This window comes from Thamnophis elegans, chromosome 14, assembly GCF_009769535.1.
Source record: "Thamnophis elegans isolate rThaEle1 chromosome 14, rThaEle1.pri, whole genome shotgun sequence".
Taxonomy (NCBI): Eukaryota; Metazoa; Chordata; class Lepidosauria; order Squamata; family Colubridae; genus Thamnophis; species Thamnophis elegans.
The window spans coordinates 37,639,856-37,928,213 of record NC_045554.1 but is presented as its reverse complement, the minus strand read 5'-3'; the positions used below and the strand labels follow the sequence as shown (position 1 = coordinate 37,928,213).

General features: G+C 41.7%; 11 protein-coding genes across 18 annotated transcripts in view; 8 read left to right on the top strand and 3 right to left on the bottom strand.

Annotated features, from left to right (window-relative positions):
* Positions 1-19,203: 19,203 nt before the first annotated feature.
* ZNF507 (zinc finger protein 507) lies at positions 19,204-36,466 on the top strand. Its single transcript, XM_032230534.1, is given in 11 exon segments — positions 19,204-19,439; positions 21,189-21,428; positions 21,431-22,834; positions 22,837-23,246; positions 24,886-24,991; positions 29,399-29,513; positions 31,819-31,889; positions 31,892-31,919; positions 34,079-34,213; positions 35,215-35,519; positions 35,522-36,466. Coding segments are annotated over 10 exon segments (2,865 nt in total). The 5' UTR covers positions 19,204-19,439; positions 21,189-21,193; the 3' UTR covers positions 35,578-36,466.
* Positions 36,467-42,427: 5,961 nt separating this feature from the next.
* On the top strand, positions 42,428-80,947 carry DPY19L3 (dpy-19 like C-mannosyltransferase 3). Its single transcript, XM_032230636.1, is given in 21 exon segments — positions 42,428-42,536; positions 46,284-46,425; positions 48,192-48,289; positions 48,291-48,317; positions 54,037-54,127; positions 55,554-55,675; positions 58,211-58,223; positions 58,226-58,355; positions 59,064-59,187; positions 60,710-60,844; positions 61,115-61,246; positions 62,138-62,239; positions 62,987-63,060; positions 63,201-63,359; positions 63,729-63,851; positions 65,374-65,485; positions 67,476-67,532; positions 68,382-68,464; positions 78,328-78,460; positions 78,872-79,030; positions 80,545-80,947. Coding segments are annotated over 20 exon segments (2,148 nt in total). The 5' UTR covers positions 42,428-42,536; positions 46,284-46,322; the 3' UTR covers positions 80,716-80,947.
* A 10,394-nt stretch (positions 80,948-91,341) lies between these two features.
* Positions 91,342-98,245, top strand: PDCD5 (programmed cell death 5). The gene is made up of 6 exons (XM_032231324.1): positions 91,342-91,518; positions 93,904-93,944; positions 94,689-94,750; positions 95,714-95,805; positions 96,533-96,604; positions 97,290-98,245. Exons 1-6 carry the CDS (start codon positions 91,453-91,455, stop codon positions 97,329-97,331), a joined length of 375 nt encoding a protein of 124 aa, XP_032087215.1. The 5' UTR covers positions 91,342-91,452; the 3' UTR covers positions 97,332-98,245.
* A 518-nt stretch (positions 98,246-98,763) lies between these two features.
* Positions 98,764-156,318, bottom strand: ANKRD27 (ankyrin repeat domain 27). Of its 6 annotated transcripts, none has more exons than XM_032231316.1 (29): positions 156,220-156,318; positions 150,131-150,265; positions 146,968-147,078; positions 146,214-146,370; positions 144,388-144,542; positions 143,509-143,568; positions 143,361-143,414; positions 143,201-143,266; positions 141,501-141,577; positions 140,275-140,396; positions 137,683-137,761; positions 133,810-133,942; positions 126,558-126,650; positions 124,914-125,041; positions 123,698-123,780; positions 120,394-120,509; positions 117,397-117,489; positions 115,636-115,833; positions 113,892-113,951; positions 113,301-113,426; positions 111,675-111,719; positions 107,434-107,556; positions 106,589-106,786; positions 106,012-106,131; positions 105,196-105,357; positions 104,142-104,241; positions 102,246-102,327; positions 100,963-101,035; positions 98,764-100,343 (listed from the first exon to the last, which is right to left on the bottom strand). In XM_032231316.1, exons 2-29 carry the CDS (start codon positions 150,230-150,232, stop codon positions 100,086-100,088), a joined length of 3,174 nt encoding a protein of 1,057 aa, XP_032087207.1. In that variant the 5' UTR covers positions 150,233-150,265; positions 156,220-156,318; the 3' UTR covers positions 98,764-100,085. The 6 variants fall into 6 exon arrangements, with proteins under 6 accessions (XP_032087207.1, XP_032087209.1, XP_032087210.1 ...); XM_032231318.1 differs by having other exon boundaries at positions 156,224-156,318; XM_032231321.1 differs by having other exon boundaries at positions 100,201-100,339.
* An 89-nt stretch (positions 156,319-156,407) lies between these two features.
* RGS9BP (regulator of G protein signaling 9 binding protein) lies at positions 156,408-157,735 on the top strand. The gene has a single exon (XM_032231323.1). The coding sequence runs from the start codon at positions 156,906-156,908 to the stop codon at positions 157,617-157,619; it is 714 nt and encodes a 237-aa protein (XP_032087214.1). The 5' UTR covers positions 156,408-156,905; the 3' UTR covers positions 157,620-157,735.
* A 10,163-nt stretch (positions 157,736-167,898) lies between these two features.
* On the top strand, positions 167,899-172,638 carry NUDT19 (nudix hydrolase 19). The gene is made up of 3 exons (XM_032231414.1): positions 167,899-169,055; positions 170,691-170,898; positions 171,508-172,638. The coding sequence occupies exons 1-3, from the start codon at positions 168,372-168,374 to the stop codon at positions 171,711-171,713; spliced, it is 1,098 nt and encodes a 365-aa protein (XP_032087305.1). The 5' UTR covers positions 167,899-168,371; the 3' UTR covers positions 171,714-172,638.
* Positions 172,639-173,983: 1,345 nt separating this feature from the next.
* TDRD12 (tudor domain containing 12) lies at positions 173,984-205,753 on the top strand. The gene is made up of 32 exons (XM_032231190.1): positions 173,984-174,887; positions 175,970-176,050; positions 176,138-176,293; positions 177,086-177,222; positions 177,642-177,761; positions 178,148-178,203; positions 179,346-179,431; positions 179,870-180,035; positions 181,600-181,682; positions 181,993-182,066; positions 182,627-182,698; positions 183,726-183,783; positions 184,077-184,181; positions 184,365-184,547; positions 185,216-185,372; positions 186,529-186,656; positions 187,243-187,434; positions 189,101-189,229; positions 189,500-189,617; positions 190,543-190,682; positions 190,933-191,153; positions 193,271-193,370; positions 193,762-193,949; positions 195,159-195,369; positions 195,752-195,844; positions 196,868-197,037; positions 200,700-200,884; positions 201,601-201,655; positions 202,953-203,066; positions 203,150-203,303; positions 203,747-203,813; positions 204,568-205,753. Exons 2-32 carry the CDS (start codon positions 176,027-176,029, stop codon positions 204,681-204,683), a joined length of 3,858 nt encoding a protein of 1,285 aa, XP_032087081.1. The 5' UTR covers positions 173,984-174,887; positions 175,970-176,026; the 3' UTR covers positions 204,684-205,753.
* Positions 204,714-235,936, bottom strand: SLC7A9 (solute carrier family 7 member 9). Its single transcript, XM_032231189.1, has 13 exons — positions 235,670-235,936; positions 230,593-230,733; positions 225,959-226,106; positions 224,104-224,346; positions 223,170-223,295; positions 221,621-221,720; positions 220,286-220,330; positions 218,886-219,009; positions 216,598-216,701; positions 212,311-212,407; positions 211,535-211,684; positions 208,691-208,865; positions 204,714-207,143 (listed from the first exon to the last, which is right to left on the bottom strand). Exons 2-13 carry the CDS (start codon positions 230,689-230,691, stop codon positions 207,079-207,081), a joined length of 1,476 nt encoding a protein of 491 aa, XP_032087080.1. The 5' UTR covers positions 230,692-230,733; positions 235,670-235,936; the 3' UTR covers positions 204,714-207,078.
* A 13,516-nt stretch (positions 235,937-249,452) lies between these two features.
* On the bottom strand, positions 249,453-284,718 carry CEP89 (centrosomal protein 89). 3 transcript variants are annotated; one of them, XM_032230950.1, is made up of 19 exons: positions 284,573-284,718; positions 282,105-282,211; positions 279,965-280,126; positions 279,433-279,592; positions 278,607-278,700; positions 278,118-278,146; positions 277,427-277,478; positions 276,300-276,515; positions 274,664-274,806; positions 273,046-273,096; positions 272,749-272,832; positions 271,889-271,998; positions 270,948-271,063; positions 269,864-270,044; positions 269,355-269,522; positions 267,529-267,670; positions 266,352-266,441; positions 258,144-258,313; positions 249,453-250,828 (listed from the first exon to the last, which is right to left on the bottom strand). In XM_032230950.1, the coding sequence occupies exons 1-19, from the start codon at positions 284,609-284,611 to the stop codon at positions 250,594-250,596; spliced, it is 2,349 nt and encodes a 782-aa protein (XP_032086841.1). In that variant the 5' UTR covers positions 284,612-284,718; the 3' UTR covers positions 249,453-250,593. The 3 variants fall into 3 exon arrangements, with proteins under 3 accessions (XP_032086841.1, XP_032086843.1, XP_032086842.1); XM_032230952.1 differs by lacking the exon at positions 282,105-282,211; XM_032230951.1 differs by lacking the exon at positions 258,144-258,313 and having other exon boundaries at positions 250,729-250,828.
* LOC116517786 (E3 ubiquitin-protein ligase RNF182-like) lies at positions 258,308-261,680 on the top strand. Its single transcript, XM_032230953.1, has 2 exons — positions 258,308-258,464; positions 260,878-261,680. The coding sequence occupies exon 2, from the start codon at positions 260,894-260,896 to the stop codon at positions 261,617-261,619; it is 726 nt and encodes a 241-aa protein (XP_032086844.1). The 5' UTR covers positions 258,308-258,464; positions 260,878-260,893; the 3' UTR covers positions 261,620-261,680.
* Positions 284,719-284,998: 280 nt separating the features above from the next.
* The window catches only part of FAAP24 (FA core complex associated protein 24), a 7,504-nt gene continuing 4,144 nt past the window's right edge, over positions 284,999-288,358 (top strand). Inside the window, exons 1-3 of the mRNA XM_032231459.1 lie at positions 284,999-285,119; positions 286,292-286,436; positions 287,957-288,096. Coding sequence (XP_032087350.1) covers positions 286,328-286,436; positions 287,957-288,096 — 249 coding nt within the window. The 5' untranslated portion in view covers positions 284,999-285,119; positions 286,292-286,327. The remainder of the gene's footprint in view (positions 285,120-286,291; positions 286,437-287,956; positions 288,097-288,358) is intronic.

Below are 288,358 nucleotides of genomic sequence, written 5' to 3'. Positions count from 1 at the left end.
CACAATGATTATTTATTTGACTGCCTGAAATATTCCCCGGGTTTTGCTGAACTTGCTCCTTTGGTATACCATGCTTGCCTTTTCTTCTCTCTACACAATCCAGGCAATTAACCAGATGACATTTCAAACTGTTCTAATGCCATCATTCTATCATTTCTGCTCCATAATATGTGATGTGATCATGCCTTATTAAGGAATGTGCAATGCAATGAGAGGAGGTGATAAATTCTAACTGGATAGAGGTGCAAATTGAAAGGGAGGAATTCGTTCAAATAAAACTGTACAGTTACGTAATTATGGAACAATTTCAAGAAAGTAGTAGCTGCAAAATCAGCTTTCTGGGAGGTTTAACTAGGGCAACAACATGCTAGCTGGTTCCATACTTGCTGATTAACAAAATTCAGGAACAGACTGATAGCAATCTGACCTCAAATTTTTGGTTTGCAACTGGTAGCCAGCAGAACTCTGGGAGTTAAAGTTGCCAAGGTTGAGAAGCAATGCTCTAGATGGCAGCTAAACTAGGCTTCCTTTCAGACAGAATGGAATGGGAAGGGAAGGGAAGGGATGGGATGGGATGGGATGTGGAATAGTATAGAATATATAGAATAGAATTTAGAATATAGAATGGTGTTGTGGCCCAGCAGTAGCCGTTGGAGCTGCCACCAGACTCCGACAGCGAGGGGCCCTCTCAGTCGGTTCTGGGGCATGTGGAGGACCCTGGACAGGGTTCCGACTCTGAGCAGGGTGCAGAGAGATGGGTTGGCCACCAGGTGGCGCCTGAGCCTTGGACCAGTGGGGGGAGAAGACAAGGGAGAGTGATCCAGAAGCCAGCAGTGAGTTGTTCTGGATGCACGCCATCGAAGAGCTACTAGGCAGTCAGGAACAATTACGCAATTACAGGAGGTAATTGTGCTCAGCTGGTGGTCATTAGGCTCCTCTCCAGACTATAAAAAAGACTGCTTATGCACACGGCCCTCTTGCAGAAGTCAACGCATTGACTAAAGAGAACTGTTGTCACTAACTTGGTAGGCTGGATTGCTGCCAAGGTTTGTCTGAGTTGCTGCCAAGGTCCTTATCTGTTTGTTTGCTTAGCTTTCAGCCACCGAGATTTTGGTCTTGCTAATTAAAATACATTCTAGTTAAGCTTGTCTCGGCTTTTGTTACTGGACGGAGGAGGGGGTCAGAACAGAATGGAATGGAATGGAATGGAATAGAATAGAATAGAATAGAATAGAATAGAATAGAACAGAACAGAATTCTTTATTCGCCAAGTGTGATTGGACACACAAGGAATTGTCTTTGGTGCAGATGCTTTCAGTGTAATTAAAGGTAAAGATACATTTGTCATGAACCATAAGGTACAACACTTAATGATAGTCATAGGGTACAAATAAGCAATCAAATCATACTAGGAAACAATCAATACAAATCGTAAGGATACAAGCAAAATAGTTACAGTCCTGCAGTCATAAGTGGGAGGAGATGGGTGATAGGAACAATGTGAAAATTAATAGTAATAGTAATGCAGACTTAGTAAATAGTTTGACAGTGTTGAGGGACTTATTGTTTAGGAGAGTGATGGCATTCAGGGAAAAACTGTTCAGTGGTGCAGTCTTTGTTCCCAGAAAGACCTGCACAGGCTCAAATTATTTGGGATGATGATATATTAACCCCAACTTTTCAGACTCCTCCAACAGGTTACTATTTGGCTAAGAAAGATATCAATCCTAGGGTTATGGTTCCTGGATGCGCCTTTATTATCTGAGTACAGACTGAACCTGATTTCTCTGACCTGAGGAAACCTTATCGGAGTCCTGCCTAATTCACTTCTCCACCTGAAAGTATTTTGCAACGGAAGAAAAAGTGCAGTGAACCAGCTTCTTCCAAACTTTCCCCCTGTGATTATGCTGGACTCCATCTCCCATCATCCTCGGTCCGACTGACCATCATCCATGAGTGAGGAGAGTCATCTTCCAATAGATCTCAGAGGCTGCCAGATTGGGAAGGGAATGTTTGAAAAAGAAAAACAGGCTAAAACAGTAGCTAGCCTCTTTGTCTACGATATTATTTTTTGCTTTTTGAACACACTTTTATATACTTTATTCCTCACTCTCTCATACAGCAGTGTGTCTGTGTGTGTTTTGTGTGGTGTGTTTGTGTATCAGAGAGAGAGGGGGGAGGGAGGGAAGAGAAGGAAGGAAGGAAAGAGGGAGGGAGGGAAAGAAAGAGGAAGAGGAAGGAAGAAGGAGAGGAAGGAAAGAGGGAGGAGGGAGGGGAAAGGAAGAGGAAGAGGAAGGAAGAGGGAGAGGAAGGAATGAGAAAGAAAGAGAGAGAAGGAAGGAAGAAAGAAAGAAGAACAAAGAAAGAAAAAAGAGGGAGATAGAAGAAGGAAAGAAGAAAGGGAGAGCAAGGAAGGAAGGAAAGAAGGAAAGAAAGAAAGAGAGAGAAAGGAAAGAAAGAGGAGGAAGGAAGGAAGATGGAGAGGAAGAAAGGAAGGAGAAAGAAAAGAAAGAAGAAGGAAGGAAGAAAGAAAGAGAGAAAGAAGAAGAGAAAGAAAGAAGAAAGAAAGAAAGAAAGAAAGAAGAAAGAAAGGAAAGAAACAGCTCAGCATTTTGGCGGTTGCATTTTTGAAGCCCCGCACACGCTGTGCCTAAGGAGAAGAATGCATTATTAGATGACATTCCTAATTGTACCTCTCTCGGTTGGAGTCCATCAGAAGCTCCGCATGTTGTGCCTTTCTAAGAAATACCATCTCCAGAGAACACACAAAAAAGCACATGGTAAGCTGGGAAATAAATCGCCATCGTACAGATGCTATCCGTTTATGCTTCCCATAATCTGAAGCTTTGCGAAGACAATCCAGGTAGTTGCCGTTTCTTCTCCCAGCTCACAAATGGCGTAAGACAACTGGGCTGCAAGTGGCTTATCACCTAAACCTTGCAAGTTAGTTTCAGGTCTCGTATCATATTAGGTATAAAATCTCATAACAGTGGAAGGCTCCTTTTTCGCCATACACACTTCAACTAATTCTTTTTTGCCCTTTCTTCTCTCTCTAAGTTTCCCACACACACACATGGGCTAATCACATCCTCACAGGTACTTTCCAGTGAGACAATGGGGGGAAGTCAACCTTCCTTACACCCTGTGGTCTTTGACAGTAAAAATACACCCGACACCCATAGACACAATATTGAAAGAAGAAGAAAACGCAAAACTTTGGTTATGGAAATCCAACCCACCATCGTAGCCTGAGTCCAAGACTCAGGGTTGGCTTGAACAAGCAAGCACACAGATGGTGTTCTCACATCCTGGTACCACTCAGAAGCTTCTATAGCTAGGCCAGCCCTTGTAGCAATATTAGGACTATTTGAGTATTCTGGGAGTTATTTGGAGGATACAAGAAAGGTGTTCCTTTTTTTTTTTTAATCAATGGAAGAAGGTGAGTTTAAAAAAAAACAAGTGAAAACTAAACTCAAGATAAATAAGTCCACACATTTTAAAGGCCAGATTCAACTCTTAAGGGTAACATGTCATCGGTTTTAGGTTGGAATGGGGCAACTCACCACAGCCAACTCTCCACAGTCAACTCAACATGGCCAACTTGCCACGAGACAATTTAACAGTTCGATTGAATTTTTAAAAATGAGTTAAAAAACATTATTTCCATTTTTGTCGTTCACACTTCATTCTATCCCTCCTTTTGCATCTTTTCATGATTCTATGCCACCCTTTCTGTGATATTAGTTGACCATGGCAAGTTGGCCATAGTAAGTTGGCTGTGATGAGTTGGCTGTGGTGAGTTATCATAGACCCGTTTAGGTATCGGATGCAGAGGTACACCAACCTGCATTCAATAGCAATAGCAATAGCAGTTAGACTTATATACCGCTTCATAGGGCTTTCAGCCCTCTCTAAGCGGTTTACAGAGTCAGCATATCAGCCCCCACAGTCTGGGTCCTCATTTCACCCACCTTGGAAGGATGGAAGGCTGAGTCAACCTTGAGCCGGTGAGATTAGAACCGCTGAACTGCAAATAACAGTCAGCTGAAGTGGCCTGCAGTACTGCACCCTAACCACTGCACCACCTCGGCTCATTCCTTCTATTTCACTCCTCCCTGCCACCCATCATCCTCTGCACCCAGGTCTTCTCTACAGAGGATACAATTGAGCCCCTATGGCGCAGTGGTTAGAGTGGAGTACTGCAGGCTACTTCTGCTGCCTGCCATCTGCCTGCAATATGGCAGATCAAATCTCACCAGGCTCAAGGTTGATTCAGCCTTCCATCCTTCCGATATCAATAAAATGAGGACCCAGATTGGTGGGAGCAAGAGGCTGACTCTGTAAACCGCTTAGAGAGGCGGTTTATATGAGGCCTGCAGCCGATTCATGACTCTGATCTATACAGTGGAAATGAACATTGATGAAGATACACTACATTCTTTTATCTTGTTGATATTAAACATACATCTGTATGAGGAAAAGAAAGGACTACCATCTTGTATACATAACTAGACAAGAGTTTTAGAACAAGAACAGGTTTTCCCAAACACCATCTCTCTGCTAAACAAATAATTCCCGCACCACTGTCAAACTATTCACTAAGATTGCATTACTATTACTATTAGTCCTTCTCATTGTTCCTACCACCCATCTCCTTCCACTGATGACTGCAGGACTGTAACTTTGTGGCTTGCATCCTTACGATTTATATTAATATCGATTGTTTCCTGGTTGCTTATTTGTACCCTATGACTATCATTATGTGTTGTACCTTATGATTCTTGATGAATGTGTCTTGTCTTTTTATGCACATTGAGTGCATCTGCACTAAAGACAAATTCCTTGTGTGTCCAATCACACTTGGCCAATAAAGAATTCTATTCTGTTCTATAACCAGGGGGAAAAGTATCCTGGGATTTTCCCTTCTTTTCACCACCATGAAACCAGTTAAAAACTGGCACATCGCACCCATAAAAACGGAGCCTGAACCAGTGGTGAAATTCAAAAAAAAAAATTACTACCAGTTGTGAGCATGGCTTGGTGGGCATAGTGTGGCTTGGTGGGCATCGCAGGAGAGGGATACTGCAAAAACTCCATTCCCACCCACTCTGGGCCAGCCACGGGTGGCATTTGCCAGTTCTCCGAACTACTCAAAATGTTCTCCTACTGGTTCTCCAGAACCTGTCAGTACCTGCTGGATTTCACCCCTGGCGTGAACACAAGACTAAAACAAGCACAGATCAACCACGAATGCCCGCCCCCCTATTTGCACACCGTGCACCAATGGATAATCCTTTTCCCAACACACCTAGTCCTGCAGCCCCATAACAATTTCTTATCAGGAAGATTGAATTGCCTTTGTCCCCCCACCCCACCTACTCACCCCCCACCCCCAGCACTTTGTTAATGCCATTTCCGAATGGCTATTGAGTGACACTGGCCTAACGTTCGTATCTTGCATTTGTGCAGCAACAATATCGATCCACAGACCCACACAACTCTTCCTTTTTGTTTTTGGTACATAGATAGAGAGACACATATGGATAATTCAGCAGAATGGGTCTCTTCTGAAATTACTCCAGCGATCGAGGGGAGATTAATTCCCGCTTTTTCTCCTTTCAGCAACTCTTTCTTGATTCATGGATATCAGAGGATAAATGAATGCTGTACATAACCAAACAATATGATCTTACCGTTGGATTTTTGCGCTGCCTCTGTTATCCGAAAACAAAGCAGCAGAGGGCGTCTATTTCTCCCTCTGCTAGGTTTCCTTCTTTTTAAATGAAAAGCCTCAAAAGCTAAGGCAGAACTGGGCTCTCTCATTGCTCTAATGGTGCACCGGTTTTTATAAGAAAACGGGAGGGAGTCAGGTGGTATAGAACTTATTTATTATCATTTATTATTATTATTTCATGGATGTATACAACACTAATCAGGCAGGTATTAGTACCTTTCAGATTGCTATTCTATTTCTCCATTAAAACCAACAACCCAGGGATTTCCTATCATCCCTTAAGTATCAGAGTACTAACCAGGTATGATCCTGCTTAGACTTATTTTATCGAATGCAGCTAAGATCTGCTAGAAGCCTTCACATTTGGCATTACCGGTAGATAAAGCTAAGGTTCCCCTCGCACATATGTGCTAGTCCGTGGCACGACAAAACCCGCGCTCGACTAAAGCGCGCCCGATTAAACCGCGTCGCTGACGTCATCACAGGGCGACAACAGCGAGCGCGGAGAAAAGAAGGGCGCTTTAAATAGCGCTTTGAAAGCAAGTCGATTCAAGTTAAGGTAAGGGTTAGGTTTAGGGTTAGGATTAGGTTTAGCATTAGGTTAAGGGTTAGGTTTAGGGTTAGGTTTTAGGGTTAGGTTAAGGGTTAGGTTTAGGATTAGGTTTAGGGGGGTTAGGTTTAGGTTTAGGGGTTAATTTTAGGTTTAGTGTTTACAGCGTGCTTTTTTCTCCGCGCTGTTGTCACGCTGTGATGATGTCAGCTGTGCGGTTTCGTCGAGCGCCCTTTAGGTCGAAACGCGGTTTTGTGGTGGAACCATGCTAGTCATTCCCGACTCTAGGGGCGGTGCTCATCTCAAAGCCAAAGAGTCCAGCGCTGTCCAAAGAGTCTCTGTGTTATGTGGCTGGCATGACTAAACACTGAAGGTGCCCGGAACGCTGTTACCTTCCCACCAAAGGTGGTCCCTATTTTTCTACTTCCATTTTTATGTGTTTTCGAACTGCTAGGTTGGCAGAACTGGGACAAGTAACGGGAGCTCACTCCGGTACACAGCGCTAGGATTCGAACCGCTGAACTGCCGACCTTTCTGATCAACAAGCACATCTATGTAGCTAACTGAATGGCTAAATTCTTGTCATCTTGACCTGCCTCCTGATGATCATCCATGGGTCTCCCCACAGGCCATTCTAGAGGTCTACTTGATCTTGCATATGCACTTTATCTGCTGTCTTCTCCTTCTTCTCCGAGGAGGTGCTATTCTCTTTATACCACTAAAGGAACCCTTGGAGCTGACTGGGAAAAAAATGGAGAGAACACACAGGACATCCCAATGAATTCGCTGAACCGCATATTCACAAATTAATTCTCGTACACAATGAAACCTAATCCATCAAAATCAACACTGCCTTCTGGATAAGGGAACTCTTGTGCCAAGAATATTCCACCAAGAACAAAGAGCTTTCCTGTCATCTTATCGTTTAACCACGAAATTACATATTCCAAAAGTAGCCAAAGAATTAATTATCCAATACAAATTACCTTCATGGTACAGAGAGAGAGAGAGCCTATAACAGAATTCCCTTGGGAGAATGACCAGACAATAGGCTAAAGAAAACTCCTCCTAATGTCTGTAATGTTCAAGTAGCTGTGTTAATCTGTGCAAGAAAAACAACAAGAGACTAGTGTCAACCTTAAAAACCTTGGCAACATTAAGACGGTAAGACCAGCTGAAGAGAATTTGGTGCCAGAGATGGGGGTGCAGGAGATGATGCTACTTTTCCATTCCATTATAAGGTTATAAGTTTTCCCGTCCCAGTTTATCTGAGTCTCAGGGGATGTGCTTATCTCCATTTTTTAGGACGAAGGAGCCAGTATTGTCCGAAACACTTCCGTTGATCATATGACCAGCATGACTATATGCCAAGGTGCACGGAACTCTGTTACCTTCCCACCAAACTGGTACCTATTTATCTACTCATATTTGCATGCTTTCAAATGGTAGGGGGCAGGAGTGAGGCAAGTAACGGGAGCTCACCCCATCACGCAGCGCCAGGTTTCAAAACTTGGGCTGTCAGCTTTCCAGCGACGAGCTCAGCATCTTTAACCGCTGAGCCATTCCATGTATAAAGTCCAATTCACCAGGAGTTGAATTTTTGTTCAGCACTGAGGTACTATAGAGATAATATTCTCGCTACTCCTACACATTTTTTTCGAAGGGTAGAACCAGAATTGAATATGTAATATGGATTTAGTTAGAGTATTTTGGACATGTGATGCGATACCCAGAAAGATACGTCATCCTTCACTTAATCCTCCAGGGAAGATTGAAGGCAAATGAGGTCCAGGCAGAAGAAGAACATCATGGCTTCAAAACCTAAAGGACTGATTTGGACAAAACTCAACAGCACTTTTTCATGCGGCTGTTGACAAAAATAGGATTGCCAACACGATCGCCAATGGCACAAGAAGAATGTAAGCCCGCCCTGAGTCCCCTCAGGGAAGAGGGCGGCCTATAAATAAATTTATCTAATCTAATCTAATCTAATATGGATTGGTAGGAGGGGTGGATAGCTGCCGGTTTTACTACAGTTTGCAAGCCATGCATCAGGCGCGTGCGTGCTGTTCAATGTAAATTGTTCTGCGCACATGTGCAGAACAGTTTACAGTGAACTGCGCACGCGCAGTCACTAAAATCCAAAATGGTGGGGCCCAGCAACAGCAAGGGAACTGGTTATCGGGCATGGCAGGCCTGGGTGGCTGCCAGTTCTGTGACCCAGGCCTGACTTCCATTGCCGGTGGAGCCGAACTGAGCCAAAACCAGTAGCAACCCACCTCTGATTTGGTATCAGATGAGGATGGTACTGGCTAAAGACACCTACTGAGGTGGTCTTAACAAGCAAACCATTTTAAAGGGATTGTCGCTCTTTAGCCTTTTTGGCACACACAACAAGAATACCTAGCATGCCTCCTCGCTCAATCAACCCTTATCCACAAACAAATAAAGGAATACACCCCCCTTTGTGTATGTGTGTATACACACAGCACACACACAATAAAATATGGTATCGCATTTTTAAAATCATTGATAGGTACAAAGATTGCATTCTGAGACGGATGTGACTTAGCAGGAGGTAGCAGAAACACAACACCGCATGTGTTTCGACATCATAAGCAAACGTGAGCTCAAATACATGAATTTATGAAGAGCCTGCTGCACAAGATTGAATGAGCACGTTGTCACAATGCGCTCGCCCTCCGCATATAGCATCCCAAGCAGATCTTTAACCATTGCAGTTATTGGCTTTCTGTCCTATTGGTGAAATAAACAAATGAACGCCGTTCTGATGGAACAGGGCACACACTTCCAACACGTTGCCCATGCAAATTCCTATTGGGAGACCTGGCACCATGGAGGGTGGCTACTTGTTGTTGTTGTTGTTAGTTGCGAGAGTTGTGTCTGACCCATCACAACCCCCTGGACAACGTTCCTCCAGGCCTTCCTGCCTTCTAACCATCCTCTGGATTCCATTTAAGCTCACGCCAACTGCTTCGGTGACTCCATCCAGCCACCTCATTCTCTGTCGTTCCCTCTTCTTTTGCCTCAATCGTACCCAGCATTAGGCTCGTCTCCAGTGAGCCCTTCCTTCTCAGTGGTGGCCAAAGCATTTGAGTTTCATCTTCAGGATCTGCCTTCGAAAGAGCAGTCAGGTTGATCTCCTCTAGACTGACCGTTTGATCACCTTGCAGTCCAAGGGACGCGCAGGAGTCTTCTCAGCACCAGAATTCAAAGGCCTCCATTCTTTGGCTCAGCCTTCCTTATGGTCCAGCTTTCACAGCCATCCATTGCAACTGGGAAAACCATAGCCTTGACTATACCAAAGACCTTGTGTATCATGAAAGGAGAAGAAATAGGGTCTAGGTAGGTCCACATCACATGCTGAACCAAAAACTACACACATTTTAGTGAAAGGTTTGGAAAAGCCAAACTATAGGATTAATTTGTTGTATTGGGTTAATAGGGCAAAGAGAAGAATCAGTGATGAAGCGATAGCTGTCTTCCAGTACTTGAAGGGCAGTGACCAAGATGAGGGGGTTGACTTCTCCTCTAAAGCACCTGAAGGCAGGGCAAGGAGCAACAGGTGGAAGATCATTAAAGAGGGATCAGACCTAGAATTGAAGAGAAATTTCCTGGCAGTGAACAATTCATCAGTGGAATGCTTGCCTCTCAAGAGTGGTGGATGCTCCATCGCTGAATGTCTTCAAGAAAAGATTAAGCACAGTTAGTCAAGACAAAGGGGATTCCATTGATGCACTATCAAATCCTTTGTAAACACTATTTTAGACCGTGCTTTTCCAAAAGGGCCTTTTAATTTTACTATAACATTTGACATGTTCCCAGCTCCGCCATCATTTATGGCTTATTTTTACATTTAGCCCCACTTCAACGTGCTTTTAAAACGTTATCTGATAAACTAGTAAAAATTGCATACAATGCAAATGATGTTCGAGACAAGTTCTTACTGACTTCAAGAGCGAGCTATAAAACGATAACAAATAGGGTTGTTTTGATTTAGGCTTTTTAAACACACGCACAACCTCTCACTCCAAATGTATGACAGGAGTTAAACGTAGCATTGCTGCCACCTCAAGGTCTCCGAAGAAAGTGTCACGTTTTATTTTCACTCGCTTCCATCCGGCTCATTTTGGGGCACGATCAAGTGTGTACATGGAGAGGCCTTGTGAAAATATGTCGCCTTATGAAATCTCAAAGTGATTCAGCATGTCTCTTCAAAAAGATCAACTTATTTATACAGAGCACAGTCCTGACTGCTGGAGAATTCATTCCAGCAGTTAAGACAGCAAGAGGAAAGTATGTCTAAATTAACCCCAAAAAATGAGATAAGACTTTTAAAAAACAAAAATCACTTGGAGACGTGTAGTGAATTGCAATGAATTCTCGGAAATTAAACCTAGACTGTTGATTTCAACTTCTACCCTCAAAATGACATTATAGAGCATTGCACACCAGAACAACTAGACAGAACAAGGACAGATTTTCCCCCAAATGCTACCACTCTGCTAAACAACTAATTCTCACACTGTCAACTATTTACTAAGAAGATTGTATAACTATTATTCTTCTCATCCTTCCTATTACCTGTCTCCTCCCTCTTGTGACTATAACTTTGTTGCTTGTATCTTTACGATTTATATTGTTTTATTCCTAGTATGATTTGACAGCTTATTTGGTATCCTATGACTATCACCAAGTGTTGTATATTATGATTCTTGACAAATTTTTATGTACACTAAGAGCATCTGCATCGAAGACAAATTCCTTCTGTGTCCAATCACACTTGGCCAATAAAGAATTCTATTCTATTCTATTTATTCTATTCTATTCCATTCCATTCTTTCCTATGTTTCCTATTCTATTTTCTTTATTTATTCCATTCTCTATTCCATTTTTTATTCTATTCATTCCATTCTTTCATTCTATTCCATTTTCTATTCTATTCCTTCCATTCTTTCCTATTCTATCTTTCCTATTCTATTCCATTCCATTTTCTATCTCCATTCCATTCTTTTCATTCTATTCCATTTTCTATTCTATTCCATTCTTCTTTCCTATTCTATTCTTTCCTATTCTATTCCATTCCATTTTCTATTCTATTCCATTCCATTCTTTCCATTCTATTCCATCCATTCTTTCCTATTCTATTCTTCCTATTCTATTCCATCCATTTTCTATTCTATTCCATTCCATCTTTTCTATTCTATTCCATTCCATTCTTTCCTATTCTATTCTATTCCATTCCGTTCTATTCTACAATGGCAAGAAAGTTTGTAGAACTGAGGAAAACTCAAGAGTCTTGCTTAGCAATGGGAATATTGAGTTCAGTTGTGATCATAAGTCAAGACTACCTGCATTACACCATTTAGTTGTATTCATGGCATTCAGCCTTTATCAGATGGGCCTGATCCTCTGAATACCAGATAAGCCATGGGTTTTGGAAGTGTTTCAAACATCATAGTATCAAGAACTCAATTATGGCCACTGCACTGCAGCATGCTATGTGACATGCCAGCAAACAAATTTATGATTGTTGGGATGCCAATTTGATGTTCAATTTAAATAAAGAGCCTGTGATTAAAAGGATGAGGAGGCTCCAAAGCACTCACACCCCCCACTACAGAAAATGTGTAGGCTGGGGAGAATTTACAACCCAAATGCTACATAAAATATACTACATCCGTTGTTCTTCTTGAGGAATTCACTTTGACTTATCTCATCAATAACGCCAAGAAACCCCATTCTTTTTAATCATTGAAAAATATTTTGGACCCGAGCTACAAAGAAAAGTAGAAAGCTTGACCACCATGAGGTCAACAATTCCAGAGGACTTTTTTTTTTAATGCATTCGAAAGCTCACAGAAAGATTTACGAGCATGTTCCTGAGAGCCCATTCTTTCAAAAAAAATATTAAAACCTAAGTAACAGCATTTTAAAAAATATTACATCACTCTGTTTTAATGCCTTCAAAGCATGCTTTGTGAACAGTTAGATTGATATTATTTATGAACCTAAGGTGTTTTGTTACATGAATTGTTATTGTTACATAATTTACCCTTTGGGAAAAAGTAAAGGTTCCAATCGCACATATGTGCTAGTCGTTCCCGACTCTAGGGGCGGTGCTCGTTTCTGTTTCAAAGCGAAAGAGCCAGCGACGTCTCCATGGTCATGTGGCTGGCATTAATAAACGGCAAAGGCGCACAGAGCGCTGTTACCTTCCTACCAAAGGTGGTTCCTAATTTTCTACTTGCATTTTTACATGCTTTCGAACTGCTAGGTTGGCAGAAGCTGGGACAAGTAACGGGCTCACTCCATTACGCAGCGCTAGGGATTTGAACCGCTGAACTGCCGACCTTTCTGATCGAGAAGCTCAGCCATTGGCCACCCTGTCCCTTATAGATACACGCACACAGAGATATATAAATATAACTATTCTATACACACACAGGCAAAGTAAAAAAATAATTGCAACCCTACTTCTGCAAGCTGATAAACTGAGAATCCCCTCTCTGGGGACAGGAAATGGTAACTTAAAAGGAGATGTATTTATTTATTTTATGTACTGATTTTTTAACCGATACGGCCGCCCATCTCAACAAATAATAGATTATTTTTTTTAAAAAAATAAAAAGTTACAAAAATCACAATTTTTGCAAGCACAGCAGCCTGATGATCAAACCCATATCACCACTACAGTGTACAGTTGCATGCGACCCCTTTGAGGGGCAGCTAAGGACGTTCACACGACCCAGCTGACCTGGCTCCCCAAAACACACATTCCCCACACCAGGCTCGGATAGCTTTTAAAGCAGGTTACCGCCTTCTAGTTCTGGTTACCGCACGGCTTACGGCGACCAGAGAAGCGGGCCCGCTCGCCCCTCCTCCTCCTCCTCCTCCCCCCACCCCCCAAAAGCGGTTAAAAAGACGTCGTGCGAACGCGGGGAGAGGCGCGCGCGCGAGAGAGAGCGCATGCGCACTTCCCGCTCGGCCGGCCTCGTGCGCCTTCCGGTCTCTATGGTAACAGGTGGGCGGGGGGAGGGGGGAGGAGGGAGAAGAGAAAGTCAAGAGACGGAACTTTCACTCCCCTCCCACCGGTCACCTGACCTGGCCCCGCGGGCTCACGTGACCGCCTTTCCATCGTCGCCATTTGAAGCGGAGTGGCTACCGCAGAGAAGGAGGGAGAGCCGGGTAGGAAGGGGAAGGGAAGAAGGGAGCCGTCTTCGGGGAAGCGGGCGGCGAGGACGGGGAAGGGGGGCCGGCGAGCCATCGGATAAGGACCGGGGAGAAAGAGAGAGAGAGGGAGGGAGCGAGGCAGGGGAGGGAGGGCGGATGTCTCGGAAACGGCTCTTCCCCTCCCGCGGAGGGTCCCCGCGGGTGAAAAGGCTGCCGTCTTGCGGGAGAGGTCGGCGGTTTGGGGGTCTCCCCGGAGCCCGTTTCGCCCGGCAGGTGGTGATCCTCTTCACCGCCCAATTGGGTTCACACGAGGGCGCTTGGCCAGGCTGGCTCCTTTTGACGCCGTAAGCCGAGCGTGGCGTGTTTCCCCGCGGAGGTTGGGCTCGCTGCGGGGCACAGAGCCAGCCAAGGGAGAGAAGGATGCCGTGGGCGAAGGTGGTTTCTGAGCGGGTCCGATCCTGGCCGTTCGTTTTTTCCCTTCGTTAATCACCACGCGGGTTTTCTCTCACCCGAATAAGTGGGTGTGGAGAATATACAATCTTTGCCCTGCGGATTTGAACCAAACGTTCTATTTATTTATTATCCAGCCTATCATTTTCCTGTTCCTTTTCTATCCTACCCTTTTCCTATTCTTATTCCTTTTCCTATTCTATTCTGTCCTTTTCCTATTCCTTTTCCTATTCTTATTCCTTTTCTTATTCTATTCTATCCTTTTCCTATTCTTATTCCTTTTCTTATTCTATTCTGTCCTTTTCCTATTCCTATTCTTATCCTTTTCTTATTCTATTCTATTCTGTCCTTTTCCTATTCTTATTCTATTCTATCCTATTCCTTTTCCTATTCTTATTCCTTTTTCCTATTCTATTCTGTTCTTTTCCTATTTCTTTTCCTATTCTTATTCCTTTTCTTATTCTTTCTATCCTTTTCCTATTCTTATTCCTTTTCTATCCTACCCTTTTCCTATTCTTATTCCTTTTCCTATTCTATTCTGTCCTTTTCCTATTCCTTTTCCTATTCTTATTCCTTTCTTATTCTATTCTATCCTTTTCCTATTCTTATTCCTTTCTTATTCTATTCTATTCTGTCCTTTTCCTTTTCCTATTCTTATTCCTTTTCTTGTTCTATTCTATCCTATCCTTTTCTATTCTATCCTTTTCCTATTCTTATTCCTTTTCCTATTCTATTCTATCCTTTTCCTATTCTTATTCCTTTTCCTATTCTCTATTCTGTCCTATTCCTTTTCCTATTCTTATTCCTTTTCTTGTTCTATTCTATCCTATCCTTTTCTATTCTATCCTTTCCTATTCTTATTCCTTTTCCTATCCTATTCTTTTCCTATTCCTTTTCCTATTCTATTCTATCCTATCATTTTCCCTATTCCTTTTCCTATTCCTCAATACAACATGCCTCCAGATGTCTGAGATTACAGTTCTTAGGATTCCCAACCAATAGACGCTCTTGGCTGGGAATGTTTGGATTTATAGTCTAAACAGTTGTGCCTTATGATTTCATTTCATTTAGTTTGTTACTTGTGTACAAGATAACAGGAATAAGAATAAACATGAAGACACAAAAAATGGGGACAGTAGGACAGGGACTGTAGGCACGCTGGTGTGCTTATGCACGCCCCTACTGACCTCTTAGGAATGAGTGAGTGCCCATTCCATATAAAGGTTAATAGGTTTTCCCCTGTCCAGTTGTATCTGAGTCTAGGGGATGGTGCTCATCTCCATTTTTTAGACAAAGGAGCCAGTATTGTCCGAGAACACTTCTGTTGATCACGACCAGCATGACTATATGCCAAGAAGCACGGAACTCTGTTACCTTCCCACCAAAGTGGTACCTATTTACTCATATTTGCATGCTTTCAAACTGCTAGGGGGCAGGAGTGAGGCAAGTAACGGGAGCTCGCCCCATCACGCAGCGCCAGATTTCAAAACTTGGGCTATCAGCTTTCCAGCCGACGAGCTCAGCATCTTTAACCGCTGAGCCATTCCATGTATAAAGTCCAATTCACCAGGAGTTGAATTTTTGTTCAGCACTGAGGTACTATAGAGATAATATTCTCGCTACTCCTAAACATTTTGTCGAAGGATAGAACCAGAATTGAATATGTAATATGGATTTAGTTAGAGTATTTTGGACATGTGATGCGATACCCAGAAAGATACGGCATCCTTCACTTAATCCTCCAGGGAAAGATTGAAGGCAAATGAGGTCCAGGCAGAAGAAGAATATCATGGCTTCAAAACCTAAAGGACTGATTTGGACAAAACTCTTAGGAATGAGTGAGGTCCACGGTGGACAGTTTAAGGTTAAAGTTATGGGTGTTTGAGGATGTAACAACAGAGTCAGGCAGTGCATTCTATCTTGACGAATGTATCTTGTCTTTTATGTACACTGAGAGCATAGGCACCAAAGACAAATTCCTTGTGTGTCCAATCACACTTGGCCAATAAAGAATTCTATTCTATTCTAAACCCATCTGGAGTGTCAGGGCTGGGCGGGGGGGGGGGGGGGGGCACAGACTGGTGGAGTCTGTCAAACTCCTTCCTGAATGGTCAATTGTGAAGATTCTGTTGGGCGTTTCCCTCCCCCCCCTTTTTTCCCCCTTGCTATGGCAGGTGAATGCACTTGTCCTTCAAGAGTTTTCTTTGTTTTATAGAGTTTTTTTTTCTACAAAGTTTTCCCAATTTGTTTGTCATGTGAGCCGGCGAATTGGTGCTCCGTATTTTTAAAAAAAATAAAATTAAAGGCTACTGCTTTAAAGACTGTGTTTGAACCTTCCTTCAGAGCCAGTTTTTGTAGTGTCATGAAAGGATTTTCATTGGCTTCAGCTTCTCATACATTTTGCATACATCCTATACTCGGCCTTCCCTGTCCTCTTCTGCCTTGAAGGCAACGCACTGATTTTAAAATCCTGTAAATTATCCCACCATTTAGCCTCAAATTGAGTTGTCATATCTAAAAGGCTAGTCTGAATGAGTGTAAGCTAGTTAGATTTAGGTATCTCGAGCTATAAAATGTCAATGAAGGAATTGGAAACCTGGGATTCTCCACTGTGTTGTCCAGACTTTTATTTATTTTTTTCTAACATAGGAAGTCATCGCTGCCAAATCCCAACCCATCTAACGTGTTTGAGTGCAGTATTACTAGAAACTTTCATTAGATTGATCAAATGTTTTGATTTGATCTATGTTCTGCCTTGCATTTAGTAGCTCAAGGCAATAGACACAGTATTCTCCCTATCTGTTTTCCTGAGAGATAAGCGGGCCTGAGAGAAGTGACTTCCACAGTTCCCTAGTGCAGGGTCGGCAACCTTAAACACACAAAGAGCCACAAATTCTGGAGCCGACTGGAAGTCTGGTTCCCCCACCATAGAGTCTCCTCCTAGCATGGCGTCCTTTTCCCCCTACCTATCCTAACCAAGAGCCCTGTCGATTGTGGAGCCACAGCAGTGGGATGAAAGAGCCACATGCGGCTCCAGAGCTGTGGGTTGCCGACCCTTGCCCTAGTGACTATTTGATTGAAAGTGAACTCAAATCTAGATCTCCCTGCTCCAATATATCAACCATCGTGTGTTACGCTACCTCTCTAAGCTAGAAGAAAATCTTTATCAATTGCAGTTGCCCAAGAATGATGGCATGGATACGGATATTGTTTAAACAGCTTGTTGCTTACTGATTGCTTTCCAAGCTAATTCAAGATGCTTGTATGATAAAATGGGCTCAAAATATTGAGGAACCAATAATGTTGGATACATGGGAAAGAATCTGGGTAAGAATGTGAAATTTACACAAGCTCAAAATCTGAGAGAAATTTTTACAAGATGTTCTATAGATGGCATTTAGATCCTAAAAAGCTGGCTTCTATGTATCCGAATGTACAGCCTAAATGTTGGAGGTGTGGTCTCTCGATGCTACATATTATCATATATGGTGGACCTGCCAAAGGTTAAGGCATTTTGGATAAAAATATGGTGGGTCATGCAAATGTTTTTAAAAGAAGGATAAAGTTTAGTCCTCAGTTATTTACTAGGTATATGTACTGACTTTACAGTGGTAGAGACCAATTTGATTCTGCACCTGATAACTGCAGCAAGACTGTTGGTGGCGCAATATTGGAAGAAGGAAGACTTGCCTACAATCCAAGAATGGACATTGAAAGTAACAAACTTAGCTGAAATGGCTAAAATATCGGCATATCTCAAAGATCATTCAAATGAGATATATAAACGAGACTGGAAAAATGGATTGACTATATACAAAATAATACGGGACTAAGAATTCCAGTTAGCCTATGCTTAAGATCAGAAATGATTTAAACTGTTAAAAGTCAGTTCAGTAAGAAGAAGCTAAGGTCAATCTAGAATGTCATTAATTTCTTTATTTCTTTTTTCTCAATAGATTTTAGACTGTGTTAGTTAAAAATCCATACCGTGTACGGGTTCTGGGAAGTCGGGGGGGGGGAAGGAGGAGGGGGGGTGGGGGGGTGGAGGGAGGGAGGGGTACACACAACACAAAAAAATTGTACTTCAATGTCTTAAGATTGACAAATGATGACATATTTGTGTTTTTTTTTAAAGAAAATAAAAAAGTTCTGTTCAAAGAAAAAAAAAGATGCTCAGTTTTGGTGTGCAAAGCTTTCTATCATGGTTGAAGGCCCTGAAGGTCATTTGTCCTGAATTATGAAAGGAATGGCTTTGTGAACCAGTTTGGTGTGGTAGTTAAAAGCGCCCAAACCAGGATACATTCCTAGTTCTGCTTTAGGCTCAAAGCCGCCTGGATGACCTTGGGCCAGTCACTCTCAGCTTTTGGAAGGGATGACTAACTGTCAAAGCCACCTCTGAAAACGTTGCCAGCATTGAGGCAGGGTCTCATCCAGACCATTGCCAAGAATCAAGAGTGATTTGAAAATTAATTTAATAATAGGCAGAACAGAATAGAATAGAAAACAGAGTTGGAAGGAACCTTGGAGGTCTTCTAGTCCAACCCACTGCTTAGGCAGGAAATCCTACACCACTTCAGACAGATGGTTATCCAACATCTTCTTGAAAATGTCCAGTGTTGGAGCATTTACAACTTCTGGAGGCACTGATCAGACACTGATTAATTGTTCTCACTGTCAGGAATGTCTCCTAAGTTACTTCTCTCCTTGATTAGTTTCCACCCATTGCTTCTTGTCCTGACCTCAGGTGCTTTGGAGAATAGGTTGACCCCCTCTTCTTTGTGGCAGCCCCTGAGATACTGGAACACTGCTAATGATGTCTCCCCTCGTCTTTCTTTTCATTAAACTAAACATACCCAGTTCCTGCAACCATTTTAGCCTCCAGTCCCCTAATCCTCTTTGTTGCTCTTCTCTGCACTCTTTCTAGAGTCTCCACATCTTTTCTACATCGTGGTGACCAAAACTAGATGCAGTATTCCAAGTGTGGCCTTACTAAGGCATTATAAAGTGGTATTAACACTTCACGTGATCTTGATTCTATCCCTCTGTTGATGCAGCCTAGAACTGTGTTGGCTTTTTTGGCAGCTGCTGCACATGGCTGGCTCCTATTTAAATGGTTGTCCACTAGGACTCCAAGATCCAAGATTATACACTCGGCAGTCTTTAATAGATAACATTTTTATTTCTAAACTAAAATAATGTTGCACGATGCTGTAGAAAAGATGGATTTCTTTCTTCTACTCTAAAGAGATACTTAACCAACTATATCTTTGTCCCAGATTGCTGCCATGAATGTTTTAGCATGAGGAGAGAATTCACAAGGAAGATGCAAGGGCTCCACCAACAGTTGTTCCAATGAGCGATGCTGTGCACTGGCACATGGGAACCTCAGCAATAATCACCTGTAAGAATAGAGCAGAAGAGCAGCTAAGAAGAGTGCTGGAGCTGGCAAGGAGAAAAATTGTCCCCGAACCCCTTCCCTCTTAAACCATCTGTTAGACTGGAAAGAACCTGGTAAGTCCATCATGTGAAAGATGCTGATGTCCATTCATCATGTCCAACTCCTGGTGATTCTTGGAGCCAGGTCTCTCCACATCTTTGCATCTGGCACTACTTCTTTGAATTTTTCTGTGCTCTGGTTGGTGTCAGTTATTACCCAGTGTCCAGCCACCGTGTTCTTTGGTGGCCCAATTTCCTTTTACTGCTAACTCTTCCAAACGCAATTGCTGTCTCTAGTGAATTCCATCACATGGCATGGCCAAAAGCGAGATGCAGCTTTGTGATTTTGCCTGCTAGTGATAATGTCTAGGGTTATGAGCTCCGGTACTTGCTGTTGTGGCCTGCCAGCAGAGCTGGCAGCAGATTCGGACAGTGAGGAGGTTGGGGAGGAACGTGGGCCAGTCCTGGAGTCTGGGGAAGGCTCTGATGAGGGCTCTGTGTCGGAGGCAGAGGGGGGGGGGGCAGAGCCGTATGCCAGTTCTCAGCTGCCTTCAGAGTCGGACATCAGTGAGGCAGAGGAATAGCTGGAGCCTGTTCCCATTGTGCACATGCACAGAATTGCCAGATGAAGGGAACAGCTAAAGAACAGGGGTCGACTTGGAGTAAAGCTACAAGTGGACTATGAATGGCCCCTCCCAGAGGAAATAAAAGAGGAGCGAAAGGGGAGTGGAGTTTGCAGGAGACAATTAGTTCATTTAATTGGTTCGTGACTCTCAGAGACTTCTTGCCAAGTTTTGGAGATATCGGCCTGGCAGTTCTCCAAGCCAGATAAGGTCTGTGACTGTAAATCCTCCCTTGAAAGACTTTGCTGGATGTGAATGAGCAGAATCCACAGTAAATTAATGAAAGGGTTTTTGTCAGGACAAGGAGTTTGTTTCGTGCTCTTGGGAAGCCTCGGTCAGAACACTTGCTTGTTAGTCTCTCCACTGTCCAAAGAATACACAGGAGCCTTCTCCAGGATCACACGTGAAAGATCCTTTCTTAATTAAAGAAGCATCCTGTTCTTGTAGTTAATTGCACATACTTCAGATTACTGATGATGAAACAGACCATTTCATATATCAGTGGCCCCCAACCTTTTGGGCACCAGGGACCAGTTCCAAGGAGAGAGGTTTTTCCATGGACCAGAAGCGGCGTGGTTTTGCATGCTGCCTGTAGTCCACAGATGGGGCTTCGCTTGTTTGCGCGGCCCAGTTTCTGGGATGCCGCGGCCCAGTGCCGATCCATGGACTTGGGGTTAGCCCCTCCCCCCCCTCATATACACTATATTGCCAAAAGTATTCGCTCACAACTGCTTCTGATTATGTGGATGGGTGAGCGAATACATTTGGCAATATAGTACTATTATAGCCGGTAGAATTAAAAAGACAGCCCAAAAATATAAATCTTTTTTTTTCTCCATACTTTACAAATGGAGGTTTCCATCTGTACCCCAAGCAAATCCTGCTGGTTCAGACCGGTTTGGGAGATCCAGTAGCGGACATTTGGCGTGGGTCGCTGAACCGGTAATAACTGCTGGCTGGCCCTGCCCCCGAACCGGTCACCATTCATTCGCCCCGCCCCGCCCAGTCTCTGCTCTGCAGTTTGCCTGCCTGAAGCACTGCGTCCCTGATCTGTCTGCCAGGTAAGCCTGGGAGTCGCGGCTTAGCTGGCTGGCCCTGCCCACCAAGCCACGCCCACCAAACAGGTAGGGAAAAATTTTGGATTTCACCCACTGCAAAGCATGAATTTATTTTTTTTGTTGTTTGTTTATTTCCATTTTAGGTATTATGGAAGAAGGCAGTAACATCATTGCCCTAATCTCAAATCTGAGGGAACAGGAAGCCGTCCTGATTTCCGAAGCCATCGTAAGCTCATCGGCAGACAATGCCGACGACTCGCTGAAGTGTAAACCCGATCCCCTCATCCAGGTCATCCAAAAGCTCAGCAAAATTGTCGAGAGTGAAAAGTCGCAGAAATGTGTTTTAATCGGGAAGAAACGCTTGTACCCCGACACCACCGGCCTTCCGAGGTCCCATCCAAAGCCCTGGAACTGCCCGCTCTGGGCACCATCAATATAGAAGACTATTACACGATGGACGATCCTCCTCAGAGCAAACGGAAAGTCCTCTGCTACGAGTGCAGCCTCTGCAAATCCGTGTCGCCCTCTCTCCCCCTCTTACAGGAGCACATGAAGCAACACGGCCAGCAGAACGAGGTCATGCTCATGTGCTCGGTCTGCAGTTTCACCACCCGGAGCGTCGAAGATTTTGAGAGCCACATTCGAAGTCACCCGGAGAACAGCAGCAAAATCCACGCCCTCTTGAAGGAAGAGCATGGCGTTGACGTGTCCGCTACCGCTTTGCCCGGGCCGGTAGAAAAAGTCATCATCGGCACCGATCACGAGATGCAGCCTCCTCCCCAAGTGCCTGAGAAGGGGAGGCGGAAGTGGTACACCTACGAGCAATACGGCATGTACCGTTGCTTGATTTGCAGCTATACGTGCGGGCAACAGCGAATGTTGAAGACGCACGCTTGGAAGCACGCAGGCGAGGTGAACTGCTCGTATCCCATATTCGAGGAAGAAAAAAAGCAAGCCGCCTTGTCGGATTCCGCCATATTGGATACGGTCGTCCTGTCCCTAGACAATAACGAAGCGGGACTCTGCAACAACTCGCCTGTACAACTTCGCATTTGCAGCCCTGAGCCGATGGCTTTCAAAACGGAAGAGCCGGTCAAAGAAGAATCGGCCCTCAGTCAGCCGGCTGCTCTTTCCCCTGCAGACCGATTGTTCGAGGAGAGCCCGTCGTCGCATGAAGACCTTGACCCAGATCATTTGGGGGCTGACAGCTTGCTTTCTTCGGCCCAGAAAATCATCCACTGCAGCCCGAACAAAAAGGGCCACGTTAACGTCATTGTGGAGCGCCTACCCAGCGCCGAAGAGCCTGCCTTGCAGAATGAAGTCATGGATAGCGTCTTGCATTATTCTGTGGACGCCGGCCCTGAACACCCTCCGGCTGGACGGGATGCGTCGGACGACGTTTATCACATGGATAAGAATTCAATTGAAATTGAAGAAGTTATCATTGGGTGGAGCAGCACGGAAAAGGCCGAAGAGAACATGAATCCCAGCCGGGCTAAAACAGCTGACGAAAATGCTCCCCCTGCCCGGAGGAGAACCAATTCGGAGTCTTTGAGGCTGCACTCGCTAGCCGCCGAAGCCCTGGTTACTATGCCAATCCGAGCCGCGGAGCTTGCCCGATCCAGCTTCCGGGCTTTCGCCGACGTAAATCCTTTATTCGGAGGCTGGGCAGAGGCCTCCCGAAGGCGGCTATTAGGCCATTCTAAACGTATCGCCTCCCTGAAGACGGAGGAATTGAGTAGCCTGCACCAAGAGGAACGGGCTTTGGTGGAATTGCAGAAAGATAAACCGAGCTCTCTGAAGTCCCCATTAAAATGGGCATCAGCATGTCGCTGCTGACCGTGATTGAGAAATTGAAAGAGAGGACAGACCAAAATGCCTCCGATGACGACATTTTGAAGGAGTTGCAAGATAACGTCCAGTGCCAACCGTCGGGGGATGCTGGCGTGTTGGGGAGCAGTCTGGTGGAATACATCCCCGACGCGGAGCGGCCCTTCCGGTGTCGCTTATGCCACTACAGCAGCGGCAACAAAGGGTACATCAAACAGCATTTGCGGGTACATCGGCAGAGGCAGCCTTATCAGTGTCCGATTTGTGAGCACGTCGCCGACCACAGCAAGGATTTAGAAAGTCACATGATCAACCACTGCAAAACCCGAATGTACCAGTGTAAGCAGTGTGAGGAATCCTTTCATTACAAGGTGAACAAAGCTACACTTTGCATTAATTAAACGCCCGGCCTAAACAGCCAGCTTGGGTGCTTAGAATTGATGTGAATTAGTGGGGGTCAAGTTGGTTTCCTCTCCTCGTTTTATACAACCCACCGCTGTGCTTTTTGATTGTGGTCCTGCTTGTGGGGACTATTGTGGCCCTCCAGCGGTCAACAGAGCTGGCAGCAGATTCGGACAGTGAGGAGGTTGGGGAGGAAAATGAGTCAATCCTGGAGTCTGGGGAACGCTCTGATGAGGGCTCTGGTCGGAGGCAGAGAGGGGGCCAGGGCCGTCTGACAATTATCAGCTGCCTTCGGAGTCAGACATCAGTGAGGCAGAGGAACAGCTGGAGCCCGTTCCCAGTGTGCGCATGCGCAGAGTTGCCAGACAAAGGGAATACCTAAAGGACAGGGATCGACTTGGGAGTAAGGCCACAGGTGGATGATGAGCGTCCCCAGAAGGAATAAAAGAGGAGCGAAAGGGGAGTGGAGTTTGCAGGAGACAATTAGTTTGCTTAATTGGTTCGTGACTCTCCGAGAGTCCTTGCCAAGTCAACATGCCAGGCTGAAATCTGGCATGTTGGTTGGGGACTTCTGGGATATGAAATCCGCATAGCTTAAAAGTTGCCAAGTTTGAAAAACACTGCTTTAGATTGAAAATTATCTCATAGGATTTCCCCTAACTCATCTTATATATGCAATAACTTTCCCTGTCAGGGTTCCAAAAAACACCCCAGCGAAATAAAACTCGATGCTGAGTTTCCTCAAAGTTCCACTTTATTAGAGATGCCATGTTGGCACATCTGGGAAAACCCGAATCTGAAAGCTTCCACGTTTTCCCCACCCAAGTGAAAGTTCAACACCCACAGTCCCACCACATGGTCCAGTCCTTCACTGCCACGAAGACAGATTCCTCCCATCCACGTCTGCCCAGGTGCAGGGACAAAAGCGACCTTGATTTTCTGAGAAAGAATGTTGTTATGGCTACACATCACCCAACTCCATATAATCCCCTCTCCCATTTTCCCACGGTAGGAAGTGTGGCAGGCCTGAAATCCAAAAAGAAAGGCCGGCTTATAGATCTGAAGCCCCCTCACAATCTCTTCATTGGGATTAGGTACTGACCGAGTTTACACATTGGCACCTCGTGCTGTGTGAACTAAGCTGTTTCGACTTTCAAACCAGGACTGACAATCTAGCAAGATGGAGGCATCCAACCCACATGGGTTTAGTTATCAAACCGCTGTTAAATGGTGGCTTTGAGTCCTGCACGGATGTTGTTAGTCCATCCACTTGTCATTAATGCTTAAGCCTTTATTTGAGTTGGGAGGTCCTTTTTCTTATTCCTTCATCTGGATGCAGAGATTAGTGTTTGTCTGCATTTTTTCTTGATTGCTCATTGCTTTAAAAGGGGGGGGGGGTTTTTTCCTGCCTGGTCTAGTATCTTAAAGTACCTTCTTTTTATTTGAAAACCTCGTGTCAGGAGCCTGTCTTCACTTAACACCATTTCCTTTTTAATGGCGTTCATTAAACGAGAATGCTCGCTTCCCAAACAAAAGAATGCTCAACTGAGTTTGGGGTTAGAGATTAACAACATCGTTTTAACGTTTAAACGACTGTTTTTGTTCCAGAGTCAGCTGCGCAGTCACGAAAGAGAGCAGCACTGTCTCCCAGATACGTATGCAGCCCCAGCGTTTGACAGCTTAATGGCTTGCAGCGAAGCAGATGAAAGAGTTGGTACTGTCTATCTCGTTGGCTAGTTTTGTGGGTTGGATTGGGTTCCCCTTGTGCACCGTGGCTCTCAACCTGAGTGACTGGGAGAAAGGACAGGATGCTCCTTCTCTCTCACCTGGCGCCCTCCAAAAATGCTACACTACTCATCTATTTGGCTTTGCTGACCTGCAGTTGCAGGAGTTATACCTTGGTAGAGCTAGAGCAGTGTCTCTCCGTCTCAGTGACTTGGTTAAGAGCTGTGGACTTCAACTCCCAGAATCCCACAAGTCTTTCTGAGTTTGAGAAACATTGGTCTAAAGTGCAAACATGGCCACTTATAAGACTGGTGGACTTCAACTCCCAGCATGTGCTGGCTGGGGAATTCTGGGAGTTGAAGTCCGGACATCTTCAAGTTGCCAAGGTTGAAAAACACTGCTTTAATTCCCCCAGTTGCAAATAGAATCTTCATATCTTGGGGATTCCTTGGAGAATTGAGAGTGGGGAATGTTTCTCAGCTATCCTCATTTAAGGCCTTTCGTCACTGAATAATGATGGATTATTTGAGGGTGGCTCAGTGGCTAAGACACTGAGCTTGTCGATCAGAAAGGTTGGCAGTTCGGCGATTCGAATCCCTAGTGCCATATAACGGAGTGAGCTCCCGTTACTTGTCCCAGCTTCTGCCACCCTAGCAGTTCGAAAACATGTAAAAATGCAAGTAGAAAAATAGGGACAACTTTTGGTGGGAAGGGAACAGCTTTCCATGCACCTTCAGCATTTAGTCATGCCGGCCACATGACCACAGAGACATCTTTGGACAGAGCTGGCTCTTCCGCTTTGAAATGGAGATGAGCACCGCCCCCTGGAGTTGGAAACGACTAGCACATATGTGCGAGGGGAACCTTTACCTTTATTTGAGGTGGGAGGTCCTTTTTCTTATTCTTTCATCTGGATGCAGAGATTAGTGTTTGTCTGCATTTTTTCTTGATTGCTCATTGCTTTAAAAGGGGGTGGGGGTTTCCTGCCTGGTCTAGTATCCTAAAGTACCTTTTTAATTTGAAAACCTTGTGTCCCGAGCCTGCCTTCACTTAACACCATTTCCTTTTTAATGGCATTCATTAAACGAGAATGCTTGCTTCCCAAATCATTTTAGAAGCCCTTTGCAATCAAATTAAGAGGCAATTGCAGGAAGGAAACCCTCTTGTCAAACAGATGCTGCCTCCATATATACATAGATATATAAAGCACAGCATCTGCTTGCATGTCAATTGCTTGAGCAGGAAGATCCTTTCCCTGCCTAGAAAATCATCAGGGTTTCTGTGCATCACAGTGGCACTTATAAACATTAACGGGATCCCCAGTGCCTAGAATTGGAGGGAAGGAAACATGGGGTCGCTGTAGAAAAAGACCCGCAGCTAAACCGAGATTGTGGTATCTTATTTCCCTTCCAAAACATGTATGCATTATAAAGCAGGTACCAAACCCACTAGCTCAATCAAAGGGTAAAAATAGAATAGCAATAGCAGTTAGACTTATATACCGCTTCAAAAGGCTTTCAGCCCTCTCTAAGCGGTTTACAGAGTCAGCATATTGCCCCCAACAATCCGGGTCCTCATTTTACCCACCTCGGAAGGATGGAAGGCTGAGTCAACCCTGAGCCGGTGAGATTTGAACAGCCGAACTGCAGAACTGCAGTCAGCTGAAGTAGCCTGCAGTGCTGCATTTAACCACTGCGCCACCTTGGCTCTGAATAGAATAAAATAGAATGGAATAGAATAACAGGATTGGAAGGGACCTTGGAGATCTTCTAGTCCAACCCCCTGCTTAGGCAGGAAACCCTACACCACTTCAGACAAATGGTTCTCCAACATCTTCTTTAAAACTTCCAGTGTTAGAGCATCCACAACATCTGGGAGCAAGTTGTTCCACTGGTTAATTGTTCTCACTTAGTTCTAAGTTGCTTCTCTCCTGGATTAGTTTCCATCCATTGCTTCTTGTCCTGCCCTCAGGTGCCTTGGAGAATAGCTGGACTGCCTCTTTTTTGGGGCAGCCCCTGAGATATTGGAAGACTGCTATCATGCCAACCCTAGTCCTTCTTTGCAATCAGACTCGACATACCAAGATGAAGTTCTTTATATGTTTTAGCCTCCAGTCCCCTCATCATCTTTGTTGCTCTTCTCTGCACTCTTTTTAAAGTCTCAACATCTTTTTTTACATCATGGAGACCGGAACTGGATGCCGTATTCCATGTGTGGCCTTACCAAGGCATTATAAAGTGGTATTAACACTTCACGTGATCTTGATTCCATCCCTCTGTTTCTGCAGCCTAGAACTGTGTTGGCTAAAATGGAATGGGAGTGTAGTGCTTTGCCAGATTAACAAATTTAATCTGAGAGTTTTGTCGTGTACAATATTAGGTGTAGTGACTACAGACATCAATGTCAGGCACAGAAGTAGGAGTTTAGGTCAAAGCACTTCGCGTTAATTACATCATACCTGTATGCAAGAATCTGATCTATTAACGGTCCAGGCAAATTGACACTAGATAGGAGTCAACGGGATTCAAGGGAGAGGGGGCTGGACTTAGGTCTGTTATGGGAGCACAGCGACTCCAAACTGATTACATGTTTGATCCCATCCTCTGGCTTAGCCTGGTCATCTCCAGTCAATGATACGTCATGTGCCAGGTCTTAAGACTTTCTTCTCCCAAAGGCGCTTTCTCAAAGAGCATCTGGACTTCGTTTTTCTCTTGAAGGTGTTTCGCTCCTCATCCATGAAGCTGCTTCCGTTCAGACTGACTGCTGGAGAATGGAAGGATTTATATTCCTTGCAGTCCTCCGATCATTAGCACTCTCTCTGAGGGTCATTGAGGCCACATTGAGGTTTAATCTGCGCCTCGGTGTCACCTGAATAGTGCAGATGGGGGGGGGAGCAGGGTTTGTATAATTCATCAATACATCCTACCCTCCGATTACACAGAGGGTGACCATTGCACAAATGGCAGAGCAAGAAGTATCCAGTTTTGATCGCAGCAATACAGGGATGGTATTGGTATTTACATTAGAAATGAGAACCCTTAAGGAATTATTTAATAAAATCCAAATGGAAGGGAAGGTACCCCCATCTTGGAAGACAGCTTTCATATCCCTGATACCTAAAGAAGATCTTAGTTAACCAAAAAATTACAGACCTATATCATTACTTAATAGATTATAACTTTTACAAAAATATAGCAATAGGTTAATGTTGGTTGTTCAACAATTGATTCATAATGATCAAACCGGTTTTATACAAGAGACAGATGAGAAGTAATGTAAGACAAATTGTTAACATACTGGAATACTTGGGAAAGAATCATCAAACCCCGCAGCACTTATATTCTTAGATGCCGAGAAAACTTTTGATCGAGTGAATTGGCAATTTTTATTGAAAATAATGCAAAAGATGCAAATAGGAGAGTATGTTTTACAATCAATTAAAGCAATATATCAGGTATTGGGTTCTAGAAACAACTCAGGAAAGGGCTTTGAACCACTGAAGGATGAAGAGCAGGTGATTCAAGACAACAGCAACAGCACTTAGGCTTATATACCACTTCGCAGTGCTTTTACATCCCTCTCTAAGCGGTTTACAGAGCCAGCCTCTTGCCCCCAACAATCTGGGTCCTCATTTTACCCACCTCGGAAGGATGGAAGGCTGAGTCAACCTTGAGCCTGGTGAGATTCTAACCACCAAATTGCAGGCAGCTGGCAGGCAGCAGAAGTAGCCCGTAGTACTGCACTCTAACCACTGCACCACTATGGCTCATTGAAAGGCAGCATCCCTTAAAAGTTGTGGTATGAGACCTGCCAATCTACATGGCTGGAAAGGGTGAAGAGGATAAGGTCATCAAGGTCACCCAGAGTTCCTCTCGATAGCAAGATAGGCATCATATAATTTAATAAAGAGTAGGTGGCCATCAGCATGGCTCAGCATATCTTCCACTGTCAGAGGATTATTGTCAACTCATAAAGTTGCCATGGTGAGGAAATCCCCCGATTGCATTCCATGCATACCTTCGGCTAGAGTCGGATCTCAGATTACTACAGCAGGCTTGTGAGAGGTGCACTTCATTGGAGAATGTGATTTATGACACAGACTGAGGGGAGGGAAGGAACCAGGGGTAAAGTTCAGCTATAATTCAAATGAGGCTCAGAGCTGACTACAGTAGGGTATTGCCAAAGTGGTGCTCCTAATAATAACTGGTTTTCTTTTGAAACTTGGCCTGAGGCTCAAGAATCAATTAGGGCATCTTTCGGAAACCTGACAATTAGATGCATTGTGTCCTTTCCTGTGTTTCATTTGCAGCTTAGAGGGGTCTCACAAGCATCTAATTGGGCCTGGTAGAAACCAGTGCCGAAGGAGAACAAATATTTTCTGATGTTGTTATTACAGGGGAGAAGATTTCGGTCCAGAAACTTTACCGTTGCGACATTTGCGATTACACAAGCACAACGTATGTTGGAGTGAGGAATCACAGACGGATTCACAATTCGGATAAGCCATACAGGTGAAGATAATCTCTATTTTTATACCCAGGAATTTAAGCCGGTTTTGTTTCGTTCGTTTCTTAATGGTTCCCTTGCAGCAGCAACCGGCGGGCAATTTGGAATATTCTGATTTTGGAGAAGGGCATAAATGATGGGGGATTTGTTCTCGCAACATGCTTAGAATCCCCCAGCCTTCTACGCACTGTTTCCTACGCATCTGCTTGCCATAGATGTAATCTGTTTTCATTGGCAGAATTCAAACCTAAATTTTACCCACTAACTTGTTAAAGCAAGTGGGTTAAGCCCAGTTTTTTAGAGACCCCACTTGCAAAATACACATGAACATTTAGAATATTCCATTTAAAACATTCAGAGAGAGCTTGACAGCAGTCAGCTGAGTTTTGTCAAGCCAAAGTCACTTCTATTGTGGCCTGCCAGCAGCCAGCGGAGCTAGTGGCAGACTCAGACAGTGAGGAGGTTGGGGAGGTATATGGGCCAGTCCTGGAGTCGGGGGAAGGTTCTGACCAGTGCTCTGCTTTGGAAGTGGAAATGGGACCAGGAGGGGGCCGTCCAACATCAGCTGCCTTTGGAGTCGGAGATCAATGGGGCAGAAGAACAGCTGGAGCCTGTACCTAATCTGCGCACGTGCAGAGCTGCCAGCAGAAGGGAACAGTTAAGGAACAAAGGCCGATTCACGAGTAAAGGCACAGGTGGATGGTGAATGGCCCTTCCCATAGGGAATAAAGAGGAGCGAAAGGGGAGGGAGTTTGCAGGAGACAATTAGTTTAACTCATTAGGGTGAAGTTCTGTTCCTGACTTCTTGCCAAGTAGTTGCTGCTACAGCGTGGCATTTGGAAGATATCAGCCTGGCAGCTCTCCAAGCCTGATAAAGGTCTGTAGTTGTGAAATCTCTTGAAAACTGTTGGCCGGGGCTTTGCTGGAGAGGAATTCCCTTTAACCTAAATAAAAGAGGTTTCATCAGGACGAGGAGTCTGCTTCATGATCTTGGGAAGCCTAGTCAGAACAACCTCTGAGGAACATTTTGGAGATTGCATTCTAAAGGAATGCAAGGGTTGAAATAGAAATAGATCTAAATCTGCTTTTTAATTTAATTGTTAAATTCCGTTGTAGGGCTACGGTCCCTATATTTCCATCCTGTCCTATTAAACAATTTAGCAATCATTTTTGCAAAGGCTGTGGGTTTCCAGACTTTGGCAGCCATCTGTCCCTCTGCTTCCTTGCTTGAATAGCAAAGAACGGGTTTTTGATTTGTGATTTTGCAATCTTCATGGCAGCCTTCTCTTAATAAACTTGACCAGCCTTTTGCCGACGGTCACTTCCTGAATTCCCCAACCAGAATTTCCTTTCTATCCCTGCAGAAAGTGAGTTTGGAACTAAAGGAAGGTCGTGTTTGACTGCTGGATTGCAAGTGATCAAGCCTAGAAGCACTGCTAATTTTCCAAAAGATTTTTTTTTAACTTTGGGGCATTAAAATGCCAAGGGGATGCATTCAAATGAGAGATATAAACGAGACTGGAAAAAATGGATTGACTATACAAAACAATATGGGACTAAGAAATTCCAGATAGCCTATGCTTAAGATCAGGAATGATTTAAACTGTTCAAAGTTAGCAAGAAGAAGCTAAGATCAATGTAGAGATGTTATTAACCCTTTTTAATTTCTTTTTTCTCAATATATTTTAGACTGTGTTTGTTAAAAATCTATACCGTGTACGGGCTCTGGGAAGTCGGGGGGGAGGGAGGTGGGGTTTGGGGGGAGGGTGGGGGGAGGGAGGGATATATACTAGGTTAGATACAATGTTTAGATTTCAATGTAATGTGACTTCACATGTATACTGTTTTTCTTTAATTTCTCTGTAAAATAGGATAAGTTAAGTACATTGACATATAGTGGAAATACACCAAGGGAGGAGGAGTGGGATAGAAGAAAGATGGGTAGAGAGGGTGGGAGAGAGGATGGGAGGGAGGGTGAGAAGGAAGGGAGGGAGTGGATTGGAAGAGAGAGTGGTAGAGGGGGAGGGGAAGTAGGGTAGAGGGGGATGATGGAGGGAAGATGGAAAGTTGGAGGGGGTGGAAGAAAGAGATGTTCGGAGAGTGAAAGATATTGGGTTTCTATTTTTGGGGTATTGTTGACAAGAGGAATTGCTGTGATTATTGTTTAATGTTGTATGGCTCCGGCTATGCACAGTATATATGTGAGTGTATGAAAATGAAAAAATGGAAAATAAAAACCTTTTTCATTAAAAAAAAATGCCAAGGGGATGCAAGGCTGCTGGAATCAATCCTTTCTTTGCTTTTGTTCAGATGCCGCGTCTGTGACTTCGCCACCACAAGTATGAATAGCTTGAAGTGTCATAGACGCCACCCACAAGAGCACAGGCAGTGCAGTTAATGGAGCAGTTCAAGTAGGTAACAAATAGCTCATACCGAGACAATCTTGTTCTGTGGCTAAACAACAGGGTTACAATTCTCAAGGTTTTTTGGATCTGTTCTTATTGCTTGGTTTGTCTTACCTTTTTAGTCTTTGTGTTGCCGTCAGCAACACAAACTGTCAGGGTTCCAAATAGTAAGTAAATAGTAATCCAAAAGTAAATCAGAGTCCAAGGCAAAGTATTGCTCAAAGTTCCAATTTATTAAGAGAGCCACGTTGGCACAACTGGGAAAACCCGGATCTGAAAGCTTCCCAGTTTTCCCCACCCATTTGAAAGTTCAAGATCTTGCCCCCACACCCACAAGTCCATCACGTAGTCCAATCTCCCACTGCCATTCTGGCAGTTCCACCCATCCAGTTCTGTTCAGGTGCAGAGGTGCAAAGACAAAGCATGACCTTTGCTTTCTAGAAAGAATGTTGTTATGGCTACATCACATCTCACTCCTTCAATCCCTCCTCCCATTTTCCCGCAATAGAAAATGCATAGTAGAATAATAGAAGTGTGGCAGGCCAAAGATCCAAAAAAAAAATGGCTGCAGGCCTGATACAAATATTTAAGAAAACGTCCATGCTGGCAGTTCCACCCATCCAGTTCCGGTCAGGTGCAGAGGAACCAAGACAAAGGATGACCTTAGCTTTCTAGAAATAATTTTGTTATGGCTGCATAGCATCTAACTCCGTACGATTCTCCCCCCCCCCTCCCATTTTCCCACAGTAGAAAATGCATGGTAGAATAATAGAAAGCGTGCCAGGCCAAAGATCCAAAAGGAAAGATGGCTGCAGGCCTGACACAAACATTTAAGAAAACTTCAGGCTATGGATAAACTCTAATAAGAACGATTCTTCAGCTAAACATGGCTCTCAGATTTATTTAAAGAGATCTGCAGCCACTGACTGATGAAGAAAATGCACTGTACACCGTCTGCTGAGCTCTGGAACGCATTCAGATCCATTCTAGGTCAACCAAGCTTAGAGATGAAGAGTTGATGTAGTTTTGTATTTAGATGCCTTGAGTGGAGCTCCTAAAGGCTATCCATGCTGTTTGTTGTATGAAAAATGGGCCCATTTTTGCAAAAGTGGGCCATTTTTTGCTTATTTCTCCCCCCCCCCCCCCCAGAAGTATTCTACAACTTCTCTCGAGGCTATATGCCTTTTTGGGGGGAATGGCCCATTTTCAAAACACGGCCGTTTTTGGGAGATTTGCAGAGTGCCAAACCTTTTTTTTTTTAATTTTCCTTTTCCGTCTGCTGCGTCTTATACTCGAAAAATACGGTATTTGGTATGGGTACAGTGACTTACGACCGTCTTTCACATGATTATTGTAGCCTCCCCAGGGTCACATGATCAAAATCCACATGCTTAGCAACTGACTCGTCTTTATGACAGTTGCGTGTCCTGAGGTTCTGTGATCACCTTTGGTGACCTTCGGACAAGCAAATGCAATGGGGAAGCCAGATCCACTTAACAACCGTGTTACTTAACAACCGCAGTGATTCATTTAGCAGCTGTGGCAAGGAAGGTCGTAAAACATTGGAAAACTCACTTAGCACCTGACTTGCTTAGCAGAGGAAAATTTGGGTTCAATTGTGGCCGAAAATCAAAGAATACCTATAATTGTTTAGAGAGAGCTAGTGGGTGTTTAATCTGCTGGGTGATTTTTAGGCCAATCCTACTCTCAAAACTCTAAGAAGGAGGAGGTAAGGACAAACCGCTCCTATGAACGGCCAGGAACAAATCTAATTTGAAGGCACAAAAAGGGAAATAATCTTACAGCAATAGACTTTTCTCCAGTTTAACCAGATTCAGCCTTTGACAGTGGATATCTTCTCTTGCTTCTGAAATTCATATTCTCAGTTCCTGAGAACATGGGATGTTCCCCTTAAAATTTCTGCATCCTTAAAAGTCCATTTTACTAGCTAATCTGTCATGTTAGATAGGACTATAGATTTGCCCTGAGACAGAATTACAGTTAGGGGAGGGGCCCTGTAGAGCTTCTTTAAAATGTTATTTAAACTGTAATCCCAAATAAGACAGGTTTAAATGCAAAATAGAGGAGTGGTCCGATAATAATGCTTTGCGGTAGTATGTGTTTACGCTCGTAATAACTTTTGCATCCTGCTGATGTTATTTCAGGTGTTCTCTCTGCGGATATGTATGCAGCCACCCTCCTTCCCTTAAGTCTCACATGTGGAAACATGCAAGTGATGAAAACTATAACTATGAACAAGTGAATAAAGCTATTAACGATGCCATTTCACAAAGCGGCAGGTGTGTGCGAGTCGCAGTCCCCGTTTAGGTTTGTGACACCAGACTCGAATCAAAACCACGATGGAATATCACCCTTTTAATCCCCTGGGTTGCGAGAAGAAATGTAATCAAAAATGGATGGATGGATGGATGGATGGATGGATGAAAATGGATGGTTTTTGATAGCTGGTGTCAGCATTCCAAGTATCATGCAGAATTAAATCAGAGTCCAAGGCAAAACAATCCTTAAAGTTCCAATTTAATAAGTCAGACATCTTGGCACATCTGTGGAATCCCAATTCTGGAAGTTATCTAGGATTCCCACCCAGTTGAAAGTTCATGATCTTGTCCCCACACCCACCATCACAGCCTCTTTATTTATTTATGAAATTTATGCCACCCATCTGGCTGTCCGAGACAACTCTCCTTGTGCAAAGCTTCTAAACTTCTCTTTAAAAAACAAGGGGATATTTAATAACAGTTTGAAGATAGTGTTGCAGCACTTTTGAGGAAATGCAGAATATAACTCAGGGCATTTTTCAGTATTGTGTCTATATATTCTTCCCCTCTCTTGAGTGTTCTATGAATGTATGTATGTATGTATGTATGTATGTATGTATAAGGGGGTACCCCTTGGGGTGTCTGTGTGTATCTGTGTCTATGTGTTCCAGCATAACTCTGGAACTCCTGGGCCGCTGAAATGAAAAGAAATGAATTATATCTATAGTGTCAAATCACAGTACTTTTGACAGTGATAGTGTGCATTTTGGATTCAAGTTCTGTTAAGATACAGCCTGTTGTGCCTTAAAATGACTTCTACTGTACAGCACAGTGGAATTGCTATGATCACGGCTTCACAGTACTCCACAAGGGGGGTAGGTTTCCTCTGGTAAGGGGGTTGGTTCTTCAACAAACAAACAAACAAAAAACAAGGGGCTCCCTCTGGTAAGGGGGATTTGTTCCGGGCAATGCCTGGTTATCAGCTAGTTAAAAATGAACAACTTTTTCCCTTTGTCTTGTAGGCTACTGGGTCAGCTTACTGGGAAGAAAGTAACCAAAACTTTGGAAGGCGATGCCGTTCCTTTCACTAGTAGCTCCGAAGGCTTGTCTTTTTCAAACTCTCCTAAGCCGACAGCGAACAAAATATTGAGTTCTGACCACCATCAGGATCAAGCTTCTACAACCAATACCTCAAGCGGTTCAGAGAAGCCCGCAGGCCTGTCCTACCTGGGCTCAGAATACTGTGTCCTGCTCTTCTGCTGTTGCATCTGTGGGTTTGAGTCCACCAGCAAAGAGAATTTGTTGGACCATATGAAAGAACACGAAGGGAAATCATCAACATCATCCTCAATAAGGACCATGCAGCAACTCAAAGTATAAACTAAATCAATGGTTCTCCACCTTGGCAACTTGGAAGATGTCTGGACTTCAACTCCCATCATTCCCCAATCAGCCATGCCGACGAGGGGTTTCTGGGAGTTGAAGTCCACGTGTCTTCCAAATTGCCCGTGTGGAAATATCATTGAACTAGACAAAGTTATCTTCAGATCTCCAGCTTTGCCTGCAAGACTTGCTAAATCGAAGAACTTAGGAATAAGCATGTATGTATGTGTACATATTTATTTGCTCAAAGTGCTTTTCTTCAGCAAGTCTTTGTTTCCTGCCTCCATCCGAAGCCTCTCTTATCCGCAAAAGAGCAAGTTATTTTACAAGCTTTTGAAGAAACCCTGACACGAATAATGCTGCATTTACAGTAAAAAAAAAAAATCCGGACGTTACCTTCTACCCACAGAACTATTTTTAATGCCTATTATTGACCCAAACGATAGTGGCATAGAGGAATTAACAAAAAAAAAAGGGATTTAACCTTTCTACCTAGAATGCATCCAGAGGGCATAAAAATCTGCTTTAAGGTAAGTTTTAAAGAAAACCATCTTGATGTGACCATCAAGCAGCCATTTTTGAGGACGGAAACCTTGGTTAGTTCTTAGGCTTCCTATCGCAACCGATGTGTTTTCCAGGCAAAACTCTTTTTTGCTACATCAAGCGACATAAAATAAGTTCTGCCTCTTGGTAAAATATATTATATTTGGCTAGTTAATTCTTTTTCTTTGATGAGATAGAAAAGCAAGTATGTCATTGGGCCCTCTTTAGCCAAGTTTTTTTTTTCCGTTCTACCTGTACATAGGTTAAACAGATATTTATTAGAATTTCCTTTCAGTGTGCTTAAACATGCATCATTTTAGGGCCACAAGATACAAGATAATCCAACTCGGAATCAGTGCAATGAAAGGGATCTCTTCCCTCTCCCCCCCCCCCTCATGAAATACATTGCAAAATCTTTATACAAAAGACCATTGCAACTCCAATTTTTTTAAAAAAACAACCTGATGGATTTACCAGTAGGTCCCTTCCAGTCTTGGGCAGCTTTTAATCTGAGAGAGGGATTGTTTCATCAAAATGAGAACGAAGGTTAATTTTGTTCCTTTCTCCCTTCTTTCTCATCTTTTTTTTTGGGGGGGGGACACCTCAGGAAGGTAAAAGGCAACACAAGGTTTTGTGCATTCTTAGCCGAGCTCCGCTGTTCTTTCTGACACCTTGTGACTTTACACTCTTGGGATTTGGCAGATGTTACAACCTCTATGCCAAGGGTCTCCATTCTTGCCAACTTTTAAGACTTATGGACTACATCTTCCAGAATCTGGGAGTTGAAGTTCACAAGTCTTGAAACCAGCCACATTTGGAGACCCCATCTTATGCCATGGATGTCTTTCTCCACCAGTGATTTCCATGCTATTCACAGAGCCTCTTCTCAGTACTACAAAACCAATGTTATTCTTCGTGTGAAATGTAGTTGGATGCTTCCTTTTAACAGTTCTCTCTCAGCTCATGTCACACCTACTGCCTTTTCTTTCCCTCGAGTAGCTGGTTTGCTTAACAAGTGGCTTTATATGCAGTTTTGAATTGTTTTGCCAGACTTGCGAGATATATTCCTTTTGTCTATTTATTGACCTATTTATATTTGTCATTTTGCAGAGTTAAAACCTGACAGTTTTTTACGGTGCTACTTGAGTTGGGGGGGGTCTCCTTCCTGCTTCCCTCACCCAAATATTCTGAAGTGTGAAGCTGGGCAAATGGAAAACTTGGTGTAAATAGTTTTCAAGCTTTAAATGCTAAATGGGGGGGATAGTTCTTGAAAGCATTTCATATTACCCAACGTAGGATTCCTCCTTTTGCATTGTTTAAATACTGCATATTGTTTCTTTCTAATTGTATGCAACAGTACCCTGAAAAGAGAGTATTGTAATAGAGGGGGGGGGGAGATTTCACAACTTTAAGACTTGTGGACTTCAACATTCAGAATCCAGAACTCTGGGAGTTGAAGTCCAGAAGTCTTAAAAGTTGCCAAGCCTGGAGGCCCCCCTGTATAATCCAAATTTGAGAAGAACCTACTGTCCACCGTTACCTGGTACCCATTCTTGCCAAAAGAAAAAAGAAAAATCAGAAGAAAAATACAGCTTTTTCCCTTGCCCGACCTTTTACTTTTAAATGAAATATAATCTTCTGCCACCAAGCAAGTTACCCATTTTTGATTTACAGGAATATGTCAGGTTAGGATTACGGTTAGATAGGATGTAGAATGTGACTGTTTCCAAGGTGTCCTTTAAGGCAGCTTTTCTCAACCACAGTAACTTTTAAGATGCATGGATTAAAGTTGCTGAGGCAGAGAAACTTTTTTTTAAAGAACATTTAAGATAGGGTGTCCAACCTTGGCAACTTTAAGACTTGTGGACTTCAATTCCCAGAGTTCCTCAGCCAACTGGCTGGGGAATTCTGGGAGTTGAAGTGCACAACTCTTAAAATTGTCACGGTTACACATTTCTCCTCTAAGGGGAAACTGAAGGAATTTGCCATTTCAGGATACTGTACAGCAGTGGTCTCCAACCTTGGCAACTTTAAGACTTGTGGACTTCAACTCCCAGAGTTCCTCAGACAGTAAAGCTGGCTAAGGAACTCTGGGAGTTGAAGTCCACAGGTCTTAAAGTTGCCAAGGTTGGAGACCATGCTGTACAGGATTTGACATCCCAAGTCAAGAAAATGGAAATGAGACTGGTTAGAATGGGTTTTAAGATAGTGGATTCATTTTTCTATTGACACTTGATCCTCAGCATGGATTTCTGATGTGCTTGCAAAAAGAGGAAATTTGGGGGTATTTCTTTAAGTATGTGCACTCATGCTAAAAAAAAAAAGATCAATATTTTATCCTCTTTTTATTAGAACAAACCATCTGTTTATTGTAACCTGGTTAGGCTCTGTTACGAATTAGCCAGGTTAAAATTTCATTTTGGATTTTCCCTTTCAAGCCATGGTAGCTGTTTTTTTGTTAATTTTCATTCTTCATAACAGATCATGCCTCTTTAATACACTACAAGAAAATTGTGAAAGTGTACGCTTACAGTATATAACAGCAGTGAAGTTCCTGTTGAAGTTAATTTGTAGGCACGTAGGTTTTTTTAAAATGCACAAGGAATAAATGTATTTTCTCTATGTAATCTTTAACTCACACCGTTAAACAAACTCGGAGAATTTTTATAATAAGAAATTAAGGGACTAGTTAGTACTAAAAGAGTGACATTACCTTTATTTGCACAAGAAGCCAACCGATTTTAAACTGACATTTTTCAGTCTTGAGCCTGAAAGAGGTTTATTGATCATGTTACTTGCCTTAGGGGGGGAAACCAGTGTTGAAATGTACCTTATTTGGGTTCCACCACAAAACCGCGTTCGACTAAACCGCGCTCGACTAAACCGCGTAGCTGATGTCATCAACAGGGCGACAACAGCGCGGAGACAGAAGCACGCTGTAAACGCTAAACCTAAAATTAACACCTAAACCTAACCCCCCTAAACCTAATCCTAAACCTAACCCTTAACCTAACCCTAACCCTTAACCTAACCCTAAACCTAACCCTTAACCTAACCCTAAACTTAACCCTAAACCTAACCCTTACCTTAAGTTGAATCGGCTTGCTTTCAAAGCGCTATTTAAAGCGCCCTTCTTTCTCCGCGCTCGCTGTTGTCGCCCTGTTGATGACGTCAGCGACGCAGTTTAATCGGGCGCGGCTAAGTTGAGCGCGGTTTTGTCGTGCCACGCCTTATTTGGATGTCATGAATTTCCTTTTTTTTTTTTTAATCAAAAAGCACTTTTCAGATATATAGCATGTCTTCTTTTCTCAGTTTTGGTAAAATGATGTTTAGAACTCGCTAATTATACTGTTTGTTTTAATTTATGTAGGAGCCAAACTCAATGCTCCAAATTAAAAAGTCGGCTTTAGTTCCCAGTTCTTACAAGATAAACTTCCAAGTATAAACGTTTATACTTCCAAGCTGTAGTTATTTATATACTCTTGGTTAGGGAGGCAGAGTTTATCAAGAAGTTAGAGAGCCAGCTTATTCCGTGGTAGCCTCCAATTATATTCAACGTGTTGTATTGAATACATGCTGTGCTAAAGAATCAGCCTGCTTCAAGCCGAACCACACCCAGTTGTAAAACTCTGCCATGGACAGTAAAATAAAATATGGAGAAGTGGTTGAAATCACATTTGCACTCACTGGATATCTGTGCACGACAAGTAGTATTTAAGTAAGGCGCGTATAAAAAAAACCCCATAGAAAGCAAGCCCAGGTTTGTAATTTTTTTTTCCCCTAGGAAATGCTAGCCTGTAGATGGTTTAGTCTTGATATATGCAGATATTATGCGAACATGGCTTGAACCTTAATGGATGCAGAAGTACATCAGACATCTAGGATACGAGAAGCACCCGTGCAATTCACTCTCTGCTCTCCTGTCGGAGTAGACTCAGTCTCGGCTCATTCCATAAGATTGCTTTAAATAGCTTACCTGGAAAACAATATTATACTTAACGGGGCCCTGCTTCCCACAATTAAGTATGGCATTAACAGCTTTGGCCGAGAGAGGGTATCCTACCGCTTCACTCCACGGTGTCTTTGAGAGGGACCAGTGAAGTGACTGTCGGTTTCTGAATTTTAAAGCTCTTATTTAATCCCTAAATAAATGAATAAACTGTACAGTTGGTGCTCAAAGTAATGTTAAAAAATATATTTAATAGACTTTTGCATTTGATATTCATGAGCATGGATACATTTATATTTTTTTAAAGGAAAAAATTGTAATACGATGGCACTGCTTTTTATAGCCAAAGTATAAAATGTATAGAAAACTGACATGTAGAAGATCACAGACTTGTTGTTGTTCTTTTATTTTTATTTCTCTCTCTTTCTCTCTTATTGTATCTTACTGATTGGATGGCTTATTTTGTAAGATCCGCACATTAAACTGCATGCCTTAAACTCTCTTTAGATTTGTCTGGTTTAGAAACGACGGACGCAGGCTTTGTATACAGCTAATTTGACTACCTTACGAGATACTGAACAACGTTAGAATAATTTATTTACTTTTACAGAAGTTTTGTCATGTATTGACTAATTGTATTTTGGTAATAAACTCCTTTGTTGATTACATCGGTAGCATGCTCTTGATTTACTGTGAGATGAACCACTCGAAAAGCGAACACAGCAAAGCGGTGAAACTCCCATTTTTCTGTTGGTTTAAAAAAAATGCATAGCCAGCAATCTTGTTAAAGAGCAAAAATAGATGGCGATTTTGCTTTGTTTTCCATGGAAACCCTCCCCAGCGCTTGCAACCTGAAAGGCATTCTACAAAGAAATATGAATTGGTCACAGAAGATTTAAAAGTACAAAAGAAACCGGATCCCCCACATCCGTTAGTTCTGCATCTGGAGCCAAGTTGCAACTGGGAACCTTACAATAGTTCTACTTACTTAGAGAAATTATGAAGTGTAGCAATTTAATTCAACATGGGAAGACCATGCCAACCCATGGCTGAATCACACTTTGTTCCAAAACTGCCACTACGTGGGTTCACCTCACCTAATGTGACTAGGACCACCTTTAGTGTTGGTTAATAATGGTTCCGAGGGAACTGGGATCACACATGCTTAATCCAGACTAGGATGTTTCACTCCTCTGTTGTCAGGGATGGGCCTTTGGGCAGCTACCTAAAAAAAGGAGAAAGAGAGAGAGAGAGAGTTTTGGATGGATGGATAGATAAATTGATTTATTTTGGATGGAGGATGGATAGATAGATAGATAGATAGATAGATAGATAGATAGATAGATAGATAGATAGATAGATAGATAGATTTTGTTTTGGATGGAGGATGGATAGATTGATTTGTTTTGGATGGAGGATGGATGGATGGATAGTTTTGTTTTGAATGGATGGATAGACAGATTTGTTTTGGATGGAGGATGGATGGACAGACATTGATTTGTTTTGGATGGAGGATGGATAGATTGATTTATTTGGATGGAGGATGGATAGATCGATTGATTTGTTTTCGATGGAGGATGGATAGATTGATTTGTTTTGGAGGATTTGTTTTGGATGGAGGATGGATGGATGGATAGTTTTTGTTTGAATGGATGGATAGACAGATTTGTTTTGGATGGAGGATGGATGGACAGACATTGATTTGTTTTGGATGGAGGATGGATGATATAGATAGTTTTGTTTTGGAGGATGGATGGATGGATTGATAGACAGATAGATTTGTTTTGGATGGAAGGATGGATAGATAGATAGATGCATGCCCAGCTAAGAGGTAATACCAAAGGTGCTTTTTCAAGAGGCAACTGGACTTTCTTGTTTTTCTTTGAAGACCGTTCACTTCTCATCCAAGTAGCTTCTTCAGCTCTGATGGTGGGAACGGAAGGATTCTGGCCTGGTGTAGTTCCAGGTTCTCCAAGGCCAACATTTCAAGCCTGGGATCCCGGGGATCCCCTTTGGCGACCTTCTGACAAGCAAAGGCCATGGGGAAGCCAGATTCCCTTAACAACCGCGGGCAGGAAGGTGCTGAAATGGGGCAAAGCTCCCTTAACCGTCTCACTTCACTACCTGTACTGGAAGCTCTACCTTTCCCACGTGGGAAAGGCAGCCAGGCAGATCGCAAGAAAACAGCGAGGATGCGCGCAAGCCGAGGGAGGAGGGTCTCGTTCCTGCGCGTGGGAGCAGCAGCGCCTATCCACGCGTGTGCGCGTCCAGCGGACCCCCTAAGCCCGCCTGTTGCACCGGCCCTTGCTTTGCATCCTCCCCCGTCCATGCACAGCCAAGCCCGGCTGGCTCCTCCTTTCGCCCCAGCTGCGCTCCCGCCCGCCTGCCCGCCTCCCTTCCTCCGGCGCCCAAACAGCCGAGGCCGCCTTTCCCGGAACGTCGCCAGCCCTGCGCCGCCGCCGCCGGCAGGTAGGTGGATCCCGCCGCTCCGAGGCTCCGCGGGCGGCAAGGCGATGGGGTGGCGGTGGGGAATCGCGGCGGAGGCGCTGCGGGGCTGGGCCGGGTTAGGCCGGCTGCGGGAGGGACCCGAGAAGCGGCTGGGCCGGGCCCTGGTTCGTGGATGCTCTGCCGCCCTGGTTGGTGGTGCTGCTGCTGGAAAAGACACGTGTAGGGATGCTGCTCGGATGTGGTCTTCGGAATCGGGGTCTTCTGAGTCTCTCCTCCCCAACGACGCCTGCATTTGGCCCGCGTAGATCAGGATCGGCCCCTTTGCGGCGACCCAGCTTCCTGCACGCAGACATCCCACACCCCTCTGGGTTTGCATTCACACGTGCACTGTGCCCCCCTTTTTTGCTGGGCATCGCTCCAGAACCATCTTCGTGCACGCTGTAACTGCGTTCGCACGACTGAGCTGCAAAAAAGGGAAAGGGCCTTGTCTTGTTAGCTCTGTAGGTCGTGGGAAATGGGCCCTGTGTGGAAGCAGTTGAGGGGCGTTCAGGCACCTGGACAGACCGGGATGGACACCCCCCCCCCAAAAATGATTTCCATTAACCCTGGCTTCCTTTAGCCATGATGCCCTCTTTCTGTCAACCTCCTAGGCAAGTTCATGACACAAACTTGGGGTTCTTATATATATGTGTGTGTATTGTGTCACAACCCCTGGTATGCCCAAATATGGGAAAGAGCATACTGCTTCCCTTTTCTGTCTATCCACTCACTCTGGGAGCCATCCAGGCAGAAAGCCATATTTTTATGTTGCCTTGTTACATTTGTGTTGCATTTGTGCTGATAAATAAATAAAGGGAGACTAGCATAGATCTATTTCAAGCTATTTAGCTCTCACCAGCTAGCCATACCCTTACTGGGATTTGAACCTGGGCTGTATTAACATAATTGTCTAATATGTAATACAGGCCAGCTTCGATTCCCAGTAAGGATATGGCTAGCTGATGAGAGCTAAATAGCTTGAAATAAATCTATACTACTCTCCCTTTATTTATTTCAGCACAGATGCAACATATATATCTATACATATACATATACATACACACACACACACACCAGTGGGGGTTTCAAAAATTGTTGGAACCTACTCTGTGGTGTGGCCTCCTTTGTGGGAGTGGCTTGCCGCCCATGTGACCGGATATGAAATTATGATTAGTACTTAGGTCGGTCCAAGTAGCTATTCAGAAACTCTGGCATTGAAGCATGCAAGTCTTAAAGCTGTCAAGTTACAAGATCCTTGCACCTCTAACCTTTTAGCAGTGGCAGGTTTCAAAAAAATTTGGAACCTCTTCTGTAGGTGTGGCCTGCTTTCCGGGTCCACTGGTGGAACCTCTTCTAACCGTTCGGTAGATTTGACGAACCGGTTCTACCGAATAGGTGCGAACTGGTAGGAACCCACCTCTGACACACACACACACACACACACACACAAACATATCCCTTCATTTTCGAAGAATTTGTTTTAATTTTATTTACAAATATGCATATATCGAATACATGCCTTGTCCGAAAAAGTAACGGGACAAAGAATTCTGATCATAAAATCAATCCATACAGCACCGGTTGTTTTATGTGCAATCAGTCTGCCCATTGGGTAGCAGTTTCAGGAATTAAAATCCTCCTCCTGCCTGGCCAAATGCATATTAATCCCCCAGATATGCCCCTTGTGCTCTGGATGCTACTTTGACAGAGGAAGCCTAGAATAGAAATTTCTTTCCATCAACCAATGATAGACAAAACAGCACTTCCTTCTCCCTTTCTATTGCAGGCTGCTTATTTAAACATTGAGTTGAACTTAGAACCTGGCCATGCTATGATCACGTCCTGTGGATTGTCTTGGCAAAAGCCCAGAAGCTGTTTGTCACTGCTTTCACCTTTGATGGTTTTTGAAACTTCAAACTTTGGCGACTTAACCCTAAGTGGATTTTACCCCAATGGGATTTTACCATGTATTTTTCCAGGAAACCTAGATAAAGAAGACTGAAAAAGCATGCACCCTCCTAACCATACCCCCTGGACTCCGAATCAGGAGTGAAATCTAGCAGGTTCTGACAGGTTCTGGAGAACCGTAGCGGGAATTTTGAGTAGTTGGAGAACCGATAGCGGAAATTTTGAGTACTTCGGAGAACCGGTAGCGGAAATTTGAGTAGTTCGGAGAACCGGTAGCGGAAATTTTGAGTAGTTCGGAGAACCGTAGCGAAATTTTGAGTAGTGTGAAGAACCAGCAAATGCCACATCTGGCTGGCCCCAGAGTGGGTTGGTAATGGAGATTTGCAGTATCCTTTCCCAGGAGTGGTAGGAATGGGTGATTTTGCAGTATCCTTTCCCTGCATGCCCACCAAGCCACGCCCACAGAACCGGTAGTAAAAAAAAAATGGAATTTCACCACAGTTCCAAATCCATTGGCAATGTCCTTTTGCTCTCCGAATTCATGGAGACATAACCCTAATGGATTTTATTTTTTTATTTTGTCAGGAAATGTAGTTTTGATTGTTAGCCATTGCAGTCATAAGGTCAGCGCCTTACGTGACTGGAACCAATTTTTCTACTGTTTTTATGGCGGTTGTTAGCGAATCATGTTTAGTCCCAATCATGCTTATCATCAGTGAATAATGCAGTCGTTAAGTAAATCCATTTTCCCAATTGATGTTTTGTTACTGAAAGCATGCTGAAAACATAACGAAAACATGCTCATGTGATTATAGAACTTTGGAATTTTATTATCTCTCCTTTTAAATAATTACGCAGGAATAATTATTTAATTTCCATACTTGACATTCTCACTTCCTTGTGGTAACTTGGTATTAAAAAGTCCTTGTAGAAATGAAAATCCCATTTGGAAGTTGTCTGATATATTAGTTACTACAAAACTAAAATATTTTTAGCAGAAAGGGACTAGTATATCAGGATAAAATTCCAAATAGTAGAATTTACATGTTTCTATAGTTATGGATCTACTATTGGTAGTCCTCAACTTACGACCACAATTGAGCCCAAAATTTCTGCTGTTAGTGAGACATGCTAAGTGAATTTTGCTCCATTTTACAACTTTGTTGCCTCAGTTGTTAAGTGAATCACTGCAGCTGATAAGTTATAACCTGGTTGTTAAGTGAATCTGGCTTCCCCATTGACTTTGCTTGTCAGAGAGGTCACAAAAGAGGATCACCTGACCTTGGCAACGGTCATAATATGAACCAAGCCTCTGAATTTTGATCATATAATCTTGGAGTTGCTGCACAGATTGTACCTGTGAAAATGGTCATAGTCACTTTTTCAGTGCCTTTGTAACTTTGAACAGTCACTAAACAAATTGTCGTAAGTTGAGGACTACCTGTATTGTATCAAGCTTCCAGAAAAGGAAAAGGAAAAAAAATCACAATATTTGCTTTTATTCTATCTTCTTTGTGCCCTGTCTGACAGAATCTGAAATCTCAAATGAGCTAATGTGTTTGAGGATCGTGTTTATTTCTCTAATTTATTGTGACAGGAATAAGCCGACAAGATGATTAATTGCTCTGCAAGAAAAAAAAAAATAATATTTCTGCAGCGTTAATGTTCAAAGCCTGCCATTTTCTGTGGAGTGTGAATCTTTACTTCCTGGTGTACATTTTAAAGAGGAGGAGGAGGAGGAAAAGAAGAAGGATTGATTGATCGTTAAATGGATGTTTAATTAACACCTTTCGTAATTTCTGTTTGTAAATATGCATATAGGAACCAGACGAAGTATAATGTGTGAATGTTATTGACATCATGACAAGTGTTAGACATAGAAGAGGAATAAAAAGCACCAATGTTCCACAAGATTGTCTGTCACAGGACAAAAACTGGAAACTTAACGAGAAGAACGTAGCTGGTAAGTCACAAGTTGCGTGAAAGAAAAATTAAAACAATTTCGATCACTTTTTCACCATTTTCCGCTTTGATCTCCTCCTCTCCTTTTTTTAATCTTTATTCTTTTTGTTGCTTTGCACTTTTATTTGAAACTAGATGGCGTCCTTTTTTATATTAAAAAAATAAATTATAATAGGTATTTTAGGGTGTCCCAAACGTTTCAGTGCAGTTTTAGGACACCCTGTATAAACGTATTATTCTCATTTGCTCCTTCGTCATTATTTTATTGCTCTATTATTTCTGTTCTGTTTGCACTGTTTTCCTTTGGTCCTTTTTATTACTGTAAGCCCCATGGCGAGATAGGCAGCAAACACGTTTAACAAACAAATAGCAAACAAACAACAAATTGAATAAAATGAATGGTGGTAAAAATAATTTTAAGCTTACAAAACCTGTCGTTATTGAGGCAAGAATGCCTTTTTTAGCAATAGCACTTAGATTATATACCACTTCATAGTGCTTTGCAGAACTCTCTGAGGGGTTTACAAAGCCAGCATATTGCCCCCTAATATCTGGGTCCTCATTTTACCGACCTCGGAAGGATGAAAGGCTAAGTCAACCTTGAGCCAGTCAGGATCGAACTCCTGGCATTGGGCAGAGTCAGCCTGCAATATTGAATTCTAACTACTGTGCCACTGCTGCGGCTCCTTTTTTTCAACAACATGCAAACAAGAAATGAATGATTCCATGCAGAAATAGCAATTTTAAGAAAAGTCATTAGTTATTCTTTTTTCCAGTATTCTGTTACATTAAGACACGATGTTTGCCAGAGGGCACCAGAATTTCCACCTAAATGAAGATCTCTTTGTCTGGTTTTGCAAAGAACATCTCTGATTTCAGTTTGCCTCTCTCGTGCATTACAGGTGATCCTTGGCATAACCAATCACTTACCGACTGTCCAAACCGTTATGAATGGACCACTGCAAACAGTGCATAAAATTGGGTCAGTCCCTTGGATGACCTACTTATGGCCACCGTGACTTTATTGTCAGGCCTGAAAGCTCTTCAGGCCTGCCACATTTCCCACATATATGGGAAAATGGGGGGGGGATTATATGGAGTATGGGAGTTACATAGACAAAATAACATTCCTTTCTCAGAGTCAAGGTCATCTTGCCCTGCACCGGCAGTGGTATGACTGGGAGGCATCTCCAATTGGGATGGTGCCTGATTGGGCCATTGACGGACATGTGGGTTCTGGGCGGGGGTTTCGACTTATTTGGGTGGGGAAAACCTGAAAGCTTTCAAATTCGGGTTTTCCCAGATGTGCCAATATGACATCTCTAATAAAGTGGAACTTGGAGGAAATTCAAGTCTCGGAGTCTTCTTTGTTGGGGGTATTACTAGGAACCCCGACATTAATAGTATAATGGGTAAATATCATAAGCGTTTACTTATACTCCATCAGGATAAAACAACCAGAGTCTTCAGCTTAACTTGGTAGTTTTAGCACAGGTTTTGTTAGTGGTTTCCATTTTCTGTGCGGTGTTGGAAAGAAATAAAATGGTCTATATGTGTATGATGAATCAGTATTATTTGTTTATTGTTTATTAATTTTTTATGCTGCCTATCTCCCCTGTACGATGACTGGGTGACTTACAAGTTTCAAAATAAGAAAAAAAAAATAAAGCATTAAAACTACACAGATTTACGGATAGAACATGGACAATAACATGGAGAAGATGATTGACTTCATTTCAGACCTTTTATATGTAAACTTTTAACTAGGTGCAAAACAATGGAAGAAAGATTTCACTTGTCATCGGCGGAATTGTGGCCTTTTCTTGGGAATAATCACATCCGTTTACGTCTCCACGCTCCATGAAAAACGATCTGTGGTTTTCAAATATCAAGGTAAAACATCGCTGTTGCATTCTGAAAATTTTGGTCTGGTTCCTATTTTGCTGTTCTTCATGTTTGCATTGAAGAAGGGTGTCAAACTCATTTCATTGAGGGCCGCATCAGGGTTGTGTTTGACCTCAAGGGGCCGGGGTGGGTGTGGCCTACTTGACATCACTCATGTCCGGTGCCTGAGCACTCTGCTGGTGAAAATGGGCTCTTGAGCTCCATTTTCAGCTGCAATGGCCTCCTGCAACCTTCTGTCAGCGAAAATGGAGCTCGGGAGCGCCACTTGCAGCTCTCCCGAGCTCCGTTTTTGCTGGTAGAGGCACTGTGGGTCGGTCCTCACTTTTCCAGAGTGGGCCCAGGGGAAGATCTAAGCACCCCGCGTGGCAGATCCAGGCCGCGGCCCTTGAGTTTGACACAACAGCATAGAATATAATCAATATACTTAGTGCTACGTGTTGAAGATTTAATAGACCAGGAAGCTTCCCAGTTGTCTGTTCTTTTTATGCATGTCACAGCAAATTCAAATGCAATTTTTTTTGTTCGCCCTTCTGGGATAAACCGGGTCCCAAAGTGATTGAAAATCTGCCCCCCAAAAGTGAGAACTATTTCAGTAACTCAGCAGTTTGAATACGACATTTTATCTACAATGAATCAGATAGCTCATGCAGGGTAAGAATAGAACTCCTGTATTAATCTTATTTATTAATTATCCATTTACACCTGATTCAATCACAGACTCTGAGGAGCTGCAATAATTAGCAGCAACACAAACATTTCAGAGGTAGTATTCAGCAGGTTCTGATCGGTTCTGGAGACCCGGTAGCGGAAATTTTGAGTAATTTGGAGAACTGGTAAATACCACCTCTGGCTGGCCCTGCCCCCATCTATCCGCTGCCTCCCGAGTCCCAGCTAGTCGGGAGGAAATGGGGATTTGCAATAATCTTCTGCTGGAGCGGGGTGGGAATGGAGATTTTACAGTAGCCTTCCCGTGCCACGCCCACCAAGCCACGCCCGTAGAACCGGTAGGGGGGGAAAAGTAGAATCCCACCACTGAAGCATTTGAATAAAATATGTCCACAATTTTAGATATTGATGTTTATAATTCATATATTATACTAGTCTCCCTTTATTTATTTATCAGCACAAATACAACAATATAATATACATACATACATACGGGTGTCTAGTTGTTCGGGTTTTCTCCCGCGTAGATTGGAGATGTCTTGGCGACGTTTCGACAAAGTCTCATTCGTCATCTTCAGGCGGCTTCAGACTACTTCAGGTTTGGTGTTTCCAGGAGTAGTAGTCTGCTACTACTCCTGGAAACACCAAACCTGAAGTAGTCTGAAGCCGCCTGAAGATGACGAATGAGACTTCGTCGAAACGTCGCCAAGACATCTCCAATTCTACGCGGGAGAAAACCCGAACACTAGAGACCTACATACTAACACCCGCGAAACCTCAGAAAACACATACATACATACATACATACATACATACATACATACACACACACATATACATACATACATACATACATACATACATACATACATATACATACATACATACATACATACACATACATGTTGTATTTGTGCTGATAAATAAATAAAGGGAGACTAGTATAGATCTATTTCAAGCTATTTAGCTCTCATCAGCTAGCCATACCCTTACTGGGATTGGAACCTGTGCTGTATTGCATCTTAGGCAGATGTGTTAACCATTAAGCCACAGAGTTCCTTTCAGCTGAGCCAGATATATACCTTTCTCCCTGGCTCAGCTGATAAGCAGACGAACTCTGTGGCTTAATGGTTAACACACACACACACACACACACACACACACACACCACACATACATACATACATACACCTTCTCTTCTATTAATATTAGTGTTACTAAGGAAGAACTATGTTGTTTACTTAACTAATGTTAATATGGCTGAATGGATTTTACTATTCAATTATTATGCTCTGGCCACAATTGATGAGAGTCTAGAAAAAAAGTAGAACTTGTTACAGAACTGGCAAACAAGGAAAGCAGATGTTAGCTTAGTATGAAACAGATGTAAAACAGTAATGTTTACCCCATAAAGTGTGGCATTTGGTGGAATACAGCTGGTACCCAGCTTACAAATTAATTATGTTTGATGCATTCTTGCTAATTGGATCCCTCTCTATGATCAATCTTCCTGCCCCTCCCTCATTAAACCCAGAATGTTTAAAAAAAATAGGTGAGACGATAGTGTGCATTATATATATTTTTTCCAAATGCATAACGAATGTGGAAACATCGGTCGTATTAACCTACAAGCTTTGTGGCTGATTGAATTTAGGATAGAATAGTTCCTATCCAAACCACTGAAAGTACTTCAGGATCTCCAGCTTCCAAAGATGGTGAGATTTATCAAGTGGAATTGATTTTTTGGGCTGGCTGGGGAATTCTGGGAATTGAAGTCCATATTCTACCATCTAGAATTGATTTTTTTGGTTGTGGGTTCAGTCCACCCTTCCTAAAGTTGCCAAGATTGGGAAACACTGTCCTTTGTGATTGGATTATCATAGGATAGGGATAGGATAGGATAGGATAGGATAGAAATAGAATAGAATAGAATAGAATAGAATAGAATTCTTCATTGGCCAAGTATGATTGAACACACAAGGAATTTTTCTTTGGTGCAGATGCTCTCAGTGCACATAAAATAAAAGATACATTCAACCCAAATCATTAAGTACAACATTTAATGATAGTCATAGAGTACAAATAAACAATCGAATAATACTAGGAAACAATCAATATAAATTGTAAGGATACAAGCATAAAGTTACAGTCATAAGTGAGAGGAGATGGGTGATAGGAACAATGAGAAGAAGAAGAAGAATGGTATGCAGACTTGACAGTATTGAGGGAATTATTTGTTTAGCAGAGTGATGGCATTCTGGGGAAAAACTGTTCTTGTGTCTAGTTGTTCTGATGTGCAGTGCTCTATAGCCTCGTTTTGAGGGTAGGAGTTAAAACAATTTATGTCCCGGATGTGGGGGGTCTGTACATATTTCACAGCCCTCTTTTTGACTCATGCAGTGTTCAGGTCCTCAATAGAAGGCAGGTTGGTAGCAATTGTTTTTTCTGCAATTCTGCAGTTCTTAGTCATAAAGTAATTAAAGCAAATATGTAGTCTTGAAACTCTTAGTGTGGTAGAAAATTTGTATCCTCACAAACCTCAACAATGGGACAATCATCACGCCACTAGCCTGAAATATTCCTTTGTGCCAATCGTGACCCGCTCAAATAATTTGTGTCCGTTGTGGTCTGATGCCATTCGGTTGGATATTAATTCTTCCATCTCTCCTCCATCGATATCTTGGCTATCCACCTGATAAGCCTTGAATGTCAGCAAGACAATAAAACAGACAAATACAGCAGATAAAACAGCTTTAAACAAGCGAAGTCCCTTAAGTCTTTGCAACTCAGGAGATTAAAAGCTTACCGGCATAAAAGCATCTTCCCCATGTTGCAAAAGACAAGATTATTTTAAATAGAAGGACTCTATCCGATTCAAATTGGGATGCAGAAATGAAATGTAATGACAGGATGACGGCTGTAACATACAAATGACTTTAGAAAAGACAAAAGAATGTAGAAAAGGCATTTGTGAAATTTCCATTGGGTTCAATCCAGATTAGAGTAAACTAATTGATTTTGGTGGATTATTCTAAGCATATGTAATTCATTCAACTTCACTGGGGCTGCCTCCCCCCCTTGTAGGTATAAGAAATAAAAATAGACATAGCAGTCCAGCTACTAATTTTAAATTTACCTAAGAACACTTCCGTTCAAATGCACAGGGCACATGCGTTGAGACTTGTTTGACAATTTAAAATCACAAGAATGACCAGATCATGGAAGTAACTTTCAAAAAGTAATGCTAGATTAAGGATTTTTTTTCTTTGATTATAACTCCTATGCCCATTATCTGAAATGAAACGTGTTTTTTTTTAATTTCATTTTTATATAAACAATCCATTTTCCATTAAACATTGTGTCGTCTGGGTATAAATATTTTGTGCCAACAATTAAAATTTACAATCATATTCATTATTTAATATATTCTTAGCTTAATTTCCAATACCTTAAATGTCTGATACTATAACAATCCTCACCATGCTTTATTTAACTCTATTAATTATATTAACTATCAGTACATTTTCTATACGTTACACAACTTCTTTTACTATGTCTATTGTCTTATTTATTCCCCCCTGTTTATTGTGAGCCGCCCGGAGTCCTTCGGGAGTGGGCGGCATACAAAACCAACAAACCTAAACCTAACCTAACCTGTTCTCTTACCACCAGTAAAAAGATTCTCATATAGTATAATAATCCGTTTGTTCTTTCTCTTTAATTGCCATGTCATCTGTTCATTTCTGCACATTTTAATATTTTCTTAATCACATTCTCCTCTGTAGGGATCTCTTCACTTTTCCAGTTTTGTGCAAATACAATCCTAGCTGCTGTTATAACATGGATAATCAAAATATATTTTCTTTACTATAGTTTTCTGGTAAAATCCCCAACAAAATATTTCAGGTCTTAAGTCAATATCTTGTATCATCTTTTCCAGCCACGTATGTATTTTTAGCCCAATAATTTTTTGCTTCTTCGCAGGTCCACCACATATATTAGTATGAGCCAGGTGTCTGATGGCATTTCCAACATTTAGCTGATTTGTCTTTAAACATCTTTGCCAACTTTGGCAAGAAACATGGTTTATAGTTCCTTGCATTTCTTTAGGAATTGATATTTGGTCAATGTACAAAATTGTCTGGAATATGTGGACGTCAGTAAGAAGAGTTTAAAGCTTTGCTGTGTCATCAACTCACAAAATGATCTTGATTAATCTTTCAACCTCAATTTCACACTGCTTGGGCTAGGAAAGTTAGTGATCTATGGCCTGGAATAACTGTATTGAGAAATGAGATAAGTATTACAAACGGCTTTGCCTGTTTAATGTATTGGGTTGCATCTCAACCTAATCGTGCAAAGAATAGATGCCCTGAAGTCAGTAAGCGTGGATTTAGCCCATAAGTTTAAAAAGTTGCATTGCATAAATTGGTTCTCGGTCTTGTCTAACTCTATTCTACTTAAGACTAAGGTTGAAACATCGCGGTCAGACTTAATGGGACAGCTTTAGTCTTTATAGCGTTTGCAATATGTCAGTCACAGTTACAGCCTTCCAAAATGGGGATTGAACCAACTTTAGGATGTACAACAGATCAGCGTTAAACATGGCCTTTTTTTGTGATATGCGAACCAGTGGTGGGAGTCCAATCCTTTCCTATCGGTTCTATGAGAGTGCGCATCACATGCGTGCCTACACATGCTTTGCGTGTGCATGCAGCACTCAAAGACCACCCTTGGTGTCAACATTGGTGAGCTGAGCTGTTTTTTAGCTCAGCTGAGGCGCGGAAATCCTCTCTGCCACGCAAATGAACTGAGCTGAAAAACAAGGGAATATAGGACCGGAAACAATGGGATGGGGCCAACCAGAGGCGGTACTTGCCGGTTCTCTGAACTACTCAAAATGTCCGAACTGGTCCGAGCCGGCTGAATACTACCTCTTGATGTGAACCCTGCCCAAGAGTCACACGTCAAGGACAAGCAAAATTAATAGATTCATAGTTTAAGGTTCTTCTTGCATCTTAAGTGATTTGCTTCTTTGTAGGAAGTAGAACGGGAAATTTCCTTCAGAACAGAATGCGGTTTGTACTACTCTTATTACAAGCAGATGCTGGCGGCGCCCTCAATTCAACAAGGTATTGTAGAGTTAGTGTTTCAGTGTTATTTTTCTGCATCAAATACCTCAAGAGCCGAGGTGGCGCAGTGGTTAGGGTGCAGTACTGCAGGCCACTGCAGCTGACTGCTATCTGCAGTTCAGCGGTTCAAATCTCACCGGCTCAAGGTTGACTCAGCCTTCCATCCTTCCGAGGTGGGTGAAATGAGGACCCAGACTGTGGGGGCGATATGCTGACTCTGTAAACGGCTTAGGAGGGCTGAAAGCCCTATGAAGCGGTATATAAGTCTAACTGCTATTGCTATTGCTAACTCTTTGGTGCTTAGAACCCAGTTACTCAGCTTTGCCTTCAGAGAGTCCTTGACTTTTGATCATAATTGAGGCTAGAATTTACATCGTTAATCCATGTGGTTGTTAAATCATGCCCAATTTTCACAACATTTTGTCATTGATTGTTAAAGCAATCATTGCCGTTAAGTGAATCATATGGACTTTGAGCGAATCCGGCTTTCTCCCTTGACTTTGCACCTCAATGGATCGCATGCCATCTTGGAGAACTATTAATGTGGCCCCACAAAATTATAATAAAAAATAAAGAAGGCTTGTGGTTTATATACATTAAACTATGTTATATATTTTATATGTGGCTCAAAAACAATTCCTCTTCACTCAGTGTGGCCCAAGCAAGCCAAAAGGTTGGATACCTGTTCTGACCCCCACCTTGTTCGTTCAGAACGAAAGCCAATGAAGCTTGCAAAGGAATGTCTTTATCAGTCCCGGCTCGAGCTGGCTGCGAGCCCAAAATAAACACAGATAAAAGGCTCTGGCAAAAAGTCTTCACTCAAACTAACACCAAACAGAATTACATAAATCAAAAACACTTATCCAAATGCTTTTCTCAATGGTTACACACGAACGGAGAACGTTGACTTCTGCAACCAGGGGCGTGGCACCATCAGTCTTCTTATCCACAGGAGAAGACCCCAACGAGCAACAGCTGCCTGTTATCACCTCCTATGAGTCCTCAATTGTTCCTTACGTCGGTCAGCTCTTCTCCTACGTGCATCCCGAAACAACTCACAGGAGGATTCTTTGTCAGCCTCTCTTGTCTCCTCCCCCACTGATCCAAGGCTCAGTCATTGCCTGGTGACCAACTAGTCTCTCTGAGCCCTGCTCGGAGTCAGACCCCTGTCCGAGCCCTCCACCTCCTCCAAGCATGACTCATAGGGCCCCTCGCTGTCAGAGTCTGATAGCAGCTCCAAAGGCTCCAGCCGAGCCACAACAGATACCCATGCTCTAAACCAAGAAGATAAAATCACTTGGTTGAGATGGGCAGAATGAATGAATGACATTATTTCAGTTTCTTTCTTTGTAGCTTTGTAACTTTAACATTTTCATGGGTTTTATAGCTGGAGGTGTCCACATCTTCCCTTCTTTTCACTCTGCAGGTTTATACAGCTTGATCTATGACAATAAAACTGAATCCATGAGAACAATTAATATACTTGAAAGAATGAATGTTTATCAAGAAGTATTTCTCAGCATGCTATATACAGTGCTTCATTTGAAAGTAAGTTGTAATGAAAATGCTCAAATGGCAAATGCTCAAAAAGTCATCCATATTGTTATGGTTGTTGCATAAATATAGTAACATTTAATGTCACTGTTTTACACACACAAACACACACACACACACAGGGCCTGAAATATATTTCAGAGTCATTTTGGGTAATCTGTGTTCTGGCCCGCCAGCAGAGCTGGCAGAAGATTCAGACAGTGAGGAGATTGGAGAGGAACATGGGCCAGTCCTAGAGTCTGGGGAAGGCTCGACGAGGGCTCTGCATCGGAGGCAGAGAGGGGGCCAGGGCCATATGCCAGTTATCAGCTGCCTTCAGAGTCAGTGAGGCAGACGAACAGCTGGAGCCTGTTCCCAGTGTGCACATGTGCAGAGTTGCCAGAGGAAGGGAACAGCTAAAGAACAGGGGTCAACTTGGGAGTAAGGCCACAGGTGGCTGATGAATTCCCCCCCCCCCCCAAGGAAATAAAAGAGGAGCAAAAAGGAAGGGAAGTTTGCAGGAGACAATTAGTTCACTTCATTGGCCTGTGACTGCCAGTTTTGCAGATATCAGCCTGGCAGCTCTCCAAGCCAGATAAGGTCTGTGACTATAAATCCTCCCTCGAAAGACTTTGCTGGATGTGAATGAGCAGAATTCACAGTCAATTAATAAAAGGGGGTTTTGTCGGGACCAATTTGTTTCATGCTCTTGGGAGGCCTCAGTCAGAACAGTCTGGGAGATTGGGAGTTCTAGTCCCACCTTAGATGCAAAACCAGCAGGGTGATAGTGGGCCAATCGCTCTCTGTCAGTTGGAAGGAGGCAAGGGCAAAGCATTCTGAAATCTTGCCAAGTACATTGCAAGTACTATTGTTATGCCATATTTTTCGGAATATAAGACGCACCTTTTTCCCTCAAAAAAGAGTCTGAATATCTGGGTGCATCTTATACACTGAATACGGCATTGTTTGCCTCCCAAAAATGCTGTATTCATCCCGCCCCCTTCACCAAAATGGCCATGCATAGCCTCTAGGAAGCTTTCAGAGAGCTCCTGGGAGCTGAGGAGGGCAGAAATGAGCAAAAAATGGGTCATTTTTGCTCGTTTTGCCCCAGCCCCACCCTCCAGGAGCACTCTACAAGCCTCCTAAAGGCTATTCGTGCCCTTTGGGGGGGGGGGGGAAACCGGGCCAGTTTTCATGAAAAACAGGCCGTTTTGGGGAGATTCGCAGAGTACAATAACTTTTTAAAAAAATTGCCTCTTCAAAACCTTGGTGCGTCTTATACTCCAGTACGTCTTATACTCTGAAAATACGGTAGTTGTCAGGAATCAAGACTGACTCAAAGATATATTTCTTTTGAGACTTGGTTGGTATAATGTGTGAAGTCCTGGATTGGGAGTAGGGAAGCATGAGTTTAATCCTGCGTTAGGAATGGAAGCCGTCTAGATGACTTTGGGCCAATCATTTTTATCCAATCATATGAAGAAGATTTTGACTGGCAAAACATCCTCTTAAAATCTTGCCTACAAAAATGCAAAGATTGGTCCTTGTAGAGTCACGATTGACTCAAAGACACACACACAAAAATCATATTACTTAGATGTAAATCTTACTGTATTCAATGAGGTTAACCTCTTCCACCAAGAGTACAGCAGACTTGGAGAATTACAGTATGTCTCACTTGAACATGTCATATTTCAAGTTTCAAAAGGCTTTCTAGTAAGCAGGATGGGGGTTTTTTTATAACCTTTTTTAATTTTAAACAAACAAGCACAGACAAATATAAAACATAAAATCATCTTCCAGTTTCGTACAGTGTGTCAATTGGTTACAAAAATTTTGTACATCCTCACCATAGTGTACACTTACAATTTATATAGAATCTCGTATTATCAATCTGATATGTATGTATACAGTTATTATCATTATTAAACACTGATTTGACTATAACTATTATTACTTCATTTATGTGAGATATTCTAAATTTTGAATAAATTTATATTATGGCATTTCATTACATCATCCTAAATCCATCCAGTAGTAATACATCTTTATAAAATTCCTCCATAGTCCTCACTTACAATTATATAAAATCTTATATTATCATCTAGTATATATGTATACATTATTATCACTGTTAATCATTTATTTGACTATAACTGTTATTACTTCATTTTGTCAAAATATTCTAAAATTAATAAATTCAAGTTAGTTTTTTATTATAGCATTTCATTACATCAGCCTGCATCCATTCCAATAGTAGTACAATCTTTTATCTCTTGCCATTTGTGTTATTTGTATTCTAATTAGTAAATCTTATATGGACATCTCTTGGCAACTTGCATTTCACTGCATATCTTGTAAAAAGCTCAAAACCACTCCTCCGTTCCTTCCATAATCTTCCCTTTGGTTATCACCAATGCTTCTGCCAGAATTTCTATCCTTACTTCTAGCAGGATGAGTTTTACAAACATGCTTTTGGATACAAACAGTTGACATCATGCTGAAATGAATTATGACCACTTCACTGCTTGATTTATCCTTCTTTTGCAGAGATTTTTAGAACCCATTATTTTTACATCTATACGCTGTTCAGCCTTCAAGCCGTGTATGTCCTTGCCTTATATGTGACTAGTTGGCTTCTTAGTGGAACGTGGCTTTCGGGTGTATTAGCTGCTGTCTGGTATATAGTCAACAGGTGAGGTTGTCTTCTCCTACCATCATAATGATTTCCCTCCTGGGGAAGGTTTTACCTGGGAACATCAGAATGTTTATATCAGGAGAGCTTCCTTGAGGTAATTGAGACACGGTGGCTCAGTGGATAAGACACTGAGTTTATCGATTCAGAAGGTCATCAATTCAGCGATTCGAATCCCTAGCGCCACGTAACGGAGTGAGCTCCCATTACTTGTCCCAGCTTCTGCCAACCTAGCAGTTTGAAAGCATGTAAAAATGCAAGTAGAAAAATAGGGACCACCTTTGGTGGGAAGGGAACAGCGTTCTGTGCGCCTTCGGCGTTGAGTCATGCCAAGCCACATGACCACAGAGACATCTTCGGACAGCGCTGGCTCTTCGGCTTTGAAACGGAGATGAGTATGTGCGAGGGGAATCTTTACTTTTACCTTATTTGGGGAAAACAGCAAAGGGAAGGTCTGTTTTTCTTAATCAGCATAATCCTATCTCGATCAGAAGTTCCATAATTTCACCATCCTCCTCCTCTGTTTGAAACCTGACTGTTTAAAAAAATAAATAAAACACCTTTTTAAACATTTGTCTGATTAGCCTGTAACTTTTTGATGTATTTCACAGTAGGCAAAAGAATATTCCAAGTGTGTTTTAATTTCCACCTCCCTGAGGAGTTTCCCCATCTTAGCTTAGAACTAGCTTTTGTTTTTGATTTCCACAGAGTAGATACAACCCGAGTGGAATTCACCATCCCGCTAAGAGAAAACTGGGCACTGCCGTTCTTTGCCGTCCAGCTCGCTGCAATTACGGTCCTTTTCAGATCACATTTACGATCTGTTCACGAAGTAAGTCTCTCTTTCCATGTCAAAAAAAAGTTTTCTTGAGAAAATATTTGGCTACAGCTAAAGAAATATTGGGAATAGTTCAGTGGTGGGTTTCAAAAATTGTTCAAACCTACTCTGTGGGTGTGGCTTGCCGCCCATGTGACCGGATAGGAGTGGCTTGCCACCCATGTGACCGGATAGGAGTGGCTTGCCACCCATGTGCCCGGATATGAAGATGCCGACGACACTTGTCAGAACCACCTTAAATCACCTCACACACACCACTGGCATGCATAAGAAGATGATGTAAACTTGTTTTTAAAAGGCATCTTTGGTTAAAACAACTTCAACACACGCAATGTTCTGATTGCACCACAAACGCAGTAGTCATCCTTACCTTTCACAGAGGCACTGAGTTTTATAAATATGAGCATGATAGTGTAGAATAATCATATCCAAGGACCAGTGGTGGGTTTCAAAAATTTTTGGAACCTCTTCTGTAGGTGTGGCCTGCTTTCCGGGTCCACTGGTGGAACCGCTTCTAACCGGTTCGGTAGATTTGACGAACCGGTTCTACCGAATAGGTGCGAACCGGTAGGAACCCACCTCTGGAATAGTTTCAAAACAAACCCACATCACATCATTGATTGAATTAATCCTACAGATACCATATATACTATCCCTAGCATTTGCCAAAAAGCACTTAGCATCTAATGTCAGGACAAAATGCATCCATAGATTGGTTCAACCACTGCAATCAAGGGGATTAGGAAGATATTGTCCTTTTGAAGGGTAGCTCAGTGGTTAAGACCCCTGAGTTTGTTGATCAGAAAGGTCAGTAGTTTGGTGGTTTGAATCCCTAGCACCACGTAAACGACTGAGCTCCCGTTACTTGTCCCAGCTTCTGACAACCTAGCAGTTCGAAAGCATGTAAAAAAATGCAAGTAGAAAAATAGGGACCACTTTTGGTGGGAAGGCAACACCATTCCGTGCACCTTCAGCATTTAGTCATGCTGGCCATATGACCACAGAGACATCTTCGGACAGTGCTGGCTCTTCAGCTTTGAAACGGAGATGATCAGCTCATATGTGCAAGGGGAATCTTTACCTTTATGTATTGCCTTCACATCTCATGAAGAAATAATCATAACTGATGATGCCAGCAGTTCAGTTCTCACTGGTTCAAGGTTGACTCAGCCTTCCACCCTTCTGAGGTCAGTAAAATGAAGACCCAGATTGTTGGGGACAATATGTTGACTCTGCAAACCGCTTAGAGAGTCCATAAAGCACTAGGAAGCAGTATATAAGTGCTATTGCTTTTGCTATTCTATTCCATTCCATTCCTTATTTCTATTCTATTCTACTCTACTCAGTTCTGTTCCATTCCATTCTATTCTATTGCCATGGTGGCGTAGTGGTTAGAATGCAGTATTTCAAGATGACTCTGCCAAAAGCCAGGATTTCGATTCTGATTGACTCAAGGTTGACTCAGCCTTCCATTCTTTTTTATTTCATCAGTTGTTTTTCTTCTTCCCTCTTCCAGAGGTTGACGCTTCTAGCCGTGTTTATTGCAACCTTCCTCTTAAGTTTGACTTGGCAATTTAATCAATTCATCCTGTTGATCCAAGCGATGGCTTTGTTCACTCTCGACTGCCTTGACATGATCCCTGAAGGAAAAGTAAGTTAATTATTGGGCGGGGCACTCATTGGTGCAGACTGAAGCCATGTTGAAGTAATAAGAGACTCTTACAGGTGGCTGTGCTTGATATTATCCCACCCCGTACAATATTATCACCCAAAGGCAGTGGGGGCGATTGAAAATAATAAATTTAAACTGGATTAGATGTAAAGCAAAAAATGAGGCATGTAAATTTAGTCTCTTTCGTCCAAGCATGAATACCAAAAAATAGAAGCTGTGACTGGCATCATTTTTTAATCATTTTTGCAGGTTATAAGGCTCTATATCGTACAGGTGGCCAGTCTGCTGATGGTTTACCTCTTACAGTTCTTTAATTCCATGATCATTGGGTCATTGCTTGTCAGCTTTAATATGTCAGCTTTGTTAGCAAGAAAACTTCAGGTACGTATTATTCCATTTTTGCTTTGCCATAATAACTACCGTATTTTTCGGAGTATAAGATGCACAGGAGTATAAGACGAACCAAAATTTTGAAGAGGCAAATTAAAAAAAAAGTTTTTGCACTCTGCAGACCTCCCAAAAACGGGCCCATTTGTTGTCAAAGAAAGGGCATGCATAGCCTTTAGGAGGCTTAGAGGGAGCTCCTGGCGGCTGGGGGGGGCAAAAGGGGCCCGTTTTTCGCTCATTTCTGCCCTCCCCAGGCCACAGAAGCACTCTGGAAGCCTCCTAAAGGCTATGCGTGGCCATTTTGGTGAAGGGAGCGGGGTTTTGGGGGGCAAAAAAATGCTGTATTCAGTGTATAAGATGCACCCAGATTTTCACCCATTTTTGAGAGGGAAAGGTGCATCTTATACTCCGAAAAATACGATAGCTAAGAACACAAAAGCTGTTGTTTGCCTGGTCTTTCATCCATTTTGTACCATTATAAATGGTAGATAGATAGGATGTGGTGACTCAGTGGCTAACATGCTGACCTTGTTAATCAGAAAGGTTGGCAGTTCGGCGGTTTGAATCCCTCTTTTTAGTGCCGTTGTAATTTCGAACACTCGCTAAAAGATTGGCTGTAAGTTGAGGACTACTTGTATGAAGCTGAAAATGGCCTTTATTGGATCGCAATCAAATGTCAATACAACAGTAAAACTTTCATTAATTAACATTATTTCATTAATAATCCAGAAATACCAAACAATGTAATTTGTATTGTTTTAGATTAGGGGTGTCGAACTAGCGGCCCATGGGCTGGATGCATCACACCTTAAGCCACGCCCACCCGTGTTTGACACCCATGTTGTAGACGCATTTTAAGGACTGTTAACCGCTTGCCTTTTCCAGAATAACTTGAAAACCGGCGGCTTGTTAAGCAGAATTGGGAAACTTCTACTCCATGTGCTATTAGTGCTGTGCTTGACATTCCTTGTAAATAATTTTGTTAAGGTGGGTAAGGTTTCTTCTTTTTACTCCATCTATAGAGCATCATTTTAAAGAGGAAAAGGGGATATTTAAGTCTTAGGCACTAAATTATAGACGACTATATTCATGTAGAACAGGGGTGTCCAACTCGATTTCGTTGAGGACCACATCAGGGTGGTGTTTGACCTTGGGTGGCTGGGGTGGGCGTGGCCAGCTCAACGTCATTCGTGTCAGGACCGCCTGTGGTGGCCTGAGCACTCTGTCACCGAAAACGGGCTCTCAAGTTCCGTTTTCAGCTGCGACAGCCTCCTGCAACCCTCTGCCAGTAAAAATGGAGCTCGGGAGGGCAGCCTGAGCTCCGTTTTCGCTGGCAGAGACACTGTGGGCTGGTCCTTCACTGTTTCCAGGGTGGCCCTGCAGGCCAGGCCTGAACATCTCGCGGGCCGGATCTGGCCCCTGGGCCTTGAGTTTGACGCCACTGATGTAGAAGAAAACTTCAATCTTCTACAGCTCTAATTTGTCTTCTGGTGGTTCCTCCACCACTTCTGGAACAGACTTTTGGGTTCACGGAAATCTTCAGGGAAAGTAAAACCTTTTCCCCTTCAGAGTACTTTTCTTGCAGATTTGAATCCCACGAATGACTGCACTGCTTTAGAGAATACTCAAGTAATAATTTGTGACATGAGGACAGGAGGATTGGCAGGAAGAGACTAGGTTGTACAGTCCTTTTCAGAGAATATAAATGCTGTACATTTTCCCTTTTCCCCATAGAGAATTCTAAATCTGCAATCCGATGAGCACATCTTCAAATTTCTGAAAGCAAAATTTGGATTCGGAGCAACAAGGTACAGCAATAATTGTTTTTCTAAAGTATTTTCTTAGAAGGAAGGTTTTTCCACATTTCAGAGTATAGAGTATAATTCTAGTAAATAAATACTTTAAGTCACAGATTTTGTCACCATATTTCTCTTCTTATTTTCTTCAGAGATTTTGATGCTAACCTGTACTTGTGCGAAGAAGCTTTTGGTCTTTTGCCTTTTAATACTTTTGCAAGACTATCAAATACACTCGTTTTGTACCCTTACTTATTTGTCCTGTTGATCACGGCCACAACAGCTGCTGTTGTCTCTTTTCAAAACCTTAGGTAGGTCTTTTGTTAAACTGTTGAGCTTTGTTCTGGTTGTGACCTTCCTCCCCCCCCCCCACAACTTCACTAAGAGCAGAAAACAGCTTTAAAGGAACCTGACAGCATATATATGCCACCTTTCAGATAGAAAGCCCATACAGAGAGTGGTAAGGACAGCTGAGAAGATTATAGGAAGCTCGCTTCCTGTTATTCAGGATACTGTTTATAAATGTTATGTTTATGTTTATTGTCTCAATAAAGAATCAATAAGTAGGAGGATGCTTTGAGATGAATACCAATGTCCTCTTTAAAAAGAACTTTAAAGTCGTCTTCTTCCTGGCCACAGTATAACCATCTTCTTCCTTTCCTTCACCTTCATTTGTTCAGTGGCCGTGCGAGTATCAAATCCGCGGGAAAACAACCCACGTCCGCCACCGTGTTCAAACCTGCTATGGCTTACCACTTGGTCCACACCATTTCATTCGGGCTCCTGGCCTTAAGCACCATGAGGTATGTTTTATCTATCATAGTCATATCTATTGTGAAAACTGTAAAAAAAAAAAAAAAAAACCCACTCCATAAAGAAGAAACGAAGAACAATCAGGCAGAATGCTACGTGATTCTGATGACCAGGTTACCCTTTTTCATAAGCTGCATTAACCCATGGCATTGTCCTTCTATAAAACCTCTGGCAGATTTAGAGGCTTTTCATTTACAGAAGAGGCGCGGTGGCTCAGTAGCTAAGATGCTGAGTTGTCGATCAGAAAGGTCAGCAGTTTGGTGGTTTGAATCCCTAGCGCCGCGTAATGGAGTGAGCTCCCGTCATTTGTCCCAGCTTCTGCCAACCTAGCAGTTCGAAAGAATGTAAAAATGCAAGTAGAAAAATAGGAACCAACTTTGGTGGGAAGGTAACAGCATTCTGTGCACCTTCAGCATTTAGTCATGCCGGCCACATGACTACAGAGACGTCTTTGGACAGCGCTGGCTCTTCGGCTTTGAAACGGAGATGAGCACCGTCCCCCAAAGTCGGGAATGACTAGCACATATGTGCGCGGGGAACCTTTACCTTATCATTTATAGTTTTTCTTGATGAACAATCAGTTGTTGCTTTTTTTAACTGCCTGGAAAGCTACTTTTAATAATGTCGTGGTCAGCAAGAGTGTAAGAACTTATTTTCTACTTGGAAACCATTTCTGGATTTTGTGCTTGAGGTGGGGGGGTGCGGAGAAATGAAACAATGATATTGGATTTTTCTGATTAGATAAGTTTATGGCTCCAGAAATGGCTAGTACATAAAAAGTATGTAAAAGTAAAAAGTTGAGGCTGTAATGTTATTATGACGTTCTACTGCACTAAAAAGAATCGGAAGTCAAGGCTTTTTCGTTTTTTCCCCCTTTCCCGTATATTTCTTTCTCTTCCCTTTTTCCTCTCCCGTTTTCCCACTATTTTCACTTTCGTTTGCATTTTATCCTTTGATAAGTTTAATACAAAAATATAAAGTAAAAATATGTAACAGCTAGGTTTCACTAGTCGTTACTTTTAAAGCCCTACATGGTTTAGGACCTGGCTACCTGAGAGACCGCCTCCTGCCATTCACCTCCCAAAGACCAATTAGATCACACAGATTGGGCCTCCTCCGGGTACCATCGGCGGATCAATGTCGGCTGGCGACCCCCCGGGGGAGGGACTTCTCTGTTGCTGCCCCGGCCCTATGGAATGATCTCCCCATAGAGATCCGGACCCTCACTACTCTTCCGGCCTCCCGTAAAGCCACTAAGACCTGGCTGTTCCAGCAGGCCTGGGGCTGTTGATCAGCATCCAGCCCCATTTTAAGTGTATGTATGTTGTGTATATGATTACATTTCTACCTTTAATTTTTAATTCCCTTGTTTGTCTGTAAGCTGCCCAGAGTCCCCTGGGAGTGGGCGGCATACAAATACCAATAAACTCGAAACTGGAAACTTTCAGGAGGTGAACAGATAGTAGATATGGTTTCTTTTTCTCTTAATTTTCCCCTTTCTGAATCTTGCAGGATGAAATATCTCTGGACTTCCCACGTGTGCATGTTTGCAGCTTCTGGCCTGTGCAGTGGTGATATCTGGGGACTGGTTTTGAAATGCGTTCATCTTCACACACCCAAACGGGTTAGAGATCTTTTATTTATTTAGCTATATAACAAATTGTACAAATTAGTCCTTGACTTAAAACCGTTCGCTTAACAACCAGTTAAAGTTTCGACAGATTTGAAAAAAGTGACTTACAACTCACCGCCGAAGTTATGAGTGTTGTTATCACCTTTTGTGGTCACATGGCCATATTTTGGTGACTTAGCAACAGGCTCGCATTTATGACCATTTGCAGCATCCCACAGTCACATGATCACATTTTGCAATGTTTCCCCCCCTCCCCCCCCCCCCCATTTTCAAGCAAAACCAAAATCACGCGTTGGATAGGATAGATTCAGACTTCTGACCCCATCATTTACTTCACTGCAGTGATTCACTTAAAGGCATTGTAAAAAGTGTCGTAAAATTGAGTACGGCTGTGTGTAACTCAACTTACAATCATAACAATTTTTGTTATTGAAAAGTTTGGGGAAAAAAACTTTTACAAATATTTACCTCCCTCCCCCTACCCTCCCCCCAACCCCCCTCAACCTTCCCCTCCCTCCCTCCCCACCCAAACCCCACCCCCCCACCCCGACTTCCCAGAACCAATACAGGGTATAAATCTTTAACAAAGATATTCTAAGATAAACTTTTTTTTAAAAAGTTAGTATCATCTTTCATTTGAGCTTTAACTCCTCTTTGCTAGGCTAAGTCTAAACAGATTATATCATTCCTTGTTTCTTCAGTCATAAACTATCTGGAATTTCTTAGTCCCATATTTATTTTGAGTATAGTCAATCCATCTTCTCCACTCCAGTTTATATCTCTCATTTGAATGGTCCTTGAGATATGCTGATATTTTAGCCATCTCTGCTAGGTTTGTTACTTTTAATGTCCATTCTTGAATAGTAGGCAAATCTTCCTTCTTCCAGTATTGCGCCACCAACAATCTTGCTGCAGTTATTAAATGCAAAATCAGGTTAGTCTCTCTAACTGTACAATCAGTAATTATACTTAACAAGAATAACTGAGGGGTAAACTTTATCCTTTTTTTAAGAACATTTTGCATAATCCACCATATTTTTATCCATACCAATTTTTGACCAAAATTTTGGCTTCAATTGTAGTTGGAAGTTGAGAACTATCTGTATGGAAGCCCAACTTACAAAGTTGGAACATTGGATGGCATATCCAAACAAGCATTAAAAGGCCAGTACATATAAAAGCAACAGCAAAAATTAATAAGTGATTAAGAACTCAAATTCAAACTACCTCCCTCCGTGCAGGAATTTCAATCATTACATTTTGTCCTTCTCATTTCAGTAATGAATAAAATTCTGGTTTCTTTTCCATGGCCTGAACAGATTTGCAAAATGGTGGATGAAAACAGATTGAGTACAATTTAATAAGGTAGTTGGGAGAGCTTGTGTGATCTTTTATGCCTAACTCTTTTGAGCTCAAAACTCAAAATGTCCTGTTTCCCATGCAAAATTTCAGCTCTCAGCGAAAACAACTATTTTAATGTTCTTTAAAAAGCTTCCAGCACTGTTCCAAATGTCAATCTTCTGCTTCAAGTAGCCATTTGCATAGAAAGTAGAATGTTTTACAACGTTTAGAGCTCAAAATGTCCTAATAAAACATTGACACATTCCTAGCAGTATATTTGGAATGCGTTTGGAAACATACTTCTTTTGAAAATGAATGCTATTTAAGTCCACTAGATGGTGATGTTGTAGAAGCTATGAAAAGCATAAACAATGTAGAGAATTCATGAAAAATGCCCGGGGGGGGGGGGGGTGTCTGTGTGATTGCTCAGATACACCGCAATAAAAATCAGTACAATTCACAGAAACCTAATGCACAGTCTAACGTGCTTAATATTCTTAACAGAAATGCTGTCAAAGAAAGTCATTTTGTGACTTCAAAGTATACACCATTGGTAGGATAAATTTGTTATGAGTTTGGTCTAAATAGCGGTGTTTTTTTCTTTCTTTCAGTACATAACATTGTTCCTTTTTCTGTATAGGTTTCTGTGATTAGATACGTAACACCAATCCTCGTATTGCTCTATCTTTGTTATAAGGTAAGACCCTTTTAAGTCTCCTTAAATTTGTTTTTTCTTTTCTTTTCTCAGAATAGAAAACTTTTCTACCAAAGATTTACCTGTTTGAATTAAAGATAATTCAACCTTTAATGGATACATCATTTGCCCTGGTTAGTTCCTTGATTAGGCTGACGCCATGTTTCAGTAGCTAAGAAGCTGAGTTTGTCGATCAGAAAGGTCGGCGGTTTGAATCCCTAGTGCCGAATCCTTAGTGCCGAATCCCTAGTTACTTTTCCCAGCTTCTGCCAACCTAGCAGTTCAAAAGCATGTAAAAAATGCAAGTAGAAAAATAGGAACCACCTTTGGTAGGAAGGTAACAGCATTCCGTGCACCTTCAGCATTTAGCCATGCCGGCCACATGACCATGGAGACATCTTCGGACAGCGCTGGCTCTTCGGTTTTGCAACGGAGATGAGCACCGCCCCCTAGAGTTGGGAATGACGAACACATATGTGCGAGGAGAACCTTCACCTAATCATTTATCGTTTTTCTTGATGAACAATCAGTTGCTGCTTTTTTTAACTGCCTGGAAAGCTGCTTTTAAATAATTTCATGGCAGCTGATAACTGGCATACCGGCCTGGCTCCCCTTTGCCTCCGACCCAGAGCCCTCATCAGAGTCTTCCCCAGACTCCAGGACTGGCCCAAGTTCCTACCCAACCTCCTCACTGTCCAAATCTACTGCCAGTTTTGCTGGCCGCTAGCTGGCCACAAAGGCTGGTAACTTTGCTGCCCAGACTTTATAAACAATGTATTTTTCCATGCTGAAAAGCTGGGTTCCTTTGGACGTCTGCGGTGATTTATTTGGTCCTTTCTGTTTTCTTCTTAGTTCCTTCCGGGAATAATGGCAGAGCTGTCAGAGCTGAGAGAATTCTACGACCCGGACACGGTGGAGCTAATGAACTGGATTAAGTAAGAGGAACTTTACTCTCTGTTTAAAATCACATGCTAGATAGGGCAAGTCAATGCCTTTTGTGATCGCAGCTTCCAATTCTGCCAGTTACATACGTAACTTTTTAGAGTCTAAAAAGTGAGCTAGGAAACTTGGTTTAATATAGGCACTAAGATCTCTGCCCAATGCCAGTTTTTCGCAATCTGTAGCCCTCAGGTGAGTGAGAATACAGTTTTGGTGTGGCGGTCACAACAGTTGGGAAGAGTTAAAGACTCTTGAAACATCTTCTTAGAAATTTTTGCTCCATTGGACCAAACTTTCAGTAGCTGAAATACTTTGTCGTTTCTGACCATGGTTGGATAGCTTTCAAGACATCCTACACCAGGGTTTGTCCACCTCAGTCACTTGAAGATAAGTGGACTTCAACTCCCAGAATTCCCCCAGCCAACAAGCTGGAATTCTGGGAGTTGAAGTCCACCCATCTTCAAGTGGCTGAGGTTAAGACAGTGGTTCCCAAACTTGGCCACTTTAAAACTTGTGGACTTCAACTCCCAGAATTCTCCAGCCAGCTCTGCTCTGCTGGCTGGAGAATTCTGGAAGTTGAAGTCCACAAGTCTTAAAGTTGCCAAGTTTGGGAACCACTGGGTTAAGAAATACTGTCTACCCCAATGATGCCATCTCCCAGGTTCTAAATAGGCAAGAAAATTAACAAGCATGAAGAGATTACTGCAAATATTTTAGAAAATGGCACACACATTTAGTATGTCACAGACTATTTACAATACAATACAATACAGTAGCAGAGTTGGAAGGGACCTTGGAGGTCTTCTAGTCCAACCCCCTGCCTAGGCAGGAAACCCTATACCATTTCAGATAAATGGCTATCCAACATCTTGTTAAAGACTTCCAGTGTTGGGGCATTCACAATTCCTGGAGGCAAGTTGTTCCACTGATTAATTGTTCTAAATGTCACGAAATTTCTTACATGGGGGAGGGGGCATATTTTGGGGATCCAGAAGGTTTAATTTTGTTACCTTCTTTCTTAAACCATTGTCTTCGTCACTCTTAAGAAGCTTCGGCTAGTAGAGGCCCATTCAACAGGTCCTCAACATGTCTCCACAATTGAAGAAATTTAGTTAGTCCTTGAATTACGACAGATTCTCCCCGCCCCCTCCCCCCAAAAAAGTACTTACTGTTCCAAAGTTCCAATGGATTTCAGGTGCTTAGCAACCATAGACACAGTGTCAGCGTTCCAAATATCATGCAGAATTAAATCAGAGTCGAAGGCAAAACTATGCTTAAAGTTCCAATTTAATAAGGCAGGCATGTTGGCATCGTGCTATAGAATCCCAATTCTGGACGTTACATCAGGATCCCACCCAGTTAAAAGTTCATGATCTTGTCCCCACACCCACAATCCATCACATGGTCCGATCTTCTTCTTCCACGCTAGCACCTACGCCCAACTGCTTCCGGTCAGGTGCAAAGGTTTGGGAGACAAAAGATGACCTTGAGCTTCTAGGAAGGAATTTTTTATTTTGAAAACAGCACATTCTACCCCTTGCTAGTTCCCCCCCCACCCCCTTAATGAGAGTGTGGCAGGCCAAAGATTCTTAAAGGAACCTCTGCAGGCCTGACACACAGTTTATAATATATTTGCCCCAAAAAAATAGTGTTTACTTCTAATTTTTGACCCCCCCAAAAAATATGTTTAATCTAGCGGATAAGACACCAGTTAGGAGGCCGTGAGTTCAAATCCTATCTTATGCATGAAAGCCAGCTGTGTGACCTTGGGTCAGTCACTCTCTCTCAGCCCAACCCCTCTTACAGCGTGACCCGTCAAAGCCGCGCTCGACTAAACCGCGTCGCTGACGTCATCAACAGGGTGACAACAGCCAGCGCGGAGAAAGAAGGGCGCTTTAAATAGCGCTTTGAAAGCAAGCCGATTCAATTTAAGGTAAGGGTTAGGTTTAGGATTAGCTTTAGGGTTAGGTTTAGGGTTAGGTTAAGGGTTAGGGTTAGGTTTAGGGTTAGGTTAAGGGTTAGGGTTAGGTTTAGGGTTAGGTTAAGGGTTAGGTTTAGGGTTAGGTTTAGGGTTAGGTTAAGGGTTAGGTTTAGGATTAGGTTTAGGGGGGTTAGGTTTAGGTTTAGGGGTTAATTTTAGGTTTGGGGTTTACAGCGTGCTTCTGTCTCCGCGCTGTTGTCACCCTTTTGATGACGTCAGCGACGCGGTTTAGTCGGGCGCGGTTCATTCAAGCGCGGTTTTGTCGGTGAACCCTCTTACAGGGAGGGTTGTTTTTTGTGCAGAAAACAGGAGGAGGAAGGGATTTTAGATATGTTTGTTGTCTTAAGCTATTTATAAAAATAATAAAGGTTGGGTTCAAATAAATAAGAACCCCCCCTCCCCAGGAAACAGTAGGTTCGCTTAATGGCAGCTGTGTTCAGTTAAGGACTGTGATGGGGACTTTATGCTGGCTGGGGAATTCTGAGAATTGGAATCCATGGGTCTTAAAATTGTCATGGTCGGACAGGCTCTGATTTATATGATCTCTAGGGGCTAGGAGCACAACGTTTGTTCTTTACGCTACTTCATTCTAATTTTTCTCTTTCTTGCAATAATAATGAATAGTGTGATTATTCACGAATAAAGAGGCCATATAAATCGCTGACAGCGTCCTGAAAGCCAGCTAAAGGGATCTCCATCCCTCTGCTTCCTTATTGACATATTCTCATGACAAATCTTCACCAGCCAGAGGTCTTTAAAACCACTTCTGTATTAAGAGATGCTAAATGTTTGATAAACCTGGTCTCTCGAGTGCAATATGCGTTGTTTTATATATAGATTTAAACATAAAATATGCATGGGTCTTTTGGGTTCAGCCACAAACTGGATTTGACAAGTCGCAACCAGCATCATTTTTCAAACCGGTTCCAAGCTGGAGAATGCAGGACTGTTGCTTAGCCTCCTCCGTTTAAATTAGCTTTTTTTTTTTTCCTTGTGATTTGTTATGGGGGGATTTATGGGCGTGGAGGGGAAACATTATGCATCGAAGAAGTTAATTACTTTTGCAGGAACAGCAGTTGGCAACCAATTTATGCCTCTTAACCTGAGGTTGGGAGTCAGACTTAATAAGATCTCAGTAAGTCAGTGGCACAGGTAGTTCCAAAGCTGGCCCATTAGAGCACCACTTCGTGACAGTCATGAAATCTACTGCAATGCGCTCTACATGGGGCAGCCCTTGAAGAGTGTTCGGAGACTCCAGCTGGTCCAGAATGCAGCTGCACGAGCGATTGTGGGTGCACCCCGGTACACCCACGTTACACCTATCCTCCGCGAGCTGCACTGGCTACCTATTGGTCTCCGGATACGCTTCAGGGTGCTAGTTATTACTTATAAAGCCCTACATGGTATTGGACCTGGGTACTTGAGAGACCGCCTTCTGCCGATTACCTCCCACAGACCCATTCGATCCCACAGATTAGGCCTCCTCCGTATTCCATCTGCCAGCCAATGTCAGCTGGCGACTACTCGGAGGAGGGCCTTCTCTGTGGCTGCCCCAGCCTTTTGGAACGAGCTCCCCGTGGAGATTCGGACCCTCTCAACCCTTCAGGCCTTCCGGACGGCCGTAAAGACCTGGCTGTCACAGCAAGCCTGGGGTTGAGTTTCCCCCCCCCCCCCACTCGAATTTGCTGTGTCTGTTGTGCTTTTAAATTGTTCGTATTGTCTGATTGTCTTTGTCTTACTTTTTGTAATTTCCCCTCCCTTGGCTTTGTTCAGCCGCCCTGAGTCCCTTCGGGGGAATAGGGCAGCCTACAAATTGAATAAACTTTTCTGCGGCAGTCTTTAAGTGAAGGTCGTAAAACAAACGATGTGGTCGCAAAGCGAATCCATGGTTCGCTACGAGGGCGGTTTTGCCCAAAACTGGAAGTAAGTGGTAGTTTTCAAAATTGTCAGGTGGCTATGGGACATTGCAAATGACTGAAAATGCCACCATGTTGCCAAGCGCTAAGAATTCGGTCATACGATCATGGAAGGGTCCTGACTGTGGGAACTTTGGAACTGGTTGTAAGTAGACCATTCTTAAGGTAGGTCTGTCATAACTTCGAACAATCACTAATCGAACCAGTCATAAGTCGAGGACTGCCAGTATTTCATCATATTCAATAGTTTGACTTCCGAAGTTGTGGATGCTTCATTACTGGAGGTTTTTAAGAAGAGACTGGACAGTCGCTTGTGTTCCGACCTAGGCTTCCCCAAAAAGCACGAAGCAGATTCCTGGTGCTGACAAAACCCCTTTTATTAAACAAATATGAATTCCTCTCATTCACATTCAGCAAAGACCTGGTAAACAGTCTTTGAAAGGTGAATTTATGACCACAGACCTTATTTAGCTTGGAAAGCTACCAGGTATATCTTTTTCCAAACACAATGCTGTGCAAGGAAAGGCTTGGCACAGAGTCTCTGAGATTCACGGACAGATCTCCACACTCCTGAAACAAATGAACGAATCCCACTCCCCTTTTGCTCCTCTTTATTTCCTGTGGGTGCGGCCATTCACCATCCACCTGTGGCTTTATTCCCAAGTCAACCTTGATTTCTTAGCTGTTCTTTTCTTCTGGCAGCTCTGCCATTGCGCACACTGGGAACAGGCTCCAGTTGTTCCTCTGCCTCACTGCTATCTAGCTCCGAAGGCAGCTGAGAACTGCCAGACGGCCTTGGCCCCCTCTCTGCCTCCAATGCAGAGCCCTCATCTGAACCTTCCCCAGCCTCCAAGACTGGCCCATGTTCCTCCCCAACCTTCTCACTGTCCGACTCTGCTGCCAGCTCTTCTGGCCGCTGGGGGCCCACAACAACTTGCCTGAAATGGCATAGGGTCTTTTGCTTGAGCAGGGGGTTGGACTAGAAGACCTCCAAGGTCCCTTCCAGCTCTATTCTGATTAATGTAAGTTTCAGTCCAACTTTGCCTTGTCTCATTTAGCATTTCTGTACATAATCCTTTGCTTTTTGACATGCAGTTTTCTATCTTTCCAGGTATGTTTTTCCTTTAAAAAAAAAAAAAAAGCTTGTTTCTTAAAAAGGCTTTTTTTTTATTTTTCGGTCTGACCTGGGCTAAGCTTCATATACAGTAATTTTTCTTCTTTTAAGCACCATCAGAAAAGATCCAATCTAGGTCAAAGTAATGCCAAATTTAGGAGAATTTAGAGTTGCCATTACCTGCATTTGTAACACTGGCTATTAAAGATTGTCAAATGTGCAGAGAAATATTGACTTCTTTCCTCTAATTTTGAAACGAATCTTTATTTTCGAAAAGATCCAAAGGAAGGGAAAGCTCTGTCTCTTCCCCCAAATTCCTGTACTTCCCATTGAACTCTTTCTGTTGCAAATGAGTTATTTTATAATAATCCTATAATACTGGAAAGCGTAGATAAAACAGAGGTTCCCGTTTCACATTGTACTCCGCTCAGCTTACCCCCATTAGTTTAACAGTAATTAACTTGTTGAAGCTTGGAGCTTCCAAAATAAATGAGATTATTTGTTCAAAATGCCATTAGGTCTGCTTGGAGTGACATTTAAATTACATAATGTAAATCAGTTTGACCTCTAAGTCCTTGTCATTATTTAGTGACATTTCTTGCAGAATAAATTGCGTGAGGGTTGAGCAGCCTGGATATGAAGCTTGGCAGAAACCTATAAAAACAAATTCTCCTTTCATTTTATACATCATTTATCCAGACATTTGTAAAAATTGCTTCATTTTTCTGTAATGGGAAACTGCCGTTTGTTCGTTTGAAGCACATTAGCTGAGGAAGGCTCAAGTTGAGCATTTGAGAGGCAGCCTCAGGGTGAAAGATTTGAGGAGGGGGAGGCCACCTGTGTCAGGAATGGTCTCAGCCTTCCATCCTTCCGAGGTGGGTAAAATGAGGACCCAAATTGTTGGGGGCAGTATGCTAACTCTGTAAAACCGCTTAGAGACGGCTGTAAAGCACTGTAAAGCGGTATATAAGTCTAAGTGCTATTGCTATCTGAGATAATTTTATTTGATTAACTAGCTGATAATATATAAAATAATATAAAAAAGAAAGAGAGATAGATAGATAGATAGATAGATAGATAGATAGATAGATAGATAGATAGATAGATAGATAATAGATGATTGATTGATAGATAGATAAATAGATGATTGATAGATAGATAGAAGATAGATAGATAGATGAATAGATGGATAGACGGACAGACGGACAGCCTATTCTCCAAAACACCTGAAGGCAGGACAAGAAGCAATGGATAGAAACCTGTTGTGGCCCAGCAGGAGCCGTTGGAGCTGCCACCAGACTCCGACAGCGAGGGGTCCTATGAGTCGGCTCTGGAGAATGTGGAGGACCCTGGACAAGGTTCCGACTCCAAGCAGGGCGCAGAGAGGTTGGTTGGCCACCAGGAGGTGCCTGAGCCTTGGACCAGTGGGGAGGAGGCAAGGGAGTGTGATCCTGAATTCATGCATTGGAGCAGTGGGGAGAAGACAAGGGAGTTGGTCCTGGATGCCCGGCAATGGAGAGCTAATAGGCTTAAAGAACAGTTACGCAGTTACAGGAGATAATTACACTCAGCTGGTGGTAATTAGGCTCTCAAGACTATAAAAGGAATGATTGTGCACACGCTCGTCGCAGGAGTCAACGTATTCACTAGAGCTGAAGAACTCTCGTGGCTATCTTGACAGGCTGGATTGCTGCCAAGGTTAGTCTGTGCTGGATTGCTGCCAACATCTAGTCTGTGCTGGATTGCTGCCAAGGCCTGGACTGTGCTGGATTGCTGCCAAGGTCTGGTCTGTGCTGGATTGCTGCCAAGGACTGGTCTGTGTGTTAATAAATCCTTGAAATATCTTTGTCTCAGCATGCTTTGGTGTAGGACGAGGGAGGTCAGAACAGAAACCGATCAAGGAGAGGAGCAACCTGGAATTAAGGAGGAATTTCCTGACAGAGCAATTAATCCAGAAGTTATGAATGCTCCAACACTGGAAGTTTTTAAGAAGAGATTGGACATCCATTTGTCTGAAATGTTACAGGGTTTCCTGCCTGAGCAGAGGGTTGGAGTAGAAGACCTCCATAGTCCCTTCCAACTCTGTTATTCTGTTAAATAAACTGTGCAATTATTAAACAAATTCATCTTCCCCTTTGACTGAGAAGGTTTCAAATGGTGATCCACGACCCCAGGATGCTGCAGTCATCATTAACTACATCCCAGTTGCCAAGTGGCCGAATTTTGATCACTTGATTGTGGGCATGCTGCGACAGTTGTGAGTGTGAGGAACAGTCGTATATCACTTTTTTTTTCAGTGTCATTCTGACTTCAAACGGCAACTATACAACAAATAGACGTAAATCAATAAACTGCTGGTAGTTTATTCATAGCAAATTCCCAGGCTGCATTCCTGTGTAATCAGGAAAACCTAACTCGAAAAATTCATGCACCAAGAAGTTCCAAAGTGAAATGAAAAGAATTTCTTTTAACAGAGGTTTTTTTTTGTTGTTGCTGCTGCTGCTGCTGAACTTTAAAACATCTGTTTAGCTGGATGACGGTAAAAGAGGTGTACTTCATTTTACTGTGCCTGGTTATTTGGCAAGATTGCCCTTCGGGAATTATCCCACACCAGACAGGGTTTTGGAAGGACATCTGTCTTATTTTTCTATGTGCAAAAGCTTTGATGAGACGAAATGTCGAACAGATGGCCAGGCATTATATCTGTCTTTCAAGTGCATTTTTTTTTTCCCCCTGGAAGGAAGAACATGGAGACGAAATGATAACCATTTTCATTTCAATCGGAATAGAGCTGGAAGGGACCTTGGAGGTCTTCTAGTCCAACCCCCTGCTCAAGCAGGAGACCCTATACAATTTTAGACAAGTGGCTGTCCAGACTTTTCTTAAAAACCTCCAGTGATGAAGCACCCATAAGCTGTTCCACTACCATGTTTCTCTGAAAATAAGACTGGGTCTTATATTAATTTTTGCTCCAAAGGATGCATTAGGGCTTATTTTTGAGGAAACATGGTAATAAATGCATCCATCTGGCTGACAACCTTAACTGGGGCTTATTTGGGGGGTAGGGCTTATGAGCATCCTGAAAAATCATGCTAGGGCTTATTTTCGGGTTAGGTCTTAGGGAAACAGGGTAGTTAATTGTCCTCACTGTTAGGAAGCTTCTCCTAAATCCCAAGTTGCTTCTCTCCTTGATTAGTTCCATCCATTGTTTCCTATCTTGCTTTCTGGTGCTTTGGGGAAAATAAGTTGACCCCCTCTTCTTTGTGGCAGCCCCTCAAATCCATATTCATTTGTATAAGAAGATCAGTAGAGTAGAGTAGAAATCCTTATTGGCCAAGTGTGATTGGACACACAAGGAATTTTTCTTTGGTGCAGATGCTCTCAGTGTATATAAAAAGACAAGATACATTCGTCAAGAATCATAAGGTACAACACTTAATGATAGTCATAGGGCACAAATAAGCAATCATGAAACAATCGATATCAATACAAATCGTAAGGATATAAGCAGTAAAGTTAGAGTCCTGCAGTTGTAAGTGGGAGGAGATGGATGATAGGAGCAATGAGACCTAATAGTAATGGTGTTGTAGAAAATGACAGGACACACAAGCCAGCTCTTCAGAGAAGGAAAGTTTATTTGCGCAGGTTCAGAATAAATGGCCTGAACATTGAGTGAAATTCAGGAACTTCCTTATATAGTTTATCGCTTTCAGCTAAAGCCATCTGTTAGTTTTGGAAACACCCCTCAGGATTTGCCCTTGAGTTACACAAAGTATGTCTACAGGATGTCATAATACATGGGTCAGCTAACGGATATGCACAGCTCATATTTTGAGGAACGAACAATATGTGTCTACCAAACAGATTAACAGCCAAGCCAGCAGATGGGCTAAAATAGATGCTTCGCTTCAGCATATTTCATGTGCAGACTTCCTTCTAACCCGTGTCTAACCGCACTATGTCCTAAAAGCAAACCTTGCAATTTCTATGTGAACAGTTAAAGCTTAATATCATGAAACCCTAGTTTGGTTCAGGCTTGAGGCCTACTTTGGTTCAGCCTGCCACCTTAGTAGTAATGCAGTCAATAGGAACAATGAGAGAACTAATAGTAATGCAGTCTTAGTGAATGGTTTGACAGTGGTGAGGGAATTATTTGTTTAGCAGAGTGATGGCGTTAGGAAAAAAAAAACTATAGGTTTCCAGACTAACTGAATTTAATTAATGGTCATCGAGATGACATCTTGAGATCTGATCACTGCAAGTGAACACCCGTTTTTTTTTTTTTTTAATCATTTGATTTTTGCCTGAAAAACTTGCCAGCCCTTGCTGCGAGCTACGTATCTGAATTTCCTTGAACCAACTTGGGAAGTAGGTGTGGAACTTGGTTGATCTCAGCCATTTGGATTCTGCTGGTTTCTGGTCTCTTTCATCGTGACCCGTCAAATGCGCACCTGACAAAAGCACGCCGACAAAAGCGCCGCGAGAAACCCGCGACGTCGAAAGCACTCCCACAAAAGAGCGCCGACAAAACCGCGCCGACAAAAGCGTGGTTAGGGTTAGTGTTAGTGTTAGTGTTATTACATTGTTTTCGTTGTTTTTTGATGGTGCGCATTCATCGGCGCGATTTCGACCTCGCACTTTTGGCGCCGCACTTTTGTCAAGCGCGCATGTCGGTGAACCCTCTTTCATGACTGCAGCCTTTGTAGGTTGTACCGGTGAAGGCAGTAGGGAGCAAAAAAATGCAATGTTATACCAATATCTGCTCCTGGACCGTAAGCTGGTAAAAGTAACGAAAGGGAAGAATCCTATCTCTGTGCCCTTCTGAAGTGAACCTCAATGTTTCTCCAGGTCCAACACTCCCAAGAAAGCAGTGATTGCAGGAAGTATGCAGCTCTTAGCAGGGGTTAAGCTTTGCACTGGAAGAATTTTAACCAATCACCCCCATTATGAAGACAAGAGCCTGCGAGAAAGAACAAAGCAGGTAAGAGGATCTGACTTTCTCCAGCTACTCCCATTCTTGCGTTGTCCTTGTTTTTAGCAATGGTGGATAACTGTTTGCCCAGAGTCAGGTTGGCGGTCGCGGGAGGCTCGTCCCGCATGTGCGCATGTGGAGGACAGGATGGGCCACACCTCCTATGACAGCCAAACTGACCCTGGGCAACCCGATTGTTAGATTATTTGAATCCCACCACTGTGTCCCCCTCTCTGGATGATGCCGCCCTCCACTGATGCCATGCCGATGCTCCGATCCCATAAGACTAATCGTGACTAATCATTGCGACTGATCTCCGTGTGTGTGTGCATTGCCTGTTTCCTTCCTTTACTCGTCATTTAGTCCCACGTTTAATGAATTAATAAAGCGATTCAACCCAATTATCTCACTCACTTGCAGGTTTATCAGGTGTATGCCAAAAGATCGCCGGAAGATGTCCACAGGATCCTCAGATCTTTTGGCACCGACTTTGTGATCTTGGAGGACAGCATTTGTTATGAAAGACGGCATAGCAGGGGTTGTCGGTTGCGTGACCTTCTGGATATTGCCAACGGCCACGTAAGTCTTTTCCAAAACCAGTTGTCGGGCCCAAGAAACCAAGAATGACACGAAGAATTACATCAGAGTAGTTTCTTTATTGTTGTTCGCCTGCAGACAGGAATCTTGCCAGACTAAAGCACTTAACTATTAGATATACCCTTTTCCTGCATAACAAAGATTCCGAGCTGTTTGAACCTCTTTCTCCTGACTCTTGACTAAATTCCACGAACATCAATCATCCAAATTGCATTTAAGTTGCTTCCAAGAATTCAGTTACGCTTTTACATGTCCTTGGGGTGCCCCTTATGAAATCTATTGTGAACCCGGAAACAAAGATATTAGATCTGGAGTCCCCAGCCTTTTTATCCTGGGGGACACATTTGAAATCCAGAAAACAGGTGAGCCCTGTTGCAGGATGGATGTGGGAAACCAATCCAGTAGCGTGCGTCCTCTAAAGCGGAGATCTCATAAGACTTCTAGAGTCACTTTGATAGTGAGATGGGCAGCATATAGGTTTAGTAAACGCAATAAATAAAACTAATAAATAGTGAGAGGATTGGAAGATTGGCATAGTATGCTATTTTAGTTTTGATCTAAGTGAGCCAGTTTGGTCTTGTTCTGTCCGATGCTTCCAAAGAGCATAAAACAAACTCCTTGTCCCAATAAAAATCCCTTTTATTCATTTACTGTGAATTCTGCTCATTTACAAAGTCTTTCAAAGGAGGATTTACAGTCACAGACCTTATCTAGCTTGGAGAGCTGACAGGCCGATATTCGTAGAACTTGGCAAGGAGTCTCGGAGAGTCACGAGCCAATTAAGCAAACTATTTGTTTCCTGCAAACTCCACTCCCCTTTCGCTCCTCTTTTATTTCCTCTGGGAGGGGCCATTCATTGTCCACCTGTGGCCTTACTGCCAAGTCGACCCCTGTTCTTTAGCTGTTCCCTTCGCCTGGCAACTTTGCACATGGGCACACTGGGAACAGGCTCCAGCTGTTTGTCTGCCTCACTGATGTCTGACTCTGAAGGCAGCTGATAACTGGCATATGGCTCTGGCCCCCTCTCTGCCTCCAACACAGAGCCCTCATCAGAGCCTTCCCCAGATTCCAGGACTGGCCCATGTTCCTCCCCAACCTCCTCACTATCCAAATCTGCTGCCAGGTCTAATGGTGAAGACACCAGACTAGAAAACTAGAAACAGTGAATTCTAGCCCTACCTTAGCCATGAAAGCCAGCTGGGTGACTTTGGGCCAATCACCAGAAGGTGGCGAGTTCTAATCCCACTTTAGGAGTTCTAATCCCACTTTAGGGCCAACCGCTAGGAGATTGTTAGTCCCACCTTAGACACAAAGCTCTCTCAGGCCAACTCACCTTGTAGGTTTGTTGTTGTGAAGAAAACAGGACGAGGAAGGTGTGTTAGATATATCCACCACCTTGAGTTATTTGTAAAAATAATAAAACAGAATACAAAGACATAAAATAAAAATAAAGCAGTGTCAAAATAGTTAAAACAGCCTTTCACTTTCCGTTACAGACTATGGATGGTCCTGGAGAATACGATCCTGATCTCAAACCTTCACCGTCGCCTCGCTTCTGTGAGGAAATCAAAAGAAATCTGCCCTCCTACACAATGTATTTTACTAAAGTCTTTCACAACAAAACATTCCATGTTTACAAACTGGCTCGACATCAAAACCACGCATAGCTTTGCTAAAAATGGCTCTTTTTTAAAAAAAAAGAAAAGAAAGGGAAATTGTTTTAGGTCGGTTGAAAGTGTTTCATTTTTAATCCCTCGATAATTCAAGAACGCTTGGTTTCGTAACACTTTACATGTGCCATAATGTAAGTTATCAAAAACAGAGGCCATATATATACGGAGATCATGAAAAGCAAATCTTTCATAACTTCTATTCCAATATTTCATGATTTAAAAAAAAAGATCTAAAGATGAGAAGGAGTCCCTTATGCCACCCTCTACTCATCTACATCCTCTGCACCAAGGGTCTCTATGGGTCTTCTCTTCCCATTTAGTCTTTAGGGAATTCTGCCAGAGTTTGGTATACACATGGGCCTTATAAGGTGGAAATCTTTTTCACATTTTACCCTTCCCTATCCTTGTTAAGGACTGAGAACAGGATGGGACTATTTAGAATAGTGCTTCTCAGCCCTGGCAAATTTTAAATTGTGTAGATTTCAACTCCCAGAATTCCTCTGGCTGCCAGGGGAATTCTGGGAGTTGAAGTCCACATGTCTTAAAGTTGGCAAGGTTGGGAAAGGGCTGCAGTGGCTCAGACACTGAGCTTGCCAATCAGAAGGCCAACAGTTCAGCGATTCAAACCCTTAGTGCCGCGTAACAAAGTGAGCTCCTGTTACTTGTCCCAGCTTCTGCCAACCTAATAGTTCAAAAGCAGGTAAAAAATGCAGGTAGAAAAATAGGGACCACCTTTGGTGGGAAGGTAACAGCGTTCCGTGCGCCTTCAGCATTTTGTCATGCCGGCCACATGACCACGGAGACGTCTTCGGACAGTGCTGGCTCTTCAGCTTTGAAACAGAGATGAGCACCGCCCCTTAGAGTCGGGATTGACTAGCACATATGTGCAAGGGGAATCTTTACCTATATAGAGGGAAATTCAGTTCCCAGCTCTCAGTTCCTTCAGTAGCAGCTGTAGATTTATCTATTTTCCTCAAAGCTTTAGTAGGGGAGGTGTTATTAACAATTAAACTCAATCCAGCAAAAAAAAATTCAGGAACACCCAAGTGCTTGTGGTCACTGCACTCCTACCCATTTTCAGTGTCTGTGGTTCTTCGAAGCATCATTACTTCCAGGACTTTTTACACTCTATTTCAAGTCTTATTAGTAGCAATTTGCTTTCTTTCCTTCCATGCTTAATTGTTAATTTGTCTAGGCATAGAATGTTGAAATTGAGATTTGGTAGAGTGCAGTAAAGTACAGTGACCTATATTTCAAGGAGTTGAAGAAAGTGTTGAAATGAAAATGCTCCCACCTTGTTCTGATATAAAACCATGTTCAGTTACTGTATTCTGCTTCCGCCTCATTTTGAGTATGTAACATCCTAAGGGGGATAACGAATACCATAAAGAATTCTCCTAAAAAGGCCAGATACTTAATTTTTAATGGAAAATATGATTTCGTGCTTCTAAAGACTCATCCGTACGCCATGCAGAACAAACCCTTTGTGAATCAGCTATCTTATATTGATGTACGAGAAGTTCATATTTGGACAGTTTAATGAAGGCATCGATTTTGGGCCCTCGGTAATCTCTGAGCTTTCCTGCAGACATTTCATTGACCAACTAAGTAACGTCATCAGTGCTTATTATGGGAGTGGGGTTTGTCAAAGTTTGTTGCAAAAATCAAATCCAGAAAGCACAAACAGATAACTAATTCAGCAGGATTCATTACCTTCTTTTTTTTTTTTTTAATATTTATAGGCCGCCCTTTTCCCCGCGGGGACTCAGGGCGGCTTACATAAAATAGGGAGGGGGGGTATAAACAATAAACATAAAACAATACATAAGAGTAAAATAGTACACAACATTAATTCTTCATTCGGGTGGGGACAGATTGTGATCTTATCCCCAGGCCTGACGGGATAGCCAGGTCTTGAGGGCTGTGCGGAAGGTCTGGACGGTGGTGAGGGTACGAATCTCCACGGGGAGATCGTTCCAAAGGGTCGGAGCTGCTACTGAAAAGGTCCTCCTCCGTGTAGTTGCCAGTCGACACTGACTGGCGGATGGTATTCGGAGGAGGCCCAATCTATGTGATCTTATAGGTCGCAGGGAGGTAATTGGCAGGAGGCGGTCTCTCAAGTACGCAGATCCACTACCATGGAGGGCTTTATAGGTGGTGAGTAGCACTTTTTATATAAAATAACACATTAATAAATGTACAATACCAACAGCAGATTCTTCCAACGTGGTAGCAACTACAAGCAAGCACAAGGCAGAGGAGAGCAGAGATGAGTTTCAGGTCAGAGCTTAATACAGTCTAGTTTCAGTTTTGTTTCTCAGCACAGACTTGGAACTGCATAGGTAAGCCACGCCCAGGCTCCAAGCCATCTGGCATGGCTCTCAGTCACCAAATAGTTCCCGTTGGATGACCTGTTACCATGCCTATTCATTGGCTGAATTTGTTACCATGTATCTGCCAGTTCATGAATATTCTGACAGGATTTTCTATCTGTTTATATATTAGTAGCTGGTCCTGTCTATGTTGGTAGGTGTGTTCTTGGTGATTCGTTGATTAGGCTGTTGTTTACTGTTTGTGTGAGATAGTAGTTCCTTGGCTGGGATAATGTTATTTAGTTGGGTAATGAAATGTCTACAAGAAAATGAACACGAATACAGCAAGGACACCACAGTGCAACTCTGAGTTGCAAATATTCTCTTCTGTTTGTATCATTCACTTTGTAATGCCTTATTTTTAAGAAAATCATTGTGACAATGAAATTATTGCCAATTTGAACGTTGTATACGGAATGGAAGAAAACAGTTCGCTTGATGCAGAACTTCTCCAGGTTTTGAGTAGCTGCCCATCCGCCGTGGGCACAACCTGTCTTAGGATGTCCTCTTAACGCAAACCTTAGTGAACCGGTTGGTAAGTAAAGAAGGAAATGATTTCTGTAACTTCCTAATTTAAGCACTAAAAGTAACTCCCAGTGGAACGTAGCTGGTGTTGCAAATTGTGGCTGCCATCTGCCTCTGGAAAGCCATCAAAGGATCCTTAGGGGTATCTTTGGCTGATTCAAGTAATTCACGTAAGAAAATTGTTACAATTAATTTCTAAATACAAGAAACTTACATGGTTTCGACTGGCACCTCCCAGATTTAATTAAGTCAAGATGGGTAATGAGATTAAAGCTTCCCCAGCAGAGCTGCCTTCCATTCCCCAATTAATGAAAAGGTTTCCTTCTTCCCATTGTCCTTGGGAATATCACTGCAGGGATGGTTGCAGTTCTGTCCGTCACAAACCAAATTCAGGTAGACAGGATGTTCTGCAACCAAAAAGAACAAGTCAAAGCTGAATCTAGACCGTGTTTTTGTTATAAAAGTACGGAAGTCCCTCAGTAATTTATCTTGATTCCCTTAATGAGGTTGGAGTCCCCTGCCAATTCAGCAGAATTCAATAATAAAGTGTTTCAGTGAAGTACTAAAACTTTAATTAAGCCTATAGGGATGCAATGCTTGATCTTGCCAAGAAAATCAGCCTCTAGATTGGTTAACGGGAAAGGTAAAGTTTAATTCATGCTAAGTTCATGGTTCAGTGATGCCTGCATCTCTCCCAAGTTGCCTAGACAGATACAGGTCAGCTTGGCAGAGTTCACATAATACATTTAACCCCGCTTACCAGTGATGGGATTGAACCGGGGTAACACCCGGTTTGCTGAGCGCGCGCTTTGCGGTGCATTTGAAAACAGGTGAAAAACTTACCTTCTACTGCAGCCCCTGTGAGTAAAAGAGCTGAGGCACAGCACTCTGCCGCGCCGATCAGCTGGGCCTCAAACAAAGGAAATACAGGTCAGTATAGCACGCGCGGGGGCCCACCTAATCGACGGAACGAACCAGTTCGCTCTCAGCTGATCGGCGGAGCTACCGGTTCACCCGAACCGGCTGAATCCCACTCCTGCCGCTTACTAATAAACACATTGTCTAGCTTCTCAAGAGAGAACTTCATTTGAGATTTGAACTGCCAAATTGCAGGCAGTCAGCAGTCAGCAGTACTGCATTCTATGACCACTGTGCCACCATGGCTGCATGGAAATCCATTTTTTATCTGCTTTGTGGAGGACAGACAAAATTTGTGTAATGTAAATGTGAAAGAGAAAAGAAAGGGAGGGAGGGAGGGAGGGAGGGATAGATAGATAGATAGATAGATAGATAGATAGATAGATAGATAGATAGATAGATAGATAGATAGATAGATAGATAGATAATGGCTGGATGTAGATGATAGATTGATAGATAGATAGATAGATAGATAGATAGATAGATAGATAGATAGATGATAGATAGATAGATAGATAGATAGATAGATAGATAGATAGATAGATAGATAGATAGATAGATAGATAGATAGATACAGTAGGTCGGTAGATATGATAGGAAGGTAGATACGGTAGGTAGGTAGGTAGCAGAGGTGGGTTCCTACCAGTTCGCATCTATTCGGTAGAACCGGTTCGTCAAATCTACCGAACCGGTTAGAAGAGGTCCCACCAGTGGACCCGGAAAGCAGGCCACACCTACAGAAGAGGTTCCAAAAATTTTTGAAACCCACCACTGCCACACACACAGAGAGAGACAAACTGACACAGAGAGAAGGAGAAAGAAAGGAAGAAAGAAAGAAAAAAGAAAGAAAAAGTGTGAGAGAGAGATGAAAGAAAAAAAGAAAAAAGACAGACAAAAGGAAGGAAAGAAAGAAAGAAAGAAAGAAAACACATGGCCAGCAAGCCACTCCCACCAGGTCACATGGCCGGCAAGCCACTCCCACAATGGAGGCCACACCCACAGAGTAGGTTCCAAAAAAAATTGAAACCCACCACTGGTAGGTAGGTAGGTAGATAAAAAGAAGAGGGAGTGGAAGGAAGGGAGAAAGAAAAAAGAAGGAAGAAAAGAAAGATTTCTACACCTACTTTACTGTCTCAAACCTTAGAGGCAATTGAAATTTAAACAGCAGCAAAAACTTGTTACTACTGTGAAACACAACTGATTGTTGAGCCTAGAGCACATCATGGATGCAAAATACAAATTTAAAAAGAAAAACCAACTGCAATCCCATCTTTGTTCATATACACAAACAAGAAAGGTTTTTTTTTTTTAAAAAAAACAATTACAGGCACATAAATATTAACTATTACCTCAGCTGATACCAATATACTCCTTATTTGTGCATTTTTCTTTCCAAGGCAAATGTTTTATTGTCCCAGTCATCCTGATCAGGCCCAAACACTTCCCCAAGCGCTAACCATTTTTTTTCCCCTGCTAAAATAAATTACAATAAATCTGCATTAATTTCTCTCCTTTTTCCAAAGAGCTTTATATTCTGCAGGATTTATCGCCACACTTATCATTTTTATTGCGGCTTAGCGTTTCTCAAAGGTTATGATCCAAGCCGTTTTCAGCATTGCTGCAAACCCTGCTTTTTTTGGTTTTTGGTTTTTTAACCAAAGTAGAGCTTAAATCGAGGTCGCAAATGGGCAGAATGCCCTTAAATAAAGAAAAATAGGTACACCCATCATCTATTTGAGAAATTGTGCCCCAGGAAAAGATGACTTCTGCAGCCTGAATACATGACTGAAGATGAGGAAAAATGCAGGTATTTTCTAGTTGTCCGCATCACTTCATTCAGTAATCAGGAAAGAAAACCACTGGACTCCATTTGAATTGAAATCAAGTGTACTTTTACTAATTATAAATGAACAGTTGCAAAGCTAAGCTGAGTCTGGTTAATTAGGCGCGAAAGCTAATAATATAATGTATAATTCATTCCCCTCCCCTTGGCATCCCTGTGCACAATCTAATCATATTTCCCCCAAATGTCAGGTGTGAGATAACTTCGAAAGGCATCACCAGGATGGAATGCTGGACCGTTGGCCTTGGCGGGAAACACCCCTCCTCCACATGCGCAGTAAGGTGGTCAGTTCAGCGTCTAGAAACTTCCTCCAGCACATCAATTATTCCTCTCCCAAATACCATGCCCCCCCTCCCCGTTTCAATGGCAGCCGAAGCAGCAGCAAAGAAGAGGCTGACACTAGTCTTGTCTGGATTTTTTTGTTTCTGTCTTCCAATAACACTTGCAATTCCCATGTTCATACATCAATCAATGCCTGATATATCCAATTAAAAAGGATCTTACACAGCAGATGTTAGGAAAGATACCTGTGTGATCTCTAGAGAGATTCTCCAAGCTTCAGGAGATGCTCCTGCCAACATGTTGTCGTTTTCATCGTTTTCCTAAGATTTTTTTTTTAAAGGATAGTATTGAAGTTTATCCTAGTGTAAAATACAAATGGAACTATAAACACAGGGAAAGTGAGATAGGAAAAGAAAGGGGAAAAGAGATGTTGAAGTGAAAAAAAAGAAAGAAAAAAGCAGTAACTTCCAATTTTTTTCAGTGCAGTAAATTACAAAGTAAAAAATTACAGTCTCCACTTTTTACTTTCATATAGCAATAGCAATAACATTTAGACTTATATACTGTGTCACAATATTTTACATCTCTCTCTAAGCGGTTTACAGAGTTAGCATATTACCCCCAATAATCTGTGTCCTCATTTTACCCACCAGGGGTGGATTTTGTATGTTTAATGTTAAATTTATTTGATACTTGGGTCATATTTTTTTCTTTTTTGTTATTGTTAGCGCTGGAGATATTTTGTTGTTGTTTTTCTATTTTCTATTTTATTTTTCCTGATAAAACAAAATAAACATATTTAAAAACAATTTGTGAATCGTGAAGATGGCTCCTGTTTCTATTTCAGCTTCAAAGACTCCTCCAATGTTTTCAGTTGTTAGGTAGAACTTTGACTTTGTGTCAATTCCTAAAACTTGGGAAATTGGAAAAATACATTTTATATATGGGCAGTGTTGTTACTATATGAGTAGCTATTGCTGCTTGTATCAGAGATTTTTAAGGATATGCATAAGCACACAATATCTTGTGGGAAAGGAGCTGAATCTGATTATTATTAATCCATATAAGTATGATTAGTACATAATCAGCAATCTAAATTAATTTAGCCAATACATTTCTATACTTATTAAAGCACCTATCTATATTAATGAAGTTTTATTTAATTTCCAAAGATGTTTTGATTGGCTGCCAGGAGGTCATAACAGATACGTTAATAATGGGGTGAATTTATTGATCTACTTAATCATTCAATAAATATATGTGCTACATATATATTTATTGGAAGGCTCCTAGGGTGGAGCTGAAAGGGAAGCAGTATGCTCCCTCCCATATCTGGGCATACCAGGTGCTTTGACATAACACTTACTTATTTCCTTGGCTCAGCTGATAAGGGAGGAGAGCTTGTGGCTTAGAGGCTAAAATAACTGCCTAATATGTAAAAACAGCCCAGGTTCGCATCCCAGTAAGGGTATGGCTAGCTGATGAGAGTTAATAGCTTGAAATAGATCTATACTAGTCTCCCTTTATTTATTTATCAACACAAATGCAACACAAAAATGGTTTCCTCCTAGGGTGGAGCTGAAAGGCAAAAGGGAAGCAGTATGCTCCCTCCCATATTTGGGCATACCAGGTGCCTTGACATAACACACAACACACACACACACACACACACACACACACCCCGTATGATAAAAAAGACAGACATGGTAGCTCAGTCAAATCTCTACCTATTTTTATGAACATTATAATTGGTGCAAATAAAGTCCACCCATCTATTTATGTGCAAAATATGGTGGCTACACTGCACTGTTATGGCTGCTATCTTGCCTTTTTTTTAACCCCTCCCTGCAGACATCCTCCCCCCCCCTTTTTTTTCCACTGATAGAAACGTATGGATCTTTAACATAATCCCTCACAGGCCTCTTATAAAACCAACATTTACAAGCTGTCAAGCTGAAGAGAGCCAAATGCCTCTGGATAAAAGCAGAGAGAGAAAGGAAAGAGTCGTTTTCTTCTCCCTTCCTGGCACTCTTAAAATATGATCTTCTGAACGCTTGAAAATTTCATTAATATTTCAAATGACGCTCTCGGGGACACCAAAGCATTCCCTTTCTCTTCATCATTAACACGGACAGCTGCAACAATAAGAGCTACCTCTTAATTCTTCATCCTGATCATCGGAGGAGACGCTGGTCCCCAGACACGTCAGCTGTCATTCACGTGGCTGATAAACACTTGCTCGGGGGGCCACATCTAGAGAGACACGGAACGGGAGATTAAAATACTCGAGTGTGGAACTTCTGTCGGCTGCAATTTCTTAAACTGTCTTCTTGCCCATTGCATGAAGGGAGCCGAGGTGGCGCAGTGGTTAGAGTGCAGCACTGCAGGCCAATTCAGCTGACTGCTATCTGCAGTTCAGCGGTTCAAATCTCACCGGCTCAAGGTTGACTCAGCCTTCCATCCTTCTGAGGTGGGTGAAATGAGGACCCGGATTGTTGTTGGGGGCGATATGCTGACTCTGTAAACCGCTTAGAGAGGGCTGAAAGCCCTATGAAGCGGTATATAAGTCTAACTGCTATTGCTATTGCTATGAAGACGAATAACTCAGGTGATACCAAAAACAAACTCTTCGGGCCATTTATTATCCTAACATCACTCCAAAACAAAAACAAAAAACCCAACCTCCAACTCTTTTTGATATCAAGTCATGTCACGTTAAATTTGTTCAAGTAGATAATATCTGAATAACAGAGCAGGGCAGCGGAGATCGCGTCTTTGGCCAAACGGCGTGCAGCACTGAGCGTCTCCGCAGCGCCTGGCTGCCGCTTCCCGGATTCCCCTAGGCGCAACAAGGCTCCGGGTGCAAGGATGCTGGAAGCCGCTCGCCCCTTTCAAAGGCAATTTCCCGCCCTACTTTCATCCACATTCCAGATCTGAAGAAGCTTCTTGGGGGGAGAAAGCGAAACGTCTTCAAAGAAAAACCCAGTTGCCTCTTGACGAAAAAGCCCCTTTGGGACAACCGTGATTCGGATGGCTGAGAATCTCCATAGACACTCAAACTCCTCCGCCGCCGCAGATTCCTCAATGGGATGGAGATTAGAAGAGGGCGGAGCGTCGGGAGGGAAACCGACCAATCAGCGACCAGGCGGCCGGCTTCAATGGACGCGCACGTGGCTCATCGGCATCACGCCCATTCATAAAAATTCCCGCCGGGCTTTTAACTATAGATTGGTTTTTTAAAACATTTCTAGACTTAACCGCAACCCTGCCTTGGTTCTTGGCCCAACATTATCTTTTTTTTTTTCTGTCTCTCCAAATGGAGAATGTTCCTGTATTGGCAGCGCGTTGCCTCGCACTTGTATTTCCAAGACACTTAAACACAGTGTATTTCTGATTAATGCTCCCAGGCAGGAAAACAGAGCTAAACGATAGGATAAAAATGAGCTTTAGGTTTATTTTAAGAATGAGTGGATGTACTGCTTGAAACTTTGATTTTGGATTTTACCGAGTAATTGATAGATCTTTATAGGCTTGCTCGTTTTATTACGAAAAGGCAAACAGTTGTGATCTGATGCGAATGCAACAAGAGAGAGTCGGAAGTCAATGCTTCTTTTTCTTTCTTCTGTTTTTCCTCCTTAACCTTCCTCACTTCTCTTCCCCCTTTTCCTCCCCCCCTGCTTTTTATTTACATTTTGCATCTTATAATATTTTATAACTCAATAAAAATGCTAAACTAACAAAATGAGTGGATGTACTAAAAGTCTGTAATTTTATTTACAAGCAAGATGAATCTCCATCGTACACAAGTTTGCAGCTCAGCTGAAATCGTTGCGTCTCTCAGGTGATAGTTTTACTTTAAAACCTCCGTCTTCTATGCCCTGGCTATATTACTGCCGCCTAACAGCACAGAATGCACGGATATAACCTCATTTCCTTCCTTCCTTAATCCATAGCACAAAAATAATATTTTTGGATAGAGCCGGCGCTCCCTCTGGTGGTCACAACCCAGCCATTTCACCAGATGGATAGTAAAATTGGGGGGAAGGGGGGTGTCTACCAGACCAAACCATACCTAGGGATTTATTTATTTATTTTTCCACTCCGTAATCTAAACCCATTTCCCATCCAATCGTTCTCCTTGCAGGTTAAGCAATAATTTAGAATAATTTAAAATGGAAGAAAACTCTAGTGCAACAGTACTGCAAAAAAAGAAAAAGAAAAACCCGCCCCATATAGCAAGCATTAGCAAGCAAGTCCATCCCTCTTGGCCCTCTCCCTGCTTCGCTTGCTAAGATCAGCCAAGCGCGCCTACCTGCTCCCCTCTGTCAGGGATCTCCAACCCTGGCAACTTTAAGTCTGGTGGACTTCAACTCCCAGAATTCTGGTGGACTTCAACTTTCCCAGAAGCAAAGCTGGCTGGGGAATTCTGGGAGTTGAAGTCCTCCAGCCTTAAAGTTGCCAAAGTTGGAGAGCCCTTGCTCTATATAATCTAATACCAGAGCCTTCTTTATTTCCAGGATCCTGGTGATCGATGCTCGAGTCGTTAGGCCTAGCAAGCGGAGCCCTCGCCTTGTGCAAGGTCCGCCGCTGCCGCCTGGTCCGGGTTGTTCGCTCGCTCGCTCGCTCGCTCGGCGCTCGACTCTCTGAGTCTGGCAGAAGGCGGTCCGCGCAAGCGCAAAGAAGGCGGCCGGAGAGGCGGGTGCGGTCGCTGCTGCTGCTACTCCTCCTCCTCCTTCGTCCCCCTCACGCGCGGCGGGGCTGCTGCGGCCCGTCTCCCCAACCTCTGAGGCGATGGCGGACGAGGAGCTGGAGGCGCTGCGCAAGCAGAGGATGGCCGAGCTGCAGGCCAAGCATGGGGTGAGGGCGAGCGACACCTTCCCCCGAAGGTCTCCCGGCCGACCCGCGTCAAGGCTGGGCTCCTCACGATGCCCCCCTCAGTTCAGCCTCACTTGAGGAGATCGCGCCCCTCAGCTCCCCAAGAGGGAGGGGGAGGAAGGCCGATTTATTAATTGTTTAATTTATTATTTTATTTGTTATTTCATTTATTATTTTATTTATTTTACTTGTTATTTTTATTTTATTTGTTATTGTACTTATTTTTATTTTATTTATTATTGTACTTATTATTTTATTATTGTACTTATTATTTTATTATTGTACTTGTTATTTTTATTTTATTTATTATTTTATTTATTATTTTACTTGTTATTTTATTTATTATTTTACTTGTTATTTTTATTTATTTATTATTTTACTTGTTATTTTTATTTATTTATTATTTTATTTATTGTTTTACTTGTTATTTTATTATTGTACTTGTTATTTTATTATTGTACTTGTTATTTTTATTTTATTTATTATTTTATTTATTATTTTACTTGTTATTTTATTTATTGTTTTACTTGTTATTTTATTTATTATTATTTTTATTTGTTTTATTTATTCTAAGTATTTACTTATTATTTTGTTTATTTTACTTGTTATTTCAATTTTTTTGGTTAAGTGAATCTGGCTTCCCCGTTGGCTTCGCTTGTCAGAAAGTAGCAGCAGGTGATCCCGGGACACCACAACTGTCATATGAGTCAGTTACCAAAGCTTCTGAATTTTAATCACGTGAACACGTGGGGATGCTGCAGTGGTCATAAGCCACCCTTTTTTTATTGCTGTTGTAACTTGATCACTAACCCGAAAGGTTGTAAGTCGAGGACTACTTGTATATAACTAAAGGCAGGAAACAGATTTAATTGTCTTACTTTTTCCATACAAGAGCAACCCTGAGAGATGAGATGGGCTGAGAAAAAGTGACTGGCCCAAAATCACCCAGCTGGCACTTATTTTTTAGATTTTTCTTTATTCTGCTTTAATTTCTTTTATAAATAATTCAATAGCAATAGCAGTTAGACTTATATACTGCTTCATAGGGCTTTCAGCCCTCTCTAAGCAGTTTACAGAGTCAGCATATCGCCCCCACAATCTGGGTCCTCATTTTACCCACCTCGGAAGGATGGAAGGCTGAGTCAACCCTGAGCCGGTGAGATTTGAACTGCTGAACTAGCAGTCAGCTGAAGTGGCCTGCAGTACTGCACTCTACCCACTGCGCCACCTCGGCTCAAGGTGCCAGACGTATCTAATACCTCCTTCCTCCTGTTTTTTTTTTTTCACAGTAACCCAGTGAGGTGGCTTGGGCTGAGAGAGAGAGCCCAAGTCACCTAGTCGGCTTTCATGCCAGAGGAAGGACTAAAATTCACCGTCTTCTGGTTTCTAGGCCACTATACCAAATTGGCTCTTAATGGAGACACTGCACTGTTTGTTTTCCAATGGAGGAGATTTAGTTTGCTAGCTTATTTTTCAGTTTCTCTGTAGGAAGAGACTCTAGAAAGAGTGCAGAGAAGAGCAACAAATGATTAGGGGACTGGAGATTAAAACATATGAAGAACTGGGTATGTCTAAGTTTAATGAAAAGAAGGACTAGGGGAGACATGATAGAAGTCTCCCAATATCTCAGGGGCTGCCACAAAGAAGAAGGAGTCAAGCTGTTCTCTAAAGCACCTTTTCAGGCAGGACAAGAAGCAATTGGTGGAAACTAATCAAGGAGAGAAGCAACTTAGAATTGAGGAGAAATTTCATGACAGTGAGAATAATCAACGGAACAACTTTCCTCCAGAAGTTGTGAATGCCCCAACATTGGAAGTTTTGAACAAGATGTTGGATAACCATTTGTCTGAAGTAGTGTAGGGTTTCCTGCCTAAGCAGGGGGTTGGATTAGAAGACTTCCAAGGTCCCTTCCAACTCTGTCATTCTATTCTATTCTAAGAGCCAGCATCTCACTTCAGAGAAGTACTAAAATTGGATGATTTTCCAGTTGGAAAGTACAATATATTTGTAGATAAGCTAAGAATTGAGTATATACAGTAGTTTTCTTTCTGTAGATAACATGAAATGGTACGCTTTTGACATAGAAAGCACTGAAGATTGTATATATTTGCAGTTTATATATTCTAAAAGGGATAGAGGCCGGGCACTTTAAAATACCCAAATAAAATGTTTTTCCTTTGACCCTAAGACACCGTAATATTTGTGCATATAAGAGCCATTTGATGTTCAGCAATTCTGCCCTTGAAACTCTTGTAATATTAAGGTGATAGCATGAATGATTTAGCATTTTACCAATCAGAGCTCAGAAGAAACTTCTTCAGTTTATTGCTTCAGTTATCAATAACCTGATTATTTCTAACCTTTTAGGATCCTTCTAGTGAAATTGCACAACAAGAATCAAAACAAAGGTATTTCAGAACTTGTTTCTAGAACTTCACATTCTTTTTCTTTTAACAGTGGGGCATATCCCAAACTTAGAACAATAGCTTATGAACATTCAGTTTCAAATCTTGTGGCTTTAAGAATATTTAGATCATATAAATATGATTTTGCAAACATTTCACGATAGAGTATATATTTTCTTTCAAAAACATGCATTGCAACATTTTAAATGGTATATTATTGAATATTTGAAAATCTTTAGGAAAGAGAAAGTTGTGATGGGTGTGCACTAACTTTTATGATTGATCAGTATTCTCTACAAACGGGATTAATGGCTTCTGTTCTCTTGTTTAAAATTTTCCCAATATTCTGTTGTTAAAACGTTTTACTGTTCAGTGCTGAAAGATATATTCAAGATCAAACTGGTAAAATAAATGGATGTTTTTTCAGTTAATTTCTTATTAGAATATGAGCTTTGTGGGATAATTTGTAATCTGTCACTCTGATTAAAAAATTTGCTCTGGCAATTACTTATAAATGTAAAACTAATTTTATTTTCAGTTTTTGAAGAATTATAAAAATTAAACATGTTAATGTTAAAAAATAATATTCTGGAATAATTAATGGAAAAATATCAAAAGATTATATATAACTGCCATGCATTGGTTTATAAAATTAACAGATATTATAATTAGCATTTTAGCAGATAAGTTAACATTTTTGGAGCAATTTTTATTTTCTGCTGTGTAAAATTATTTCATTATTTACAGGGAAGCTGAAATGCGAAATAATATTTTGGCTCAGGTTTTGGATCAAGCAGCACGTGCCAGATGTAAGTATTTATTTAACATTGTTTGACTTGTTGTATATGACCATTCAGTTTGAAGAAAGCAATTTTGGGTGGCATTTGTAAGAGCATTCAAACAAGGGACTAGAAATTAGAATACAATAAACCTCTTGAATGGAAATCAACAGAGCAACGAGACTAACAAAATTCACAGGACAATCATACTTTCAGTCAAGATGGATTCATCCAATGTTCTAGCCCAATGCCCAGGGAAGAACCACGTTTTCAAGAAAGACAGAAGAGTCTTGGCATAGACCTCTAGATTAAAGGAAGAGTGTCATGGGCTGTAATACTATCCATGCCTAAATGGCACTGACATTGTATACATATTCAGAATTTCATTGATCAGCAGTCCTCCACTTCTCCACCAGTTTTGAATTGCTGGTGTCATTCATCCAAAAGCATTACAGCATGCTATATTTAGCATCCTTTACATATTCCCTGCAGGTATTTTATTTTGCCTTGATTGTGGCATCTGAACACACTCAAAAGTTACTGGATCTCTACTTGAAAAAGTGGTGCATAAAGCAAACATTGTACAGTTGTACCAAGATCATTTAGAATACAAACCATTCCTTGAACTTCTGTACTATTCCCCAGTTGGTCATCTTTTACAACAGGTTTTATTTAAACACCACCTTGTATAAGGGTTACTCTTCTTAATTCAGGGTTAAGGTGAAACGTCTGGGATGGATGTAATAATCTTTTTGTTGTTAAATATTAGAGTTGTGAGAGCCAGCATGGTGCTTAAAGTATTGGACTAGGACTGGAGAGATCAGATTCAAGTCATTAATCAGTCTTGGAAATTTATTTGGTGATTTTGGGTCTTTCCTCCACCCAGCCAAGGCTAGTTTTTTCCCTTGTAGTCTTGAGCTCTTGAGAGAGCAGCCCAGATATACCTCTAATAGATGGTCTTTAACTAGGCAAATATCTGTTTTCCTCTTGCAGTAAGCAATTTAGCACTTGTAAAGCCAGAAAAGGCAAAGGCGGTTGAAAATTACCTTATACAGATGGCAAGATTTGGACAGCTAGGTGGAAAAGTAAGTTTATTTCTTGTTTTTAGCCCCCTGCAATATTGCTCTCTAGCCGAGTATTCAGAGTTGTGGAGTTGAGGGCATTATCTGTTCCCAAAACACATTTGATTGGCTATTATTTGAAAAGGGAATAACCACCTGATTTTTTTTCCTATTTGGAATTTGGATGGTGTAACAGCCTGTCAAAAAAACTTCTAAAATGTTCGCTGCAATTAGAATGGTCCTTTATCTCCCTCTCCCTGGGTAAAGTCCTCTCTGGTTTCACAGAGCAAGAAGCTGTTTTATATAAAGGAGGGTATGGGTGGACCCTTAAAGAACCATTTACTGCAAGGGAACTTCTGCTGGGGATGTTGCTAAGCAAGAGTGTTTCCTACCTTCTTTATAACTTGCTTCAGGAGGGAAGAAGCAGCCTGTCTCCTAAGCCCCCTGAACACTCTGGAGTATGAAGAGATTAGTGACTTGAACCATTAATATAGCTAGTAAAGCAAGCTGTTAGCTATTCATAATATTTTGACTGTTTCCCCACCTTTGCTTCTATTTGCTACTATGCTATTGTATGTAGAGGACAAAGTCATAAGTATAGTTCAAACATTTTATTGTTGCTATTTGTATCTTAATAAATAAGGTACCAGTAATTCAAAATGAGAACCATAAACCCTGCATTTTTCAGCAAGAGCTCTGTGTGCCATATTACCAAGTCAGTATTCTTTCTAATCTTCTCCTGACTTCTTAGGTATCAGAACAAGGATTGATAGAAATACTTGAAAAAGTGAGTCAGCAAATGGACAAAAAAACAACAGTAAAGGTAAGAGGTTTTAAAACTAATTTAAAGTAATTAAATCTGGTTTGCAAGGAAGAAATGTAGAAGACACAGCATAGCTGGGTATTTGACGTAGCTCTTCAGGTAGAATAGAGCAAATTACATCACTGAAACTGGCAACAGATGGTTTATGGAAATGAAAGGCTTCCCGTTTATTCCATAACTGCTCAGTACATTGCAGGTTTTTTTTCTTAACCTCTTAATGTTTTCCCTCTTTACTCTCCATCTTTGAACTACTCCCACTCTTTCAATATTCCACAAACTGACTGTTCTTTTAAGTTGAGCCCATTTGTATGTTTTGTTTTTGCTATTTGGTTCTTTGGATTTTGACCCTGGTCAGTTGTCTTTTTGCCCCTTTTGATATGCCTTGTTTTCTTTTAATTTTATCTACAAACTGCCCAGATTTTTCCTTCTGCCTTTCCCCCGCCCAACTTAGATGCTATGAAGGCTTTAAATTGATATGTTGTAAGAGTACGGTTTCACATTGCACATTCAAAATTATATAGGAAGACTCCAAGCAATCGTATGGGATTACACATCAGTGCTAGAATTGCTGTACATATGTCCCCCCACCCCCATAAATTGATATTGTTACTGTAAATCAACTATTGACAATTTAGCCTCAAAGTATTTTAAGCCTGAGTTCACCTATATTCTATCATTCTTCTAGTTCAATAGAAGAAAAGTGTTGGATTCTGATGAGGAAGATTAATGAAATATGAAGACAGTTGCCAACTGCTGATCACCTGGAATAAGTCAAGGAAAGTATGTTCTATCATAGGCGAAAGTTTACAAAATGTTCTGTACACATTTTTATAAAAAGTAAAACTGATAAGCTTGCCTTCTGTACAATTAAGTGAAATGGTTTTGTTAGATAAGTTTTATATAATGAGCTTGAGAAATAAGGATTCATTCTCTAAGGTTTCAGCTTTCCTTTGACACTATTTACTGTGCAACTGGCAGATGTGAAAATATACTTGCCTCTCCTAGAGGTGCTTCATGTGCTCATGGGAAATGAAATTCTACCTTGCCAAGAAATACCAATTTAAGTCTGCAGGCTAAATTACATATTGGAAAGAGAATTCTGTATTTATATTTAAGGGGGGGGGATACATTAGACCCACACAATCTTCATTTCTTAACCATGAATAAAAAATTGAGGAGCAGCCAACAAATTTATTCTTTCCCCCAAGTAGAAATTTCCACCTCATTTTCAATTAACTATGATTAATGCCAAAGAGGTTTCCCCAAGTGCTGTGTTTTTGAAACTGGCTTTGAAGCCTGTTTAGCATTACCATGGTTTCAGAGGATCAGAAATACTATGTGTACATTACATGTCAGAAAACTTCCTGAAGTTTTGCTAATCTTGGTTTGGAACCAAGCAAGATACAGTTCAAAAAAAAATGGCTGCATAATGTATTGTTGATTGATTTGCTGTATTGCAAATTCAGGATGTTTTGCTTAGAACATCATGAAATTTAAAGTCTGCTTGGGAAAAGAAAACTTCAGCATGTTGTTTTTATACAGAAACAGATTAATAAGTGCTTCAATTTTTGAACATAATTTAGCCAACATTAATTTTAAAAAGGATATTTTGCTGAAATCAATTAAAGGCTAATTTCTGTATTTTGTCTTGGTGTAATCCATCATCACATAAACACACTCATAGCTACTGAAACTTCCCATTTTCAGAGTTGTCAAGCTGCTCAAAGACCATCTTTCATGCATGATGCCACTGTAAACAATGTTGTGCGTTTTTGTTACTGAGCATAAGTGTTCAATCCATGCATAAAATCTACCCTATGTAAGCCAGAGTGTTAAAAGACAAGTTCCTTTTCTGGCTTGTATGGGCTCTGAAATGTATTAAAACCTTTCCATTAAGCAAAGTTAGCCGTGACCAATTCTTGTCTATTCCTATTCTACAAAGAATTTTTCTTAATACACATTTTGTACATCATTGGAAGCCCTCTATCTCTCTGGGATCGTGTCTATAAATATGCAAAGTTCTCCATATAGTTTTGAGGGCCAGAGGAAGCTGTGTTCATAGATTGTGTTGAGACAATTTGATTAGAATGTTGAACAAGCGTTATAGTTGAGTTTACATAGCACATTAAACTAAACACAAGCATAACCAAGCAGGTGGAGATTTTACCCTACGTTCAGTATCATGTTGCTCGTCAAGAAATGCCTTGTGTTCCAAATATACAAGCATCAACAACATTCTGAACATTTTGGAAACTGCTTTGACGCACACAGATTGGCTTACAAATCATAATTTTGAATTAAAGAGTCAAACATTAAGAACACAGAACTGTTAATTTTACTACTTTAGTTTACAATATTTGGCACAAGTCCAAGGCACATATGAAGATTAGGTGAATTACTTGGTAGAAAAATAAAAACTTTTTCAGCAGCAAGCTAAAGCTCAGTTTTTAAACCGTATATTAATGTACAGAGAAATTTTAAGACAATCTTACTACCTAAAACAAGTTATTAAGACATATTAAACCAATTTATAAAGCACACCATTTTGTATACAAACATTATATAAACACAAAATATGAAATGAAATTATTGCGCTATTCACCATAATTGAATGTTCACCTAAAGTTGACATTCCATTTCTAAAAGTGCACAACAGACTAGCTGGAATCTTGCCTTTGAAAGTAAGGGCAATGAAGCTGCTTTTCAAAAATTGCAACTTATTATCAGATGTGCTCTGCTTAACTAGGCTCATCTTAAGTAGGCCCGTTTTCTGTGCCACAAATACGTAATTTAAAATAGCAAATGCGGTTGGGCTGCTCAGTTATGTAGGCATTTCATATAACACGAACATGTTCTGAGTAGAAGTTTCAACTCTGCTCATAGAGGAAATTCTTTTTTTAATTAGGTGTCCAGCAAGATATAATGTACCTTTTGTTAAAAGCTATTACTCTTAATTTCCCGTTGCAATCAATTCAGTGAGCACTAAACGAGCTACACAATTTTGCCTCTCTTAACTTTTAAACACACCACATACTGAATACTGTAAGCATTCCATCAATCAGCAGTTCAACTAAAACCCACTGCTTTTTCAGAATAAAAATAGAACAGTCCTTCAAAATGCCATAAAAAGTTTTGCTCTCACATATCTATTATTACTAAAATTGATTAGAGAGTGCAATATTATAGAATATAAATTCTGACATCTCAATACATTTCTAGTTTTTTTTTAAATATAGATCTACTGTACGATATTTTAATGATTCATTCCAAAATAAACAGGAGTGTCCATCTCCAGAAGTGCAAACTCCATGCCAAGTCAGAGGGGGAAGCTTCTCTTCCTGCTGAATGTCCAATGTAATTTTGAAAACCTTGATCTCAAGAAGCCTCTTCAATGCTGAATGGGAAAACCGCTCTGCCTGAATCGTGTCGTGTTCCTTGTGTAAGGCACCCAGATTTCCTTATTCATCTTGTTTTTAGAGCATCAATCCTCCGGACAGCTGTCAGTGGAAGCAGCACTTGCATCTCTGGGCAAACTGTAGAAGTCACTGCTATCTGCTGTTGAAAGTGCCACACTAATAGTGTGACTCCGATGTACTTCTCTCTTTCTCAAAGGTGTTACCTCTGCATCGCCTTCAGCTGTTACAGGTCCATCACAGCTATTGGCATCAAGATTATGAGTCTGGATTTTCTCTAACACATCCACGGGATTCTGCTTGTTATTAAAGTTCTTGATAGCTAGCTTAAAGAAGAAAGGGAGGGAAGGATGGCAGGGTTTATCTTGTTGAAATGCAAAGAATTCCATCTAAAAAAAAACACCCAGCCATTCTGTCTGTTCCATGTCCTCCAAAACAGCATTCATTTTGTTATTGTTTTATAGCTTTCCAACCTACCTCTCCTCTCCAAAGAGATTTTGTTTCAAATTGCTATTGTTTCTTACTGCTAAAAATCTTGTTACATTTTGTTGCAAGCTTGAAATAATTGCATTCCCCAAACAGAGATACGTTTAGAATCCCTGGTTGGAGAATATTGAAATGCCTTGATAAGATTTCGCAAGGCTGAAATTAAAATTGTATGTTGAAAGAGAATTAAATCTTCACTGCTAGTGCTAGCCACTGTTCATCCCCCCCTTTTTTTTCTGCAGCAAAGAGAACATTGGCAAATCTTACTCTAGGTCTTGGCAGTCAGATATGTTTCTGCCGTAGCTATACAACCATCCTTTCCCTTTCTATTTTTCCCTCTTCTACCCCAAATATTCATGTTTTTATTCTATAAAAAAGAGCTAAGTTCATGCAGAGTTCATTTGTGTTTTAAAAAACAAACAGAACTGTGGTGGTATGAAGCTAATACTGTATACTTACCTGGTGCAATAATTCTTCATCAAAGTTAGGCACGCTTTTATCTTTCGTTATGGCTTTGCGCAGGTTTCTTGATCTAAGAGAACACAAGATGAAAAGTAAGTTACTCCATGCTTCAGTCTATGTCACTAAGAGGTTCCTCAGGCCAGCCGCCAGATGGCACTATTTCAACTGAAAGAGGACCAGTCTGCTTTCACTTCTAATGCTTGAGTTTTCTTGAAAATAAATGCCAGGGCATTTCCTTTGAAGTTAGTAAATTTACAGCTCTGAAACCAAGCCATTTAAAGGTATTCTCAGGACTATAAACCATTACTCCAATCACCTAAATTAGAGATAGCTAACTTGCATTCTTACATGTAAGAGGCGTTTCTGGGATGCATTTTATAGGCAATTAATTTTAATATTATTGAGATATATATATATATATATATATATATATATATATATATATATATATATATATATATATATATATATATATATATATATATATATATATATTTGTCTTTGCCCTTTTGGCATGTGGCTTCTGATGGGTATATATGTATATATATATATAATCATGCATTCAGATTTATAATGTCTCTGGTTTGGATGGATCATCTCAAATTCAAGATTCCTTTTGAGTTCAGTAATCTTGAAATGCATAGACAATCAGCATAGAGTCTTAAAACAGTCCTATTTTTAGAACAGCTAATACAAAACATTAATAATATCAATTACAGATACTCCTCGGCTTACAACCATTCATTTAACAACTAAAATTATGGCGGTGCTGGGGGGAAAAGGTGACCTATGACCAGTTTTAACACGTATGGCTGTCGCAGCATTCCTGTGGTCACATGATCAAAATTTGAACACCTGGTTAGCATGTATTTATGATGGTTGCAATGTCCTAGAGTCACAGCATTGCTATTTGTGACCTTCCCAGCTGGCTTTCGACAAGCAAAATCCATGAGGAAGCCAGGATTCATGTAACTACCATATGATTCCCTTAATGACTGTGACAAGAGGCCTGTAAAATTGGGCACAACTAATTTAACTGCATCACTTAATGATAGAAGTTCCCGGCTCAATTGCGGTCATAAGTCAAAGACTACCTGTAATTCACACAGAAGTTAATAACTGATATGCTATAACACGTCCCCATAATTCAGGGAAGATCATCAAAAGATCCAATCCTTACTAGATTCCAGTATCTGAGGTAACATCAGCTCTTCTCATTTACTCTGGCAATATCTTTTAGAATCCGCATTTTAAATACTACACCAAAATTTGAAGCTTACTTGTTAAATCGGTGGATTGAATCGAGTAGTTGAAGGCGCCGGGCAATGAGATCATCCGTTGTCTCAGGAGTCTTAAAACTGACTGTAGATTTAAAGCACAAATATTCATGAAATGGAGCGGTATTCCTGAGCACTTGACTAGGCAATCTTCCATTAAAATGAGCCGTCAGCGAAATCTGTTTTATTGACAAGCAAAAGAAAGGCCTGAGTAGGTTCAGTGTCATGGTGACAGTGCACCTTGTAATGCTGAATGGGTTGTGGATGAAACAATACTTTAGGCAGAATGCGATCTGGAACAGGCTATATAATTTTGGGCAGCAAGTACAGGATACATTTGGATGCCAAGGTGGCGCATTGGTTAGAGTGCAGTACTGCAGGCTACTTCAGCAGACTGCCAACTGCAGTTCAGCAGTTCAAATCTCACCAGCTCAAGATTGACTCAGCCTTCCATCCTTCCGAGGTGGGTAAAATGAGGACTCATATTGTTGGGGGCAAGAGGATAACTCTGTAAACCACTTAGTGTAAAAGCACTATGAAGTGATATATAAGTCTAAGTGCTATTGCTATGCTGACTTTACAAATAACAAAACTTCCAGTGCATATAGAAAACAAACTAGAGTTAGTCCTCATTTAGCAACACAATTGGGACTAGTAACTTGGTTATTAAGTGAAATAGCTGGTAAGTGAAACCACAACTTGTGCTTAATCGTCTCCAGCTTTTCTTTGCTTTTCTTTTTTGCTTAACAGACCTGGAGAGGTCATAATGCAAAGACAGTTACTTTATCACTGTCGTAAATGCAAATGGTTACTAAAAAAGTCAAGTCATTAAACAAGGACTATATGTAGAGATTTCTCACCATTATGTATGCCTGCAGCTGTAGGTACATGTACAGGCACAAAGAACACTCCTATGGGAAACAGTTTTAAATATAGCAACTCTGTTTACTTGTCTCATGTAGGCCAAAGAATCTTTAATGACACTGCTAGCTTTGCCATTTACATTTTGTTAGGTGCAAGCTGAAAACAGTGCCAAGTGGGACGGACATTTTCTGCAGAAATCACAACAATTGAGGGGCAGTCTGCCTTGAAATAGGACCCCTGAACAAGAACAGCTGTGTAAAGATTGTAACTTGTGAGTTTTCTACCAAGGTCCTCCTGGCCATGTAAGAGAAGAGTCACTGGTATTAATGGACTTTCAATCTGATTTACAACAAGGAGTTTTTAAGAGGACCAATTCCTTCATCCACCAACCAGGAGTAGAAAGCACCCTTTAGAGAACCATTTGCAGGATGGCTAAGGGTGTCAATTCTCATTCTGAGTAATGAAAGCAAGTGAGATGCAATTTGCAATCTATGTTGCAAGTCAGTTGTGAAAAGAGAGGTAAATCTTTGCCCATTTCCACTTCTAGAATCTCAGAGCGGGTGTCCTTTTAAAGCTACAAATAATTAAGCCACAGGTAACAACTTTGCTTACCCAATGGGAAAATAAAAAGGGTTTAGCTTTTCTAGAGCCACGTTCACCCTTGATCCTGGCATAAACTCCACCAATTAACATCTCAGCATTACCGCACTATTCAACAACTTGGCATTAAGCAAAAAATAAAGCTTGAGGCCAAAGTTTTAGTATCCACAAAAGACCCAAAATCACTGCTCTTCATTTCTATTTCAAAGTAATTGGCAACCTTGCTGCATTGCACCCACTTAAACATTATCATTTGCAAAAACTCCAGCAATAGTTAGGTAAACCCTGACCACCAACTATCCTCTCGCACACACAAGTCGAAACATACCAGCAGAGACGAGACACTTTTATTTGTTCAGCAATCAAAACAATATTCCTGTGTTCTGGCTGCTCTTATTCCCAGTAAGCTTTCACTAGCCTCAATGGAGCACTCACTTTTTTTCCTGATCATCCGCGTCATGCGAGTTTTGCAGAGCGTCTGTCCGTCGTCTTCCTCGGATGCTGCAGCCTGAAGAAGCTTGAGGAGGCCTGAATTCTTTAAACAGGGTGGAAGAGGAAGGATAAACGGGAGGATTTGCTCTTATTAAAAAGATTACTGAATCCCATTGATGTTGCATATGTCACCCAACCATACTGTCTTGAGATTAAATTGGAACTTGTCCCATCTTTAAATGTGCTGTATTAATGCTGAAGAGGAAAAGACTGCACCAAGTGGACAAAGGCCAAATTTGCAGGCAAGAAGCCCTGGATTCAGTGCTTGGCGTCTCTAAGCAGACCTGGTTTATGGGATGAACTGGTGGTTTCTGATTGGACCATAATGGATTGACTTTGTGGGACATATTTATCAACTGTGGTTTAAAAAAAAATCAGCACGAGGGATCGTACAACAAGTAAAGGTATGAGTTGAGCATAAAGAGCAACCCAGTATATCCTAAACAACTCTGAAACAATGGCCTGACTTGAACTAGGACATTTTTGTCTTCACAGATAGTCCTCACTTAAGGATCATACAAGGGATTGGCATTTTCATTAAGCAATGAGGTTGTAGAGCATTATGTCCAATGTCCAGCTGCTTAGCAACAGCAATTCTGGTAGTTCTGGTTACCATCCTTAAATAAATCGCTGCAAGTTGTTAAGCGAGGACTTCTTGTGACTTCTATTTCCTGCTGGTTTCCCCACTGACCTGGCTCATGGGAAGCCAGCAGGAAGGACTGCAAATCGCAATTACATGACTGGACACTGATGGCCAGAAATCCAGGCCAGTTGCTGAACACCCTGATCATGATCACATGATCACGAGGGTGCCACAAGAGAAGAACTTATTCAGCGCCATCATAAGTTTGAACAGCATTAAGCAGAACCATCTGTATAGGGTCAACTCATGCCTTTTGCTATAGGACAGGTCAAGGCTGAGAAACCTTGAAGCCCTATGAAGATTTAAGTATTTCTTGGCAAAGATGATGATTATGAGACTTCACGCGCCACTTACAGGTTCAGCATAGTCAAGAGGGGTGCATTGCTTGTTGTTCCTAAGGTGCACCAATGCGCCGTTCTGCAGCAGCACCTGAACCACAGCTTCGTAATTTCCTATCACTGCTTTGTGAAGAGGTGTGTTTCCTTGGTTATTGGGAAGGTTAACTGAGGCTCCATGCTGGGAAAGCGAAAACAGGAAAGAAGAAAAAGAAACTTCTTTTACAAGCTGTGCCTGCACATTTCAAAGCCTGCACATTTCAGTTGATTCATTCATGGGCAATACAGTTTAATCTGTGAGGGTCCTGCAAAAAATAATTCAAAGAAAATAATATACGTAAAACTTCCTTGGTGTTCAAGAGTACTAAGCATTACGTTCCCGCTCTTCTGAGAATACCACCTAAAAAGTTTCTGTAGCAGTTCTTTACTGAAGTCTGAAGAAAAGGCTTTTTCCTACATGTGCTGATTTTATCTTTTCAACTGGAAATGCAGAAAATGATCTTTTTCTGCAAGGTTACCATGCAATTGAGTTCCACCCTAAATCCCTTATTTTCACACATTTCTTCCCCTGGATTTAAGAGATGATAGGCACACTTCTGTGCCTTCTCTCCAACAGAATCATAAATTTTTCAAAGTGAAAAAAACAGCTAGTTTGTTTAAACAGACCCCAAATTTCTGTAACTTCCAAATGAGAGAAGCAAGCTTCGGTAAAAATGAAAACGAATATTTTCAATCTCAAACCTTGAGATCATGAAAAAGGAAGAATTGGTTCATGACTACTAAGGCAAAAAGAATAGAAAAACAGGTGAAAAAACAGTAATAATGATCTTCTCACCTGTAATAAAATGGCTGCTATCTCCTGATAGCCGTTCAAGCAAGCATACATTAAGGGGGTATTTCCATAAATGTCCTTTTTGTGTTGCTTAACACTGCACTCTATCAGATATTTCACCACCTGTTGAAAAAAGGGGGCATTGTAGCTATATAAACTTCACTTCCACACACACCGGGGGGGGGGGGATGTTGGAAATCATCTGCTTTATTGATTCTGATTATGTGCCATCAAGTTGGTGTTGATTCCTCGTGGCCACACAGATAAGATTTTCTCCATGACAATCTGTGCCCAACCTGGTCTTTGGTTCCAGCAATGGTGCCCCCATCACTGCAACTGAGTCTATTCATCCTTTCCTTTTTCCTTCCACCCTTCCTGCAACACTTTTCCAGAGAGTTAGATCTTTACATAATACGTCCAAAGTAGGTTACTCTGAACATGATCAATTTGTGGTTCAAGTGACACCTATGGAATGAGCTTAACTTATTAACACCATGAGCACAGGTGATGCTGCAGGTTGTCCAGTCATGATCCAAAGCCCAATGTATTCATTCATGAGCTTCCTAGCTGTCCGTCTCACCTGAAAATGGCCATTCTGGCAGGCAAAGTGGAGTGGTCCTGCTTGGTTCACATCTTTGGCTTCAACGTTTGCTCCATGTTTCAGTAAGAGAGCCACCAAGTCCACATGTCCATGTAGAGCAGCAACATGCAGTGGCGTCAGACCAGTTTGGTTGGTAACGTTCACTCCAAGCCCATTCGAAGGCAGCCTGAAGAACTTCTGTTGGGAGAAATAAAGCGCACGGGACATTAGCCCAGCATTTCTGCACCATCTACACCCACCCACCCCCCAAAACCAGCTAAGACCAAGATATAACAATCACCATGTTTTTTACTTCAAACTTTCTATGTGTTACCATGAGTGGGGCCGATGCAAAATGCCCCAACGCGAAATGATATTGGTTGACCTGCAACTAAGGATGAATTTTCAGACTGGGAACAATCAAACTCAAAGTAAGAGGCTCTTGATCTGCAAATTTACAAATTAAAAAATAGCAATTCTAGATCCCATTGGGGGGAGGGGGTGACAAGAAAGACACCCGAATGCTTGGAAAGGAAAATTTTGGCGTACTTGCCTAGATACAGAACTTCCCTGAAGCAGAGGATGAGACAATGCCCGAACAAGTTGTAGAAGAGACAGCTGAGTCAAGGCTATAAATCCATCTTCTTTATACAACCTTCTACGCCTCTCCTTAGCAGTGAAATGAATTTCCCTCAATCAGCCACCCAATCCTTATAGCAGCCCACTTAGTAGAAAAGCAGCTTTTTCCCAGCACCTCATGGGAACATCATTAGAAGACAAGTGCGATTAATCACAGACTTCTTACAAGCCAAGTCAGAACATACGTGATGGGAGCATCCACCAACCTTCTGCACAGGGCTGCATCTAGAACACTGACACAAAGGATGGCATAATTCCGGGGTCCTCATATTGCTGGCTTCCTTGGGATCTTCCAGGTCATCATCTCCCCATTCCAAGAGATAACGCACCTAGAATAAAGGCCGAGGGTTGGAAAACACGTGGGCTCTTCACATCTCATTCCCTACAGTGATCCATCTTTATGAACTCTGCGCCCTTTAGGTAAGGATTTCCTGCCCTAATTAAAAACTCACTTAACAGAAGAAGCTTAAAATTAAAACAATTGGTCTTTGGAAATCTAGTTTTCTGCCCGAAAGGATTTTTGCCCACCTGGGCATAAATCAGAAGCATTTTGAAACCTTATCATTCTGCAAGTTTGCCATTCTTCAGCCCAGGGGGGGTAGAGATGTCATTTCAGCAAGAACAGAACAGCTGTCTGTTATTTCCCCAGAAACCGGCAAATTAAATGAGACATGCCAGGAGACGTAATGTGGCCCCTCGTGACATTTGATTTCCTACCAGGCAAGCGATAGAACGGTTAAATGTTCTCACTGCCAAGATGAATTTGCTAAGGAGATGTGATCTAAATTAGAAAAGACAGCCTCCTCTTAATCTAGACTTTGATGTTCTCCTCTGCTCAATCCTTTTAGCCGGGATTGCTGGAGATTAAAAACCAGAAGGCTTTGCACCAGAATAGGCCAATGTCTTTCCTCGGCCCTTACTGCTATTTTATTGATCTTTTCAATATGCTTTGTGTTTGAAGCCAGAATGCTAATTTTTATCTAGAAGAAATAGACTTAGTTTGCAAAAAAAAAAAAAAAAAACCTGGCACTTTGCTCCCCCAGTCAGAAATGAGGGAAGCATGGTTACGAGCATTGTACAAAGGAAAAGGTTCTTTTTTTATAAAAACAAACACTGCTGTTTAAAAACCCAGCATGTGCTCTGTCTCGATCTGGAGGAAAAGTTCTGTTGGACCAGATGTTTTTAGTGTCCTTCACCTCTGGCCATGGAATCCACCTTCTTGGCACTTTAAGTGACATCACTTACTGGTGGTCTGTGAGAAAATTTTGGTGGTCTGTAGAAAAAATATTTGCATTTTTTTATATTGCACTAAATACTATTTATCTTTTTAGAAAATTCATATTAGTAGTCCGCGGGATTTAAAATTATGAATTTAGTGTTCCCTGAGGTCTGAAAGATTGGTGACCCCTGGTCTACATCACATCAGTTTGCTATAAACCTACATCATACATGGTTACGGATAAACCATAATGGTTGTGTTTATATAATTGTGAAGCCAAGCTGAGACAATCGTGTATAGACCAAAGCAATGTGTGAGAACTATAACTCTAAATCAGGGGGTCTCCAACCTTGGCAGGTCTAAGAATTGAAGACTTCAGCTCCCAGAATTCCCCAGCCAACACTGCCACGGTTGGAAACCCCTACTCTAAATATTCACCTTTTAGCTCCTATCTCACAGATGATGTAGGAAATTCTTCATTTCTCACAACATAACCTAGAAGTAGAGGCAATAGCAATAGCAATAGCAATAGCAGTTAGACTTATATACCGCTTCATAGGACTTTCAGTCCTCTCTAAGCGGTTTACAGAGTCAGCAAATTGCCCCCACAGTCTGGGTCCTCATTTTACCCACCTTGGAAGGATGGAAGGCTGAGTCAACCCTGAGCCGGTGAGATTTGAACCGCCGAACTGCAGATAACAGTCAGCTTGAAGTGGCTGCAGTACAGCACCCTAACCACTGTGCCACCTTGGCAAACCTTTTCTGTGTAATTGCTTTATGTGACATCTTGGCTGGCTTTTAGATTAACAAAAGAGTGAATCTTCAAGACCCAATAAGTACATTCTCCTACTATATTAAACTGGGGCTATATAGGATTAGATTTTGATTTACTTAACACAGTTCCCAAATTCAGCAATTAACAGTTTCAATAATCAAGCATACCATGTACCCAGCCAGCGTCCACCATTTTGCAAAGAAAAGATATTACGGGGGAGGGAGATGGAAGCTTTCTGGAGGAGCTCTGAATATGGGACAGAGTTGTGGCATCATCCTGGCTTCACCTTAAATTACAAAACATCTTAGGACAGTTCTTTATCTTCTTAACCTTTTGAGATACAAGAAGGGCAGCAAAAGCTCTTACTCATTGCTAATCCACCATTTATACCTTGGATTCATGCCATATTTAGGGTCTCTGTTTCCAATCCTGGCAGAGGGAAAGATCATCTATAATGCCCAACTCTAAGCAAAACTGTCTGGATTTGCATAACACAGTAAAGGAGAATATTTGTAGCTTGGGTTGAAATGAAGAGTCCCTTGGTGCTTGGTTGTTTTCTTGCAGGCGTTTCATTACAAACTAGATAACATCATCAGTGCTATTAAATAACACAATCCATGGAAAACAAAGTTATGCCCCAGATGTAATATAATAGGAGAATGTACCTACTGGGTCTTGAAAATTAAGTGTTTTGTCCACATCCAGCTAAGTTGTCATATAAAACAATTTCATGTAAAAGCTTATGCATGAAGTACTTAGATAACAAACTTTCTGTGGACATTAGGTCTCAATTGGGCCACAAGATTTTATCATCTTTTAAATTAATCAAACTTTTTTTAAAAAAATTCTACATACATCAAAACTGTAAAGACTTCCGGGAAGTAAAATTACTATGGCAATTTTTCTATCATCCCTGTGTTATAGGAAATGCTGAGACACAAGCCAGCTCTTTAGAGAAGGAAAAGATTATTTGCGCAGGTTCAAAGCAAAAAGTAAATGGCCTGAACCCCAAGTGGGATTCAGGAACTTCCTTATATAGTGGTAATGACGCGTTTACCACATCCAGCCAAAGCCATCTGTTAGTTTTGGAAACACCTCTCAAGATTTGCCCTTGAGTTACAGAAATATTATGTCTATAGGATGTCATAATACATGGGCCAGCCAACGGACATGCACAGCTCGTATTTTGAGGAACTAACAATATATGTCTACTAAACAAGTTAACGGCCAAGCAAGCAGATGGGCTAAACTAGATCCCCTACTTCAGCGTATTTTGTGTGCAGACTTCCTTTTTGGTGATTTAATAACCCTTGTCTATATCCTAAAAGCAAACTTTGCAATTTCTATATGAACAGTTTAAGCTTAATATCATGAAACCCTAGTTTGGTTCAGGATTGGGGCCTACTTCGGTTCAGCCTGTCACCTTACCTGGAGACAGTAAATAACGCAAATTACAGAATGGGAATCACCAAGTTAATATTGCTCTGTAGAAAAGAAGATTTTTGAAAAGCAAAACTTTGCTTTTTATCGCAAATCTCTATAAAACCTGCAGCTCTGTTACTACCATTAGGCCTTGTTCAGAGCCGATATTGCTATTATAGAACAATGAAGCCTGTTTTTATTCGAAATCTACTCTTCTGGTGAAAAATAATGCTCCCAGGTAGGACTATCAAAATTCAACGCAAGAATACTACATCAACTAGGAATCATCATCATCATTAAATGACCCCATAATCCCTTGCTGGGTGGAATCTGGGCAACTGAATGGAGCTAGCAGAGCATTTTAATGGCCGGATGCCCTTCCTGTCGACAAAATTGTGCCCAGAGAGAGAAATAACCGCCTCTACCTAGGATCGAACTCACAGCCCCGATTGTGATGCCAGAGCTCCATGGCTAGGCCACCACACCACTATATCAACCCGGAAGGGCATTTTAGAAATGGCCCAGATGAAACTACATAAATACACTCCATACCTACACAATGCACACATGTAAGTGGAACTGCAAGAATTTCAATTGTCCTACGGAATAGTCCTACTCAAGACTCGGAAGTCTTCTTGCAAAGTCCACCATATTGTCCTCCTTCCGCCTGGAAAAGTGATGAAACAACTCACACCCACCGAACATTTGAGGACCCTCATTTGGATGCTTTTGTAATTGTTGTTTATTTTTAATGGTGGCTGAAAACTTCAGGATCACCGCCTAACATTTTGCTGTTCCCATTACCAGAATGGGGGGCAACTTTAACAGAGCGGTGTTTCCTAGCCTGCCCCACGTTGAGAGTACAATTCTAGATATTCTCATTATGCAATTGATAATCTATTTCCACTTGGATTTTCTTTAAGAACTGCTGGCTTATAGTGGGAAACTCTATTTAGCATGCGCCCCATCAATGCATGCGCCCACCAGCACTTGCAGTCTTGCAAAGCATGGATCCAGTGAACTGCTCTTACCATCTCCAAATCTCCATCTGCAATTGCTCTTAACAGTTTGTCCACCTACAGAATAAACAACACCAGAAAAAGAAAGCATGTTTACCTGCAGTGGTATCTATTGCAGAACTGATATACAGTCTTGCAAAGAGGAGGTTTTGCTCTTGAACAATGGCTGCTGAAGCTGAAGGTTTGATTTGCTATAAAAGGGCCCCTGAAATTTAGACACCAGGATAGAAAGCCAGTTTGGTCTAATGATTAAGAAGCCACACTAAAAAGCAGGCTACTGTGAGTTCAAGTCACACCTTAGCCATGAAAGCTGGCTGGGTGACCTTGGGCCAGTCACTGTCTCTCAACTCAAACCTCCTCAAAGGGGAAGAGAAGGGAGTGGAGTGGAGTGGAGTGGAGTGGAATAGAATAGAATAGAAAAATGAAATGGAATGGAATAGAGAGTAGAGTAAAATAGAATAGAGAAATGGAATGGAAGAGAAGAGAAATGGAATAGAATAGAATAGAATAGAAAAATGGAATAGAATAGAGAGTAGAGTAAAATAGAATAGAGAAATGGAATGGAAGAGAAGAGAAGAGAAATGGAATAGAATAGAACAGAACAGAATAGAATAGAACAGAATAGAATTCTTTATTGGCCAAGTGTGATTGGACACACAAGGAATTTGTCTTTGGTGCAGATGCTCTCAGTGTACATAAAAACAAGATACATTCATCATGAATCATAATGTACAAGACTTAATGCTAGTCATAGGTTACTAATAAGCAATCAAATTATACAATCTAAACAATATAAATTGTTAACAATATAAAACAATATAAATTTTAAAGATACAAGCAACATGGTTACAGTCGTAAGTGGAAAGAGATAAGTACTAGGAAAGAAGAGAAGAATAATTATAATAGTGTTTTAGTAGATAATTTGACAGTGTGGGGATTAATTGTTTAGCAGAGTGATGGCATTTGGGGGAGGAGGGGAACTGTCCTTGTATCTAGTTTTCCTGGTGTGCGATGCTCTATAATGTTTTGAGAGTAGACGTTGAAACAATGTATGTCCAGGATATCATTGTGAAGAAAATAGGAGGAGGAAGGTGTATTTAATATATTCATATTTAATATATTCATGGCTTTGAGTTATTTGTAAAAATAATAAAGGCAGGATACAATTGAATGAATGAGTGAATGAAGGAATGAATGAATGAACGAACAAATAAATATCTTACAAATGTCTTTCACTGTTACAAATCTAGCTGATTGCTAAGTGCAAGAACCATGCATTAACTATCTTGTAAGCAGGCTTCTTAGTAGCAGCCCCTTCATTCTGAAATGTGTGAAATGCTTAACAATTTTGAGCTTTTAAGCTCCAGTTAAAGATCATCCTCTTCCCCCTTCCCAGTATACATCTGAGCTATCATCTCTTTCATCTTCTCTATTTCATCATCTATATTCATCTACTTCAACCTTCCTTCTGAAATCAGAAGTTAGAAGCGCATGAGGGGGCACGTATGCATCCTTGGCCTCCCGAATCTGCCAATCAAACAGAACGGAGCCTGCTGCTACTTAAGAAGGAGCCACAAAACGGGAGTTATATTAGAACTTGGACTGCCCTGCCAAATGGTCACTAAATCATCGGCTTACCTCTTTATAATTAGATTTGGTTTCTTCTGGTGTCACTGTTGTCACTGGTATTATGAAGGATAAGCTGGAGGTGGATGATATTTGACTGATGGTGTCTTCACAACATGAAGAAGATCGGACGGGTGACTAGTGGGCCCCATAAAGAAATCAAAAGGAGAAAGTTGGCTGCATCCCTCATTTATTTAACAGCTGATCAAGAGGATACCTCTAAGCAAGGGGTATCAAACTCAAGGCCTGGGGGGCAGATTTGGCTTATGGGGTGCTCAGTCAAATATCTAGATCTGGGCCGCGAGGCCGCCCTGGAAACAGCAACGGACTAGCCCTCAGTGCCTCCCTCAGCGCACGCACACCCCCAACAAGCTCTGTTTTAACTGGAAAGGAGTTGCAGGAGGCCATTGCAGCCAAAAACGGACCTCAGGAGCCCGTTTTTGCTGGCAGAGCGCTTGGGCCACCCCAAGTGCCCCCTGACACAAGTGATGTCATGCTGGCCAGGCCCACTGCACCTACCAAGGTCAAACGCAACCCTGGAAATCGAGTTTGACACCCCAGCTTTAAGCTAAGCTAAGAGTTGGGACCAATCCTTCGAAATACCTGAGAAGCATGTTGTCCTCTTTCAAAAGTGAGGTAGTTCAGTTCCATTAAGGAAACAATCTGCAGAGAAATTAAAACCCAATGAGCCAGAAGTGCAGAGCTCAAGAAAATAACCAGATGGATATCATATGAGCCGAGGTGGCGCAGTGGTTAGGGTGCAGTACTGCAGGCCACTTCAGCTGACTGTTATCTGCAGTTCAGCGGTTCTAATCTCACCGGCTCAAGGTTGACTCAGCCTTCCATCCTTCCGAGGTGGGTGAAATGAGGACCCAGACTGTGGGGGCGATATGCTGACTCTGTAAATTGCTTAGAGGGGGCTGAAAGCCCTATGAAGCGGTATATAAGTCTAACTGCTATTGCTATTGCTATATATGCTACCAACAAATAAATGAGTTGAGTTCATGGATGGTGCTAAATTATAATAAAGCTGTTTTCAGCTAACATATTGAGTGTACTCAACCATTGTGGCTTGTAAAACCATTTTTTAAAACTCAAGTGTTTTCTGTAAAACAGCCAACGGTGGGTGATTCAGGAAACCCCAGGGAAAGAAAAATGGCCTAACTATAATATACAGGAAAAGGGACAGGGTGCCTCAGTGGCTAAGATGCTGACCTTGTCGATAAGAAGGTCAGCAATTTGGCGGTTCGAATCTCAAGGTGCCATGTAACTGAGTGAGCTCCCCTTACTTGTTCCAGCTTCTACCAGCCTGGCAATTCAAAAGCACGTAAAAAAATGCAAGTAGAAAAATAGAGACCACCTTTGGTGGGAAGGTAACAGCGTTCCATGCGCCTTTGACGTTAAGTCATGCCGACCACATGACCATGGAGATGTCTTCGGCTTTGAAACTGAGATGAGCACCGCCCCCTAGAGTCGGGAACGACTAGCACGACTATGTGCGAGGGGAACCTTTACCTTTACTTTTTATAATATACAGAAAACGTAAAAGAAGCTAGTCAAGTGCATTTTAAAGTCACACAGGATTGTTTTTTGTAGCTTCACAAGGAAAATTTAGACAAAATGAAATAATAATAATAATAATTAAGCCAAGCAGCATAATAATAAACTTGGTTAGGTTTTTAAGATGTCCCAAGACTGCATGTTTTTATTGATTTCTATTGAAGACGCTAAGAAAACAAACAGGAAAACTTCTACTATGCATAAAAGCAAATATAAGAGCACATGCATGGAGAGTCTATATTTCTCTTGCAGCTCTTCCGTCTGTATGAGTAAGTATAAAACACAACGGTGACTTTTCTCCAACATTATCAGTCAGAAGCTACTTTTAAATGGCTGTGCAAAGCGGTCTCTTTTTAAAAAAATAAGTTCTCCTTAAAAATCAGAACTGAGTAGGTTTAAAGAAGGAACAGATTAATGTGGAGGGCACCACAGAAGCTGTGGGCCACAGCCCGAGGGTTGGTGCCCCCTGCTTTACAGCACTCTCTGGGCAGTTTACAGTGTCAGCATATTGCCCCCAACATCTGGGTCCTCATTTTATCAAATTCGGAAAGGTAGAAGACTAGACTAATCTTGAGCCAGTCAGGATCGAACTTCAGGCTGTAGGCAGAATCGGCCTGCAATACTGCATTCAAACAACTGCGCCACCTTGGCTCTTATTTAATTATTGTTGTAGTATTGCTAAGGCCTCTGCCCTCTCTGTAACTAACAGTGGGAATATGCGGGATGCCTTGGCTTCAAAGTTACGGGAAAAGCATCCTAAGAACACCCTAGTTGGTTTAAAAAGTACCGTTGAGTTCAATGCACATTGCACAGGTGTCTCTTTCATCCGGTTCAGAATGCCTGGGTTGGCTCCATTCTGCAGGAGGACTTCGATGATCCCTTGGTAGCCCCAGCGAGCAGCTATGTGAAGAGGAGTGTCTCCTTTTTCATTACCAATCTCTAACTTGCAAGAATGGACATCGTAATAAACGAGAGCCTTGACGCACTGCAAAGTTAAAACAGAACAACCGATATAAGAACTTTGCCATGAAGGCCATGGCTTATATACAGCCTGAAGGAAGCTGCTCCTATATGTTCTGACCCAGGCTTCCTTAAAAATAGCAATAGCAGTTAGACTTATATATCGCTTCATAGGGCTTTCAGCCCTCTCTAAGCGGTTTACAGAGTCAGCATACTGCCCTCAACAACAATCCGGGTCCTCATTTTACCCACCTCGGAAGGATGGAAGGCTGAGTCAACCCGGAGCCGGTGAGATTTGAACAGCCGAACTGCAGAACTGCAGTCAGCTGAAGTAGCCTGCAGTGCTGCATTTAACCACTGCGCCACCTCAGCAAGAAGCAGAGTCCCCTTTTATTTACACAACTGTGAATTCCTTTCATTCAGAGTCAGCAAGACTTAGCAAACAGTCTTTCAGAGGAATGTTTATCAACACGAACCTTATCTCGTTTGGCGAGCTGCCAAATAACTAGTTGCCAAATGCAGGGCAAGGCAAAACTTGGCACAGAGTCTCTTCTAGTCACAAACAGAACTTTCCACTCGTGAAACGACCGAATGAATGGTTTCCTGCAAAAGCCCACTCCCCGTTCGCTCCTTTTTTGTTTTCTATGGGAAGGGTCAATCACCTCCAAGGTGTGGCTTTACTCCCAACTCGACCCTGCTTTCTTAGTTCTTCTTGTCTTCTGGCAGCTCTGTGCATGTGCACCCTGGGAACAGGCTCCAGCTATTTCTCTGCCTCACTGCTGTCTAGCTCCCTCTCTGCCTCTGACGCAGAGCCCTCGTCTGAGCTTTTTTCAGCCCCCAGGACCGGCCCATGTTCCTCCCCAACCTCCTCACTGTCCAATTCTGCTTGCACTTTATCCATCCAGAGAGTTAACCCTGCTATGCTATGAATGCTTGAATACCAAAATCTCCTCTCAGACAATACACACTCACAATACGCAAACAATTCATACACTTTTTTCATGTAACAAAAGTGCAAGGACACCACCTGTTCTGAGGATTGCCCTCAAGATTGTGACTTTCAAACAACCAGTAAAGCAGCAGACCCCCTTTCACGAGACACCCAAGTCTTCATCCAGACTACCTTCGTATATTTTTTCGCTTGTGGAATGCTTTAATTAGTACAATTTTATGTTAGCATGCATTGGATTTAATGTGTTTCGCAGAAACCTTGAAAAGCTAGTAGCGATGTCTTGAGCGCAGGAAACGGAGAACGAATGGTGTAAAAATAATTTGAATCAATGAATGGCCTATTTTTACATTTCGTATCCACCACAATAATTGAACACTTGATAGGAAAGGAAACTAAAACGTTTAGAATATGCTTGCCCCTCAAAAGAGAGGGAAAAGAAATTTATGGTCCAAAGGACACTTCAGTGGGCGTCTCCAATCTTGGCAACTTTAAGACTTGCGGATTTCAACTCTCTGAATTCTTCAGCCAGGAATTCTGGGAGTTGAAGCCCACAAGCCTTAAAATTGGACTGGAGACCCCTGTACTACAGAACTGAAGGACACCTATGACAACTGCTGTTTTAAAAGATCTACTTACGTCCTCATGCCCATAAGTGCAGGCTAAATGGAGTGCAGTGTTGCCATTATTATCCTGGGCTTCCGAGCTGGATTTATAATGTAACAAGAGAAGCTGAAAATAAAAGGAAAAAGCCAATATTATCCCGAGAAGATGTCATAACAGGCTAGTATATCTACTGGGTGTTTTTATCATTTCTGAAACCGAATGAAATCACTAATGCCCATCTTCCCTTTCAGCTACCTTTTTGGACCGAGTTGCAAACTGGCATGAAAACATCTCATTTTGCACTATTGAAAAAACAATGTAGAGTTACCATTCTACCAATAGGTAAACACTACTCAGCACTTCAAAGAACAGCTACAGAAAATAAAAATTCTTGAGTTAAGTTAATCAGTGGAACAATTTATCTCCAGAAGTTGTGGATGCTGCAACAGTGAGGGATTTTAAGAAGAGATTGGACAACCATTTGTCTGAAATGGTATATGGTTTCCTTCCTGAGCAGGGGGTTGGACTATTACACCTCCAACTTATTCTTTTATTATATAAGTTATTCTGTTAAGTTAATGCACCATTTCTGGAAATGGGAACTTCAGTGCTGTTCTTCAAAAAGTTGCCTTAAATAATGTTTAGTAGCAATCAAAGAGATTTCAAGATACTCTGTAATTTTACATCCAAGTGTTTCAATAAAGGGTGGGGTAGAGGGTTTCCACACATGGCCCTTGCCTTTTACACCTTCCTTCTATTTTTCACACCTCCAGCCACACTCACTTCCAAAGTATCCTACACTCTACTTTTGCCAACTAGAATAATAGCACAAAATGAAGAAGCTCACAAAAAATCGACAGGGACTTTCATGGATGATAACGATGATGGCTTGAAGTCAACATTTCCAGGGTCATCTCGGTGAAAGCCCAGTGACATTGCTGCCAATAAAAAAATGATTCTAAAAGCTGGCATTTTGCTCTGATATATGGCAGCTTTCTCTTTCTTTTATTAAAAGAACTTTTTTTTTTAAAGTTAAGAGCATCAAGATACCTGACAGTAAACAGCAGCAGAGTTGGCTGGAACTATTTGGTAACAAAACACCTGAAGCACTTTTCATGGAATATAAATTTTACAACATCGAATTGTTTTTCTCCAGTCCATCTCCCCAGCCCTCCAACTCCTGAATCCCCCAAATGGTGGAAGATGCAGCTTCATCAATCAAAATGTTTTATTCATGTTCGGCTAGTTATAGAGACGTTGTTGTAATCCCTGCAAAGGACAACAGGAAGCGAGCACAGAAAAACTGAAGGCTAAATGCATCCGTTCTTTGGGCTGCAGGCCAGCATCAGTATGATTTTTTTTTTAAAAAAAAACAATCCATATGCAGGGCCAACATTTCCATTAAATAGAGTGGGGGAGGGGGGCAATTCTAGGAGGAAAGGCAAGAACAAGGAATAGAAGCCAAAGGTTAGCAAAGAATCCTCATGTCGGGGTTTCCAAATAACATCCCTAATGAAAGAAGACTCCAAAGCTTAAGTTTCCTCAAAGTTCCATTTTCTTAGAGATGTCATATTGGCACATCAGGGAAAACCCGAATCTGAAAGTTTCCAGGTTTTCCCCACCCAAATGAAAGTCCAAGTCCCTGCCCAGCACCCACATGTCCATTCCATCACATGAGCCAATCAGGCACCATCCAAAACTGTTGTGGCCCGGCAGGAGCCGTTGGAGCTGCCACCAACTCCGACAGCGAGGGGTCTTATGAGTCGGCCCTGGAGGAGATGGAGGACCCTGGACAGGGTTCCGACTCCGAGCAGGGCGCAGAGAGACTGGTTGACCACCAGGTAGCGCCCGAGCCTTGGATCAGTAGGGAGGAGACAAGAGTGAGTGATCCAGAAACCACCTGTGAGTTGTTCCGGGATGCACGCCGTCGAAGGGCTATTCAGCGTCAAGAACAACTACGTAATTACAGGAGGTAATTACGCTCAACTGATGCCCATTAAATCCTCTCCTGATTATAAAAGAGACTGCTTGTGCCATGCCCTTCTTGCAGAAGTCAACGTTAAGGACTAACGAGAAACAAACTTGGCAGGCTGGATTGCTGCCAGAGTTTGTTGGCATTGCTGCCAAGGTTTGTAGGACTTGCTGCCGAAGTGCCTATCTCTTTGTTTATGTGGCTTTCAGCCAACGAGAGTCTGGACTGATTAAAAAACATTCTCATTTACGTTTGTTTTCGGCTTTCGTTCCTGGACAGAGAAGGGGAGGTCAGAACAAAAACTGGAGATGCCTCCCAGTCACGCCACTTCAGGTGCAGGGCAACATGTCCTTGACTCTCTGAGAAAGGAATCTTATTTTGACTACCTCTCCCTTACTCCATATAATCCCCCCTCCCAGTTTCCCACAGCAATAAATGTGGCAGGCCTAAGGGCCCAATGCAAAAGATGGCTTCCATGCTAATAGGAATGTCACTAAGGACTCTGGGCGGGATGAAGAAAGTTATAGCTCTGGTATCCTCGACTTACAACCATTCATTCAGTGACCGTTTGAAATTAAAACAGCACTGAAAAATGTGACTTATGACCATCTTTCACGCTTACGACTTTGCAGCATTCCCGTGATCAAAATCCAGATGCCTGGCGACTGGCCTGTGTTTAGGACGGTTGCAGTGTCCTGGGGTCATGTGATCCACCTTTTGAAACCTCTGGCCAGCCAAGTCCATGGGGGAGCCAGATTCCCTTAACAACTATGTTACTAACTTAATTACCGCAGTGATTCACTTAACAACGGTGGCAAGGAAAGTGGTAAAATAGGACCAAGCTCACTTAACAGCTGTCTTGCTTAGCCACGGAAATTTTGGGCTCAATTAACGGTCGTAAGTCGAGGACTACCTGTATCCTTAAAAAGCCGCCATTCCACTTTTAAAGCAACCCAGCCCAGATTTTGCTTTTGGGTGACTCAACGCTTATGTCTGTCTATAAATAAAAACGAAACTACACACAGCGCAACGTGATCCACAGACTGTTTGTAGCTTACTGTAACATTCTGGTATCCTTTTTGACAGGCGAGATGAAGGGGTGTTGACCCATGGTAATCCGTGGCAGTGACAACAGCGCCTTTGGAGACTAACAAGTCAACTAACAGTGCTTGCCCTGGGGGAGGGAGGAAGAAACATGCTAATTACCACCCAAATGATACCATGCAGCTGTGTAGTCAGGGGTGGGATTAAAAAAAATTAGGAACCAGTTCTCCGCCCGGTCGCTGGGTAGGCGTGGCCAAGGTGGGCATGGCCTACTTGGCCTCCTGCGCCACAGCAGGGGAGGGGCCTTTTTCACCCTCCACAGGCTCCACAGGCTTTCCTCGAGGCTCCAGGAGTACGAAAACGGCTTCCCACCAGGCTTCCGGTACTTCCGGGAGGCCCTGTTTTCGTCCTCCCTCTGCGCAGGCCCTGCACTTACCTGGCGTAAAAACAGGCCACCTGGAGACTCCTGGGAGGGGCAGAGTGGGGTGGGCGGGGCCAGCCAGTCCTTGCAAATACTGGTTCAGTGAATCAGATGTAAAATTAGCATCAGTTCGCCTGAACCGGTCCGAACCGGCTGAATCCCACCCGTGGCTGGTTTTTTTTTTAAAGCATGTTGCATTTCAGAGTCGGTTCTTAGAATCAAATAACTTTCTCTTTTTCCTTCCTGTGCAAACTGTGCGATACAGGTAGTCCTCGACTTATGATCACAACCGAGCCCAAAATATATGTAGCAAAGGGAGAAATCGGTTAAGTGAGCTCTGCCGCCATTCTACACCCCCCCCCATTTTTTTTTTGTCACATTGGTTAACCGAAATCGCTGCAGCTGTTAAATTCGTCACCCGGTTGTTAAGTGAATCTGGATTCCCTGTTGACTTTGCTGCTCAGAAGGCCGCCAAAAGGGGATCCCGTGACATTCATACCCCGGGACACTGCAACCGTCATAAATGTGAGTCAATAGTCAAGCATCCGAATATAAATCACATGACCGTGGGGATACTGCAATGGTCATAAATGTGAACAATGGTTGCCGTAAGTCACTTTTTCCAGTGCCGTTGTGACTTTGAATGGTCACTAAATGAACTGTCGTAAGTCGAGGATTACCTGTTGCTCTCCAAGAGCCCACAGCATTTTTTCGATTCTGAGCTGAACAAGAGAATGTCCAGCAATGAAAAATGAGGTTGCCTTATTCCTGAGAGTCAGAGAAGATTACCAACTGAAGGCAAAAGCATACTGTATTTGGGGGAAAACTAACCAAGAAATCTCCAGGTAAAGTAAAGGTCAAGGTTCCCCTTGCACATATGTGCTAGTCGTTCCCAACTCTAGGGGGCAGTGCTCATTTCTGTTTCAAATCCAAAGAGCCAGCGAGGGCCAAAGACGTCTCCGTGGTCATGTGGCCGACATGACTCAATGCCAAAGGCGCACGGAACGCTGTTACTTTCCCACCAAAGGTGGTTCCTATTTTTCTACTTGCATTTTTACCTGCTTTCGAACTGCTAGGTTGGCAGAAGCTGGGACAAGTAACAGGAGCTCACTCTGTTATGCGGTGCTAGAGATTCGAACCGCTGAACTGCCGACCTTTCTGATCGACAAGCTCAGCTTCTTAACCACTGAGCCACTGCGTCCCCAGGTAAAGTATTTGCCCTCAAATGTTCAAATATTAATGACTTGATACTGCCAAGAACATCGATGTAACCTTTTGGGACAAGGCTCACACTTTCTCAAGGCAAGGCAAGGCAAGAAACTGGAGGAGGCAAAATGATTTTAAAACCTGCTCCCTGCCAAGTCAAAAACCAAGATAACCTACTATCTATTTCCTTCTGGAAAAACCAAAATAATCAAGCGTCTGCAGTTCAGAGAAAAGCTCCTATCTTGCAAACTGTCGCCTTGAAAACTGCTCCATATCATTGGGCAATCTGTGGCCTTCGTAATGTTGTTTCATTGGATCTCCCAGCATTCTCCAGCATCCCAGCTGCCTAGCCACTTGGCACCACAGTAATAATTCAGGGCTTTTTCAATATCCTCCTTAATTTTCCTAGCTCTTAATGTAAAACTGCTTAATCTTTTTTTAAACACAAATATAATCCTTACTATTTTTCCCCCTCGTCAGTTACCTTGGTCCGACATAGGTTTTTAAAATGCAAATTCTCCTTTTCCAAGTTCACTCTTTATATGTCACTCCTTTTAGTGAAATATTTTAAATAGCATTCAAAAGATTTTTACAAAATATTTTTAAATAGTATTCAAAAGGTTTTTTTTAATATTTAGACATTTGTGAATGTCTAATGCAGGATTGAAATAAACAAATGCCGGGGCAATGCCGGGTTAACAGCTAGTTAAAAATAAACAACAAAGGAGAAGAGGGTGGAAGGGAGAGAAAGAGAAGGAGAGATAGTAGGAAAGGAAGAGTGGAGGAGAGGTAAGGGAAGAAGAAAGAGGTAAGGAGAGGTGGGTGGAAGGAAGAGAAAGAGAAGGAGAGGAGGGTGGAAGGGAGAGAAAGAGAAGGAGAGGAGGGTGGAAGGGAGAGAAAGAGAAGGAGAGGTGGGTGGAAGGGAGAGAAAGAGAAGGAGAGGTGGGTGGAAGGGAGAGAAAGAGAAGGAGAGGAGGATGGAAGGGAGAGAAAGAGAAGGAAAGAGGGCAGGAAGGGGAAGAGAGAGGGTAAGAGTAGGGGAGAGGTAAGGGAAGAAAGAAGGGGAAGGAGAGGAGGAAGGAAGGAAGGAAGTAGAGAAGGAAGGGAGGGAGAAAAGAAAAGGAAAATAAGGTGGTGTTACAACAGGCGCTAGGGATGGTAAACAAATCAACCCAAACTGTACCTTATAACCTTTTAAATGGAATAACAAAAGTATAAGAATGGCAAAGAAAAAGAATAACTATGTGAATGTATACCTATAATTGTATGTAAGAGAATAAATGACAGTAAGAATATAAAACACAATATAGGTAAACAATATTATATGTATAGAAGGGAAAACACTAACTGCAAAGAAACCGATACGGAACTGCTGTATGATATATGATGAAACTTCTTGTTCCTATGTTGTGTTAAGTCACGTGTTTGTTTTTGTTGATGTGTTTATGTGTTTAAAAAAAAATTTAAAAAAATTAAAAATAAAATAAACAACAAAAAAGACCAAATAATAATGTTCCAAACAATGTAAAGGAAAACACAGAGGTTGGGCTCTCTGTCCTCTTTGCCCTAATGGGTTTGAAACCTTCAGAGCTCCCAACTAACAGAGCGAAAGGATTTCTGATTGTATTGGAAAAGGCGACGCTACAACATTTGAAAAATGAAGGGGGGAAAAAAAAGAGTGCAGCGCTCACCGTAAATAGCAGCTACATGAAGTGGAGTAAATCCCTGATCACCTCTAGAAAATGGGGTAACAATTGATGGATCGTTCAACTTCCTTAAAGCAATAGTACAAGACATGATCAAACTCAAGCAGAATACAAGTGTTTTAATCTACTGCCCAATATGGACCCTTTTGGGAAACTGTGGTTGCAAAGGCCACCCATTATAATTCTGCTGTCCTCTGAACTTGTTGTGGTCCACCAGCAGCCAGCAGAGCTGGCAGCAGATCTGGACAGTGAGGAGATTGGGGAGGAACATGGGATAGTCCTGGAGTCTGGGGAAGGCTCTGATGAGGGCTCTGTTTCGCAGGCAGAGAGGGGGCCAGGCCGTCTGACAGTTCTCAGCTGCCTTCAGAGACAGACATCAATGAGGCAGATGGACAGCTGGAGCCTGTTCCCCAATGTGCGCATGCACAGAGTTGCCGGACGAAGGAAACAGCTAAAGAACAGGGGTCGACTTGGGAATAAGGCCACAGGTAGACAATAAGTGGCCCCTCCCAGGGGAAATAAAAGAGGAGCGAAAGGGGAGTGGAGTTTGCAGGAGAGAATTAGTTTGCTTAATTGGTTCATGACTCTCCGAGACTCCTTGCCAAGTTTTGCAGATATCAGCCTGGCAGCTCTCCAAGCCAGATAAGGTCTGTGACTGTAAATCCTCCCTTGAAAGACTTTGCTGGATGTGAATGAGCAGAATTCACAGTAAATTAATAAAAGGGGGTTTTGTCAGGACCAGGAGTTTGCTTCATGCTCTTGGGAAGCATTGGACAGAACAGAACTTGCTCTTTTGTCAGCTTCAACCCTTTCTTCCTAAAAATAACGGCATCACCATCAGCATTGACAAATTCACCATCTGTCAATTGCAAAAGGCAGCTTTACTTGGAACAGCTTACATCCTGTGATCGATACCTCTAACACAATCCAACACCCACATCTCTCTATCCCAGGTCCTTGGGAAGGAATGCCAAATCCAGTCTGAACATCTGGCTGACTGTGTGACAAACAATATTACTGGCCTATCTTACTAATCCTTGGGAAGATGACTGAATGAATGCCTGAATAATCCTTGTAAACATGCAGACCATAATCTGGCATTAGATCTGAATTAAGCCACTGAAGGCAGAATCAAATGTCTTAACTTTCATTCTGAATCACTGGGGATAAACTCTTGGAGAGAGGAAAAAAATATTCTTACCCAGAAACTAGCTTCTCACATTTGTCACAAAAGCAGAGTGGATGGCACATGTTTTGCAAAGCGTCCTTATCGCTGTCTCCTTGGCTCAGTAAGCGTTCTACTTCTTCTTCGTTGCCCGAAGCAATATGCTGCAAAGAAGAGAGAGACACATCTGGGAAAGTTCAAAACCCCAAACTCAAAACACAGCAGACACCAGAAGAGGATGAAAAAAAGTCAGTTCTCACATCACAGCAATTGGTAGAAAAGTCGGTGTGTTTTCATCAGAAGTCCCCAGTTTACTGTCTACCATCGCTAACAATAATTCCAATTCTAGACTGCATATCCACTGTGACATCTCTATAACTGTTAAACTGTAAAAACTAATGGGTGTCTAATGAAAAGGAATAAATTATATCTATAGTGTTAAATCACAGTACTTTTGTCAGTGATAGTGTGCATTTTGGATTCAAGTTCTGTTGAGATACAGCCTGTTGTGCCTTAAAATGGCTTCCAATGTGCACCACAGTGAAGTTGCCATGGTAACAGCTTCACAACATTCCACAAGGGGGCTCCCTCTGGTAAGGGGGATTGGTTCCGGGCAACGCCAAGTTAGCAGCTAGTTTCTGATAAAAACATCTTCATGTTATTAACATGACTTACTGCCCCAGAACCGGTTAACCAAACCATTTCTTCGGATCGTATAATTTGATTTGAAAATGTGGATTGAAGTGTGGATTCGTCTCTCCATTTACAAGCATTCCCAAAGCAGCGGATTTAAAAAATAATAATAATAATAAATTTAAAAATTGTACATACAACTTCAAGAACAATAAAAGGATAACATCAAACTGATTCAGCAGCTTGTCTATGCCAGCAAAGCCATAATCAGCTCCAAACTCTCAACGCATTAAAGTTTAAATATTTAACTTTTTTAAAAAGGAACTTTAAGAATGTGCCTACAGAGATCACTCCAAGGAAAGCTTCCCTCTCAGCCCTCATCTCTCCGGTGGAAGATGATTAAGTGGAAGGAGAAATCACACAGGCACTGCTTAGAAAATAAATATAATTAAAATCCGTGACCCGACAAATGCGCGAACGACAAAAGCGCAACAACGAAACTTCGGTGAGAAAACCACGATGTCATCAACGTGCCGACAACAACGCGCCGACAACAGCGTGCCGACAGAAGCGCGATTTAAGTTAAGGTAAGGGTTAGGTTCAGGGTTAGGTTTAGGGTTAGGTTTAGAGTTATGTTTAGGGTTAGGTTTAGAACTCGCAGTTATTACTTGTTCGTTGAAGGCGCGCTTTTGTCGGCGCGCTGTTGTCGTCGCATTTCTGCGCTCATTCGTCGGCGCAATTTAGAACTCGCGGTTTTCTCGCCGCGGTTTCATCGGCGCACTTTTGTCGAGCGCGCATTTGTCGGTGAACCATTAAAACCAACTTCCACCAATGATGGTGCTACTCTGATTAAAGCATCCATAGCTATAAGTTTAAAAGCTAATAAAAATGCCAAAGGAAAGATACGTGCTGTTCTTTTATCAATTCCAAAACACCCAACTTTAGTCCGCAGACAGCCATGGAGACAGTCCTCCAACGGATTACACGGAAAAGCATAATATTTGGCTAATTCTTGCTGAGTTAATCCAACAGCTATGCCATCCAAACCTTAAACAAGCAGTCTATCGGGGTGGTGGACAGTTGAGAGAGAAGATTCATTCTTTGTCTTAAGAACAGCTTTTCACCAAATCCTTCAGATCCCTAAAAATGAGAGAGAGAAGCTATTAGCAATGAGAAATATTTAACTGAAGAGGTATCTGCCACCCTCTTTTTTCCCACTGAGGTTGGATCCAGTCTAACTGGCAAATTCCATTTTAAAGCTCTGAAAATTGAACACTGCAGATTTTCTTGCACTGAAGGGTGGGTTTTCAGTTTGAATTTTAACCAATGAATAGAAGAATGAATTCCAGCTTCCAACCAAAAGCTTACAAAAATGTAGATTCCTTAAAAAAAAAGCTGAGCATGAAGAAAAATAAAATCACCACCGAACAGAGGACTGCAGTGTCATCCAAGGAAATTTCTGTTCTTTTACTATGTTATTCATTGGGTGTATATCCTTGCCAGAGATGGGTTCCTACCAGTTCGGCCCGGTTCAGCCAAACCGGTAGTGGCATGCCAGCCTGGGTCGCAGAAACAGCAGCAACCCAGGCTGGCCACACCCCTGGACTGGTTCCCCCGGTTGCCGCCATCTTTCTTTTTTTTAGTTCTGCACATGCGCAGAACAATTTCCATTGAACTGTGCATGCAATTCGATGCACATGCATTTAACAGTCCTCTTTGCAATGGAGTTTTTAATCAGCAATGTTCACACTATTTTTTTAAGGAATAAAAAAATTGATGCAGGTAATCCTTGACTTACAAGGAGCTGTTGTGGCGCTGTTTGATCCTGACCGCCTCAAGGTTCAGCCTTCCATCCTTCCGAGGTGGCTAAAATGAGGACCCGAATTGTTGGGGGCAGTATGCTGATTCTGTAAACCGCTTAGAGAGGACTCTAAAGCACTGTGAAGCGGTATATAAGTCTACGTGCTTTTGCTACAACCACAACTGGAACCAGAATTTCTGTGATTAACCAGGCTGGTGAAAATAAATCACAGCCAAATTTACAAACTTCTTTTTTTGCCATGGTTGTTAAGCAAATCATTGTGGTTGTTTGTTGTAATATAGTTCCTTGTGTAGGCGTAGCGGTCACCCATGGCCCAGTTCATACCGGGGCATGCGGAGCCACGCTGAACCACACAGGAGAAAACAAACTCCTAAAACGCCATAACATCCTGATAGTGCATAACATAACATTCTGAGATGTGCCCTATCAATGACGTCCAGGATTTGACCATATATAGACAGAACTTCCCTGAGCAGTAGATTAGAAATTGTACTTTTACAGGCTGTTTTTAATCACATGCTATTGCTCCTCCTGCCTTTGTCCTATCTCAATAAAAGGGGCTCTCAGACCCCCAATCTGGGTCGCTCCATCCCGAGAAAGATCGTGTCCTGTCTTTTCTCCACATTGGCCTCATGGACGAACCACGGGAACATCACAGTTGTTAATTTAGCTTCCTCCATTGACTTTGCGCATTGGAAGCTGTGTTGCAAAAGGGGAACGCGTGGCCCTGGGATGCTGCAACTGTCATAAATACACACCAGTTGCCAAGCACCCAAATTTTAATCATATGACAATGAAGATGCTGTGACAAGTTGTGTGAAGACCGTTTAGAAGTCACTTTTCTTAAAATGCCATTTTAACATCCTTACTACTGATGATTAGATTTGCAATGCCCTTGTCTACTGCTTATTTGATTATAAAGTTTAGTTTTCATCTGTTTGGTCAATCATGTTGAGCAATTCTCTCCTAGGAAGGTAAAAATGTAGAGGGTTAACTGTGAAATGACATGTTGAACAGGTAAGAGAACGAAAGATGTCACAGTGGTAGAGAGTGAAAGTCCTCTTCACGTCAGAGGGAAGAAATCACTAAGTTTACATCAAGCGAAGTTGTGACGCACTTTGGCTTTAGGTTGATGTGTCATGCGTCAACTTATTGTGGCTTGGAAACCATCCTTTGTAGTTACCATGAAGTATGAACTTGGCTACTGTGATTCATTCAAGGCTCAACCAGTGGTGGGATTCAAACTTTTTTACTAGTGGTTCTGTGGGCGTACCATTTGTAGGCGTGGCATGGCTTGGTGGGCCTGGCAGGGGAAGGTTACTGTAAAATCCCCATTTCCTCCTGATCAGCTAGGACTCGGGGGAGGGGGGGCAGAGAATAGATGGAGGTGAGATGGTTCTCAGAACTACTCAAAATTTCCGCTACTGGTTCTCCAGAACTGGTCAGAACCTGTTGAATACCATCTCTGGGCTCAACATATATTTTGTAATCAACTATGCTCTAATGACACCATTCACCTCTGCACTAAGCTAATATTCTGGCCCATGTCTATAAGAAAGGTTTGGTTTGATTTGCGCTAAGCTAAACACAAATGACATCCTTCTGCTCAGCACATGTCAACCTAACTAGTGTTGCTATAGATGATGATCTCATCTGCTGAAGACTTCCCACCCATGTTTCAGATGAGAACAGGTAACCTGATACCCTCTGGGTATTTCAGCTAGTCATTCAAGACACCCTTAGAGGTTGAGCTCTTGCCTCACAATCAGGAGACTGTGAGTTCGACCCTAGGTAGAGGCGGATATTTCTCTCTCTGGGCACAATGAGAATCTATCTGCTAAATAGAACTCTGCATTGGTGACAGGAAGGGCATCTGGTCAACAAACATTCAGCACCATTCAATTTGCCCAGACTCCACCCTGCAAGGAATTATGGAGTCATTAAAAGATGATGATTCCAGAAATCTTTGGGTATATGCTCAACAAAACATAGGCGTCAAGATGAGAAACTTGGTCCTTCTAAGGGGTGTCATTAACTCTCAACAGATCCTGACAGCACAATCCATGCAGAGCTGAATGCCAACATTTTTGGTGTATACTTGGCTGGAGAAGGCAGACTTTATACTTTACAACCCAGGGGATTATAACCCTGTCTCTCCCCCCTCCCTTCAAATCTGAAAGAATTGCAGCCTGAATCAAGACTGATTGCAGTCCCAGTTGGTAAAGCAACATTAACAAGTCAGCTAAAATCAATTCTAGTTGGTAAGGAATATGGCTTATTTCCTGTTCTTGCACCACTCCAATCTAGTTCATCTTTCAGACTGAGATATATACTTTGCTAAATGATTTTGGCTTAAATCTGACTCCTCACAAGATATATTTTCAAGCATTAAAGCGGGAGAACCAGCACCCCAAGTTCCCAACATCTATCTGACCAAACATTTTCCTTACTTCTTAAGCGATAGAGCAGATAGATTGAGTAAGCGACAGTTCAGTTACCAGGATTAAATCTGTCATGTTAAGCACAGCTTCGGGGATTTAAATGCAAGTTAGGCCAAAGAGGTTGAAGCACGAAACTCATGGAATTGGCACATTGCAAATCCTGATCTTCTGCAAAGAGACATACATTCAGCCATTCATGATTTGCCCTCCAAGTGTTCTATGTTCTAACATCCAAAATAAGAAGTTTTTAAAAACTATGGAGAAGATAGTTGCATTTAGGCAAAAGGACCAAGAAAAAAAAACGTAAACAAGTATTGGGAAACTGGGCGTGTTTTATTGACTCCTTTTACTTTAAAGAACTGCACACATTCTCAAATTTATCCATGTGTTTTATTTTTCAGCAGGCAGCAAACCTCTCCGTCATCCCAACACATTTTTGCCTTAAACTGCTTCAGAAGTTAGCAGAGCAACAAGTCATGAACAATCATCAAACCAGCTGCAGGCAAACTATTAACACGTGCAACCATTCCGTTCTTTCCCTCCGCCATTTTTTTTTGTTTAATTTAACACGGCTCAGAGATCTAACAAGCAACATTTGTGATGCACCTCTGCCATTTTAGAAAGGGAAAAATACAAGTTTGCTTGAGAAGATATCCCAACGAGAAGCAAAGTGAAAGCGTTGCAAAAGTGATTTAAAGTGCAGAAGAGGAGTGAAGAGTTTGCCCGAAAAGACCCCCGGGGCCTCCAGCATGAAGTGATCCCCATACCAAGCCATTAAACCCCTAAAGTTCCATTCTTTGTAGATGGCTCACAGGCGCAGCTTCCATTGAGGTTATCAGGTCCACCTCCTCCAGCTTCAATTCAGATCAGGAGCACCTAAGGTTTTGGAAGTTTCTCTTGTCATCATCAACTTTGTAGCAACCCTATTGTCTAAAGCAGTGTTTTTCAACCTTTTTTGTGCAAAGGCACACTTTTTTCATGAAAAAAATCACGAGGCACACCACCATTAGAAAATGTTAAAAAATTTTTAACTCTGTGCCTATATTGACTATATATAAAGTAATTCTCCCACGGCACACCTTACACTATGTCACGGCACACTAGTGTGCCACGGCACAGTGGTTGAAAAACACTGGTCTAAAGGATAAATGAGGAACCCGTGGCTCTCCCAACCCGTGACTCTCCAGAAGTTGACGAGCTACAGCTTCCAACATACGTATTTTTGACCATGGAAGAGAGTCTTGAAGAGTCCACTTCATGTCATGGAAAATTCAACACTAGCTTAAGCCCCAAGATGCTAAATTATCTACTATTTGTCAGGGTTCCCGAACATGTCGGCATTTACCCAAGTGAAGCCAGCTCTGCTCCCACATAATTTACGGTCCAATTATGACCCTGTTTTCCCTCTCCACCTAGGGTGTGCCATTAATCACATTCTCCATCGGAACACTTTCCCTGGCTGTAGAGATTATGCCCCTCCGGCTGTTGCAGGTAACCTGGGATACAGCCTTGAGAAAAGTATGTGTGGAATGTGCTTCTTGTTGCTGCTCCATCAGTTTCCCCCCACCCACCCTCCTGCCTACGGCAACTCGAGAGCAAGTCATGGATGCTTACGAGTTGACACTATTCTGTATTCAGAGTGAATAGGTTCAACAGACATTCTAAGTTAGAACGGCACCATGCTAACTGGCTCATGGGTCAAACCAGTTCAGGGATAAGATATAAGCCATATTCTAACAGTGGGCAGTCCCGGTGCCCATCTGAGGTGGACATTTCAGTAATATTGAAATGTGCATCACATGATTAAGACGTGTGTTTTATTCTGCAAACACCCTAACAATACATAAAAGAGGAGGAGGAGGAGATAATAATTTTATGGCTATAAGAATATTCCCAGTCGCAAAAGGAATACTGACAGGTCAATTAAAGCTCTGTCCCATTAAAGAGAAAACTATGGCCACCCCGAGTTATCGACTGAGAGGGGTAGGCATAGAAATTGAAGAAATAAATAAATTAATTTCACTACGCCTTAAAACAGCTGGGAAAGAGGTCCTTGGCATGTTGGGGGTGTAATGTTGACGCGTTATAACACTGTGTCCAACTTTCAACCTAAATGGAGAGCAACAGAAGCTGATAGATTTTGATTAGATGGCATAAACTGAAAGAAAAGGTAGGGAGCATTTAGCAATGCTTTTGAAGATAAAAATTAAGCATCGCCTTGGTTAAAATCTGCCAGCTACCTCTATCTTGGTTCCAGAAAATACTTTGAATTGCTGACCTTAAGTTGCTTATTCATCAGCTTTTAAAAAAAATTATCTTCAGAGTGCCATCAAAGCATTCGTGCTTTCTAAAATACCTCTGCAATATTCGCTACAGTTTTAGGGACACATTGCCATGCCTTCTACAAGCAAAACCATTTACTGCTGGCAGAAAAGTCACTGCAACTCAGCTGTGTGTCTTGACACACAAAGGTTGTGGATTTAGCACTCCACTCTCCCTCGCTCAGCCCACAATGTAAAGCTGTTCAAATATATTCCACTTAATGCATCGGCAAGGCTCTGAATGATTTGACTAAGCCCAGAAAACTGAAACCTAAAGGTGACTCTTTTTAACTCTTAAAAAAAAGACTTCTGCCAACTACTGTAATCCTAAATTAATGGTACTTTTAAATCCATCTCTGAAAAGAACTCCTCCAAGAACTTCTGACTTGGGCTAATTTTTAGTGTAACAGAAGGTGACACATTTATCAAATACATGGCAGATTATCATCCTATCAAATTAAGTTTGATTAAGTCCTATCAAATTAAGTTTGATTCCATATATACAGTCAAAACATATTCTGTCTTGTTTAGATTGTCTCTAAAGGTAATCCTTGATTTACGACCACTTGTGGAGTGACCATTTGAAGTTACAACGGCCATGGAAAAAAAGTGACATGGCTGATTTTCACACTTATGACCATCGCAAGATTCCCATGGTCACAGGATTAAAATTCGGACACTCTGCAACAGGCATATATTTAAGACCCATTGTGTGGTTCCAGGCTCATGGGATCCCCTTTAGTGACCTTCTGACAAGCAAAGACAGTGGGGGAAGCCAGATTCACTTAACAACTGTGCTACTAAGCAGTGACTCGCTTAACAACAGTGGCAAGAAAGGTTGTAAAAGGCAGCCAAACTCACTTAACAAACATCTCGTTGAGCAAACAAATTTGGGGATTGATGGCGGCCATAAGTCAAACTGGTAAAGATGAAGGTTTCCCTCACACATGTGTGCTAGTCGTTCCCGACTCTAGGGGGTGGTGCTCATCTCCTTTTCAAAGCCGAAGAGCCAACACTGTCCAAAGACGTCTCCGTGATCATGTGGCCAGCATGACTAAACATCAAAGGCGCACAGAACACTGTTACCTTCCCACCAAAGATGGTTCCTATTTTTCTACTTGCATTTTTACATGCTTTCGAACTGCTAGGTTGGCAGAAGCTGGGACAAGTAATGGGAGCTCACTCCATTACGCGGCGCTAGGGATTCGAACCGCTGAACTGCCGACCTTCTGATCGACAAGCTCAGCATCTTAACCACTGAGCCACCGCGTCCCACATGAACTGGTACACCGTGCAAAATAATAATAATAATAATCAGCTCCTGTCTTGGGATGCAATTTGTGCTAAGTAAACAAAATCCTGCGTCTACAAGTGAAACCCATGGAAAAGCCGAGCAACGTTTATACGCAAGGCTGTTTCCTGCAGCTTGCAATTTTCAGTTTGGGTTTGCCCTTCATGTTCTTTGCAAGCACAAGATATATATAGATATTGTACATCAGCCTTTATAATTCACCAGCCTAAAGCTTCAGTTGCTAAAATGCTTGAGCGGCCTGGCCAGGATAATGACCTGCCTTTGACAAGCGAAATGCATTTCTGAGTTAGTTCTCCGGACTCCTGTTACAACATGGCTAGAATCCTGCAGGTCTACAAAAAGGGGAGACTCTTAAGAGAGATTTCAAGGCTGGGATAGGATAGAGGGCATTACAGGGGCTTACCGGTGTCCTGTCCGAGAGGTTTCCTTGACGGATATACTCTATTGCAGCCTCAACTGAGGTCAAGCAATATCCCAGTTCATCCTTTGCTGAACTGCAAAATCTGAAGTTTTTGATGTAGCTCAGGTTTGCCATCCTAAACAAGGAATAAAAACTACATAAGGAATTGCCAGGAAGCAAAAAAACAAACCCAAACAATTTTTGCAATTGGACCCAATTTCTATCCATTAAACAAACCTGGATGTTTTCTGATACTTGTTTTTAATTCTGCTCAAGTTTTTAATTATGAGCAAGTATTTACATTTCAACTCAGATAAGTTCTGGGCTTATTCTTTGCAAGGAACCAGACAGATCTTATTTCTGTTTTATAAGGCCCATCCTGGTTATCAAGGTGATCCAGGGGAAATTAAAGATAGGTTCACCCATAGGACAAAGGCATGATATTCTTAAATCAATCCTACTGACTGAAACTTGCACATTTTGCTAAGCTCGATTTACTAACCCTAACAACTGCGTTTGTACAACATACGAGGCCAAAACCAAACCATACTATGGCTGTATTCAAATTTGATAAGCCTCTCACCAATTTTTACTGACCCAATGGGTTCATCCATTGTCTAACTATGTATCACAGGTCTCAACCATTATTCTGACCTAGGCTTCCCAAGAGCATGAAGCAAACCCCTTTTATTAATTTACTATGAATTCTTCTCATTCACATCCAACAAAGTCTTTCAAGGAAGGATTTACAGTCACAGACCTTAGCTGGCTTGGAGAGCTGCCAGGCTGATATCTGCAAAATTTGGCAAGGAGTCTCAGAGAGTCACGAACCAATGAAGCAAACTAATTGCCTCCTGTAAACTCCACTCCCCTTTCGCTCCTCTTTTATTTCCTCTGGGAGGGGCCATTCATCGTCCACCTGTGGCCTCACTCCCAAGTTGACCCCTGTCCTTTAGCCGTTCCCTTCGTCTGGCCACTCTCCATATGAGCACACTGGGAACAGGCTCCAACTGTTCGTCTGCCTCCCTGCTATCTGACTCCGAAGGCAGCTGATAACTGGCATACGGCTCTGGCCCCCTCTCTGCCTCCGACACAAAGCCCTCATCAGAGCCTTCCCCAGACTCCAGGACTGGCCCATGTTCCTCCCCAACCTCCTCACTGTCCGAATCTGCTGCCAGCTTTGCTGGCAGGCCACAACAAGCATAAGCAGCTGGATTTTCAGAACACATGGTGTCACAAAAAAACAACAACCAGCAAACCACACTATGGCTTAAAGGAGTATGTGAATTCAACCAGAATGCAGGAATCCAAAATGGCGCCCTAACGTTTTATCATCAAAATTTGGGGTGTATTTCAGTCTTTGAGACCAAATGTTTGCGCCCAGATTCAAGCAGGATGTGAAATGGTACAGCAGGGGTGACAAACTCAATTTCATCGAGGGCCACATCAGGGCTGTGGTTGACCTAAGTGGGCCGGTGGCCAACTTGATGCCAGTCCCCAAACTGCTGGCATGTTTCCTCTTCGCATTGAGTAGACTGGGTCGAAGTGACACCAGCATTTTCCAGGATGGCCCCGTGGGTCAGATTTGACCACGTCACAGGCTGGATCTGGCCCATGCGCCTTGAGTTTGAAACCCCTGTGGTAGAGTAACAGAATTTGCCTAGCCATAAAAAACCAAACTAGGATTCAAGCACTTACATTTCTGCATATTTTGATTGTATATTGCACGTTGCACTTAAAGAAAATACGCTCCAAAAATGTTTAGCTATTGAGCTTTCGTTTTGCCTAGTATCACCCTGCTATAAAACTCGCCCCAATGTGTTTAGTACCCCAACTCTGAAGAGGTACCACAGAGAACTGTGTGGTGCTTACGTATGAAAATGTGTGGGCTTTTAATCCTTGGTTTTGACAGTCAAAGACACAAAGAATTAAAATCCAGCTTTAAGTTAAAACTGACATCCAAGAACCTGAGTATATTTCTAATGCACATAATCCATGTAATCCATGGAAATACAGCAGTTAAGCAGCAGATGTTTCATTTCTATCATACCAAATAATGGTCAAGGTCTCTTTCATAACATCCTATACACATTTCAAAATCTGTGACCAAAAAACACATTGATGTCTCAGCTGCAGGAGTTGCTGATGTCCTAAAGCAGCAAAAAAGATATGTATTCTGTTTAGCATTCAGAGAATATTGGCATTTTAGGATGCTGCTGCTATTATTATATTATTGTTGTTATCCTTGGGATGGATACAGTGGTGGGTTTCAAAAAATTTTAGAACCTCTTCTGTAGGTGTGGCCTGCTTTGTGGGAGTGGCTTGCCAGCCATGTGACCGGGTAGGAGTGGCTTGCCAGCCATGTGACCGAGTGGGAGTGGCTTGGCAGTCATGTGACTGGGTGGGCATGGCCAATTTGTAAAATGTGGTGAAACTCATGTAACAACGCTCTTGCTTAGCAACCAAAATGTTGGCTTAGAAACTCTGGCATTTGAAGCACGCAAGTCTTAAAGCTGTCAAGTTACAAGACCCTTGCATCCCTAGCCCTTTAGAAAAAAAAACCCCAGAGGTGTTTAAACTTGACAGCTTTAAGACTTGTGGACTTCAACTCCCAGAATTCCTCCTCTCGCTCTTCATCTTGATGATGTGCGGACGGGCGGGGGAAGGGAGCTGGAACCGGTTCTAAACGGCACTGTAGATTTGTGGAACCTCTTCTATAGGTTAGAACTGGCAGGAACCCACCCCTGGATGGATAGCGCAGTGGTTCCCAAACTTGGCAACTTTAAGACTTGTGGACTTCAACTCCCAGAATTCCTCCTCTCGCTCTTCATCTTGATGATGTGCGGACGGGCGGGGGAAGGGAGCTGGAACCGGTTCTAAATGGCACTGTAGATTTGTGGAACCTCTTCTATAGGTTAGAACTGGCAGGAACCCACCCCTGGATGGATAGCGCAGTGGTTCCCAAACTTGGCAACTTTTAAGACTTGTGGACTTCAACTTCCAGAATTCTCCAGCCAGCAGAGCTGGCTGGAGAATTCTGGGAGTTGAAGTCCACAAAGTCTTAAAGTTGCCAAGTTTGGGAACCACTGGCAATACATATCGTCAGTGCTGCTACATCATCATTATCATCATCATCATCAAGCACTGATGATGTTACCTATTTTGGGTAATGAAATGTCTACAAGAAAACAATCAAGCTCAGAGACCACCAAGGACCCCTCATTCTGGATCATTTGAAGCTTCTGAATGGGTTCCAAGAACATCCCCATGTAAAAGCTACTGTAATACTTGAGCTCTGAGGTTCAGCGAGAATATTATTTTAGTTAAGGTAAAGGTTCCCATCGCACATCGCATTCTAGTCGTTCCCGACTCTAGGGGGCTGCGCTCATCTCCGTTTCAAAGCCAAAGAGCCAGCACTGTCCGAAGACGTCTCTGTGCTCATGTGGTCGGCTTGACTTACCAAAGGCGCACGGACCACTGTTACCTTCCCACCAAAGGTGGTTCCTATTTTTATGCTTGCATTTTTTACATGCTTTTGAACTGCTAGGTTGGCAGAAGCTGGGACAAGTAATGGGAGCTCACTCCATTACGCAGCGCTAGGGATTCGAACTGCCGACCTTTCTGATCAACAAGCTCAGCGTCTTAGCCTCTGAGCCTTATTTTAGTTAGTGTGGCTTATAATGTCCTGTTCAAGAAGGATTCTCTAATCATGTTTCCTCAGAACACTGATGATATTACCTAGTTTGGAAACAACTGCAATAAAACAAGCGAGCTCAGAAAGCACCAAGGACGCCTCTCATTTCGACTCCCAGCTACAAATATTCTCCTTTATAGGATTCTTTGAACCTGGGGGTGTGGGGGGAGCAGGTTACATACCAATTAGGAATTTCTGTTTTCACAAGGAGATAGAGCAACACAGAGAGAAGATCATCAGCGCACATAGTCTCCATGTTCACTGAATGGGAGAGAGAGAAGAAATGCACCCTGTTTAGAAAAATTATATCAATCGTTCTATTTAGGCACTTTAGAAACATGTTAGAATAGGAGATTTCCTAGACTATCGATGGAAAATGCCAAACCTAAATAAAATTATCAATTTGTGCCTGATCCAATCAATAATTCGTAGCAGTTTCGAAATGTTTTAAGAGCTTTGTTCTCGTCACCCGCAGTGGCGCAGTGGTTAGAATGCAGTACCGCAGCTAATTTCTGCTGAGTGCCGGCTGTCGGCAGTTTGGCAGTTCGAGTCTCACTGGCTCAAAGTTGACTCAGCCTTCCATACTTCTGAGGTCAGTAAAACAAGGACCCAGATTGTTGTCCACAATATGCTGATTCTGTAAACACCTTAGAGAGGGGTGGAAAGCACTGTGAAGCAGTATATAAGTCTAAGTCGCTGAAATTCCATTTGTTTTACTACCGGTTCTGAGGCATGGCAGGGGAAGGATACTGCAAAATCTCCATTCCCTCCCCACTCCCGGGGGATGGATACGGCAAAATCTCCATTTCCTCCCCGCTCCTGGGGGAAGGATACTGCAAAATCTCCATTCCCTCCCCACTCCTGGGGGAAGGATACAGCAAAATCTCCATTCCCTCCCCACTCCTGGGGGAAGGATACTGCAAAATCTCCATTCCCTCCACACTCCAGAGGAAGGATACTGCAAAATCCCTATTCCCTCCCCACTCCTGGGGGAAGGATACTGCAAAATCTCCATTCCTTCCCCGCTCCTGGGAGAAGGATACTGCAAAATCTCCATTCCCTCCCCACTCCAGAGGAAGGATACTGCAAAATCCCTATTCCCTCCCCACTTCTGGGGGAAGGATATTGCAAAATCTCCATTCCTCCCCACTCCTGGGGGAAGGATACTGCAAAATCTCCATTCCTCCCCACTCCTGGGGGAAGGATACTGCAAAATCTCCATTCCCTCTCCACTCCTGGGGGAAGGATATTGCAAAATCTCCATTCCTCCCCACTCCTGGGGGAAGGATACTGCAAAATCCCCATTCCCACCCCACTCCTGGGGGAAGGATATTGCAAAATCTCCATTCCTCCCCACTCCTGGGGGAAGGATACTGCAAAATCTCCATTCCCACCCCACTCCTGGGGGAAGGATATTGCAAAATCTCCATTCCTCCCCACTCCTGGGGGAAGGATACTGCAAAATCCCCATTCCCACCCCACTCCTGGGGGAAGGATATTGCAAAATCTCCATTCCTCCCCACTCCTGGGGGAAGGATACTGCAAAATCTCCATTCCCACCCCACTCTAGGGGCAGCCAGAGGTGGTATTTGCCGGTTCTCCGGACTCCTCAAAATTTCCACTACTGGTTCTTCAGAACTTGTCAGAACCTGCTGAATTTCATCCCTGGTCTAAGTTCTATTGCTAGTACTACCCTGTAAAAACATTTTTCTTCTCAGTCTTAGCAATTTGAAAATGTGTGGACTTCAACTCCCAGAATTCCCCATCTATTCCAACTGTTACCATCCGGTCAAGGATTAAGAGGACTTGAAAACACAAAGTCCAGAGTTCAATGTCTATGGAGATTCTCAGTCATCCAAGTCATGGTTGTCCCAAAGGTGTTTTTTCAAGAGGCTTTCTTTTTCTTTGAAGACATTTCACTTCTCACCCAAGAAGCTTCTTCAGCTCTGACTAGCTGGTGGGAAATGGGAGGATTCATACTCTTTGCAGATAGCTGGTCATTTGCATTCACCTGGACCATGATGACCAAGATAAACCTCCAGGTGGCCTCAACGACTCTTAAAAGAATGCAAACAACCAGCTGTCTACAAGGAGTATAAATCCTTCCATTCCCCACCATTAGATTAGATTTATTACATTTATATGCCGCCCTTTTCCCCGAAGGGGACTCAGGGCGGCTCACAATTCAGTCAGGGAAGGGGGTACAGACAGGGGATAAAAGGACGAACATAACAATACACAATTAAAACACACAGCAACCATACAAATTCGAGAAGGGGGGCAAAAGCTCTTTAGCCCCAGGCCTGTCGGAACAGCCAGGTTTTAAGGGCTTTGCGGAAAGCTTGGAGGGTGGTGAGGGTCCGAATCTCCACGGGGAGCTCGTTCCAGAGGGTCGGAGCAGCCACAGAGAAGGCTCTCCTCCTGGTAGTCGCCAGTCGGCATTGGCCGGCGGATGGAATTCGGAGGAGGCCTAATCATCCAATCAGAGCTGAAGAAGCTTCTGGGATGAGAAGCAAAACGTCTTCAAAGAAACTCCAGAGGTTCAAGCACTATTAGTGAATTGTGATTTCCATCCCAGCTCTTGCCCTGCATTTCTCCATACAGGAGGAAGACATTACTTCCACGCGGAAGTTAAGTTGCGTCTTCCGTTTTCCAAAGTAATGTAAATAAAGCAGAATCCGGACTCCAATTTAAAAGCTCGTGGAGGATGCTTCCAAAAGGACAGAGAAGCAACGCCTTGAAAACTTCCTGACATCATCCCCGCAGTGACGCACCTCTTTGACTTGGAGAGTGCATGATGATGTGGACCACTTTCCGCAAGCACAGGAGCTTCTGTTGCGGAGAAGTGCACTTGTTCAGCTGCCCCAGTTCCCGCTTGGCACGTGGGATGTTGAAACTGAAAAAAGGCACCATCAGAAAGAAATAAAACAACTTAGAGAGCAACAGAGGCAAAAGAATAGAATAGAATAATACGAATGGAATGGAATAAGAATGGAATTAGAATAGAATGGAATTGGAATAGAATGGGAATGGAATGGGAGTGGAGTGGAACGAAATAGCAGAGTTGGAAGGGACCTTGGAGGTCTTCTAGTCCAACCCCCTGCTTAGGCAAGAAACCCTGCACCATCTCAGACAAATGGATATCTGGGCTTCCGGTTGGGTGGGGCCTGAGGGGGTTGTTGTTTTTAACAGCTCCGGATTCTTGGCTGCGTTAAACTGTCTAAACAGTATCCATCAACTGTTTGACAGTTTGATTACCTCTTCTCCGGGCCAAGGAGAAGGCGGCGAGCAAGCTATGTTTGGGCAGCGCTCCAATTAACCTCTCCAGATCATAAATCTGGCATGGGAAGTGGGAGCCACCGGGCAGCATAGTGATTTCTCCGCGTCAAGGACCTCTTCTGCCTTTTTTGCAGAACGAAGGCACACGTCCACAGCTCAAAGACTCATTTATTACTGATTTCAAAGCGGGCAGAATACTGGAGAACTTCTAATTGTATATATAAATCTTTAACTCCATTTTTTTAAAGAATTCCTTCTGACAATTTACTTGCTAGGTTATTATCTTTGACTTACAACCGAAAGTGAGCCTGCGTTTAAGCAGGTCATCATCATTCCTGATTTTATAACCTTTTTGCAGCGGTCGTTAAGTGAACTTGGCAGTTGCTAAGCAAACCACCGTTCGCTGTGGGATGTTTGTTGCCGGAAACTAGAAATAAATGCTGGTTTACAGATCAGTTTCAGTGTTCGTCTGTCCAAAAGGAGTTAACAGCCCAAGGCAGCGATGAGCAAAAGATTTAAAGCAGGAATAGCAAATTGCATCCTTTGGGTCACACACGTGAAAGCCTCTAATAAAAAGGCATGAACCCTTCCCTTTTTTTTTTTTAAGAAGCAAGAAGTTGGCTGCCTCTGTTTTCCCAAGTTTATCCATCCAGTCTTTCTTCAGGAAGAAAATAAAACAAAACCGTGCTAGAAAAACCCTTTAAAACAGTTGAGAATTCACCTGAACTCAGGCTTGATGCCCAGATCTTTCTGCTGCAGATCTTGTAAACTTCGGGTGATTTTGTTGAAAGCTGCATCCTAACCAGAAGAAGACATCACTATAAATCCTGGCAGGAGAGGCTTTGAACAGAACTTAAATTACCCACCAAGAACCCCTGAGCAACTGCAGCTCCAGTGACTCTACCAGTCAACCTCTATTTTTTTTTGATAAAAAGAAAAAGAAGCTAATATAATCCAGAGCCTCTCAAGCAGACATCAAGGCTGGTTCAGCAGCTTTGAAAGCATGCCACCTCCCAAGCAAAAAAGAATAGAATAGTGCTGTGGCCCGGCAGGAGATGTTGGAGCTGCCGGCAGGAGATGTTGGAGCTGCCGCCAGACTCCGACAGCGAGGGGTCTTATGAGTCGGCCTTGGAGGAGGTGGAGGACCCTGGACAGGGTGTCGACTCCGAGCAGGGCGGGGAGAGACTGGTTGGCCACCAGGTGGCGGCAGAGCATTGGATCAAAGGGAATGTTCAGGAAAACATTTGGGAGTTGTTTCAGGATGCACGCAGGCGAAGGGCTACTCGACCTAAAGAACAACTACGTAATTGTAGATGATTGTGCTTAGCTGATGCTGATTAAGATCCTCTCCTGAGTATAAAAGACACTGTTTGTGCCACGCCCTGGTTGCAGGAGTCAACGTTCTCATTCACAAATCAAGAGAAACCAACTTGGAGAAGTAGGTTTGCTGGAAGAAGCCTGTTTGCAGTGCTGCGTTTGTTTATAGGACTTTTATCTCTTTGTTTATTTTGGGCTTGCAGCCAACGAGAGCTTGGACTGATTAAAACATTCTTTTGTACGTCTGTTTTGGCTTATGTTCCTGGACGGAGAAGGGGGGGGGGGTCAGAACAGAACAGAATTCTTTTATTGGCCAAGTGTGATTGAAGACACAAGGAATTTGTCTTTGGTGCAGATGCTCTGAGTGTACATAAGAAGACAAGATACATTCGTCAAGAATCATAAGGTGCGACACTTAATGATAGTCATCGGGTACAAATAAGCAATCAGGAAACAATCGATATAAATATAAATCATAAGGATACAAGCAACAAAGTTACAGTCGTGCAGTCGTAAGTGGGAGGAGATGGGTGATAGGAACGATGAGAAGATTAATAGTAATGCAGCCTTAGTGAATAGTTTGACAGTGCTGAGGGAACTGTTTGTTTAGCAGTGATGGCGTTCAGGAAAAAACTGTTCTTTTGTCTAGCTGTTCTGGTGTGCAGTGCCCTATAGCATCATTTTGAGGATAGGAGTTGAAACCATTTATGTCCGGGATGTGAGGAGTGTGTAGATATTTTCACAGCCCTCTTTTTGACTCATGCAGTGTGCAGGTCCTCAATGGGAGACAGGTTGGTAGCAATTGTTTTTTCCGCATGTTCTAATTATCCTCTAATTGTCTTTTTATGTACACTGAGCACATCTGCACCAAAGACAAATTCCTTGTGTGTCCAATCACATGTGGCCAATAAAGAATTCTATTCTATTCTGTTTTTGCTTGGATGGTGGTATGCTTTCAAAGCTTTTAAGTCTGTGTCTGCCTTGTTGGGTTGCAGAACCAAACCAGACACTTATAGAGGTGCAGATGACAGACTCAATAATTGCTCTGTGTTTCCGAACATAACTTTGGCAAGGGGAGAACCTGAGGCACTTCTGGGTACCTACCTCACTGGCTTCAATGGTCCCCACGTATTTGAAGATGACGTCATAGAGAGAGTGATGGACATACATCTGTACCAAGAAATAAAAAAAAAAGCAAAGAAAGGATTCGGAAGGTCTGCTCAAAGTGGGAACCAAGATCCTAACGACCATCCAGGATACTCACATCCACCGCTTGTTTCATCAGGTTCATCTGAAGTTCCTGCTTTGCAAGCATTCTCTAAATTATTTGGGGGAAAAGAAAGCAGAATGAACGCCCAGGAATGCCTAAGAAACACACAGCCAGATGTTCACCTGCGCACATCTGTACTTACAAAGTGGGAGTCTCTCAACAGCTGCTGGATGCATTTGGTGTAGAGAGCATTCACAGAATCCTGAAGATCAAAGCAAAGTGCATTGAGAAAACTGGGTTGGGAGCTGGGAAGAGGTCAAGCATTTAAAAATATCAGCCATCCTTCCGAGGTGGGTAAAATGAGGACCCAGATGCTGACTCTGTAAACCGCTTAGAGAGGGCTGTAAAAACACTATGAAGCGGTATATAAGTCTAAGTGCTATTGCTAAAAGTCTTGCAGGATCATTCTACTTATACAAGCCAACATATGACTAATTCATTTTCAAAGAAAGCAACATACTTAAGTGACATACATATGCCATGGCCAGAATTTCCACATACTTCCTTCCCCTTTTGATGAGATTGTGGTTTTTTTTAATTGAAATTTTTGGAAAAAAAAAACTTTTACAAATATTTACTTCCCTCCCCCTCCCCTCCCCACCCAACCCCCACCCCCCAACTTCCCAGAACTAATACAGGGTATAAATCTTTAACAAAAATATTCTAAAATAAACTTTAAAAAAAGTTAATATCATCTTTCATTTGAGCTTTAACTCCTCTTTGCTAGGCTAAGTCTAAACAGATTATATCATTCCTTGTTTCTTCAGTCATAAACTATCTGGAATTTCTTAGTCCCATATTTATTTTGAGTATAGTCAATCCATCTTCTCCACTCCAATTTATATCTCTCATTGGAATGGTCCTTGAGATATGCTGATATTTTAGCCATCTCTGCTAAGTTTGTTACTTTCAATGTCCATTCTTGAGATGAGATTGTTAAAGAGTTTGGAAAATGTTAATTTAACGCTTTTAATCCTTTTGCCATAAGCTGTTAAGTATTAAATTCATTGGAAATACTAACTATGTAGTGTCGCAGGATTTTCCTGTCATGCTCCTTGAAAGTCCGGTGGAAAGATCCAATGGCTTTATCGAATTTTTCTGCATGCCTTCCCAAAAATTCTTTCACATCTTCCATGTTTTTCAAGGAGTAAGAGTTGGATGTCGTCGAGGATGGTTCTGAAAGGGGAAGGAATTTGTCAGCAAACAGAATATCTGCTCCCTCCAAGAATCAGAGGAAAATACACAACCGTGAAATTCATAGACGCAGACATCAAAGGAAGGTTGATAAACTAGGATGGTACAACTGCCAAACTTCTAGGATGGTTCTACTGCCAGATTTCTTCCTGGAGTCTGTTGTGACTTGTTGACACAATACCCAAAGCCATGGTTTGCTTAGACACAGTTGGTTGATTAAGCCACAATTAGCTGGATTTCCAAAGCACCAAACAAGATTTAGGAACCAAGATGGTTGGGTTCATTCAAGACGCCAAGCCAAAATTCAATGAAGCCATATTATGATCGAATGTGAATGTTCTGACCTAGGCTTCCTGAGAAAGCATAAATCACAATCTTAGTTCCAAAAACCCTCTTTTATTTATAACGGCTGTGAATTATGGTCATTCACAGCCGGCACAACTTCCCCAACAGTCTCTGAAGAATCTGACAAATGTCTGCTCGAGTTGCCACAGTCTTTCAGGGTAATGTTGATAAGCCTTTTATCTCCTGTGAAATGCTGCCAGAGACCTAACTGCCAATTAGTTTTTGCAAGGCTAAGAGTCAAACAGAACTTCTCAGAGCTTGGACCGACCAGATGAACTAATTGCTTCCTGCAAAAGTTCATGTCCCGTTCGTTCCTCTTTTATATCTTATAGGAGGAGCCAATAATCTTCAAGCCTTACTCCCAAGCAGAGGTGGGTTCCTACCAGTTCACACCTATTCGGTAGAACCGGTTCGTCAAATCTACCGAACCGGTTAGAAGAGGCTCCACCAGTGGACCCGGAAAACAGGCCACACCTACAGAAGAGGTTCCAACATTTTTGGAAACCCACCACTGGTCCTTGGATATGATTATTCTACACTATCATGCTCCTATTTATAAAACTCAGTGCCTCTGTGAAAGGTAAGGATGACTACTGCGTTTGTGGTGCAATCAGAACATTGCGTGTGTTGAAGTTGTTTTAACGCAAACCAAAGATGCCTTTTAAAAAACAAGTTTACATCATATTCTTATGCATGCCAGTGCTGTGTGGGAGGTAATTTAAGGTGGTTCTGACAAGTGTCGTCGGCATCTTCATATCCGGTTACATGGGCGGCAAGCCACTCCCACAAAGGAGGCCACACCCACAGAGTAGGTTCGAACAATTTTTGAAACCCACCACTGCTCCCAAGTCACCCCTTTTTTCTCAATTGTTCTTGCCTTTTGGCAGCTCTGCGCATTAGGACACTGGGAACAGGCTCCCACTGTTCTTCTGCCTCACTGATGTCAGGCTCCAGAGGCAGCACATAACTCCCAGATGGCCCTGGGCCCCTCTCTGCCTCCGACGCAGAGCCCTCATCCGAGCCTTCCCCAGCCTCCAGGACTGGCCCAGGTTCCTCCCCAACCTCCTCACTGTCCGACTCTTGCTGCCAGCTCGGCAGGTTGTGCGTGGACTACAAGAGAACCTAGCTGCAGATAAATTGTCCCTCACAAGTGGGTAAAGAGGGTTTAAGTTTCATTCCTGCAGGTTCAATTTTATTTTATTTTTATTATTCCCTTTCAGGCTGAAAAAGTAGTTTACCCATGCAAAGAGAGGAGGCGTTCAAAAGCCAATCAAGCCTCTACAGTCAATGCTGAGGAAAAACCTTTACCTTTATTTTCACTTTTTTCTAGAGGATGAGCTATACAAAGGATGTTAAAGCTCTCTTCCCTGTCATTGTAAAACGTCTCCTCAAAGAGAATAGGTATCGAGCAACGCTGGTTAAATTCACCCCCAAGGACGATCATATTTCCTTGTATAAAGACTTCCTAGATAGGGAAAAAGACACGAAGAAAAAGAATAATTCAATACCTAAATAGAGCAGTTTAAAAAAAAAAATCTACCGTAAGAAACATAAACTGCAGGCTCAGAGTCGCCAACAATATTCCCGAAATAGTATCTATAGATGCCCCAAATGAAATCAAGATTTAAAAATAGCCAACCTCTACGAGGTCATTTGCTCTCATGTGGAGAAATAACTGCTAAAATCTCATTAGACTGTGGTTAAGAAGGTTGAAAATCACTATGGCTATTATCCCTAGCTTGCAATGGTTCAGGCAGCCACTAAATGCAGCAAAAGATACTAAAAATGCAATCTTTTTTTGCTGTCACATTTCAGAATTTTACACCTCAAATATGTTTGCTCTGGAAATCACCCGCCGTGGAAATTACCATCCTCACAGACAAAGGTGTAAAGGTAATGCAGCCTAAGCAGATGAATAAAACCTTTAATTGAATCTTGCCAGTTTATCGCATTTCTCAGAGCATCACAAATGACTTTGTTCACATTTTATCCTACAGGTGAGACTGCAGAAACATTACCCATCCGAGTCTGAAGTGGCTCCCATTATTTCTATCGCCCGTACCTTTCCATTCAAAGTGTGGAGATTGTTGTCCGCTGCTTTAAGAATGTAAGAGTCAAACTGGCAAGCCGAAATGATGCTGCTCGAAAGACTGCCTTTACAAGGTACCAGTATCTAGGGAAAAAAATTACAGGATGTTACAGCATATACTGCTGGATCCCAAATCCATCACAATTTTGCTGACTACAGTATTCGAAATCAAACTATGGCATAGGGCAGTGATGGGGAACCTTTTCGGCCCCGAGTGCCCAAACCTGAACGCCCGCGCGCGCACCGAAGCATTGGAAACCCGAAGACCAGCTGGCCGGTGTGCCTGTGCGCCGGTCACCTGGTCCTCCAGTTTCTGGCACACATCAAGACCAGCTGACGGGCCGGAACCCAGAAGAGCAATGGACAATGGCTGGCGCGCCCAGAGAAATGGCTCTGCGTGCCACTTCTGGCACACATCCCATAAGTTCGCCATCACGGGCATAAGGTTTCCCGCTTTAGCAGAGGTTAGGTTACGTTAGGTTTATTGGACTTATATGCCACCCTCCTCCCAAAGGACTCAGGGAGGCGTACAACATAAAAACACATATTACAAAAGTTAAAAGAAAGATTAAATAGAATATCCAAAAAAACCAATAGACATGTACAATGAGATTTAGAAATTAAATTAAAACTAACAATTAAAATTAATAATTTGTTTTGTTCAGGCCGGCTTGCTGGAAAAGCCAACTTTTTAGGGCGCGCCAGAAGGACCGGAGGTTGGGAATTATGTGAAGCTCCGGGGGCAACTCATTCCAGAGGGAAGGCGCTCCCACAGAGAAGACTCTCCCCCTGGGAGTCGCTAGCCGACACTGCCTGGCCAACAGCACCCTGAGAAGGCCAACTTTGTGGAATTGTACTGGGCGGTGGGAGGTTACTGGTGGCAGTAGGTGGTTTCGCAAGTACCCTGGGCCTAAGCCATGGAGGGTTTTAAAGATCATAATTAACACCTTGAATCGCACCCGGAAAACAACCAGCAACCAGTGCAGGCCGCCTAAAAGGGGTGTAACATGGGAACACCTAGGTATCCCCATGACAATCCGCGCGGCCGCATTGTGGACCAGCTGAAGCCTCCGGGTGCTCTTCAAGGGCAGCCCCATGTAGAGAGCGTTACAATAGTCCAGGCGAGAAAGGATGAGGGTTGGACTAGAAGACCTCCAAGGTCATGTAATAAAATAAAATAAATCCTTTTATTACATCTGGCCTTATGTTGCTTTCATTGACCTATTTTTAACATGATTTCCACTAATTGATTTGAAATAAATGTTAACTATTTCATTGTATTGACAATGTCTCACTTGTCTAGTGTACAAGCTGATAAACGTTTTATATTCTATTAGATAGCATTTACATAAGTGAGTTCTTTTAAGAATTCTTGATGATATAGTCTGGACCTGTTTCCTTTGTCATAAGTTTTGAAACTTCACTTTCTGTTACTTTTATTGCCTTTATAAAGACCTTCTGAAAATAAAAATTTAGACATAGGTAACTCTCATATCTTCCACAGGTAGGATGGGTACAGAGGTGGGTTCCTACCAGTTCGCACCTATTCGGTAGAACCGGTTCGTCAAATCTACCCAACTGGTTAGAAGAGGTTCCACCAGTGGACCCGGAAAGCAGGCCACACCTACAGAAGAGGTTCCAAACATTTTTGAAACCCACCACTGCTACACACACAGAGACTGACTGACTGACTGACACAGAGAGAGAGAGGGAGGGAGGGAGGGAGGGAGGGAGGGAGGGAGGGAGGAAGAAAGAAAGAAAGAAAGAAAAAAAGAAAAAAAGAAAAAAAGAAAAAAAGAAAGAAAGAAAGAAAGAAGAAAAAGCGTGAGAGAGATGAAAGAAAAAAAGAAAAAAGGGACAGAGAGACAAAAGGAAGGAGAGAGAGAGAGAAAGAAAACACATGGCCGGCAAGCCACTCCCACCAGGTCACATGGCTGGCAAGCCACTCCCACAAAGGAGGCCATACCCACAGAGTAGGTTCCAAAAATTTTTGAAACCCACCCCTGGATGGGTACACAGGATTCATTTACTTTTTTTTGCAATAGCCTTTGAACTATGAAAAACAAGCAGGATCTTGTAACCTACTTATTTATCTCCAGTTTCATCAAATATTGAACAAGCAGATAAAAGGCTGAGGGCACGTTCGCCAAGAAGAAGTAAACAAAGAGCACCAAGTAATATATGCCAATTATTTTTAGGTTATCAGTTGACCTTTATTGCAGTCAAAGACTAGCATATGTTCGATTGGTGTTTATCCACCTTGGAATCTTGCAGAGGTGTGGACTTCAACTCCCAGAAAGGTGAGTGGGCTAAAGGAATGCTGGGACTTGAAGTCCACACACCTTCAAATTGTCAAGGTTGAGCATAGATTAAATTATACTGTACTGAATTAATCCAAATGTCTTTTAATTGCTCCAGATCGGAATTGCTAAAGAAGCTTCTCAAATTATTCCCCTCATAGAAGCTATGTTCAACAGCTCTGGGATACACCTCTATTACACACAGTATATCTCCTGCCCAGTCCTTTCATCATGGAGATCAGACACAAAAGTACCCTTTTGACGTTACAGTGAGAAATGGTATATAACAGGGGTGAAATGCTCTCAAGTCTGCTACCGGTTCGCTTTGCTACTGGTTTGCCATGTGCACATGCACACCGGATTAAGCCTTTTCTGAGTTTGCAAAGATAAATTGAACAGCGGCAGGGGACGGATGGATGGGATGACAGCTGTGCCACGTGATTTAGATCCACTAGAAAGCAGGATTTCCTGCTTTCTAGTGAACATAAATCGTGTGGCTCAGCCGATTGTCACACAGCTGATTGTTGGAACTACCTTTTCACCCAAATCAGCAGTAAAATATGCTTTAAAAAACTTTTTTAAAAGTTCTGACGATCAGCTGTGCCCCGCGATTTCTAGCATTTTTTTTACTATCGGTTCGGGCGAACCTGTCCAAACTGGTAGCATTTCACCCCTGGTACATAACTATTTTAAATAAACTTGTCCCTAGATCAATTCGCTTATTGGACGGGGAATTCTGGGAGTCGAAGTTCACACAGTTGTTAGAATAGGTGAAACCTATGGTCACTCTTGGCCCTTCTTGAGGAGACTCTTGGGAGTCTTTCTAATCTACTTACCGTTCCGTGGAGTTCGGCAACTTTCCTGCAGAGATCCGGTCGTCGTTTCTGCATGGTTAAGTAGAAAGGGTTCCTCAGCAGATCTTCATCATACATAGCCATAGGTGCTATCAAAATATCCAGTCCAGCAGCCTTCTGTAAATTAATCCATCAGCCCCAAAAACAATCAAATTCAAAGCAACAATAATCCAAGAAAATAATTGCCAAAACAAAGAATTTACTATCTTTTAAAGAAGTTCTTTGTTCTAGCATTATCCAGCATCTGCCTTCTTTCATCCGAAATACGTTATGCTAAAGCATGTTGTTGGAACTAGGCAAATATGACAACTTCCTTGAAGGAAATTCAATTGCTCAATTTCAACTGATAATACTCATGTAGGGTTCTTTGGTAATACAGAAACTCCTACTTCTGAGATACAGTTGTTGTTGTTTTTCAATTTCTCAGTCCATTCTATAGAACTTCAGGATTTTCTGGTAATTTCCCAACTTATAACCAGATCCAACTCTTTAATGTTTTTTTTAAATTAGTCAAGTTCCTAGGTGTTGCCTTCCACTTCAAAAGGGATCTCCTCTTTGAGGATTGTACCATTACTACTTGATGCCATTCTTGCATTGCCACAGAGAAAATTATTGTGGCAATTGCTTCACTAACCTGGTACCTACACAATTACCTGTAGAACGGTAGTTCCCAGCGTGGAACCCACGCAGTCATGGTATTCTCTTATCTTCACTATCGGATCAGTAGTGGGAATGCACACGTCTGGGCATGCCCAGAAGGTCTGTGATAAGATCTAAGAGGGTGGGCGGAACCTCACGCCGCTACCACTACCAGTTCTCCTGAGCTCCGTTTTTACTGGCAGAGGCACCATGGGCCGGTCCAGGGAAGCCTCGTGGGCCAGATCGAAGCACCACGTGGGCTGGATCTGGCCCCCAGGCATTGAGTTTGACACCCCTGGTCTAGACTAATTCAAAAGTTGCATGAAAGAACAAGGACACCTTTCACCTGGCTTCTAACACTGACACTCCTTTTATAGCTCTGTCGCAACTGTACAAACTTTCTACGCCGGGGTCCCAAACCCCGGTCCATGGACCGACACCAGTTGAGGGATGCCAGAAACCGGGCTGTTCAACCAAGCAAAGCCCCATCCATGAGATGCAGGCAGCTGTTCTGAGCTAGGCTCCCCAAGAGCATGAAGCAAACTCTTTGTCCCTTTTATTAATTGACTGTGAATTCTGCTCATTCACATCCAGCAAAGTCTTTCGAGGGAGGATTTACAGTCACAGACCTTATCTGGCTTGGAAAGCTGACAGGCCCATATCTGCAAAGAGTCTCAGAGAGTCACGAACCAATGAAGCAAACTAATTGTCTCCTGCAAACTCCACTCCTCTTTCGCTCCTCTTTTATTCCCTCTGGGAGGGGCCATTCATCATCCACCTGTGACCTTACTCCCAAGTCGACCCTTTCTTTAGCTCAGGGGTAGTCAACCTTTTTATACCTACCGCCCACTTTTGTATCTCTGTTAGTAGTAAAATTTTCTAACCACCCACCGGTTCCACAATAATGGTGATTTATAAAGTAGGGAAGTCAATTAAAATTAAAAAAAGGAAAGTGCTTCAGTATCGGACAAAATCCCTACCGCCCACAATGAAATCTGGAACGCCCACAAGTGGGCAGTAGGGACCAGGTTGACTACCACTGCTTTAGCTGTTCCCTTCATCTGGCAACTCTGTGCATGCGCACATTGGGAACAGGCTCCCACTGTTCTTCTGCCTCACTGATGTCTGACTCTGAAGGCAGCTGATAACTGGCATACGGCTCTAGCCCCTTCTGTCTCCAACACAGAGCCCTCATCAGAGCCTTCCCCAGACTCCAGGACTGGCCCATGTTCCTCCCCAACCTCCTCACTGACCGAATCTGCTGCCAACTCCGCTGGGCAGGCAGCATGCCCCCTCCGGTCGACAGAAAACCCCCTCTCCACACAACCAGTCCCTGGTACCCAAAAGGTGAGGAGGCACTGTTCTAGGCAGTCTATTACATGAAATAAACTCATAAATAATTGACATAATCAAAAGTCCCATATAAATATATATGTAGCTAGGAGTCCTCTCTGCATTTGGTCATTTGCTTTCAGATATTTCATTATCCAACTAGGTAACATCTTCATGACACCTAGCTGAGTAATAAAGAATCTGCAAGCAAACCACCCAGATCAGAGAGCACCAAGGACTCCTTAGTAGGAACTAGAATGCAATCAGAACTTTGCTCAGCCAATATGGTCCAAACGACACATTTGGTTTCATTGAATCAAAAGGGAGGAATAATTTGCTGTTTAAAAACCCGCAAAGCTGTGTCCTCCATCCCCAAGAAAGCTTTCTCCAAGTTAACTTCTGCTCTATTCGGGAACTTCTAAAATTTCCAACCAATTTATTTGACCCTGTCTCATGCAGCAGAACGACTTTAATTTGGAGATACACATGAGCTTTTTCATTAAATCGACAATCATTCAGACAGCTGACTGGGGCCAATTAATATGAGATAATAGATAATCTGTTTATTGCAGCTGGATAAGATAGGGAAGAAACAATGACTCTCCACCAGTTAAGAGAAATTGTATAACTATTTTGGCCCTGAGTATTTTGCACGCTATTTTCTTAAGATAAAAAGTGGAGGCTCATGCATTGATTAAAAGTGGCAGCAACAGGCCAGTTTCTGAGCTCGGGGCTCTAACTGCAATTAAGTTTGGTTAATCTATAGAAGAGAAATCACTTGAATCTGAAATTAAAAAAGAAAAACTCGACAGAAAATAATTTCTGTGTTGCATGCAAGATTAAATCTAGTTAAACTAGTTCCGTATTTGCAGACTTTGGCAATTTTAAGGTATTTAGACTTCAACTCCCAAAATTCCCTAGCCAGCATGGAGAGAAGTTTGGGAAACTCCGATCCTAGTTGCTCCATGATAATTTCAGTTCAGAAGCTATCTCCAGCACTTGCAAAGTCACTACTGTAAATCTATGTTTCTCAACCTTGGTCGCTTGAAGGTGTGTAAAACTTCAACTCCCAGAATTCTCCAGACAGCCATGTCAAAGCTGAGAAACAATGCTGTAAGCTATGGCTACTTAAATAAATGTGTTTATCGTGCAACTAACACTGTTATGGCTTAATTGTCAACATCTCTGCCCAAGGAAGTTAGCTGATAAAATGCAGCACAATGCTATTTACATATACCACAAGCACTTGACTTGATCCAATTTAGATATTAAGAAGAATCCTTGCATGCTTGTTTCGTCCGCTTGAACAAGTTTGAGTTGCTTGATATCTACATGCAGAGTTTGTTTCCCCAGAAACACGTCCTTTAAAACACCCAGTTTTGACATTATTTCTATCTGTCTAATCCAATCACACTGGGTACGTCAGATAATTAAACCATTATCCAGAGATAATATGTAAGAAACAGAAACTAGAGTCTATTCTAGACCAAAACTTTGCAATACAAATAAACTTAAAAGAGGAACCTTACCAGCAAAATGTCACACTGGATGGGTGTGACATTTTAATGCAGTGTCCACATTCTTTATTTGTAAAAATTTAAAAAAGTGTTTTTAGTATGCTTGGATCCCTTGTAATTTGAACCGACTCCTGAGGAATAACTAAAACATTGCAATTAATATTGTCACTGGGAGAACAGAATGCATATTCCAGGCCAAGCATCACTCAGCCTAACAGTCACCATGCTCAATCACTGAAGATTAAATCCTGTCCTACATGATTGGGCTCAGTTCCTGTAATTTTGGGTCTTTAGCAGGGGTGAAATTCAATTTTTTTCTACTACCGGTTCTGTGGGCATGGCTTGGTGGGCGTGACAGGGGAAGGATACTGCAAAATCTCCATTCCCACCTTACTCTGGGGCCAGCCAGAGGTGGTATTTGCCGGTTTTCCGAACTACTCAAAATTTCCGCTACCGGTTCTGCAGAACCTGCTGAATTTCACCCCTAGTCTTTAGCAATAGCACTTGGACTTCTATACAGCTTCGTAATACTTTACAGCCCTCTTTAAGCAGTTTACAGATTCAGCTTATTGCCCCCAACAACCTGGGTCCTCATTTTACCCACCTAGGAAGGATGGAAGGCTAGAAATCAATCTTGAGCAGGTGAGATTTGAACTGCCAAACTGCAGCTAGCAGTCAGCTGAAGTAGCCTGCAATACTGCCCTTTAACTACTAACTAACCACCTCGGCTCTTTATTAGAATCCAGTCCTTTAAGCAGAAACTAATTTGAAAAGTCCAGAGGGATCCCATTATTATGCCAGTGTTTTTTTTCAGCCTGGGTAATTTTTAAGTTGAGTGGACTTCAATTCCCAGAATTCCCCAGCAAGCATAGGACTCTGGGGAGTTGAAGTCCACCCAACTTAAATTTAAACAGTACTGAATTATTAAGCTGAGTGTCTTTAGCTGCTTCATGTGGGAGTTGCTAAAGAAACTTTAAAAAAAAAATATTCCCAGTGCACCCCTGAAAAACACAGAACTAGACAGTCATTTAAACGTCACTTCCTGGGTGGGCCAGCCTGAACTCCTATAATCATTTACTTCTGAGTAAGTACACACAACTGCAGGTTAAATTAGTGGAAAAGGCCAGGATACTTTAGTTTGCATTTAGATACAAACTCAAGGTAAACCACTCCAAACTGGATTGCAGAAAATAAGACTTCAGCAACAGAGTGGTCAATGCCTGGAATGCTCTACCTGACTCTGTTGTTACATCCTCAAACCCCCATAACTTCAACCTTAAACTGTCTACTGTGGACCTCACCCCATTCCTAAGAGGTCCATAAAGGGGGCGTGCATAAACGCACCAGTTTGCCTACTATTGTCCCAATTTATTCGTACCCATTTCCTATGTTCATATCCATGTTCATACTTACACCTATTACCTTGCACATGTTGAACAAACAAAATAAAATAAAAATAAACAAGCTACACAAAATAAATAAAATAAAATATCAATTCTGCATCTCAGTGTCCCAGACACACCACAATTTACGTTCCACTGCAAACTTCCTCGTTTTGTGCCCCGAATGCAAGTTGCATGCAAGTTAACCCACTATGCAACCACGTGAACCTTCCTTTTCTTTCTCTCTCTCTCCTTTCTTTCTCTTTCTTTCTTTCTCTTTCTTTCTCTCTCTCTTTCTCTCTCTTTCTCTCTCTCTCTCTCTCTCCCTCCCTCCCTCTTTCTTTCTTTTCTTTCTCTCTCTCTCTCTCTCCCTCCCTCTCTCTCCCCGCCAATCCTCTAAAGAGGAAACCGAGGCATGCACAGGAAAAGGGCCCGTGCGAGGAAACCAACGCAGCGCAAGGAACCCTCGGACGCAGCCCGGGAGCGTCTCCCCGCCAGGAACCAGCCCGGCACCTCCCCGACGTCTCCTTTGCAAACCAAGGGCTTTCCAAATTGCGCTCCTTCGTAAGAGGTGGGGGAGACCCTCCAGCCGCCCGGGGAAAGAGGGCCACATTGACACCCCCCCCCCAGCCTCCCGCCCTGGCCCCTGGATACCCACCCACCCCCAGCACTGCGGCTCCGCAGTAGGAAGGCAGCCCACCCACCCCCCCTCCGGACCTTCGCTTCTCCCGGCTTGTCGGCGAGGCTTGCTAACTCATTTGTTCGCATTCATTTCCTTTATTCATGTTCGTACTTATATCTATCTTGCTACACGTTTGACTAAATAAATAATACATTAAATGAATTAATTAAAATGCATACATATATACACAAACTAACTAACTACCTAACTCAGCTCCCGCCGGAGAAGCGGCCCCGTTTGGGGCAGGGGAAGGGGCCCGGAGCCATTGCAGGCTTAGGGGAAGGGGCACGGAGGCCTGCAGGCAGGCAGGGAGGCTGGCTGGCTGGCTGGCTGGCAACCCCGGGGAGCTGCCCTGTGCGCCGCTTTGGAGTTCCCACCCGGCCGCCCCGCGCAAAGACCCATCCCCGGGGGGAAAGAGGGAAGGGGCTTCCCCGGACACGACGCCCCCCCCCTCCCGACTCCCCAACGCGGCACCCCGGTTTCTTGCAACCCTCCTTCCCGGGCCAAGCGGACGCTCACTTTCCTGCGAAGCCCCCGAGGGTCTCCTCTGCGCCCCCTCCCCACGGCGGCGGCGGCGGCAGCAACGGCGGCATCCCCTCTCCTCCTCCTCCTCGTACTCTGCCCCCCACCTCCACCACTCCCTCCAAGCGCCGCCCGTTCCTAGTCCGGGCCCCGAGGCGGATCCTACCCCAGCAAGCGAGCCAATAAGCCCCGGCCTTGTCGCAACCGCCCCGGCGCGTCGGCTGGCTGGGCAGCCGGGTGAAGGTGGAGCTTGGGAGGCGGCAGCGGAGCGGGTAGACAAGCCGACCCAGCAGCAGCAGCAACAGAAGAAGAAGGAGCCTCCCCCCGGGATGGTCCCGCCGGCGCCAGCTGCGCGCTATTTAACCCTAAGCGCCCAGACCGCGCCCGGCCCGCAGCTTCAGCGGGCTTAAAGGAGACGGTGGGTCGGTCGGTGGCTGCTTCGGGCTTGCTTGTTGCTTGGTTTTTCCCCTCCTGCCCCGGGGATGCGCGCAGGGCGAGGAAGCCTGCCTCGCCTTGGCCGAAGTGCGGGGAAGGAGGCGGAGGCGCCTCCGTCCTGCCAACGGGGAGGGCAGTGGGGGCGGCAGCGGCAGAAGCAGCAGCGGGGGCGCCCCCGGGCTCCGGCCATGCGCGCACCGTCCGGCCAAGCTCGCTTGGGTTGAGCGCGCCGCGGGACCCACCTTGCCATGGCCAAGGAGGAATGCAAGGCGCTGCTGGACGCGCTGAGCAAAGTCACGGCTTGCTACCGGCACCTGGTGCTGACCGTCGGGGGCGCGGCGGACTCGCAGGAGCTGCGCGAGGAGCTGAAGAAGACCCGGCAGAAGGCGCAGGAGCTGGCCGGGGTGACCCGGACCCAGCTGACGGCCGCCCTGCGGAACAAAACCTTGGCCAAAGAGGAGCGAGCCGAGTTCGAGCGCCTCTGGGTCATCTTCTCCGCCTGCCTGGAGATCCTGGAGGGCGACATGCGGCGCGCCCTGCAGCTGGGCCAGGCGTTCCCCCTCCACGTGCCCAAGAAGCCGCTCATCCAGACGGGGCTGAGCGGAGGCACCTCCGGGGTGGCAGCCCGGGCCATGAGCGTCCAGAACATGAAGTACAACGCCGAGGCCAACATCGACGTGGTGGATCTGACGGACCTAGAGCAGGAGATCAGCCAGGTGGGCGAGATGATCTACGAGATGGAGATGAAGGTCAACGTGCCCCGCTGGACGGTCGAGGCCAAGCAAGACCCGGGCACCGAGCTGAATTCCAACATCAGTGGGGGCGCCTCTTCCCTGGGTGCCGTCTCGGGGGTTGAGAACAAGACCCTTTGCGATCCCAGCAGGGTCCTGGCCGCCATCATTTTCACCGCCGTCCTCCTGATCGCCATCGGCCTGGCGGTGTGCGTGGCCAAGCTCTCCTAAGGCTGGACGGGGAGAGGGGAAAGGGCTCTTCCTTGCAACGGTACCAGTGGTGGGATTCAGCCGGTTCGCACCACTTCGGGAGAACCAGTTGTTAACTTTCTGAGCAGTTTGGTGAACTGGTTGTTGGAAGAAATCATTAGGGCAGAAGAACCGGTTGTTAAATTATTTGAATCCCACCATTGGGCAGGTTTAACTTTTTTGCGATGTGCAACAGCCACGACGGGGGACTGGATCGGCTGAGATGGGTGAGGGTTTTTTTTAACGCTCCGGGACGGTTGATCCAAGAAATACCTCCTTGGGTATATTTATATATACAGTATATATTTTATTTTTTCAAAGCCTGCTGGCTGGGCCTTTCACGGTTAATAATGTGCGGGTATTATAACTAACCACAGTAGGGATTTGACTGCTATTTATAGACGACCGTTCTCGGGAACTGGGACGGAAATATGGTTTGTGATTTTAAGCTTGGGATGATGGGGAGGGGGTTCGTGTTTACAAACGGGTAATAATAATAATAATAATAATAATAATAATTCACACACGATGTGGAGAGGGCTGTGAGCCAGAGGTCAAGATGGCAGAGGGGCATATGTTGGTTTCAGTATAAACGGGGCATTAACTCTGAAAGCTGAAGGAGTGCATTACTCTTTTTCCCCTCAACCAAACGCTGCAGCCGAAAGGCACGGAAACTTGTCTTTGTGAATGAAAGATCTGAACTGAAGTTGTTTCTGTTTAACCATGTGCAGTATAAAAATCTGGATTTGCAGAAGAAAACCGTCAGCAGCATTTAGAGAAAGATAAGGAGTAATTTTCAGTTCAGGTTTGTTTTGCAGGAGACAGGAGAATTTTTTAAAAAAAGACCTTATCAATAGGTTCTTAGTTCCGCACTAGCCAATTTTAAACAACTTTACACGTAAGTGTAAATCAGTGTTTCCCTTCTTGAAACCTACTGCTGTACCACTGAATCCCATAGAATTCAGTGAGGTTTAATTCTAAACGTGCATCAGATGACAGTGAGGTTTCTTTCGGCCGGCATAATTTTTCTGCAGCGATGCTGGGATTTTTTTTGTGTTTAAGCTAAAATATGACAAGATGTTCAGCGAGTTCAGGATTTTAGACAGGACTTTTTCCTCTGGGTTTAGAGACTTAATCCTAAGGGAAGCAATTCTATTTAAACCTCCTGTCTGTCTGTTTTCAGATACTGAAAACTCTTTACCTTCTAAACCAGACAAGTAAGGTTTTATCAATAACTTCTCCGGCATGCGTATTCATTAATACGTGAGAAAACTAAGGGACTCTTGAGTAAACTTCTTTCTATAGTTGTATAGATGGAATTCATTTAAAAGATTTACAGGTTTGAAAAATTGAAGTTGGTGAAGACACAAACTTTCAGATTGATCTAAAATCTCTTGAGTTTGGATGTCCTGCCAACTATGATTATTATCTTGATTAACTGAAAAATTATATTAAAGAGTCCCTGGCGTTACTAGATAAAGGTAATCAGACAGCAAAGAGTAATCCATTATATCTAGGCTAAATTTGCATGTCAACAACAACAGCCCTTCTACAAGTATAGACTACCTCCACAGCAAAGTTGCTGTGTAATTATTAAGAGACAAACAGAAAAATAAAGTGTCTAAAATTATGTTTACCAATCTGTTAAACCCATTGTATTTTACAGTTGCGCATGGCTTTAGGATCAGTATACTGATCCCATTAAGTTCCTTGCAGTTGGACAGATGCAGGTGTTGTTTTAGATAAGCTTTACGAGGCAAATCCCCAGATTCAGGGGGTGAATTTCTAAAAATTGAGGTTCGTTGAAATGAGTAGCGCTAAACTTCTGAGAGCACGTTGAGTTATGAAGCTGAAACCTTATGGGTATCTTTTTAGAAATGAGGTCTGTTTACAGGTAACCCTCGACTTACAATGGAACTCAATTTTGTTGTTGTTAAGTGAGACATTAGTTAAGGGAGTCTTACCCCATTTTACGACCTTTCTTTTCAGTTAAGTGAACCACTGCAGTACATAAGTTGGTAACCTGGTTGTTAAGCGAGTCCGGGTTTCCCATTGACTTTGCTTGTCAGAAGGTCACTAGAATAGAATAGAATAGAATAGAATAGAATTCTTTATTGTCCAAGTGTGATTGGACACACAAGGAATTTTTCTTTGGTGTAAATGAGGATCCCGTGACCTTTAGGATACAGCAACGGTGATAAATATGTTGCCAAGCATCTGAATTTTGATGACGCGATTCTGAGGATGCTGCAAAGGTCATAACTCTGAAAAAACGGTCACAAGTCACTTTTTTCAGGGCCGCCAACTTTGGCCCGTCACTAAATGAACTGTTGCAAGTCAAGGACTACCTGTATTTAACACATCCACTTTTTAAGCTCCTGAATCAATACACAAACGAGCAGGGCTGCAAGGCAAGAAAGACATAAATAATTAAATTTGCACTTTGAATGGCTGGCACTAATGGACGCTGTGTGCGGTCAATGCCAGATTCTGCATTTGCAACCAAGCGAATCTTCTAAGTATGTGACCTCAAAAATAAGTAGCCCCGTGTTCAGTAAGCAAGAAAATACTGCACTCCCAGGCACTCTTAAGGCATCAATATATTTTTGATGGTGTGTAACGTTCCCGTGGTTCATCCATGAGGCCAATGTGGAGAAAAGACAGGACACGATCTTTCTCGGGATGGAGCGACCCAGATTGGGGGTCTGAGAGCCCCTTTTATTGAGATAGGACAAAGGCAGGAGGAGCAATAGCATGTGATTAAAAACAGCCTGTAAAAGTACAATTTCTAATCTACTGCTCAGTCTATATATGGTCAAATCCTGGACGTCAATGGTAGGGCACATCTCAGAATGTTATGTTATGCACTATCAGGATGTTATGGCGTTTTAGGAGTTTGTTTTCTCCTGTGTGGTTCAGCGTGACTCTGCATGCCCTGGTATGAACTGGGCCATGGGGGACACACACCTACACAAGGAACTATATTACAACAATGGTGGATTGTAAATATCTGCTTTTAAGGAAGTCTTAGGAGCAGGGCTGGGAGCAACAAAGATGTCAACACTGTGTATTCCTTTTGGTGCTAAAGTACCCATCTCTCTTTATTGTAGCACGATTCATTTTCACTTGAAGAGAACAGTCCTTGTTCATTGGAAGGACCCACGGGTTGTATGCTGACAAGGGCTAGATTATTTATCTTAAATACGTCTCATATATTTTATGGGAGAACACCTTGACTTCAAGTGCTCTTACATAGGCTGCATGCAACACTGTTTATAGGCTGGGCGAATGCTCCCGGAGACACTTTTTAAATTTGGAATTAAAACAGTATTCTTTGCACATTGAAGACTAAGAACTATCAGTATGGATGAAATAACCTCTCCACTCTTGTTTTACAAGGTTTGTTTTGCAAAATCCAGGTTAAAGTCATAAACACATCACTGCAAAATACTTGTCTTCCTGAGAACGAAGTTACTTTTATGAAAACATTTACACTTAGGAAACAGTTCCTAATTCCAATAAGGTTTATTGTCCAAGCGGACCTGATTTAGAAAGGTGTTTCTCATGTCTGTGCATCCATTAACTGTCTCTGCATTACTTGTTTTTTTCCCCTCTCTCTAAGCTATTTCTAAATTACATCTCATCCAGTCCTGACACAGGGTTGTCACCATCTGATTAATTAATATCTTCTTTGCTCAGCTCTCATCACATCTGCTCAGCACCACTGACTGTGTGATATGGTTTAGGGATAGTTGTTTTATCACGTGGGCAAAAGCTGACCAGATGCAAAGGAGATTGAGGCTGGTGCTATCCTTAAATAATACTATGGAGGAAATATCTTCTTATGGGGTGTGTATGAATGTCAGATTGATCTATGGGAACTGATGAAATAATCCTAAACGTGATATGCTTCTGTTCATCCATTTAAAAAATGTAGGACGTTTGTTCACTTTCACCTCTCTTCTAAAGTTCATAAAAGTATGACATGTTTCTTTCTGGAAGAAAATATCTAGAAGTCTCATTTTTAGGCCATACATAACCAGAAACATTAGCACAGAATTTTATTGCTGATAAAAGTTTGACACACACTGCGGTTTTGTTTTAGCTAGGTCTTAAAGGCTACAGACTCTGTGTAGATGGTTACATCATCAGCCCATCAACCATCATATATGACATGGTTAAAATTATTTATTTATTTAAAGTTTATTTAAAGCCAAGTTGTTTTACTCTTTAAAAAAAAAAACTATTGTTAACTGTCTTGTGTTTACAGCCATAGGTATTTTAATTTTAACAAAAGTGTATGTTTTCATTGAAAAGAAACAAAAAGTCCCTTTTGGATAGGATTCTTTATTTTAAAAAGTCAAAAACTGCTGTATTTTACAAGTATGATGAAGTTGAGAATTACGACAGGAGTGGTAATCGGAGAACTACAATCTCTGAATGTTTGATTTAAAAAAAAAAACAGTGTTGATTTGTTGCATTTCCAGTGAATGCTGGGTCCATATTAAAATGATTGTTTCAGTATTAATGTGAAAGTAAGCATTATAAACTGGCATTCCGTGGTTCAAGAGTATTCTTTTATGCTCAGGATAAAACCTATTGCTATTATTTATTTAAAATAAAGCCTCTTCTGTTAACTTGCCAGCTTTTGAATAGATTGCTTTTAAAGACAAACTCCTAAACATACATACGTATATGTGTGTGTGTGTATGTGTGTCTGTGTGAACTTCTTTAGCAATACCTTAAATACCTTTGACATGTTTTCATAAAGTCATTTGGCAATAATGCTGAATTACAAGCCCTTCAATTTTTACCTTCAGTATGTTTCTAAGCTTACAGTGTCAAGCTGGGACAAAAGTCAGCCTTTTTGCTGAACTCACCTGCATATCCCAAATGGCCTGTTGTTATTAAGAATTCAAAATTCACTCACAAATTAGGGTCCGATTGAAAAGTGGCATTAAAAGAAACCCTGATCGATTTTGCACTTCGTTCCACTTTTTTCTTGCATTCCATTTGGAGTTGGATTCTGCTTCACTGCTTAAGGCAGAAGAGATGCACATTACATTTTCTTTGTCAAGAGTAAGAGAGAGCATTCAAGTGAAGCAAAGAATACAATTTTGGATGTTAAGGTAGACTATTTGTGAACAATACTGTGTAGATTCAGCCAGGTAACCAAAGAGAGAAGCAGCCAAGAGCTCAGGAAAAAAAGATTCCTAACAGAGCAATCAATCAATGGAACAACTTGCCTACAGAAGTTTTGGATGCTCCATCACTGGTGGCTTTCAACAAGCGAATGGACAATCTGAAATGATATAGGTCTCCTGCTTGAGCAGAGGGTTGGACTAGGAGACCTCAAATGTCCCTTCCAACTCTCTTCTAAGTGTTTATGATACAGAAGAATAAAACACACTTTGAAATTCTCCTCTGAAATACTACAAAGCATTTTGTACATTAAAATTGTGAGCCATGTGATTCCCTTGGATGTAAGCACAATTAATGATGGTGTGGGTGATTTAAGAGTAATCTTGCAGAACTAAACCATAGAGTCCATTTTTTCCTAATTATTGCTCAGTTTAAACATTTCTTACTTATGAAATAACTACAAGGTGAATGGTCGACCCAAGAATCCGGCCTTTTCATCTCCAGTATTTGAAATTGCCAAAATGTCTGTTAATAATCTTTAAAATTATTAAAGAGTTATTACTAAAATCGCTAAAAAATTAAAGAGTCATCTTCCCCCATCTAACGGTATGTACTAAAAACGTAGGTTTTCTGGCCTTGAAAAACAGGCTCATCACAGAACTTGCCTTTTTTTTAAATTTTATTTATATCGGCGAGCCCAGGGTAAACATTCACCTGTCCCATCTGCTACCTCTTTTATTTTTATTTGCCGGTTCTCCGAGGCTCACTTAAGTTCACTTGTTTCAGTGATTTAAGGGTTGCATAAGATCAGCAGCAAGTTAAAAATAGGCCAGGTTACATGACAAGCTTACCTACAATAATCTGAAAGTAAGCAAACCAACTTTGCATGATCTAACAAAATACCTGTGGCAGCCCTGTAAGGTAGACCAGCCCTGAAAAATCAATTCTAAGGATAGACTAAAATCAACTTTATTAAGACCGGCTATAAAAAAAATTGGGCAAGTTTGTTTGTGCTTTATTTCTACTCCCTTTTATTGAGGAAGAGACCAATATGATAATGGTAAAGATAAATGTTTCCCCTCTCCAGTTTTGTCTGATTCTAGGAGGCGGAGTTCATTTGCATTCCTTGAGGGATGGGGAGCAGCCAGTGTTATACAAGATGCTTCTATCGTCAAGTGGCCAATATGATTATACTCCAAGCTGCACAGAATGCTACTACCTTCCACTGAAATGACAATTTTTTTGTTGTTAGTTGCGAAGCCGTGTCCAACCCATCGCAACCTCAGGGACAATGTTCCTACAAGCCTTCCTGTCCTCTACCATCCTCTGGAGTCCATTTAAGCTCACGCTGACTGCTTCGGTGACTCCATCCAGCCACCTCATTCTCTGTCGTCCCCTTCTTCTTTTGCCCTCAATCGTTCCCAGCATGAGGCTCTTCTCCAGGGAGTCCTTCCTTCTCATCAGATGGCCAAAGTTTCATCTTCAGGATCTGGCCTTCTAAAAAGCAATCGGTTGATCTCTAGGACTGACCGGGGTGATTGCAGGAGTCTTCTCCAGCACCAGAGTTCAAAGGCCTCAATTCTTTGGCGATGAGCCTTTTTCTTATGGTCCAACTTTCACAGCCATCCATTGCAACTGGGGAAACCAGAGCCTTGACTATCTGTACTTCGTTGTCGGGGTGATATCTCTGCTTTTTAGTCTGCTGTCTAGATTTGCGTTAGCTTTCCTCCCCAGGAGCAAGCCTCTTTTGATTTCTTGGCTGCAGTCCCATCTGCGATGATCTTGGAGCCCAGAAAAATAAAATAAGCAGGAGAATAAGCGACCACCAGGCCTGAGGAGAAGGGGCTGCAGCCAGTACATTGTTCCGGGGCCCATGAACAGGAACATTAAAAAAAATAATTATAAAATCAATTTTTTAAAAAGAAAATCAATATTGGATATACACTTTATACTTTGTGTGTATGGCAAAACTGCCTTGCAGCCTTGTTTGACCTAACCTTTATTAATCTGAAACTCAGTGAAGAGTTATGTCATTTATTGAATTTTAATTTCATTACTTATTCATTTCGGTTTGCAAGTTTAGTTTCATTTTGTTTGCCAATATATTTCATATTTAATTCAAGTTTATGAATGGTTATGAAATGTCATCTCAAAAATCTGGAGCTCCAAAACGCTACATGTCGCAAACGTACAATGATGACATTATTGATTTATGTGTCCATGCCAGTGATGGGTTTCAAAAATTGTTCGAACCTACTCTGTGGGTGTGGCCTCCTTTGTGGGAGTGGCTTGCTGCCCATGTGACCGGATGGGAGTGGCTTGCCGCCCATCTGACCGGATAGGAAGATGCCGACGACACTTGTCAGAACCACCTTAAATTACCTCTCACACAGCACTGGCCTGCATAAGAATATGAGGTAAACTTGTTTTTTAAAAGGCATCTTTGGTTTGCGTTAAAACAACTTCAACACACGCAATGTTCTGATTGCACCACAAACGCAGTAGTCATCCTTACCTTTCACAGAGGTACTGAGTTTTATAAATAGGAGCATGACGGTGTAGAATAATCATATCCAAGGACCAGTGGTGGGTTTCAAAAATTTTTGGAACCTCTTCTGTAGGTGTGGCCTGCTTTCCGGGTCCACTGGTGGAACCTCTTCTAACCGGTTCGGTAGATTTGATGAACCGGTTCTACCGAATAGGTGCGAACTGGTAGGAACCCACCTCTGGTCCATGTGTAGGTGAGGAGGCCCATACTAGTCTTGTTCCAGCACTTAATAATCTTCTTGGCAGCCCTGGGGACCACAAATCAATTGTGCCACTTAGGCTCTCCCCACACCCCACCCTGCCTTGCCTGCTTTCCCAGCCCAGGAGGCAGCGTGTCCCCAGCCTCGTTCCCTCTAATCCGGCTGCTTTCCGAAACCTGGATGACTGCAAACTAGGCCATACAAAACTTTTGCTAGACCAATTCTCGAATACAGCTCATCTGTCTGGAACTGCATAGCAGACATAAATATAATCGAACAAGTTCAGAGATATTTCACGAGAAGAGTTCTCCACTCCTCTGCTCACAACTGAACCCCTTATGCCACCAGACTTGAAATGTGTGGCTTAGACAACTTAGAACTTCTCTGTCTTCAATCCGAACTAAGTGTAGTACATAAAATTATCTGCTATCATTGTGATGGCGAATCTATGACACATGTGCCACAGGTGGCGTGTGGAGCCACATTTGCCAGCACAGCAGCCCACACCTCTGGCACGCATGCATGTGCCCGGCCAGCTGATTTTCGGCCTTCTGGAGTGCCGGGGAAGGCCATTTTTGCCCTCCCCAGGCTTCAGGAAAATCTCTGGAGCCTAGAGAGGACAAAAAACAGGCCCAACAGGCTAACCGGAAGTTTGGAAATGATCCATTTCCACCTTCCGGGCCGGGGGGGGGGGGGGCGAAGGAGGCTGTTATTGCCTTCCCCAGGCTTCAGGAATGTCTCCGGAACTTGGGGAGGGTGAAAACTCCCCCACACATACAGGTGGTGCAACTTCAGCAACAGAGCGGTCAACACCTGGAATCAGAGGTGGCATGCGCAGGTGCGCCTAAAGCGGTAGTAAAAAGATTATGACGAGCTTACCTAATCTGAAAGTAAGCAAACCAACTTTGCATGATCTAACAACACCTGTGTGGCAGCCAGAGGTGGGTTCCTACCAGTTCGCACCTATTCGGTAGAACCGGTTCGTCAAATCTACCGAACCGATTAGAAGAGGTTCCACCAGTGGACCCGGAAAGCAGGCCACACCTACAGAAGAGGTTCCAAATTTTTTTGAAACCCACCACTGACTTGCATGCTTCAATGCCAGAGTTTCTGAGCCAACATGACTGGAGGAGGAATTCTGGGAGTTGAAGTCCACAAGTCTTAAAGCTGTCAGGTTTGAAGACCCCTAGTTTTTTTTTTTCTAAAGGGTTAGGGGTGCAAGGATCTTGTAACTTGACAGCTTTAAGACCTGCATGCTTCAATGCCAGAGTTTCTGAATAGCTACTTGGACCGACCTAAGTACTAATTCATAATGTCATATTCGGTCACATGGGCGGCAAGACACTCCCATCCGGTCACATGGGTGGCAAGCCATTCCCACAAAGGAGGCCACACCCACAGAGTAGGTTCGGACAATTTTTGAAACCCACCATTGGTGGCAGCCCTGAAAAATCAATTCCACGGATAGACTAAAATCAACTTTGTTAAGACCGGCTATAAAAAAAAATTGTTTGTGCTTTACTTCTGCTCCCTTTTATTGAGGAAGAGACCAATATGATAACAGTACAGATAAAGGTTTCCCCTGTCCCCTCCAGAGGCTTCATAGAAGCCTGGGGAGGGCGAAAAACGGCTTTAAAAAAGGCTGAACTCAGCTGGCCAGCGCGCGCATGCCCTGACAAATGGCTCTGCGTGCCACAGGTGTCATAGGTTCTCCATCCCGGGTATAGGGTTTCCTGCCTAGGCAGGGGGTTAGACTAGAAGACCTCCAACGTTCCTGCTTTGGAACGAACTCCCCGCGGAGATTCGGACCCTCACCTCCCTCCAGGCTTTCCGCAAAGCCATTAAAACCTGGCTGTGCCAGCAGGCCTGGGGTTGACGAGTTCCCTTCCCCCCTCGAATTGTGTGACTGTTGATCGTCTTTTTAAATTCTCTTTGTATTTGTTTGTGGTATTACCTTCTTGTTTTACCCCCCCTCCCCTTTGGGTTTGTTAGCCGCCCTGTGTCCCGCAGGGAATAGGGCGGCATATAAATGCAATAAATCTTCAAACCTTCAAGGTCCCTTCCAACTCTGCTATTCTATTTATGCTTGTATTCATATATAAGCGCACCAGCATCCCTACCGTCCCCGTCCTATTATACCAGTGGTGGTGAACCTATGGCACGCACTCAGAGCCCTCTCTCTGGGCATGCGTGCCGTGGCCCCAGCCCAGCTCCATCACGTTTCTCCCATGGGGAGTGAGGGAGAGAGGGGGGAGGGAAAGAGGGGGGGGGAGAGAGGGAGGGGGGGAAAGAGAAAAGATATTACAAAAGTTTTTCTTTTTTATTGTTGCCAAACGTAATATTTCAAAAGCAGAAAAAAGGGAAGGGGCATAAGAATTGCATTGATCACGTTTTTCTTAGAACAATTAGCCGAACTCTGCCTTGTTTATCATTATTTTAGGTAGTAAAACCTCATTATTTCAGGTTAAACTGCCGTCTTGGAGATAAATAAGTGGGTTTTTGGGGTTACAGGTTGGGGCCTGGGTCTCTAAAAGGTTCGCCATCCCTGTACTATACCCATTTATCTGTACCCATTTCCTGGGTCCTCCTTCTTCATGCTTGTTCTTATTCCTGTTATCGAATTCATGCTTGGCGAAATAAAACAAATAAGAACGAAGCAACAGATCTACCACATCCCCGAAGGGCTGGGTGAAGGCGGGAGGGGCGGGGACGGCTTCTCGCCACCCAAGCCTCCCTCGCAGGGCTGGCACTACGGGATACTCGCCCGGCAGAGAGAGGAGGAGACCGCCGTCGTCCCCGCGCAAAGCCCAGCCGCCCTTGCCCGGCTGCCCTTCTCCGCCCTGGCATGACTTCCAGACCCTGGAGAGAAGCCGCCACGCTGCTCCTGGCAGCGGGCGGCGGGCGTCCTCCTTCTCCGCGCCCGGCCGCCTTCGACTACCAGGTGTTGCTGCTCCGCCGGAGCGCCCGGAGCGCCTTCATGCCCAGCGCCCAAGTCTTCCCAGGCGGCCTGGCCGTAGCCGCCGACTTCTCGCCCGCCTGGCGAGACCTGCTGCCCAATGCGCCGCGCTGCGGGCTGGACGCCGAGCCTCCCGCCAGGCCTCCGCTCTTCGCCGCCCGGCGGCCCGAGCTAGGCGAAGCCGCCCTGCCGGCCGACGTGGCCTTTCGCATCTGCGCCATCCGGGAGACCTTCGAGGAGAGCGGGCTGCTGCTGGTGGTGCCCGCCGGGACCGACGCCCAGCCGGCTTCGCTGCTGGAGATGCCGGCCGCCCAGAAACTGCTGCCGGCCGGCCAACTGGAGGAGTGGCGGCGGCGGGTGCAAGGCGACCCGGAGGATTTCCTGCAGCTCTGCCGCCGCCTGGGCTGCGCGCCCCACGTGCGGGCGCTCCACGAGTGGGGCAACTGGCTGACCCCCGTGAGCCGAGCCGGGCCGTCCAGCCGCCGTTACGACACCGCCTTCTACCTGTGTTGCTGCCTCGGGCAGGAGCTGCCCGCCGCCTCCCACGACCGGCAGGAAGTGGCCGGTTGCAGGGTGAGGAGGAGGAGGAGGAGGATGCCCCGGGCAAAGCAGCTGGCACGTTTGGCAAGCGGGGGTAGGTGGGTGGGTGGGCTTCAAGCAGGGGCAGAGCGACTGGGCAGAGAGGGGAGTTCCCAAGCTGGGATCTGGTCGGTTAGAGGTGGTCCTCGAACTTGCAACGGTTCGTTTAGTGACTGCAAAGTTTCAAGGGCACTGAAAAAAAGGAAGGAAGGGGGAAAGGAAGGAGAGAAGGAGAAAAGAAAGGAGGGAAGGAAGGAGAGAAGGGGGGAAGGGGAAGGAGGGAGGGAAGGAAAGGGAGTAGGAGAGAAGAAACGAGGGAAGGAAAGAGGGAGGGAGGGAAGAAGTAGGACCGTTGTAAGATAAGATGGATCAATGGGATGTTAAAAAAGCAATCTTCAAGTATATTGTCAACAGTAGGGAAAAATTGTTATAAATACATATTATTAATAACAGTTATGAGATCATATAATTGTGAATGTATATATGAAATTGATAAAATTAAAATAATTTTTAAAAAAGAGAAAAAAAAAGAAAAAAACTTGGGACAGGGACACTCCACCCCCAAATCTTTTGGGCACCAGGGACCAGTTCCTTGGAGAGAGGCTTTTCCGCAAACTGTAGGGCGTATGGATTCTGCCTGCGTCCCACGGATGGGGACACATTTTGCCTGCATCCTTCAGGGACATGCTTCAAGCAGGGGCAGAGAGTGGACATAGAAGGGAGATCCCAACTTTATTTTGGATTTATTTTTATTGATTTATTAGTTTGTCAAACATGTACAGGATGATAAGTCTAAGTACAAACATGGGCATGAAATTGAATTGAATTGAATTTATTATATTTCTATGCCGCCCTATTCCCAGAAGGGACTCAGGGCTGCTTACAAACCAAGTCAAGGGAGGGGGGGTACAAATAGGAAAAAAAGGACATAGACAAAACAATACCACAGTTTAAAAACAATCAACAGCCACACCATTCGAGCGGGGACAAGAACTCATCAGCTCCAGGCCTGTCGGAACAGCCAGGTTTTAAGGGCTTTGCGGAAAGCTTGGAGGGTGGTGAGGGTCCGAATCTCCACGGGGAGCTCGTTCCAAAGGGCCGGAGCAGCCACAGAGAAGGCCCTCCTCCGGGTGGTCGCCAGTCGGCATTGGCCAGTGGATGGAATTCGGAGGAGGCCTAATCTGTGGGATGTAATCGGTCTGTTGGAGGTAATTGGCAGCAGGCGGTCTCTCAAGTACCCAGGAAAGGAAATGAGTACAAGTAAATGGGGACAGTAGGACAGGGATGGAAGGCACGCTGGTGCGCTTATGCACGCTCCCTTTACGGACCTCTTAGGAACGGGGTGAGGCCCAAGTAGACAGTTTAAGGTTGAAGCTGTGGGGGTTTGAGGTTGTAGCAACGGAGTCAGATAGAGCTTCAAATAATATTTAAAACAATGTATTTCTGAACTTGCCAGTTGACATATATAGCATCCACTATCAGACTGACACCTAATAAAAAAAGCTAAAAATAAATACTAATATAGAATAAAATAGTCACTGAAAGCACCAGAATCTGTTCTACAGAATATCCCTGTAATTGGGAAATTACATGGCTTGGAATTGATTTTAATGCTTTATACTTTTTCAGTGGTCAACCCCTTTAGAAGCTGTCGAACTTTTTAACTCTGGAGAAATCTGGATAGCACCACCTCAGCTTTATGAGTTATGTAGGCTGTGCCATTTTTCATCCCTTCATGATCTGGAGTTGTTTAGCTCAGAGCGAGCTTTAGAAGGTTGTGAACGCTGGATGTCAGTTGTGTTGATGGCTTCAGATGGCCACATGCAAGTGTTGCCAGGTAGGTAAAAATGAAGGATTGGCCTTTAAAAAAAAAAAAAAGTAAAACACGGGTTTAATGATGCACTGAACACTAAACAGAAGAGGCCACATGAATCTCTCTATCTGAATAAGTGGGTTGCTAGGGGCCATACTCCAAAAAGTGGACTGCTTAGGGCAAAAGCTAAATAATGAAATTAAAATTTCCTGATTTAAATTTCACCTAGTACACTTAGTAGGATTAATCGGCAGATAGTCATTAATCTTCTGTTATAAGGAACATACAGTATACTCAGCTATAATGTTACGTACTTGGCTGTAGAAGTGCTGTGTTCTGTGAAAGCAGCAATCAAGGTTTGTAAATCTTAGATCATTGCGTAACATATTTATGAACCGAGTAAATAAAAAGTAAAACTTGATTGCATTCATATCTTCCTATGTGTCTCTATTTTAATACTTCTGCTCTTGGTATGTGGAGACAAAAACCTCTATTAAAAATAGTGTCTCCTAATCCATATTTTGTCACAACTTTTCATACCACTGTTTATAGACTGAAGGTATTGTTGGCATCAAAAATTCACATTTATACCTGTAATTATGAATGTAACCGAGAGAAATAATTATATTTTAGGTGACGATTTATATCCCAAAGATCCCGATTTTACTGGCGAAAAGAAATCTGCGTTGACAACAAATAAAAAGATTGAAGAACTAATGAAGGAGGCCAGAAACCTTCATCGTATAGTCACACGAAGCCGTAATAATGTAACTATCCACATGAATATTGAATCAAAATATAAACATATAAATCCAGTTAGACTGGACTCTAAAATGTGAAATAATGCAGATTGTAACAGTTCAGTTGTAGTGTTTCTCATACTGGAATCACTAAATTTTGAGAGATGTTGGAATAAAAATGAATTAATAGCACTGTGCCATTTCGTGGACCTACCTCAATATCGTATTTATGTAAATTATTTCAGGTTCAAGTTGTGTTGATCAATGTTATTATTCTTGTGATGCAAATATGCCAATTCTGGAATAGAGGTCTCTCTTCTAAGTTTTCAGTTTTAAGTACTAAGTTTACTTTGTAAATTATAACTATACTGACATATCCTTAAAAAGAGTCAAGGTAATTTGAAACTGAATGACAATCATTCAGTACTGTACAGTACTGTAAACAAAAGACTATCTATCACATTATGTTTTAACATACATATTTGAATTATTATTATAATGATCATAAATGATAAATAGCCATGTATCCAAAGTACATGGATTTGATTGATTGCTTTCCTTGACGTTGATTTCAGAATAGTGGCTATGACCTATTGAAGCTTTTCAATATGCATTTACTACATGCACACACATTAAAAGGGGCAGAACCTTGGTCCCCTGGGTGCATCTGGTATTTTAAAGGCAGGGACCATTCCTGCAGATGCTCCTGTTGACCGAGAGGTCATTTGCCAAAATTGAAAAAAAACTGAACACTTTAAATGTACATAACAGTATATTTCTCTCTACCTGGGAATCGTATTCAAAATAAGTGCATTGCAGATTGTAAATGCATATATTCAGAACTACTACTAGGAAGCACTGTATTTAGATTAACTTGTTTATGCTGACTATCCAAGGAATAAAGTCCACTGTAGGCCTGGACCTCTGTTCTTTTTTTTTTTAATGTCACCAGTTGTGCCTTTACATTAACTATGTTATATAACTCTAACGAGTGTCTGTTAAAAATAAACACTTGTAAGCAGTATTTTTTTATGGTGGTTTTATTATTGCTAAATGAATTGTCCCACAAATGGTCATTTCTCCTCAAATACTAACTGGAACTAACTGGATTTTTATTTTCTAAATATATTGGGGTGGAAACGCAGACTGTGCAAGACAATCATTACACCCAGGGCCATAAAACATTGACAATGTTTCTTAGTAGTACTATCTAAAAGATCTGATGACTTCTTTTCCCATAGTTAGTGCCCAATGTATCCAATAAAACAGGGGAATCCAATAACAAACAGAAATCCAACAAAAAATGCCTGACAATCAATGGAGCCCAAAAACATATATTTATTTAACCCATGGTTGTCAAGTAACTTTGGGTTGTAGCTGCAATGGGCTGCTCCTGTCTCCCTTTTTATGTTTTTTAAAGATTTGGTAAATTAATTTTAATAGAATGGAATATGTTAACTTATTACAATCCTTCCTAGTCAATCATATGAACATCTTCCTCCTATGCAATCCTTCCTTCCTTTTCACATGCTTAAAACAGACATTTCTTTATCTATAACTACCTACAATGAATTCTAGACTAGAACAGAATAGACTCTGGAAGGGATCTTGGAGGTCTTCTAGTCCAGCCCTCTGCTCAAGCAGGAGAACCTACAATACTAATTTATTTTTATTTAGTTGTCAAACATGTAAAAGATAACAGGTGTAAGTATAAACTTAAGTATGAACACAGTAAATGGGTACGAATAAATTGAGACAGTAGGACAGGGACAGTAGGCAAGCTGGTCGTCCACAATTTCTGGTGGCAAGCTGTTCCACTGTTTAATTGTTTTCACTGTTAGGAAGCTTCTCCTTAATTACAGGTTGCTTCTCTCTTTAGTTAGTTTCCATCCATCCTTTCTTGTCCTGCCCTGTCGATATAAAAGGGCATTTTATCTTTAGTACACGTGTCTTCCTACGCATAAGATGTATGTTTTCCTTTACATCACTTTTTGCTACGTATTTTATTTATAACGGCAGGAACCAGTCTTTTTTTTTTTCCTTTGAGAAATAAAAAGATAAATAAATAGAAATAAAACTTCCGGTTCTGCGCAGACGCATCGCGCGCCGGCCCAAACCCGAAGGCAGAACTGGGGAGGATGCTGGCGCATGCGTAACACGCCGTCGACACGCTTTTGAGGAGGCAAGGCGGGGTAAGTGGGCGTGCGTCAGGCTGCGTCGGCACGGAGGGCGCAAGTGAGCATGCGCGGCTGGGTTCGAATGGCGCCTTTGGCGGGAGCCTCGTGCGGGGAGGCGGGCGGAGGGAGTAGCCGAGGAAGGCGCGGAGGGTCGGGCGGCGGGACGGGAGGCCTCAGGCCTTGGCCGTTGTCTCCCGGCAAGTCGCCCTCGTCCTCCCCAAACGGGAGGAGCCCTCTTAGGTTAAAAGCCAGCATCTAGGCTGCGCTTGCTTTGGGGGGGGGGGATTAATGATGATGGTGGGTGGAAAGGCAATAATGATACTAATACAATTTGTGTGCCTTCAGGTTGGTCTTCAGCCCTGCGAGGTTCTCGTCTTAGATAAAGGATTTAAAAACCCAAAATCAGTCTCCGTCGTATTAAAACCATGATTTTAAAGAGTTGTAAACACACCTATTTCCTACATGCTTGGTGGCGTTTGCTTGTTTAATTGTTTAAATGTGGGTGCCCTCCAATTGGCCTCACTCTTGGGAAGGGAGTAACTTGGCTTCTTGCCTTTTCATTTAAATTTTGCCTTTAATTTATTTTTCTTGATTTCCCACTTAGCTGCCTGCTCTGGATTCCCCAGGTGTTCCTTTGCTTTATTGTCATTTCACTCCCATTTTTAAAAATATTTCCCTGATTTTCCAATTGAGGAAGCAAGACGGAAAAAAGATTTTTTAAAAATCAGTCTCTGTCGTATTCAAAGCAGGATTTTAAAGAGTCATAAAGATACCTCCTAAATCCTACATGCTTGGTGGCATTTACTTGTTTTAATTGTTAAAATGTGGGAGCCATCCAATTGGAAGTAACTTGGCTTTTTGACTTTTAATTTAAATTTTGCCTTTAATTTAAATTTATTTTTTCTTGATTTCCCGCTAGTTGCCTGCTCTGGATTCCCTGGGTTCCTTTGTTTTATTGTAATTTCATTCCATTTTTAAACATATTTCATTTCCATGATTTTCCAATTAGCCCTCTGTTCTGGATTCTCTGGAAAGTTCCCTTGGTACCATTTCTGGATAGCACTTTTCCCCTCACACACCCCAGATCTGAACAGCTGTAAGTGAAATGGGAAAATGAAGTTCCTTGGAAAGAAAAAAAGCAGCTTAAAAATTTGGGAAGAGCTGTATCTATCTAGAGGGGGGAGAGCTGCCGGGGCCAGCTGAACAGTATTGTGAAGTTAACACTTTTTATTTAACACAGAATTGGGGGAGCTGCATTTGCAGTGATAAATGCTACAAGATTGATTTAAAAAAAAAACACCTCTCATTTCAAAATGGTAGAAAAGGATGCAGCTGGCTTTTAGCAGGTGTTATTAAAGGCTGGCCTAGCATAAAAGGAATCTGGGACTACAAGTTGCCCACCTAGGAAACACAGGCTCAAATTGAGAAATCCGTTTGCACTGCTGACAAGACAAGAGTTACAATTTATGTTGCAATTCTGTCAATAGATGCTCACATTTATTTTATTGGCAGTTTTTGTATCTGTTAAACCATTATTTTCTTAATATGCCTTGCAGAATAAATCAGAATTAGATTGTAATTTCAAACCATTATTTTGTTAATCATGTCTTGCAAAATAAATTGCAAATGCCCATGTAATTTCAAACTAAACTGTAAATCATGGCTAATAGCCAAATGGCTTGGTTTATTATGTTAAGTCATAATGTGCTTTTGAGGGGGAGAGGTGTTAGCTTAGAATGAGGTATGAGCAAACCCACTGTATGTAGTGGTTTACACCAGGGGTCCCCAACCCTCGCGCAATGAACCACCACCCGTCCACGGCATGCAAGAAACTGGGCCGCACAAACAAGTGACGCTCCGTCAATAGGATGCAGGTAGCATATGAAATCATGTCCCCTCCACGGAACGGATCCCTGATGCCCAAAAGGTTGGAGGCCATTAATTAAGGCCAGCTTCAGGTGTCCTGTTTGAGTTTATATCAAATAGATTTAGAGGACCCTACCAGCAGAACTGTTGAAATTATTCTAGTTTCTCTTCTCTTTGTTACTTTTTTCAAGACTTATTGAAATTTTATGTACGCATTTTCTAAAATTGTGTCTTGGTCATTTCAGCTTCAAAATTACTTCAGCAATATTTTCATTTGGTGAAAGTTTGATTGATGATCTGTTGCCTTTTCAGAAGTGCTGGTAAAGCTTACAATTCTCCTTAGATGAAAACAATCATTGGAGGGAAAAAATGATAGAAGTCATAATACTGAAGGTATTGTGATTAACATTCCGTATATTAAAAAATACATTTGGGGCTATGTGAATGTATTTTAATATGGGTTTTGTCATACTTACCTAGATTGAAAATCCAGATTGCTTTTGGGTCTACATAATTGACAGAAAATTTGTAGACAATGAAATGGAATATGAAACACTTCAGACTGAAATGAATCAATTCTATAACAAACATTATCGATGTGTGGATGCCAAGCCCTTTGCACTAGAAGAGGGACAGGTGATTTTCTCAATCTGATTTCTTTGGCTATATCTGGGAGAAAAATAAAGCTTGCTTGCTTGCTTGCTTGCTTCCTTCCTTCCTTCCTTCCTTCCTTCCTTCCTTCCTTCCTTCCTTCCTTCCTTTACGTTGTTCATATGTTTAAAGATAATAAGCCTACCAAAAATACTTAACCTGCAGTGTCACGTGCATTTGTAATAATAAATATTGGACAAATAATTCTGGAATCTTTGATCATAATAATGACAGTGAGGTGGTAAGATAAGGGCTAAGAAAGCTTTTCTTATGGTGGGGGGAAAGAAAATATTAAAGTTAGGCTTGTTAATATTAGGATGTAAGATTTTCTTTTTATGACAGTAGAAAATGCATCGTACCGTCTTAATCTTGGATAGAAAACAAGGAAATAGGCATATCTTTTGCAAAAGTCTTATGCTAGAATAATATTTAAATAATTGATTTTGGTATGAAAGCCAGCTGAATGATTTTGGGACACTCACGTTTTCTCAGCCCAGGATCAGGTCCTATGACTAGCGAGTAAATCCATTTCTGTTGCAACCAATGGATCAACGCTTGCAGAGACTGCATTTGTAGAAAAATACTAGGAAGATGATGATTTAAATAAATAATTTAAATATCTGTGGAAGAATATAGAAATCTCCAATTTCTGTCCGACGGATATTCTATTACACATATCCGACACATTCTATTACACATGTATTTACTCTGCCAATTATCTTATCAAAAAACAACAGATTGTATAACATTTAACATTTATTTATATATCTTTCTTAGGTTTGTGCTGTTTACTGTGAGGAACTGAAATCTTGGTGCAGAGCTGTTGTTAATTCAATCATATCGTATACGGATTATTACATTGCAGAATGTTTCCTTGTGGACTATGCCAAAACTGTTCCTGTGAACACTAAAAAGTATGTGTTTATAATCTGTAAAATCATCCAGCAAAGGATTGGACCAAGAATTGAAAGATTTTGCTCATACTGTTACCTATCTGCCCAATGATATGGGCAATGGCCCTGCTGTATTGGTTTGATCCAGCTGATAAGTTAATATAGGCATAGTTGGACATTTTTGGATTCATTTAAAGCCTAGGATTTTTTTTAGAAAACTTGGGTTGACTGGTTTGTAAATTTAAGAAATGAGAACAGAACTAGATTGTCAGGGTTTGAAGAATACAAGTTTATGCTCATTTTTCAGGTCACTGTCTGGTTTTGGCTATAAAGCAGCAGCACTTTTTTGTAAATAGAAGTTACAATCTGCAGTTTTGAACACTAAATCTATGAAAATTATTGGTAGAACTTTGTGTGTTGTGAAATCTATTTTCTTTCAGGATCTGTGTGGTCGTAAAATCGTTTATGAGACTGCCTTATAGAGCTACAAAGTTTAGGTTGTACTGCGTCAAACCACTTACACTACGTGTCAACTATAACAATGACAATGCAGAGATAGTGTAAGTATGGCTGCTGAGAGATGATGTTAAATATTCTAAGAAGTCCTTCCACTAACTTCAGGGAGGATCTTTTCTGCATAACTGCTAGGTGACTTTGGGCCAGTCCCTTTCTCTTAGCCAAACTCTCCTACGGGGTTAGTGGGGTTGAGTTGTGGGGGTTGTGGGGAAAATAGGAGGAAGAGTATTAGGTATCTTTACTGCGGTGGATTGTTTATAAAAATAATAAAGGGGGGATGAAAATAAACCAGTAAAAAATAACTTTACAGTCAACAGAATTTTATTGTTGCATACCTGCTTGTACAAATGCCATTTGCCGAAGTTTTGAATGTTTCCTGTTTATTTTGCTGTAGTATAATACATTTAAAAAGCCTTGTGTTTCTTTCTAGGCCTGCTAATACATGGGATGTTGCAGCTATCCAGTATTTCCAAAACCTCCTGAATGGTAAAGAAAAAACTAGAATAGCCTCCTGTATAATTTCAGTTATATGACAATTTATATTGTCATATTTTATTGTCTATTTTATAAAATTGTCATGAAATAATGGTTTTAGGAGACGTATATTTGTAAATTGAGAGTTGTACAGAATTCATTTTTGTAACAACATCCATTCCTCTTTTTAAATCTAAGCAAGGAAATGTCCCAAAGGTGCTTTTTCCAGAGGCAACTGGACTTTCTGGTTTTTCTTTGAAGATGTTTCGCTTCTGATCCAAGAAGCTGCTTCTGTTCTGAAGAGCTGAAGAAGCTTCTTGGGTGGGAAGTGAAACGCCTTCAAATAAAAACCAGAAAGTCCAGTTGCTTCTTGGAGGGAAAAAAAACCACACCTTTGGGACAACTATGACCTGGATGACTGAAAATCTCCATAGATAAGCAGGCAAATATATATTTTGGACACAAATTAATACCTCATAAACTTCCCCCTCCTCCTCAGTTCCCATGGCCTGCAGCCATTGTAAGTAGAGGTAGTGTTTGACTTACAACAGTTCATTTAGTAACTATTCAAAGTTACAACTGCACTGAAAAATGTGACTTAATGGCTGTTTTTCACAGTTATGACCTTTGCAGCGCCCCCATGATCATGTGATCAAAATTCAGCTGCTGGGAAGCTGGTTCATACTGATGGCCTTTGCTGTGTCCCAAGGTCATGTGATCTCCTTTTGCCTCCTCCTGACAAGCAAAGTCAATGGGGAAGGCGGATTCACTTTACCAGGTTACTGACTTACGAACTGCAGTGAAACTGCAGATAACTCTGACAAGAAAGGTCGTAAAATGGGGCAAAACCCACTCAACAACAGAAATGTTGGGCTCAATTGTGGTCGTAAGTCAAGGACTGCCTGTTCATGCGGGTTGCCAAGTTCCCGAAACACAATCAGTAACCCGGGAACGCCGTGACAGTCAGAACTTCAAGGACCAGTCATAAAACGCTTGTTGCAATGCCATCATAACTTCAAATGGTTGTTAATGAAAGGTCGGTTGTAAATCGAGAACTGCTTATACTTTGGTCACTGTCCAGTATAAAGAACTGATTTAAAAAAAACAACAACAACACTGCTATAGTAATCTAATAAGCCTCATTTTAATCATAGCAGCCACTCAAGTGGAGGCCAAGTTATGTGCTGTTGAAGAGGATAATTTTGCTGTCTATCTTTATGTCACAATAAGTGATGAAAAGGTAATATTTAAAAATTACATACAATCTTTTTAATTGAGTGTTGGCTTGCTGGCCATGTTAATCCTGTGCAGCAGAGTGGAAAACAATTCACTCTTCTACTCTGTGCTTATAGTCAGGTTTGTGCTGCAGTATTGGAATAGAATTACATTATCGTTGCTCTGTGAATTGAGGTCTAAAAATCTGTTTCAAAGTTCGTCATACAGAGACCCGCAGCTGTTAAAACAACTAGAGGACAATTAATACAGTTCAGATTAATATTGCAGTGCCCATTTCTGCTGCTCTTAATGTGATATTTCTATTTTGACAAAACTCCTTAAATGCTAGAGATGTCTCATTACTTAATTATGTCATTCCTAATATATATCCTTGAAAACTCTGGTGTATTTTAATTTATCCTCCTCTTTAACCTTCATATGCCAAACATTGCTTTTGTCCCAGGTGTGTGTGAACGATGATCTTGTTGCAAAGAACTTTGCTTACTATGAACTCAGTAAAACAAACCAGAAACGAGGTTCAGAAGGTGCCAAATGTCTTTCAGAGGAGAAGAATCCTGTAATGCTGCTGTGGCCAACGTTACTGCAAGAATCTAAGATTTCTGAAATGGGTGAGCATGAGAAATCGGTCCCTCAAGTAATACCATATTTTTTGGAGTATAAGACGCACCAAGGTTTTGAAGAGGCAAATTTTGTTTAAAAAGTGTTCGCACTCTGCAGACCTTCCAAAAATGGCCCATTTTTCATGGAAACAGGCCCATTGTTTTTTTTTAAAAAAAGAAAAAGGCATGAATAACCTTTAGGAGGCTTATAGTGCTACTGGGGTGTGCCCCCCCCCCCCCCCATGAGCAAAAAAACAGCCTGGTTTTTTTTAGTGAAAACGGGCCTGTATTTTGTCCAAAAAAATTTGCATGCATAGTCTTTAAAGGCTTATAGAGTGCTCCTGGGGGGTGGGGGGATTGAGCAAAGAAACGGCCCATTTTTCACTCATTTCTGCCCTCCCCAGCCTCCAGGAGCACTCAGCAAGGCTCCTAAAGGCTCTGCACTGCCATTTTGGTGAAGGGGGCGGAGTTTCGGGAGGCAAAAAAATGCTGTATTCAGTGTACAAGATGCACCCAGACTTTCAGCCTCTTTTTTGAGCGAAAAAGGTAAGTCAGTGGTGAGAGCAGTTGAGATGAAGCCTCTTCTGGAACACACTCTGCCTGCACACTAGATGCAGGATGGCCCAACTACGAGAAATGGTCTAGCAGGTTATTCCAATGTTTTGTGGTTAGAATGCAGTAGCAGGGATGAAACTGGCAGTGAGTCCGGGAGGTGAAGGAGGCACTGTCACTGTGCCTTTCAGGGCTGAAGAAGCTGCAGAAAACCAGGTGAAGGTGGCTGATTTCTTCCTGGCTGCAGCAATGTTTGGCTGCGGAGTTGTTAAAAAAAAAAAAAAGCAAGACACAGAAAGATAAATGACAGGTGCTTAGAGTTGTCCCTATGTTTATAGCCTACACTAGAGCAGGGATGTCAAACTCAAAGCCCACTGGCTGGATCTGGCCCACCGGGTGCTTAAATCTGGCCTGGAAATAGCAAAGGTCTGACCTGCGGTGCCTCTGGCAGTCAAAACGGGGTGCAGGGAGTCTCACGCGGTGAAGCCCACACCCCATTTTCTGCCTGGATGGCCTCCAGCACCCTGCCAGCCAAAATGGGGTACATGGTGGCCCTCATACGGCCGCCACACGCCATGTTCTGGCCAGCAGGGTGCTGCAGGAAGTGTTCATCCTGTCTCCCCTCCATCCGCATTGACCGGCTTGCGGGGGAGAACTACAATGGTGATCCAGCCCTTGAAGAAATCCAGTTTGACATCCCTGCACTCGAGTATCTGTCATGAATTATTCCCAATCAAAACGAGAGGAAAAACGAAGAGGCATACTTTGGTTCATTGGACACTAAATTAGACCAACGTTTACTACTAAACCAAAATTGGGAATTCTAGAGTGCGCTGTATTCTATATTTTGCATTGTTTTAACCCGCGGTAGCCCACCAAGAGTCCCTATGCGAGATGGGTGCTTATATAAATGAAAACTGTACTTTTAATTTTATTTTTTATTATTTTATTTCCAGGGCATGGCCTTCGGAAGATGTATTTTAAGCGTTTTAGTAAAAAGTCCCTTGTACGTTTCTTTTAGGTGCTGCTCCTATTTGTGATAATTCTGAGAAAGCAGAGTTTACACATTTCCCAGAAACTAACTTACATAAAACAAAACAGCCTGTAAGTACTAAATACATCCTTTTTTTTCTTGGTTTTTAAATTTCAAGCATTGCTAGATTGTTAAAACATCCAAAACCTGGGGGTGGGGGGAAGGTCCATTCAAAATTTGAATGGTTTATTCTAAATAAACATGTACAGGTTATGCAGGAGATGATAGCACATATCTAGTATTTAGCTGCTTTGAGAAATATGATACCAAGTATCTTGCTTTTTATTCTGTAGTGAAATGCATTCAGTTAACAAACATAGACATGGCCCTGTTTGTAGAGTCCTGAATAAAAATATAAGATTCCTTTATTTTCCTGCTTAGGATATAATGGTACCTGTTTCCACTTTGAAGCAAGGAATAACTTTTTCTGTGCCAACAGACATGCAAACAGTCAGGTATATTTTAAATTTTTGTATTTCGTTTCTGTTTCACTACTGGTAAGAGTCTATTTTCTTTTTTTTAAAAACCCATAGAAAATGGTTGAAATTCTAGAGCAAAATGAATGAGTAACTGGGGCTGTTGTGGAGAGCTGTGGGCACCCAGTCGCCCACAAGGCCTTGCTTCAACCAAGGTGGTGGTGGGTGGCCGAGCCTGTAACCCGTCACAGAGTGACTGCTGCTGCAGCCTCCTGAGGCTGCTCCTAGATTTGGTTTATAATTTTCAATTGCCCTCACATGGTCCAGACAACCAAATGGCCAGATGTAGCCCAGCAGCCATAAAATACTCAAGTCTGTTTCTATTTGCATTTTTCATAATTAGCTGGGATCCCCCCCCCCTCCAAAAAAAAAAACCAACCCTGTGAGCAGAGGACACGTTCCCACTTCTCCCCATGCTGTTTTTCAGGGAGAATAAGACTCAGAATTTAGAAAGATTCCTGATTCTTGTGTGCAATCTCTCGGCCGTTACGTTTACAGATCTTGCTAAGATTTTCTCAAACAGTTGTGCTTCGTTTTAGCAACTTGCCTAACACAAGTGCCAAAATCCAGGAAGAGGAGAACGATCTCCACGAAAAGAACCTCGGGGTGAAGTAAGCTTTTTCTCATCATGACAGCCAATATTTATGAAGTCCAGGCAATTAATGTGCTTTGTATAAAGAACAGGCAGGCGCATTTGCAGCTCTTCCTTGAAATAGGCCTGATTCTGCGTCTTTCAGGAAAGGACACTGTTGGTACTGCATCACTTTCGAAAAACGAAGTTGTCTTGTTATTACAAACTAGGAGACTCTAATTTGAGCTTGCCTTAATATTTAGCTGAAATGTGTGATTGCCAGCAATTCTTAATTTTCCCACAACAGCACAATCTTGACCACAATGACAAGACATGCTTCAAAAAAAAAAATTGAGCTCCCTGAATTTCAGAAGAGCAATATTTTGTACTCCATTACACTTGGGAAAAAGGTACCCCTTTTTCTCTGAATTATTCCTTGGAGAGGCTCAAAAAGCAACCAGAAGGATACAAATGCTTCTTCAGCCTTTCCAAAATCAAAGAGAAGTAGTGAAATTTATCAATGAAAAAAATAGAAAGCTTACCAGTTAAAATAAATAAATAAACATGCTTCTTAATGGTGAGTTGATCAATAGCTTTGTTAGTTATATTTTTTGAATATTAAACTACTGGAAAAGTATACTAAACTGGAATATTGGGGTTAATCCTCAAGCCGTGGGGTGATCCATGTCCTGTTTATTTCAAACAATATACATTGTTGCTAAACAGCAATTCAGTTCCTACCACAAACTTTTTAATATAAGGAATTAAATGTGGTAAACAAAAAAAGTTACATTGTCAGGAGACTGGATGTGTTTTAATAGCGGAATAAATCTGTTTATAACATCTAACATTAGTTTAAAAGAAACAGTCTAATTTGGGATTTGGATTGCTGAGACTTGGGGCCAAAATTTGTTAAGTAAACGAACCAGGAAATGTTAATCCTTCAATCCAAAACAGCAAGAAGTTTTATATTTGGCCCTCAACTCTTTGCAAAACTTAGAGAAAAACAAAGGCTAGATGAATGAACTTTTAACGGATACTTGAAAAGTCAACTTGTGTGTTTTCAGGCTTCTGCAGTTTTTAAACCCTGATCCTCTCAAAATTGCCACCGGACAAGAAACTGAGGTAATTGAAGCAACAAGTAGATTTAACTTTTAATGTTTTAATTTGTGTGAACAAATTAATTTCTTTCTGAAATGAGAAATGTTTTAATGAAGGCATTGAAGCTTCAGATATACATATTCTTAGAAGTTTGTTGCACGATCCAATTATCCTGGGACATGTATATTTGCCTTCATGGGTGCTTTTGTTTATTTTGTGAAGAAAAATAAAATAAACAAACTAGAAAACATTTGTGTTAGGTTGAACATTAAGAAAGTTGCATATGGCCATTTTGTCTTTCATTGGTTTCTTTTTAGGAGCCTAAGCTGAATATCACTACATGTCTTCCTGTTGTGCTCAGTAATAAAATTGAACCGTGTTTATCTCTTGAAACTGCACCACTGTTTCCAGCTTTAAAAAAGGTAGTATCATTATTATGATTGTTATTACTTCATTGCTTTGCAAGTTCATTGAGAGCTGCATGCACCAGAGAAAATTTCCTGTATGCCTAATTACACTTGGTTAAATAAAGTGTTCTATTCTGTTCTGTTTCTTGCAAGCAAAATCTAATTCTAACCAATTATTCTGTGTTTCTTTTCTGAAAGGAGCTTTTAAGAAAGCAATTCCAAGGACCTAGTCATGTACAGTCTTATTCCTGGCCTGCAATAGCACGTGGATATGATTCGCTTATTATCTCTTCCGAAAGTAACCCACTTTCATATCTTCTGCCAATCATTACATTTTTGCAGTCAAAAAATTGCTACATATCGTTATCAGCTAGACAGGGTGTAAGTGAAATATTCAATTAATGCTTCACAATTGCCTTAACTTCTGACAAGTTCTTAAAATGGGCTACAGTTAGGTTATTATTGTTCCTACTCCTGTTGCATTTTTGAACATGCATTTTTTTTAATGAAACTAGTTGATAAAACGACGTTGGGTATTTATTTACAGGAGGAAAATGTCTAGACCAAATATAATTTCTAATGTTGGATTTCCCCCCTAACTACAGAGGAGCCCCCTTGTGGAATACTGTGAAGCCATTACCATGGTAACTCTGCTGTGTTGTACAGTAGAAGCCATTTATGGCAGTACAGTAGAAACCATTTTAAGGCACAACAGTCTGTATCTTAACAGAACACACACCTCGAGGGGTGTTAGGGGTGTCTTACCCTTACAGTATTTGTTTCCAGAGTGTCCAGAGTTATGTTGGAACACATACACACGTTTTTATATATATAGATTCTTTATTCTTTATATAGAAGGAATCATTTTGTAAAGGCGACAGTGATTTAAAGATAGCAATAAATTTTAAAAAAACGCCGTGTTATTCTTGTAAAATGTTTGGGTCTCTGCAAAAGTTTGTATTGTTTGTAATGGCTAATCAACTTACTTTTTTAAGAGGTATGATAAACCTATGTCTGATCCATCTCTGTATAATGTTTTGTATATGTAGCCAGTAGCATTAATCATATGCTCTGGCCAGAAGAAAGCAGAACTGGTATTTGAGCTCCTGAAAATGTACAGCTATTGCTCGAGGCCTCTCCACCCAATGTTGCTTTTCCTGGGAATGAATAAGGAAGAAATCAAGAGTCTAAGAATTCCAAGAGGATGTAAGCAAAACGTGATTAATTGTATTGCCCACAGGAAGGAATGAGCAGCTAAAATCATGACAAAAATATGAAGGCTATCCCAAGCAGGAGGCGTAGAATTTTAGAATAATGCTGCTGCCTCTTAAAATGTTTTAACTATAACTACAGACAGTACATTGACTTACAGTAGTTTATTGAGTGACCATTCAAACTTGCAACATCACTGAATAAAGTGACTTATGGACGTTTTTCACACTTAACGACCATTGCAGCGTCCCCAAAGTCACGTGATCAGAGTTTGGATGTTTGGCAATTGGTTCATATTTATGACGGTTGCAGCGTCCCAGGGTTATGTGGTTCCCCTTTTGCGACCTGACAAGCACAGTCAATGAGGAAGTTAGATTTGCTTAGCAACCGTGTTACTAGCTTAACAGCCGGCAGTGATTCACTTAATTGTGGCAAGAAAGGTAAAATTGGAGGCAACAACTGTCTTGCTTAGCAACAGAAACTCTGGGCTCCATTGTGGCGGTGAGGATTATCCATATCGATAGCCAAAACAAATGAAAGCTTTCTTGGTTTCAGGTAATGAGGTTTGTAAAAGCATTAGCGCTTAGATTTATATACCGCTTTTACAGCCCTCTTTAAGGGGCTTACAGAGTCAGCTTCTTGGCCCCAACAATCTGGGTCCTCATTTTACCCACCTCGGAAGGATGGGAGGCTGAGTCAGCCTCGAGCCTGCTGAGAATCGAACTGCAGCTAGCAGTTATTTATTTATTTATTTATTAGACTTATATACCGCTTAAGCGGTTTACAGATTTTTAGCAAATTGAGTCAGCAAATTTTATAAGTCTGGGTCCTCATTTCACCCACCTCAGAAGGAGGGAAGGCTGAGTCAACTTTGAGCCGGTGAGATTTGAACCGCTGAACTGCAGATAACAGTCAGCTAAAGTGGCCTGCAGTACTGCACCATAACCACTGCGCCACCTCGGTTCTAAGACAACTATAAGCCATAAATCATAACAAATTACCTCAGATTCCCCATTTTCTCCAGGCTAGAGTGCCCTTCAGAGATACCGGTTAGTGTCAATGTATTTGAGCCATTAAGTTAATAATGTTTTATTTTCCCTTTTGAAGCCAATGAGCTCGTACCAGTGATGCATTCCTTTTCATTTGACAGGTGAAATCCTGGTAACAACCCCACCTAGCTTTTTGCGGCTGCTCGAGCATCATAGTTTACTCTTGCTTAGGTTGTGTCACCTGGTGTTTGATGAGGTTGATGTATTGTTCTCTGATGCAAAGGAGCAGGTGAGTTTGGGTTCGAAAGCACTTTTTGGCCTCTGATGGAATAATAGCAACACCATTTAGACTTATATACCGCTTCACAGTGCTTTACAGCCCTCTCTAAGCAGTTTATAAAGTCAGCCTATTGGCCCCCAACAATCCGGGTCCTCATTATATCCATCTTGGAAGGATGGAAGGCTGAGTCAACCCTGAGCCTGGTGAGATTTGAACTGCTGGCAGCCGGCAATCAGCAGAAGTAGTTTGCAGTACTGCACTCCAAACCACTGCGCAACCACAGCTCTTAAGTGAAAGAAAATATTTTTCCCCTCTCCGCTCCCCCCCCAAAAAAACAGCTGTGTTTTTATGCTACTCCCTATAAATAAAACATTTCATTGGTGCGCAGAAAGCTTGAACGTGATGGAATGGAAAGGAAAGAAAAACAGAACAAGTATGGATATAACAATACATAAACCATAATCCTAATTCATTTCAAAAGAGCAGCTAGTAAGAAGTTACTTTGTCCCGTCATTTCTATTCATAAATCTCCTGTATAGCAATTCTGTGTTGGAAAGACAGAAGATAACGAGGAAGCTTTAATCCCTGTTTACAGATACTTACTATTTTACAATACTACAAATCTAACTTGAGCGTTGAAGAAAAGGAGTTTGCACCTCAGCAAATCGTTGCTGTTGGAAACCATTGGGACAAAAACGTAGAGGTTTTAACAAAAGAATTCATGAGTGATCCATATATTGTAATCACCTCCATGGAAGAAGCTGCCATATATGGGAAAGTGCAACAGGTAAAATGTTTTTAATATCTTTTTCATGTATCTATAATAGCAGGTTTTGATTTGGCGAATGCACCACAGGCAGCTTCTTGTGATGGCTCTTAGTAATACAATACAATAACAGAATTGGAAGGAACCTTGGAGGTCTTCTAGTCCAACCCCCTGCCTAGGCAGGAAACTCTATACCATTTCAGACAAATGGCTATCCAGCATCTTCTTAAAGACTTCCAGTGTTGGGGCATTCACAGCTTCTGGAGGCAACTTCTTTTCCACTGATTAATTATTCTAACTCTCAGGAAATTTCTCAGTTCTAAGTTGCTTCTCTCCTTGATTAGTTCCCACCCATTGTTTCTTGTTCTACACTCAGGTGCCTTGGATAATAGTTTGACTCCCTCTTCTATGTGGCAACCTCTGAGATATTGGAACACTGCTATCATGTCTCCCCTAGTCCTTCTTTTCATTAAACTAGACATACCCAGTTCCTGCAACCATTCGTCATATGTTTTAGTCTCCAGTCCCCTAATCATCTTTGTTGCTCTTCTCTGTACTCTTTCTAGACTCTCCACATTTTTTCTACGTCGTGGTGACCAAAACTGAATGCAATATTCCAAGTGTGGCCTTACCAAGGCATTATAAAGTGATATTAACACTTCGCGTGATCTTGATTCTATCCCGCTGTTTATGTAGCCTAGAACTGTGTTGGCTTTTTTGGCAGCTGCTGCACACGCCTGGCTCATATTTAAATGGTTGTCCACTAGGACTCCAAGACCCCTTTCACAGTTACTACTGTGGAGCAAGGTACCACCTATACTGTACCTGTGCATTTCGTTTTTCTTGCCTAAATGTAGAACCTTACTCTTTTCACCATTGAATTTCATTTTGCAATTTTCAAGTTTGTCAAGATCTTTCTGTATCTTGAGCCTGTCTTCTGGAGTGTTGGCTATTCCTGCGTACAAATTAAATCATAAAAATGATCAAATTTCTGTGCTGCTAGGCTCATGGCATATAAGAGTATCCAGGTGGGAAAAGTTTCCTCTGTGAAAGAAAATGTGTTATGGCATCTCTAAAATTCATTACTGGTAGTCCTTGACTTACAGCAGTTCATTTAGTGACTGTGCAAAGTTATAACAGCACTGAAAACAATGACATGATTGTTTTTCACCCTTATGACTGTTGCAGCATCCCCAAGATCACGTGATCCAAATTCAGATGCTTGGCAACTGATTCATATTTATGACGGTTGCAGTGCCCTGGGGTCATGTGATCCCCTTTTGCGTCCTGACAATCGAAGACAACGGGGAAGCCAAATTCATTTAACAACTGTGTTCCTAACTTAACAACTGCAATGATTCACTTAAGAACGGTGACAAGAAAAATAAAAACATGGGGCAAATGTTTCATTTATCAACAGAAATTTTAGGCTCAATGGCAGTTGTTAAGTCGAGGACTTACCTGCATTGTCCCCTCAGAACAAAGGATCAAATTGAGTGTCAGCTGAACCAATGGGGGTTTCTATCTTTTGATCCTTGAACTGTGTATAAAAAAACATTGTGGATTTCTGCCTAAGAAAATAATCTTGAAGGGGTTAAGTTTTCATCACTAAATCACTTGCTCAAAGGCGTTTTTAAAATGAGGAACGATTTCCATTCTAACACATTTGAATAATATGTAATTTCAGGTTGTACAGCTCTGCCTTGAGTGTGACCGGATCTCTACTTTACTTCAAACATTAGATTTTACCCCTACCGATGCTCAAAAGACTATGATTTTTACAAGTTCTCTGGAAGAAAGAGACATGGTATACAAGGTATCTCCTTCCCTAAAAATTGCCAAGGTTGGACGCCCCTGCTTTAGTCCCCACATTTAAACAAAGTTAAGAAAAGATGTTAAGCATGGTTTGTTCAGGGAGTTGTCATAGATAACTAAGCAATAATGGATGGACTCTGCCATGTTCCCCAACCCAAATAAATGAATCGCATTATATGACTCAGTTATTTTCTGTCAACCAAGCTTAAAACAAAAATTCTCTTACGTTGCATGTTATGTGACATGATTGCATCCTCATTTTTACGATCAGGCAGTAGAAAGCATTTCACTCTTTTGCTTGAAAATGAACCCGGGAATTGGATTTCATTCTGATTATATTGTAGAGCAGTGGAACAAAACCATCAGCCCTGGAACCCATGTTGTATTGGGTAAGTATCTTCTCTAGGCTCTTCCTCAAAAAAACAGTTGACTCTTTAGCTCCGTACTTATGGTTTGATTGACTAATTTATAAAGCGCTAGCCGATAACCTGGCTTTGCCCAAGTATTTATTTATAGGATGAAAATGTCTGGACCAAACATAATTTCTAATGTTGGATTTTCCCCCTTACCAGAAGGAGCTCCTTTGTGGAGTACAGTGAAGCCGTTACCATGGCAACTCCACTGCGTTGTAAAATGAAAGTCATTTTATGGCAGTACAGTAGAAGCCATTTTAAGGCACAACAGGCTGTATCGTAACAGAACATCCCCCCCCCCCCCAAGGGTTGTTAGGGGTGTCTTATCCTCACAGTATTTGTCTCCAGAGAGTAAGACATCTGTGTACCAAGTTTGGTTGAAATCGCTCGAGGCATTCCAGAGTTATGTTGGAACATACACATATACATGTATTTTTATGTATATTGATTTTTCAATTTTAGATTAAGATCAGTGTCAATTTGATTGTGATCAGCTCTGATTGTCTCATTAAACAGGGTAGGAGTTAATCGTATAATAAAAAAACAAGAGATGAATTAGTAAGAACAGTATTTATTCTCGATGCTTCTATTAACCCATCTTGTCTACCTGTTGCAGGTGGTTAGTCCCTGCCTATAAAGGATGTGGTTTGTCTGATTTGTAGTTTCCTCCCAAGTAACTAATTAGTAGTCTGAAAGCAACTATACGGGAACACTCATTTAATTTAAGAATCAGGAGACAAGATGAATCCTTATGTTAGAACTAAGCTTACAGAATCCTCTAGGGTTTGTGCTGATTATGAAGTGAACTAGACATATCTAGAAATAAGGATTTTCCTTTCCGTTTTTGGCAGCAAGTAAAAAGAGGCTTTTGCATTATGGATCTTCTGATTTTTGTTTCCAGTTTTAACAGATGACTGCACGACAGCTGTAAAATTTACAGACGCAACCCGTGTCATTCATTTCAGCTTTCCGTCAACTCCAAGAATCTTTGGTGCCCGCCTACATGGCCTGTCCGCCAACTTCCAGAATTCAGTAGAAAAGGTAAATCCTAATAAATCGTTTGTCAGCGTGACATACAGTTTTGCAATTTCAAATAGGAAAGTTTTCACCTGCCCTTTCCCTCTTTTCTCTCTTCAGTGGCCATTGAGCTTCTCGCTCTACCAGTAATTCTACTTATTATTTTTTTTTTAAAAAAAGATTTTTAATTTATGCCTGGAATCTTCTGTCCAACCCACAATGTAACACTCTCTTCTTCTGTTCTTCCGACATTTTTCCCCCCTTCTTTCCAAAGGGCCCATCACTGGGAAAAGAACAGAGCAAAGCCAAATCCATCTTGCTGTTGACAGAGAAAAATGCCTGCCATGCAGTTGGAGTGTTGCATTATTTGAAACGGGCAGAAGCCTTCATCCCCTCTGACTTGTACAACTTTACCAGGGGAGTGTTGGAAGCCAAAGAGGAAAAGAGAAGCAGGCAGCCAATGTGTTCTTCCATTAAGTCCTACGGAACGTGCAAGTAAGGAAATGCCAAGGCCATTTTACGTCTTTGGAGATTCTTGGTCATCCAGGTCATGGACACACACACACACACACACACACACACACACACATATACATACATACATACATACATGTTAGGTGGAGCTGAAAGGCAAAAGGGAAGCAGTAAGCTCCCTCCCATATTTGGGCATACCAGGTGCTTTGACATAACACTTATTTCCTTGGCTCAGCTGATAAGGGAGGAGAGCTTGTGGCTTAGAGGCTAGTACAACTGCCTGACACAGGGGTAGTCAACCTTTTTATACCTACCACCCACTTTTGTATCTCTGTTAGTAGTAAAATTTTCTAACCGCCCACCGGTTCCACAGTAATTGTTATTTATAAAGTAGGGAAGTAACTTTACTTTATAAAATTTATAAATCAGAGTTACAGCAAACCCCTACCGCTCACCATGAAAGCTAGAATGCCCACTAGTGGGTGGTAGGGACCAGGTTGACTACCACTGGCCTAACATGTAAAATCAGCCCAGGTTCGAATCCCAGTAAGGGTATGGCTAGCTGATGAGAACTAAATAGCTTGAAATAGATCTATACTAGTCTTCCTTTATTTATTTATCAGCACAAATGCAACACACACAAATTATATATATATAATTTTTTAAAAATACCAATAATTCAAACATAGTTAATACAAAAAAGAAAGAAAAAGGAAAAAAACAAATATTACAGTGCACCCCCCCCCCGAGATCTTTTTCCCCACTTAAATTTCTTCGTCTATAACAACTGAAAGATATACAACATACTCCAATTGTGCCCATATCACCTCCAACAACAATATAAACCTTGAGTAGGTTTATTCCCTTTGCCTTCCACCAACACTGATTTTATAAAATTCCCCCATATTTCATTATAATTATTTGATTTAATCATCCCTTTTTGAAATTTAATTTCTGTTGTTAATTTATCATTTGTTGCCATACTCCAAATTTCATTATACCACTCATGTCTTTGAATATCCCAATTTCGTCCCCAATATTTAGCCATCATTAAACTAGCTGCCATTATCAAATTTCCAATCAATTCCTTTTTTGTTTCATTTATATCCAGTTTTTCCACCAGGATCAATAATGCAACTCTTGGTGACATGTCTAAATTTACATTCAAAAGTGCTCTAATTTCTCTGAACACCATGTCCCATATTTTTTGTGCACTATCACAATCTCACCACATGTGTTTATATGTTCCAACCTCTTTCTTGCACCTCCAACAAATATTTGTATATTTACCATCTACTTGATTTAATTTACATCGTGTTAGGTACCACATCCATATCACTTGATATCCATTTTCCTTAACTCTTAACTGACATATTATTATATATTCTTCTATTCCCAATATGGTGCTTTTTTGAAAGGCAACTGGGCTTTTTTCCTTGGAAGATGTTTCGCTTCTCATCCAAGAAGCTTCTTTCTTCAGTTCATCTGAAGAGGCTTCCTGCACCTTTAGGCCAAGGCCATTAGTTTCAGCAGTCATTTACCTTGTTCTGCTATAATGGGATAACTTAGCAAAACATACAGAAAGTAATCTAATGAGAGCAGTTTCGGAGAATTGTTCTGGGTGCTGTCCACATTATATTATCCTTTGATGATGTGATATACTTGATCCATTCAAGTAACAGAGGAAAGAAGTATAAAATTGGGCTTTTTATCAAAGCAACTTGTGAAGGAATGGAGAAGAGCAGCATCAAATCATGGATCTGTCGCAGCTCCTTCTGATCTTTCACATTGGACAAGGCTCCATGCAAAACGTGCTGAATCACCGCGATGGAGCCTTTTGCTTGATTCCTTTAGTGAATCGTTCCGGAATGCAGGGACACCCTCTGTGGCTCTCCTTTGGGATTTACAGAACCTTTGATTTATTCACCGTAACAATCTGGGGTGCTCCGGTGACACATTTGTAAATGTTCGTTTTGTAGATGTTTCTGCTCCTGCGTTCTCCACGCGAGCAGCGATTGTATAGATTCCTTTTCCATCACTGCTTGCTTTATTCTGTGGTTCCAAACAGGGCAATATTTTGGAATTGCTACCCTAATATTCATTTGTTATTTTAATTCTGTCTCCTTACGATCATACAGAAATAAAAAACGCTGTCCAGATCGCCATCGCATTAACCTTCAAATCGATGTGCCCTCAAAAGCAGTTGACGAAGCTCTGCAAACAGGTGGAATTATAACAGTGAGTCCGTAAAACACCTTCAGTTTCTAAATATTTAAAATAGCCTTGTGGATCAGAACAGGAAGCTTGTTCCAACTTTATCACAGAAAACGCTTTTCCTGCTGAGTTGTCTTGATCCCACTATGCCTTTCTCTGCAGCTGGATGTCACCCCAACTGCACCATGTCTTATATTATTTGAGAAGATCTTGCAGAATTGCTTCATTTTCCTATTCTTTGGGTGCTAGCTCCCCTTCCCCGCCAAAAAAAAATCCTTATACAAGAAAGAGAACAGTGAGAAAGCAGTTAAAACATATGCCTTTTTAATGGGCATTTACAGTAAATAATAATTACTGATAGAAATCTTCCTTTGTTGACTTCCAGGAAATTTTTACGTGCATTTTCTATTTTCAGATACTGCCCCTCTTTATTGTGGATGCCACAAACTACTTAGGCCGTGTGGTAGGGAAATGGGGTAGTCCCTACACAAATCTTGAGACAGAGCTAAAGGATTATTATCAGGAATCAAATAATTGTACCCCGGTTGACAAGGTGGAGAAACTGGCAGTGTATGGACTGCGGGAAGAAAATTATTTCCACAGGTAGGCTACTTGGGGTATTGTAGAAATAAATTAATTTAGCCGTCACCAAGCAGTGCAGTCGGAAAGCACAGTGCCAAAGGACCACACCACGTGGCAACAGCAGTCGCAGCTGCGATCATAACTTCAAAATGTGATGAGTGTTAAGAGGTGCAGGATCCCAGATAAGGACTGGGGGGGGGGAATGCCACAGGCTGCAGGAAGCGAGGATAGAACTGCTGCAGTTGCAGGAGGACAGGTATAGGCTGCAGAGAGAAAGCAGGCGAAACTTACTGGAGCAATTTGCAAATTTCCCTTCCAGCTTCCCCATAGACTTTCCTTGTAGGAAGATGGCAAGGTTGCAAATGGTGATCATGTGACCACAGCTCCCTGCAACGTCACAATTGCGAGCAGAGCACCCAGATTTCAATCCTAGGGTGGTACAATTGCTGGAACTTCAGCAATCAGGTGTACCTCCATATATATTTTTTAGCACTACTACAATTTCCACAACGGTCATTAAATGAATGGACACAATCAGAGGATTCTCTGTGTAATGACTGGTAAAGTGATAGTCTAAATTAGAAATAGAAGTGGACAATGCTGTTTCTCTGAACACCACTGTGCCCTTAGATTCACTCTTGGTCTGTCATGGGGTGTCTGTTTCTATTCTATTACTGCTAGGGTAACAAAGGGACCATATGTAGGCCCTGTGCAGGGATAGCCAACCTCCTGGTGGGCTATAGGAAATTCTGCCCCAAGCCGCCTGGGAAAGCCAAGGGAAATCATCAAAACCACAAGGCAGTGAAAGCTAGAATATTTTGGGCATGTGATACACTACCCAGAAAAATACGGCATGCTTCACTTAATCCTCCAAGGAAAGATTGAAGGCAAACGAGGTCCAGGCAGAAGAAGAACATCATGGCTTCAAAATCTAAAACTCAACAGCACATTTTGGTGCGGCTGTTGATAAAAAATATTGCCAACATCCAATGACAGATATCGCACAAGAAGAAGAAAGTTATCTCCCCAAACAGGATTGTTTGAGCATCAGAATCTTGACGGGCCAAAGATGATCGCAGGTTGTAAGCATAGGGAATATGAACTGAATGCGCAGTTTATTTGTTGCACTGAATTACACACTCTGGTAGGCTGTACAAGTACATAAAAGGCCAATGTGTATGTTTTAATAGTTGGAATATCCTGGTGTCCTTTCCCTGTGTTCTCTTAAAGGGTCCAAGCACTGGACATGGAACAAAAAGAAGATCCCGGTGTGTTTTACAATGTCCACATCAAGTACATAGATGAAGGAAGAACCGGCTCTGTTCAAAACCATCACTTGCTTAGTTTACCGGAACGCTTTCAAACGCTGCCTCCTCAGGCTGTGGAATTCATCGTTTGTAGGGTTAAACCCATTGATAATGAAGCAGAATGGCATCCAAAAGTAAGATCCCAAAATTTGGAGTTGGTTTGATTTAGTTTTTTGGTCTTTGCAAACAGTATTTTTTTTCTTAATAATCCCAAATATAATCTTTTCCAGATGTTTTGATGAACTATCATGCTAAATAGTGCCTAATGCCTGATTTTAAACAGGAAACAACAAATCCCTCTCCTAAAATTTAGTTTTAATTCTTTCATTGTGCCAAACAACGGGATACACTCAATCTTTATGAGTTAATTAATGTATTTAATAGGCACCTATTTGTATAATTGCTTGCCCTAGGCTACACTACACTACTTCAGTAAGCTTCTATTAAAAGGAATGCTGTAGTCACTGAAAAGGAACATTGTCTCTTTTCTGAAAATCCTCTTTGTTTTTTGTTTAGGTATCTAGATACATTAATGACAAAATCAGAGGGAAACCGCATGAAGCAAAAATAGCACTTATCCTGGGAAACACAATTTGGGTAGATCCAGTGGTATGTAATGCAGAATTCAACTATTCCTTATTTCCTTTCTTTGAAAATGCAGGTAGTCTTTGAGTTATGACCACAATTGAGTCCCAAAATTTACATTGTTAAGTGAAACACTTGTTACGTGGACTTTGCCCCGTTTTACGACTTTTCTTGTCCCATTTGTTAAGTGAATCACTGCGGTTGTCACATTTTTTTTAGTGCCGTTGTAACTTTGAACAGTCGCTAACTGAACTGTTGTAAGTTGAGGACTATCTGTAATAGATGTAGCCCTCGACTGATGACCATAATTGGGACCAGAATTTCCATGGCTAACGCAAAGCAGTTATTCAAGTGAGCCACGCCTGATTTTACAACTTTTTTTTCCCTTTGGCCACGTGGAAGTGAACCACTGCAGTTGCCATTGAATGAATCGCGTGATTGTTGAGCAAATCCAGCTTCTATCGACTTTGCTTGGGAAGGTCACAAATGGCAACCACGTGACTCTGGAATGTTGTAAATATGGGATGGTTGCAAAGTACACCCAAATTTCGATCCCATTACCATTGGTGGACCCGGGGGGGGGGGGGGGAATGCTGCAGTAATTATAAGTGCAAGGACTGGTTGCAAATCACTTTTATCAGTGCTGCTGTAACTTCAGTCACTTAATGAATGGTTGTAAGTCAGGTACCTGTTCTGAAAGTACTCCCAGGTTTTGAAATTAGAGCGAACAGGTAGTATCTTCAGGGTAATAGATGTGATCAGTACTTTGTAATTCTAATTTTCAACAAAAATTTTGCTTTCTTTTTGTGTCGTTGTTTTTTTTTTTTTTACATCTACTTGAAACTTAAATCTTAGAACCAAGAGAAGGACAGTAAGATCTGACTGGGTTTAGAAATGTCCAAAATTTAAAATGCAGTCTTGGTCGATGATCATCTTCTAAGAGAATGGATAAAACAATAAAAGGATTAGATTGTGGTCATAAGTAGGAGCAAAAATCAAGCAACCATTTGGAGCCGCAAAGAAGAATTCTGTCATTTTAAATTTTAGATTCGAGTCACTAAACTTCAAGACCTGAAAACTTCAATCAACGAATATAATATTCGCTCTGAAATCCTATCTACTGGATTGGGAGTAGACAACCCTGAGCATATACAGGAACTTGAGAAATTATTGAATGAGACTGAAATACCCCATGAGAAAAAAGAAGCACCTATATTGTAAGATATATTTTATGGATAATTACTGGCTGTATGCACTCAAACTGGATGATGATTAAACTGAATCATGTTGAAAACATTCTGGTTAAATAACAATATTGGTATATAGTTTCATGTCCTATAATATTCTAATGATTGTGGGAAGTAGGAAGAAGGATACAATTGATGAAGTTAAGTTGGATATTTATAGCTCTGATGTATGTTGATCTGTCTGTTTCAGGAAATAAGTAGTCCCTTTATTTATTTTATTTATTTATTAAATTTATAGGCTGCCCAATCCTGAAGAACTCCGGGCGGCTTGAATGCATGGTTGACATTAGGTTACTCCAGCCACAAAGGAGTAAGGATATGGCACTCCCCCAGCTCTGCAAATACAGCCATGAGTTTCCTACCAGCCAGCCACCATTGGTGGCACACACCTTGGCTGGCATAATAACTAATCACAGTCCTTATGTGAAGAAAACATCAAAATACATTTTTATTTTATAAGAATAGAATAGAATTCTTTATTGGCCAAGTGTGATTAAACACATGAGGAATTTGTCTTTGGTTCAGATGCTCTCAGTGTACATAGGGAGAATAAAATACATTCATCAAGAATAAAAAAATACAATACTTAGTGATAGTCATAGGTTACTAATAAGCAATCCAAACGTACTAGGAAACAAAAACAATATACGTCAATTGAAAGATACAAGCAACATGGTTATAGTCATAAGTGGGAAGAGACAGGTACTAAGAAGGAAGAGAAGAATAGTAATACAGTCTTAGTAAATTATTGGACAATGTTGTGGGATTTAGTTGTTAACTAGAGTGATGGCATTCAGGAAAAAAAACTCCTTGTGTCTAGTTGTCTTGGTGTGCAGTGCTCTATAGCATCGTTTTGAGGGTAGGAGTTGAAACAATTTGTGTCCAAGATGTGTCGGGTCTGTAGATATTTTCACAGCCCTCTTTTGGACTCGTGCAATATACAGGTCCTCAATGGAAGGCAGGTTAGTAGCAATTGTTTTTTCTGCAGTTCTGATTATCGATTGAAGTCTGTGTCTGTCTTGTTGGGTTGCAGAGCCAAACCAGATAGTTATAGAGGTGCAGATGACAGACTCATCTGAGCTTTTTGAGTTGACTCAGAAAGAACATTCTTTGTTGTGCTTTTTTGATGACGTTTTTTATGTTAGGTGTCCATTTTAAGTCTTGAGATATGATAGAACCTAGAAACTTAAAGATATTAATAGGTCAAGAACCTTGATAGCTTTTGAACTTTAGGAATGATAGCTTTAGACTTGAAAGCATCCTTTGTTTGTTCTTCTGTTTCAAAAATTTTAGTTGTTTGCTCATATTATAGAAAACTGTTTCATTAAAGTCTTTGCTTTGAGGTAGTTTGTGAAATCTCCTCAGCCTCTTCTCCCTAGACTTTTCATATCACTTCATAAAGAGGAGAACAACACTTCTTTTGATCACATAAATGAAAGTATGGTGGGCCCAAGTCAAGAGAGAAAATGCCCTTTGTGCATTTTCATGAGACCTTCTGCTATCAATCATCTTTCCTCCCTTCTCAGAGCGGAGGTGCTCAGGGTGCTCAAATCTCCACCTTTCCATTTTTCTGCCAGAAAGCTCCAGCCCTGCCTACATCTTCCACAGACATCTAAACCTTACTACCCACTAGAGGGTGGCAAAGAATCAAGAACGGAGCTCTTCCCCTTCCAACACTTTTCTAGCAAAATGTTTTTGGCCTATTAGATAAAAGGGTCTCTCAATATTTGTGCATCCTTTAAAAAAAATAAAAGAGGCTTTGTTCAATAGCACAGCTGATCAGCAGCTGGAGAAGGGGTAAAATGCCTCTAATTAAAAATGATATGTGTTAGGATCTTTCACCTTCCTAAATTTCAGAAAAGGAGGGCACGTAGGTCAGTACTTTTGCTCGATAAAACATCGATAGATGATCAGTAGTGTGATCTTAAGAAACATTGCACGCATTGCCCTGAAAAGCACAGCAGCTGATAATACTAAATCCCTGGCGAAATGAAGGATTTGTATATTTGTACTAAGCAAGCCAGTGGTTAAGTGAGTTGGGCCTCAAATGTACAAACTTTTAGCCACAATTGAGCAAATTGCTGTGTTATCAAGTGAACCGCAATGTCATTTAAGTGGATCTGGCTTCCCCCATTGACTTGGCTTGTCGAAAGATAGCTGGGAAGGATGCAAATGGGTGAGATCACATGACCACAGGACAGGGCGACTGTCATAAATACATGCCAGTTGCCAAGCACCTGAGTTTGGATCACGTGACCATGGGGATGGTGCAATGGCCATGTGTAAAAACGATCATATGTCACTTTTTTCAGCGCTGTTGCAACTTCGAAGGTCACTAAACAAATGGCTGTAAGTTGAGGACTACCTTCATTCGAATGGCTTAATGCTTGGTTTAGTTTAGTTTAGTTTAAAAGAGGACCTGACCTGGGGCAACTCACATTGCAGCCCTGGTCAAAAGGGCCCAGCAGAGATGATATGACCTGAGACTTCTCAGGAAACAACAACTGAATGAAAAACTGCTGGTGACCATCTATTGCTGCACCAAAGAGAGTATTTTAACTTACTGCACCTGTGAATGGTTTGCCAATTGCACAGTGGCAGATAGGACAGCGCTCCAGAGGGTTAAAGTCATTGCCCAGAGGACCATTGGTTGCCCTCTCCCCTCTTTGGAAGAGCTTTAGAGCTCCCGCTGCCTTAAGAAAGTTCAAAACATCCTTAAACATCGATCTCATTCTGGGCACCCCTTTTTTTTAACTATTACCATCTGGCAGACGGTACAGGACAATAAAAACAAGGTCGAATAAGCTGAAAAACAGCTTCTATCCCAGAGCAGTAACAATATTGAATTCTACGAATTGAATTCTACCTTTGCCTGAAGGTTTCTTCTAAGACTGAAGCCAGCGTAGGTTCAGGCCCTGGGAGATTCTTCTCAATTTTTTTTTAGCCTTGCTAGATGACTATAATAGATCTCCCAGGAACAGAAAGACATTTCAGTGTTTGTGTGTGTGTGTGTGTTTGTGCATTTCCCTTTTATTCTTGTCTGTTTTTATGAATAATCAAAGAAAACTACAGTGCATTTCGAATAGTTTGTCTCCTTGAGGTCTTTGGAATAACCCCCACCTGAAAGCAAAGTTTTTTGAGAGGACTGATAGTACGTGCTTCCTTCCATAGCACACTTGCTTCCCTGCCAGCAAATTCTTGCAGTCAGTCCACTTGAGAGCAACTCTCTTCGAATATTTTATTAGTTCATCAAAATATGAAAAACAAAAATGAAAATAGGGGGGAAATAAGAGAGGAAAAGGTGAACAGTAAAAGGAAAGCATTGACTTCCAACTCCTTTTGATGCAGTAGAATAAAGCAGTAACATAACACCTCAACTTTCTACTTTTATACTGGCCACTTCTATAACAACAAACCTATATAATCAGCAAAACCCAAGGCCATGTGAGAACATGAAAGTTGCAGCCTTCTCCTGTCGCTAGCAACAAAATAGAAGACAGGTGATGCTTTGGCATTAGCAAAAATAGAAAATAAAAGGATCTTAGAATTTTAAAATACATATTGTTCTGCTTTCTCTTGGCTGAAAACTCTTGATCCAACATTTTGGCCACAAAATTCTTTTTCCATTTCAGACCGCCTCCCCACACGGATGGAAGAAAGGAGAAGGTTGAACCTGTTGAGCAGAATGGGTCCAATCCTGCAACTCTTAGCTCAGAGGCCTCAGATAAAGAGGCCCCGCCCGTTGTACAGAAATTGCAGCAAGTCCAAGATATCATTCATGATGGTTATTCTCAAGTATCTTTAGAAAATCATTGTAGTAAGTACAATGGAGTAAATGAACTGGAATATAGTAAGTATCTGTAGGAGGAATTTTGTTCTGTTGTTTTGTTCTGAAAAAACAGGAAAAACAGATACAGAATCTCCTGCTTGAGCAGGAGGTTGGTCTAGAAAAGGGGTCACCAATCTTTCAGACCTCAGGGACCACTAAATTCATAATTTTAAATCCCGCGGACCACTAATATGAACTTTTTAAAAGATAAATAGTATTTAGTGCAATATAAAAAATGCAAAGAATTTTTCTGCAGACCACCGGTTGGTGACTACTGGTCTAGAAGACCTCTGAGGTCCCTTCTAACCCTATTTTTTATGTTCTGTGAAAAATTATGATCCCTAATGATAAGATGACAAGATAATTAATTAAAAATATATGCAAACTTTGCTTGTTTTTTGCTTCATTACGGAGATTTTGAAATTTCTAGTACCCAGCAAGGCCTAAATATGCCAATAAGTTACTTTCTGAGAAATGTGGTTTGCTTTTCAGTCCTTGAATATGCTTCAGCGATATTAGTGCTGCTGATTGCCATTTGAAATACACTGAGATGAGGACTATTTTTGTTCTGTGAGATAGCTTTACCTTGAAAGAACCTTTCTAATTAATTAAATGCAGTTGGGACATTGTGTTCAGTTTTAGCCATTGAAATCTGGTAAAGAGAGATACCATGCGAATTTAACTTGTTTTATTTCTTAATGTAGATGAAACAGTGCAAAATAAGAACAACGAAGACGATCCACAGACTTCGCCTAAATGGTATCAATCTTTATTTGATGGGACTTATACGTGCCTTAGTTCTACAGGGCGGGATGGAGAGTAATGTTTTTCTTGCTCTTTCCTTGTCTATCCTGGGGTTCAAAGGGCTGCTTTTAGAAGGCCCCTGGAAGATCTCCATGTTTTAAAACTTCTCAAAGAAAGTCCAAAGTTAGGGTTGTTTGAGCATTGTGTGGAAAGTATCTGATTTGACACGTAAGTCATGTATTCTTCAGATAACTACAAAATGCTTTTTGAAATGTGAGGCAGTATCACAGCAAACTTATTTCCAGAAAAAATTATGGAAGCAGACGAAGACACACACACACCACACACACACCAACTTCCCCAAAAGTGATTTCTTTTTTGCTTCGGGCATAATGCATATTGTTTCTTGTTTTTACATATCCACATGTGTATCATGGATTAACAAAGCTGTGTGGCTTTGGATTCAAATAATGTTTCTTTTTCTACACATGGGATTTAAATGTATGTATGTATGTATGTATGTATGTATGTGTGTGTATATATATATATTACTCTTCCAATTTCAATGCATAATTATTTTTTCCTTAAAATGTTTTTGCCCTACTTGATGGCACTGTATCTTCTTTCAGGGCATATTTATTTTTAGTTTTATAATGTGAAATTTGAAGAGTTACATCTATGCAAAATGCAATTACATATCTAACTGGTACGTTAGTTCAACTGTTGGATTAGGGTCACAACCAAGAACTCAGTCAATGAATAAATATTCAGCTTTTCAGTTGGATGCTTTGTTTTGGTAATTTGGGGATGGGGAGGAGCAGAATAGACCAACTTTATTTAGATGATTTCATGGAAGAGGTTTTAAGGTTTATTTAAGGTTTTATGTGGTTTGTATGCCGCCCTATTCCCGGAAGACTCAGGGCGGCTAACAATCAGAAGGGGAGAGGTACAAAATAAAAATAAAAGACAAACAATTTAAAATACAGCAACAGTCGTAACCTCGGATGGGGCTGAAAAATTCAACAGCCCCAGGCCTGCCGGAACAGCCAGGTCTTAGTTGCTTTGCGGAAGGGTGGTAAGGGTCTGGATCTCAACAGGGAGATCGTTCCAGAGGGCCGGAGCAGCCACAGAGAAGGCCCTCCCCCGGGGAGTTGCCAGCCGACATTGGCCGGCAGATGGAATTCGGAGGAGGCAAGAGTAACAAACACTGCTCATAAGCTTAAATTACTTCATGAGTACCGCATATAACTTCATATACAAGCAGCATTCATATTTTAAAACTCTACTTTAACTCACTGTTTTAACATTTCAGCTTCCATCCAACAATTAAATGGTTTGACAAGCAGGACGCTGTTGTCGTGAAGATAAAATTGCAAAACATCAGTAATTACGACTGCAGGATTTTTGAACAGCGGATCACTTTCAGGTAGATTGATTTGTATGGACAAAATCTTTTCAACGCATGGATTTATCGTTCTCTGACCAACTTATATTTTAACATTTGTGCAGCGCTTCGGCAAATGGCAAGTTTTATTTGGCCGATATGGAGCTGCAGACGAGCATCCTAAGAGAGAAATCAACCTGCGTGCTTAAGGGCAACGAACCTACCCTGCTCCTTGTAAAAGTGAAGAAGGAACCTTGGGGCAATTTGCTAAAAGAGAAAGTGAGTTGTAAATAGTAAAAAAGAAAAAGACAAAATAAAGCATTTGATTCAGTGACTCAGTGGCTAAGACACTGAGATTGTCGATCAGAAAGGTCGGCAGTTGGGCGGTTTGAATCCCTAGTGCCGCGTAATGGAGTGAGCTCCCCTTATTTGTCCCAGCTTCTGCCAACCTAGTCATTCGAAAGCGAGTAAAAAATGCAAGTAGAAAAATAGGGACCACCTTTGGTAGGAAGGTAACAGTGTTCCGTGCGCCTTTGGCCGTTAGTCATGCTGGCCACATGACCACGGAGAGGTCTTCGGACAGCGTTGGCTCTTCGGCTTTGAAAAGGAGATGAGCATTTTCCCCTAGAGTCGGGAACAAGCAGCACATATGTGCGGGGGGAACCTTTACCTTTTAAAGCATTTGCACGATATAATGAGGCGTTTAAAATATTTGCCAACAGAACCATCATGTGTCTTTTGACTTTGATTACTTGGATGATAATGAGGAAAGAAGCCCGTTCCGTGTAGGTAAGCAGTTCATTGTTTTATCTCCTGTATCTTCACATCTAAAGGGGTTGGAATCACTTCTGTTCTTTCTGCGAACTGTTCAGGGGAGAAGACATGTATCCACATTCATTTACTACACCGGAGATGGAGATACAGATAGTCCTCGTCTTATGACCATAATTTATGTTGCTAAGCAAGACTTGTTAAGCGAATTGTGCCCCATTTTGCAATATTTTTGCCACAGTTGTTAAGTGAATCATGTGGTCGTTAAGTGAATCATGCGGTTGTTAAGTGAATCATGCGGTTGTTAGGTGAATCTGGATTCCCTCATGAAACCAGCTGGACAGGTTACCAGTGGTGATTATATGATTCTTGACACTGCAATTGTACATGTAGTACATGTAGGTTGCCATAGCACCCAAATTTTGATCACATGACCACGGGGAATGGTGCAAACGTCGTAAATATGAAAACCCGCCATCAGTCATTGTTTTTCAGTGCCATTGTAAGTTTGAACGATCACAAAGCAAAAGGTTGTAAGTTGAGGACGGCCTGTAATTAGATTGGATGGGTCTCTTCCATGAGCCTGTGTATCTTGCCCATAGAACTCAATCGAGACATGGGCCAGTTCGCGCCTGCATAGTACTAATGCAGGGATCTGTTTGCAGAATACACTGTGTATTTCATGGTAAAGTTGGAAGCTGGCTTATAAATGCATTCTTTAAAACTCTGTATTCATCCATTTGTATAATAACAATGTGATTTTCTCTATCAGGATCAAGCCCTAAGAAAGTGTATCAGATTCCTATAGGGGTGTGTGACGAAGAAGAAGAGAAGGAGGACGAATCTTCAAAAGATAGTGATTCAGAGAGTGATTCATCCTCTTGTTAATTATATCTTGGGTTTTAGTCTTTGATCCCCTACAAGGTTAAAGCATCTAAAATAGATAGTACAAAACCCCTTGTAAGTGCATCAGATGCCTTTTTCATAGTGATACAGCCCCAGCACTTTATTAAAAATGTTGACAACAGGACTTCTGTGGGGTGCCGCATTTGCTGCTTATTGAGAGTTATAATTCTAAGCATGCTCGTTGCAAATGAATCTTAACAAATTTGAGTGAAATTTAATTTGATATACAAGTTGATAGTTATATCAAATTTAACAATTAGACCAGGTCAATTACAATATTGAAAATTGCTTTTCGGTTGCACTTATACCAAAACACTTCTCAAAGAAAGCATATTTTTTTGTCTTGCTTTAAAAAAAAATACAATATAATATAATCGGTGAGTTTTTGTAATGCTTCATGCTGCTAACGGAATGGGCTGATCCTTTGTTGTAACTTGGTTCTTAGGGAGCTTAAAATGGATAATGTTAATTCAGTCTAATTGATATGATGAGGTAATTCTTTGTGAGAGGTAAAGCAGTTATGTAACATTATAAAAGAATAACTTTTGGTTCTTTTTTCACAATATTAAGTTTTGTGTTTAAGTTTCAGAAAACATTCAAATACCTGGTTTTGCTTTCACGTGTATATATTGTGGTATTGCAATATATCAGCTGTGTCAACCAAAGCATCACATGTTTCTTCCTCAAGAGGAAGAAAATAAAATCATATGACATTTCTTGAAATGTTAACATGGAAAAATCTGAATACAGAAAATCTGTAATTATAAATGCAACTTATACAGAATGGTAACTTTTGCAAAATGTTATTGACATAGAGGGCTGTAGTATATGTTTGTGGGCTAAGGTCAAAGATTTTTATTCTCAGGAATTCTTTGCATACCCCACATTCATTAGAAGTGTGTTTCTCAACCTGGGCAAATTTAAGATGTGTGGACTTCAACTCCCAAAATTCCTCAGCCAGCAAAGTTATCAAGGTTGAGAAATTATGTTAGAATATAGAATCCAGTTCTCTGAAAACATATTACTGTACAATCCAATTGTTCTAGTTTTATAGCTGTGCAAAGTTTATCAAAACAACAAAGGAAGCACAAATCTACAAACAACCTGAGTTTATAATTCTGCATTCAGATAAGTGAGATACTTGATCCTTCTCTGAATTAATATTGGTCCTGTTGACCGTTAGTTGTCTTTCTGAGGGAAAAAAAGTGTTCATTAAAATTTAAAATGAATAACCTCTTTTGTAAAACCTTGTATTATTTGTGACTTGAAACTGCTGAGAGTCAAAATAGTCCCAGAGGCTAATATTGAAACAGCAAAGGACCAGTTCTGAAAGAGAGCACCTCAGATTTTTATAAAAGCCCCTGAATAATTTTCAAAAACTAATATTCAGTAACGGTAAAAAGTCTGTGGTCTCCCAACTATCATATGGCCCTGGGTTTCCCCACACTTGGTATTTCCTAAAAAGAAAATGATATACTGTTCCTGCATGTTTGGGGGAGTGACATCCTAACAGGTTTTCAAAATTGCAGTAATAAATCTCACCAGTCTTTTTAAAATGCTACAAACTCCTTTGTTGTCTTCCAATTGTACTTTGGTAATTAGATTTTGGGGTGTGATGCAGTTGTCCTCCTTGTTTCTTAAAACATCCAACGTTGAACAGTGCAGAAGGTTAACAGTCTGTATCATCAACCTCATAAAGTTCCACAGAAATGAAAACACAGACTTGGGTGTCAGAGGAGGAAAAACGTAGACAATTCCTATCTAGGTCGTGAGGATTAGATCTCATGCCAGGCCAATAAATCCCCTATTATCCCATCCACTGATTTTGCAAAATGCTTTAAGTACAGAGAAAGCATAGCACTGTCTCAAGCTCTCTTGAGGCCAAGGATAGACTTGTTAACTTCCTTTGGGTTTTAGAGGTAAACAGTTCCATCTTCATCCTTCTTGCATCTCCTTGCCATCTAGATATGGCTCTGTACCCTATCAGATGCAGGAGTTGCGTTGGTTAATGGGTCGCTCAGATGCCTTGTCTTAAGAGATTGCCCAAAAGGGTCATCCTTAGTTGTTAAAATGCTTTTCATTTCGAATTTAGTAGTGGAAACTCCCTGTTTCTTTTCTTGATTTTTTTCCACGCTTGGCTATAAATCTTAAAATTGTAACTGATGCAAAAAATTGACTCCCTTTCTCGGTAAGTCAGGGTAATTATGAAACAAAAAATCTTTGTTAAGATCTTTGCTGTTTCATACATATTGTAAGATTTTTACTGTCGTGCATATTCCGTAAACCACCAGCACTAAATTTTGCTTGGCAAAACTGAGCTAGTTTGAGGATCCAGTTTCTGTCCCATTTCAGAAGGAAAAATAGGATCTTTTTTTTTTCATTCAGTAACTTCTTCTGGTGGGACGACTTCCAGCAGCATCTGAAGATGCATGGTGATGGGCTCTGAAATACAGAGGTTATCAGAGTTACAGATATTGTATTACTTTAATATTTTTCCATTTTTGGAGAACTTTCCAGTAAGGGTTGACTGCATGAGCCTGGTTGCAATCAAGCTAACAAGATCTATTTAGATATCTTTTCACAAATCCTTGCGTCCCCAGCATTCTACATTAACAGTATATTGCTGTCTGTATGAAGTTAGCAGCGGGTGTAAATGCTGATCTGATCTGAAGTCATCTTAAACTAAACTCAATGTAATTTTCTTCCCAACTTCACTGTCCGCTGGTTCCAGACTCAATGACCACCACCCCATAAAAATTACCCTTAGTAGAGAAGCAATTTGTTCCACTGAAATTCAATTCCATGGTATCCTTTTTAATTCAGCATAAAGCCTTTTAACAAAGTTAAGTCCCGACTTAAACCATTTTAAAAGAATGAGATTACAAGTCATCACTTCTTAGCATAGCAACTAACCAGCAGAGGCCTAAAGATGCATTGTTGCCTGGTATTTCAGGAACATAATTCTTGATGAGCCGAGGTGGCGCAGTGGTTAGAGTGCAGTACTGCAGGCCACTTTAGCTGACTGCCATCTGCAGTTCAGCGGTTCAAATCTCACCGGCTCAAGGTTGACTCAGCCTTCCATCCTTCCGAGGTGGGTGAAATGAGGACCCAGACTGTGGGGGCAATATGCTGCTGACTCTGTAAACCGCTTAGAGAGGGCTGAAAGCCCTATGAAGCGGTATATAAGTCTAACTGCTATTGCTATTGATCTTTGATACACGTGAAGGAACACTTTAGGGGGTTATCATTATTTAAAAAAACCAACAACAAATCGGACTTTATCCCATCACATATCCAACTTTGCAAATTCCATTGACGAGGCAAACATTTGTAAGCAGATTGGTGCCACCAGTTTAAAAAAAATAAGGAAAGTCTTCACAAATATTCTAAAGGAAGAAGTCGGAATCCCAAATAATTTTTCCTGTGCTAGGAAAAATGCTGAATTAAGATTTCTACGATGCTTTTTTTTTAAAGGCTTCTGTGCTTGCATCCATAAAGGAGAATATTTGTAGCCTAAAGTTGAAATGAGTCTGGTGCTCTCATCTTGTTTTTTTTTTTTTTTAAACAAACGTTTTGTTATCCAAACTAGATAACATCATCAGTGCATAAATGAAGTTTTAGGGAAAGAAAATAAGCTGGCAATTGGATGCAAATCCACCTTTATTTGGATTTCAGGACCTAGCAGACTTTCTAATGGTTCTCCATTGGATTCCATTTGCAGTAAACTTTAGTGAGGTTTATTTTTAAACCTCCATTCTTGGGTAGTTCCAAAGCCGATTTAACTTTCATTGCTTTATTGATGCTCTCGCTTTGCTCAGTACCATTCATCCCTATCACCTCTTTTAATGAATATTTTAAGGATTGCATTCGTTTTATTGCATCCTTGGGAACAGGAAAATGGGCTAAACTTTACTTTTTGTTTTTCTTAAAGGAAATCTGTCGCCCTTTTTAGGTGGAAACCATCCACGTAAAAAAAAACATGTACTTACCTGAGATTTTTTGAGCCCAGGCAAACTTATAGTGGATGAAAAGAACGTAGAAGATAAGTCCGCTTAAAATAAATAGGACGCAGTATAAATATGCAAACTCAGGCTCAGTGATAATAGGTGCCAAAACCAGAACAATAGCCACTAACACCACAATAAAAGGAATGACCAGTGGTATCTGTAGGAGAAAGAAAAAAGGCTGCTATGTAATTAGATGTAACTGGCAGAGCTAAATAACCCTCTCATTTCTAACTGAAAATACCAAAGATGGTCTCTTTATTCCGGCCACTTGGAGCAATTTGTTCCTATCTGTGTTTAGCTTGGCAACGTTTTCTTTTACTCGGCTGTGGAGGGCCTGTTCGACTTCACTTTCAAAATGGAGAGAACCCAAGAACTTCTCTCTGCGTTTGTAGACTTCTTCTTTTATAAAGAAGGGAGCATAGGAGTCAACCTCAACCCCATACATGTTCCTTAGAATATTGAGAAGATACTCAGTGCCAGGGGTGAAATCCAGCAAGTTCTGACAGGTTCTGGAGAATCGGTAGCGGAAATTTTGAGTAGTTTGGAGAATCGCCAAATACCACCTCTGGCTGGCCCTAGAGTGGGGTGGGAATGGAGATTTTGCAGTATCCTTCCCCTGAAGTGGGGAGGGAATGGAGATTTTGCAGTATCCTTCCCCTGGAGTGGGGAGGGAATGGAGATTTTGCAGTATCCTTCCCCTGGAGTAGGGAGGGAATGGAGATTTTGCAATATCCTTCCCCTGAAGTGGGGTGGGAATGGAGATTTTGCAGTATCCTTCCCCTACCACGCCCACCAAGCCATGCTCACAGAATTGGTAATAAAAAATTTTGAATTTCACCATTGCCCAGTACCGATCAGCACAGATTCCCAAAAAGAATGTTGGGGGTCCAACAATGCTTAAAAGAGACCACGAGTAAGCATAGCCCAAGTATTCATTTGCAGGGCATACACGTCTAGAAAATTTGTACTTCTTTATTGATGATCATATTTATCACATGTTTCAAACCTCCCTTTCCATTTTCAGCAAAGTTATCAGGAAGAATAATTTTTCGTCATCGTAAACCCTGGTCAGAGGCATATGTGTTGAACTACACATGACTAGCCAAAGGGATGCGTTTGGTGAGATCAGTTGAGATCAGAATAATAACAGAGTTGGAAGGGACCTTGGAGTTCTTCTAGTTCAGGGGTCGGCAACCCCCGGCTCTGGAGCCGCATGTGGCTCTTTCATCCCTCTGCTGTGGCTCCCTGTCGCCAGTCAGCTCCACAATTGATAGGGCTTTCAGTTAGGACAGGTAGAGGAAAAAGGACGCCACACTAGGAGGAGACTCTGGTGGGGGAACTGGACTTCCAATCAGCAGAGGAAAAAGGACGCCATGCTGGGAGGAGACTCTATGGTGGGGGAACCGGACTTCCGGTTAGTTCCAGAATTGAATGGTGTGCTTCCGGTTAGGACCTTTGTGGCTCTTTGAGTGAGTAAGGCTGCCGACACCTGCTTCTCTCCTTGATTAATTTCCATCCATAGTTTCTTGTCTTGCCTTCGAGGGCTTTGGAAAAAATAGGTTGGCACACACAGACACACACTTCTTTGTGACAGCCCCTCAAATATTGGAACCGCAAAATATCAAAAGCACAAGCAGTGAATGCTTGCGAAGCTGCAGTCCATTCCAGAAAGCTGGAAGATGCCCGCATGATTTTCTCAACGCTCAATATTGATAAGCTGGATTGCAAAGCTTATGATCCTGAGCCGCAGTGACACAGCGGTTAGAGTGCAGTACTGCAGGCTACTTCTGCTGCCTGCCGGCTGCCTGCAATTTGACAGTTCAAATCTCACCAGGCTCAAGGTTGACTCAGCCTTTCATCCTTCTGAGGTTGGTAAAATGAGGAGCCAGACTGTTGGGGGGCATAGGCTGACTCTGTAAACCACTTAGAGAGGGCTGTAAGGTACTGTGAAGCAATATATAAGTCTAAATGCTATTGGTATTCCTTCCCTCCCTCCCTTAGTGGTGCAATGATCAGAATTCAGTATTACAGACGAACTCTGCCCATTGCCAAGAGTTCGATCCTGACGGGTTCAAGATTGATTCAGCCTTCCAGCCTTCCGAGGTGGGTAAAATGAAGACCCAGATTGGTGGGGGCAAGAGGCTGACTTTGTGAACCGCTTAGAGAGGGCTGTAAAAGCACTGTGAAGTGGTATATAAGTCTAAGTGCTATCCTCCAGATGTTGCTGAATGACAGCTTCCAGCTGTCAGGCCTGCAGCCATATTTCTCTTGGGTCTTTGGCCTGCCACACTTTCTATTATTCCACTATGCCTTTTTATATTGTGGGAAAATGGGAGGGGGTAATGTACGGAGTTACTTACTGGGTAGCCAAAAAAAAAAATCTTTCTAGAAAGCCAACGCCATCCTTTGTCTTTTGCATCTCTGCACCTCACTGGAACTGGATGGGTAGAACTACCAGCGTGGCAGTGGAAGATTGGACCATGTGATGGACTTGTGGGTGTGGGGACAAGATCTTGAACTTTCAACTGGGTGGGGAAAACCTGGAAGCTTTCAGATTCGGGGTTTCCCAGATGTGCCAACGTGGCTCTCTTAATAAATTGGAACTTTGAGCAATACTTTGCCTTATTTTTGGATGCTATACTAATCCTGACACCAGCATCCCTTCCTATTGGCTGAGGCGGTAAGGGAATTGTGACCCACTAACATTTAGGAGTCAGGTTTCCCATCTCTTGCTTGCAAGAAGCAAGGAGGCAGGAGGCAAGAAACAGTTGCCCAATGAAACGCTTCCTCCATTGTAGGAGGACCCTCTTCTGGGTTGATACTTACCTTGATAGGCCTTTTCAGATCTTTTCTTGTATAGCGCATAATAATCAGTCCCAAGACAGTTAACCCATAGAAGAGCCAGACTGCAAAGCTGAAGTAGTTAATGAGGGTATTGATGTCTCCTGGGAGAATATAAAAAAATCCTACTGTAGCCTGAAAGACGGAAGAAAACAGAAAAATGGGTTACAGGAAGGAGTTGCCGAGTTTTGTACAGATTAACAGAGTTGGACAGGACCTTAGAGGTCATCTAGTCCAACACACACACACCCCAAGCAGGAGATTGAATTGAATTGAATTTATTGCACTTATATGCTGCCCTTTTCCCCGGAGGGGACTCAGGGCGGCTCACAATCCAAGTCAGGGAAGGGGATACAGATAAGGGATAAAAAAACAAACAAAACAATACACAATTTAAAAGCACACAACAACCATACCATTCGAGGGGGGGGGGGCAAGAGCTCTTTAGCCCCAGGCCTGTCGGAACAGCCAGGTTTTAAGGGCTTTGCGGAAGGCCTGGAGGGTGGTGAGGGTTCGAATCTCCATGGGGAGCTCGTTCCAGAGGGTCGGAGCAGCCTCAGAGAAGGCTCTCCTCCAGGTAGTCGCCAGTCGGCATTGGCCCGTGGATGGAATTCGGAGGAGGCCTAATCTGTGGGATCTAATCGGTCTATTGATCCCATATCAATACTTATTCTATTAAAATTAAATTACATAGCCAAATTTGATTTTATTTTTGTTTGAAGCTAGAAATTTTATTCGGCTATTTGAGATATTATACTTACATAAAATATAATAGCGGGCGCAGGTGTTAAACGTTTAACGCTGATGTAGGATAAAACCTTTAACATGTGCCCTTCACGTCCTGCGACATAAGCAAGCCTAGAAAAGCAAAGTGTGACACATTACCTGTTTTGGTAATGAAATGTCTGCAAGAAAACAACCAAGCTCAGGTACAGGTAGTCCTCGAGTTGCGACCACATGTGGCTAAGTGGAAACATTTGTGAAGGGAGTTTGCCCCATTTTACAAACTTTTTCTTGCCGCAATTGTTAAGGGAAGTTTGAAAACATGGTTGTTAGGTAAATCTGGCTTTCCCAATGACTTGGCTCGTGAGAAGGACACAAAAGGGGATCGCGACCGTCATAAATATTTTCAGTTGTAACTTTGAACCAAACAAACTGTTGTAAATTGAAGACTGCATGTATTTTGGACCCAAGGCGATTCAGTGGCATCAAAGATAAATCTGTTATAATATCAACAGTTTTATTTAATAAAAAAAAGAAGAAGAAGGCTTTGGGGCAATGTTGCTTGACACAGAAAGGTAAGAAAAATTGCCCAAGCTGAACAAAATGTTCCCTTCTGTATATCTACTGATGCTCAGAAAGAACAAAAAAAAATTCAATGCAGCAAGAACACAAGATGATTCTCAGAATCCTTGGATATTACATGGTATGCAGCATTAAGATTTGGAGGCAGGAAGGAGAAAAATGGCATTTGGTTTAATCAAAGCGACAGACAACGTCAAGGCCTGGAATGAATCTCGCATCTCCAATGCATTAAGATCATTTATTTTTATTTTATTTGGTTCCTTCGAGTCGGTGTTGACTTTTGGTAATCACCTGGACACATCTCTGCAGTTTTCTTGGCAAGATTTTGTTTTTAAAAAATTGCCACTTCTTCCTTTTTAGGGTGAAAGAAAGTATCCGGCCCCCAAGGTCACTCAACTGGCTTTGTGCCTAGGATGGGACTATAACTCATGATCTTTTGGTTTCTAGTCTGGTACTTTAACCATGACACTAAACTGGTTCTCCGTCTGGCCTACGCTATAAAAAAAAGTGAAAAAGTCAGATTTAAGCTTCTTTCGCTGATATTGTTGTTGTTAGTTGCAAAGCTGTGTCTGACCCATTGTGACCCCATGGACAACGTTCCTCCAGGCCTTCCTCTCCTCTACCATCCTCTGGAGTCCATTTAAGCTCACGCCGACTGCTTCAGTGACTCCATCCAGCCACCCCATTCTCTGTCGTCCCCTTCTTCTTTTGCCCTCCATCGTTCCCAGCATGAAGCTCTTCTCCAATGAGTCCTTCCTTCTTAGGTGGCCAAAGTATTTGAGTTTCCTCTTCAGGATCTGGCCTTCGAAAGAGCAGTCAGGGTTGATCTCCTGTAGGACTGACCGCTTTGATCGCCTTGCAGTCCAAGGGACTCACAGGAGTCTTCTCCAGCACCAGAGTTCAAAGGCCTCCATTCTTTGGCGCTCAGCCTTCCTTATGGTCCAACTTTCACAGCCATCCATTTGCTGATATCCTTTCCCCCAAATTTACCCCTAGGAACTGAACAAAACGTAAGAGACTATTTTCCCCCCAGTTATCCTAATGTACCAAATCCCTTTTACCAGGAGCATTGGAGGGGTATGAACTAATGTTGCCAAGTCCTCCTTCGGGCCATTAAATTTACACAATTCTTTAAGAAAATGCTGCAACAGCAATTTCTGTGTCTTAAAAACGATCGTATGAATTAAAGAGGACACCTAAGAAGCCCAGAACCGCTCCAGAACGAGACTGCTAATTAACCGTGAAATTTGTCTCCAGCTTTGCAGTCTGACCCCAAAATTCTCTCCTCACTTGCTACCCAATATATATATATAGATATAGATATAGATATAGATATAGATATAGATATAGATATATAGATATAGATATAGATATAGATATATGGATATATATATATATATATATATATATATATATATATATATATATATGGAGATATATATATATGGAGATATATATATATATATATATATATATATATATATATATATATATATATATATATATATATGGATATATATATATATGGATATATATATATATATATATATATACACACATATATATACATATATATATGTATATGGATATATATATATATATATATATATATATATATATATATATATGGATAGATAGATAGATAGATAGATAGATAGATAGATAGATAGATAGATAGATAGATATAGAGATAGGTATAGAGATAGATAGATAGATAGATAAGATAGATAGATAGATAGATGATAGATATAGAGATAGATAGATAGATAGATAGATAGATAGATAGATAGAAAGATAGATGATAGATAGAGATAGAGATAGATAGAGATAGATAGATAGATAGATAGATAGATAGATAGATAGATAGATAGATATAGGATAGATAGATAGATAGATAGATGATAGATAGATAGATAGATAGATAGATAGATAGATAGATAGATAGATAGATAGAGATAGATAGATAGATAGATATAGAGATAGGTATAGAGATAGATAGATGATAGATAGATAGATAGATAGATAGATAGATAGATAGATATAGAGATAGATAGAAAGATAGATAGATAGATAGATAGATAGATAGATAGATAGATAGATAGATAGATAGATAGATAGATAGATAGATAGATAGATAGATGATAGATAGATGGAGATAGAGATATAACCCAAGACACCATTTGCCATCATGGATGAGTTTTCACCGTCAGCCTGATAGAAAATAGTTCTTGTGTTGTGTTTGGATTGCAGATTTTTTTTTAAAAAAAAGAAGCACCGATGAATGAAATAGATCCAGACTGGAAAAAGCCAGGAATATTTCAAATTCATCATTTTTAGATTTTACCTTGTAAATTACAGCTTTTTATATTTTCCAAGGCCTCACCTGATGACAGAACGGATTAGCTTCTGCAGTCTGTTTTGACAGCATATTTAGTGTCTTCAAAGCAACGGTATGCATTTCGAGCTAAGTAGCTGTTGTGGCCCAGCAGAGGCCAGCAGAGCTGGCAGCAGATTCAGACAGTGAGGAGGTTGGAGAGGAACATGGGCCAGTCCTGGAGTCTGGGGAAGACTCTGATGAGGGCTCTGGGTCGGAGGCAGAGAAGGGGACAGAGCCCTATGCCAGTTATCAGCTGCCTACAGAGTCAGACATCAGTGAGGCAGACAAACAGCTGGAGCCTGTTCCCAGTGTGCGCATGCGCAGAGGTGCCAGACGAAGGGAACAACTAAGGAACAAGGGTCGACTTAGGAGTAAGGCCACAGGTGGATGGTGAATGGTCCCTCCCATAGGGAATAAAAGAGGAGTGAAAGGGGAGTGGAGTTTGCAGGAGTTAATTAGTTCGATTAATTGGCTGGTGACTCTCCGAGACTCCTCTGCAGATATTGGCCTCCAAGCCAGATAAGATCTGTGACTGTAAATCCTCCCTGGAAAGACTTTGCTGGATATGAATGAGCAGAATTCACAGTCAATTAATAAAAGGATTTTTTTGTCAGGACAAGACGTTTGCTTCACGTTCTTGGGAAGCCTCAGTCACAACAATGTCTTCAAAGTAACGGCATGAGTTTCGAGCTAAGAAGCAAGGCTTACAGGGCGGGGCATAACCTTTTCCTAGGGGGTCACAGCAAGATCGACAGCAGTTTACAATTTCCGCGACACCTCATTTTAAAGCCCATAAAAAACTGAATTGAATGAGTTATTAAATGTTAAATTTGCTTTAAGAATGGCTGGAAAATTCGATTCGGAAGAACAAAGGATCATTGACAGAATAAAATGCATTGCCTTTCGAGAGGCTCGCGATGCTGGAGCCAGATCTCAATTCGCCAGATCTCAATCCGGCAGAGAACATTGGGGCCATAATTAAGGATGAAGTGGAAGCTCTGATGATTCAGGAGCAAGGTCAAAATTGATATTCGGTTGAAACTTTGAGAATGAATTTGGAAACTGTGTTGAAAAATCTGGAAAATCGAACGGAACTGTTTGAAGATTTGTTGTGTTCTTATCCACCTCGTTTGAATGCTGTTCGAAGGGCTAATGGTGGTCATACTGACTATTAAATCGTGTCAATAAACTCAGTTTTTGATGGGCTTTCGAATGGTGTATGAATTATTTGTGTTGTTATTACAAGTGTTGCTGTGACCCCCTAGGAAAAGGTTATGCCCCGCCCTGTACTTATTGCTTTCATTGGTCATGAAAAATACAGTGACTCGATTATTAAAACATCTGACTAGGCTGTTCTGAGTTTTACCTGCCAGACGTGAAGCAAGTCCCATTGGCTGCCCCCAGGGCTGAAAGCGCCACAAAAAGTGGAACAATCCAAGAAGCGGGATAAAGGACTCGATCCCCGAATGTCTGCAGGGACGGAAGGGAAAAAGCACATCGCTTTAAAATGTGAAGCTCACCAGGCTGGCTGCAGAAAAAGGATGCTGTAAATTGCAAGGTTTTTGGAAAAAAATCAATCTGTGAAATCCTTTTCCAGCCTCTCAACAGGTTTTGTTTTCTTTTTTTCCAATGAGGTCCAGAGGTGTCTTCTTTACAGGTTGTCCTCAATTTACGACTGCAACGGTGGCCAAAGTTTTTGTTGCTAAGTGAAGACAGTTGTGAATTCCCCTCCCCGCCCCAACCCGTTTTGCCATCTTTCTTGCCACCATTGTTAAGTGGATCACTGCAGTTGTGCAGTTAGCAACCTGGTCGTTAAGTGAATCTGGCTTCCCCCGTTAACACTGCGGTCGCAAAAGGGGATTCCCATGACCTCAGGGCACTGCAACCGTCCTAATTAGGAGCCAGTTTCCAAGCATCTCCATTTTGATCACGTGACCATCGGGATGCTTCAATGCCGTAAATGTGAAAAAATGGTCATGTCACCTTTTTCAGTGCCGTTGTAACATTGAGTGCTCCCTAAATGAGCTGTTATAAGACGAGGACTATCTGTACTAAAGCATTGCCCCCAAACAGCCCCTTCATAGCAGTGGTGGATTTCAAAAAATTTTCGAACCTACTCTGTGGGCGTGGCCTCCTTTGTGGGAGTGGCTTGCCGGCCATGTGACCTGGTGGGAGTGGCTTGTCGGCCATGTGTTTTCTCTCTCTCTCTCTCTCTCTCTCTCTCTCTCTCTCTCTCTCTCTCCTTCCTTCCTTTTGTGTCTCTGTCCCTTTTTCCTTTTTCCTTTCATCTCTCTCATTTTTTCTTTCTTTTTTCTTTTTTTCTTTCTTTCTCTCTCTCTCTCTCTCTCTCTCTCTCTCTCTCTCTCTCTGTGTGTGTGTGTGTGTGTGTGTGTCAGGGGTGGGTTTCAAAATTTTTTGCAACCTCTTCTGTAGGTATGGCCTGCTTTCCGGGTCCACTGGTGGAACCTCTTCTAACCGGTTCGGTAGATTTGACGAACCTGTTCTACCAAACTCGTGCAAACTGGCAGAAACCTACCTCTGCTTCATAGGTTCTCCAGATGATCAGATGCCCAGCCCTTGGATATAAATATAAGCTATTATGGTATATTTGATCAAGTTTGTTTCCCCAAAAGAATTGCTTTTGGAGAATCCACACAATTCAGTTCGAATGTGTGCACATGTTATATCTCGCCCATAAAGAATCACAGCTACACAACAGATAGCTATGAAGACTACAACCTGCCTTCCATTGAGGACCTGTACACTGCAGGAGTCAAAAAGAGGGCTGTGAAAATATCTACAGATCCCTCGCATCCTGGACGAAAATTGTTTCAACTCCTACCCTCAAAACGATGCTATAGGGCACTGCACACCAGAACAGCTAGACAAAAGAACAGTTTTCCCCTGAATGCCATCATTCTGCTAAACAAATAATTCCCTCACCACTGTCAAACCATTCATTAAGGCTGTATTACTATTACTATTAGTCTTCTCATCGTTCCTATCACACATCTCCTCCCACTTATGACTGCTGGACTGTAAATTTGTTGCTTGTAGTATCCTTACGATTTATATTGATTGTTTCCTAGTATGATTTGATTGCTTATTTGTACCCTATGACTATCATTAAGTGTTGTACATTATGATTCATGACGAATGTATCTTGTCTTTTATGTACACTTGAGAGCATCTGCACCAAAGACAAATTCCTTGTTTGTCTAATCACACTTGGCCAATAAAGAATTCTTTTCTATTCTCTATATTCTATTCTATTCTATTCCCATTTCCCTATTCTGTTCTGTTCTATTCCATTCCATTCTTTCCTATTCTATTCTATTCTATTCTATACTATATTATTCTATTCTCTATATTCTATTCCATTCCATTCTTTCCTATTCTATTCTCTATATTCTATTCCATTCCATTCTTTCCTATTCTACTCAGTTCTGTTCCATTCCATTTCTCCATTCCATTCCATTCTTTCCTATTCTATTCTATTTTCTATTCCATTTGATTCTGCTCTACTCTACTCTAACCTACTCTACTCTAACCTAACCTACCCTACCTCTATTCTATTCTATTCTATTCTATTCTACAATTTTTTTCTTTTTTTATAAAGAATTTTTGGTCCGTGCAATTCCGTATGATACTTACCACTGCAACCGCTTGAGACTGCAAAAGTTCTGTGGCTGTCATGGCGGTGAAATAAGAAACATTGATCAGAATATAACACACCGTGACCAGAGGGATTCCAATTATTATAGCGAGTGGTAGATTTCTAAATAATGGGAAAATACGTGGCATTAATTCATGTGTACATGAAAGCTTGTTAGTCAAACAACTCCATATGTGTGCAGCTGAACAAACACTATTTATAAAGAAAAGGAACTTGGTTTATAGATAATGCTCTCTACCGCCTAGTGAACTTGATAAGGTTTGTTCTTTAGATGTTGCTCAAATATTGCTATTACAGAAAAGGCGTTCCTACTTCATTCCTACTTCACGTTTTCATACCCTCAAAGATTATTGATTTAGCCACTCCAGGAATTCCAAAGATACCATCTTCTAATCTTTGATGGGCTGAGTTATTCATCAATTTATTAATTTTATTAATTTTCATTCAAAGTAATTCATATTCATACTTTTTATTAATTCCAAAGTAGAGCCGAGGTGGCGCAGTGTTTACATGCAGCACTGCAGGCTACTTCAGCTGACTCCAGTTCTGCAGTTCGGCTGTTCAAATCTCACCAGCTCAGGGTTGACTCAGCCTTCCATCCTTCCGAGGTGGGTAAAATGAGGACCCGGATTGTTGTTCGGGGCGATATGCTGACTCTGTAAACCGCTTAGAGAGGGCTGAAAGCCCTATGAAGCAGTATATAAGTCTAACTGCTATTGCTATTGCTAGTAAGTTGGGTTTACCCAATTCAAAAGATACGTCAAGTCACTTAAGGCAGTCCTCAGATTCTTGCAGATAGCAATAGCAACATCATTAGTACTTATATACCTCTTCACGGTGCTTTACAGCCCTCTCTATGCAGTTTACAGAGTAAGCCTATTGCCCTCAACAATCTGGGTCCTCATTTTACCCACCTCGGAAGGATGGATGGCTGAGTCAACCTTGAGCTGGTCAGGATCGAACTGCTGGCAGTGGGCAGAGTCAGCCTGCAATACTTCATTCTAACCACTGCGCTCTTTGATTCAGACTATACAGATTTATTGTAATAAAAAAGAGGTTGGACCACAGAATGTTCACACTGGCTGTGTGGCCCACCTTGCATTTATTTATTTCCTCAATGCCCTACATGACATGCAACTTATTTGACCGGCTCAAGGTTGTCTCAGCCCTCCCTCTTTCCGAGGTCAGTAAAATGAGGACCCAGATTATTTGGGGCAATTTGCTGACTCTGTAAACCGCTTAGAGTGGGCTGTAAAGTCCTATAAAGCATTATCTAAGTCTAAGTGCTACTGCTGTTATTTCAAAACAGGATGGAAATGTCCATTTTTCAATTCCTGCTGTTATCCAAATAAAATGCTGTTGCTCTCTCCCATCTTACCTGTAAGGATTTTTAAGCTCTTCTGTGATATAATTAAGCTGATTCCTGGAAGAAAAGAAACACCAATAGTTACTTGGTCCAAACTGCAGTCCTAAGTTATGCAAATTTGGAAGGAAACCTTTACTGAATCTGTTGGGAGTTAATAAACCACTGAAGACTATAAAGTTAAGTGTTGATAATGGCCACAGCCTTCAAGTATCCAGCCAGCTGGAAATGCCCTCTTAAACCTCTATCTATGATGGTCAACCAGTAGGAAACCCATGTTCAAGATATAGTTTCCCCTAGCATTATTTCCTCCGATATTGGTGTAAACCTGTATTTTTTGTACAGGACACATTTTCCCCCTTCCCAGGCTGAAGGAGTGAACAAATCCGATGTTAGGACTCCCAGACTTTTACGTAGGTTCTACGTCAGGTATCCTGATAAGCCTTGGATTTGATAGGGGTGATGTCTTTTCTGAAGGAGCACCAGATGTCAGCCTCTGCTTTGCTTGCTTGCTATTGGCTGCCATAGAAACGGGGAGGGTGGGGGCATGGTATTTGGGAAGGGAATAGTATGGTCCTGGCCCCTGGCCATCATCTTCTAAGGCTTTTTCAGAAGCCATCGCAGAGGTGGGTTCCTACCAGTTTGCACCTATTCGGTGGAACCGGTTCGTCAAATCTACCGAACCGGTTAGAAGAGGTTCCACCAGTGAACCCGGAAAGTAGGCCACACCTACAGAAGAGGTTCCAAATTTTTTTGAAACCCACCACTGGTCCTTGGATATGATTATTCTACACTATCATGCTCATATTTATAAAACTCAGTGCCTCTGTGAAAGGTAAGGATGACTACTGCATTTGTGGTGCAATCAGAACATTGCCTGTGTTGAAGTTGTTTTAATGCAAACCAAAGATGCCTTTTTAAAAACAAGTTTACATCATATTCCTATGCATGCCAGTGCTATGTGTGAGGTAATTTAAGATGGTTCTGACAAATGTCGTCGGCATCTTCATATCCGGTCACATGGGTGGCAAGCCACTCCCATCCAGTCACATGGGTGGCAAGCCACTCCCACAAAGGAGGCCACACCCACAGAGTAGGTTCGAACAATTTTTGAAACCCACCACTGAGCCATTGGACCATAGCAGCCATTCCCAGCTGAAACTTGAGATTCTGTAGCTACCTGGGTTTAGTCTGTCTAAAGGAGAAAGGAGTTTCACCTTGATTGCTCATCTCTACAAAACATCAAAACATGTAAAATCACTTCAACTGCTGTTGTTTTCAGGCGCAAATGCTTCAGAATTATCTACCAGTGGGAATTAATTGGAAATGAGCAAAATGTAAATAGGTTACCATCCATCATAGGCCCAGAGTCCGCTGTAAAATGCCAGGCTTATGCCTCCCACGGAAATTGAGGAACTGTCAAAAGAATTGTTAAAATTTTTTGTGTTTCCTGAAAAACAAAACGAATCCCACATGAATACGACATGCAGCGGGAGACTTGAAGAGTGGCTGTCCAGTCTCTTTAGAAACCTTGTGAGATATTAAAACCCAATTTTTATGCTTACAGTTCAAAAGACAAAGTCTGGTTCCCAATTCAAAAGTTTTATTGCAAAGAAATTGAAAAAGCGGTTGCAAGCGCGGCCTCCCAGCCTCTTCCCTGTGGCTTGAGTACAAGGAACGCAAGGACAGATTTCAAGTAATACAATTTACCCGTTTCTACTCATCATGCGTGACGCCTAAGAAGAAGCCCTCCCCATTTCCAAAATCATTCTTTGAGGTTAATTCACATTTCAAGAGGACAACATGACTTTTCCTGCAGAACACCTCTTTTTTTTTATCTGTGCTTCTTTTGTTATTTCAATTTAGGTGGCGGTGTTACCATCTCACCAATTGGTGTGCTTGTCTATATTTCAATGGCAAAGGATTTTTAGCAAGTCATCCTGTACTGACTTTACTGCAGAGGTGGGTTCCTACCAGTTTACACCTATTCGGTAGAACCGGTTCATCAAATCTACCGAACCGGTTAGAAGAGGTTCCACCAGTGGACCCGGAAAGCAGGCCACACCTACAGAAGAGGTTCCTTTTGAACTTTTTTGAAACCCACCACTGGTCCTTGGATATGATTATTCTATACTATCATGCTCATATTTATTAAACTCAGTGTCTCTGTGAAAGGTAAGGATGACTACTGCGTTTGTGGTGCAATCAGAACATTGCGTGTGTTGAAGTTGTTTTAACACAAACCAAAGATGCCTTTCAAAAAACAAGTTTACATCGTATTCTTATGCATGCCAGTGCTGTGTGTGAGGTAATTTAAGGTGGTTCTGACAAGTGTCGTCGGCATCTTCATATCTGGTCACATGGGCGGCAAGCCACTCCCATCCGGTCACATGGGTGGCAAGCCACTCCCACAAAGGAGGCCACACCCACAAAGTAGGTTCAAACAATTTTTGAAACCCACCACTGCTTTACTGCTTATATTTGTGCTTAAATTTACAATCAAGAAAAACAGCGCCAAGAGTCCCACACCTTTGTGTTACATTTTACACTTTATATGAAAGAGTAACTTATTATTTATTTCCTTCAACCTCCAGTGATGAAGCACCCACAATACGCCGGACAGGTTGCAGGAATTGGATATGGCCACTCTAGAGTGGGGGATAGGACTAGGGGGGTGGCATGTATTCCAGTGTTCCAGTATTTGAGGGGCTATCACAAAGAAGAGGGAGTCATTTAGGGGATTATTTCCACTTAGCATTCCCCAGATCTACTGGATTTCTACTCCAAAAATTCCCCATGAGTATCCCAAGCTTAGAATCCTGCATTTTGCAGACATTCTCCGTCTGGTTTCTGACAACATAAGGGTGTTTATGTTTCTTTATAAGCGACCAGAACATACCTTTGGCCAGGAGAACGATGCCACTTACAACGATAATGATGACAATCACCATTTTAGTAGCAGTTAAAATGTTCTGAAGGTAGCTCGTCCATTTCACACTCAGTGAATTCAGGACTGTAATGCTCACTGCAGGACAAAGAAAGAGCGACAAAATAGTTAAAACCTTGGTTTTTCCTCGCTTTTAGTTTTCAGCTTAGTCTGAAAATGTAGATGCGGACAGAGAAGACATGTAGGGTTCAATCACTGTTTCGTTTGTGGCCTTTTATAGGGGGTTCAGAGGTCAACATCCTCTTTCATTAAAAACCTTCCCGGGTTTTTCCATCGTTCTTCTATATTTATTTTTCTAACCACAAAATATTCTTTAAGGAAGAGAAGTATGATGTCGAGATCTTTCCAGAAGTGGCCACTAAAATTGTAAAAAGGACAGCAGGGTAAAATTATTGCATTCAGCTCATTGTTCATAGATTTTCTTTACTGTGGAGGGAAATCAATCTAAAAACATCTCTCTCTCTCTCTCTCTCTCTCTCTCTCTCTCTCTCTCTCTCTCTCTCTCTCTCTCTCTCTCTATCCATCCATCCATCCATCATCCATCATTCATCCAAAAAACATCCATCCATCCATCCATCCATCCATCCTCCATCAATCATCCAAAAAACATCTCTCTCTCTCTCTCTCTCTCTTTCTATCCATCCATCCATCCATCCATCCATCCATCCATCATCCATTATTCATCCAAAAAACATCTATCTATCTATCTATCTATCTATCTATCTATCTATCTATCTATCTATCTATCCATCCATCCATCCATCCATCCATCCATCCATCCATCCAAAAATATCAATCTCATGGTTGCCCTCAATGGTTCTCCTCCAGATCTACTTCTGCTTCCATCTCTAACTTGATTTCCCTCCTTTAAAGGCCAAAGACTCACCCAGGGCTGCTATAGCCAGGCACTTAACGACCACCACGGGAGGGTCACATCCTGGGTAAAATGGAGCTGAGACATACTCTGCGAAACTCAGGCAGATAATGGCGAAGGCGCTGGGCTTGATGACCATGAGACTGGACCAGGAAAACAAGAAGGCAGGGATGGGCCCGAAGGCTTCCAACAGGTAAGGGTATTCTGCTCCGGATTTGGGGATCATAGTGCCCAGTTCAGCAAAACATAGAGCCCCTGAAAGTGGAGTTTCAGCATTAATGAGCCGTGGTGGCACAGTGGTGAGAGTGCAGTACTGCAGGCTACTTCTGCTGACTGCCGGTTGCCTGCAATTTGGCAGATCAAATCTCAACCAGGCTCAAGGTTGACTCAGTCTTCCATCCTTCCAAGGTAGGTAAAATGAGGAGCCAGATTGTTGGGGGCAAGAGGCTGACCCTGTAAACCGCTGTAAAGAGAGTGCTATAAAGCACTGTGAAGCAATATATAAGTCTACGTCCTATTGTTATTCCTTCCTTCCTCCCTTCCCTTCCCCTCCTTTCCTCCCTCCCAGTGGCTAGAATGAAGTATTGCAGGCTAATTCTGCCCAGTGCTAGGAGTTCGAACGTGACCAACTGGCTCAAGGTTGACTCAACCTTCCATCCTTCCAAGGTGGGTAAAATGGGGACCCAAATTGTTGGGGGTAAGATGCTGACTCTGTAAACAGAGAGGGCTATAAAGCACTGTCAAGCTGTATATAAGTCTAAGTGCTATTGCTATTAATACTGATGGTCAGACCTGTCTTAACTACGGCTTCTAAATAAAAACGACCCTTCATTTGTTGAGAAAGATGTCATTTACTAGAAATTAAGTTATTTTTTAACCATACCCCGAAGAAACCTGCAGACGATGAGCAGAATGTCAGCAGAAGTTTCCCCCTGGCTAACCTGCCACTGTAACCACTGCACCCTACCGCCAGAAAAGTAAGCAGCGCTCTCTTGATTGAGCAGAGCAAGACTTGCAGCAGAGAAACAGGCACCAAAAGAGGAATCAAAGAGGTGAGTGTGATAAGCCATCTTTCCATAACCCCTTCAGCAATCCCTGAAGCTTGTGTTCTGACTTAGGCTTCCCCAAATAGCGTAAGGCAGAGTCCTGACAAAACCCCTTTTATTCAACGAATGTGAATTCCTCTGTTGGCCTGGTAAACACTCTTTCAAAGGAGTATTTGTGACTACAGACCTTATCTATCTTGGAAAGCTGCCATGTAAATATTTTCCAAATGAGGTGCTGTGCAAGGAAAGACTGGGCACAGAGTCTTTGAGATTCACGGACAGATCTCCACACTCCTGAAACGAATCTAACAACCGAACAAACAAATTGTTTCCTGCAAAAGCCCACTCCCCTTTTGCTCCTCTTTTATTTCTTATGGGAGGGGCTATTCACCATCTACTGTGACTTTACTCCCAAGTTGACCCTGATTTCTGAGTTGTTTTTTTCTTCTGGTAGCTCTGCGCATGCACAAACTGGGAACAGGCTCCAGCTGTTCCTCTGCCTCACTGCTGTCTAGCTCCGTAGGCACCTGATCACTGCCACACAGCCTTGGCCCCCTCTCTGCCTCCAACGCAGAGCCCTCGTCTGAGCCTTCCCCAGTCCCCAGGACTGGCCCATGCTCGTCCCCAACCTCCTCACTGTCTGACTTTGCTGCCAGCTCTGCTGGCCAGTGGTGAGCCACAACAGGTTGGGGGAGAGGCAGCAAATGTCAAATTTGTATTCCGTCAGAACAGAGCAATAGGATGTGAAAAAGAAACTTGGCTTGGCTTTCTGTAAAAAAAAAAGAAATAAAAAGAAATGGAGAGCACAAGAAATGGCTTACCTAAGGTGGCCAACACTCCGCAAGCTGCCCAAATAACCAAGCACGGTCCGATCGCTCCAGCATTAGCCAGAACGGCTTTTGGAGAAATAAAAATCCCTGAACCTATCACGGTTCCAACAATGACACAGATTCCACTGATCAGACCCACCTAAGGAATCAAGTGGGGAGGGAGAGGGAAAGCAAACAGATTTGAGATGGTTCATTTATTTTTAGATTCACAACGGGTGATTGTTTGTATGATGATATTTACATGATGTCACCAGAAGTGGACCTACGGGGTAATAGGTAAACCATCAGTCAGATGGAAACGAGTAGAGTAATCAATTATTTCGCATCCCTGTGAATCTTACACACTTGCAACTTTGATCTACAATGCAATACATGGGACACCATTAAGCAAGAAGCGTGACCCCATGAACCATGTTCCTCCAGGCCTTCCTGTCCTCTCTCCCATCCTCTGGAGTCCATTTAAGCTCAGACCTACTGCTTCAGTGACTCCTAGACTTCTCAATCTAGGAAGCTCGTTTTGACTTCAGCCAATCAATGGGTATCTGGCGTGGTAAGATACGGAGGATTTTGTACAGATGTTGGCACCATGCTAATCCGTCCTCTAGCTCAGTTGTCGTGGCACGACAAAACCGCGGTCCACTAAAGCGCGCCCGATTAAAGCGCGTACCTGACGTCATCAGCAGCACGACAAATACGACCGCGGAGAAAAAAGGGCGCTTTAAAAAGCGCTTTTAAAGCAAGCCGATTCACGTAAAGGTAAGGGTTAGGTTTAGGGTTAGGGTTAGGTTAAGGGTTAGGGTTAGGTTTAGGGTTACGTTAAGCATTAGGGTTAGGTTTAGGGTCAGGTTAAGGGTTAGCGTTAGGTTTAGCGTTAGGTTAAGGGTTAGGTTTAGGGTTAGGTTTAGGGTTAGGTTAAGGGTTAGGTTTAGGTTAGGTTTAGGGTTAGGTTTGGGGGGTTAGGGTAAGGTTTTCGCGTTAATTTTAACTTTACCGCTCACAGTGTGATGTTTTTGTCGCGCTGTGATGACGTCAGGTACGCGCTTTCGTCGAGTGCGCTTTAGTCTACCGTGGTTTTGTGGTGGAACCCTCAGTTGTAACTCCCTAGTTACAAATCTGAGTGCAAAGTCTTAAGGTCCTGTTTTGGATGAGATATCTTTAACAGCCTTTTCCTCCAAATTTGACGGGTAGCTCATGAGCTTTCCTACCAGAGGAGGACCGGTGAGGTTTCTTAAGATCGATGATTCTGCACCGCCATGTTTCAGGAGTGATTTTTGTAATAGAGAGCTTTATACTTTTCATCCACTTCACATCTAGATTTGTTTTGGGGAGGAATGAACTTGGCCAGTTATAAGAGGCCAATCCAACTTCCTGCCAATCTAAATTAAAGCATTGAACATTCATTGATAATATGGCTGCTATAACTAGAAGTGATCTGGAAGCATTTCATTGGCTTGTGTAGAAAGAAAACCTTGCTTTTAGATGTATCTTTGGCCTGATCTAATAAAACTCTTTATCTACTTCAAACTAAATGGTTCCAAAAGAGCTTTTCTAATCTTTTTTGTTCCCGATGTGTTGACATATCTGGATGGATTCTCAGTTGTCAGAAACAGTGAGTGGGAATTCTGAAGGAATCTTCTCCAGAAGGTTTTTAGCCTTCTAACATAATCAAGATTCTCTAAGTTCATGATGGCAAACCTATGGCACACGTATGCCAGAAGTGGCACGCAGAGCCATCTCTCCGAGCATGCCAACCATCGTCCGTGGCTCTTCCGGGTTCCAGTACGCACATGTGCAGCTGTTAGCTGGTCTTCGCATGTGCTAGAAACTGAAAGACTACGTGACTGGTGTACATGCACACTCCGAAAACTGGAAGCTCAGCTTCCCAGTGCGCGCATGCCCACTGGGAAACTGCTCTTCTGGTTTCCAGCGCACTCCTGTGTGCACACTCCCGTTTTGACACTCGGTGCCGAAAAGGTTTGTCAACCAATCTTTTTGAACCTAAACATTCAAAAAGAAAAGCAAATCCATTCCATATTTCCAGGGTCAAAGAAATGGTTAGCTAATTCACCTTCAACCAAATTTGTTTCTGCTGGTAAAATAGATCAGTTCTTTCCTATTTTTCTTAGGACCAACTATTCATGTATTGTTTCCAATCTTAAAATTCTGTTCTTTATCTAACTCTGTCTGATACCCAAGCCCACCAAATAATTAGACAGCAAAAACACATGCATAAATCAGGCTCCTCTCCCTTTCAACAGTACAAATTAGCAGCTTGGGCTACGATGCAAACATTAACCCGGCATTCCAGGGCCAAGAAGATTTTTTTAAAGTTCTTGTGAACTTTGTTAAGCTATTCTTCAATCACTGTTCTACTAATTAATGTGTTAACGCGGACCGGGGGAGGACATGCTTGGCTTGCTCTTTTGGCACTATAGAAATGAAATGTTCACCTTGTACGTTCACTTGGATTCAAAGTGTGATTTCTCGTTTCAGATATGATGTGAATCAAAATGCTGGCATTACAGGCAGGGAGAAAGGAGTTACTGTTTTGGTTGTAAGTGTAATTAATTGTAATTTAATAAATTTATATGCCGCCCAATCCCGTAGGACTCCGGGTGGCTTACAAAAACAAGACTAAAAGATAAAAATAGGGAGAAAGGAAACAAATTTAAAAGCAACGCACCATACACTCCATCTAGGTGGGCCTGGACCTCGTTCGTGAGGTCAACAGCCCCAGGCCTGCCGGAATAGCCAGGTTTTAGTGGCTTTTCGGAAGGCCGAGAGAGTGGGAAGGGTACGGATCTCTACGGGTAGATCGTTCCACAGGGCCAGAGCAGCTACAGAGAAGGCCCTCCCCCGAGGGGTCGCCAGCCGGCATTGTCCGGTCGACGGCACCCGGAGAAGACCCAACCTGTGAGATCTTATCGGCCGTTGGGAGGTATGTGGCAGGAGGCGGTCTCGCAGATATCCAGGTCCTAGGCCATGTAGGGCTTTAAAGGTGATGACCAGCACCTTGAAGCGCGTTCGGAGACCGATAGGAAGCCAGTGCAGCTCGCAGAGGATAGGTGTGACATGGGTGTATCTAGGTACACCTGATATCGCTCGCGTGGCTGCATTCTGGACCAACTGTAGTCTCCGAACACTTTTCAGGGGCAGCCCCATGTTGTCCTCCCAAGGAGGCTTAACAAAAGTGGGTAAGGGTTGTCACTTTTCAGGATGCATCTGGATGACCAGACAATATGACTAGGATGAGCCTATGGTATAACTCAACAAAGCTCTTGTGGTCACATAGCTTCCTGATCACTGTAATTGATCCTCTTTGCTTGCCTCCTCCTTCTGTACCACACCTCCTGGAAAGATCTTAAGCCTCTTCCTGGTTTTTGGGGGTCTAATTTGAACCTCAGGTGGGAAAGTGCTATACCTGGAATCTCTCATTGTTATGAAAGATCATATTATCTGCTAAATCAATAAAGGAGAAATGGTACCTTCAATTGGGTGCAGTTCAAGGTGCTGGTTGTCACCTTTAAAGCCCTTCATGGCTTGGGACCAGGTTATTTGAGGGACCTTCTCTTGCTGGTCATATCTACCTGACTCATCAGAGCAGGAAGGCAGGGAATGCTGTGGGTCCCATCCCCCAGGGAGATACACCTGGTGGGATCCAGAAGAAGGACCTTCTCTGTGGTGGCTCCCTCTCTCTGGATCATCATCCCCCCAGAGATTAGAACAGCCCCCACTCTGACACTCTTCCGGAAGGCGCTGAAGACTTGGTTCTGTCAGCGGGCCTGGGGAACCCAAAATGGGATGGAGTCCGTTAAATTGTTTGTGTGATCTGCTGTCGCCGGGGCAGGGGGTGGGGGTGATTTTATTACATTATATTAATTTATTTGAATCTTTTTATTAGTTTTATTGGTTTAAATGAGGTTTTATATTCTGCAAGCCGCCTTGAGTCGCCATGGGCGAATAGACCGGCAAATATAAATTCAGTAAATAAACAGTGTTGCATGCAAGGAGAAAAATTTAACTAGATCTGTAAACTACTTGCGAGGTGAGCCACCAAATCGTACATCTAAGGCAGTCGTGGGTTTCAAAAATTGTTCGAACCTACTCTGTGGGTGTGGCCTCCTTTGTGGGAGTGTCTTGCCGCCCATGTGACCAGATGGGCGTGTCTTGCTGCCCATGTGACCGGATATGAAGATGCCTACGACACTTGTCAGAGCCACTTTAAATCACCTCACACACAGCACTGGCATGCATAAGAATATGATGCAAACTTGTTTTTTAAAAGGCATCTTTGGTTTACGTTAAAACAACTTCAACACATGCAATATTCTGATTGCACCACAAACGCACTAGTCATCCTTACCTTTCACAGAGGCACTGAGTTTTATAAATATGAGCATGATAGTGTAGAATAATCCTATCCAAGGACCAGTGGTGGGTTTCAAAAAAATTTGGAACCTCTTCTGTAGGTGTGGCCTGCTTTCCGGGTCCACTGGTGGGACCTCTTCTAACCGGTTCGGTAGATTTGATGAACCGGTTCTACCGAATAAGTGTGAACTGGTAGGAACCCACCTCTGATCTAAGGATATTTAATTGTTTAAAAAATTATATTATACAAATCTTGCCTCTTTCTGTAAGCTTGTGGATTTGGGTTTCGTGCTTGTAACAGAGACATCATCAAGACCCTGGTTTCCATTTGGTTTTCTGTGTCTTGCAGTCCCCATCACCTTTCTGAGTGTTGACAAACCTGCCAATATTAGCAATCTCTGCAAACAACACAAAAGTTAACGATAATTATATTAATACCAAATGTTATCTAGAGGCTACATTATAATTCATTTGCTCCCTCCAGTCTTTTGCTAAGTAATTATCAGCAGACGGATGAAATATAGCAGTTACAAACTCCAAATTCACCAGGATCGGGAAGCACTTTTGATAAGTCATCCTTTTCAAATAATAATTCAGAAGGTCTGTGAAACTGAGTGAAATTGTCTCCCATTCAGACCCAGGGCAGAAAATGCTTTCATCACTCTGAAATTAATCGTCTCATCGTTCCTCTCACCCATCTCCTTCCACTTATGACTGTACGACTGTACAAGCTTTATTGCTTGTATCCTTACGATTTATATTTATTGCTTCCTAGTACAGTGACGTGCGGTGAGATTTATGGCTGATGAGGCAAAAAGAAAGAAAGCGGCTTTTGGCCGCCCTGCTGCTATTTCTGACATAGAGGGGTCCCGCCTTTATGTCGGACATAGTGGCAGGGCGGCTTTTGCCCGCTTTCAAGAAAGCTTTCTTGAAAGCGGCTTTTGCCCACTTTCTTGAAAGGAGGCAAAAGCCGCCCTGCCGCTATGTCCGACATAGAGGCATCCCGCTCTGTGTTGGACATAGCGCCGGGGTGGCCAAAAGCCGCTTTCTAGAAAGAAAGAAAGTGCCAGCCTACCAGCAGAGGTGGGTAAAAGACCCGCCTCTGCTGGCGGGCTGCCCCGAGACAGAGAAAGAAAGCTGGTGGGCTGCCCTCCCTGCCTCTCCTACCCCCTTCCCTCTGAGTGAAGAAAAGCGCACACACACACACACACACACACAAACACTTTACTTACAATTACTTACAAATTACATTAATTTTGAATTCCTCCCCCTCCCTCCGACCCACATACCTTTTCCAGCTGTGTCACATTCACAGAGAATTTCAACTCTGCTCTTGTCCGCCATGATGAAAATGTAAAAAGGTAAAAGGAAAAAGGCAAGAGCTGCTGAGGTCAGGCTGGGTTAGCTGCTGCCAGAGTCCCCAATGGATGACTCTGCTTAACTGTTTTAAAAAGCCTCTAAAAAAAGCCCTCTACAGGAGGAGGCGAGAGAACCACATGCTTCATCTACATAAGGAATTGTTTGGCTTTTAACCCTTAACTCTGCTCGAGTGATCATAAAGTCAGACTAAATGAGGCACGTGGTTCTCCCACCTCCTCCTGCAGAGGGCACTTTTTTAGAGGCTTTTTTAAACAGTTAAGCACTAAGCAGAGTCATCCACTGTGACTCTGGCAGCAACTAGCTCAGCCTGACCTCAGCTCTTGCTTTTTTCCTTTTACATTCTTTTCTTTTCATGATGACAGTGGTGAGGGTCTGCCTCCCCTGCTCCCCTGACAGCACATCACTGTCCTAGTATGATTTGATTGCTTATTTGTACCTATCACTAAGAGTTGTACCTTATGATTCTTGATGAATGTAGCGCGTTTCCCCGAAAATAAGACAGGATTTTATTTTCTTTTGACCCCCTGACATAAGCACGTGGTCTTATTTTCGGGGAGGTTTTATTATTTTTGAGGTGCAGGAGGCAGCGAGCATGGTCACCTCATGGCTGCTGCTGTGTTGCGATATTTTCGGGGAAGGATTATTTTCGGGGGGAGGGATTATTTTAGCGCATGCGCTCAAAAGCCTGATTGGGCTTATTATCCAGGGAGGTCTTATTTTTGAGGAAACAGGGTATAGTTTTCTTTTTATGTACATTGAGAGCATCTGAAATTCCTTGTGTGTCCAATCACACTTGGCCAATAAAGAATTCTATGTATATCTATATAGAAATGTTTCTGTACAGAAATTTCACTTAGCAACAGTAATTTGGGGCTCAATTGTGGTTGTGAGGACTACCTGTATTAAAGCCCAATAAAACAGAGCCTTGTTCTCTACCCCCAGCCCCACCCTGCATTACTTTACCTGCTAAGCTGGCTGGCAAAAAGGAGCAAAAATGAAAGATCCTGATAAAACAAACTCAAAAATATTGGTTAGGCTCTTAATCTCTATACCAGAAAATTGTCCGGCAAAATCTGAACTCCTTTTATCATAATTTATTACTTAAACGTGCTTCAGGAAAGATTTTCAATAATGTGAACTGTGTGAGCACAATTCCATACATCACAAAGATCAGCGTGTGAACTTTGGAATGGCAATTTGCTGTTTCTTTCTTGAGGACAAGACATGACTCATAGAAAAGATCTCATAAGATGAGAAGAAAATTGGCCATAAAACAGTTTATTGCGGCTAATGGTTGCTGCTTATTGGATAATTTACAAGAAAGTGTTCACCTGATTATTTTATTTTGTTGGGGTTTTTTCTTTTATGTTGTAAATTTTTATGGATGTTTTTATGTTTTAATCTGTATGGTATACTTTCTATTAAAAAAACTTGGTAGGTTTTAAAAAAAATCTATTCTACTCAGCAGAGATCAGAAGTCATAAGCATTGAAATGTCAAATGTCAAAATCTACATTTTAGGAAGGAATGTGACATTTTATGAAGCCCTTTTGGCTTTATCAAGCCTGGGGCTCAGCAAAGAGAATTGTTTTACATAGATGGAAGGAACTGTGTGCTCCTTGCGTTAAGGAATGAATTCAAGGTTTATGCCCTTTTAAAAAATGTCTTTATGTTCCAAAGATGACAAGATGGAACAGTTTGTTCCTAATATGGCCAAGATTCTATTTCAAGCTTAAGGACAGAACTAATTTTACATTATTTGGATCTTATTTTTTTCCTCTTTCCCTAAGTTCTCCTTATTTCCTCCACTTTAGTCCTATATATATGTGCTGTCTTACTATATTATCATTGATGCTTTGCTCTTCTTGAGCAGTGCCACAGAATATAATCCTGGAAATTTCTTTCTTTCTTTCTTTCCTTCCTTCCTTCCTTCCTTCCTTCTTTCCTCTTTCTTTCTTTCTTTCTTTCTTTCTTTATTTCTTTCTTTCTTTCTTTCTTTCTTTCTTTCTTTTGTACCCCACCACAATCCATGCAATCAAGATTAACTGGGAATCTCTTGCCATAGAATATAAATGGACCATACTTGAGCATTCACAATGCAAACAGCCATACTTGAAAAATAATGGGCACCTTTGGCAATTCATTAAAGCAGCCAAATCTGCTTTGAGAATCCTTTGTTGCTTCTGGAAATGCACATAGCTGCTTTAATGAGCCACTGAGAGAGGTTCAACATTCATAGTTCAAAGCAACTTTTTAGAGCTGAATCCAAAACTTTTGTCCATGTGCTTTCGTGGAAATCTGACATGAAAACAGCAGGGAATCTTTGTGCCAATTTTCAGTTGTCACCAAATATTGGACACTCAAGTGGCTCAGGTGGGACTTTCAAAGCCTAAAAGATTTTTGCTCCAGTCTCCAACAATTTCTTCAGTGACAGGTGAATATTAATCTTAAAATAGGTGATTTCGAAGCCAGGGTAAGTAGGAAGGTTTTGGATGGAGGGAAATTTACTGTAACTTATTAGGGAAAAATATGTAAAAAATATGTAGAGGGGGAAAAAACTATGAGAAAATTGTAAATTCTGGACATTATTGTTTCAAATATGACCATAACAGTTTCCTCATTATCCAACACATTTTCCATGACAAATGGATTATTTCATCACCATCACTCCACACACCCACAATCTAACACAAATATTTATGGGTTTTAATATTTAACTTACTTGAGTTTTTCTGAATACATCCTTTGCCAAAAATGTGGGGCTTTTCTTTTTTGTTTTGCTTTACTGTGGTTTTCCCCCCAGTTCGTTATATTTTGTACTGATTATCCAAAACAAATTTCTGTTTGTTTTTAATTTGTAGTTTCATCATCAGAAGTGCCTTATCTGCACTCTAAATAGAGAGATCAACATCTTAAAATGCTCATCAAGAAGATTATGTGTAGATATAGGAAGTCCTTGACTTACAACAGTTCATTTAGTGACTGTTCAAAGTTATGACGGCACTGGGAAAAGTGACTTATGACCATTTTTTCCCATTTACAGCTGTTGCAGTCTCCCCATAGCCACGTGATCAAAATTCAATTGGCAACTGACTCATATTTATGACGGATGCATCATCCCAGAATTATATGATCCCCTTGTGTGACCTTCTGACAAGCAAAGTCAGTGGGGAAGCCAGATTCACTGAACCACCAGGTTACTAACTGCAGTGATTCACTTAACAACCGTGGCAAGAAAGGCAAATAAAATAGGGCAACATTCACTTAACAACTGCCTCACTTAGCAACGTAAATGCTGGGCTCAATGATGGTCGTAAGCCAAGGACTTTCTGTGTATCTACTAGAAGATGTGGTGGCTCAGTGGCTAAGACTGAGATTGTCGATCAGAAAGGTTGGCAGTTCGGCGGTTCGAATCCCCAGTGCTGCATAACAGAGTGAGCTCCCATTACTTGTTCCAATCTAGCAGTTCGAAAGCACGTAAAAAATCCAGGTAGAAAAATAGGAACCACCTTTGGTGGGAAGGGAACAGCCTTCCGTGCGCCTTCGGCATTTAGTCATGCCGGCCACATGATCACGGAGATGTCTTTGGACAGCGCTGGCTCTTTGGCTTTGAAACAGAGATGAGCACCGCCCCCTAGAGTTGGGAACGACTGGCACATATGTGCAAGGCGAAGCTTTACCTTTACTGGAAGATGCATGGTTCTTATTCCTGAAGAAGAGTTCAGAGCGTTGAAGTTCTATATATTTCCTCCCACCTTTTGAATGGCACAGGTAGAAATTTAACCACAAAGTTCCAAGACAATCCCAAAATATCTTAATTTCTTTTATACATGTAATAAGTCTGTTATTTTTTTTAAAAAAATTACTCTGCGCTTTGATCACAATTCGGAGGTTGTTAAAGACGGCTCATAACTAATCCCCCGTCCTTCAGCAGGGAATTAAGAATGTCACTTACTGTGTTCGGTCTGTCATCCAAAGTTTCCTCCAACAGGTACTTCCCTTCCCTTCTTCCTCAAGTGCTTTTCCTTGCAAATTCAGCGTTCAAGAATATCCACGGCTGCAAAAAAAAGGAGAGTGGGAAATTGCAGTGGCTACTTAAGCTCAGAGGTTATAAAAAAAAAAGGATAATAATTAAACCAGCGTGCTTGCAAGAAACATTAAGGGCCCCAATTAATTCATGTTGAGCTGTGTGCGCGTGTGAGTGTGTTGGGTGGATTTAACAGCCGGCCAGGGAAGAAGACGGAGGAGGAGGAGGAGGAGGAGGAGGAGGAGGAGGAGGAGGAGGAGGAGGAGGAGGAAGAAGAAGAAGAAGAAGAAGAAGAAGAAGAAGAAGAAGAAGAAAGAAAGAAGAGACAGATATTTGTCCAGAATGATATAGGGTTTCCCACCTGAGCAAGGATTGGGCTAAAAGAGCTCCAAGATCCCTTCCAACCTTGGAAGGAGGAGGAGGAGGAGGAGAAGAAGAAGAAGAAAGAAGAAGAAGAAGAAGAAGAAGAAGAAGAAGAAGAAGAAGAAGAAGAAGAAGAAGAAGAAGAAAGAGACAATATTTGCCCAGAATGATATAGGGTCTCCCACTTGAGCAAGGGTTGGGCTAAAAGACCTCCAAGGTCCCTTCCAACCTTGGGAGGAGGAGGAGGAGGAGGGGAAGGGGAAGAAGAAGAAGAAGAAGAAGAAGAAGAAGAAGAAGAAGAAGAAGAAGAAGAAGAAAGGGAAGGAGGTGTGCAAATGGAACGAAAGAATGCGATAGTGCAGCTGGCGTATCACTGGAGGCGCCAGTAAATTGCAGGTTGCCATGACTATATAAAAGATCAAAGTCATGCAGGCTTCATTAGAGAAAACAAACAAACACGAAGCTTTGGTGGAAAGAGAAAAAGCCGGTTTTCCATGGTTGTAACTCCAGTTAAATGCAGGTGGTATTTCTCTCCCCAAACCCCCCGTTTTGGGGAAATCCTCTTGCAGACTTGCCAATACCCGTGACATCTAAGGTTGACGATTGTCCCAAAAGTGCTTTTTTCTTTTTCAAGAGGCAACGGGAGTGCCTGCTTTCTGTTTGAAGGCGTTTCGCTTCTCATCCAAGGAGCTTCTTCAGCTCTGGAGACTGGATGGTGGGGAAATGGAAGGATTTATCCTCCTTGCAGACAGCTGGGCATCTGGCATTCTTTCGGAGAGTCCTTAAGGTCACCTGGACATTTATCTGTGCCATCAGCCCCCCCCCTGAGTGATGCAAATGGGTGTGGAGCCTTCTTGGAGCTGTTGTGAAAGGATTGTGTTGTAGATTGGAGATAGATGATGTCTCCCCCCCCCCGCCCCGCCCCCCCCATTTCATCGAATGCTCACAGAAAGTAAAATACAGAGTTACATTCCAAATATCTTTAATTGTCTTACTATTTTAGAGCCCCGAATTCACTCTAGGCTGATGGCATTTAATATTTAGAATTTAATAATAGCCTAACCATCTTATTGCTGTTATTTCCGGTCCGTTATTTTCCAATCAGGTAGGGTTTGCAAGAATATGAATCGCTGCTTAATTTCTATATACGTTTGCTCGGTTATTAGTGCTTCCATTTGCCTTTTGTCTCACAAGAAATTCATTGAGAACCATTACTTGCTTACAAGTCCTTGATGCTGTTCAGTGGTGGGTTTCAAAAATTGTTCGAACCTACTCTGTGGGTGTGGCCTCCTTTGTGGGAGTGGCTTGCCGCCCATGTGACCGGATATGAAGATGCCAATAACACTTGTCAGAACTACCTTAAATTATCTCACACAAAGCACTGGCATGCATAAGAATATAATGTAAACTTGTTTTTTAAAAGGCATCTTTGGTTTGCGTTAAAACAACTTCAACACATGCAATGTTCTGATTGCACCACAAACGCAGGAGTCATCCTTACCTTTCACAGAGGCACTTGAGTTTTATAAATATGAGCATGATAGTGTAGAATAATCATATCCAAGGACCAGTGGTGGGTTTCAAAAATTTTTGGAACCTCTTCTGTAGGTGTGGCCTGCTTTCCGGGTCCACTGGTGGAACCTCTTCTAACCGGTTCGGTAGATTTGACGAACCGGTTCTACCGAATAGGTGCAAACTGGTAGGAACCCACCTCTGATGCTGTTGGAAGAAATGTCCATCTGGCTCAGGCCTTAATGGCCCATTGACAAAGGTGTGGGGGGCAGGGCAGGAATCTGCAGGGAGCTGCTTTGTCTTTAAAACATATTTCTCCTTTTCTCATCCAGAGAAATATAATATTTCGCCTTTTTAATATTTCCTAAAACATTTCATTTTTCTAGGTGCTAACTTCCTACGATGCCTTCCAGTTAATGAGAAAAAAAAGGTCAGGATTCCAAATAGGTGCGCCCGGTATCTTTCTAACTCAATTGCTCATAATGATATTAGAAGCCGTTATCTGCTGTAAACCAATGGCTGTAAACCAATGTTCACCTTCATTCCAGTTCCGCTTCGATGCCATTGGATCATACTAGTATCTTGCTGGGTATTCCCGTTAAAAACCACAGGGCAACCTGCAAATGATGGTGTGTCAGCACAACCTTGGAATAGAACAGAATGGAACAGAATAATAGAAGTTGGAAGGTACCTTGGAGGTCTTCTAGTTCAACCACCTGCTCAAGGATGAGATCCTACAGCATTTCAGACAAATGGTTGTCCTGTCTCCTCTTAAAAGCCTCCAGTGATGGAGCTCCCACAACCTCTGGAGGCAAGTTGTTGCGCTGATCGATTGTTCTAAACGTCAGGAAATTTCTCCTTTGGAATGGAATGGATTGGAATGGAATAGAATAGAATCAGTGGTGGGATTCAGTCAGTTCGCACCTATTCGGGAGAACCGGTCGGTAACTTTCTAAGTAGTTCAGAGAACTGATTGTTGGAAGAAATCTCCTTTTGTTGTTTTCCACTTTACAGGGCTAATCCTGTAAGGAAGGCAGGAAGGAAACATTCTGGTCTTGTTTCTAGCCTCATCTTTATTGCCCTGCTTACAGAAACTGCCTCTTGGGTTAACCCTTATGACATTGTAACAGTTAAGGCGAAGTGCCCATCGACCTGAGTGACCTTGAGTTGGCCACGCCCACCCAGTCACATGACCACCGAGCCCCACCTACCCAAGTGGTCATTAGGGCAGAGAACCGATTATTTGAATCCCACCACTGAATAGAATAGAATAGAATAGAATGGAATGGTTGGAAGGGACCTTGGAGGTCTTCCAGTTCACCACCACCCCTGCTTAGGCAGGAAACCCTATATCATTTCATTTCATTGGGGAGAAAAGAGACTAAGGCAAATTATTCTTCTTTTAAAGTAAATAGAACCTGAATAGAACCAAGGGACCCGATGGCTCAGTGGCTAAGACGCTGAGCTTGTCGATCAGAAAGGTTGGCAGTTCGAATCCCTAGCACTGCGTAACGGAGTGAGCGCCCATTACTTGTCCCAGCTTCTGCCAACCTGGCAGTTCGGAAGCATGTAAAAATGCAAGTAGAAAAATAGGAACCACCTTTGGTGGGAAAATAACAGTGTTCTGTGCACCTTCAGCATTTAGTCATGCTGGCGACATGATCATGGAGACGTCTTCGGACAGCACTGGCTCTTTGGCTTTGAAATGGAGATGAGCACCGCCCCCTAGAGTCGGGAATGACTAGCACATCTGTGCAAGGGGAACCTTTACCTTAGAACCTGGATTAGTTAAGGCTAATGAAGTAGAAGGGAGTCATAGGTGTGTACTTGCACAGTCAAATATTATCTGCTGATGTTCACTGTCAGATTTGAGATGGGGCTGTAATGAAGCATTCTGGAATTATGCAAATTTAGGTCACCTTTCTGCCTTTTAATGCACAGAGCATTTTTAATTATGCATGAGAGAAAACGAAACCCTGCTGTTGTCCTCCATTTGAGACTCCAGTCTTGCTAATTGCTACCGTTTTACCCTCATTTGTCACTGGGTTTTCAAAAGAAAACAAAACAAAACAAAAAGATATAATTTACTTCTTTAGGCAAATGAGCAAAAGTCCTTTTCTTGTGGCTGATCTTGGAAACATCCTGTCGATGTGCTTTAATATATCAAGGGTTAGGGATTCACTTGGCATCTCCCATGCATCAAACCTGCTTCTCAAATGCATGCGGCTTTTCTTTTGCCTGCTCTCTCTCTCTCTCTCTCTCTCTCTCTCTCTCTCTCTCTCTCTCTCTTTCTTTCTCTCTCTTTCTTAGAATTAAGAATTATATTGATCACCACTGTTCATTCACATGAGAAGAAACGATAACTATAGGTGTTCAGGGTTTAGGAGCTATTGGAAATACTCTTATATCTGTAAAGCTTTCCATGCCAAATTGGACTTGATTTGCTCCTAGTCTTTCCTTGTATATGAAAGTGTTCCCCATACAACCAGTGGCGGGATTCAGCCGGTTCGCACCAGTTCAGCTGAACTAGTAGCTAACTTATTGTGCCGTTTGTCGAACCAGCTGAAAATAAAGTAAAAGAGAAGGGGTTTATTTTTCTTCTCCTCTCTCCCTTCAGTTAATAGCTCTGAGCAGACAGCCAAGAACCACTTAACAGGTGGTTCTCCCTCCTCCTCTCTCTCACACACACAGAGGTTAGATTGGATCACCCTTTGGCTCTCTCTCTTTCTCTTTCTGTGTCTCATCTCTCTCTCTCTCTCTCTCTCTCTCTCTCTCTCTCTCTCTCTCCCCCTCCCTCCCTCCCTCCCTCTCTCTCTCTCTCACACACACACAGGAAAATAGTTGGATCATCTTGTTTCTCTCTCTCTCTCTCTCTCTGTTTCTTAAGGCGTGAAGAAGTCTGAACTAGCTACCACCCTAACCCAGTTGCTTAATTATTTGAAATGTCTTTAATTTAGGGGTGACATGATAGCAGTATTTCAGTATTTGAGGGGTGCCAGAAAGAAGTGGGGGGGGGGGTTTGGTCAAATTATTCTCCATAGCACCAGAAGGCAGGACAAGAAACAATGGATGGAAGCTAACCAAAGAGAGAAGCAAGCTGGAATTAAGGAGAAACTTCCTAACAGTGAGGACAATTAACCAGTGGAACAGCTGGACTCCAGACGTTGTGGGTGCTTCATCACTGGAGGTTTTTAAGAAGAGACTGGACAGTCACTTGTTTGAGATGGTATAGGTTCTCCTGCTTGAGAAAGGGGCTGGACTAGAAGACCTCCAAGATCCCTTTCTCTTCTCTTCTCTTCCATTCCATTCCATTCTATTCTAAACACACTCCAGATAAATTAAGCAAGAGACTCCTCTGTAATTAATGCAATCGGTTTGTTTGAGTCAGTGTTTCTCAACTTGGCCAACTTTAAGCTGTGTGGACTACAATTTCCAGAATTCCCCAGCCAGAATGGTAGTCCATGTTTTCTGAGCTTGGTTGTTTTCTTGAAGACATTTCATCACCAAACTAGGTAATACCATCAGTGCTAGGAGAGAGTGAGGTTTGATCTCATTTTATATTCTTGCCCTATCAGTATTGGTGAGGATGGTCTTAGAGATTCTTTGGCTGGGCTGTTAGCCTGTCTTTGCAGTTCCTTGATTGGGACATTTTTTACTTCTTGATTGTTGGCCTGTTTTTAATCTTGGAGTTAATCTATGCTCATCTGGGTGCTGATTGCTGGTGGGGAGGTATTTTGGTCTTTTTTCTCTCTTTTAAACTTTATTTATTTTTATTTATTTAGTTTGTCAAACATGTACGAGATAACAGGTATAAGTATAAACATGGACATGAACAAAGGAAATGATTACAAATAAATGGGGACAGTAGGACAGGGATGGTAGCAGAGGTGGGTTCCTACCAGTTCACACCTATTCGGTAGAACCGGTTCATCAAATCTACCGAACCGGTTAGAAGAGGTTCCACCAGTGGACCCGGAAAGCGGGCCCCACCTACAGAAGAGGTTCCAAAATTTTTTGAAACCCACCATTGGTCCTTGGATATGATTATTCTACACTATCATGCTCATATTTATAAAACTCAGTGCCTCTGTGAAAGGTAAGGATGACTACTGCGTTTGTGGTGCAATCAAAACATTGCGTGTGTTGAAGTTGTTTTAACGCAAACCAAAGATGCCTTTTAAAAAACAAGTTTACATCATATTCTTATGCATGCCAGTACTGTGTGTGAGGTAATTTAAGGTGGTTCTGACAAGTGTCGTCGGCATCTTCATATCCGGTCACATGGGCGGCAAGCCACTCCTATCCAGTCACATGGGCAGCAAGCCACTCCCACAAAGGAGGCCACGCCCACAGAGTAGGTTCGAACAATTTTTGAAACCCACCACTGGATGGTAGTTACGCTGGTGCACTTATGCACGCCCGCTTTACGGACCTCTTAGGAATGGGGTGAGGTCCACGGTGGACAGTTTAAGGTTGAAGCTGTTTGGGGATATAACAACGGAGTCAGGTAGAGCATTCCAGGTGTTGACCACTCTGTTCCTGAAGTCGTATTTTCTACAATCGAGTTTGGAGCGGTTTACCTGGAGTTTGTATCTATTGTTTGCCCGTGTTGATTGTCTCTTTTTCAAAGCCCACTCCTTGCTATCCCTGATGATGTTACCTATTTTGGCTAATGAAACATCTGTAAGAAAACAACCAAGCTTAGAAAGTACCAAGAACCCTTCGTTTCAATCCTGAGCTACAAATATTCTCCTTAAAGCCATCAACTTTCATGAACAGTAGCTACAATGGCTCTCCTGGGGATAGAATTGGAGCCAAGGCACAAAGGGGGCAGGTTTTGGAACTGCGTCCCCCTTTGGGGTCTGTGACTACTTGAGCTGTGGTGGTGCAGTGGTTAGAGTGCAGTACTGCAGGCTCTTTCTGCTGCCTGCTGGCTGCCTGCAATTTGGCAGTTCAAATCCCACCAGGCTCAAGGTTGACTCAGCCTTCCATCCTTCCGAGGTGGGTAAAATGAGGACCCAGACTGTTGGGGGGCAAGAGGCTGACTCTGTAAACCGCTTAGAGAGGGCTGTAAAAGCACCATGAAGAGGTATATAAGTCTAAGTGCTATTGCTATACGCTCATCTAACCAGCTGTTTCGATACCCTGAACTTTCAGTTAAGTAAGTTTGCAAACAAATCACACTTTTTAAATGACAGCCTTAATGTTTCCTCTGGCTAAATCCTTAGATGATAAGCTTCTTCTGGATAATGGAGATGCTGCTATGGAAACAAAACACAAAAAACGGCAGAGAAGATGAGGTGATCAGCTATTAGAGGAACACTGACAACAAGTCAATTAAAGCTAAATCAATTTCAGATAAAGATCTGAAATTCCTTGAAGGTTAAAACTTACAGTTTAGAAACTTGGAAGATTGCTTTCGGAAAGAATTAAATATAGTGGTGCAATTAGAAGGTGAATTTTCCCATCCTGCCTCATTACATAACGCTCATCATTATTGCAAACCTCTGGCAGATGTTTGAGGGGATGATAAATCTCAAAGTTTGCAGTACACACTCCTGTAAAGAGAAAAGAGCATTGTTGTTTACAGGTAATCCTTGACTTACGACCATAATTGACCCCCCCAATTCTGTTGTTAAGGAAGCCAGTGAAGTGAGTTTTGCCCCATTTTACGACCTTTCTCGCCACATTTGTTTAAGTGAATCACTCTAACTGTTAACCGCACTGTTAGCATCTGAATTTCGATCGCGTGAATGTTGCAATGGTTGGAACTGTGAAAAAGGGTCGCAAGTCACTTTTTTTCAGTCCTGTCAGTAGCTTGGGGCGGTCACTAAATGGATGGTTGTAAGGGGAGGACTGCCTGTAACCAGTACAGTTTCGTACATGACAGTGGTGGGATTCAAATAATTTAACAACCGGTTCTCTGCCCTAATAACTAGCTGGGTGGGTGTGGCTCAGTGGTCATGTGACCGGGTGGGCATGGCCAACTCAACGTCACTCATGTCGATGAGCGCTTCACTTTAGCTGTTACAATGTAATAAGGGTTAACCGGAGAGGCAGTTTCTGCAAGCAGGGCAATAAAGATGAGGCTAGAAACAACACCAGAATGTTTCCCTACAGGATTATCCCTGTAAAGTGGGGAAAATAATCATTGTTACAGGAGAATCCAGCCGGCTCGGCGCCATTTTAAAAGCCTCTAAGTAAATAGATTTTCAGAAGAAGATCTTGTAAAAAAAAGAAGCTAGGATCTTGGTAAACAATTAATGTCCTCGTAAACGGATTCAGCTCGCATTAAAATCAAATAAATCAAAACTGTGAACTGAGTGGGAGAGATCTTACTTTGTACTGCGCAAGTCAGTTTGAAGTTCCCAGCACGGACGCCGTTCTGCCTTGGGCTGGCCCCCCTCTCTCTGCAGACACAAAAGCTGCAAAAATCGAAGGGCATTTGCCAGCAAAACTATATCTTCTTCCCTTCTTGCCTGAAGGATAAGAAACCTGTTAGACGTCAGGTAGATGATCATCTAAACAGATTTCTTGCAACAACCGGTTCTCCAAACTGCTTAGAAAGTTAACAACTGGTTCTCCCGGGTAGGTGCGAACTGGCTGAATCCCACCACTGGCACATGACATAGTGAAAACATGCTTATAACGTGTCTTGATGTTTCCAGGTCGAAATGCAAACATGGGAGTTTGCAAATGTTTTGCCGGGATGTAGGAATGGCGATAAGTGGTGACAGCCTTGGCATTAGAGTCTGGGTGAGCATTGAGACCTTAAACCATAGTTCAAAATTTAGACCGTTTCACAGCCAGGCAGCCAAATGATTGAACACACAACATAGCAGCTCCGTGCGTAGATCCCAAGGCCCTCATACAAATAATGCAGCTGTATTGCTGGAGGTGACAAAGGCTGGCTAGATAAGAAAGATGTTCTCCTCCACTCCCTGGTTTATAGGAACCATAAAACTTGCCAGGAAGAGAGGCAGGGAAATTCCAGCGAGATCCAATGGATGATTACAATTCCTAGAGAATTCCTTCGCATCTCCAAAAGTTCCAGATTCCAGATATTCTTCTAAGTAAACTAAACCAGCTAGCAGTATCCGACCAAACTTGCAAGTGGATCATAAGCTTCCTAACAGGCAGGAAACAGCAGGCGAAGCTGGGCAAAATCACATCAGATACCTGTACAATTAGCACAGGAGCCCCCCCAGGACTGTGTGCTCTCCCCACTTCTCCCTATACACCGATGACTGCATCTCAAAAGATCCCTCTGTTAAAACACTGAAGTTTGCAGATGATACAACAGTGATTGGTCTCATGTGAGACAACGATGAATCTGCATACAGACAGGAGTTTGAACAACTAGCCTTGTGGTGCAGTCAGAACAATCTTGAAATAAATACACTCAAAAACATAGAAATGGTGGTGGATTTTAGAAGAAAACTTCATATACTACCACCTCTTACAATACTGGATAACACAGTATCAACAGTAGAGACCTTCAAGTTTCTAGTTCTCAAGACTTAAAATGGACACCTAAAATCAAAAACGTCATCAAAAAAGCACAACAAAGAATGTTCTTTTTGCACCAACTCAGGAAACTCAAACTAAAGAGCTGCTGATTCTGCTCTATGGAGAAATTATTGACTCTGTCATCTGCACCTCCATAACTGTCTCTCTTGATTCTGCAACCCAACAAGACACAGACTTCAACGGATAATTAGAACTGCAGAAAAAACAATTGCTACCAACCTGCCTTCCATCGAGGATCTGTACATTGCACAAGTCAAAAAGAGGGCTGTAAAAACATCTACAGACCCCTCGCATGCTGGACATAAATTGTTTCGATGCTATAAGGCACCGCACACCAGAACAACTAGACACAAGGACAGTTTTTTCCCTGAATGCCATCACTCTAATTCCCACAACATTCAAATAATTTACTAAGACTGTATCACTATTATTCTTCTCTTCCATCCTAGTATCTATCTCTCCCCACTTATGACTATAATTATGTTGCTTGTATCTTTCAATTTATATTGTTTTATTTGTTTCCTAGTATGATTTGATAGCTTATTAGTAACCTTGACTATTACCAAGTGTTATATCTTTTTATTCTTGATGAATGTATTTTATTCTCCTTATGCACACTGAGAGCATATGCACCAAAGAAAAATCCCTTGTGTGTCCTATCACCCTTGGCGAATAAAGAATTCTATTCTATTCTATTCTATTCTAATTATTCTATTCCATTCCATTATCTATTCTACTCCATTCCATTCCATTATCTATTCTATTCTGTTCTATTCTATTCTATTCCATTCCATTATCTATTCTATTCCATTCCATTATCTATTCTATTCTATTCTATTCTCTATTCTCTATTCTCTATTCTCTATTCTCTATTCTCTATTCTCTTCTACTCTACTCTACTCTATTCTATTCTATTCCATTCCATTCTATAAATAATGTCCAACAGAAGAAGAAGGGAAGATGCTTCAGAACGAATGTACAAACCGAATAGTCACAAGTCACAGAGGTAGCAGTAGCCCCTGGAATGTTGTTCTCGGTCTAAAAAATGTGAAATTGCTCAGCTATTAACTGAAATACGTAACTGGTCTCACAAAACATCTTTTTTTTTCTGATGGCCTGGAAGATGACCAGATTAATACCAATCTTCAAAAAGAGGATCCTGGGAATTACAAACCTGTCAACCAGACTTTTTTGTAAGATAATACCGATAAGAGAGTTAAAAATCCAGGCTGGGGAACTGGAGAAAACGCCTACTAGCCTAATCTAATCTTCTTGAATCTGGATGGGCTTCTAAAAAAGAATCTTGCCTTGCTTAAATAATCAGAACTTTTTAAAAGCTCTTAACAAACTTGTCTCTTAATCTGCATTCAAAGGTGACTTTATTTGTTTTCACCAGCCAAGCGCCTCCCCCAGAAGTTTCTAAGAAACTTGGAAAGACCCAAGAAGAGCCCTACAGATCATTAACCAGGAAAAAGAAGGAAGAAAAATAATACTGCATTCACTGTGGAGATAAGCAGAATTCCTTCCCTCTTATCAGTCTGAACCTGCGGAATTTCAACATCAAAGATCTACCCAGAATAGAAACTGGCGCCTCAGTGGCAGCAGAATTAGATGGGCGGCAGATAAATCGAATAAGTAAATAAAAATAAAATTAGGAGAGGATGAAAGCTACAAAAGCAGACCCACAATTTAAAATGACTGTAATTTAAAATATCAGTACGTTTGCACTGGGAATATTTAATGCATTTCACCTTTTATAACATCAAACGTTAATATCCCAGTTATCCAGTGGCAACTTTTAATTTTGAAGGTTGGGGATGGGAGAAATTATTATCAGAAGGAACATCCTGATTTACAAGACTTATATCTCATCTTCCAATGTGCCCAAATATATAAAAGTGCCTCCATTATATATGAGCCTCATGTGAAAATAACCGAAACACTTAAAATTGTAATGGTTAAAAGGTCTAACTAATACCAATGTTCCAGATTTCTCTGCAATTTTTTATTCTTGGAATTACGTGATTACTTCCTAATTTGAAAACCTTTGCTGAAAATCACCGTATCCAGGGATTCTGTTGATAATTCCCCTAGCTCCTTGTAACTAAGCCGAAATACTGCCTCCCCTTTTCCTCTTTAGAAACATTTTTCCATTTCTCCACTATTTTAAAATTCTGGATAAACTGGATGGTTTATATGAGTGGTTATTTTGAATGTTGCTAGAAGAAATTGTCAACTATATTGTATACAGCAGTGATGGCTAACCTTTTTGGTGCTGAGCGCCCAAAGCGTGCATGTGCCAAACCTCAAAATGCAATGCGAGCGCCCCAGGGGTGGGCTCTGGCTTCTGCTACTGCCGGTTCACTCACGCGCATGCGCAGTACTTTAAAAATGTTTATGCACATGCGCAGAAGCAAAAAACAAGATGGTACCAGCTATGGCACCACCTAGAGAACTGGTTCAGAGGCGTGGCAGGCCAAGGGTCCGAACCGGTAGGAACCCACCCCCATGCATGTGCCCTACCCCCCCCTGTGTATGCGCTCCCCCTATTTTTGGCTTCCAGGTTGGTGCAAGCGACTTTCCAGGCTCAAAATGGAGCACCGGGGGGGGGATCACATGGTACCCCGCATCCCGTTTTGGCTTCCAGGTTGGTGCAAATGACTTTCCAGGCCCAAAATGGGGTGCAGAAACCCCCCAAAATGCAATACAAGTGCCCCCCACCCATGCATCCCACCCCACACATATGCATGGCAGAGACCTGAAGATCAGCTGGCCAGTGGGACGCAGGCGCACATGTCTGGAGGAGCTGAGCAGGGGCAACGGCTGGCATGCCCGCAGAGAGGGCTATGCGTGCCACCTGTGCCATAAGTTTGCCATCATAGGTATACAGCATCATGGATGGACCTAATGTTGCCTATTCAACTGTGCTGTCAGTTAAACATCTCTTACAATATGAGAAAAAGAATAAAAGCAATCCATAAAATTGACAATTATTAGATGTGTTAACAGCAGGGAAAGGCCAAAATTTTAAAAAAAAAAAAATTTCCCCACAGGTTCTTAAAATACATCAGTATTAAGATCTCCGTGAGCTAGTTCCTTGCAATCTGTTGTATATGCAGAAATAATGATCTAATATTAATTTTGGCAGGCCATAAATACTGTAGTTAATGTCTTATTTCTGGAAGGTGAAAATAACAGGGGAAGTACTGCCTCTGTGCATATAATCAGTTAAGTCTGCTGCCAATACAGCCTTAATAGAAAATTGATTTTATTTTTAAAAGGAAGGATCAAGTATAAAAAAGGGGGGGTTGAAGGCTACTTCCTTTCCTAAGCTGCAGGAGATCTCCCGGTTGAAAAAAAGCTTCTAATCATTAATTCTGTTTATTTAATTATCTCCTCTTTTATATCCAGAGCTGCGGGGAAGACCCTGACAGTCACTCTCCACAATTTCTCTTTAATCTCGGGCAGCATCCGTGACTCTTGGAGATTTGCTCTTTAAAAGTCCAATTAACCACGAATAAATCAGCAGAAGTCATCCCACTGTTATTCTGCATCTTTTGTCAGCATTTCGGAGGATGATATTGATTTTCAAGCGATGGGAAGACCAGCTTTGCTCACCAGGATCTCTTTCATGTCCTAAATATTGAGGGTTCCCTCTAGACAATTGCTCTAACAAAAAAAGAAAAAAGAAAAACGAACACAAAGTCTGTGCCCTTTAAAATAAGCATTTTATTATTATAAAAAGCATAATTGGGAAACAAAGCTGTAAATAGTACACAACTGTCAGCATTTATAAAGTTACAGATGTATCCAGCCAATCATTAGGATAAATTAAAAACACTGGGGAGAGAGGGGGGAGAGAGACAGAGAGACAGACACACACAGTGAGAGAGTGAGTGAGTGAGTGAGTGAGTGTGTGTGTGTGTGTGTGAGAGAGAGAGAGAGAGAGAGAGAAAGAGAGAGAGAGAGAGCAAAATCTCCCTCAAATCACTCTCTTATTAATTGCCTTGATTGTCTTGGGGAAGAGAGTCCCTGAAATGTAAGAATTCTGATGGAAATTTAATGACCTAGCTACATACATTCAAATGATCAAATAAGGCTATTGTTTCCAAATCGACCCATGATTCTACATATTTTCAATTTCAAAGTATTCTTCTTTCCTCTTAATCAGTTACATTGCTCTACAGTTATGTTTTCCCACTTATATTGCTTATACTTTTTAATTCTTTATTTCCAAGCAATACTATAGATCGATATAGATAGATAGATCGATAGATGATAGATAGATAGATGATAGATATAGATAGATAGATGATAGATAGGATAGATGATAGATATAGATAGATGATAGATATAGATATATAAACTTTTAAAAACAAGAATTTCTCTTAAGTAAAAGACTAGATATTATGTACTCTTATCTTTTTTGTCCATTTCATTATAAAAGTTCAGCTAAATCAAGGCTCAGTTCAGCCATTTCAGCCCCCAAATCTGAGTTGCTTAATTAAAAAGTGCAAAGAGTTATGTATAAAGTCAATTCAAATCAGTTGTTCTTTGGTTTAAGCATCTAAATGTCGTACTGACAACACTAGTCAACTCTTGACTTCCATTAAATACTACACTGAATGGGGCTTCTTCTAGGAAAGATGTTCTCAGAATTGCAGATAGGTAAAACAGGCCCTCCGGAAACCCCAAGAGAGGCAGAGTGGGTGCTGAAAGCCCTGTCTATCAATTGGAAGCTTTATTGAGAGGGATCTGTCTTTTTGCAGCATCAAATCTGTACAATGGTACCTTGGTACTCAACTGCTTTGAAACCCGTTGAATTCGGTACTCAAAGCATTTTGACACAGAAATTTGGTCATCCATGTTTTGTACTCAACACACACCAGCTAGAAATTGTCTGTGTTGGCAGCCTTGTGACTCAGGACATTATTCCTTATGGGAGAAAAATTGCTACTCATTGTTTTTGGTACTCATCGCGCTTCCCGGTACCAATCAACAGTGAGTACCGAGGTACCACTGTCTCAGGGGTGGTATTCACTAACCTTCCCTACTGGTTCACAAATGTGAGTGGCTGCGCATGCGCACAGCCTTCCGCGCATGCACTTTGACTAACTAGAGTGCCTACATGGGACGTCATAGAGTTGGGGCGGGTGGGTAAGGCCACTACTGGTTCGGGTGAACCGGTCCGAGCCGGCAGAATACCTCTGCGCTGTATGTTCTTCATAGTGGTCAAGGCAAGAAACATGCTTTTTAGCATGAAAGATGCTTCTCAAGGCTTTGAAAGGTCCCTTATAATACAATGCTAATCCCAACTGAGAAGACCTCTCAACCCAACTGGTAAATCATACTTTGCTTCTAACCAGGTTCCCATTCGCTCTTTTATGTTTGCTTCTTCCAATCCCATTTTGCCCAGCAGGAAGCAGAGATATCCACTTCCTTAACATTTAGTTGTCTTCTTCCTTCGGAGCATGAGTGGGTGAGGACACCTCTACATCACAGTAGCTAAAGCCGTATCTACCCAGCAGGACTTTCTGAGAAATGTCAGTTGAGGGTAATTCGTAAGCAGCGTTGACCGAATTCTGCGGGTTCTTCTCCAGAGATTTATGCAAGAGTTCCTTCATCCTTCGGTTTTCTTTGGTGGTTGATTCCCAAATTATTTCAAGTTCACTTTCCATTTCTCTGAGAAGAGAGAAAAAAAAGAAAAAGGATGGGCCAAGTTTGCATGCTCCTTGCCCTCCATGTTTAAGCCGCCCTTTGGAGGTGAACGATCAATCAGCGTAGTCAGAACGATTACATTAATTTTAGTATCTTGCCTGATGGTGAAGGAACACCGTGTACTTTGAACAAGAATGATTAAGGATCTGTAAGCTAATGTTCAATAAAATGTTCTCATATCTTCATCCTCTTATCTGCAGCTAGTTCAGAAAACATCACAAAGAATTACCTTAACTTTCCTTTCTCTTATTAATGACAGCATGGATCAATGAATCAGCAAGAGTTAAGGATTCTCTGTACAGCTCATTTTTTAAATGACCCATTTTGCAGGTGTTAACACCTGTCTGAGATGCACCTGACTTAACAACTTGCAATGTCCAAATGCATTGAATTATGGGTGTTGCAGCTCAACAAATCTGGAAACCACCAATTTGAGATTAAGTGAGGTGTATTATCTCAAGAGTTCATGTATGCAAAGATAGAGATTTTTACTGTTAAAATTCTCATTATAAATACGATTATCAAAATTCAGGGATGCAGTTACTTCCTTTTTTTAGAAATATAAAAGAATCCCAAATTTCCCTTGCTGAGCAAGACAATTGTTAAATGAGTTTTGCCCCCCATTTACCACCATTATTTGCCATCATTGTTAAGTAAATCATGGCAGTTGTTAAGTGTGGTCATTAAGCGAATCTGGCTTCCCTTACTGACTTTACTTGTTGGAAGCTGGCTAGGAAGGTTACAGATGGTGATCACATGACCTTGGGACAGTGCAAGCGTCATAAGAACATGCCAGTTGCCAAATGCCAGAATTTTGATCGCAATAACCATGGGGATTCTGCAACGGTCATTAAACAGATGATAAGTCAACGTTATAACTTCAAATAGTGACTAAGTTAATGGTTGTAAGTCAAGGACTACCTGTAATTAAAAAAAGACATGAGACATCATGGAAGAAAAAACTTATGGGGCAGTGGAGAACAACATGTAGCTCCTAAAAGCCTCTTCTGCTCATTCATGATTATTTGTTTGAATTCAAACATTTTAAGATTTTTTAAATAGGAACCGCATCAAACTCCCCATAGCCTAGGAGAAAAAAAAATCTCAAACAGGAGTTCTGCTATTATGTACATTCTTTTGAAGTAGGTTGAAAAATTGGCTGTATATGATTTGATCCCTGGATTTTATTTCTTTCTCTTGGGTTTCACACTTCCTTGATGTTCACTCAGCCTTAATTAGATAGATTACATGACTGCTGATGAGAACAGATTTGCAATAATCTTCTGCTCTTGAAATCTATCTCCGGACCAATAAATCTTTTAAGCAATTGTGCCTAGAGTCATCAAGAATCTTGGCCCTGTCTCAGCTGGTAAATGTTGCGCTGTCTCATCCTAATTCAATCTTCTCCCATGTAAGGTTAGAAGACTGCATTGTATGTGCTGTTCAGCATGACCCTGGTTTTTGAATTTTAAGCTAGTTGTAAAGGGCTGAAAATATAATAATTATGTAAATTAATCATGTAACTTTTCCTGGGTGCAAAGGTTACATGTATGTGTGGAACACAAGTTAGTTTATTTTATTGTCATTGCACATTGTGAAATGAAATTAAATGCCCTCTTCTGTGTACATTATAATTATAAAAATAAAAACACATCCTATATAATTGAAATTGAAAACCCGATATTGCACTGTACTGCCGAATTCAATATAGTTAGGGTTGCCCTGGGATAAAAGCTGTTTTTCAGCCTATTTGTCCTTGTTTTTTTTATTATCCTGTACCATCTGCCAGATGGTAATAGTTAAAAAAAAGGATGCCCAGGATGAGATGGATCTTTAAGAATGCTTTGAACTTTCTTAAGGCAACGGGAGCTATAAAGCTCTTCCAAAGAGGGGAGAGGGCAACCAATGATCCTCAGGGCAATGGCATTAACCCTCTGAAGTGCTGTCCTATCTGCCCCTCTGCAATTGGCAAACCATGCACAGATACAGTAAGTTAAAATACTCTCTATGGTGCAGCGGTAGAAGGTCACCAGCAGTTTTTCCTTCAGTTGATGTTTCCTGAGAAGTCTCAGGTAGTATCATCTCTGCTGAGCCCTTTTGACCAGGGCTGCAATGTGAGATGCCCCAGGTCAGGTCCTCTTTTAGGATAACACCCAGGAACTTAAAACTGGCCACTTGCTCCACTCGGTCTCCCTTGATAAGCAAGGGCTGGATGTCTGATCTATTCCTTCTATAGTCCACTGTAAGCTCCTTGGTCTTATTGGTGTTAAGGACCAAGTTATTGTCTCCACGCCACGAAAGCACCTCAGGCTAAACAGGTTTCAATAATATTCAATTCTGTTCACTCTCCAGTTTCATTTAGCTTAGCTTGCAAATAAGGTAAGTACCTACTTTATAATCTCATAGGTTGCATTTTTCTCCTAAGAAAATTTGGCGTTTTAGGGGAAGATGGTTACTTGTCTATGATAGGATGCTTAGCTTATGTGCGCAAAGACTTTTCCCTCTTGAAGGCAATTCAGTTCAAATCCTTTGAGGGCTACAATTGTGTCCCTCATTGTGTTTCTAAAACTAACTTTTACCTGGAAGCAAGGTCTGCAATGGATAGTCAAGACCACCGACTGGCTAAAATTGATTTACTTCTCGGAGGTCTTGGCTCCCTTGAGCCCATTAGAAATTTTCATTCTAAATGGAAGACTTTACAGACAAAGTATGAAGTTGTCATTTATCCCCATCCGCTTTGCAGTTCTCGAGACTCCTCAAAGCTAATGAGATTGCAAGACGGCAAATAAGAAGTTATTGATTTGCCTTACAGACAGACAAATGGCAACATCTCTTTTTTTTCTTTAAGAATGGAAAACTTCAAAAGCAAAGCCTGGTTACATTTCTCCATAGCCTTGAAGAAATGACATTGCTTCCATCTCAGCTGGTTTGCATTCTTTGGTCTTCAGCCTTCCATCTTCTCCTCACAGAGAGGAGAATCACTCAAGATCAGTCAAAACCAGATGGCAACAATAGCATCTAGCCTTATATACCTCTTCCTGGTGCTTCACAGCAGTTTTTAAGTCAGAGGTCCCCAACCTTTTGGGCATCAGGGACCAGTTCCATGGAGAGAGTTTTTCCCTGCAGACCAGAGCAGGTGTGGTTTTGTGTACTGCCTGTATCCTACGGATGGGGCATCGTTTGTTTGTGTGGCCCAGTTTTTGTCATGGTGTGGCCCAGTGTCGGTCCACAAACTACAGATTGGGGACCCCTACTCTAAGTGGTTTACACAGTCAGCATATTGTCCCCCAACAATCTGGGTTTGCATTTTACCGACCTCAGAAGGATGGAAAGTTGAGTCAATCTTGAGCCAGTCAAGATCAAACTCCTGGCAGTGGGCAGAATTAGCCTGCAATATTGCATTCTAACCACCGTGCCATATCAATGGTGCAGTGCGTGATCAATATGCTATTATACAGACAGCATACCAGTGGTGGGTTCCGGATCCCGTTCCAACTGGTATGGTTGGAACAAGCCCGGTGGCATCCACATGGACGCGCTTAGCATGTGCATGTATCTTAGTGGCTCCGTGAGGCTCCAGATGCTCAGCGGAGCATCACGCAGGCACTGTACATGCGGTGTGCGTGCGTGGAAGTGCCGAAGACTTAAAAGACCGGTAAGGAGCTCAGGCAGGCAGATGGGCCCTCCGGAGCACCGTACCAGAACGGTACCTGATGCTCCAGGCAGGCTCCAGTACGCCCGTACCGGGGCGTACCGCCTGCAACCCACCACTGCAGCATACTGTTACACTATCAATTTTATAATGATCCTGATTGCTTTCCTATATCTCAAATTCAAAGGAGGTTTCCTGCTAGACTAAATAAATTTTATCTCAAGGTATTCCAGGCACATTCTAACAACGGCTGTAGTTTAAAAATGGCCAAATTCTGTTTTAGACCCTGTGTTATTAGGGAACAAATGAGGAATCCTAGTAATTTTATTTAAAAATTTCATTTTATTTTAAATTTTCTCACAAAAATAGAGTGCTATAAGAAGATTGTAAAATCTTTCATCTGTCTAACTGCTACAAATTGATTACGGGTTTGGTTTCTGGATCACAGACTATAAAGAACTATTTGTAAACAAATAGAAATGAAAAAAAGATCTTTTAATATAATTTTAAAAGTTTAAAAATTTAATATTGTTCTAGCAATAATCTGATCATACAATAGAAATAAGAATATCGAATTGAGCTGCCTTACAGATGAAGCATTTTAGCTAATCTCACAATGGTGTATTAATCTCTACGTGCTGCTCTTCAAAAATATACCAGGTTTCTCCGAAAATAAGACTGGGTCTTATATTAATTTTTGCTCCAAAAGATGCATTAGGCCTTATTTTCTGGTTAGCTCTTATTTGGGGGGAAATATGGTATTAAATGCATCCATCTGGCTGACAAGCTTAACTGGGGCTTATTTGGTGGCTAGGGTTTACATTATGAGCGTCCTGAAAAATCATGCTAGGGTTTATTTTTCAGTTGGGTCTTATTTTCAGGGAAACAGGGTAAATCCTTTGCTACATATTATATGCCTTCATCAGTAATAAGTAGTTAAGTAAGTCGCTTCAGTACCTCAAGGCAACATTTTCAAGCATGTGGCCAGTCTTGATGCCCTGATTTATAAGCTCAATTCCATTTTTTAGCCCCTGTAACTTCAACGACTAACATTCTCCAAAGAACGTTCGATATGAACCCAAGGAAACCAACCAAAGGTCTCCTTGCAAAGCGGAAGGTGAGCCTTTAGAATGGTACAACCAGCTTTATCGCTTGTTCTGTTGACTCTTCATTTATGTAACAATCACACACGCATCCCTCCTTCTATAGACATACAATTACGTATTCTAGAGGAGTTGGAGGACGAGGAGGAGAAGGAGTTAAGGCTGTCTGTTCCCTGACATTAGTTTTAATGTGTTGCTGAAATTTCTATCTGTTGGGAACCATTTCCCAGACAACAAATGTTGTCCTTAAGTAAGCTAGGGGGAACAAATCAACAACAGCATTAGAAATTAGCCCAGTGCTCCTGATTTTCGTTGCCAAGCTACAGATGTTTAAGAACAACCCCACCACCAATCAATAATTCCCTCTTTCGGTTATTCTTCGAACAAGGGCAGTAGTGGTGGTGGAAGGCTTTCACAGATCAAAAGCCACATCAAAGGCTGACCTGAGATTCGAGAAATCTGGTTTTTTTTTTGCATGATAGGCTGTAGCATAAAAGAAAACATTTCCTCCTTAAAGCAATTTCAGATTTCAGAAGAACTGCAAGCAGACCTCAACCCAACACTGAAGGAATCTGGCTTCAGAATCAGTAAAGTCTTTTGACCAGGTTGTCGTGCAACCTTTTTTTTAATATTACATTAAAAAAAACCACCAGAGTCACCATAGTTAGATGTTTAGCCAGACCATTAACCGAATGATTAATTCATTATAATCCATTTTACCAGGTGACATCAGAGGGAGAGAAGACGAGAAGGTGGTTATTCCATCAACTCTGCCCTTCCTCTCCCCAATTGGTCATTATTGAATACTGTTAACTTTAAAAGTCAGTGTCTGGGTTTTGTCTTCTCCTCTTCTTTCAACATCTTTTAAAAAAAAACTTTTTAATTATGTGTTATAGGCCTGGGGGCAGTATCTATTTTGATTTTAACGATGAGAGGTACCTTATTCTTGTAGAATTTTGGCTGCAGAGCACAAAACAAAAAGCTAATAAAAATAATGCTAATTCTTCTTCTGTCTCATGCACTCTGTTCAATACAACTGGCCTAAAATTAGGCATTTCAAACATTTAAAATGAGGCATAGACTAAAGCAGTGGCCAGCATCTTCCTTGGACAATCTTCATGCTCTGCAATGTAAAACACCCAAAAGGTTGCTCTTTTTAAAAAGGGTGGATTGTTAAATGGCATGCCCAATACATCATGCCTTGTGGCACAGGTGGTTCCATTCATAGGGTGCCCACTTTGTAAAGAAGTCAGCAGTGGTCGTATCATGCAATGTATCCTGGAATAGGCGAGTCGTTACTATAGACCCAGATGGCACACAGCTTGAACTGTTACTTCCCTTATTTTATCAAACAATGGTTAGAGATGATCTGCAAAGAAAACTGTTCCATTATCTATCTCCTGTGTTGGTTAAAAATGATCATAGTCATCAAAACATTATCTGAGACAAGTGAGGTACTAATACCACTATATAAAGCCCCAGTAAGACCACACACCTAGAGTACTGCATCCAGCTTTGGTCACCACACTATAAAAAAGATGTTGAGACTCTAGAAAAAGTGCAGAGGAGAGCAACCAGGATGATTAGGGGACTGGAGACTCAAACATATGAAGAACGGTTGTAGGAATTGGGCATGGCTAGTCTAGTAAAGAGAAGAGAAGGACCAGGGGAGACATGATAGCAGTCTTCCAATATTTGAGGGGCTGCCACAGAGAAGAAGGGGTCAAGCTATTTTCCCAAGCACCTGAAGGACAGACAAGGAATAATGGATGGAAACTGAAAAAGGAGAGATTCAACCTGGAAATAAGGAGGAACTTTCTGACAGAACAATCAATCAATGGAACAAAAGTTGCCTTCGGAAGTTGTGGGAATTTCATCACTTGAGACTTTCAAGAAGAGATTGGACTGCCATTTGTCGGAAATGGCAGGTTGGGCCAGATGACCTATAAGGTCCCTTCCAACTCTGTTAATCTGTGCTTATACCTTACAAATTACTTTAACACAGAAAATCTTCCTTCAGCCAAGAGCTGCCAAATTCCCCATTCAGGAAATATTTTGCTAAGCATCGTTAACCGACCTCTCTGGTTGGTTTCTAAGAGAACTGACCATCTGGGATGGATCAGTCCCTTGCTGGGAAAAAAAATCCCTGTGAAATCAGCCAGCGTCTGACCATGGATTCACTCTAGAGAGAAGGACTGAAAATGGAGTTCAAAAGTTAATCGCTCTTGTCCGCCTTGTGCCTCCTTCAGGAAGACTCGACAAGCAGCCGGCAGGATTCGTTAAGCTGGTTTATCACCCCTTGCAAATCAATTACTTCCTTCAAGGTTTTGAAGGCTGAGGGAGGGGGCGGGAGAGGGAGGAGATGGTATTTTCAATCCAGCAGAGAAGAGAAAGAAGAGCGAATGCAGACAGAGTACACCAGATGGGGCTCTCACAGTAAGTTCTGCATTCTCTCCCCCCCCCCCCCCGTCTTTTAACCAAATGGATGCGATTTGTTTATGGAAGGAGCCTGGGAGTAACTTACCTCTTCTGCTGCAGAGCTTCATCGAGGGATTCCTGCTTCTCTTGCAGCAGCCGCTGGAGGTGTTTCATTTCTCGCTGGTACTGAGTGGTCCTCCCCGCAAATTCCTTCTCTTGCTCTGTCATTTTGAGGTTGATGTCCCCGAGCTTGCCTGCCGCCGTCTTTTTATACACCTGTGAGAGTTGGAACAGAACCCAGTTCAAAGCACAACTCTCGGGCTGCTGCAGGGGCAGAAGATGGATCATAACCAAAGGGGGAAGATGGTTCTTTCTCTCGGTTGCTTCGTCCTGAGTCATGGGATGCCCAGTTCGGAGAACAAATCGGGTAGGTGGGAATCAAAGAAAGGCGATCGGGTCATCTTTCTTCGAGCATGTTTACCAATGCACAGCTTGCCAACGAAGACGACAAAGATGTCACTGCCTTGGCAAGACGGTGTTTCATCCTAGGGTTTTTCTCCTCCTAGAAAGGCAGTTCTCAAATAGCTTCAAAGCCAAATGTTGGTTTGACTAGACACGATGAACAGCTAGACTTTAAACACACCTGCTTCTCTACAAGGTCAACAGCCAAGTTTTAATCATCACTCTCCAGGTAATGATGAAAGAGACGTGACCCTACCTGATGGGTTATTTGTCCTTTAATCTGGGCACAAGGAGGGGGAAAAAAGAAACAACCTTAGCTTTGCAAATTGATGCTTCTGTTACCCTGATGATTATGTATTTGTTTTCTTTCTAGAATACCAGAAAGTAACTCCCTTTTCCTTTCTCTCGCACTTCATATGCCTTCTTTGAAAAAGCCTGATGTGCAAATGGAGCTTTTAAAGCTATTTTGGGACAAATATGGCATTAGGCTCTGAATAATCAAAATTAATCAGAATGCCTCGTTAGACAAGCACTGCTGTCATCAGGTCTGAAAGGAAAGAGATGTTTCTTAGAACAAATATTTTCCTGCCAACAAACGCAGACTGATCGGGTTAACAGCTACTCTGATGGTGAAGGCTATAACCCTGCTTCAAGTCTATAGTTGGAGAGCCAGCTCTTTGCAGTGATTTTCATGAATAAAAAAAAATGGAAGCAACATTGAATTATGCAGCCTGTAAAATTTCACATAGGAGTGGATACATCTGAAGCAGATTTCAACCGCATTTGGATGTGTTGCCCATTTCACCTCTCGACTCTTGAAACTTTCACAGGAATCTAGCCCTCAGAATATGAAGATCTTGCTTATTATAAAGAATGTGAGTGTATTTGTCATTTAGAGTTTGGGGCACGTTTGAATTTCATGGGGATATAGTCGCATATAACACATTTAATTCCAGACATTCCTTGGTTCCCATGCACAAAACAAGTTAGCCAGGACAGGACCAGATGGAATAGTTTGATTCGGTACATTGTCTATGCTTGAACCTGATGCCAGTAAGCATTTGAAAATGTGATTAGATTGTACTGGCCCATCTACTTTGCGTCAGCCCATAGGTCCAGCCTCAGAAGCTTTTCTATTTTTTTAATTTTATTCTGTAGCTGGTTATGATATATGATTGTTTTACTTTTGTTGTTTAATCGGGATAAAAACTTAGCTTCTATGAAACTTTAGTCAGACTGGAGTCTAGATCACACTTGATTCCATACGGAAGGCTCGTAGGATAGTAAAACAGCCGATCCAGGAATAGCTTGACGCATAGAGGTGCACTTGCTCAAATGGACATTCCAAATGCTCGTGGTGTCTATGAGGACTTTTTAGCAGTTTAAAGAGGTAAATGAGGAAGCTTCCTTTTCTTTTCTTTTTTCTTTCACTGGATATTAATCCAGTTAAAAATAATACTTATTCTGTAAGCATTATTTTAAATGCATGTAGGACGTCAACCCTTTTATTGAATGCAGATACTATACAATGTCATCCAAATAATCGGGAAAGGAGGAGAAGACAATGTACTGTTCTCATGAACGTTTCCGAGATACAAGATAAGATACATTTGCCATCTGTAAGGTTCATCAGCTCATCTTGTGCTCATCTCTTTCTCTCACTTCATGTAAGGATACATCTGAGGAAGTCCCACAGTGGTTTAAGCATTGAGGGGGGGGGGGGATTTCACAGAATATTATTCTAGTTCAGCATTTTCAACCTTGAGGACTTTAAGCTGTGTGTACTTCAAGTACCAGAACTGAAGCTAGTCTTCAATTCCCATTTCAGTCCTATCTGAAATCCTGGAAAACTACTGCCATTACAATAAACTAAATAATACAACTGGGAAAGGACTAACATCATGGCAGCAATAAGATACTGTAGCTTTCCACGTGCCCAAATATTTTGGCTTCGGAAACAACAGATTACTTTTGCATCAACTTTTGAGTTAATCAATTACAGTTGTGCTTTGAAAGAAATGACACTAGAAGATAATCTGAGCAAAAGTTGTAAATATTACTCAAACAGTCAAGAAAAGGTTCAATATCTGGTTGTTGGAAAAACAACTTCCAGGAGATGGTAAGACGCATGAGGTAAAAAAAAAACCAACGTTGTAAAATTATATGAAATTAAATGTAACGCATTCGTAATGAGAAATGTGAACGGGTTTATTGAATTTTAACCTATCCCTTTTTTCCAGTAAACAAATAAATGCAACGACAGAAATATTACACTCTTACAGAAAAGGCCTGATTAAAAAAAGTAGGGAAAACTCACTGCTCTTCTTCTTCTTCTTTTTCTTCTTCTTCTTTTTCTTCTTCTTCTTTTTTTTTGACAGTGTGCCTAACGGGAAGATGAATTATCCGCAAACCGACAGGGAAGAGAAAGTGCTGAACGAGGAGCTGGAGTGCAAAATCTGCTACCAGAAATTCAACCTCCAAAGTCGTAAGCCCAAACTCCTGGACTGCCTCCACCGAGTGTGTGCAAAATGCCTGACTAAAATCCTTCAGGTGGGCAGCGGCTCGCTTCACATCAGCTGCCCTTTCTGCCGGCATGAAACAGAGCTGCCGGAAGAAGAGATAGAAGGGCTCCCGGATGACTTGAATATCTTGTCCAGGCTGGTAACCAAAGACAAGTCGACATGGAATTCAGAGTGCAAGGAAGTTCTCCTAACCCCAAAGACCTTGGCTTCATCAAGTCCTTCGCGGGGCTCCTCAAACTGCCTGGTGATCACCATCATGGAAGTACAGAGGGATTCCCCCCGGACTCCCAGCCAAAACACCCTCTCGGATTATTACACCGATCACAGCCTGGACTCAGAATCTGTCAACTCCACCAACCAGTTAGACCAGGACGTTTTCTCCAAGCTCTGTAACCACGTCCCCAGGATACTAGTCTGGCTCCTTGGCTTTTTTTATTTCGGTTCTTTGCCCCTTGGTATCTATTTATTAGTGATTCAGAAAGTCACTCTGGGAATTGTCTGTGTCAGTCTCGTGCCATCCAGTCTCACGGTGTGTCTTGTGTACGGCTTCTGTCAGTGCCTCTGCCAGGGAATGTGCGACTGTTCTTCTAGGAATTGATGCCAAACACAGGAGGATATTGAGACAGCGCAAAGTCTGCACGATTTTTTTTTAAATGTGATTGTAAGTAAAAAAATTTTAAAAAGGACATCGGTCTATGGACTGGTGTTTTCAGCATTCCATTCTTCTGACTACAGTAATGAATAAAGATGATCTTTCTAGAAAAGATATAAATCTTTCTGTGGGAGAAGTCTGACATCTTGAAAATGCAATATTGTCTTATTGGATTGAAGCTGCTCAAAGCACTGGCTGACGAGGAGGAGAAATTGAGCTGATGTCTCTGAATGCAGCCTTTTAATATATTTTGAAGGCTGCCTCTTACTCAATCACAAGTTGGACCAGAAGCTAGTGAGAAGAATGTTTTTTCCCTGAGAAAGCAGCCTGAAGTTATTTTCCTTACTCCCCAGACTGTTACGTCAAAGGAGGGGAGGGGGTTTAAAAGAGAAAAATTGCTTTGTTAAACTAGGGCCATGCTTAATTTGATTCACAGCTTTCTTGAAGAAAGCAGTACGAATTTATCTCTTGCTCTGCTAAGAAGGCAGGAGAGATCAATGACTGCAATTTTTGAACTCTTCACACACTGTCAAATTGGACGGCACTTTAGCCAATGCTTAATTTAAGAAAAAAATATAGCTCTGATTGTGCTACAGTCTGAAAAATAAACTAGACCAATTTCTGGCAATATAGACTTCTCTGATAAAGTTTTAGATATCACTAGTGTATCGATGCATCGTGTTGCTAAATTAAAACGAAGCAGTTTTTATGTATGTTGCTATGTATCCATACATTGTATAGGGATATGAAGGCGCTATGCTGAAAAAAAAAAGGGTAAGAGGTTTTGTTTTATTGTATGCGCTGTCTTGTTCTGCAATAGACAATTCTATCAATTTAAAAAGGAGCACAGCACAACATTTTTGGCTAGAGCACACTCGTTTTTGAACCTTGCTGCTTTGCAAGGGGAGAAGAAGGATTGTGGTACTTCTCAAAATCATGCCAGAATTCACAACACGATTGTCTTAGTTTCCAATCCTGTTTAAAAGTCAGCAGTGACCTTTTGTAATTTAATTCGAATAATCTGGTGTCACCCACCTTTACCTTGAAATAATAGCTATTCCAAGCAGCCGGCATATTTCAGCACTTTGGCGTGTTGCAAAAACCTCTAGGTAGCAAAATTAGGTGCTGAAAGTAATTCAACAGTCAGAAGCGGCATCCCTCTAAACCAGGGGTGTCCAAACCTGGGAACATTAAGACGTGTGGACTTCAACTCCCAGAATTCCCCAGCCGGCTGGCTGGGGAATTCTGGGAGTTGAAGTCCACACGTCTTAAAGTTCCCAGGTTTGGACACCTCTGCTCTAAACAGAACATGGGTTCATAGGGCTAGAAAAAGGAACTCCAAGATCTTCTAGTCCTACTTCCTGCTCAAGGCAGGATTTCTCCAGAACTGGCTGGGGAAATTCTGGTAGCCTGGATGAACTCTACCTACTTTATAAGCAACGGCATGCCACTTTATTGGAAGCCGCCCTTTTTAGGAGGTTATAGGGAGTGTAACTGGGTGGGTGCAGAGGCCCAGAGGTGGAGCTCTCGCCTCACAATCAGGAGCTAGGGAGAGGCAGAGATTTCTCTCTCTGGGCACACTGAAAATATATCTGCTGAATAAAACTCTGCTCTGGCGACAGGAAGGGCATCTGGCCAGTAAACACTCAGCTCCAATCAGTTGCCCAGGCTACACCCCACAAGGGATTATGGGGTTGTTAAAAGAGGATGATGATGTTAGGGAGTGTAACTGGTGATGTTGGGCAAGGCTTTCATTTCTGATCCTTTCAGGGGACTAAATGGGGTGGTGGGACTCATAGTACCTCCTGGTTATTCTGTTAAGGCCCTAATGCCTCTATCCCATGGTTTTTCCCAGATTAAAAAAATCCATGAGGAGAAGGGGAAAGAGTTTAAGCAATGAAACAAATGCTTCTAGGAGCACCCATTTTGCTCCTTTAATCAATGCCAAAAAGGTTTCTGCCCAGCATAAATCTGCTCTATTGAGAGAGACTTTCACCAGGGGTTTCTAAGTCACCGGCTTTATACGACCTGGATGAAAACAGCATTGGGCTTCTGCAGACTTGCAACTGGGTTCCAGCTGTTAAGGCCAAATTGATCACTGCTCTGAAGTACAATCTCCAAAACTTCAAAAACTCCATAGAGCAACCTGCTTAATCCACAGCATTCCTTAAATCTAGAAATCTCTCCCCCCTTCCTCCTACTATAACGGTAGAAGACTCTCTCTTGGATCACTAAAGGCATGACACAAATGTTTTTTTGAGTCCAGCTCACGTCATGTCCAATGCTATTTACTTCTTTTAATGGAGACGTAACCACAATAAGCAGTCAATGCCTAGGTCAACATTTGGATAAAGCAAATATTTTGCCACAATATTTAGGATGACTGCAGGCACTTTTAGTGACGAGCGGTTTTGAAGGAACGGTGGCAAAAGCGGGTAAAAGTAAAGCAACAAAATGTATTTGTTTGAGTTGAATGAGAGGAAACCACAAGGACGAATGGAGCTGAAATCAGATGAACAGAGAAAGGAGAGACAGATTTCTCCCGACCCCAACAGAGAATTGCCATCAAAAGCAATAAACTTGTTAAACAGACAAGTTTTTAAAAAAAGCACACACAAGCGATCAGCATCAGAGTCCCCTCAAGGTCTCATTGGTCCCCTGAGACACCATCACCCCTCCAAGACTGATGGCCAAGCCAGGTCTGGAGGGACTTCCAGAAAAGAAAAGAAAAAAAAGGGAAAATAATTTAACTTCTGTGTCTGCACTTTTAATCAAATATCTATTTTAAGGCTAAGAGAAAGGAAAGAGAATATAGACAACCTGAAACTGAAAGGGCAATGCTTTATGTAACGTGATGTTAAAAGATTATGAAGTTTATCATTTCAATAATTGTTGCAGAAAAATTAAAATGACAGGCCTTTTGCAAGCACACATCCACTGGGATACTATTTTTGCTGTCATTATAAAAAAATGTGTAAGCTGGAAATAGTACTTGCAAACTTGATTAACTCATTAACCAGTATGACCATTTTTTTTTGGTATGTAAGGAACTGAAACTCTTGCTCTAAATGTGTCCTCATGGCAAATATAAATATGTTAATGTTAAGAAGAGTAAAGGCAAAGGTTCCCCTCACACATATGTGCTAGTCGTTCCCGACTCTAGGGGGCGGTGCTAATCTCCGTTTCAAAACCGAAGAGCCAGCGCTATCCAAAGATGTTTCCGTGAGCATGACTAAACGCTGAAGGCGCACGGAACGCTGTTCCCTTCCTATTTTTCTACTTTCATTTTTACATGCATGCTTTCAAACTGCTAGATTGGCAGAAGCTGGGACAAGTAATGGGAGCTCACTCTGTTACGCGGCACTAGGGATTCAAACCACCAAACTGCCAACATTTCTGATCAACAAGCTCAGCGTCTTAGCCTCTGAGCCACCGTGTCCCTTAAGAATAGTAAGATTCCTCAAAAATGATTGGTATAGGAATACTTTTTGTAACAGCTTTTTAAACAAAACAAAATTAAAATCCCCCCCCCCCCAAAAAAAAAAAACTTTTAGGGCAAGCAGATCTTATTTCCTGAAGGAAGGAACAAGTTAACAATCGCATTAGGAGATATTTGAAATAATTTGGTAGGTAGCTGGAAAGCAACAAGCACACAGAACGATACATTAAATATCCTGCTTGACTGACCACACTGGCAATGCCAAACTAAGCAGACTTCTGTTTCTCATGTTTGAGCCATTAAATGGATTTCAGAAATGATTTTTTTTTGGTTGAAGGGATCCATAACGCCAAAGGCACACGGAACACTGTTACCTTTCCACCGAAGGTGGTCCCTATTTTTCTACTTGCATTTTTTACATGCTTTCAAACTGCTAGATTGGCAGAAGCTGGGACAAGTAACGGGAGCTCACTTCATTACACAGCACTGGGGATTTGAACTGCTGAACTTCTGCCGATCTCTCTGATCAACAAAGTCAGCGTCTTAGCCACTGAACCACCACATCCCAACAGGAAAACAACAGTACAAAACCTGCCTCAGTGTACGTTCAACTACCACAGCGATTAACAGAGGAATGGATAAACATTACTGTATGAATTGAAATCCAATGAAATATTTAGGTACCAAATTATATTGTATGGGGCAACAGAAAAAGGGCACATCTGTCTTCATTCTCAAAGCAGGTGAAGCATTGTTGAGAACTCAGATGCTCAACTTCATTTTGTTCAACTAATAAGGGCAACAGTAAAACTTGGCATTGTTTCACCTGATTCGTTAATAAGTAGCCATGTCTTGATAAACTTGAAATAGATGTATATCTAAATACAATTAAAACACCAGCACTATCAATTTCCCAGCCTTATGAAATAGAGTGAACGGTGAGGGGTTCATTATGGATTACAAATGTGCAAAATTCATTTTCTTCCAGGCCATGCTGAGCCCACTTCTGGACTGGACCATTCCAGAGAAGATTCGGCAAGTTCCAGAAATAACTCTGCCTTGAGAAGTTCCACGGATGATCTGGCCACAAAACAGCCTGTTTTGTCTAGAGCGTCATATTCTAATCTGTCCTACTTCCATGTTTTCATAAACACTTACGTTTCTGATTCTGCCCTGAAAAATCAGTAACAGATATCACTGTACCGTACATCCCACAAATATTTAAAAGGATGCTCTTACCTTGACTTTCTCTTCTAATTTCCCTAGACGTACATTTCCTTCTATTATTTTGTTGAGAGTGCCGTGCTTCTCTTTCTCCAAACAACTGGCCTAGGGAAATCGGAAAAGCCATTTGTGAGTTCTCAAAAGATTTTCCTCTTTAGGGGGGAAAGTTTATTCTACTAAATTTTAAGTTCCCAGGTCAGTTCAGAGCCTACGGAAAAGAACCTACTTGAAATCACAATCCTTTACCCAGTGTTATCTAGCTGACAAAAGCTTCCTAGGATATTATCCAGAGGTCCTTCATAAAACCAGCTTCTTGAGGTCATTTTAGTCAATATATATTTCTTTATTTATATCCTGACTTTTGTCAGACTTCCGAAAGATGCCCTAATTGATTCATGAATCTTGAGCCAAGTTTCAAAACAAAACTAGTCATTTATTTGGCAAGATCTTTTTGTAGTCAGATCTGAGCTTGGTTTGAACTATAGCTGAACTTTGCCCGTTCCTTCTCTCCTGGCAGTCTGTGTCATAAATCACATTCCCCAATGAGGTGCACCCCTCCCAAGCCTGCTGCAGTAATCTAAGACCCAACTCTAGCCGAAAGTATCCGTGGAATGTGCTCCCCCACTTTCCTCACCATGGCAATTTTAGGAGTTGACCCCTTCATTATTTTTTACAAATAGCTCAAGGTGGTGAACACAAAGCTTCCTCTTCCTATTTTCCCTGCAACAACCCTGAGAGGTGAGTTGGGCTGAGAAAGAGAGTGACTGGCCCAAAGTTACCCAGGGTTTTGCTCCTTAAATAAATTAAATGTATCTTTGATTCGTTTGATTAAAGGTGAAGTTTCCCCTCGCACATATGTGCTACTCGTTCCCGACTCTAGGGGACGGTGCTCATATCCGTTTCAAAGCCGAAGAGCCAGCACTGTCCAAAGACGTCTCCATGGTCATGTGGCTAGCATGACTAAGCGCTGAAGGCACACAGAATGTTGTTACCTTCTCACCAAAGTGGTTCCTATTTTTCTACTTGCATTTTACATGCTTTCGAACTGCTAGGTTGGCAGAAGCTGGGATAAGTAACAGGAGCTCACTCCATTATGCAGCATTGGAGATTTGAACTGCTGAAACTGTCGACTTTTCTGATCAACAAACTCAGTGTCTTAGTCACTGAGCCACCCCGTCCCTCGTTTGATTACCAGGTTTAAAAGCTGATCGCGTTCTTGAGTTATATTTTCTGCCAAGCTGATCATATTCACTAGATACTGGTGGGCAGCCATCTCCTTTTCCATTGTTTCTTCCAAGTGCTGCTTCAGAAGACCGATCTTCTTCTCCGACCGCCTGGGTGGTTTTGACAAAAGGCAGAAAAATCTCTTAGGGAGCAATTCCATTTTATTTTAATTCAATATCAGGACTCGAGACTCACAAAGAAATTGCAGGAAATTATACTTGGGTTAGCACCTCAACAAAAAGATTCAAAGAATAGGTTATCAAATGTCCACTGAAACAGAATACTTTTATTTTTACAGGATTTAATATAACTAAAGTCATTGTGTAGCTTTTTATAAACGAATTACCAGAAACAAATTACCGGTATCTAACTGGTTGAAATAATAGTACGCTTATCATTCTTTGGTATTAATAAAAGTACCAGTAGTAGGCTTTGGGAAAAGACTGTAAGGAAAATGCCAGACCTACTCCACTTATGATCACAATTGAGCCCAAAATTTCTGTTGCTAAGTGAGACAGTTAAGTGAGTTTGTCCCCATTTTACACCTTTCTTGCCATAGCTGTTAGGCGAATCATCACAGTTGTTAAGTTAGTAACACAACTGTAAATTGAATCTGTCTCCCCCATTGTCAGAAGGTCTCGAAAAGTGACTGCGGGACACTGCAGCTGTAATAAATAAGAGTCAGTTGCCCAGCATCCAAATTTGGATCATATGACTTTGGAGGTGCTGCAGCAGTTTAAGTGTGAAAAACGATAATAAGCCCCATTTTTCAGTGTCGCTGTAGCTTCAAATGGTCACTAAATGAACATTTGTTAAGTTGAGGACGACCTGCGTAAAGGAAGAAAAGTAGTGGACCAAGGGGACAATGACAGAGAAAGATGACATTTTAAAACATTTTTTCTCACTTGTGATGACTTTGGAGATGACCCTAATTTAAAACAAATACAGTACTTTTCAGAGTATAAGACGCACCTTCCCCCAAAAGAGGGTGAATATGTGGGTGTGTCTTATACACTGAATGTAACCCCACCCACCCACCAGCCCCAACCTTTTGGCCTCTGCCTCCCAGCAATTTACATCTCTGCAGCAAACGGGGGCTTGAGGAGGCTTCAATAAGCTATAGCAATCCCTGCAGCCTGTAACAGCTGATGATGGGGAGAAATTGAAAGTGAAACTTGTTGTTTACTCCAGGTGGGAAATTATTGGGAGGCAGATTTTTTTTTCTTATGCTAATCAGGCTGTTTGCTGCAAGGAGGTAAGTCAACAACTATAAATGCCTATAGAATGTTCGAATTATTAGACTTATTTTTTACAGACTGCTTTATTATTGTTCTAGACAACTTAACAAAATGAAGAAGCTTTTTAAAATAAATGCTTGATCTGAAGGGGCCCAGTGCTATTGTATCTTCTTTTAAATAGCAGAGAAGAACTATACTTCCAGAAAGCACATCAATTTTAACAGCCTCTGTACAAGTATAGTCTGAAATATAACACTACAAACATTGTATATTGTCTGTACTGTTTTTTGCAAGGAGGCAAATTGCTGGGAGGCAGAGGCAGATATTTTCCCCTTGTTTTCCTTCTCAAAACCTAGGTGCGTCTTATACTTCGGAGCATCTTATACTCCGAAAAATACGGTATTAGCTTTATTTTGATGATTACATGAAATTCAGCCTTAAAAAGCTTTCAGTACTTTAAAGGACACAGGCCATCTGCACATCCAATTACCAAAAGCTACCTTTTTGAGAGGCCGCAAAAGGGAGACAAAAGCACAAGAACCAAACTAAAGTAAACCTTTTCGTCTTCTGTGCCATTTCCAGCTCAGCCTCTAAAGCCTTGTTTTCTGCCACCAGGTCATTTTTCTCGAGAAAGAGGCTCTTTGTTTCCGCTTGGACAGAGTTCAATTTTTTCACCAGTTCCTGGGTCTCCATCTCCCTCTTTTCCTGTTCCATCTGCAATTGGCTATAGAAATAATAATGAAAATTGGGCGGTAAACCAAAGGCATCCGTCTTCATAACTTGTAGAAATGAACAAATCAATTACGGTTGATTCAGTAGTGGGAAAAAAATTACATATTTCTGATGACAAGGCTATCGCTGCAAATGTTAAAAGCTTGCAGCTACAACAACCATGGCACTTCATTCATTCACTCACTAAATTAAAATATTTGGCATACAGTAAGAACCCACTTCACGAAATCGAAAGCTGAAAACGTAACACATAGACATGGAAATGGCAAAGTATTGTAAAAAAATACATAAAAGCCAATGAGAGGAATGGGACTTTAATCATCAGATACTTACTTTCTAAGTTTGTTTTCCAAGGCAACGTGCTCCTCTGCCGTTATGTAATCGCTAATTCTGGCCTTTAATTCTTTGTTTGCGGAGCGTAATTCTTTCAGCTTTTTCTGACATTCTTGCATCTCCACTTCTTGGTTTTGTTTTTCGGTTTCCAGAGTAACGAGCTGCTTGGTCAGTTTGGAAACTAGATCAAATTATGAATCGCCCCAAAAAAGTTGGGGGAAAAATTATTCTCAGAAAAAAATCAGATCACAATTTTTGTTCATATGGATGCTTTTCGATTCCAATCTAGTAATTCTTACACGTTAATCTGAAGTATTAATTGCTTGGAATACCTTGCCTTTAGAAATTGTGGGTGCTTCATCACTGGAGGTTTGTAAGAATAGACTGGACAGTCACTTGTCTGAGATTGTATAGGTTCTCCTGCTTGAGCGTGGGGTTGGACTAGAAGACCTCCAAGGTCCCTTCCAGCTCTATTCTATTCCTATTTCCATTCCATTCTATTCCTGTTCTTCTATTCTGAATCCTATCCTATTCTATTCTACTCTACTCTATATTCTATCCTATCCTATCCTGTCCTGTCCTGTCAGCTACAAAATCTTCCTTTCCGCAAGTCTGTAATGTCAGTGCAACTTGTTAAGCTGCTGTCAAATATAAATCTCATTAAATCTGCAAATACTCAGGACTAGTAACTACAGCGAAATAATAACTGTCTCTACGTCTAAACTTTTATTTTGTCCCTTTGATATTGCTAATGAGACTGACTTGCAAATGAATACGAACATATGCACCACACAATGTTATTTATTTTAGATTTTTCACATTCTGGTTGATAGCCATGTTTCATTTCACCACGATGAACCCTGAATGTGCACCATATTAAGATTAAATCATCAACTACTGCAACATTTTATTAATTTTTACAAAGCAAAATAAATCTGAAAATGTTTCATGGCTGAATTGAGAGTAGCCACTGATTATCAACACCGTTAATTCTAAACAGGTTCACAAAACTTTTACCTTTGGAGGTAAAATTGATCTCTCTCTCTATTCACATTTGTTGCATGCAGTGATAAATTTATTTCACCTTCTTTAACATGTTGATTGATGGTATCGTTTATTTTGGTTTCTTGTATTTTAAGCTGTTCCATTAATACCCTATTTTCCTCCAGGACAAGCTTGGCTTGACTTTGCAAATGCTGCCTGTAAAGGAACATTGATTTGAAATTTGAAATAGCACTGAAACCTTTCTGCAGAGTTCAAAATAAGAAATGGAAATAATAAAATAAACCAAAATGCATTTAGAATATATGTGTTCTATGGGAGAAATCTCTATGTAGGTTAGTGATGGCTAACCTTTTCCTGACTGAATGGCCAAAGTGTGCAAATGCATTCACATGTGCCCGAACCCCCAAAATGCAATGCGTACACAGCCCATGTGCATGCACCCCAGCCCCGTACATGCGCACATGCCTCCCGCAGTCCCCCGATCTCGCATCCCCTCGTGCATGTGCATTTGCCCCCCAGCATGCAAACACGCCACCCCGCGCATGCGCAGCAAAGACCCAACAACCAGCTGGATGGTGGGAGGTGCACATGCATGCACAGCAGAGCTGAACTGTGGCTACGGCTCGTTGTGCCCACAGAGGACGCTGCATGCCACCTGTGACACGTGTGCTATAGGTTCACCATCACAGATATAGGTGCTAAATTCTGAACAATTACATTTTTCTAGGCAAAGTCTGGTATTTCTCTTAGAAAAGTATTCTTGGCATGTGTTGTTTCTGTTCTGCTATCAGATATATTGGGGTTTTCACTAAAAAAAATATAGCCACTTAATAATAACCAAATAGCAATAGTTATTTTAAGCTTAATGCAATATAATGTATACTAATCATACCATTTCTGCTTATTTAGACATTGTTGAATTTTACAGCATTTAATATAACTAAAAGTCATTGTGTCGGTTTTTATAAACAAATTACAACAAAGGAACTATCTAACAGGTTCAAATAATAGTACCCTTACCATTTTTTGGTACTAATAAAAGTACCGGTATTTTTAGTTAATTTTTGGTGTAACTGCTCATTTTCCTTCACGACTGCTTCCACTTGTGCTTTAAACATCTTCATGCTTTCCTGAAGGAAAAGCAAAACAAAACATATATTCCCCATGGTAAATTCAATAGATACGAATCTGATTCTCCAATTGGGAAGATCATCCATACGGGATTCATTGAGTTGAGATATTTTTTACAGAAAAATATACTGTCTTTTTGAATATCCTAACAGATAATCACATTTGTCTACTAGAAACAGAGTTTATATTATAAATATAAATATAATGTGGACTTTAACAGAAAGGAAACAGTCAATTTTGTAAAAAGTGATAAGGGTCTAATTGAGGATAGGAAATAAGGTCCATTTATATAAAATTTAAGACTAGGTGAGAGATGTGGTGGCCTAGAGGTGGAGCTTTTGTTTCACAATCAGGAGGCTGTGAGGTAGTAGATAGCGGCATATATTTCTTTCTCTGGATGGAAAGAGAAAATATCTGCTGTCAGATACGCACAGGCATCAGGAAGGGAATCCAGCCAGTAAATGCTCACCTCCATTCAGTCACCCAGTTCAAGAGATTATAGGATCGTGTGTGTGTGAGAGAGTGTTATTTAAGAGTAGTCCCTCTTAAACAGCAGATTAGGTGATAAATCTTGGACTATAGCTCTCCTAAAGTGAAAGAAAACAGTCTGATATTTTCCTTGACCACTTAGTTTTTATGTATGAGAAACAAGTATTTTATTTTCTATCGTATTGTATATTTGAACACTTGTCACCACTGACTTGCAAAAATAATTGCACAGACTTTAAAATACAGAGCTGTTAACTTGCCTCATGCTCTAGAATCAACTCTTCCTTTTCTTTCATTCGGTCTTCATATGCCAACAGGAGAGGGGATAAATATTTCATGTCAAGCTGAACGAAATAAAGAAGGAAACTTCAATCCACTAAAACATACAGTAGCATTAGACTTTAAACATTTTTAGTGAAGGTTATCTAATCAGATAACAATATTTTAATGTTTTATTTTAAGATGTCAATAGGGTAATTAATTATCTACAATTTGGAAACAGATAACAGTGAACCTATCAGGTGCTATAAAATGAAAATGGTTAACTTGTTACTTACCAGCCATGGGGGTATTGGCTTTGTCATTGGCAGGCTTCCAATCTTTACACCCTAAGGTAGTAAAAATATAAGATAGATTTGCACCAACAACTTCACGTACCTATGTATTAAGGAAGTCTAGTTTAAAAAAAAAGATCACAACCAGACTAATATAACCAAAACTTTTGACACCTGAATTAATTTCCTATTAAAATTAATTGAAAGTGGAAAGGAACAAAAACTATAATGAATAATCTTTATTAAGCAAAGATGCAACCATAAAGAGTGTATATGCTTTGTAAATGATTTAGTAGAAATAACTGAGTGGTTAAGCAAGTATAGTTATCTCCCCTGTTGGTTAAAGCAGAGAACCCATTTTCAGACTTTTGTCTGAAAAAAAGATACCACTACTTTAAAGAGTCAAGACATAATGAGGATGAGCAATAAACAGGATACACAGGAACTTCTATCCTCATTACACTCTGGTTTGATCACCAACATTGGATGCTGAGAACCAGAATCTCAGTGTGACAGCAGTGAACTCTGGGATTGTAATGGTACATGACCTTGGGAGACAGGTCAAAGAGATACAGCCACTTAACCACTTGCCCAATTCAGGCAAGGCAAGAAGCTCAGATGCCTTTTATCTGACATCACCTTGGCCATGTCTCTGCCTAATTGTATCCCAAGGTCATTCCCACATACCATTACAGGAATGCTCTCTGTCCAGAAATTCATGAAATGCTACAAAATTATAGTATATAATTGGCACTATAACTAAACTTTGAGGCACCTGCTAAAGATAGAATTCTTTATTGGTCAAGAGTGATTGGACATACAAGGAATTTGTCTTTGGTACATAAGCTCTGTGCACATAAAACTATAGGAGATAAATCACGATCAGAGTCATCATAAAAATACATTCATCATAAATCATAACCTACAACACTAAGTGATAGTCATAGGATGCTAAATAAGCAATCAACATAAATCATACTAGAAAACTAAATAAAACAATGTAAATCGTAAAGATACAAGCAACAAAGTTATAGTCATAAGTAGAAAAGGAGATAGATAATAAGAAAGACAAGAAGAAGAATAGCAATACAGCCTTACTATATAGTTTGACTGTGTTTTGGGAATTAGTTATTTAGCAGAGTGATGACACAGGGGCAAAAACTGTACTTGTGTCTAGTTTTTCTGGGGTCCAATGTTGTTTTGAGATTTATCATTTCTCTGTATTAATGTTGCATTAAAAACAGGTGTTTGGTTACATTTTTCTTCTCTTCTCTATTTTAATAACTGTTAAATTTATACATTTTTAGTTTTATCATGTGGGTGATGGAAGGTGGGTGATGGAAGCTCTGTTGTAAATGGCTGCAAAATTACAATAATGGGAAAAGGTATTATTAAAAATAACAGCAACTAACAATAACAACAACATGGAGGAAAATGTTGAAAGCCTTTCTTGTGGTCACATTGGAAAGGAGGGTATATGATACGCAACCTAGAACATTGCAGTAAAGGATAAGAGTGCTAAAGATTAGCTAAATGTCTTTTTTAAACTAAAACCAATAAACTGGGAATGCTTGAACACTAAAGATACTATATTATAAACCATCTTGAAAGAGAACATTACCTCATTGGGTGAAATTGGTCTGTACTTTGTTTGATAACGACTCAGTTCTGCATTTAAGCGATGAACAGTCATTTTCAAACTATGATTTTCATCTACTAGTTCCTGGGCTTGTTGTCTTAACAGCAGTAATTCCGTGCCTTCCTCTGGATTAATACAAAAAGAAAAGAAAAAAGAAAAAGCAGATTACATTTTATAATGATGTGCATATTGCTAAAACATCTCCAAAAACTAACTGAAGCTGAATGCTGTATAATAAAATGGAACTTTGCTTTAAAGGTATGGTGATTCCGTAAAACTATTTAAAATTCACCTGTACAACTAGGAATCCCCAAACAAAAGGCAATTCAGCAGCTACAGTATATATGGCAATTTAATATGCCTAGTTTGCTTCTAGTCTGAGATTGTATAAACAAGAAGATTCATGGGCATTCAGTCGGGAATAAATCATGAAGGCTACAAATTGTGCAGACTATAAAATATAATGCAAATCCAAAGGACCGAATGACAAAATCTATGGATGTAACTTGGGACCACAGGTAACAGTAGCTATTTTATATGAAGAAAAAACTAGGTATATCCAATTAAAGGATCAGGCAGAAGATGATGAAAAAAATAATCTCTGCATAAGACCCTTAGAAACCCACACCTAGGCCCAGAATCAAACCTGCCTGGATGTATATTTTGGAAATTATGTTTAAAAAATAGCCTAAACCTAGTGAGAATAAAGGGCAGTGTGTTCCATTACAACTGACATGTGATGATGATGTCCTCATTTTGGGGAGGATGAAGCCATCAAAGGCAACCTGCTCAAACGTCCTTGATATTTTATGACATGCTTCAAAGAATCCTATCCTGAGGGGGGAAACTGGAATGACAAGTTAGATCAGTGTACTTTAATTGCCAGCCTCAAGATCCGAGGTAAGTGCATAAAAGCACTTTCAAGTGGATCTACAAAAACAAAAACAACCCCCCCCCCCAACCCTGGACCCAGCAGAGGAACCCAAGTAACATGGGAATTTTTTCCCAAGCAATCTAATTGACCCGCTCATTCAGAAATGCATTTATTAGAACACAAATACTGGAGGGGGAGAAAGTCATACGATAATAACTCAGTTTTTTTTAGGTACTGATGAATTTCTAACGTACTTTCTAAAATATGATACAAAAAATTACCATTTGTTTCTGTCATCATCTCAATAAGTTCCAGTTAAATACATTCTAATTTACCATTTTCCCAATATCTTTCCTAAGCTTGCCAGATATATTAAATAATAGCAATATCGCTAGCATTTAGACTTATATACCACTTCACAGTGCTTTACAGCCCTCTCTCAGCGGTTTACAGAGTCAGCATATTGCCCCCAACAATTTGGGTCCTCATTTTATTGACCTTGGAAGGATGGAAGGCTGAGTCAACCTTGAGCCGGGGGGATTTGAACTGCTGAACTGCAGCTAGCAGTCAGCTGAATTAGCCTGCAGTGCTGCACTCTAACCACTGTGCCACCTCGGCTCTTAATGGTACATGTAGAATGATAAAGTTCAACCATTCTTCCCTCGATTCCCACATATCTAGTTTTATTCTCTCCCACATGAACACAATTTAAATTATATTTAAAGAAAATAGATTCCTTGGCACCTTCACTGTGGGAATTCTGCTTTTCCTTCAACTGCATGTTCTCTTTTTCCAATTTCTTAATTTTTAATTGGAGTTCCTTCATTAACTGCTTTGTCTGTTCCAGTTCAGAAAATAAGGTCTGGTTCGCATTGTTGAGATGCCAATGTTGCTCTTTTAATTTCTGGAACTTCTCTCTGGGGAGAACCATCTGTTCCTGTTTTCTGTGGAGGACTGCATCTACCCAAGAAATGAAATAAAATATTGATCAGTCACATAAATATATGCAAACCTTTGGGTAAAACGGCTGACTCTAAGAATCTTTATTTAGAAGCAGGCATTTTGTATTGATGATAAGGCTTCTGTTTCAACGGAAATGATTACTTAATCCACTCCAATAGCTTGAAGATATGTTTTAATAATTATAAAAGTTATATAAGACATATCTTAATTCAATTGCAAACAGCAACAGATTTTTATGTTTTTATTTTGTGGGAAACAATTTACTGTTTCTTCACCCTTAAAAAGTCTTATAGTGAGACTAGATGTATATCCAATGCAGGAACTATCATTAATACAAAACATACAGAATGAAGTACTATGGAGTTAAAAGCAGGGGGTGGGGGGAACACTGCAGGGAGCATACAATATTTTTATAGCATTCATAGCAACTCTTTAAAGCAGCTTTAACTTTTTCTAGGATTTCACAGCTGTCCTCTGTAGCTATAATAGGATCCCAGGAAAAGATTCATTTTGTTATAGGAATTGCGGAAACCAATTTGTTAATGAAATCAAAATTCTGTAAATTCCTCCATTTCCATTTTAGATTCCAGAGTTTAGCAATATAGGCAAATCTCAAGGGTAGCTTATGTTAACCATGGGCTTAAAGTTGGCTTGCTTCTAGTAACTGTTCTGTTAATTTGAGCTACAACTTTTCCAGTGTCAGTAATATTTGAAGGCAAGTAATGATTATTTGAAAATAAAACAACAGTTTTTGGACTCCTCCTCATGACTGTCTAGGAAGACATGGGGAAAGAAAACAAGTCCCAAGTTCTTGTTAGGTTACATTATAGCTCAGAACTACACTCAACCTATTCTGTAGAAGCCAACACAGCTCATTTACACTAAACTTAAATTTAGAGAGTTTGTACCTGAAGACGAAGGCGGTTTTTCATTCAGGGGAGTTTCATCTGAGTGGTCTCCCTAGAAATGGAACAAAATATTTAACCTAATAGGATCCCACATTTTCACCCGCAAAATAACAGCAACTATTCCAGAAGGCATACACCAAACATTTAAAAATTGATGTTCTTTAGTTCTAATTTCAAAAGTTGGTTTAATTTTTTTTTTTTAATTTCCAGATTCAATCACTTAAATAAAAATGAACAATGCATAAAAGGACAAATAAAAATGAAAGGCAAGCAATTTAGTCTTTCACCCAACTCCAGCTAATTGGAGGACTCTGCGTCTTCTATCATAGTAAGATATTTCTAAAATCTATGTTTTTCAACCTTAGCAGCTTGAAGATGAAAATCTCTGAAGATCAATTTCCAGAATTTTCCAGCCTGCATGTAGTGCACATATCTTCAAGTTACCAAGTTGACAAACACTGCTGTAGAGACATAGGTGTAGAATAGAAGGAAACCACTATCCCTGGAGGTGTAAGTGAGTTTGAAATTCCAAGAGCCTTTCTACAACTTTTATCATAGAGGACAGGATGAACAGAACTGGAGGGAAAAGACCATATAATCTTTCCTGAACTTCTTAAAGAAATATCAAATGAGAAGACATAAATCTGTCCTTAACTGAAATCATGGAACATAATTTTTATGCTGTGCTTACCTGAAACCTCACTCCAGGATGTTCAATTTCTGTAATATAAAAATGTGTTTGTTGTTAAGGTATAAAGGAGAAATATATCAAATAGAATGCAATGCTCTAAATGAAGCTGGAGCTTTCACGATCCGTTTAGTTTCATCTTGTTTAGTTTCTAATTTTTCCACCTTTATCTTAAATAAATATCTTAGCAAGTGTAAAAGATTAGGAAAATGGAGGTTTGTGCTTTTATTTTTAAATTAAAAAAATTATTTTCTGCTCTGTGCAGGGAAAAAGATGAAAAGGAATACATGTAAGAAGTAATCATCCTTGTCTTGTTCATTTAGATTCAGATTCTCTCTTTCTCACTGTCAACTATGCAACCTTCCCCCACATACAGGGAAAAAATATCCAGTCTCAACTATGGTGCTAGATCAAACAACACATTATACTAATGGTGGGAAGCAGATGGTAGAAACATTTATCTTCTCCTTAATCCTAATGCTCATTTCTCACCTTCAACCTGAACATTTGGCTGGATGAGACAACTTGGTTCGCAGACAGAAGAATCTTCTTCACCATTGGCACTAGAAGATACTGGGAGATTTTCCTAAGTAAAAAATATTGCAATACACCTTATACATAAATTCAAAGTTCACTTATGGAAATTGATGTTACGAAAAGGCTCTAAGCAGCTGATGTCATTATAAAACAGGACACTGATCAAAAAGAAGAAAACCAGAAACACATCAAAGGACAAATAGGATAAGCGGATGCAATATGTGTGCTTGAATACACATTAAACAAGAAATAACAAACTGCAGTCTCCTGAGTCTTTTATGTCCTGTGAAAGCATCCCTCATGCTCAAAATGAGCCAACAACAGACTGTATGATGTATATGTAAAGGTAAAGGTTCTCTTCGTACATAAGTGCTAGTTGTTCCCGACTCTAGGTGGCGGTGCTCATCTCCGTTTCAAAGCCGGAGAACCAGCGCTGTCCGAAGACGTCTCCATGGTCATGTGGCCAGCATGACTAAACACTGTTACTATTCCACCAAAGTGATCCTTATTTTTCTACTTGCATTTTTTACCTGCTTTCGAACTGCTAGGTTGGCAGAAACTGGGAGCAGTAATGGGAGTTCACTCCGTTACTCATTATTTTGTATTTATTTACAAAATAAATTTCATTTTGAATAAAATAGAAATGATTATTTTTTTTAAAAAAGAACATTCCAATCTCCAAAGGACCGCATAATAGAAAATTTGCAGGGAAAACAACAAGGACTGGGGAGTCTTATAATTTGTGTTCGGATAGCTAAAAGAAAAAATGTTGAAAGCTTACCTGTTTGATTTTATGTGGTGTAGCATACATAATCTCATGACTCATGTTTTCTTTTTTATCAATAATTTGATGGTCGGGATCCGATTCTTTCTCTGTGTCAGAAGCAAATGTATCCATGTCATCCTCACAACTCTCAGATGCATGATTCTTCCAATTTGGACTATAAGCAGAAAATATAGTACAAGTATAAGAAATGGGAGCTCTCCGTTATGCAGTGCTAGAGATTCGAACCACCCAACTGCTGACCTTTCTGATCGACAAGCTCAGCGTCTTAGCCACTCAGCCACCGCATCCTTTACTTCCTACTTTACGGGCAATTAAAAATCCACAGTGCTTCTCATATTAATGTTTTTACTAGTCAGACATTTCTTCTGAATGTTTGCCAATCTTGAATCAGAAGTGGTTTTCAAAGAAAGCTTTTTATGGTGTTTTAAGAAATACACAAAACTTTCTTAAAACACCATAAAACAAGAACTATAAATTATTTTATACCAAACGGATTAGGTGAGCCAAAACGGGCAATGTTTTCTACCTCATTCGTAGCTCAGTGATGGTGGCATATGGTTCAATGCAGTCTTCCTGATCTTGCAAGTAGCTGGCATCACTTTCCGAAAGAGATCGCTGACGAGGCTGAGGGAGGGCAATCGTTCGTCCAGTTAAGGTCGTCACAAGAATAGCGGCTGCTAAAGCAGACCTGGGGAAAAAATAATAATAATAATAATCATGGATCAGGAGGCTGGGATAAGATAAGGTAAAATACTTAATCATAATGAGTTCAAAATCAAAGTTAAATTAAATAAAACATAAATCTTAATACAATTGCTTCCTGTATCTAGTACTTTCCTTTCAATAGCTAGCTTTATATATAGCTATTTTTCAATAGGCTATGCGACTGTTTACATGGGGGAGAGAGTCCAGGTTGTACTGAGGCCCCTCAACAGAAGTGGGTTCCTACCGCTTCGGACCACTTCGGACGAGTAGGTAGTAACTTGGCGGCCTGGGTCGCTGGAATTGACAATGACCCTGCCCTGCCACACCCCCGAACCAGTTCTCTCGGGGGCACAGTAGGTGGCACCATCTTGTTTTTGGCTTCTGCGCTTGCACAGAAGCATTTTTTAGTACTGCGCATGCGCGCATATCACACATCATGTGCATGTATGGCGCGTCCCTGAGGGAACTGGCAGTAGCAGCAGCCGGAACCCACCCCTGCCCCTCAACATATGCATTATAAATGTTAAAACATGATATCGTTTCAACTGTCTGAAATAATAGAGAAACACCCACAATGCACACCCAACAAAAGAAGCAATATTTCTCTACAATAGAAATAGAAACTGTGTTAAGTAATGTATAAGTGCTGCTGTACACCTATATTGGATCTATTAAATCCACTGTTGGATTTAATTGAGTCAAAACCCACAGGAAATAAAGATTAATCAATGACAGCTTTAATACTGACCCATAATACCATATCATTGTTTTGAGTAATGAAAACAATCCATTAAATTTATTCTTTTTTAATTTTAGTAAGCTAAACTCTAATCTCACCCGCAATGCAAAGTTTACTGGGGGAAGCCACATTTCCTACTTTCAGCTGCACTTGCATTTATACTCTATCGATCTCCATCTGCATTTTATTGCATATGCACGTGCTCCCCAATGCTGCCATGCAAAGGAGGATTCCAGCTGATGCAACAATGGGCCAATACAATCACCTTTCAAAAGTGCCAAATATCAGGATAGTGATGGAGGCATAATTGCTATCGGCTGTAATAAAGCAACATTTGTCAGTGATGGAAGGAGTCGGAATCTCTACAAAAATAATAAGAACACAGCTGCAGCTCGTATTATAATATTAAGCTGGCTATGATCTGTAAATTCTTGGAAGGGAGTCTTATTTTTTCCCTATTCCAAAAGACAAGCTAACACCAGGCTTGAAAGTTTAAGCCTGGATAACCTTAAACTACGCCATCTACGTTCCAACCTGAGCTTAGTGCACAAGATAATATGCCATAATGTACTACCTGTTAATGACTACTTTTACTTCAACCTCAATAACACAAGGGCTATCAATAGGTACAAACTAAATCTAATCCTTTCTAATCTTGATTGTAGGAAAAACAATTTCAGCAATGGAGTAGTAAATGGGTGGAACACCATCCCTGATCCTGTTAGTTCTTCTAACCTCCATACCCTTTACCTTAAACTGTCTACTGCAGACTTTACGCATTTCTTAAGAGGTCCCTAAGGGGGTGTGCATAAGCGCACCAGTGTGCCTACCATCCCTGTCCTACTGTCCCATTTATATGTACTCTTTTTAGATGTTTATGGCTATGCTTTGCTTATTTATATCCATTTATTTGTGCCATTTTTTCATGTGTTTTCATACTTGTTTCCTTGTACTTGTTGACAAACAATAAATAAATAAATAAATAAATAAATAAATAACCACATTTATACTATAAAGTAGACTGTGTTCAATGCTGCCGAAAACCTCTTTAAAATTATATAACATGCAAATATGTGGTACCATTTCTCTTTCCAATGTAATCATACATACGTCTGGTGCATACAAATGTACAGGCAAAATAAAGCCATTCTGCATATTCAAATATCCATTAATAATATTAATTCTATTACATGACTGAAAATCAAGAGATGAAAAAACCTACCTGGGCCTTTCTGGAGAAGGGTTTGGACTACGAGGGGGAGGGGTGCGGGGGACAGCAGGTTTAGGAGCTATGGTAGCTGCAGGGATCAGGCCATGAGCTATATGTTTCTAAACAATTTAAAATAAAGTTAGTTGGCAATGATTGAATTAACACAATGGAGAAACAGAAAAAGGTACATGCACAAGGAATAACAACATGAAAGGGAGGAACATGTACATGCAAATTAATGTCGGCGGCAAGCCTAAATGGTTTTGAAGGTGATGCGCAAAACAACCATATCCCCACAAAAATAATAGTTATTTCTGTGGCTACCTATTGTAACTTTTCTTATACTATTCTATGTATTTATTTTCGCACACATTTGATTCTTGAGTTACAATGTAATTTTTGAAATGTTCCTTCTTTGTAGAAAGCATCCTATTCTATATAAAACAGCTATTCTGTTTCAGAAAACAAAGTTGCTGGTGATGTTTATATAATTTCCCTAGATTCAACTGACAATGTTTCTATAAGAATCTCCATGAACGCTCATAGCTATCTACTCCTCCTTCTACCAAATTCAGTTAACATACCTAGTTAGTTTCATCATTTATTTATCAAGACATGCAAATCGAGAACTCTGACTTATCCTCTTGGACCAACCCCAGAACCAATATTTGATTTTTGTCCTCTAACTTTGGCTTGGTCAGAGAGAAGTAACCAAAAGATTCAGGTGGATTGGATATGGCACGTGGGGGGGGGGGGGGCAATGCAGGTTGGGAAGGGTGCCTAAGAACGCATGAGAGATTGTGTGTGGGTCAGAGAAAGCATGTGGAGTGGGGGGCAGCATGGGTTGGAGAGGGTACAGGGGATGGTGCGAGTTGAGGAGGACAAGCAGAGATTCACGAAAAGTACCAGGTGGGTCAAGAAGGGTTTTCAAAAATTGCTGTGTGGATCAGGGGGGAGTGCATACAGGTGTGCTGCATAGTTCAGGTAAAGCATGCAATGGAGGCAGCATAGATCAGGGAAGTGCATTATGGTATACAGAGGTCACAAGGCTTACAAAAGGCACCCAGGGTGGTGGTGTGTGTCGGGAAGGATGCATGGGCATTCCTCCTTCCATTTCCCTTCCCACCAGGAAGGTGACAAGTGCTGGGAGCAAGGGATTGCAAAAGTGGCTGGGAAGCTGTCATAGCACATTGATAACGGGAGTCATATGACCGTAGCAGTAGCCCAGTAAGTTCCCCAAATTTCATTCCCTAAGAAGTAAAAGGACCAGGCGCTACATAAAGTAGCCCATATAAAAGGGGCCTTTGTTCACAAATTCTTGCCCTATGATGCACCATTTTCTCCAGTTAAAGATTACTACGGACATTAGTTTTAAAGGCTGATAAATCAATTAGAAGATAGATACAGATGGAGGGCTACTAGTTAGTTAGAAATAGCTAGCTAGGTAAGATAGATATGATAGAGAGAAAGAAAGAGATAGATATAATAGATATTTATATATATATATATATATATATATATATATATATATATATATATATATATATATATATATATATATATATATTTATAGATAGATAGATAGATAGATAGATAGATATAGATATAGATATAGAGATAGATAGATAGATAGACAGACAGAGCGAGACAGAGAGAGAGAAATAGATAGGATTGAGAGAAAGAGAGAGATACGATAAAGAAACAGAGAGAAAGATAAATAGATAGGATAGATACAATAGAGCGAGAGAAAGAAAGATTGATAGATACAATAGAGGGAAAGAAAAAAGATAGACAGATAGGATATATATAGAGAGAAAGAAAGCGAGAGAGGGATCCGATAGAGAGAGAAAAATAGATAGGATAGAGAGAGAGATACGATAAAGAAAGAAGAGAGATGATAAATACGATAAAGTGAGAAAGATTGATTGATAGATACGATAGAGATACGATAGATCGATCGATCGATCGATACATGGGAGAGGGGGGATACGATAGAGCAAGAGAAAGATAGATAGATAGATAGATAGATAGATAGATAGATAGATAGATAGGATAGAGAGAGAGAGAGGGAGAAAGATGCTTCATGATGTGAAACCAGGCCAATCAAGAACGGAACTTTTCTCGACTGCCTCCCTTGAATCATAGCGGTTGGAAGGGCACCTTGGAGGTCTTCTAGTCCATCCCTCTGCCCAGGGCAGAAATCCTCCCACCATTCTGGACAAATAACTGTCCAGCATTCAACTACTAGCGACGGAGCCCCCGCAACTTCAAGAGGCAGGCTGTTTCATTGTTCCCCTGGGGAGCCTTGCTCAGTCCGTTTCCCTTTCGGATCCCTCCTTCCAGATCCAACCTGGGATGCTCGGGAGAAGCCAGGCACTTGGTTGCCATGGGAACCGGAGCCACGCTTGCCATCAGGGGCCTCCGGCTCATCCTCCTCGCTTCCCCCCGCCCCCACGACTTTTCCTCAGGGAAATACTCACAAACAGGCCTCTCCGGCCCCTCCTGAAATAAAACGGCATGAGGGCGAAAAGGCTGAGGAAAAACAAACAAACGAGAACGAAGCTGGGAAACACAACGGGCCACGCCGGCTAGAGGGAGCGGCTCTCCCCTCCCCTCCCGAAGAACAGGACGCTTCCCCTCGCAACCACTCCGCAATTAGCCGCAAGGCGATTGGCTGCGACGTTCCGCTTTATCCAATTGGGATCCGCCTTACTGAGGCTGCCTTCGCCTTAGCAACCAGCGTCCGTTAGGAACCGCCACGCCCCTTGCGAACTATATTTTTTTCCGGGAGAGGCGGAAAGGAAAAAAAAGAGAAGGGATTTGATTGGCTGGCGGCAGCAGTGCGTCATGGCTGCCGCGCGCTGTTTGGAAAAGGCGGAAGCAGAAACTACTCGCAATAGCTGGAAGAGCCTAAGCGATGAATGGGAGCTTCTCTCGGTTTGCTTGCGTGTATGGGCACGTTCGCACGTGTGTTTTAAGGCGCTGGAGGATCTTAGAGATTGCTGTGCAGGATCTTTAAATGATAAGGTAAGAACAATGCTTTGCATTGATTCACACATATACGTGTCAATTATTAATAGCACTAAACTGGTCTTTGTCCATAGAGATGGGCTATTGACTAACAGAAAAACAGAAAGGAATGCAGAATAACGGAGTTGGAAGGGACCTTGGAGGTCTTCTAATCCAACCATTTGAGAGGCTCCCACAAAGAGGAGGGGGTTCAATTTATTTTTCCAAAGCACCAGAGAGCAGGACAAGAACAATGGATGGAAACTAATCAAGGAGAGAAGCAACCTGGAATTAAGGAGAAACTTCTTAACGGTGAGGACAATTGACCAGTGGAACAGCTTGCCTGCAGAAATTGTGGGCGCTCCGTCACTGAAGTTTTTAAAGAAGAGACTGGACAGTCACTTGTCTGAAATGGTATAGGGTCTCCTGCTTGACCAGGAGGCTGGACTAGAGCAGTGTTTTTCAACCACTGTGCCGCGGCACACTAGTGTGCCGTGACATAGTGTAAGGTGTGCCGTGGGAAAAACACTTTATATATAGTCAATATAGGCACAGAGTTAACTTTTTTTAACATTTTCTAATGGTGGTGTGCCTCGTGATTTTTTTCATGAAAAAAGTGTGCCTTTGCACAAAAAAGGTTGAAAGACACTGGACTAGAAGACTTCCAGGCTCCCTTCCAGCTCTATTCTTATTCTAATTCTATTCTCCGCCCTGCTCAAATAGGAGACCCTATACCATTCTGGGCAATGGCTGCCTGGTCTCTTCTTGAAGACCTCCAGTGATGGAGCATCCACAACTTTTAGGAGGCAAGCCATTCCACTGATTAATTGTTCTCACTGTCAAGAAATTTCTTCTTAGTTCTAGGTTGCTTCTCTCCTTGTTGAGTTTCCAGCCTTAGTCAGTTTCAGCACCTCCCGATTCCAAGCTGACTCTAGCCAACTCACAATGTAAAGCAATATAAACACTGAAATCTACAGTAAACAGATGGTGGATCCAATCAGCATATAAAACAAATTTCATGCAACCAGCAGGGGCCCCAATCCTCCATTCCAGAGGCTGGGAAAAGAGCCCTCTGGAAAGTCATCAGCTGGAAGTCACCTGGATTTCATGGGTAATCCCTGATTAATGAGAAATGTATCTTTTTTTTTTTTTTTTGCATTTTCAGAATAATGTTTTTTTCTCTTGCGCAGGACAAATAACCTTACAAGTGCAAATGAAGTTTAATAATGGCAAATGATAGCACCCCAGTCCAAGCAGGAGCTGGGAATGTTCCTTTGGGCCATGTAATTGGCAATGAGAAATGGAAGGGTTCCCAAATTGCTCAGGAGATGCAAGGTAAATCATACTTTGGTAAAATTATAGAATTTTGCTTACCAACAAATCCTCCTACCATCTGAAAATTAAACTAACGTATTTATTTAAATATATTGGTCGCCCAACTCCAGTGAACACTTTTTTTATTTTGCAAAAGGAATCTGACAGATGCATTGCCTGTGTTTGAGTGTTCAATATAGTTGAGTGGGGAGAGGGGCTTGAACTAGGATAGTCCCGTGAATGGCTTTCAGCAAATCAAAGAATCAATTGCACTACAAAATATGAGTTTAATATCTTGGTTTGGTCTGGAGCAGAGGTGGGTTGCTATCGGTTCACACCAGTTCGGCTGAACCGGTAGTGGTATTTTGGACTTGGTTGCATATCCGGCAGCGACCCAGGCTGGCCACGCCCCTGAACCAGTTCCCTAGTCGCCACTGTCGTTGCCAGCATGTTTTTTAGTAATCTTTTCATGTTCTGCACATGCGCAGAACAATTTAGTCAACTGCGCATGCGCGCCGCAAACCAGCAGCAACGCTGGCAGCAGCCCACCCCTGGTCTGGAGTTCTTAATTATAGCTTTCCTAAACATCCCAAAGGAGGGTAGGTTGTCTAAACAGCCAGAAAAACTAAGTTGTCTCATTTTATTAAGCTAGGAGAATCTGAAGATATCGCTAGATCACAAGGAGTATTTTATTATTTTTATCAGATTTTTTAAAATTCTCATTAATTTGAATGCCAGCTCTATATACTATAAATGAAATATGGCAAGCCAGATGTTAAAGTCTGGTTTAAATGCATATTGTCACTTTGTAGGGCTAAACATACTTGGAAATTATCACTCTTGAAACCATTGGCTTTCTCTTCTGAATAATTTATTTAGAACTTGGAGATAAAGCAACAGCTTGATTTTCAGTGTGTGTTCAGGCCAGAGGTGGGTTCCTACCAGTTCACACCAGTTCGGTAGAACCGGTTCGTCAAATCTACCGAACCGGTTAGAAGAGGTTCCACCAGTGGACCCACAAAGCAGGCCACACCTACAGAAGAAGTTCCAAAAATTTTGAAACCCACCACTCTCTCTCTCTCTCACAGACAGACAGACAGACAGACAAACAGACAGACTCACACAGAGAGAGAAAGAGAAAGAAAGGAAAAATGAATAAATAAAAAAAGAAAAACATATGAAAAAGTGAGAGAGAGATGAAAGAAAAAAAGGAAAAAGGGACAGAGAGACAAAAGGAAGAAAAAAGAGAGAGAGAGAGAGAAAAAACACATGGCCGGCAAGCCACTCCCACCAGATCACATGGCCGGCAAGCCACTCCCACAAAGGAGGCCACACCCACAGAGTAGGTTAAAAAAAAATTTGAAACTCACCACTGGCTCAGGCATGGTTTGTTTAAACATGGAATTGGTTGGGTTTACACAATATGTTAAAATCAAACTTGGCAGGATATGTAAACACAGCCAGAGTTTCACTCAAATGAGAATTGTGTACCCACAGTAGTTTTGTTGTTACTGTAGTTTCCTTGCTTCTCACTTTTCAAGGTAAAGTTAAGCTTATACTGGAAGATGGTCTGGGACTTGTGGACTTTCATCTTTCGAACAGATGCTGCATCCTCTACCTATCTGAAGCAGATCTGGTGGCAGGAAATGCCTTCAAAAGAAGACTTGTTCGTTTTAGAAATGTAAGCACCCTATGAAAGTATCGTTTGGATCATCCTTTTCAGGAACATAATATCAGCAAAACATTAGATCAATTCTTCACAATTTAAGGAGAATCTAATCTTTAGTACCATGCACTGATATCAATAATTATACCAGCAACTCAAATCTACCATTTTAAGAACTATCTTTTTATCCTTAATCAAAGGATTCAATGTGTTTTCCTTCTGTTGCTGTTCCCTTTTGGAAATGATCTTAAAAATGCTTGAAGAACAAAAATATATT

Excerpts from the sequence above, each read along its gene's own strand:
- TDRD12 (XM_032231190.1), top strand. The coding sequence starts at position 176,027 with ATGATAGAAGTCATAATACTGAAG. Across the intron at positions 177,223-177,641 it reads GTTCCTGTGAACACTAAAAA|GATCTGTGTGGTCGTAAAAT; the intron begins GTATGTGTTTAT and ends ATTTTCTTTCAG. Across the intron at positions 193,950-195,158 it reads GAAGAAAATTATTTCCACAG|GGTCCAAGCACTGGACATGG; the intron begins GTAGGCTACTTG and ends GTTCTCTTAAAG.
- RGS9BP (XM_032231323.1), top strand. The coding sequence starts at position 156,906 with ATGGCCAAGGAGGAATGCAAGGCGCTGCTGGACGCGCTGAGCAAAGTC.
- NUDT19 (XM_032231414.1), top strand. The coding sequence starts at position 168,372 with ATGACTTCCAGACCCTGGAGAGAAGCCGCCACGCTGCTCCTGGCAGCG. Across the intron at positions 169,056-170,690 it reads AGGAAGTGGCCGGTTGCAGG|TGGTCAACCCCTTTAGAAGC; the intron begins GTGAGGAGGAGG and ends ATACTTTTTCAG. Across the intron at positions 170,899-171,507 it reads CCACATGCAAGTGTTGCCAG|GTGACGATTTATATCCCAAA; the intron begins GTAGGTAAAAAT and ends ATTATATTTTAG.
- PDCD5 (XM_032231324.1), top strand. The coding sequence starts at position 91,453 with ATGGCGGACGAGGAGCTGGAGGCGCTGCGCAAGCAGAGGATGGCCGAG. Across the intron at positions 91,519-93,903 it reads AGCTGCAGGCCAAGCATGGG|GATCCTTCTAGTGAAATTGC; the intron begins GTGAGGGCGAGC and ends CTAACCTTTTAG. Across the intron at positions 94,751-95,713 it reads TCAAGCAGCACGTGCCAGAT|TAAGCAATTTAGCACTTGTA; the intron begins GTAAGTATTTAT and ends TTCCTCTTGCAG.
- LOC116517786 (XM_032230953.1), top strand. The coding sequence starts at position 260,894 with ATGAATTATCCGCAAACCGACAGGGAAGAGAAAGTGCTGAACGAGGAG.
- SLC7A9 (XM_032231189.1), bottom strand. The coding sequence starts at position 230,691 with ATGGGGACTGCAAGACACAGAAAACCAAATGGAAACCAGGGTCTTGAT. Across the intron at positions 211,685-212,310 it reads CGCCCGCTATTATATTTTAT|GCTACAGTAGGATTTTTTTA; the intron begins GTAAGTATAATA and ends TCCGTCTTTCAG. Across the intron at positions 208,866-211,534 it reads ATCTGAAAAGGCCTATCAAG|ATACCACTGGTCATTCCTTT; the intron begins GTAAGTATCAAC and ends TTTCTCCTACAG.
- CEP89 (XM_032230950.1), bottom strand. The coding sequence starts at position 284,611 with ATGCCGTTTTATTTCAGGAGGGGCCGGAGAGGCCTGTTT. Across the intron at positions 279,593-279,964 it reads ATCACTGAGCTACGAATGAG|TCCAAATTGGAAGAATCATG; the intron begins GTAGAAAACATT and ends TTCTGCTTATAG. Across the intron at positions 258,314-266,351 it reads AATTAGAAGAGAAAGTCAAG|GTGTATAAAAAGACGGCGGC; the intron begins GTAAGAGCATCC and ends CAACTCTCACAG.
- ANKRD27 (XM_032231316.1), bottom strand. The coding sequence starts at position 150,232 with ATGGCTATGTATGATGAAGATCTGCTGAGGAACCCTTTCTACTTAACC. Across the intron at positions 113,952-115,635 it reads AATGTGCATTGAACTCAACG|ATTGTTTCCTTAATGGAACT; the intron begins GTACTTTTTAAA and ends ATTTCTCTGCAG. Across the intron at positions 105,358-106,011 it reads TAGCAGCCATTTTATTACAG|CATGGAGCCTCAGTTAACCT; the intron begins GTGAGAAGATCA and ends TCGCTTTCCCAG.